Below are 234,011 nucleotides of genomic sequence, written 5' to 3'. Positions count from 1 at the left end.
AAGGTCATAGCAAACTCTTTTGAGAGTGACACATTGATTTATGGAGGGAAATGACGGTCATCTGTAACGCTGAATTTGACATGTCAGACCTTCAGAACCTTTGTTTTTCTTTTTTAGTAGCCTAGATAACCGTTGTGTGTGTGTTTCTTTTTTTAAATTTAAGATAACTCTTAAACCAGAACAAATAAATCTCTTCTGAAGCTCCGTAAAAGAAAAAAATATTCCTCACATTCAACCTGGTGAACTAAGCAATTTAACATGCTCCTGATTATGAATTAAAAATTTTATAATGTGCTGTTTATTGGCCAGTTTTTTGTCATACACATGCAATCAAGCTTCCAACCGTCTTGTTTCATTGGTTCAGCACTATCATAGTTGGAAATCCTAAACCAAAAAATATTGTGAAAATCCTTCCAAATTATATTATTCTGATGGGTAAGATGAGTTGCATCACTGCCAAGCATGTCCTGAAGGAGGGTTTAACTGCTGTTTTTTTTTTGGCATAGTATTTAGTATTGCTGCCAACATGCAAGACAGATGTTTACTTTGTGTTTGCGCCAGTTCTCAAGATGAATGGTGCTGCCAAATAATGACTCGTAAGAATAATACAAGACCTGTGACAAATTTTGTTTTAGGGAGGCAGATGGATTACTGTAGAAATCTTGCTGCACTTTCTATTTTCATGTTAATATCAGGAGCATTAGCAAACTTTGTAGCTCCTGAGATGCAAATACGTTAATATCTTTTTGAATTTTGTAAACATTTTTTAAATATAAATAATGTTCTGGCAGATCTTGATTGCTTGTCATGTCAGTCTGAGTGTGAAGGTGTGTCAATAGACATTTTTCACAAGGACATTTTGACAAGCTACAGCAGAAATGTTGAACATGATGAAATTAATAATGAATGACTCAATACAGCTGGACTGCTATAGTTTCTGGAGGCTGATATTACTGCTGCAGCATCACTCTGCCACCATCAGGGCTTACAGGGACACATGTCAGAGCGCCTGCTAATGTCTGCCTCTGCTACCTTTACATTTGTCCACTGTAACAGTATTAAGGATCAAATGGAAATCATAACGTGTTTTCATCTTCTAGTTGAATGGAGTGATGTGTTTCCTCTTTCATTATGAATATTTTGTGTAAATTTTAGTTTAAATTAAAACGCTGGTGGTAAATAACATGGATATTTCTCAAACTTAATTCAACTTCTATCAAAGCGTGTTTGCAGTTCTATCATTTGACCACAAGATGGAGACAAAGACTCAACAGTTACACAGAGGAAGGCGCTTCTGTGTGCTGCCTTCAGGGTCCTTCTGAAACTATGAAGCTCAGAGCAAAATCCTGAAATGTATGATTTTCTTTTTGTCTTTTTTCCTCAGTTGGCTCTGTTCTTTGGACGTCAAAAACACAACATTTTTGTTTTTGAAGCAAGGAAGGAAGGGCAATGTGCCATGCAAGTGAATAAAGCGTCAGGTAAATTAACATAAAATTAGCCAGTGTGCCGTAAGCTAACTTTATCCTATGTGCCTAAAACTGTCTGCAGTTTAATCTGATTAGCTTATCTGTGGCTGTTAGCTTGAGCAAAAACGGTCAAACCTTTTTTTTTTTTTTTTTTCTAAAAAGCACACCTTGATAACTTAAACGATTAAAAAACGATCATTTTTAAAATGAACTTTAATCAGATAAAGAACAGCAATAACGTTGGCTCAGTCATTCACCCAAATTACCTTTATTTCTATTGCTCCCATTTGACTTAGAGGCAGCACAGGATGTTGTAGTGTGCCATTTTGGCTCTACAGTTTCTCATATTTTGCAGTCCGTTTTGGCATATGATCCCCCCCTCTTTTTTTTTCTTCTCATTCCAAAAGTTGATGACGAGGGGCTTGAAGGCTTTACTTTAAATTATTTATACTGGAAATATAATGTCAACATATATAAATTTAAAAAAAGGCCACCTCTGTAACCACAAGGCTATATATATATATATATATATATATATATATATATATATATATATATATATATATATATATATATAGATAGATAGATAGCTGGGATCAATAAAGTACGATACATTAAATGAACTTAAATCATATATTATAATTATATACACTCTTGAACAAAATAGTCAGAGAAAAAAGTAAAAGAATTCATATTTCACGGTGGTGTCGAAACCAGTTTGCAAGTAGAGGTTCAAAATGCAAAGAGAAGAAACAGAAACAAAAGTAGAGAGAAGGAAATGTACTGAAAACTGTATTTAAACTAAAACCGGCTGTTCATCAGTTGATCAAAGGTTTAAGACCATAACCTTAAAAATTCAGACAGACAGTCATTTTAAATTTCTTAAAAGATCCTGTAGGTTATAAGACAAAAAAGTCAAGTGGTAGACCCAAGAAAATTTACCTGCACTGAGCCGGAGAATATAGTGAACTATCCGTGGAGACACAGGCCCTTACAGATGCTGACTGCAGCCCAATAACCATAATATGACATCTGAGAGAGAAGGGCTTTAAGAACATAAAACATCTTCAAACACCACGTCTCCTCCCACACCACAAGCCTACATGTTTGGACTTTTTAAAGAACCACCAAACATGGGACATTGAAAGGTGGAGTAAAGTTCTATTCTCTGATGAGAATAATCTTAACCTGGATGGTCCTGATGGCTTTCAACATTATTGGCATGACAAGGAAATCCCACTGGAGATGTTTTCTAGTCTGGGTGCTTTTTCCTTCAATGGAACAATGGAGTTTCAGGTTGTTCAGGGCGTCAAAGTGCCACTAGCTATGTGGAGATGTTGCAGTAGGATCCCTCTAGACTGAGGTCCCTCGCAATGTGTGAGTCTTTCAACAGGACAAAGCTGCAGTGCACCACACCTGCCTCACTAAAGTCTTCTTCCAGGAGAGTAATGTCAGTCTTTTGGACCATCCTGCATGTTTCCCTGATTTAAATCCCATTGAAAATGTTTGGGGCTGGAATGCTGCTTGTATAGCGCAATGGTTGCAAACAATGATGCCATTGGCTGTTGTTTTGGTTGAGTGGCTGCCCCGCTAGTAGTGGCTAAATTGCTAGGTCTACTTTGTGCCAAACTGGCAGGCTGTGCAGACTGTGCTTGCTTTCCGTACAATTACTTGGTGGTATTCCTTTAAATGATTAAACAAAATTTTTGTATTGCTGCTTTTTGAGGCACCAGTCGCTGACATACCATGCACATCCGCTTAATTTGCTCCACACGCTTTTGGAGATACACACAACCGACATTGTGACCTCATCTTTGGAGGCTGTTATCACTCAAACTTCTGCCATGTTTAATCGAGTAAATAGGCTCACAGCTGATCACTTTGATCAACCAGAAATTTATCACGATCATTAAGCACATCATATGATCGCCGAGCTCTACATGGTACATTCATTTTTGCAACAAATATCTTACTATTTTAAGGTATTGGCTAATCTAATTTGTAAAAAAAATTGTAGTTTAGTCTGTTTCACACAACAATATACATGTCAAATTTAAATGCATGTACAAAACCAGTACCAGCACAACCCAAAAATGCTTCAATTTTTTATTTGGCCTAGTTAAACATGGAATAAAAACTACATTAGCCACATTTCTTTATAAAATTGAAAGTACGTTTGTAAGATCTGGCAACCTTTGTGGAGAAAATGACTAACGTAATAACATATTTGGCATCTTGAAACACTTTTGCTGTTATATTTCAAAGAACGAAGTAATCATGGCACTTTGATGTCATTCACATTTAAAGATGTCATTTGGACTTCTTATCGTTTAATCTAATCAAATAATGTAAACATAAATAGGCTCAGGGCTCCAAATTCAACATCAACCAACCCACCAAATGTGGATTAAATTGCATTTTGGCAGGTTTAAGTGAAAACCTACTGGCCAGTTTGGCAGGTGATCATAAACCACATTTTTAAAGTTATTTCTCCTGTTGTTGCTGTCATACATTTCCCATGAGCACTATTTTATGACTTATTCTAACCCACTGACTCTGCAACTGGTTTAAAATGTTTGGTGTTGTTTAAGTGCAAAAGCAAAGTGCAGCTAAATGAAGAGAGAAATATAAACCAAATGATGCATAAGAGGAAAAATAAAAAAAGAGTGGTAAAAAGTGACCGGATCAGCCTGAAAGGTTAGACACTGTGTCCTTCTTAAAATCCTGATATCAAGGACTTAGATCCTATCTGGCAGATCTAGCATGTTGATAGTTCACGCTCACACAGTTTAGAGTTCATGTGAAAACCCCAAACACCACTATGAGGACGCTTAAAGAAATTTGGAAAATATTCAGAGCGACACAGATTCAGACCATGACTATGAAGACTGTAGATGTGATGAGAGCTCTGAGAATATTGGACTGCATGTCAGTTAACTGAGGAGTATGTAGTTAAAATGATTATATTGATTTATTTTTTATTTTGATTTGATACATCTTTAACTTTGGACCAAAAGTTGTATTGTCATTTAAGTAATCTAAAACTTTTACTAAGCTAAAGTTTAAAGCAACTTTCCATGACCTGCATGCCACTTTCTGACCTTAAACCTCACTGCTTCTGATTCATTTTGATGGTACAATGATGGTTATTTCTGGAGCCATTGTTGTCCTCCATCGCCCCAAAGCCGAGAAATCGAAACTTTCTTTCCCTAATGGGGGCATCGTGTTACAGCTGTGTTTTGCTGCATGTGGCATTGCATCACATGCCAGAAACTGGGTGGAGGGGAAATACTAAATGTTTCCTATCACTATGATTCCATTAAGACCCGTTTCCACCAACGGATCTGGCTCGGTATGGTACAGGTCATATGCATTTGCATTTTCACAGGCAAAAACTGGGAAGGGTTCCAGAATATTCGAACTATCTCATGTTTTTAGAACCCTTCTGTTGGGGTCCCAGTCTTACTGATCTGAGCCAAAAGGGTGGAGCTTGATGATCTGCAATCTGTTGATTGGTTGAAAGAGTCATCATTTCTTGTGCCACTCAACTCAGACGTCGGAACTCTGTGCTGCCCTCTGATGGATGTATTGACTAACAACTATGCCAACTTAAAGACCCACTAAGTAACTTTCTGACCATAAAACCTCATGTTCCTGACTTGTTTGATGGCACAGTGACATCTTTTATGTGCATCTTTGGAGCTGTTGCTGCCCAGCAGTGTCCCAAGGCTGTAAAACTACACTGTACAACTTTTTATGTGATGTTGCATGATGTTACAGCTGAGTTTTGCTTTACGCACTGCATCACATGCTAGCAAATAGATATAAACACACCGGCTGTTTTGAACGTGCACTATAGCTGATTCAGCAAAAAACCACAAGAAGACGATAGTGCAGGAAGGGAGAGGACAAGAAAGAGAGACAAAGAGAGAACAAGAGATAAGACAAGAGTCAAGATAAGACTGTCTTCTACTGGCTGAAGAGAGCTCACAGTGCAGGTAGGATCCAAGATAAATGCTGAATTAACTGTCAATAGCGGCGTCTCACTGAGATAATTACAAAGGTTCTGTAGTGTGTTTTTATGGGAAGCATGAGAGTATAAGAGAAGTGATGTTTGAAACAAAGGTACCTGTTCACATAAATTTCGACAAAGTGTAATTGTAATTTGCAGACGTTTCCAATTAATGGTGGTTAGCGCGTTACCCATTATACTTGTAAAATCTCGTCTTGCGAGACTACACTTTGAGGAGGGTGGAGATTTCTAAGTCTGTAAAACTCTGCATTTCGCTGTTGTTTGCTAATAAGGATGGCAATTATATTTTCTTCTCTAGTTATTTGTAAAAAAAAGTCTCTGTCTCCGCCTGCATTTACTCATACTGCGCCACCTTTACTTGAAATGACCTGGTTATGTGACATACGTCACATCCAGGGACGTGTAAATGTTTCCATTTCACTTTGCGATATACTTCACCTCTGATAAACCACCTCATGACAATGTAAAAACTTTTTAGCAATTTTTGAGAGTTCTTTTTAATTTTAGGTTTTTCCCTTACCAGTTTTTTATTGCAATATTTAGGTTTTGTGCAATTCTTGGGGTAATGGAAACATACCTTATAGTACCTGTTGTTACACTGACAACTACCTGGAAAATCCCGCTTTAAAGTATATCAATATGTTAAGATCAGAACCTATTTGCTTCTTAAAAGGGGACAAAACAATGTTGATGCATTTTCATGAAAGAAATTTCAATTAAAAAACTACTTTTAGAAACTTTTATAATTAAACAAACCCAATTACACTGAAAATCTGGATTATTTTCACAGGAAAAAAAAGACAGAGGAAACTTATGCAATCTATATGGGCTTTAATTTAATAAGCTAAATATAATCTGTTACCAAACACAGGTTACTGGTTGGTTGGTTTATTTATTTATTTACTTATTTATTTAAAATGAACATGTTTCACTAAAAAAAGCTAATTGATATGATGCTGTAAGTAATATCTACTAGGACACACACACACACACACACACACACCGACACACACACACACACACACACACACGAACACACACACACACACACACACATTAACATTATTATAACAGCCTCGGCGATTACAAAATTACAAAGTGTAAAACGCATAAGCTAAAGATGCTATAGATATATGAAAAACGTGCGCGCCCACACACAGAAACCTGCACAGCCCGGCGCGCGCGTGCTCAGTCCTCCACCCCCTTTCTCTCTCGCGATCTCTCCCTCTTTCTCTCTCTCTCTCTCTCTCTCTCTCTCTCTCTCTCTCTCTCTCTCACTCACTCACACACACTCGCTCGTGCTTCACCCTCACACCTTAGCAGCAGCGTGCAAATAGACGCACACACATACACACACATGCACATATTCCTGCATCCTGTATTTATTTATTTTTTTAATGCACCGGGCGCTTTATAAGCGGTCGTGGATTATGATGCCAGTTTTTATATCAGAGGAATATTGGCCTCTTCTTCATCTCCATTTGTGAAGAGCAGCAAATCGCGTGTTTTTATTATTATTTTTTAATTTATTTATTTTGAAACAGATTTATTTGTAATGAATTAATTTGGTATCTTCTGTTACTTCTGAGCACCGAGAGACCGCCGAGACGCAAAGCCTACATTCAATGCTGTTGGAACATGTCCTATGTTCCCTTTCAAGGTAAGCCAGAGATGTTTTCTATTTTTTATTTATTTTTTTTTTCTTTTTTACACCCACTGCATCTTTCTTTTCTGTCCTTCTCCCCTGTTCCTCACCATTCCCTCTCTGTCGCTCTCTGTCCCTCTCCTTCCCCTCTATCATACAAAATATCAGAAAGCACCATAGCCGACAGGTGCATGGAGATAGCCCAGAGTGTCTTGTAGATAGATGCCCGCACACGCGCGCACATCCAGCGCAGCGTCTGTCGGTGTGGAGCTGTGCATGCAGCAATTATAGTATTTTAATAAGGTATGCGTGTGTACTGATGGCATGGTGTAATCTTGCAAGTGAATTCCTCTGTTTGAGAGCTGACAAATAAATACGTTATAATCCCGTTTTAGATTAGTCTCTCAAGGAGTTTATAGCACTACATCTCACTTGTGTCTTCACTGCTCGAATGTAACCCGCATGTTTTAGTGTGATATCCCTTTAATGTGCTTGAATTGCATCAGAGATTAGAATGTTTTTATTCGTGCATACCATAAATATGGGACTTCTCTGTGCTGTTGTATTCTCTTAGCAGCCTGGGTGGACTGTATCCTTCCACCCTGTGTGCAAAACTTTGGACCACAGAAATGTGTACATGACCAGAATGAGAGGCTACTTCTTTCTTGCAGGTCTTTTCATTCCCTCACTCTTGAACATGAGTGGGTGAAAGGCGCTTCAGTGCATGGTAAAAGCCAGATTCCTCTTTGGTATCGTTGCACTGCAACTGTGACTAATGCTATATGTGAGCAGGCGTGCTGCAGTGAGCTGCCTCGCATCTACCCAGTAGAAATTTGTAGCATGTGTGTATGTGTGTGATTAGATTTGGAAGAAGAAAAAAAAAAAAAAAGGCAAAGTGTGATGTAGGGAGTTTGACCAGAGTGAGATGTAAAGGCCAGCGCAAAGTTTGGAGCAGCTGTGGAGGACTGAGGGTTTCGTGGTTTGTGTGAGTATACCTGCTCTGAAAAGGAGGGAGGATCCAAAAAGGTTGTAGGGATATGTGTGTGCGTGAGGAAGACAGCGGTGTGTAGTCAGTGCGTGGGTTCAGGAGAGTGGAGGTGTGCCGCATGTGACTGCATGGGTGAAACTGAGCGATGGTGTGCATGTCTGTGTGTGTGGGGATCAGACCTCTTACCCTTTGTAGAACATCATGTGTGCCTTCAAAATGGAGACTGATCTCAAAGTGAAACACTAAACTGTCAGGTCCTGGACTTCACAGTGACCCTGGAGTCATCATCTGAGTCATACATAAAAAGAGAGCCCAAATTTAACCGAGGCAGCTGGCTCCCTTCCCTTTCACTCTGCTCCTTGTTCTCTCAGAGCAGAGCAGATAATGGCCAAAATGCCCTCTTGTGCAAGTGGAACCATAGAAGTTGGTTGCATAATGTTGGTGAGATGCTCTGCCGCTGTGTTTGTGTGTGTGTGTGTGTTCAAGCCCACTTTGGGAGTCATTGCCAGGAAATTGTGAGCACAGTGCCGCACCTTCCAAACATGCCAGTGATGGCACTGAGTACTCTTTCTCTGTGGTTGCAGTGTTCTCTCATTTTCAGCACTGTTTTTGGAGCAAATCAGTGTTTAGTCTTATCCAGTTCAGAACATCTGCTTGAGGGTTTAAAACCTCTGCAGTCATGTTTTATGGCTTCAGAATTTATTATAAAATAAATAAATAAATAAATAAATAAAATAACAATATAAAATTTCTTAGTAATAATAATTAGGGAAATATTTTAGGTTTATATTCTATTTACTTATTGTGTTTAGACTGTAATCAAATTTAAGACGACATTTTGGAAATTATATATGTTTCCACTTCCTTTTCTGATATTTTAAAGACTCAGAAACAAATAAGCAGCCCAATCAATGATGAAAGTAAGCTGTATTATATATTGTGGTCAACTACTTCAATGCTCTCAAGACAGCTCTATACATTAGAAGCTCCATGGTTACTCAAAGCGATTATGTAATCCCGTGTGATACTTATTGCTGCACTGTGACTCAACATTCAGAGATAAAATATGTGGTAAGAGGGCTGATATTAGTGTGACATTGATTTGTGATGAGATACAGATCCACATAGCGGGAGAAGAGGTGGGGGCTCCACTGTCTTGCAGATGTAGTTGAGCCCACACTGACGAGTGTGTTCAGCTAATGTACCAGGCAAGCCATTTGCAGTCATGCCAAGTCCCGGCTCACATGAACAGGCAGTTAGTGGGAGGCAGGCAGCAGCAGAGATGGGCCTTCCTATCTTGGCTAATCTTTCCTCTCCCTCATTCGCTCACTTCAGCTCACACCTCCTTCTTTTCTCCTTCATTCTCTTTCTCTGCAACGCTGTGGTCGACCCCCCTCACACTGAACCACCCACACATGCTTTTCTACCTCTATGCTGTCTCCTGTCCCTCTCCCTCTTTCCCTTCTCTAGATGGACATATTCAGGAGTGCAGATGGACACTATGGAAGCAGACAGCTAGCCACAGAGCTATCCCTGGCCATGTTGATTTTACAGTAGTTTGATACAGCAGCTCCTGTCAAGCATGACCATAGTTAAAGAGACAGCACACCACCAATGCACTGCAGCACTCTTCTTCTCTCTCTTCTCCATCCCTCTCTTTCTCCCATGTGACATAAGGGGCTGTCTTACACCCCTTCACTTCTCAGGCTGTGCCAAGAACCATCATCTGTTAGACCATTACTGTACAGCATGTGCGAAATTCACCCAGGCCTGTGCACTAGATGATCTGTCAAAGGAGAAAGCCCATTCATTCTCCACTTGGTCCCAGAGTTGCATTTGCAGCGGCTTTTTTCAAGTGTTGTGTCGACTTAGCAGCTCTGTTGACCGGCGATTAGCGCTTGGGAGAAGTGATTTGCTCAGATCTCCAGCTGGAGAGCATCTCCACTGATGGTGATAGTAGTGATCACTATAGTGATCTCATTTTTTGCAAATCAAAGAACCTTCTGCCTAAGTTCAGGGACATTTTAAATTTGCTGGCCGAATCCCCGCCAGACGAGGAAAGTCAGCCCTTCTAAATGTCAAACTAGACTGTGCCCTCAGCTTTCTAGATAATCCCCACAGCCCCCCAGTCACAGTCATGTAATAGTGTCAGGAAGAATCACTGATGTCCTTATTCTGGCTTGCAGACTGAACGTTAATAAGGGTTCTGTAGGCTTTCTTTACTTTGCGCTCACATTATACTGCACCAACTTATTAGCATGTGGAAGGATCTTATGAATAAAGACAAGGGATGGTGCACAGAAGTTATTTATTAAGCTTATTCAAGTTCTTTGATACTCTGGATTTCAACCAATAGCAGCATAGCATGGCATCCTCGTCAGCAAATGTGTCCATGTTAATTTAAATTTAATGTACACTACAGACACATTTTCAGATACTGTCAAGTTTTCAACATTTTGTGTTTCATACAAGAGCGTAAAAAATCTTATTGGAATATGTAGTTGAAAAACATATTCCTACCATTGTACTCAAGCTGTACTTTATAAAAGTATGTTTTAAGCAATGCATTCTCAGGCTGTGCCATGGCATCTTCAAATCTTCTAAGATACAATCCTTCATAGCCTGTTCTCATAAAATAATTAATAGTTATTTCACGGTAAGTCATGTTGCGCTGTATTAGTAAACATTTTAGTAGCTTTGCCCTGCATTTAGCATTTCATGCTATGTACTGTGAGAACACACAATCTTGTCCTGTGCTCTTACCCTCACCGTAACCATTTGGTGTGCCATATTATTACTGATCCCATTTACATGACCATCAAAATTTGATAACGTGGAATAATCAGATAATTGTAATGATCTGATCTGATGCATCTACATGCATTGATGAAATACGATATTCAAAAGACCCTTTTCTACATGTTCCAGCACATTATCCGATTTTTTTTCAGAGTACATACATACACAGTGATGTAACTTCCTGTCTTTTTTCAGTCTTGTAAGACACTGAAAAGTGATGCAATATTTTAAACATGCACAAATAAAAAAAACGAAAAAACAAAAGAAAATCTTATATGGGTCTACAGACAAAGACATCAGTGTAATGGAGAAAGTTTAGGTCTGTTAATCCGTTTTCTCAAAAATTAGATTATGAACATTGAGCCTCTTCACATGCACATAAGAAATCTGATTATTACCTGATTTCTGGAGTTATCAGATAATTCCATGGGTCAAGTAAACAGCTAAATCTAATACACTTTATCAGATAATGGCAGTTATGTGATTTTAACAAACTGGATTAACACCTCAATATGCCGTTACCCACATCTGCGACACGACCATGTCTTTCAGGTCTTGCTGGTCTACAGTGAAATACTAGATAGTGATGTGTGTGCCTTCTTAATTATGTAAAATGAATACAATTAGACTGTCATAGTTTCTGGTTTTTGGTTTAGTTGTTGTGGTTGTTTTACTGTCTTATAGTTTTTCATGATCTCAGTCCTGTTTTGCTTCCTGTTCATCAGCACACCTGGTTTAATTTGCTCATCTGCTTCACCTGCTCCTTGTTAGATGTCCTCAGTATTTTTACCCCTTGGTTTCAGTTACTCTTTGCCAGATCATTGTCATGTTTACCCAGTTTCATCTTTGTAAGTCCTTTAATTCTTTTCTTTAAAGACTTATTCCTGCACCCGTCTGCCTCCTGCCTTTTTGTACTGCATATGGGTCCTCATAATCCACACACTGTGACATAGGCATAGGTAAGCATCTGGAGTAATTGGAAGTAAGATGCAGTCCATCAGTACTGTAAAAAATGGAATTTCTTATTCCCCGGGAACGTTCTGAAATAAAATGACTACTGGAGATGCATCCTTTTCCACCTCTGGGGTCTTTTTATATCCTTGGTCACAAAAGTAGGCTGCTCAGTTTTATAGCCTTGCACAGTAAACTATTTCTTGTATATGAATAGTCTTGAAGGGTTGATCTGATGTATTTTTAGAAAAGAATAAATTCTTAGTCCAGTTTTGTCGTCACTTTGTGTTTTTGTTCAACATCAGTGGATTAGGTTCTGCCTCCAGTTGATCCTCTTTTCTGTATTTTCCTGTCTGTTGCCCAACACAAAACTAGCTTTAGTAAAGGATGCCAGGGCCCTTACCTTTAGTGCTTCATTGATACTGGGGGATCTACATAAGGGCTACTGGAACAGAGTTGCTGGGAGGAGTGGATTTTTAGATTCAGCTGTATTTTGGATGGATGGAGGATTCAATCCTGCTGCAAAGCCTGAGTGTAATGACTCAATGTGGTTTTGCAGCGTGAGGGAATGCCTTGGCTTTTGATTGATCTTGTCAGGATTCAGCTAAAAGGTCAGGATGAGCTGCCTCCTCCCTCCTGAGCCAATCACAGGGCTGCCAATCTGGAATAATTATATCCCTCTGGATATGGTTGGCTCATAAGATTTGCAGGCATGATGTCATCCAATCCCACGCAACCAAGGACATGTTAGTTTACAGTAAATATGTCATTATTATGGGTCATGGTGTGAGTGGATGGACTTCTCCCCCAAGATGGAGTCATGCTCTGAAATGATAAAAGGAAAAAAAAAGAAGAAAAATCACCTATAATTCTGATCAAAGTACAGACCTCATTTCAAGGAAAGTTTGGGGAATTTTCTAACATGCAACAAGAAATCTTACATCTGTAAGTTCTTTATTAATTTGAACCATTATTTAAAATACGCTTTCAAAAAATGTAAATGAAATAAAATAAAATAAATCATGCCCAGGAGTTCAAGTATCAGTCTTCTTCCTGAGTGGGGAAGAATGGAGCAGGAAAATGAAAGGTGGATTGGTGTGGCATCACCAGAGATGTGGGTTCTGCATCGGTCTGTCATTGTGAAAAAGGAGCTGAGCCAAAAGGTGAAGCTCTTGATTTACCGGTTGATCTACGTTCCTGCCCTCACATATGGTCATGAGCTGTGGGTAGTGACCAAAAGAATGAGATTGTGATTACAACTGGCCAAAATGAGTTTCCTCCTCAGTGTGTTTGGGCTCTCAATTACAGCAAGGGTGAGAAGTTTCATCATTCAAGAGTGGCTCTGAGTAGAGCCGCTGGTCCTCCACATTCAGAGGAGCCAGATGAGGTGGCTGATGTATCTGCTTGGATACCTCCAGGACAGCTCTCAGGTGAGGTGTTCTGCGCAGATGCCACTAGAAGGAGGACTTGGACAAGATCCGGGTCATGCTTGAGGGACTGCGTCTCTTGGTTGGCCTGGGAAGTCCTCAGGATTCACCTGGAAGAGCTGACAGAATTTACTGTGGAGAGGGAAGTCTGGGCTTTTCTGCTCAAGCTGCTACTCCTGCAACCTGACTTTGGATAAGCGTCAAAATGGTTTAGAACTTAATATCTACCAGTACTAACCCAGAAACTCACTACAGTGTTTCTGAACTGGGCTTCAGAAACAACTATATGGAATATTTTGGTACAAGACATTTACAAGACATTTATCAGGCAAATTGCAAATGACATTTTTGTAAGGTAAAGTGTAGAAGTTTATTCTGTTTCTTTGGTTTTGTTTACTCTCCTGCACAAATGTTCAACAAAATGAACGTGCAAAACTCATTGGAAGAGAAACGTAAAAAGATGTAAAATGTACAAAGCTGACATGGAAGTTTAAAGCACATTGCTTTCCACTTTCCTTTGTCCCCTTTTTTCTCCTTAAAAGCATTGCTAAATAAACAGAGTTGAACATGTTTAAACTGAACATGATGATGTACTATTTAAAGACATTGTAAACGCTGCATCTCTCTTGGGTAAGTCATTAAGAATGGAGATTTTTAACATTTTTCTTGATTGCATGTCTGCAACATTTTGTGTTATAGACCAACATAACTAATGCAATTTCTTTGACAAGATGCAGATATACTAATGAGGTAACAAAAAAGTGAAACCATATTTACACAAAAAAAGCCAAACAGCCTGTAATGGCAACATCCTGTGCTTCCACTTGAGGTTGAACTTAAAGCAACTCTACTGAACTAGCAGATTTTCACACTTTAGCACCCCCTAATGGATACTAATTCAGAACGTGGTATTAATTGAGCAAGGAAATGTGTGTCCATCACCACCCTACAGAACCTTCTAGGTTACTGTTATTATACTGTTCATTATAATGTAGATTTATATTGTTTTATCTCGGCTGGCTGTTGCATGACTTCAGTCTCTTTGTTGGCGGTGAGAATGCACCAAAGGAAAAACACCCTGAATAGTATGTTGTCCTCTGTGGAGGTCAGTTTTTTTTTTTTTTTGTTGTGGACAGCGGCTTCTTCAGTCCTGAGCCAGATGTAGTTTAGTGTTTCATCTTGCAGTGAGAGGACCCAGGTTTGATCCTTTTCTGTGCTCAGTTTGCACGTTTGTGTGGGTTTTCTCTTGTTTCCTCCCACACTGCAAAGATGCACAAGTCAGGCAGAGTGGAAACTCTACATTGCTCATAGGGATGAATGTGAGCGTGAGTGGATGTCTGCCTGATGTGGAAGTTCAACCTGTGATGAACTGGCAGCCTGCCCAGTGTCCTGTTATCGGCCCAGTGCATGCTGGGATAGGTTGTAGCCCCAGGTATGCCAGAGAAAGAATCCAGTCGACAGAAAAATTAAATGAAATGATCACTCTAATATATCTTTTAGTTTCCATTTAGATATCAAAGCAGTTGTTTAAAATGTGGCTTTTTGTCATTCATAGATTAAATATTTTAGATCAGAAAATATCTTAGAGCTTAAATGATTAGTTAAATAATTAGTTATTTAATGGATAATTAATCAAATGATTTATTTATTTCTGTTTTGCAAAAAAAAAGCCAAATATTTCCCATTTATAGCCTTTCAGGTTTTAATGAAAGTGGTTGTTATTTCTTAATAATCTTTCAGATTTCATCTATGAACTTTAGGGCATTTAACCCCTTAATGCCTCAATTTATTTACAGTTATATAAAATATAAATGCAGCGAAACATGACAAAAAGACAAAGACAGGAATTAAATAAAATACAATTAAATATAAAATAAAATGAAACAATTAAAACATGTAAATAATTTAAAAAGAAGATACATACATAAATAGGAGCAAATAAAATTAAATATAGTAATAAATATAGTAAAATAAAATAAACAAAAGCCATAAGTGGTCACAAAATTAATCCATTTGTGTGTGTATATATATATATATATATATATATATATATATATATATATATATATATATATAAACTAATAAGTCTATAGATGTTTTCATTATCTTTAGATATGATTTAGGTGTTACATTGGTCCACCTCTTGGAAGATTTGGTGGTTAATATCTTTAAATGATAGGATAAAATCTGCAATTGAAGATGGAAGAAAGATGGTTTTATAAAAGCTGCTCACTTCTTGATTTCATTTCCTGTATGGTTAGGTTTAGGCAAAAAAAGTACTCTATATTACCAAAAGTATTTGGACATCCCTTTAAAATCGTTATATTTAGTTGTCCAACCACTTCCATGAGCGAGTTTGGTGGGGAGGAACTCGAGTGTGTGTATGGAGTCTTTGCTTCATCTTGATAGAACACCTTTGGGAATTAGAGTGGAGGCTGTGAGCCAGGCATTATTGGCCAACATCAGCAAATGCACTCCAGGAAGAGTGGTAAAAATGCCCATAAACACACTCGTAGTCCTAGAGGAGTTGAAGCTGTAATAGCTCAAAGGGTGGGCCAACTCCATATTAAACCCTACAGATTAAGACCCGGATGCCGTTAAAGTTCGTGTGCATGTAAAGGCAGATGTCCCAAAACTTTGGTCAATATAAACTGGTTTGTTCTGTTCAGATTTTCACCAAGGGTACTACCCAGTAGTTCAACCTGTTCACATCCAAGGCCATCTGTTACGGGCAAGCTGGTGATGCTTCTGAGATAGAACATAGTGTTCGGATACAGCAGAGACAACACTATTGAATGGTGAGATCAAACTTTGTCATTCAATCAGACCTTAGATCAAAATTATATTGGGACAGTAAGAACCAGTTTCCCTTTCACTTTTGCTCAGATTTATTTAAACTTTCACTTGGTAGTTCTTAGTTTAAAATAAACCTTTTTACATGTACACAATACTCCAGGCCACTTGGTGGCAGTAATTTGTTTTTGCCAACCACCAAAAAACAAAACGAAAAAGAAAAATCAAAAGCTCTCTCTCTCTCTCTCTCTCTCTCTCTCTATATATATATATATATATATATATATATATATATATATATTGGAACCATTGTGGAAACTAAAACAGGTTGAAGAAATACATGAGAGAAAATCATGGTCATATAAATAAATAAATAAATAAATATAATATAATAACAATATATATATATATATATATATATATATATATATATGCTAATGTTTATTCCTCCAAAGGGAGGCATGGTAGAAAAAGTTTGGAAACCACATTGTAAACCTGCAGGACTACAGCCCTTTAAGGACTGAATTGCGTAACCCTGATCTATGACATCAATGTATAATACAGTTGACCTTTTTGTTAAAGCTTTGTTTTTGCTTTACTTTAAATTTGCACCATTTATTCTCGGTTTATTTGCAGCAGGCACCATGTGATTAAGTTGTGGAAATATGTTGTGGATTAAAACTGACCGAAGAATCTTTCCCAGTGTGATGCATTAAATTGTACAACTAGAGGAGGTCGCCTTCATGATCTGTGTAGCTTTCAGTTTGTTGCTGACCATGACTGATGATGACGCCTGTCTGAACCTCTGAGGAGGTAAAGATCACAAGCGTTTATATAAGAACGATAACAGTTAAGTGTTGTGATAATATTCAGTGTATGTTGCAGCAGTGATCTGGGCTGCGGCTATGAAGTTTTAGAATAGATGACACAGGGCATGATAAACAGCAACACATTCTAGGTAAAAGTAGCTGAGTCGTCATTATAAATGACAGCCTTGATGGATGCCAGTTGCATCTAGATTAGGATAGGTTCCATTTTTAACTAAATATTTTGTACAGTAAATTAGAAATGATGGCGTGGGAACCTTTACAGGAAGAAGGAAGAATCTACACAGCTGCTGTGCAAAGGCCTGACAGGATAATTTAACTAGATCTGTGGCTCTATGCTAAAGTGATTAAGTTGTTTCATCCTCCAGCATAATTGTTGAAAAGTGGCTAAATAGCATGACTGCCTGATAGAATAATGTTTTAATACTGTGGATTGTGATTCTCTGGTTTAATTTTATGGGATAAATTCGGGATGTTTCTGAAAATGACTTATGGCCATAGCTATGTGTTTACACAGTATAACAATCTGCAAATAAGCTACCGAGAGATCATGCAGTGAAAACTGAAAGCTACATAGTAAAAGGTTCTCAGAAGCATAATTGGCTTTGGGTAACATAACTCATCGCTTTGCATGTGTGGATGGAATGTTTTAGCTTTTTGATATCTAACTCAGGGATGAGCCTCATCTCCTTTATAAAATGTGTGCAGACTCTAACATTTCAAAGTGCTGTATAAGCATAAGAGAGGTTTTTCAACCATTTTTGATCAATTTTGTGGGTTGTGCCTCCATTTTAGGTGTAGATTAGAGCCATTTGTCATCTGCAAGTTCCACAAGAATAGTTCTTTTGTTTGCACCTGTGTGTATGAGTGTGGCTCTTTGTGTTTCTCTGTGTGTTTTAATGCCATTGTGTGGTAGTGTTTTACCTCCACTCAGAGGACCTTATAAAGGTTACCAAACTCACTCAACAGCTGATGGTAAATTTAGCCTCTTTTTCACACAGTCCCACACACAACTAGAGTGTTTTTCTACTGTATCAGACCACATCCCGTTGCTAAACTGCACTGAAGAGATGAAACATCATTTGAAGGTGCTACTTCTTGGAAAGGTGGATGCTTGTAGGGACAGTCATTTACTTTTTTTGTTTAATGGCAGGAAATGTTAATTTTGATGCTGAATGGATTGACATCATAGAGAAGAGCTGAATATTTGTGGATGGAGGTGAATGTAACAGAACAACAAGCTTTAAGACTGTTTTCGATTAATGACACTGTCAAACAGGTACGAATAGATGGTGATGAGAGAAGCTCACAGGATGCCAAAAATACACTTTTAATTTAGTGTTCCTGCTCCACTCCTGTGTTTAAATTTGGAAATTACAAGCCTCACTCATGAGCATCCAATACAGAGCCATTTAAGAACAGAACATAAAAACTAATGCTCTGATTCAAAGAGGCCGTTTTTGGCAATGTTGTTTTTTTCATTTTTGTCTTCCTCTCTAAAATTGTAACCCTACTTTTGTTATCATTAAAATGTTCTGACGTGTTAAAATTCCTGCATTAAAGGTCAGAAGTATTTTTATTCCTTGTAGAAATGCACCTTCTTCAAAAAGTCTCTGGTTACATAAAATGAGTTCCTCCTGTTTTATAAGTCACAGTAGTTAAATGCAGCGCTTTAAAGTCTCAACTTGGGCATGTGCTGAAATTATTTGTGGGTGAGGGGTTGCCTTGCAGATACAAAAACCCAAATATTCTTCCAGCACATCATGACCCCAAGGGCCAGGCTTTACGTAACAAATGTAACAGGATGTTGCATGAACATACAAACAGACAAAGCTAAGCTGTTTTCTGCTTTGAAATGCATTATGTGCTTTCTTTTAAAGGTCAGGAGATATTGTGTGTGCTAAACTAGGGTTTAGCATTTCTACTGGTACAAAGGATAATTTTGGTATTTTAAAAAGACTGAGAACTGTGGTGCTCAGCATATGATGAATGGACTGGTTCATCAGCATTTTACAGCAGAGCTAACACTAATTTATGTATTTTTTAATTACTTTTTTTTTTTACTTTAAATCAGTATTATGGTGATTTGTTACACCAGCAAAACACACACACAGACATACAAAAAAACAAACAAACAAACAAACAACAAAAAAAAAAAAAAAAAAATCCAAAATAACAAAAAACAATAACAGCCTTTTGCTTTTTGGCTAAAATGTCATTTTATTTCACACATTAACTGTTTATTAATTCAATTTCACATTATTTATTGGCATCAGTTTATTTATTGAGCCATTTATCAAACCATTCACCAATTTCTATATCATACTACACCCTGAACAGGTCACCAGTCCATCAGTTGTCCACCAGCCAGAAAGTCGGTGGATCGATTCGAAGCTTCTCCTGAATCCATGCCGAAGTGTCCTTGGGCAAGACACTGAACCATGTTTCCTCATTGGCTCCCGATTTATCTGTTGGGGTGTGAATGGTTGAATGTGACATGTAATGTAAAGTGCTTTGGGTAGTCAACATGACTAGAAAAGTGCTCTATAAGTACAGTCCATTTACCATTTTACCATTTTCACCAGGGGGATTCAGAATGACTAATTGACCTAACAAGCATGGTTTTGGACTGTGGGAGAAAACCAAAGTACCCAGAGAGAACCCACGGATGCAAACTCAACAGAGAAAGGCCGAAGTCAAGGTTTTTGAAGTAGGAAACTTGCAAGGCCACAGTGCTCACCACCACACCAGTGGAGCTCCTATTGAGCCATGAAGGCAGCTTCAGACCTCCATAACATTTACAAGTCAGAATTTCTTTCAATTCTGAAGTTTTTTTTTCTAAATCACAAAACAAAAATGCAAATGGCTTTTTGTAAAGTGGATTGAGACAAATTAAATAGTCTGTGTATTGTAACCAGAAGGTGGTGGTAGTACAGGCTATGCTCCTAGTGGTCGTAATTCAGTAGAAGAATTAGTTTAATGTCTGTTAAAGAGACATTGTGTACGAATTACTTCCATCTAATGTTGGAATCGTGTTTCTAAAGTTTAGTGCATTCTAGCGCCTCACTTTCTCAAACATGTATATCTATAACGGTAGCTGCCGTGTCTCAAAAAGCTTTGACAACACAGAGGAAAGCATGTCATCCAGTAGTTCATGGATTGTTCACTCAGGTGAAAAGGTTTGTTATTTCATAAATATTGCAAACAGAATCCCATCAAACTGTCAGAAATCTTTCCTCTGTGTTTAGAAGGAAGAATGGTTCTCACAAGGAGAGCGGATCTCGACGGGAAAACTGACCTCAACACAGAGCCGGCCTTTTGTCACAATAAAGCTCATAAAGCCTTCTCACCGGCTTTTAGTTCGGCTTTACCACGACTGAAACCACACCACATACCACATTCACTGTGACTATGAACACAACTGAAACCATGTAAACATACACTTCTGTACCAACGAGGCTGGTGTATTTTAACAGGATCTACTGTTATGCTGCACATAGTAACGAGCAACACTGTCTAACAAAACCAATTGGAAATAGTTAGCTTTATGCTAATTTAGGCAGTACTGGGAAGGCTAGCGTGATGTTGATCCTCCTTTTTTTGTATCATCTGGTCACACTGTTTTTTTAAGTCCCCTTTTATGCTTTCATGGCGATGGTGAATCATGTCTCAATCACTAGCTTGCAGGGATTCCATCTTGGTGCCATTTGTCCATTACTGGCAGCTGTAGTTTCAAGATAGCAGACCATCATGGCGCTTCCCTACTGGCTTACCCGTTATATGTATAAACAAATCTAAAATTCTCTGCTTACAAGAATGTGATCAGATCAGATCATTAGCGGAGGTCAAAATACAGCAGTGATAACACATATATATCTGCAGACATTGATTTTGGCCGGTAAACAACAGAAAATGTTACACAATATCCATTTAATGCAATTATTTTTGGTCAGTATTGATATCACAGTTATTTAACACAATTACACTTTGTGTTGAGGCAGGACATTCACTCAAGGTGTAACAAGCCTATATTTTTGTGAAACCACATCAGAGTTAACTTGAAAGCACAATGAGACACACATGTTCAAGAGATTGTGGTTGGCTTGCTCATTGCATACAAAGGTTTGAATTGCAACAATTATACATATAGAAATTAATCACAATAATGGAGCAATCGCACCAGAGCTTTTCATCAAACCAAACCTGTCAGGTGTGATTGCTCCTAAATTCTTATATGAAGGATTTCACACTTCCGTCAGTTAAAACCATCACGGCTTATAGCCAATTTCAACTAGTGACTGAAGAGAATTGGTCAGGAAGTGATTGTCTCATGTACCTATTAAACAGCCAACCATTCTTTGTGGCAGTATATGGATGTGAAATCAAAAACTCCACTCCAGACTTTAAATATTTTTCTCGCTTTCCAGCAGTGGAGGAAGTCACAAGTAGCATCATGTACACAACATGTTTACTTCCTACAATGTATTTCTACATATCAGTAGGACAGAGGGATGTAAGGCAAGGAAGATCTAATCACGTATGACAGGGGTCTGCAACCTTCACAATCCAAAGAGCAATTTTTCCCTCAGCCCAGATAAATAAAACTCATTTAGAGCTGCAAACGTTACCAGACCTTTTGTAAAAAAGACAGCTTATAATTTATGATAAATATCTACTATAGGAAATTTGTTGTCATCTATGAAAAACCACATTTTTATTTCTATTTTTAAGTTTTAAAATAAAGAAAGACATAAAAGTTTTACAAAAAAAGGATTGGTAGACTGAATTCTATGGGATGTAGGTATTTGTGGAAAATTATGTTAAAAAAAAAAGAAAAAAATATCTAAAAACCTGCATTTCCTATTGTATCTATATTTAAAAACATTTGTTAGTTCTTTAGCATTTTTAGCCATGCATTAAGAGCCCATGTGGAAGGTCCGGAGCCGCAGGTTGCAGACCCCTGGCCTATGACAACAGTTAATAAGTCATTACTGCCTTTTTTAGTGAAAGTCTGCAAAAACTATTTTAAGAAGACCAGACTCTGCAGAGTCAAATGTTAAGAGTGATTCTCTGCTCAGGCTCAAAACAAAGTCAATCCACTTCTTCGTCTTTCCATAATTCTATAAAAATATAAATAATGAGCCTAAGTTGTTATGATAATCCTGCCATCCAGAGACGATGCATTGGTAATGATAAATGTGGCATGGTCATTTAGGGAGACATCACCTTTGGCAAAATGCTTATTATATAAACTATGAGAATCTAAAGGTTGTTGCATAGACTTTAAGCTCTTAGGAAAATCTGTCACACACAACTAGATTTAAACAGAAAATGTGTCTAACACTGTAGGAATTATAAAAGAAGCAATGAAACATGTATATTTCAGAATTGAGATAATAATGGACATCCAGAGTAAAATAAAATTGGGCTTGTGTCCAGTGTTGTTGGAGTATTCCTGGGTTGTCAGCTTGGGTTCAGCTCTTACTCGCCTGTCTGCCTTCATAAGGAGCATCTGCAGCTCACTGTCACTGCAGCTTGCAGAATCCATCACTAAAGAAAACATCTGATATGGTATCAAGACATTATTAGGTAAGCAGTTTAATTGAGGTCTTTCAAGTGATGTCATCACCTCACTCTCTGCATGAACTCAGAATATATAAGAAAGACAGGGTAATGTACTGTAAGGAAACAGGAATAGCTGAATTACATAAATTCTTGCTGCTGTGTCCCCTGAAGGCAGATCATGAATTGGGTATAAATAAATTTTAAAAAATGAATACAGATTTTGCTCATTCTTGGGCAATACTTTACTTGGAATACAAAGGAAAGTTGGAAAACTAAAAATTCTGGACCCAGTAAATATATCTAAGGAGTTCCTGACTTTACTGGGTTAAGGTTGGTGTGACAATTTCTATATGTTGCCGTTTTTGAAACCTCTATGATGTATTTAGGGAAGGTTTCCTGATTATTTCCTGCTCTCTTCGAGCAACCCTCTCAAGCACTGCTGGAACTGCCTTTGCCCAGTTAGAGGCAGTTATTGCAGGGACAGGCGAGCATCTGTCATTCACAGAAACCAGTGAGAATTTTTCTTGCAGGCTTGCAGATGAGGACTAGTAAAACTCTCAGTCACAAGCACACTTCTCAGAGCTTTCAGGGAAGGGAGAGGTTTGCACATCTACTAACTTGCCATGATTTTGGAGTGAAGCTGTGAACTGATGTCATCTGGCAGGAGTGGCTGCTGCACACTGAAAGCTCGCTGCTGTTTGTCTAGTTTGTCGTAAAGGCGGACGTGCCTCCATTTGAGGTCTCTGTCCGTTTGTATTAGTGACTGAGCAGAGCGGCTGCAGAGGCCTGAGGTTAGCTCTTCGGAAGCTGGCAGTGACATCACTTCACAGTGTCTGACATCATCAGTAACAGTAATGGAGATGAGTGAATGAGTTCACAGCGAAACATGCCTGTGTCCACATAATTGATGTCCTACACACCTACAGGCTGACCTGAACACGTGCAACAGTTCTTCCTTCCTCTCACACACATACTGTATATTTCTTCTTACATTAGGTTTACATTAAGCTAACATTAATTGGGGGATAAATATTATTGTTAATCACCCATTAGGGAAATCCTATCAAATATTATTTGCATACAAAATTGTACAAGTTGCATTGGGTCACTGTACTCAGTGTGTTACAGGGATATTCAGTGTCTATAATATGGAGTCATAGTTATTTATAGTTTGATTTTCTGAAAAGAACAAAAACAAACAAACAAACATGCAGAGCCAAAAGAAAACAACCACCAGAAAGTTCTATGTGGAACCTTTTTAAGATAATAAATAAAAAGTGGTCCAGTGTAACCTCCGCCAGGTGAAGGTAGCGTATCATAAGCCAGCCATGACTATTGTCATATGAGAGCAAAATCAGCAGTAAATTGTTGACATGAGACAAATTAAGTACGATATTAGACTTGATGAGCAAAAAGTTGACCTCATCCCAAAGCTACTAGCTAAGGAAATGCTTCATATCAGTTTTGCTGAAGGTTTTTGAAGTTTGATGGAATCAGTTGAGCCTGAGTTTATAGTCAGATAGAGAAAAATTATCAAAACTGAAGATGTGTGATGACACTGTAATAGCTGTAAAAAGCTGTCTCTTACCACAGATTCATGGACGGCTTTTACAATGGCTTCGTATGTCTACATTCGGAAAACCCACAGAGCTGTTCCGCAGCCCAATTACTAATTGCTTCCTCTTCCCTGCTGCCCATGTTTTGTCAAGGCTTCTTAACAATGCATTTCTTATTTATTTATTAATTTTTTGCTCTTTGACTTGTCTTGCTTAGTTTGTTTTTAGGTTTGTTCATGACCAAGTTTAAAAAGAACTCGGTTATTGAACACCTTCACTTTTCTGTGAACGTTAAACTGAACAAAATGTATTTGCAAATAAAGAACTTCAGATTATTTGAGGATCCATAACAGTCACTGTCTACATGTCCTCAACACCACATCTACTTCACACTATGTTGCCCACAATGCAATGTGTACTCAAGCATAACAAACCAGGAACTCTCACCAGTGCAGCCCTGTTTTAAAACAGCAGGTGCAGGTGAAAAGAGAGAAGCTACAGAGCAAGCATGCACATCAGACTCCTCGTCTGCTTAGGATTATTAACGAAAATATATAATAATATATGATGTACTGTTTGAAAATGAAATCTAACATTTCTATTTAAATTATGAACACCTGTGCTTATAAAACAAGTCAGAATGTCAGCTTCATCAATTTCTAAAATGAAAAGACATAGATTGAAGCATCTGTCTTGTGTGTCAAGATATCTATGATTATTATTATTATTATTATTATTATTATTATTTTGCAGTATTTTTGTTTTTCTTGCTTTAAATTGAGTGAATTGAAATATTTGTCTGACAAAAAAGGTCCTGTTGCACTGAAAAAGGTTATTTTTTTTGTCTGTCCACACATCTGGTCCCCATGCGGATCTATTTCATGTGATAAAATTGAAGGTCTACTATAACTGATTTCACTGCAAGACACAACAATTTAAATTATTTTCTTTCTGAAGTTAAGTCTTATCACTACTATCAGAATAACTACCATAATTTTACTGAAATACTTTACCTTTAATAAGTGTTAAATAAATATGTCATGTGCTAAACATTGTATTATATTTCTGTAATTATGAACTAGAGAAGAGAAATGCCAGGATGTGTGAAAGATGGAGGACCCAAATTCAGGTGAAGAAGCAGGAGGCAAGCACATGCAGGAAATGATGGTCTATTTCAGAAAACAACAAAAGGCACTGCACGGGCAGGGTAACTAAATAAGTAACACAAGACTAGTAAAGGTGAGAAATGAAAACTAAGAAGCAGACAACACGCTAACTAAAGGGATGATGCCAGGGAGACAGTGACAAGGATCTGGTAGGGCACATAAGAAATCAAGCGGAATATATGCACTGAAGGGTACTAACCAAGCGGGCAGCAGGTGCGACAATCAAGTGAAGACCAGGGGTAGGGAACAGGAAATGAACACAAAAAGGATTATAAAATTAAAACTGGAAACCAGAACAGCAACTAAGGAACATTTCCTTTCTGAAATCACAGGGTTGTATGTTTGAGTAGCTGTGTGTGTGTGTGTGTGTGTGTGTGTGTGTAGGGTCAAGGCTTGCAGTTCATACTTTTCACATGGTTTGAAGCAGGACAGTTACACCAAGCCTTTTAAGTTTTAAGGTTCAGAAGTGAAGTGGTGCACTGGCAGCAGAGAAGTCACCAAGTTTAATCAACTAGGAATTCAGCACCGATGGAGTGCTAAGCTACCTGTGTTTAGTCAGAGAACAATCAAAGACTAATAAGACACAAAATGAGAACATCTTCTCTCCTACATTATAATGCCCTCTGTGTGGAAAAGAATGGATTTTCTCCTGTATTTGCTCTGGCATGGCGGTTAAATGGACCAATGACAGCTTCCTCTGACCAAAAGGCAAAACATCACAAACTATAAATTCACTTAGAAATTAGTAACACTTGGTGTTTTCTGTGGGATGCTTTATGATTCAAAAACTCTAGAGATTTTAGAACCAATGCTGTCAGAATCCTGAGAAAAACTGAAACAATCAAAACACAGAATTAAATATACTACAGAATGTCTGCAGCTGGTACTATGGTATGTACCATGGTAGTATATGATCCAAGTGTCCATAGCATCAATGCTAATTAAAAACATGGTTACATTAGTCATTTGTAAAACATACTTAAAGAACATGTGGAATAGTTTTCATTTGCTTATTGTCTTATTGGAATTTGATGAAGAAAATACTATGGAAAGGTGTGGTGTGCATCTATAATAAACGCAGCCCGTACTTGGTTCTTATAACAAAGTTCTAAAATGATTTGTTTTGCATTATGTAAACATTTTAAATCTCAATATACAGAATATGGTACAGTATTTTTTAAAAGAATTTTCTTTTATGAAAATGTCTGGTTGAGCTCAGGGATTAAATTATATTAGGATTTTTTTTTGTTTTTTTTGTGATTTGATGTCAACGGAAGTGATTGTGATCAGCTTGTGATATTCCCTCATATTGATCTCCGGACCCCGAATCAAACCAAAATGAAATAATTTTGTGGCAGAATTTGACATATTGCCAAACATCAAATTATTGAACTGATAAAACTTGTTATTTGAACCCCTAATACAAAATATCATGATGAGGATTTTGAGGAAAAAGTCTGACAATGGCACCTTTTAAGCCAATAAGAAAAACAGAGAAGCAGATAATACAGAAGAAACAATAATTAAACCATTTCCATTCATTAAAAAAAGAGTGAAAAGTCAAAACTATATATATACCAAACCTCCTTCACTCACTGCAAAAATGCTGTCTTAATGTTGTTCTTTAAGATGTTGTTTTAATATATTTTCTTTCACTGAAAGGATGAAATGACACTGACAGAATTATTAACAGGCTGGTTTTGTTTATTTTCCCACTTAATGAGGGACATGAAATGAGTGTAACAACTTAATTATCTGTGTTAAGTGATGTTTGTCACTTGTCTAAGGTCTACATATTTTGTCTTATTTCAGGAAATCTTACCAAGTGCAGTTATCTTCCTGCAAAACATATTATTTAATTAAGTATAGTCAGAATCTTCTAAAGTTTCCCCCCTTATATTAAGGTAGCTCATTTTGCAGTGTAAAATGCACAACACAGCTTTCAACATCAAACTTTACCTTAAATTAACCAGACAGATATATAAAAACATCTCCTATCCTAAAAGGAGCTGGGGTTCTTAAACCAACAACATGAAATTAATCATTTGTAAGTACGACAAAGTATTTTTTTGCTGTGTTTCTTGGGACAACCTTCTCACCGTTTCTAATTTAGAGTTAACGATAGTGGATTACAGTACTTATGTAAATGTGTCTGGCGAAGATCTTCTCTCTCCGCATTTGTTATAAACTCAGCATTGTGTTCTGCAGCTGAGCTGCTTTAGCTGTTCATGTAACAGTGTGTGTGTGTGTCTGTGTGTGTGTGTGTGTGTGTGTGTGTGTGTGTACAGTATGCATAAATACCCCATGTTTGCTAATAGCAGAGTATCTAATGTCAGTTTTTGATATTGTGCCTGTAAGAGTGTATGTCTACCGCAGGGTGTGGGTGAGTGGATGTTAACTTTGTGTGGGGGAAAAAAAGGGAACACCTGCTCTTTCTGCAAGTACCAGATGAAACACATGACCCCATATTTATTTCCTTTACCTCGACTGTGACAGAGTGATGCTGCAGATGAAGTAAAGGAGGTCGTTTTATGAGGGCCAGGTTCATTTTTGGAAGGTGTCTGTACTATTTTGACTCTTTAACTGTGTGTGTGCCCTTCTTTGTGAATGGTTCACGCATCACGTACTTGTTGAGAAGGGAGCTGTGAAGACTGCAGGAATGTGTTATTCCTGCTGGCAGATGTGTGCAAGAAAACATATTTTTGTCTGATCCACCCATGGTCCTGAAGGCCCTGTGGTTAATGGAGTTTCCAGCATGCACAGTGATGAACTTTTATGGAAAGTGACAGTACAGTAACGGTACACCATGTTGGCATGAATTTCTTAGAACTTTGGAATGGAGGCCGTCTAAACAGCTTTTATGTATTCATGAAGATGCTTGCTTTGGATGTGAGGCTGATGCAACGTTGCATTGGAGCTTAATGCTGCACAAACAGTTCTTGGTCTTATCAGAAGGGTCTGAGTTGCTGTTTTAACCTTCTAAGATCTTTTTGATGTCTTACTGTTAAAATCAAACATACACAGATAAGCTAAAACACTACAACCACCTGCCGCTATAGACACTAAGTTAACTAGTTATGCATCAATATTTAGGAGTCATCCAGTGGAAACAAAACATTAGGGTTGCGTGGCGTGGAAGGAAGTGTGGACCAAATGGCAGATGGATGCAGAATAAAGGTTTTTAATAACAGAAACCTAACCTTACACAAACAAAACCCGACAGAGGCAGGACTGTGACATGAAAAGGCAAAAACATGACATGACGAAAACTAGAATTCAAACTAAACATGACGTGAAGACTACAGTGAACTGGCAATGTGAAAAGGAAACTAAGAATATTTACGTACACACAGATGGACTAAGGAGGAACAGGTGAAGTGAATGAGCAAATCAAACCAGGTGAACTAATGAACAGGAAGCAGAAAAGAATTCACAAGGAAAAGAACTATAAAATAAGACAAAAACAGAACTAAATAAGACAAGACTATATAAACCTAAATCAAAACCCACAGATCACAACACATTAATGTTACTCATTTGATCTGGTAGTGATTTAATTTTGTGTGCATGTATGTAAAATTATATTTGCCCATTGTCTTCCTGAAAATCCACAACTGGAAGAGTAGTCAGACTGGTTAATTTTATGATGTCTTCCATAGGAGGACCTACACATATATATATAAGTATCTAAGCTTGAGCAACATCAGTATTCAGTGCACAGCTTACAAAACTATATTAATTAAAATGCACACTGAGAACTCTTTTAAAAATGTAGCTGTGAAAGATCCATCTATATCAGAAGTGTGCAGACCAGAGTAAAATGTAAAGAATCTCATGTTATATTAACACTATTGTAATTTCATGCAGTATAAAACTACTCAGACTGATAGAAAGAACACATTTTTAAGTGTCCAGCAAAGATTCGGTTGAGTAAGGCAGTCCATACATACAGTAATAAGTCCAGACTCTTCTCCGAGAATGCTCACTTTAGGTAGATTTTATCTTGTCAATTGATATTTGAACTTGCAGGATCAAAATGTAGAATTAATTCAGTCTGCGGAGTCTGTCTATGAGGAGCATGCTGAACACCATGTGCAGCTCTTTTTATCCTGCCAGCTAAGAAATGCTGGCTGCTCATTCAGCTGAGACATGAGCCAGGTGGATAGAACCATGTTGAGCCATGGTCTTTAGCTGACTGCTGCCAAAATAAGAGAGCCTGATAGATATGAGTTTCTGAAAGCCTACACACAGATTATTCAACAAAAATGCAAATCAGGTGATAGTTAGCAAAAATATTCATTTCTTTAACATTTTATGTTCCTGCTGAAACTTTTTAAGACCAGGTTTTCTCTTTAGCCACATGATATGTTGTGTTAAAGGTCCAATATGCATCCTGAGAAACCCCAATGGTTATCACAGCCAGAATCTCAGCCAACCCAAAACAAATGAAGGTAAAATCAAACATAAAACTTAATCTTTGAGTTGCAGTATTCAGATCTCTCTATATCTAAAGAAAAACAAAACAAAACAAAAAACAGAACATTGTAAACTTTTTTGTAAAAACATATAAGGAAGTTTCCTAGCTCCATACTGCACAGTAGGGACTAGCCAGGTAGCCAGTCCAGCTGCCACAACACTGAACACAGAAGTTTGGAATACAAACCACATAGAGGGGGATATTCAGTTTAATCTAGCTTTATTTGCACATCACCAATTAAAACAAAGTCCTCTCAAAACAGTCTTAACATTTCAGTCTAATTATAATTTAAATCAATTCACTGTATTCCCATTATAATACAATGTAAATAAATTCATTAAAAATATTAACACAATTCTATGTTCATTATTTATTTGTCTGTTGTATTGAAGTGGGAAACATACACTGAACCTGTAAAGCGGATTTCTACATAGACAGGGAATAATTATGTGATCAGTTTGAGATAGTAAAATACTAAATGAAAGGTGTAGTTCAGGCATACCGGTGATCACTGAGACCATACACGCATGCCGAAAACAATTAAATTAATGAAAATATTACATTAAAGTAATATTTTTATTTTGAATGGTTAAAATTTTCTTTTAAAAGCATTATTTTAAAAAACGCGATTAAAGGCGGATTTATGCTCACAGGTCATCTGCGTGCGGTTGGTTACGGCGTAGCTGAAGTTGGTGAGTTTGCTCTTGCAGCCGAGCGTAGGGGCGACACGTAGTTTTAGTGTTGTGTTGCAGTTTCTCCTCCTAGTCTGAAGGTGGCAGCAGGGGTGGTATCGGCCAGTAAACTCACCAGGTCGGAGTTCTTTTCATGGTTTACTACAGTTTGGTAAGTATTTTCTGTTTTAAAACAACAATGGCGTCCAGTATGGTTCAGTGTCTTTACTAGCTTGTGGAAGAAAACAAAGAAATAATTCGATCAGCCTCTCATCAATTTGATCCACTGGTTACTGTTTTAAAATACTTTGGTTACCACACAAATTCAGCGAGAAGATTCAGATATCCGGCAAAAAGTGATCCCAAACTGGCCAATCACAAGGGAGTACCTTCGCGTAACCGTCAGGTCTGGAAGAGGTGCGTGTCTAGCTCATAGACTGAATATAAAAGATAGACGGAGCCTCCGTGACGTCACCTGTAGGTTTCTGAAGAGCAAAAGTGAAGCTCATTGGGTGTTCCTACCATTGCCATCTTGGTAGCATCAAGCGTGTCATTAGTTTGACAACCATCAAACTCCAAGCTGCCTGTTGCTAAGAGCTAACCGAGCTAACCCAGAGGAACGGTAGTAAAGCTAAGGCACACTGTTAGCTGGCTAAAAACTGCGGTTGTGCTGCACGCTCCCTTCTTTCCACATATATTGGACACCTGTCAATCAAAAGGACATGACAATAATTATGCCAAATTTAAAAATAAAAATAACATCCAAACAGATGAGTTAGAAAAAAAATTCACCCCCCTCACAGTTTTCATGAAGGTAAGCTTGACCTATTAATCCTAAAATGGATTTTTGTACCAGGCTTTAAACATGTTTATTTCTGCTGTAAAGTTGGTCTTTTTAACATGGGAGTCTATGGGGATTTGCTCTGTTTTGGAGCCAGCCCCTAGTGGATGGGGTGCAAGCTGCAATTTTTTGAACTTCCACATAGGCTTCACATTTTACTGCCCAAGGTTGCCGCTTGGTCTAGCCTCTGCAGAGCTACGCTGAGCCTACGGTGGTTACGCAGACGCTGCACGACCATAAATCCGCCTTAACGCAGGCACCGTCTACAAATTTTCAGGAAGAGATAAAGAAATAACTTTGGGGTTCTCTGAACAAAACTAAGGTAATTCTGTTATCTACTGTGGATGTGAACTGAGTTACCACCATAGTACATTGGGTCTCAAATACCACCTGCTGTGTAAACAAACAACTGATTCAGAGAGCCCTCCTCCTCCTCTAAAGACAGACCATGATCAAGCTTCAAGCAGAGACGTCCTGATAATTCTACAAGCAGCAACCTTTCAACAGCTGATCTGGAAAACTGAAAAAAAAAAAAAAAAAAGTTGGAAACGGAGCTAGAGCCCTGCAGGAGATTTACTCCTGTTCATATTTTTTTTTTTTTTAAATAAATGAAGGTGGTATGAGAGAGTATGTGTGTGTGGGTGTATGTCTGTGTGTGTATGTCAAGTCATTAAGCCTCAAGTGGGTAAATACAGGGATTAATATGTGATAAATTGTGAGTTAACTCAGGACACTCGTGCGATTTATCACAATTAAATTTTGAATGACTGACACCCTTAAATAATATATATATATATATATATATATATATATATATATCCTTTCACCAGCTGTCATACGTGCTGATGCACCACGAGCAAAGGTGTGTCATGAGTGAGAAGTTTTAGTGACAACCCTTTGGGTAATAGGACAATGACACAGTTCCCAGTCTATCTCTGGATTGAGGACAGAAGACTATAATTGTTCTTTATCTCTTAGGGACAGCTTGGCTTGGCCCGCTTTCAATCAGTGTGGTGACCAAAGTGAGAAACAAAAACAGACAGGGGTCAGGTCACGGGGAACATGACTTGCAGTTCCTGCTACACCAGCGATGTTGTGGTTTTGAAACTGTAAGCTCTGCTCAGCTTCATGTGCTGGAGAAAATAAAAATATAATGTAAAAACATTGAAAGCGGAAGAGTTGTTCATTTTAGTTGCAATGTTTGTTTTAATTCCACATGTTCTTGGGTTTAAATCTTTGGGTTCAGTCCATTATTGAGCAAAAACGCTATAATCAGCAGCTGTGAACATCTGTAGTCTCAAAGTGTAATTCTCTACCACAGAACAATGTGCATTAGGTTCAGGTTGTTATGTGATCAAAGCAAACACAAATCAAATCAAATATTCATCAGGTTACTTAGTTGCTAATCTAACTGCCGATGTACTCTTCCATAACAAGGGTTTGTTGGCATGTATTCTATTTACTAGAGAATCATAAGCAAACCAAATAAAGGTTTTTTATTCATGGTTATGCCTTATGGACTAAGTTGTCAGTGACGCCTGTTATGGTCTTAACTTTACAGATAAGAAACTGTATTAATGAATTTATTCATGTTAGTGTCAGAGCTGGGCTGACATGTGTGAGCATGAAGATGGTTTAAGTCTTGTACAGGCCACATTCTGTAGCAGGATTTTTCTCAGACAGCAGCATAGCCTGACCCACAGGAACTGTTTCCTGGGGTACGTTATCTTTTAGGACACCCTCCTGTCCAGTCCCCCATTAATGTCTTATCTTCTGTCTTTGAATTTCTGGGTAGATAAATGTGGTTAACTCACTGATTAGAAATTTTTGTTAACAAATGATATATTACAGCAAGTTGCATCAAATGAAGATAATGAATACAGTCAGAAAACAACAGTAAGAAACACATCTTTGCTATATCAACATTGGACAATTTTGTTAACTTTATTGCTAGATTAGATCTAAAAAGTTAGAATTGCTGTGTCCAGATTGTGTTGCCATAGTAGTAGGCTGCTGAATCTAGGTCTTAAAGGAGCAGTGTGCACATTTTATGCCACCTGTTGGTTAGGTTGCAGATTGCAGTCAAATGTGAAAGATAGTCGCCACTGAATATGAAAACAAAAATGCTTATTTTTGTGCTATTATACACACATTATAATATTGTTTTTATTTTATAAGATTGAAAGCCCCTTTGAAAACTTTGTTGAGCAATGATCAAGTGCAGCTCTGAGCACTCACCTGGTGAGGCTTCATTGGGAATTCCTGGCTGCTACAACAACAACACTTTGGTTAAAGACACAGATGTCAAACACCTTTAAAAGTTTAAAAGACGGACTATAAAAAAAGAAAAAAAAAGTTGTGGTTGCAAGGTCTTATATTAAGTATTTGAAGGCAGTTAATCAATACCACATTTATAATTTATTCTCCCTATTACATTAAAAAAATATCTAACTTTTTTAAGAATCCACTGAATCACCTGAAATATTTAGTTTAAAAATGATTACCCCTAAAATGACATATTATCCATGTATCTAAATACAACTTTTTACACAGTGGACCTTTAAAAGACAGGCGAGCAAACTTTAAAAATGTTGAATTCTGTTTTAATGAATCAATAACACAAAGTGAACAGCAGTTGTTGGCGATGTAATGTCTGACGGCATGTAATGCATTAGTCCAGCAGTTAAATAAGGAGTGCAAGTTGCACCAGAGCACCCTGACACTTTGATTATACTTGGGGAACTTGGGAACCAAAAATTCAATTATCATGGGAGGACATAACATATTGGCTTGCTGATTTTGTCTAATGGGGGTTTAGTGTATGTAATTACTCAGTGAAATTAGGTGAGAGGCCAAACTGAAGATGCAGCAGTTTTACAAAAGGATGGGGGCAACTGTTAAGCTCTCCCTGACATCCACGCTTCAGCTTTCTCAGTCTATGCTCTGTGCTTAATTGCACCTGCAGAGGTAAGCAACAAGAATAAGAACTCTGTCCTTAAATTAAAATTATTAACAAAAATTAATTTTTAAAATATTAAAAAAGTTTTAAAAAAAGTTTGTGAAAGACCTGGCAACTCTAAAATGTTGGAAATGTACAAAATTTAATGGCAAATATAAACCGTGTTTACACATAAGTTGTAGTTTTGGTAAGTGAACGAGTGTTGACAAACGCATGTCGACATGCACGCTGCAAAAGCATGAAAAAACTCTGGTTACAGTTTTTCACTGTAGATGCATTCAACATGCTCACCAGCCACTTCATTACGTGCACCTGTGTTAATTTCTTGTTAACACAAATATCTCATCAGCCAATCACATGGCAGCTACTCAGTACATCCAGTCATGTAGACATGGCGAAGATGACTTGCTGAAATTCAAACTGAGCATCAGAAGAGGAAGAAAGTGGATTTAAGTAACTTTGAACGTGGCATGGCTGTTGGTCTCAGTATTCCAGAAACTGATGATATAGTGAGATTTTCACACACAACAAATCTGCAGCAACTGTGTGATGCTATAATATCTATTATATTCATGTAAAAAATTTAAGCAGTTCTGAAGGCAAAGGAGGGTCCAACTCAGTAGTAGCACAGTGAACCTAACAAAGGTGCTGCTGAATATGATTTCCACCACTGAACTTCAAGGGTTGTTTGCATAGGAAAAAAAGTCAAACATAATATTAAGATTAATCAAATATTTTTACAGTTTTGTGATTCTTCACTGAATCGTGGCTGCTTATTGGTTGGCTTGTTGCCATTGATGAAATTACTAATAACTTCATTTGTTGTGCAAGAGATTTACAGTAAGCTGTCCAGGTAGAAAGAAGGAATCCTAGTTTTGCTGTGTCTGTTGTAGCTAGCTGCAGTGATATTACTAATACCAGCGTAAATAAGCAGACAGTGAGCACACTCTTACATCCAGACCTCCCTTTGCTCCCTACAAATTCAATATCACCTTCACAGCCAGGTGGAGAGGCAGGACTACACCTCTGAATGAAGCAGCAGCAGAGAGAGAGAGAGATGTCCAGTGTTTCATTTCTACCCCACAGAGTTTGTTTATTTACACCTTGAGTGAAAAGGCGCTTGCAAAGCAGCTTTGATTTTTCCCCCCTGTAGTTTGTCAGAGCATTTTATGGAAAATACAAGAGAAATTAAAAGGCAGAGATTAAAAAGATGGATTTGTAGGAGATAACATGAAAATGAAGGGGGGGCACAAAGTGTTCAAATCACTATGTATAAAAGGGAGAGTGTGTCTTAGAAAGAAAGTAGCCGCTATTGTGAATGGCACACAGATTCATACTCATATTTAATTGTGAAAATGTTTGATTTGGTCGTAAATTTAAAGAAAAAAATGATACATGACTTGATTGGCATTAAAAACTCTCAGTGTGTTGTTCCATGTAGGCGTACCACGACACATAACCAGCCTGGACATTCTTGTTCTGCTTCACTATGATGTTCAGAAATATTTCCCTCTTCTTCCATGAATGGGATGCTTATTTAGTTTTCAGCATAGGTAGCCTTTACATAATTGTGCTGTATATACTGCATTTTATCTCCTTGAAAACTTTTCAGTTTGTTTCCTGGTTTTTATCGACAAAACAAGCTGTGCCTCAACCACGTCCCTTGTGGAAATACAAGTCATGCTTTGTATCTGTGACATTTTAAAAGTTTTCAAGAAAAGATTTACTTGACATTTTGTTAAAGACATATAGCTGGAATGAGAGATGGAGTTGAAAGACATTAGGTAAGTGATGGAGAAATGGGAACAGAGAATGAGGGAGCCAAAACAGAGTTGTGGGAGGGAGCGAGTGGGAGCCTGAGAGCGAAAGAGCGGCAGAGAGGGAGATTGAGAGAGAAAGCAACTGTGCAGCTGTAACAGGTCAGTGTTACTATTGGCCAAAGCCTGAATGGCCTAAAGCAGCTCCTGTCATTCATTTGCACTAGTTTAGCCAGTTTAGCTCATGCTTTCGTGCCACTTGGGGACAGCAAATCCAGTCAACACCTAGCAACATTAGCTGTTATTTGGTGTGTTTTTACTGTAGTGGAAATTTTATTATCAAAGATCACACACTGAGAATCAAAGAAAGTATTTTTATTAAGAGCTGATCAGCAATGAGAGTCACAGTCAAACAGCTTTGGCTGAGCGAGTCCAAAGAGATACACGTGGGCTTGGTTAATATAGACTCGCATGATGTGAAAGCATCAGGGTCGCAGGTGCAAATCCTCAGTACACTGTCTTCAGAACCTGCTCAAACTGGTTTTTGAACGTACTTCTTCTCTCTTCTCCTTGATGAGTTACAGAGTTTGTGAAGAAAATTAACAGAATACTAACAGTAATGTGATAAGAAAGAGAAGCTCACTGCCAAATATTTGCAGGGTACAACTCGTTCTTACTCAGTGAAAACTATAAGGCCATGGTTTTAACAGAAAGTGCAAGTGTCGCATCTAAATATCACACAAGTATAAAAGTTATATGTATAATTTTCCATTACAGTTTTCCATTACACTACCTACCTGGGAACATAAATCCACTTTTTTCTGGTTCTTTTTACCCAACAACTAACAAAATGATTACTTGCTTACCTGCAAAACGGTTGGTGTTGGACAGCTGTGTTTACCACAATTTTTTTAAATAATTTTTTTATTATTTAACCAAAGGAATTCCACTGGGCGTGAGTCTACAGTGCCTCATCGATATGCCCTTTCATTACTTCATACTACACCTAAAGGAGAACATTTTTTTGTTTCATTTCACATTCAGTAAGGCAGAATCACATATTTCTATGATATCTGTCTACTTCTATTACACACACACCCTCTTTTTGCAAAGCCCCCAGCTTGAGCTGCATTATAAGGAAAAACATGCAATATTTGATGTTGTTGTTGAATTTAGGGATAATGTGACATAAAAAAAAAAAAAAAAATTTAAGACATTATGTTAATCCCAGACCTATTAATGCTGCTTTCCACTCCTGCACCTGTGCATGCTAGTTAGTTGTAGAATATGCATGAATGCAGCCCTCATTGCTCCACCTGTGCTTGTCTCACTTCGTGTCAGAATGTCTTTGTAATATTAATATTGCACGAGTTAATATTTAGTGTACTGAGCAGCCCTCCTAGCATTAATCTCCAATTAATGAGCTTTATGAAACATATCTGTGGATTCTGGTTTACCTTTCTGAATAGTACATCAGTTTATGTATATTGTAGTGAGGTATGTGAATGAGACAGAATGTTTCATGTTTGATTTCCTGCCCAGCTCTTATGTCTTATGCTCTGTGCTGCACAGGTTCTCTTTAAAAAAACAACAACAAAAAACATTAATGGTCCATAATTTTTGGAGCTGAGTGGAAAGCTGTTTGTGTCTGAAATGTGCTGTGGAACATCTGGTGGAAGGTTAGTTACTGTCAAACTCTGGTGAGCCTGTGCATAACATGGCACAGCTACTACATCACCTGTAGGTTAAGCTAGCTGGTGAGTATGCTAATTTGTTGTTGCAGAGTAGGACAGCTACAAAAGCAAAGATGGCTGTAGCTTTGTTCATTACGTAAAATTCAAAATACTTACAAAAACTTGCTTCTCTCTTGTTGTGATTGTTCTCTTAGGACCAGTTTTGGACTCGTTACTGAAAAAAGTAACAAGTTACAGTTATTAGTTACTTCATGCATAAAGTAACTGAGCTTGTTTTGTAGGTAGAAGCAGGAAAGTCTACCCCTTGTGCTGTCTTTTCACCTCTGTTGCGCAACAGAGGCCATCCATCGGCCATCCTCAAGCAAGGCAAGTCTTCACTATTCTCAGTACGACACACTTGCTACCGCGGCTGGGAGAGAATGGATTTAAAAACACCCCCCACGCACCCACATGTGTTACCCACTGAATGATGTGTTTACAGCTGTTTCTGTTTAAGTGTTTCCACCGATAGTGGAGGCAACAGACCAGAGCAGCATGGTTACTAAACCCTCACAGAAATGTTGCTTCAGGAGTGAAAAGACCAGACGGAAAGATGAGGAAAATAACTGGATTGTGTTGGAGCTGAACGCTCCTGTAGGCACGGTGTTTAGTTCACCTTGTATAGCAGCTGCCATAAAAACACAGCCAGCACAGGTTCAATCCCAACGTCTCCCGCACCCACTTTCTCATCTACCTGCTGAACAATAAAGGAGCCCACAGAATATTAAAAATAGAACTAACAAAATAAAAACATTTGTTTATGGAACACACACACTGTACAAATAACATCTCACAGATGTTTTACAATTTCCCTTTTGAGATTGCATATTTTTTATTTCATCATTAATGAAGTTATGATGATATCACAACTAATCGACTAATCAGCTTTGAAAAGCCTGACTAGTTGAGTTCAGAAATTTCTTAAAATGCTCATCACTAGTGAATACACACCTACATACATGCATACTAAAACCATCAGTGTACAGATGCATGCATGCAGAGCACAGAAAAATATGAGCCAAAAATAAATAAAAGCTTTAAACAAAGGATGGACGTTTAAGGGAAATGTACCTCGTCCATCGCTCCCAAATTTAATCAAATTTACCTTCTTGTAATCTAACAGATATTTTTCATGTGTTTCATTTTTGATTTGAATACATGTGGTCATGTGACTACATGACTATGCTTGATTGGCTAAAGCACAATACGCAATGTTTGAGAAAAACGAGTGGGCCACGCTAAAGCTAAACTTAACTGTCAAGTAGGAGCCACAAAATATTGAGGGCTGCGGGTTTGAGACCCATATATTAGGATGACTATGCACGCTTTCTTCTTTCCATTTTTTAGCGACATAAACAGTAGCATCAAGTCAAATTTATAAGAGTGCCCTCTGCTGGAGTTAAGGGAAATTACTTCTGTCTAATGCACCAACCCATACAGCCAATTGTCTGAGGCATTTAGAGATTATAATGATTAAATTCAAAGCATTTACAGACATTTAAAGTTACATTTTTTTAAAGGATTTTTATTTATTTATTTATTTTTTGACAGTAGCTGGACAGGAAAGGCGTCAGAGAGAGCGGGCAATGACATACAGCAACAATGCAGGACTCGAACCTCGGCCGGCTGTGCGAGGAGTTGTAGTCTCTATACTCTATACAAGTTTACACGTTTGAATGGATGTTCAGAATTTGTAAAAAAGGAAACAAAAAAGTGCAGGCAAAATCTATTTCACAACTAAAGAACATGTGAGCCAAGTAATGCTAATCAAGACGGTTACACAACCACCCTGAACTGAGTTAACCTGAGAAAAGTTCATTAGATAACATCACATTCATGAAACTGTTCTCCAAAGATTGAAGACTAACTGGTGGTGGTTGGCTCAGCTACACTTTGATATTCCCCAAATGCAGCACATGCAGATGTTTGTTGACTAATAACAGGAAACATCTTTCAGCCAAAATATGAGAATTGCTCATCCAAAGCTCTGTAGACTCTCCACTGTAATTTATTTGCAAAATAATAACAAAGTGTGCTATTAGTCAAATAAGCCATTGAGAAAAATGAGAACCAAAACATGCACAAACACCCAGAGATTTCAAAAACAGGACAATTCTTTAATTTGGAACAAAAAATTTATTACATCCTTTTCAGCAATGAAATCAAACACCAGAGTTTCTTATTTCCTGACTCCTAATAAGTTGCTTTCATTTATTTTTGCAAAAGTTAACAGGGAGATAGTGAGGCCATGTGTTTTACCAGCACCACAGTTTTCTTCTCACCAAAGGATGAAAATGATCCCACTACCAAACACGAAAGTTGAACAGATGGAGGTTTTTGTATTTGTATTGCATTGTGTTGTTATTATTAGCAAACTGTCAATCCCTGCATGTGTGCCTACATGTGTCTGTACAGTCTAATGAACCAAGAATGTGGATTTGTTGAAGAAAGCCAAACATGTGTTAGAAGAAGCTGGAAAGTCCAAATTTGAAATGTGAGATTACACATGGAATAAGAGATTAAATAAAGCAGAGATCAAGCAATAAGACTCAAAGTATGGATGGAAGACAAAGGGGTGGTGGAGTGGATAGTAAAACTGTGATTGTGGGAGAGATTGTGTAATTTTTTTATATACAAGATTGAGGAATACTGAAAATAAATAAGGTGGAGGAGAGGCCATTTATTACAGAAAAGATAAAGGAAGAGAGACAGAGATAGATTGATATACATACACAGGAGAAATAAACCAGTGAGGTAGCCAGAGAGCGAAGGGGTGGGGGGGCTGAGAAAACAGATGGGCAGAAGGAGGAGGAGAGAAATGGCTGGGAAAGGGGAGGGGGTATTTGGAAAGAGGCTGCCAGGAGTTAGTCCAGAAAGTTGGACTGCTTTAGATTCATGGTGGGATGATGGCCCACATCAATTACTTCCTCCCCCTGTAGACAAGCTGCATTTTGGTTTTTACCTCGAGGTCACCTCATGTGTAAAGCCTGCATCTTCCGCTGGTATTTTGCATAGACAAAAACAATATCTAAGTCTCTTCAAACTTTAAATACCAGGAGCTATGTAGGTATTGGTACCATTTCTCTCAGCAGTCTCTCAGGTCTCAGAGGTGACTTTGAAATTCCATTTTCAGATTTGGCAAACCACGAGTGTGTTTAAGGAGAGTCAGACTTGTTCTGAAGCCTCTACAGTTGGTTTTAGTCCCCTGACATATTGAAATGAAAGGGCCTCTTTGTATGATGCTTCCACCACCGTGCTTTACTGTTAGTATGGTGATAGGTGAGCTGGCAAGTTCATCTAAAAATTTCTGTTTAGGTTACACTCATCTTGTTATTAAGATAAGATGAAACATGGCTGCAATTAGCAGCCACACCTAAGGGCCTTAAAGAGATATTTTAGGTTTTTGCTTACTTTCTTCTTGCTTTAAAATATGCACAAATTTCTAAAGACTTGATTTCACTTTATCAATCTAGTTATGAAGAGCAGATTGATGCAATTTGTCTCCATCTGAAATAGATTTTGCAACATAAGGAGCAAAAAATGAAAGACTTTGGAAACTGAATACCACATCTTCATTGCTTCTTATGTCTGCAGGTAGAGGAAAAGGTCTGTATTTGTAGAGGAGGGGTCTGCTTTGCCATTACTGTAAGTGCAACCTAAGGTCTACCCACAGCTTTCATCTATGAGATTGCTTCCTTGCCAAATAAGTGTCAAGTTTCCCCACTTAATTTGCTTGACTGAGATGCCATCTGTATTATTAGCTTCAGTAAACTTTAGTGCACTTTTACACAGAAATGTGGATTAAAGCTTTTGTCCCCATTATTTTCAGACCAGTGTGCTTTGATGAAAGTGGTTGTCAACTCTTGAACCATGTGTGTGAAACCTCCTCTCAATACACACTTTTGTGATGGCTGGAGTGGAAATTTATTATAACTTTTTGATAATCTGACAGTCATGTCAACTCAGTGCAGATGGATGCAGATAGTTTGGTCGAACTAAATTCTTAGTGCTTGACCAGATTTAAGCCATTTGCACTGGTTTTAAGTCGAAATATCTCAAATTTACCAAGCAAAAATCTACTCTGGTTCACTACAAAGTCAGAGATGCAGAAAAAATGTGGTGTTATTTATAAAGCTATTATGAAAAGATTCAGGGAATCTTAGGAAAATCTCAGTGTATAAAGGCCAAGGACAGAATCCACTGTTGGATGGTCATGACCTTCAAGTTCTCAGGCAGCACTGCAGGAGAAACCACATGGCCTCAGAAGGGCCTCATAAAGCCTGATTTATTGCTGCATTCAAAACCTTAAACTATATTATACAGTAAGGAAGCCATATAACAGAAACAGTGCAGAGTTCTCTGGACACCAATTCATCTCATATAGACAGAAAGACAGTGGACACACCTTCTGTGGTCAGATGTGTCCACATTTCAGCTGCTTTTAGTAAAAACTGATGTCTGCTTCTACGTGCTATCAGAGAAAGCTGCAAAAGCTGTGATACTAAGGGGGATCATCAGCACCTATGGTGTGGATGACTTTTTGTGTGAAGGTACCAGTGATGCTGAGGTGGATTTTGGAGACATATGCTACCATCAATAAGGTATGTGCTTATTTTAGATGGACGATACCAGACTTCATTCTGCACGACTTCCCGTATTGTGGTGTCATACACACAGAGTGTGTTTGCTTGACTGGTCTGCCTGCGGTCAAGATTTTTGTCCTATTCAAATTATATGGAGCATCATGAAGAAGAGAGTCAGACAACAACAGCCATGAACTGTTGAGCAGCTGAAATCTTGGATTCAGCAAAAATGGGCACAGATTCCTCTGAAAAAACTGTAACTTTAGTATAAGTAGTTCCCAAACTATAAAAGAAGTCATTAAAAGAAAATGCAATAGTAAACATACCTCTATCACAACTTTAAGAATTTGTTTTAATTTTCTAAACCTAGTGAAGTTGGTTTGAAAACCTTTCCTCCTTTCTGTTAAATACTTTCAAACATCTAATCAAACAGCAGATTTAAGTTTTTGGTGCATTAAAAGTTCCCAACATTTCTGGAAATGGGGTTTGTATCTCAGAGTACAACAGGTTTGTCAGCAGGCTTTTCTCCCATTTTTGTGGCCATTTGGAGCATTCTTACATCTTGAAACGTTTCAACGACTCTACAGTAATTAATTCCCCCATACATCAGGCCTTTACAGTGTGGATGCATTAGGACATGTTGGTTCACAGCCAGGATGACGACTGATTGCAGCAACCAGTAACTCTTGCAATATCCATATGGAATGTATGCAGAGTTTTAAGACATCCTTGAAAAATATCTTAAGCAACATTAAATCTGGCTAATGTGAGAGTAAAAGCACAGATTAAATCTTGTGGTGCTGCACATTGATGGTATATTTGGTAGCTTTTGATGTGTTTGACGATGTTGCAGAGCTTGGATTACTGCATACATACTCAGTGCCAACTTACGCTCACGGTGTGTGTGTATATATAGTTAGTGATGGAAAGAGAAAAGGAGAGGGGGAGGGATGGAGAGACAGAAACAGAGAGAGTAAGAGAGTGAGAGGGAGGTACAAGTCAGTATTTCATGGATGGCTGTGTTGCTATGGGAACAAGATGTGGGCTCCCTATTCCCAAAAAAGTGTCCTCCTTCCTTCCTCCCTTCCTTCCCTCTTTTCCTCTTTCTGTCTCTGATCACTTCATTTCTCTGTCGTTGTCTTCACATCATCCACACCTCTCTCCATCTCTCTCCTGTTCCCTTTCCCCCGATCAAATCCCACCACATGCCTCCTCTCACGCTCACTTTCTCATCCTCTCCTCTGTCATCCATCCTTTCCCCGCCCACTCATTTACCTCTCTCACTCTCAGTCCATTATCTGCCTGTCCACTTCTTCTTCTCTCTTCCCCATTTTTCCCTCACTGTCCCCTTGTTCTCCCCTTCTTGTTTCTCCCTTTCCATCCCTCTTTTTTCTGTCTCTCTGATCCCTCTGTCTCTTTAACACTTACTTATATTCTATTCTTTTCTCGGTTGTCATGGCAATAGGCTGGGGGCGTGAGGGAGCGAGTGCGAGCAAGCGAGCGGGAGTGGGTGTTTCGGAAGTGACATCTCTTGGGCTGTAACCTTGTTTCCTGTGTGGTGGAGTTGGGGGCGGATTCAAGCGCTAGCAGCGCAGCAACAGTGACGCCGTGTGGACGCTTTGGGTGAGCAATGGGGAACCCGGGATGCGCCGTGCGAGGGCTGGGTGAATGATCTGATAGGTGAGAATACTCTCCCTCCATCTCTGCAGCTCTTCCATCACTCTGTGACACACACACACACACCCTTTTACCCCATCCTCCCTACTCCTCATCTAACATCTCTCTCCTCAAGGTTGAAGTGGATTGATTGTAGATGGAGACATTCAAAGGGATCAAAGCCTTTGGCTGGTCTCACACAGCAGTTTGGCAGAATGGGAAGAGCAGTTGTTTTGCACAAATATTTTGCACTAGTGTTGCACTTTAACAGAAAAACACACTCACATTCAGGCACAAACACTTAAGTGTATTATTTTGCTTTAGATCTGCAGCTAATCTGTGCTAATTACAGCTACAGTGATTTTTTAATGTTGTGTGCAATACGTTATGTTAATAATTTTGTAGTCATAAAAATGAATAAAATTAAATCCTCACATAATATATATATATATATATATATATATATGTACATATATCTTGCATCACTCAGTAAGGTGGTAGTATTTGATTTCTGGGAAATTGGAAAAGGTGGATGTGACATATCCTAGATAATAGGAAGAAACAAGAATCCCAATAATTTAAAACAGCCTAAATATTTTGGTCAAGTTTAGCTTTTTTTTTCTTACTCTAATGGCTTAATTAAACTTTAAAGTTTCTGTGGGTACAACTCAATCTCGCCACAGCTGGTGAAATGGTTGAATTGGTTCAAAGCACAAAAAGATGCTGTTCTGCAAAAAAGCTAAAAAATTTACTTTTTTTTATTTTACCATACACCAGTGTTGTGCACAAATGAGTTCATAAGTATGTATTCATTGAACACTTTCATTTTTCTGTAAACCTTCAACTAAATGTATCTACAAATAAAGAACTTGAATGTGAACTTGTCCAGATTATGTGAAGATCTGCAACAGTCTCTGTCTACATTTTCCCAGCGCTACACCTACTTCACACTATGTTAACCATGATGCATTCTGCACTCTAGTGTAACAAACCAGCAATGCTCTACAGGAGAGCATCTCATCTCACCCGTCTGCAGCTTACCGATACAGAGAAGCTGCAGACGCAGTGTACACATCAGACGCCATGTCTGCTTATTTATGAGAATATTACATACTGTCTGACAATGAGATCTCACTTTTCTTTGCAAATGATGTCCACCTGCACCTAAAAACCGGTCAGAACGCCAGCCTCATTAACTTCTAATTTGAAAACACATGTAAAGTTGAAGCATCTGTCCAGTGTGAGAAAATACCGTATCCTTTCATAATATTTCTACACTTTGCAAGCTTTTATTTTTGCTTTAATATTTAGTAAGCTGAAAATAGCTGTTTGACAAAAAAAATTACCTTCTGTTACACTGAAAAAGCTGTTCAGACAAATAAAGCAAAAAAAAAAAAAAAAGAAAAGAAAAGAAAAAAATTTAGGGCTGCCAATTGATTAAAATTTTTAATCAGATTAATCACAGCTTACAAATGAATTAATAATGATTAATCATTATTAATAACTGTTTGCAACTATTTGCCTGTTTTTACTGTACTATATCAACAGTAAGAGCCAACGCTCACTTGTGTTTTTCTTTGCTTTTTAAATGAGATCATCAGCTTTTTTTTTGTTTTTTTTAAATGAGGGAAAAGTGTGGGTGATAAACTTTCTTACCAGGAAAAGTGAGGGTGTTGAAGCATCCTCATCCCCCACCGATGTGACGCTCTCAAACCCATCCATAGAGCTTGTTCCATGTTGCCTCTAGAAACCTCCATGTCTCCGTGCATCCGTTAAATATGTTTGAAATTTTTACGCAATTAATTATATGAATTAGTTACCACTGTTAACTTGTTATTTTTGACAACTTTAAAAAAACCAATTTTCATCCTCTGTCCACACATCTGTTTCACATGCAGATCTATCTCATGTGACAGAATTTAAGGTCTAGTATAATTTATTTCATTGCAAGACACAGCACTATAATTTATTTTCTTACTCAAAGCCAGTCGTCCATTCTTACTTCTAATGTAAAAAATTATTAAATGGACTGAAATTTGAACTAGTTCAAAATTGAAATGGTAAACTGTGAAAGTGAGCTATTCATTTTAACTAATGAGAATTGAACCTGAGTCGTGAACTAGTTCATGAGAAGCATAAACTTGCCCAACAGTGCCAAGCACACTGAGGTTCTCCCTCCATACATGTTCCTCTGTTATTAACTTTAATGTGTTGCTTGTGTCAACTTCACATGGAAGTTGGAGTGAAAGGAAGGTGTGCATCCATGAACCTTTGTGCCAATTTGAGCTCTTGTAAGAAGTTACTGGTGTGACCTTTGTCCTCAACAATGTTTTCAACCTTTCTTTTTTTTTCTAAATGTCTCCTTAGCAAAAGTGCTGACATATATTTACCCACATTAGCAACATGAGTCCAATATTTAATCTAATTTTGCTGTTTTAGCCTTACCCAGTTAGTTGCTGCTTTTGTCTGTCAGCTGTTTGCTCCTAAGCAGATCAAAGTGGGTTTGTGGGAGAATGCTATGTTCTGGAAACAGCTGCCTTCTGTTTCAGGAAATTAGGTTAATTAGAGCTGAATTTGCAGGCCGTTTAACAAAAAGTATGTTTAAAAAGTTAGAGCAGACTGATCTGCTTTCCTGGATCAGTACCGTTGAAGCAGCTCTAATGTTAATTTGATCACAGCAGCTTGACAGTTCCCAACTCTGTAACCTTGTATGAAAATAACACCTGTGACTTATAAGCTTTAGATTTCTGAGTAAAAAGTACTGACATTTTCCAAATGGGATATCAGAATCTGGATCAGGAAAGATAAAAAGAATTTAATACATCAGATGCATGTATCTGAATTGACAAACCAGTTGAGAAAAAGCAGTTGAGAATTGAGTGAGTGATCAAATTTATGTAATTTGAGCTATTGTTAATGCATAAAAATATTAATTAGCTGTACATAAAATGTTAAGACTCTAGAACTAGGGACTTTTTGGGCCAGAGTCCTGCAGGTTTTAGATGTCGCCCTGCTGCAACACACCTGACTGAAATTAACAAGTCATCAAGAGGCTGGTGGAGGGCTTGACAACAAGCTGTTGGAGAATCATTTTATTTAAATCAAGTGTGTTTCAACAGGAAAACATGTAAAACCTGCAAGACACTGGCCCAAGAAGTCCGAAGTCGGCGATCCCTGCTCTATATTATCTACATCATTAATTATAAAGAAAACTGCCTTGGTGAGGGTATATTTTTGTCATGTCTTTGTTTGAACAAGATCATTGTGAAACAAATGGTGAAACACAGAACAGTTCTCCTGTTTTATGATTGCTCTGTTATATCTTATAAATGTCCAGTTTTAGTAACTAGCCCAAGAGAAGGTTTGCAAATTAATGAAAAGAAACAATAATGTTTTCTTTTCTACTATAACTAGCAGATGCTTGTGTACTAAAACAAGTACACAAGCCACCATCAAGATGACTTGAATATCTTGCCTGATTTTGGACAGAACTGCCAGCTTTACCTGGATTTCACTGGGAGAGGGGCTTTGTTTTTTTAACAAATCATCTGCAACCAGCTACTCTCTGATTTTACCTAATTTTTACGTCAACACATGCTTAGCATGAATGCACCGATGTGCAGTCCTGGGCTGATGCTGATTCTTTTTGTCATTTATTTTCCTTCTAAAGTCAGGAACTCAATGAAACATTCTTTATAAAAAATAACAGAACTATGTTAAAGTGTTATAATATGTGTATTACTGAAGAATATCCACTTTAATTGTAGTGGTTTTGTGTAGTGCATCTGCATAGAAAAAAAAAAACTTTCCTTTTAACTGAACTTTGATTTTGTTTGTTTGATTACACCAAAAACACTGGAGAAGAAGCTTCTCTGTGCCTGTGAGGGAGCATCATAATTGCTGTCTTCCTCACAGGTAAGGCCATTCATTTCCTCTTCCAGCACAATTCTCTGAGGTGCGCAAATTTCATTTGAAAAGCAACGACTTGTTTCAAAAGTAGATCTTTAAAATTCTGTCTTACCAGGCAGGGAGACACAGTATAGCTGGGTAGCAATCTTAAAGTAAAGGCTCAGGGAGGGTTGAAACCAGAGCAGACAGGGCTCCCTGTCCCTGTCAACAGGAAGTGGGAGGCTGTGAGAAGCGCAGATTGGTCCAGCAGAAAGGGCTGTGAACACTCCTCTGCCAGCAGAAAGGCAGTTGCTTCATGAATGCAATCGTGAGGCTCTTCTATTGCTTCTTTTAAACTGAATTACAGCTCCAGTATGTTGTTTGTTTTAGCTTCCAGATGTTCCTGTTTCTGTCTTTTGCTGTTCAAATCTTGGTGCAGTTTCCCTTTGTGTCCTGCATCAGGAGTTGTAATTGATGCTGAAATAATATGCTGTGCAGCTCTACATAAGTGCACAGAAAGGGATAAACTTTCACTTCACTGAAAGCCAGTTCATTCATTAGTTAGCCACAAATTTAGTCTGTTTTCTTGTATGCATATTTACTTTTGAGTCTGCAAAGAACCATTACTATATGCATGGGACTTCAGGGCTCTAGTAGTGTGAGAATGTGCTCAGGCTGCCCCGTTAAATGCATTATTGCTCAGAGACTCTTCTTTTCTTCCATCCTGCTGTGTTGTTGAAAAAGATGTGATGAAGTATCCTCTGTCACTGCAAAAAAGGCAAACTGTGTCATTCTATTTGAAATTCAATCATCAGTCTAATGGCAATTCATAGCTGGGAGAGCAGCTGAGGAAAATCTTTACAACACCCTGCTGCATATTACACACTCTTATGTAGTACTTTATTGTTCAGAGGGAACAGGGAAACCTTAACACAAAGCAACCGAAGTAAAAGGAAATGAATAAATGCTAAGGACTTGCACCAGACCACATTTATTTAAAGCAGTAGCTTTCCAAGCCTTTTCAAGGTCTTTTAAGGTATTTATTTGGATATTGGCTGCTTTTTCACACATTTCAGTCCTTGTACCTGACCATTTTCAGAGGAATGTGGTTTTTGGTTTTTAGGTCACTTAACACTGACTTATGAATCATTTAGGCATAAAAAGCTCCTAACTCATGTAATGAACCAGGCTGTGTCAACACAAAACAGACAGCTTTGGAAAGAATCCATTGTGAATTGGATCTTTAGGCCTTTTGTTACTAGTAGTCTTCCACAAAGACACATCATCTATTTCCATTTCCCAAGGATAACACAGTTTTACAAACATAAAATATAAATTTTGCACAAACCAGGAGATTCCTGAAGAGCTATTAGCTGCAAACGTTGTATGGTGCGCAGTGTGTGCTTAAAACATTTGAGGAAACTGGACAAGTGGATGGCAAAAGAAGTAGTGTCAGGTCTAAATAACTATCTACAGCAGAAGACCAGGATCTGAAAGTGGTGTCCTGAAGAAATGGGAACAAATCCAGGAAAGACCTGAACCAGGACCTAAGAGATGCATCTGGACCTTTAGCTGATCCATCTTGGCTGAAGTCTCATCAGAAATGGTCTCCCTGGAAACATGGCTGTAAAGAAGGCCTTCTTAGGAACAGGAGAAAAGGCTGAGGTATGTCACATGACACAAGAACTAGACTGAAAATAAATGACAACAGGTCTGATGGAGGATGAATCCTCTCCAGAGCCCAGACCTCAGCATTACTGAAGCAGTGTGGGGTTGTCTGGACAAAGTATGGAACAAAAGGCAGAAGCATCCAAAGAACAGTTTTGGAAAGTCCTTCAAGAGGTCTGGTTTAGGTAAATACATGAAATCTTGTCCAGGTTCAGACCTTGTTGAAGAATAAATATGCTCCTACCAAAGGTTCACTTTCATGCTTGTTAAAATTTTACAAACTGTTCATTATTTTCTCCTGTTATATATGTTTCAATAAATCATTGCATTTATTTCCAGTTTTCTGCTAAATTAAAGGAATAAGAATCTTTTAAAACATTTGTGTAATACTATATGTTGTTTGAGTGTGTTGATAAATATTAAAATCATAAATATTTGAGAAACAAAAGATTAAAAAGACTGTGTTGATAACTGATAACTGTGTCCAAATCCTGTTATATCAAGAATACTTACTAATAACGGCCTAATAGCATGATCATTAAAGCAAAATCAGTTAATTAGCTGTAACAGCACAGATGCAATTTATCTCCTCCTCACGTCTGACACTGCTCCAACTCCAGCAGTACCCTCGAGTGATGATCGCCCGTAACTGCCATGAATAGTCACGTTTTCATAATAGAGATACCTAATTAAAGTGGACAGAAATGTCTGAGGCAGAGGTAGTGTTTTTATTCAGACTGTCACATTAAAACTTTTAAAGCTCTGCAATCCTTTGATTGCTTGTGTTTTTGACATGTCTGCAGAGTGGTTGTGGTGGAAGAGGTGATGAGACTGAGCCATTCAGTTTGCAGCAGCCAGATATTGAGTTTGAAAGCGAGAAATCTCACCACCCTGTGAGGTAATCGTTGAGTTATTTGTATTGATCAGCAAACCTTTCAACCCCCCACAGATATATTAGATAATTCTAAGCTATGGAGAAACATTTGTATTTATTCACTCTCTGGATAGTTTTGTACAAGTTCATCTCCCCCTCCCTCTCCTGTTCCTCTGGGTCTGAGCAAATGGATAAGAATAATATGCAAGTGTGGGGAGTGAAATGCAATACAAATCTGAGGAAAATAGAACAAAATCACAGCTGATTTTGACATTCCTTACTCTCATAAAGAGGAATTGCCTGGGTAGAAGAGGAGATCTTTTCATCCTATTTTAAATGTACATTTCCACATCTGTGCAGTAAATCTAAACACCTGAAGTGAATCACCTCATAACACAAGCTGAGTTCAGATTCATTAAGTAAGATATAAAAGTTATGCCCCTGTTTTTTAATGTTTTATATTCAGGCATAAAAAAATAGAAGCACTTAGGGAGAGCAGACCTCCGCCATGTATTTGTAGTTTGTTTTTTGCAAATGATTATGGGCATTATTTTTGAGTTAGAAGCTCTAGTGGCACAGTTATCCCCATCTCCCCATAGAAAAGAATTCTTTAAAAAATTCCTGGATCCAGGTGGTGATCCGGATCACCCCCAAAATGTCATCACTTGTTTCTTATTCTATTCATGAGATTTCCTTAAAATTTAAACGAAATCCGTCCATAACTTTTTGAGTAATGTTGCTAACAGATAAAGCAACACTGCCAAATGTATGACCTGAAGTGGAACAATGTAAAACCTGTAGTTACTTTTTATTAAAAAATTGCAGTTAATATTTTCTATTTTCACATTGACCACATTTATCCAGTGGGCCAGTTTGGACCCTCTGGCTGGCTGGTTTTGGTTGAGTAGATGGAGGGGCATCTTCAGTGTGCATTTAAGCAAAAGACCTCATATATCTGGGCCTTTGCGACCCCACTGCTGACATCCCCTCATGACTTAGCACAGCAGCCTATACCGCTCTGCACACATGCACCACTCCGTCTCACAGCTTGTCAAAATGCAGTGCTGCATCATGTTCTCATGGCCATCCGCATATTTGTCCTTGGTGAAAGCACATCTCTGCTGCACTTTGTAGCGATTCAATGGCACGTAAAAATAAGTGGTGGTTGTGCAGCAGAGGTCTCAGTAAAGACAAGAGCATTATGGAAGGCTTTCTTGCCAAGAAAGTAAGATGCTTCAGCTCAATGCTTGCAGGAGTGCATTATCTGCCCCGGGCGGCCCTGGGATATTGCAAGCTTTATTTTTAGCATCGTTTTGGAGATCAGTGATGTGTATAAATCAACATTAGGTCTGTCGGGTTCCAGTAATGACAGCGTTGACTGGGGCTGACCAGTCATCTAATTGGTGGATGGCATTCCTCTTTGTAAACTGCTAAGGACAGCAGAAAAAGAAAAAGAGCCCACAGAGAAGGAAGGAAGAGTGGAACAAAGGCAGAGAAAGAAGTAAAGGGAGCAGACTGTAGAGAGTAAATGAAAGACAGAGTGAGGAAAGGAAGATGAGCATAGAAAAGAGGCATCTCAGCATTTCTCCTTGTGCTAAATCGTTAAAATATATTCATGCAACCTAGAGCTGTGCCTGTTCACCCTGTGTGTACGAACGGACAGACAGAAGAAAGAGTGTGCTCATTGAAATTCTGTCCACTGTGCTTCACAGGCCCCTAATAGACAGCCTCGGGGGTGGAGAGGTAGGCCTACAGTAGAGTAGTGCAGAATGGGGCTGTGGATGACTCATGCTCCGATCCCATGGTGAAAATCTCAGCATCATGACTTTGCATTGCATATTTGCAAAGTTTGGATTCGGGGGCTTAGTTGCTTTTTGGAGACAGCGTGCCACACACTACTGAACTTCCCTTGAGCTTTGTGGTAATGAGCTGGGATTCATAGTGCACTTACTCAGCATCTATCAAATCTCTCTTTGCAGTTTAGCTCTAAGTCAACAAACCTGCACAGAAGGGCATACGACATAGAATCATTTCATAAATGACTGATTTTCTATCTATAAATTATAATACTGTGTAGGGCAGAAGCTATTTATACATATCTGTATGACTTTTAGATGGGATCTGTATTGCTACGATTATAGCTGTGGGCTATGTTGTTTTCAGCTAGATCCACTTTTTTTTAAATGTGGAAAGTCTCTGAGTTCCCATCTCCAAGCCAGATTGCATTCTGGAAATCTTCAGCAAAGACTGACTTTACTCAGATCAAAAACTCAAAATATTTGTTTTAGCACCAAATCCGTAGCTTCGGGGAGGTCAGTAGACTTGAGTCCATATTAATCCTGCCGTTTTATCAAGACCTGTGGCTTTCCTAAGCTACCCTGCTGTTGCCCTTTGTTGTTGTTGCCCTATAATGACATTGAATTGCAACAGAGATAATTATTCAGCACTCTTAACAAGTGAGAGGATTAAAGAACATGATGTGAAGACACACAACTTTAAAATGTGATCTTATTTTAAAGTGTTGTCATCCTAAGACATGGTGTTTAGCATTGATGCTTCTCAGCAAGAAGGTTCCTGGTATGAACCGCAACTAAGGTCTTTCAGTGTAGAGACTGTAAGTTCTCTCCATACATGCATGGGTTTTCTCCTGGTACTCTGGTTTCCTCCTACAGTCCAAAAAACAGTTTTAAAGCTTGTAATTATTAGTGGTGATAGTAAAACCCTATGAGTGAGCACAATTGGTTATTTGTTTCTGTATTGGCCCTGTGTTAAACTGGGGACTTCATGCTGCCTATCCCCTGTGATTCTACTTTGGATTAAGTGCATTTTGAAAATGGATGGATGGGATTTACTGACTCATGCTTGGTCTGGAGTTTTTAATGCATTGGTTAGTGCATTGCTTTACCATCACTTTCCGATACACAGGAAACTGCTCCAGATTATGGTGGACAAAACTGTCTCCATTACGCTGGCTTATCAACAACTAATATTGAGTGTGTGTGGACATTGAATCGAAGAAGTGAGGGTGGGGGTTGGAAGACACCTGATTCCCAAACACAACCTTCATGTTCCAGTGCAGTCTGGATGCTGCTGTCTTACTCTTTTTTTTTTTTTCAATTATTCTTATTATTTACTTACTTTACTTATTTTGCTTTACTATTTTTGCTCTACACTTTAACCCTTTAAATCCCAACCCAAGAAATAATGGGCAGAAAGTTCTAATTAAAAAATAAAAAAAAATCTTAAGACTTTTATTTAAAGGTTCTATATTATACAATTTCATATGAGCGTCAGAGGTCCAATAACATTGTTTTCAAAGTGTGTTACTACAAATTCAGCCTTGGTCTTTAATTTCAGCCATTCCAAAAGTAGCTGTAGTGAGCTCTACTGAGAATGGGCTGTTTGTGTGTCTGAAACTTCAAATGTTCACGAGAGGTGCCTGTCCATGCCCACTCCACGCCCCTCTCTGGGAGAGGATCTGGCTTTTGCTGGCCCCCGCACTGTGATTTTAGGCTCAGCTAGCTGGGGGGTCGGGTCAATGGCAGTATCCACTACTGGGGGTAACGGTTATTTCCCTTTTTGAAGTCACATAAGGAAAGTTCTCAGACTCAGTCGTTTAAGCACACATTCACTAAAAAGTGGAGCAAGCAAGTCTCATCTTTGGGCGTCATACACAGGCTAGAAAGTGAATTTTGCATAATATGAAACCTTTAACAAAATGTTAAAAAAAGCACCTAAGTAAGATTTATATAACAGAGTAATAGGGCCACATTTAGAAAAATATTTTTTACACGCTTTGAGAACAAAGTCGCAATATTATGAGAATAAACTTGTAATTTTACAAGAAAAAAGTCTGAATATTACTAGAAAAAAATGTAATATTACAAGAATAAAGATGTAATATAATAAGAATAAAGATGTAATATTTCGAGAATATAGTCAGAGTATTACTAGAACAACGTTGTAATATTTCTAGAAAAAAAGTTGTATTATTACAAGAATAAAGTCGTAATTGTACCAGTTCCAGCCGTTTCCCCCTTCAGCAAAGCAAAGATTTCCTTCAAGTCCGCCTGTTTTGCAGAATGGATTTATTTTCTTATAGATTCTTTCAAATTCCTGATACTAATGATAATGTGGTGTTGATGCGCCGGAAGATTAAGTAGCTTCTCGTTTGTTAAACCTGTGCTGAAGTACAACTTTATGAAATGATCTACCACCCTCACTTATACAACAATCCTCTTCTTAAGGAAGTGGCTAAAATACTACTCATAAAATTACGACTTTATTCTAGTAAAATTACAACTTTTTTCGTAATGTGTCCCAATTATTATAGTGCAAAAGATATCCACCACCAGGAAGACAATAATCAGGTTATAAACAGCAGGGTTTTGAGCAAAGTTTTCACCATATGTTGATGCAATAGGTCTCATAAGCTGTGTCAGATATAAAAGGGTTAAAAGGGTTAAAGGTTAATGGATTAAAAAAAACCAGTGAAGGAGAGGCATTTAAAGTTCTTGGTTTAAGTTAGAAATAAAAGTGTTATTTCAGAAAGCTTCTCCAACATTTTTATGGTGCCATGTGACATGTCACAGCACTACTAGAGTACCAGAGGTAGAAGTCCAGAAATAACGCTCTGAGGATAATTTGTTTGTTCAGAACTGATGGAGTGACCTCCTGACCAAGTGTTGGGAGGTGGCTTCAATATATAAAAAAAATCTCCATACATCAAGTTAATTTAAAAAACAAACCAACACAATTTAACATGTCAACATGCTGTGTAAATAGTCAGAATTAAGTCATGTCATAACAGAAATAAAAGAATCTACAGATGAGCTTATTTCTTACTCAAACTCCCTTTTCTGTTTTCTTTCTTTCTTTACACTGTTTATATTTTTCAAACTGGCTGTTGTTGTGACCCTTAAATTCAGCATAATTGCACTGGACTATATTCCTGACCTCAAGCTACTGTCCACTATCATGATTCAAACTCCCTTTTTTTTTTTTTTAAATTGGCTTACAAGAATGTTAACATGTACATGTACAGTTTTACAGGACTGGACAAAAACATTGGCGCTGGGTTGCTTTCATATCAGAGAGAGTTCAAATTATATTCCAACACATCTGTCAAGTGTGATTGAAGTGCTCTTAAGGAAGACGTTTTTTCTCTCCAAGGAAAGATGACAACTATGTGACCACTCTCTATGATTCATCTCCTTTCATTTCTTGATTCGCCCATATTAATTAGCTCCACTTGTTTAGGAGCTAATCAATATTTTAGCAGCCTGATTCATAATTAATCCAAGAACCTGAAAGATCATCTGAGTTATTATTTTGCCACAATTAGATGATTGCCTGTTGTTTTCTTTTCCAGTTTTTCCGATGTGGAAGCGCTGCAGTAAAATATGGAGGTGTGGGGGTGGGGGGTGGGGGGGTGTAAAATAATGATGCAGGAATATAATCAGTTGTGACATGCTGTGCATGTTGTGTTGTGCTGTGGGTCGTCTGCTTTTCCTTCCTTTTATATTCACGAGGAGAGTGCTGAGTGTTAGTCTGTCTCCTCCATGATCTGTTATTATGAAAAGCTTGGATGTGTAAAAAAAAAAAATCACACTGAAAAATGATGTGCACAGAAGGTCACTGCCAGGGCATAAAGTGCCACTCTGGGTTATGTGTGTACTGGGTGAAATAAACAGTAGTTTTCACTCCTCTTGTCTTTGACTCTATGTGAGTGTGAAAGTGTGTGTGCATCCCAGTCTTGTAGTACAGCCTCCAGATGTTGTAAGTGTGAATTTGGCTTTTCGTTGGTGCATGAGGTGCAAGCCGCAGGGGAGATGTTGCTTTGCCTGACTCACACACTGCAGCAGCCTTTTTTTTACTAAAGGGTTATTTCTGGATTTAGTTCGTAACTCATTGAACACTTCAAGCCACTTGAAATGGGAAGATACGATGGAGGCGCTGGGCTGATAATTTCCCTTATATGAAATAATATTCCTTTATATTGCCAAGTTTAGGCAGTTGAAAGTGGTTTTTACTTGGAATTAGAAACAAAGGTTAGTTATGGAATTTCAGCCTGGAGCAGGATGAGTGACATATAGAAGAGTAAAGCTTCACAAGATGTTTGCTTTCTGTATCTGAGGCTGAAAACTATAAAGTGTTTCGTTACATAATCTGGAAATGCTGCCTTTTGCTTCATAGAATAGAAAGAAAAATGAAAAAAACTTAAACTAAGAGAATAAATAAAGAGGGAGAGGATATGTGAGGTCAGTGTTAGAGCTACAGATCCATCAAGAATGGCCTTCCAGATGCAGAATGCAAAGTGAGGATAAGTGAGGACACAATCTTGGACAGAGAGTATTTTTTCCCTGTTTACAAAGAAGACAAAATCCTTTATTTGCCAACAGTCATGCAGCTTTTTAGTTCAAGCCAGCAGGAGCCAGACAAGATCGAAATGTTGGTCTTCAGTACTGTGTGATCAATTCCTCTAATTATCTGAAGCACAGTCAGAGATCCTCAAATATCATCTCTTTTCTTTCTCTTTTTATATGATACTTTGAATCAAAGATTACATCAACGAAAATTTGTTCCCCCATTGAGAAGATTGTGGTTCAGCTTCTGTGTCTGTCTGTCAGCAGGACATCTCAGAACAGATTTCTGCTAATTTTGGTGGACAGGACAGCCGCAGGCCAAGGAACAGATGACTAGCTAATAGTGGCAAGTCAGAACTGGGACTTCTTCAATTAGACAATCATCATTTTTAGCCATGACCATAAAACTAACAGAGGAAATGGATTATTAAATCCACAATCACATTCTACAAATAAATAAAAGAATGATTAACTTGAGTAATGGGAGCAGTAGTCCTTTGTTTTTTTTCTCTCTCTTTGAAATGTTTTCAGATACTTTTTATGCTTTTGTTCCGTTCGTGTGAATGAAATTAAGGTTTTTTAAAAAAAGAGGAAAAAAAGGGAATTAGACATTTAATTCAAATATTGATACAGCTTGGTTTATTGGTTAATTTCATACACAATTAGAGCAAAGGATGCTAATAGTGCATCTATGTGCTTTTCATGTTTGCTTATGTTCCAGTCTATCATTCCTTTCGATGGAGCTTGTTAAAGCTAAGCTAACTGTTTCATTACTTTGGCTTTTATTTGAACAAAGAATCAGTCATTACATCCACGTCTGATTTAATTTAAGTCCTATTATATTTTGTCCTTGTCTTGCTCTTTGGGTTTCTTGCCTTCCAAGTGTTTGTTATGTTGTTGTTATTCTTCACCCCATGAGGTATTTTTCCTGCAAGCTTTAATTCATATGAACAGATGTCTGGTGAACTCACCAGCTACAGCTTGCACCGATGTTATGAAGACAGAAATGTGCAGCATCACAACCCTTTTAACAATGATCCTAACTGACCTTGTCCTCCCTCCTTTTTTTCTCCCTACTGCACCCCCCTCCTACCCTCACCACCTCTCCTCCCTATCTCCTCTCCAGATGCAAGGTGTGCCATCCCCCCCTCCTATCATCATCACCATCATCGCACCCACGCCCACTCCTTCCACGCTCCTTCCTACGACCGTCCCTCTCACGACCGTCCCTCCTTCGACCGTCCCTCCTACGATCGTCCCGCCTACGACCGTCCCTCCTACGACCGTCCTTCCTACAACCGCTCCTTGCACGAGCGTCCCATCTACGACCGTCCCCTGCCCGACCGTCCACCCCAAGACCGCTGGAACCCCCGCCTTCGCGTGAGCTCTGGAAATCAGTTCTACATGTTGGACCAGGAAGAGGTAAAGTGCTGCACACCCCAAGAATACACCAATTCTTATACTGGTTTTTGAAAATTTAGACATAAATGCTGTCACAAAAATGTTTTCATCCTTGAACTGGTGCAGAAACTACCTGCAATTTATAAAAGTATACAAGTATATTTGATTCTTTTCAATAAATGTGAGCCAAAACAAATAATGGTTTAATAACCGAGATTGTATGTATCAAAGGGAATAAAGGATTGGCCTAAGAACATTGAAATTAGCCTACCACATATGGGTCGTACCAAGGGTTTTAGTAATACTCAGATCCACCACCCATTACCTCCCATACATCTCAAGAGACCCAAATTTATTTAAAATGGAAGCAAGTTATCTTTCACACAAACCACTCCTTGTTTTGTGTCCTCATCCCTTTTCTTCATCTATTCTGTCCCTGTCCTTGTGCTCTCTTCTTCCCCCTACACTTCCTGTCTGATCCCGTCTCTGTTAAAAAACATTTATAGTAAAGCTGTAATTTTCCTCAACGTTTGTCTTCATGTTTATTTGTAAAAGTACACAAATATAAAGAAAATATTATTCATTCAGTAGTACACACATAGTATCATAAGACTATAATCAAAATGATAATGTTCTGTTTTTTATGTTAAATTGAATGTATAGATACCACTGGAATAACAAAACTATTCTTTCTATCCCACATTTATAAATATTCAATTAACCATCAGTAAAGACAAATGAGACTGATGTTATTATTTGTCTGAACTACTGAAAAATTTCCATTTTTTCTTTAAATGGTAAATGAACTTGTACTTATATAGCACTTTTCCAGTCAGTTTGACCACTCAAAGTGCTTTACACTGCTTATTACATTCACCCATTCACACACACATTCACACCCCGATAGGCACATCGGGAGGCAACGTGGAGTTAAGTGTCTTGCCCAAGGACACTTCGGCATGTAGTCAGTGGAAGCCTGGAATCGATCCTGAGCTACAGCCTCCCTTGTAAAAGCCCACAATGACTGTCTTTATTCCAAGTTCTGACTATTTGAATGAAACCTGGTCTATCTAATGATGAAACCTTACCTGACTAAATCTATGCTTGTTGAATTGATGTGAGCTGATCTCAGAGACATATCACTCCAAGCTGAACTCATGCAGCTATTCATTGTAGCATTTACTTATCTCATAACTATATTTATTATTGTACATTCAAGCAAAACAGAGTCCTTTAGTTTTTGGAATGGGGAGAACTCTGGTTGCTTGAAACATCAACACAAAAACCTGAGCCCATGATCCTTTTCCTGAAGTTCAGCTACAGTGCGGCACATTTCCAGTAGCTCCACATTTGCTCTCTCTGTAACTGGATAGTGCCTGACAATACCTGAAGGTACCTGCATGCAGCACCAAAGGACTTAGAGTGACATCTTTCTCTGCCCTAGCAGCAACTTTTCCTCCACTCCCCTTTGTGTTGTGGCTGATTCTTAGCCTCTTAATGACCCATTGTGGTCTTCCCACAGATCAGACAGCGTTGTTTGTGGAGCTGAAATATCTCTACACATGACTATGTTGCACTGAGTGATCACTGAACGGCACTATGGGATGTATGCTTCTTTTACATATGACTGGCAGCTGGAAGAAGTAGTTTAGGATATTTAGGTTACTCCCTAATGTGTTCATGTTAATGATAATTAATAATACGAGGATGAAATTTAGTATGAGAATCAGTTCTAGAATATAAATAGCTGGTAAAGAAGGGATCACTACTGATTCTCAGACACTTTTCTTAGATAATCGTGTAGCTTAAAAACATTTATTTTATAATTTTATTACGTATACAACAGAAAAACACTGAGGTCCATCCTACTATTGGTGTCCTTAATTGTAGGTACGGCCATGACCACATACACTGGGTATATACTATACTACTTTTTATGCTTGAAAGTACTTAATATAACAGCTCTGTCCCTAAATATGCAAAAATATGGACTAAGATTGGCAAGATGTTTCAAGACTGGATGAAATACTTCAAAAGTTTTTCTCCTGCTTTAGTTATAGTGTCTGTTACATGTCTTACTTTTACTTTTATGGGTGCTCTCAGTATGGCCAGTCATGAAATACTTTTGCAAAGTCTTTGTGCTATTTAAAAGGCCCTCGTTTTCTGATAATGACTATTAAAAAGGAGGTCAGAGAGGGAGAATGTATCCAGACTGTCTGACTTTTGGGAGGTGGTTTATAAAGGAAATTTTGATTCAGTAGGAAGCTGTCTGGTTCTTTTGCTTGCTGTGTTGTTATTGGTTAAACATAGGCTGTATAATATGACCAATTTTGGGACAAAACTACATCAGTCATCAGTATAAGTACCTTAGTTTTACCTTCTTAAGTTTTCTATTACCAACTCAAATGTAACAGATGAAAGTCAGAATTTTATAAACAGATCCAAGTCAAGTCTCAAGTCTTTGACCTCAAGTCCAAGTCAAGTTGCAAGTTACTTGGTTGTATTGAGTAATCTGTCAAGTGACGCTTGTTGTCTGGTCTGCTTAAGATGAGTTATAATCCAAGGAATTTAAAATCGCTACTCACTACCAGCGTTTAGTAACAGCACTGATGCTCTGTCCCTCTCCTCTGGATGTTTTCTTTGCTTTTCTGAATTTGGAAAACCTGAAGATGAACTTGGAAATTTGTTCAGATTAGTAAATATGCTTAAAATATAACTTATCCAAGAGTTTTTAATGTGGGCCAAAATCCATTTAGACCCACAGAGACATTTAAAAAACTAATACTGCAGTTCATAGCATTCATTTCCTGAATGAGGAGGGTCAATATGCTGCACTTTAGTGCTGGATCACATCTGTCCTGCAGGCTTTTAGATGTTTCCCTGCTGCAACATACCTGATTCACATGATAGCTTGTTGTCAAGTTCTGCACAAGCCTCTTAATGACCCATTAATAATTGGACTCGGGTGTATAGCAGCTGGTAAACATATAAAATCTGCATGACTGTGGCTCCAGAGGTCCACTGTTAGTGATCCCTGCAATAGTACTTAAGATAAATTTCAGTATTAACAGGGCTTGAAATAACTGTGTGAGATGGGTACAGAAAATATTCATTATTTACTCAATATTTCAATTAATTAAGATCAAGTACTTGCAGGTCCAATAAATATACATTCCTAAATCAGCAACAGCTGTACTTTTCTAATAAACAGACCCAGTAAAACTGCACTGTTTACAGTGTTTGATCCCAGTTTAATATCATGGTGTTTACAGTGGGTCTGATTCCTCGTCCGATTTGTACTGAATAACAGCAGACAGGAGATCAGAGAGAGAGAAGATCATGAAAAAAAAAAGATTGTTCATGAGTTTCGGACCACAATTCTTTTGAGTCCATGTCGAGTCTCAAGTCACCAGAAATGCAATTTATGTGCTACTTGAGTTCAAGTCCCAGATTCTAGTCCCCATCTTTGGTTCTAACTTCCTCTGTTTAGCATGAAATGAAGAGTTTAAGCTGATTGCTTATAAAACTCTGACCTGGAGTCACAGAGGTTGTGTAAGATTGCATGGTGAAATGCTCAACTCAACTCAGCTCAGCTCAGCTTTATTTATAAAGCCCTTATAACAAGCACAGCTGAAACAAAGTGCTGTACTTAATGGACAAAGCAAAACAGAAAATACAACAATTAACAATTAAATAAATAATATAATAAATAAATAATAAAACCAATAAATAAAACAAACCACAGCACACTAAAACAGAAAGAGAGTCTCACGCTGGGCTGAAAGCCAAAGAATAAAAATGGGTTTTAAGAAAAGTTTTAAAAAAACATCACATCACATACAGCAAAGCTGAGTTTGCGCAGTTCTGCCTGTTGGTTTCTATCAGCACACGTTGACACAGCACTGATCTGCCTCTAATTAGTTCATCTGAATTTTTGAACAGTTAAAAAACCCCCATCTTCTCTATGTGTGAAATATGTGAAGACAGATATATACTGTAGGTTCACTGCGAGCCTTGCTGTGTGACGGGCATCTGACGGTCCTGGCTGCAGCATCATGTCCGAAGTGTGCACACTGTATGGTGACAAAACCCACTGAATTATTGCGACTAAGAATGACACTGCTTGAAAGCATAACACTCGTGTTTACAATGAGCTGATGAACTAAAACGTGACTGCACTTTTCACTAGTGTATATTTATATATACACTTCGCATTTGCAATTATTCCTGTTTCCTTTTATGTTCTAACTTTCTTTACGTGACCATGATAAAAGCTGATACAAAAGTTTCATACACAGGTTCATATGAGAGCTATTAATTAGATTTTTTTTTAAGGAAAGGACACCTACCTGGCCTAAAATTAAATTAAATTCATTACAACTTTACTTGTGTAGCACCGATTCACAAGAACGTTGGCACTTTATAGATAAAATCAATTTGAGCCAATCCATTGTCATCCAATCATTTTCATACAAGCCAGTTCATAGTAAATTATAGTCTGGCTATGGAAACCAATGGATTGCATTGAATCTTGACTTTAATTCAGTCTCCCATCCTGAGCATGCAGGAGGTGGTGGGCGACAGTGGAAAGGAAAAAACTCCTTTTTAACAGTAAGGAAGAACATCCGGCAGAACCGGCTCAGGGAGAGTGGCCATCTGCCTCGACGGGTTGGTGCAGGACAGGAAAGAGAGCTCAACGTTCACCAAGAACTGCATAGGATCTTAAAAACTGAACTTATAGTGATCCGAGTTTATGCAAACATTGTTTAATTGACGGTCTTCTGGTTTTATTCTTGAACTGTGTATGTTTAGAAACTAGATGGTGAATACATGAAAATAGATAATACATAAATTATATAAAAATACATTAGTAAATTACGGTCAACAAATGAAAAAAGTTAATTAAATCAGTACAACAAAAACAAAAAAAAAATTTAAAAAGACAAGAAACAGTTATTTGTAAATTTGCAAAACTAGGCGTGAAGAGTTAAAAATATCACGCAAGCTAAAAAAAATGTTAAGAAAATAATAAATTATGAAATCCCTTATGATGTTAAATAAAAGGTAACTAATGTCTGACTTTACCTGCATCAGATTTTAGATTTATTTCATTGTTTGGGCCTGTGATGGCCTGAAATCGGCTTTCCCCCTTCCTATCGATGGATGTTGGTTTGCTGACTAAAAAGTCTCTTTCCTTTTTTGACTTAATTTGCACACTTTATATTTGTCTTTACAAGAACTGATGTGGCCCACTAATTGAAAGTCAAAAGCATCTCTCATCAGTGTTGCATCTGTGTTTTAAAAAGTCTACAACTATGCTAATTGGTTCTTCATTAATAAAACATTAAAGACAGTAAGTTTAAAGTGCTTCAGGGTTGATCTTTATGCTCCTCCTGAATAGTTGTGTATAAACTCAAGTTACTGCCTCATGTGTTTGTTTATTGAATTGGGCATAAAAGTGCCAGTGTAAATCTGACATATGTGTAGCTGGAAATGTTTTAGAGGTATTGTATTTCACCACTTGGCAGCTTTACTGTTAAACTGCTGTTAAACAAGAATAAGATTTAGATGTTAAGGAAGAGGAGGGAGCTCATTGCGCTGGCTCTCTTTGTCCTCCCTTGCTTGGACAAACAGTATGTAAGTTCTGTTTAACTTGACTACTTTTTGTCTTCGGGTTTTTGTGTGTTGCTGCTGCAAGCGCAGATACGTCATACATCTGCTGCTGTTGGGAGTAAAATCTCATCTCACTCTTCGGGCCAGGAGAGGGTACTGTTCTTCAGCTTTTTTTAAACTCTGCATCAAAAAGCAGTTCCACACAGAAAATGTCACACAGCTGGTGATTTATAACACCACTCAGAAAATCAGCAGAAATGAAGCTGGGCCTTGTGAAAACCAGAGGCCATCTACCCAGATTCGACAGGTCAGTTATTAGACCATGTACTGTATATGCAAACGTCGTGTTTAATCTACCTGAACTGTGACACATCAGCTCTTTATGGAAGCAGAGTGTAGTTTGCAGCAGGTATGAGAATACAATAATATTGCTGATTGCTTTTAAGACTATTTTTACCCAAAACAGAAAAATATGGGATGGAATAAAAAAGGTAAATTAGGATAAATAAACCAAATTTGGGGTGAATTGTATTATAGGATTTGATTGAACCACATCCATTGTTGTTTTCAGGCTTGCAGCTAATTTCCTAAAAACACTGGACAGTAAAGCTGTTATGTTGCTATTCCTTCTCACACCACTAAAAAGACAGTTTAGCACTGAGAATACTGAGTAGTGAAGAGCCTCTGGTGTGAGTTTTGTCCCATTTTCCCCATAAACAAGTCCTAACATGTGCAACGGTATGGAGTCATCAGCATTGCATTTTTCCTTTTAAAATTCTCCTGTGTACTCCAGTGACTGAGGTCAGGTTAGGACTGCAGCAAGGCCAGTTCAGTACTCTCTTCTTCCTCAGCCATGCTGCTGTAATGTGTGCATAATCGGGTTTTGCATTGCCTTGTAGAAAAATGCATGGACTTGAAAGATGTGGTCTTGCAGGCAACATGTGTTGCTGTAAAATCTCAGAACTTTTCTGCGTTGAAGCAACATTACATAACTTTCTGACATTAAAACTTTATGCTTCTGACTTGTTTTGATGGAACATTGACATTCGTTGAGGCTGAGAAACTACCCACAGCTCACGACCACAGATGAGGGTAGGGACATGGACATCTGTTAATCAAGAGCTTTGCTTTTTGGCTCCACATCCCGTAGGTTTGATTCTGAAGCCGAGGATCGGACTGCCAGGGTCCATGTCTTTGGCCACAGCCGAGCCTCTGCAGCCCCTCCCACAGGTGGTGAGCCCACAGAGGGGCATGTCCCCCTTTTATGGCTGAGCCTGGCCAGGTCCCATCGATATCAGATCCGCCACTAGACACTCACCTCTGTGCCCCACCTCCAGGCTTGGCTCCAGATCCACGTCCTAGAGACCTATTTGCCTTGGGTGACATGAAGCCCCCGACAACATAGCTCCTTGGAGTGCAGGCAAACCCCTCCCCTGTATCAAGGTGGTGGCTCAGGGAGGGGCTGTATGTGAGAAACGTGGAGATCTTTCTTTGAGAAACATGTTTTCATACAGTTTAATGATTTTGACACACAGCTCATCTTTGCTTCTCAAATGTTCAACCTTCTTTATTTGCTGCTTCTTCTGTTAAATCACCTGTTTGAAGTGAGATTATTAAATTCTTTCTTCATAAATTGTCCTTCTCCCAAACTTTTATGTGCCATTTGTCAGTCCTGAAATGCAGATATAGACGCACACTATATGATGTAGACCAGACAAAACAAGAAATAACTTCATACAGTTTGCAGTGAAATATGAATTTTCCATACCTTCCCAGCTTTTTGTGATTTCAGGTTGCATAATTCATGAGTCTGCGGATTGCACTCTGTATGCGCAGACAAATTCCCATGAGTCTTCCATCGGCCAGTCAGAGTGACTTTAGGTGTGAGTGTGCATGGCTGCCATTAGTATTTCAGCTCGTAATCACTCAGAGGAAAGGAGCACACTGTGATCCAGATAAGTGACCTGTGCTGCTGTGGAGGGATTAATTGGAGAGCCTGGTTCAATTAATCAGAGCCTTATCCCTATCTAATTGTGCCAATAACACAGCAGCTGTGAATGGATCCGAAGCAAGACTGACGTGCTGATATCCGTCACCTCGGCAACGGCGAGAGGCATTAAATATTCATGCCTGTCACTCACCCGTGCAGAGCAGGGTGTCTCTACTCCTCCCTCTTCTTTACCCACACACACATACACACACTCAGTTTTCAATTTATTTCCATTCGCTTTAGATGGCTTCAGAGGCTCCCCAGAAATGCAATCATTGGTACTGTACTTTTTCAGAACAAGGACTTAGAGAATCACGGGAGGACCTTATTCTATTCTTTCTTCATCACCAGTGTCACTGCATCAGTGAGTCTTCACAAAGACCACAAAGAAACACCTCTGAGTTTAGTTTGTTTTGCATTGACTGTGCTATATGCTAAGTCTCTGCTACCTCCTGCCCTGTTCCCCGTTTTTATTCCTTCCATCGAGCTATCACTCAACCCTCTGCTCCATCTCTCCATTTACTGCTTCTCCATCTCTCCTGCCCTCTCCCTTCCTCCACATCCACCCGCCCACTCTGTCTCTGTCCTCTTCTCCTTCCTCCCGCTCTCTCTAAACTGATTGGCAGGACTCGTCTGTTCTCCCACAAGCCACCTGTCTCAGCGTGCCTTACATCTTCATTCACTTCCTTTTCTGTTTTTCTTTCTTTCTTTCTTTTTCTTTATGAATGTTGACCATCAGAAAGACGCAGGAGGGAACTTTTCTGGAAGAGTTAAGGTGTTCCTTTGGGGAATAATTCCTCTTGTGTCTGAAACGGGTCACTGTGGAAATGGCTGTCAATCGTGTGTCCTTCTTGACTTCTCGTGCTTCTGCGCTGTAAAAAGAAAATAGTTGAACCAACTTAAATAAATTGCTTCAATTTGTAGCAAGTAATTTAATTAAGTTTTCCAACCTAAATAATTTAGTTTCTTTCGAATTAAGAATCTAAATTACTGTGACTTGATTTAATGGAAAGTCAACTGAAAAAAATGCTCCAGTTGAAGCATTTGATTTATCTCAGTGTAACTTCATATTCACATACACTTGATATTAAAGCACCAGTAAGAATTTAAACAGTATTTCCACATTATGTTTTAGTTTGTGAAATGGCAGTATTTACAGCTGTAAGAAATACTGAGATAAATATCAGTATTAGATGCGTGTTGTTGCTATATTTCTGCTCTTGGACTAAGTCCAATACCAGGACTCATAATGGTGGTGGGTGTCGTACACACTCATGATACCAACTTCAACAATCAAACAAAACAAAATAGTGGAGCAACATTGTCTAAATGTAAATATAAGGTTGTAAAGCACATACCTCAAATTTATAGAGTAGGTGTTGTCATGCTTCAGTTGTGTGGATGCTTCTTTGGTGGAGATGACAGTTTAATCTGCAGCTGAAGGATCTGCACATCTTCACGCTACAAAATTCATCAGACTTAGAACAAAAGACTTGGTGGTGGAATATGTGCATGCAGTCACATCTAATTCCAAGATCTGGAAAGAATACACATTTTATATTTAACATATTTATGTTATCATTCATTCATTTTCTGTACCGCTAGTCCACTACGGGTCGCAGGTAAGCTGGAGCCTATCCCAGCATTACCAGGTGAGAGGCAGGTACACCCTGGACAGGTAACCAGTCCATCGCAGGGCCAACACATAGGGGACAAACAACCATTCACACGCGCACTCACTCCTAGGGAGGATTTAGAGTCATCAATTAAACTAACATGCATGTCTTTGGACGGTGGGAGGAAGCCGGAGTACCCGGAGAGAAACCACGCATACACAGGGAGAACATGCAAACTCCACACAGAAAGGCCACCGCCCTCAAGGTTTGAACCGCCCCCCCAGCCGAGATTCAAACCAGCGACCTTCTTGCTGTGAGGCTGCGGTGCTAACCACCACACCACCGTGCAGTCCATATTTATGTTATTCTTAACTTAAACAAAACAATCAATACAACAAAAGTTTCAAACACTTAAATACCAAACATACCATATATCACTCAACTAGCCAATACGAAAATGATGAATATCATACATTGCTTCTACTAAAAACATACTTTTAGAAGGTATAAAAGTTAAATCCATGCTGAATATGCATTTCCCGTGAATCTTTGCAGTCTTTGCACAACTGGTACTGAATTATCTGAATACGTCTGACTGTCAAGTTAAACTAACCTAATAAATTAACTTAGATTAACTTAATTATTTTAGTTTTAATTTTTAAAACTGATCTTAAAAAATGGATTAAATGTAACCAAACTTGCACTCATGAATAGCAACCCTACATATGTTTTACTATATTATAATATGCTGTTTTTATATTACCAAGTACTTTAATTTAGCTTTTTATTAACAAATTTTATTGTAATGAATGGCACATTTACATTTTAAAATTAAATTGAAATGTCGATTAATGTGCATTGTCCCTTTTAAATAAACTAAATAAAAAATAAATAATTCAGTGACTTGTTTCAATTTTCAATGGAATCAGTTCAGTAAAGTTGGTTCAACACTTCTCATGATTTCAAGTTCATTGAATCAACAAAATTAAGTTGTTATAACTAATTAAAAGAATTAAATTAGATTCATGTAAAAAAAAAACACTGACGGCTCATTTTGATTTTTCAGTAAAACTAAATATACTCAGAGGATGTGCTTTTTGAATGTAGCAAATTTAATAATAAGCATCCAGGGTAAAAAAAAAAAAAATAATAAAAAATTTTAAAGTTTAAAGAAATCTCTGTGAAATTAAAAATGCAAAACATGTCACTTTTAATCCCTTGCTGTTTAATCATCTTTCAGAACTTGAAAGTGTTTTTGACGTCATATTCCCTGAAAAATAATTGTTTTTTGTAAGCAAAATAGACAAGCATTTTCTGGAAATTAGTGAGCACACATCAAGCGGCACTAAATTTTACTTAGTGTTTTCTGTTTATAATTTATGACTGAATATTGTGCAACAAAATTTTCAGTTCAATAATGAGTCTGTCATTTAAAATAATAACAGGGTAAGACTGACCAGCGCTTTTGTGTTGGATTTTTTCATTTTTAACTTATATCTTTGACAGATAAGTTTGCAGGATTGACCAAGATGCTAAAAGAAGTTGAACAACAATTGAAAAGAATGTTAACATACACACCATTTAACAGAATCCCATACATAATATCAGGTATGTCAAACAGTAGGATTAAAAACGAAAAAGAAATATAAAGTAAAGGCATGCTACATTACAAGAACACATAAACAGGATGCATACATTAGTTCTGCACATGAAATCTACATGATGGAACATGGATAGCAGATGACAGCAGATTTAATGGAAATTCAGTCACACTTTTCAGAGATGAATAAAATGAGACTTAACTTCAGCACTTATCTTTTTTTTTGTGTTTTGTCAAGCGAGAAACTTATAAGGAAACGTCCTGAAACCATCAAAGCTTGACAATGAGTGGAAAACTAAAGCATTTTTAGGTAAATGCATATTTATACAGTCCTGAGACAGATCATCACCATGGTTACCATGGTATCAGACAGCCCAGAATTAAAACAACATACTGTACAACACACCCACTAGAGCCAGAGGGAGACACAGAGTAGCTTTCAGAGGGAAGGAAAAACATGAAGAAACAGTCATCTTGACCTCACAGCTTCACTGAAAGTGGCACAAATATAATTTCGTGGAATAAATTGTCTCCCCAGAGCTGGACAGCTCGCTGCAAAGAGTTCTGCACTAAAACACAGTTATCAATAAAAAGCAATGCTGAATATATTAAGTGTCAATAATTAATAATAACTAAGACACTGTTCTGATTATGGTGTTTACATGAGTTGCAAGCCAGATACTTTTGGTGATGAGTTGTTGCAAAGTATATTCGGATTAATGACTTATGTCCAAATTATTTTCTTCAAATGTGACCCCTGTAACTGTTCCCCCATCACAAGTCTTAATTATATATATTTTACTTCCTTAAGCCAAAGGTGTGCTATCTTTTTTTTTTTTTAACCATAACCTTCTTTTTCTGCGCTGTTATCCATTACAGCCAGTGTTGCCAGATCTTGTAACAGAAGACAATCCAGTTAAAAATGAGCCAGAACAGTGTTCCTCAAAACAAAAAAACAAACAAACATACATAAAACAAGCCAGAATTTGCTTATAATAGGCAAACTTGGCAAATGGGTACCTTAACAATGGGTTTTTAAGCAACTTTGTGCCAAAATATGCTTTGAAAACTCAGCTAGGACCTAATATTCTTACTAAGGCATTTACATGTCTTCATAAAGCAATAGATTTAAATATTTCATATTGCTTAATTTGATTATTGCTTACTATAAATATAAGCTAGTTTGGATTAGGGTAATCATGAAAGGGCAACATTTCCTGTGTCTTATCCTGGGGTTGGACTGCTTACCTTGCAATTGGTAGATGATCCCTGTAACACCTGATCATGCCCATCTGGATGAATGCGTGCATCTGTCATTGCACATTTGCATTTACTATTTGATAGTCTCTTGAGTATTGTGCTGAAGTTACAGTAAAAAGAAGAAGAGGAAGTTTTCAGTAGAGCCAAAACACATAGACAAGTAATCAAATATCTGCAGACTATTGTCAGCTAGTTTAGTAACTAACAGCATAAATAAAAAGAAAAATGCTAAGATGATCCAGAGGCAATCAGTCAGTTAATGGAATGGTGAAAGATTCTCATATAATCAGACATATGGACAGATCATTTTTCTTTTAACACATTTCAAGACAACTGGAACACTTGAAATAATGTGAACGAAATTAGGCAAAGATGGAAATAAGTATTGACAATTTGCTTGATTGCTTTTACTCTAACTTCTTAACTAATCTATGAGATTAATATCTGTGCATTAACTCCCACTTTACTGCCTTTGCACTGCACTCCTCCCTTCTTTCCTGTAGGGGGAGCAAAAGAGCTGACAGTGATGGCTGAATGTCATCCTCTTCCTCCCCCTCCTCTTCCTCTCATCTCATATTAATGTAAGATGACAGAGTTTCATGTACCACTGCCACGCACCAGTGCCCTGTCCCCCAAGTCATGGGTCTGAGCTTTTACTCCCCCAACTGTGTTATGCAATGAAAACGGTTGAGGGGCTCAAGCCTTGTTCAGCATGCTAAGTTGAGATTTGCAGCTTTAATACAGAATTTGAAATACTAAAGCCTGTCTGCAAACAAGTCACAGCACCCCATGGCTTCGGCCTGTATCCACTGTTGTCACAGTGCATAAAGAATAGCTTAGAGGTAGATAGTATGTTTGCCCATGACCCAGGAGAACACATTCAGGTGGCTGCTGTGTGGGAGTTGTGGGATTAATTATGTAATAAATGTAGGTGGGCAGTAACTAGAAGAGAACAGAAAAGGCTGATTCTTTCAGTAAGATTGCTGACATCAACCTTTGTGCCGATGTTAACAAGAAAGTCTTGGTATTTGTGGAACAATTACATGCCATTTAAAGGAAAATTGTCATTCACTCAGAAACTAAACATTTTTCAAAAGGTCATCAGGTACGTACAAGGGTTAAATTACTTTTGTCTTAGCACTTTGATTAACTCTCCTCTTTGTGTTGAAAGTGTACAGTTTTCCTTTTCTTCAGTACCTTGGAGGTACCAAGAGAAAAAGGAAAAGTGGGCACAATTTGTCTCCTGCCAGCCTACTAAGAACAACTGCTGGATCTCTATGACCTTAAAAGTGATCCTCTGCCATTTATCATTTTTAGTAAGAAGAATTGTACTTGCCCAGATCTTTCACTGTATGATGTAGAGACTCATGGGTGGCTTGAAATGTTCTTATGCACTTATAGCATCTACAATTATTTGTAATTGATGGAACAATTTATTTTACTTACAAGTTATTATTTACAGTGTTTACAGCTGTGAGAACACTGCAGTAGTCCAATTAAATAATAGCGTATACAGTAAATGGTATAATAACAATAACAACAATTCAACTGAACAGAAGAATTTAACAGAATTAATGGAAATATAAATGTAAAAAAATAAATAAAAGTATAAAATTTCCATGATACTCAAGATAGAATACAATTAAAAAAAGAACAGACACCAGTCAGAAAGCACAAATTTGGATCCATTATGAGGTAAATCGGAGAAATCAAAGTTGTGTCCTTCAAGAGGAATTTAAAAAAAAAAAAAGAATAATAAGAATAATGGAAAACATCAAACAGTGAACTCAAGGTGTCTGGTTCTATAATTTTTTCCTGCTATCTTTGACATTGTTCTGAAAATCTTTGTCTAAAAGGTGTGAACAGACAGAGACACGAACATGCGTTTAAGGTTTGACAGCTTTGGTTTATTTTACATGAATGAGGCAATGTCTTGTACAAATAGGCAAACTGAGTATAAATTTTTAGACATTTTCATACAATTTATTACTTTTGAAGTTTGGATCGGTATCAGGAAAATTTATAACGAAGAGTCTTGGTAGGTTAGGAAAAGTGAATCTATGAGCAAAAACCTGTAGACCCTGAAAGACAAATTAACTGTTAAAAGCATGCAAAACCATCTTTAAAAGTTCTAATGGTTTGAGCTGACCATGAGAAAAAATAGTATCCACTTGGGAAGAGGGCAAAACAGGATTAGTACCAAGTGGGGCATAAATATAGAGTCATTATAAACCAAGTAGTTGTTAAATGGCCTCCAAATCTCAGGAGAGGTTCTGACAATTACTTGTTTTATGTGCAAAAAAGAAGAAGAATTAAGAGAGTGCAGTAGGGCTATAATTATACAGGTTTTCACAGACCTTGCCTATAAAACTAACAAGGCTTAAAAGTGTCATATTGTAGCCAGTATGTAAAGATTGTCATTTTGGTTGTCTTGTAATGGGCATTTGATCCTCTAGTTTCTTTTAAGTGAAACCATAATGAAGAATATAAATAATAGCCAAAATTAGAGGAAATATTCACTCATATTTAGGTATAGTTAATATCATGAGATATTACCAAATGATTAATGTAGAAATGGCTAAGCGTTAGAAACAGCTAAATATGATATATAGAATAACAGGTCATCAGCACAAAGAGAATGTGTTCTTAGCTTCCAAGGATATTAAAGGACTGAGAATATCAGATGTTGGACTTAACAGATGTTGTGCCTAAACATGTGAAGTTTAGAGTTTATTGCCTAACCCTAACAATGTAGTACCTAAACCTGACAAGGTGCCTAAACCTAAACAAGAAGCGAGAGAATGAACCATCACTGAAAGCAAAGTGTGAATTCTGTATTAGTTTTCTTCTAAATGTAGTTGTTTTGTTAGTTTTTTTAAACTGTGTTTGGATGGACAACTCAAGACACCCAAACTACACAGTTATATTTAGGCACAACAGACTGTTTGGTGAGAAAATGAGCTTGGTTTGCTTCAAAATAGACCCTGTCATGACACCTGCGACATGTTAACTTCCGGGACAAAAGAGGTTTACAGCTAAAATAAATTTGTTAGGAAGCTGTGCTGGATGTTATGGAAAAAATACATTTTGTGTCCATTTGCTGAAAGAAAATGTTTGTTTATGGCTATTTCACAAATTACTTGAAGACTGGGATGAAATATGATTCCTGTTGGTATGAGTCAACTTGAGTGTGCTTGTTTGATTAATTTTTTTTTTTTTTTCATGAGTTGGATCACTGTGGACTTTTTTATGAACGCTGCCAGTGCTTGCAGTCATGAGGAGGACGAACATCTGTCAGAGAAAGGATGCTGCTGATAGTCTGAAGGACAAACAGACACACTTTTGGCTTGATCATCTTTTGCAGAAGTGTGCATATGTGTTACTGCTAAGGTCGAATTAATTTTTGCATTTGTGCAGCTGCATGGCCAACGTTTTGTTAGTGTTGGTGTTAAATGTAGACTAATGTATGTTTTGTATTTGAGCCTGTGTTAGACAGCCAGCAGATCTGATTACCAGCCTGTTAAGAAATAATAGATAGCAGTTTTCCCACATCAAACACTGTATTTCTTCCTGCACAAACTTTTTTTTCTCTCTCTCTTGCAAACACAGACAAAAACACACTCTTGCACACTCATACACATTGTTCCACAACTTTCTCCTGCTGCTCACAGCTGGGCCCGAGGAAGTAACAGTGACATATGGGCTAGTCAGCCTGCAGCATTGCTCAACCTCAACCTGCCATGCTGAACAAAAACACCCTCTTCCCTTCACATCAATGGCCCTCCCCTCCTCCCTCAAACACCATCTTTTCCTCTATGTCCTCCATTTTCAGAGCCACCATTCCTCTATCGACCCCCTTTTTTCCTGATGCCAAGACTAGCATCTGTTTCATAAGGCGAACAGTTGTTTTTCATCCAACTGAAACTTTACAAGCATGTTAATTTTCCATCATGAGGGAGTAATCTTACATGGATCAATTTCATTTCTCATCACGGGTACATGAACCCATTAGACTTGCAATTTATTTGTAATTTTGACTTTATCACAACAAAATCAAACAGAATTGAAATAGATTTTTTTCACAACACAGCACAAATGTCAAAAAGGTTCATGAATTAGAACCTTCTGGTGTCCTCTCTACCATCCTCATCTTCATTTATGAACAAATGTGAAAATGAAGTACACTGATACATGTCCAGCAGCCGAACATACATCAGATTAACTGCCAATGGAGAACAGATTAGCCATCGTTAGTAACTGCAATGTTTGGGTCTATTCCATCATTCATGCACTATTAAGGCCCATTTATGCTCCCTTACGTACATAATAGGTACATTAATTTCAAGCATTGTCATATGTTGTCACTCTTCATACTTCCATGTGTTTTTGACGTTGCCATGGTTATGAAGTCAGTTCATCCACTAGTGGGCAGTGCTGAGTTCAGAGTTCACGCCCGCGTTTTGACGTCAGTTTCACACTGGTTGTTGGTAGTAATGCACCACTAAAATTTTTCCACCACCCAACAAACTCAATACCTCTATAGTTGTCATCCTTGTTGTCTTCTTCTTTTTTTCTCCCCTGCTGTTCCTCTTCTTCTTCGCTGGTTTGTTCCTTTTGCTGGTCAACACTGACCCCACGGTTTCCGGTGGTATTGCTCCATTCGCTGCGTCAAGCGACAAATCCGCAAGGCCCCTGAAAATGCAGTAATTACACATGTAAACAATGCATAATTTTCAATGTTTGTGACTGCATTTGAACAAACATTTGCAAATACCTCAAGTTACACACAAAAGGGTTTACACACCATGTGTTACACATACAAGTGCCCACAGTTACACACAAATTAGTTTGCAGTTAACAAACCATGTATTACACACACATGATGATACTGAGTCGTTTTTCTCTCCATATATTACAGAGGTTTTTGATTTCAGTTCAGTATCTTTGTAATGTTTTCACCATTGTCTCATCTCTTTCACCATAGCTTTTACATAAGAAATGTACTTTTTTTTTCCAGAAATGTTCTGAGCAAAGTCAGAAACAAAAGCTATGAATCATCAAACAGCATCTCAGTTCCCCTCAAAAAATGTGTTTTTCACAATTTGTGTCATTTTTTGCAGGTAGTGTAGTCCAACCAGCACACACATCTACCAACTGGTCAGGCATTGAAAAGTGAGACAATCCCAAACAGTAAATTCTTTATCAAGCAGTTTTCTATTTCAGCCTTTTACAGCAAAATATTTCTAAATACCACTGAGCAAATCACAATGAATATCTCTGAGAAGACACTGGCCTCAGTAAATCAGCTATATTACTGCAGTGTGTCCTTCTATTTAGAGTAAAAACATGAAGGAACTTACCCCCAACTTTAAAAGATTATAAATATGTTTGTTCTGTCAAATAAGGTCTAATAGACATCACAGTTGTGTTTCTAGTTGGCAACATACCAAGCTGTATTTTATTTTTGGTAAATTGTGCTATAAATCGAAAGAGTTCTTTTAAATATGTATGTGAAATGTTCGTGCAGCAGTTGACGTGGTTAAGAGTCAGTGTGCGAATCTAATGCAGCCTCTCCATGGACACTGCAGGCCTGCCAGCTTCCCGTGCCAACTTATAGCAAGCCCAGAGCTGGTGTTATGTCACGTCTCAAGCTGCAGAGCTTGCGACATCTGACCAATCAAATCCTGCCGCACAAAGAGAAAAAATAGCCTCCAGATGTTTTCTCTGCTGGTTGCAGTGGTGGGATGCTTGTTGGTGGGCTGATGTGTCAGGGTGGTAGAAAGGTATTTCTGGGTCTTTTTCATGAGTCAAGTTGGCATTGATGAATTGTGCAGGGCAGCAGTAGAAGAAACTAGGGGGCTTATTTTTTTCAAGTGTATGTGACTAAAGAAAATGACCATATTTAGCTCTTTGTATTTGGACTGTGCTGACAGATGTTTGGCTAACAGCTTTAGTTTAAGACTCATTGAAATAAAATGATTTTTGAGCTATTTATGATCTTAATGTAGAATTCATGTTTGCAGCCCATTTTGTGGAACCAAGTGTTAAATGAGAGACAGCAGAAGGTGCTGGTTTGTATCAGAAGATACAAACCTACAGTATTCTTTAACCTACCTAGCATGTATTTTGTAACCTTCTCATAACTCATGCTGTAGATAAAAGTGAGTGCAGCCCATTTGTCTCCTCCGGATTCCATGGCAACAGCTGAAAATCTGAACAGAGAGAAGCATCACTTTAACCCTGCTGAAAATCACAGCCATCCCTTCAATAACCACAAAACCATTCAGCGACATTACCTGTTGTATGAGTTTGCTACTCCCCCGTACTCCCCTCTTTCACAGAGTCAGAGCTGACGCAGTGTGAACATTATGAAATCACTTTGTTTATACATAAATTTAAAAATAACTATAAAGCATCTCAGCTGCAGTATAGCCTCAGTTGGAAGATTTTTTTTCTGATCAATACAGAGCTGACAGGAGATTAATCCAATGGCACTAAAGGATATTCACTAAGATGAGAAGAGTGTTTGGTCACTGCTGCTGTTTCCCTCATTGATCTGGGAGAGAGAATTAAAAGAGCGTTAGAGAAAAAGGACTTGGATTTTAGTTTAAGCAGAATGTTTTCAGAAGATTTAAAATGAGACTGAAGCCTGGAGTCTTTTTTTTTTTTTTTTTTCGGGTGTGATGATGTCATCCTAGAAGGAAGTTCTTTTGAATGGTAGGTGGTAGAGAAATATACACACTGTAAATATGCTACATGTTTTAAATCACATTACCACTTTGATATCTCTGGTCATATTAACCAGCTGCAAATCAGGCTCTATTCAATAAATTTAACTAATTTGTTTTTAGAATGAGTGAGTAAATCAAAAATAATAAAATAACATGATGGACAAACTCCAGATGCCCTTATTATTATTGTTATTATTATTTTTTTATTTATTTATTTATTTTTGGTCCCTCATGCAGGGCTGAGTTATTTGAGTGTTGGAGTTGCAATTAAATAATTGCTTTATTTCTGCAGGATTAAATTGCAAAGTACACACATTGTTGCATTAAAGTGGTGGCGAACTTATGTTTACACTCACCGGCCACTTTATAGGATACACACATTCAATTGGCTTTAACACAAGAACCTGATCACCCAATTACAACAACTCAATGCTTAAAATATACATGGTCAAGATGAGTTGCTGAAGGTGAATCAGAATGAGGAAGAATTGGGTTTTAGTGACTGAGCGTGGCATGGTTGTTGGTCTGAGTATTTCAGAAACTGCTGGTCTACTGGGACTTCCACACACTACCAAAGCAGATGCATAACAGGTACAGGAGCAGGTGACAAGACAAGAGCAACTGACAACATCTGGACTGAGTGACAGGTAGCAGAACCCTCTGAAACAGGCGAGAACCAAGAACTAACAGAATACACAAATTGTCAAACTCAATTCAATCCAGCTATAGGCACATATTCATGACACAGTAATCCCAATGCAGTTTTAAAGATGCAGTCCAAATTCAATCCAGTTAATTGTAATCCAATTATAATCTAATTAAAACAAATGCATGACATGATCCACATTAGTCCAACCTATGATAAATGAGTTCATATCATTCATAAAAATTAACTGCCTAGCTAAGGAAAGCGACCGAATCAATTCAATCCCCCATCCTGAGCATGCATGGAGCAACAGTGGAGAGGGAAAATCCCTTTTTATAGGAAGGAAAGACCTCCAGAAGAACCAGACTTGAGATGGTAGTCTGCCCAGACTGGTTGGGGGTGGAGAAGACAGGAAAGAGGGGACAACAACTACCATAATTCTAAGCCAGGGGTAGCTGCTCAGAAAGAAACAGAAAAATACAAGTTTATGACAATAATGGCATATATTTATACTTAGAAAACCAAGAATAAAGATAGAAAAGTGAAGAGTAGTGCTCAGTTTATCATGGGATGTCCCCCAGCAGCCTAAGCCTATGACAGGTTAAGTGTAGGGATTGCTTGGGGTCACCAAGTCCGCTCCAACTGTAAACTTTACAGATAAGGGAAACTTTCAAACCTTATGTTAGATGTAGAACAGATAGAGCCTATTGAGAAAAATGAATTACCTAGCGTGTGGTAGACAGGAGAAACTCATTAGCCTAAGAATAAAAACAAAAAACAAACAAAAAAAAGAAAAACAAAAAAAACACAGATTGTGACAAAAAGTAATTTTAATAATAAAAAAATATTATTAAAAAAATTGCTAAGCTATTTGGACACAAATTTCTACGAATAATAATCAAGGAAGCTTTAAGGCACACTAGATAAAGTGCACTCCTTAAAACTCAGCATTTCTGACTTGTTTGATGGCACAGTGACATCTTTAATGTGCATTTCTAGAGCCATTGTTGGCCAGCAGCGTGCTGAGACTGAGAAACCACACTTCACTTTTTCTTCTGGGATGCCGCATGGCCAACTTTCGCTTTACGCATCCCATCACACGCTAGCAAATGAATATCAACACACCGGCTGTTTTGAACGTGCACCCTGGCTGATTCAGCAAAGAGAGACAACAAGAAATTATCAAATGAAGAGAGGAAAAGAAAGCGAGGAAGGGACAGAGTAAGACAAGAGTCAACATCAGACTGACTTTTACTGGCTGGAGTAGCACAGAGTACAGGTAGGATCCAAGATGGATGGCAAATTAACCATCGATAGGGGCTCGTCACTGCCCCTAATCTGCAAAAATTCTGTCTCTTTCGAAATCTTTCTTTTTAAGCATGTTTTATTTGTCTTAACAAACTTTTACCTCCAACAGTGCTTCTGTATTGAATATACAATCAAGCTGACACTTGTACCTTTGTGTGTGTAGGTACAATGGCCTCCAGCAGCAAAACCACTGGTTGAAATACTGTAATTCAGTTCAGACTCTTTCTACTATAAAATGTCCAAATATGTGCCATAAAAAAGTCATGCTACTTGTCTTTAACCTTCATGTAACTATCAGAATGAAACCGTTATTACAGTGGTTAGTTATGTCAGTATGGATATCCAGTGTTGATCAGATGCTCCAAAGTATTGCAGCAACACCGATACCACTGTCAATGCCAAATACATGATAAATAAAGAAACTTCACGTTGTTCAAAAGCTCAAACAAATGAGGAAACCAGTGAAATAATCAATATGTGTTCTGTGCAGTTGTTACTCTGGGCTCATAAAAAATGGATCCTGCTTAATATATTTTTCATCAAGGAGGTTGTACTGTAATTTAATCATACCAAACACACTAGTTTAAAAAAATGCACTGCAGAACAATGTACTTTTGTGCACAGTGGTTGGAGAAAAAGCAAAGAGGAAAATAATTGCACAGGCTGCTGATTGATGGTGCTTGTATCTGATTAAGTTGACTAAAGAGACTCATAAACAGAATCCAGATCCTGAGATGTGAAGCTTCTTCTGCCGGGCTGCTCTAACCACATTACTGCAGCAGAGATGTGTGTGTGCATGCTTATCTGTCTATTGTGATGCAACTGTACATCAGTAGTAAAGAGTAGTAGCTTAATTTGGAGCAGTGTCTGCATTAAACTTTTATGTGCTGTTGCTTTAAAGGAGCACACACTAAAAAGTTTAGGTGTACATTCACAAACGCAGGCTCGTCCTAGACACAGCAACACCCCCACATATAGTCTCTGGTATTCTTTTATCTCAGCTGAGCTAATATATGTGGCATTCTGCTGCTGTCTTGTGGGACATATGGCTTACTGTGACCTGCCAGTGTCCTTCACTGTTGCTGGAGTCGCCCCAAAGCCCCCCAGGCAGCACTATCCTGTACTGTTCTCTGCAGTTAGTACCACCTTTTGACACTGGCTCTCTGTGTTCACACCCACTCTTTTATGTCAGATTGGATCAGAACATAAATAAGGCTACTGCTATTATTTCCACAGATTCTTTGATTTTATGTCAATGACTAAACAAAGAGAACAGTGCAACTCAATAGATTTAAAGATAATGCTGGTATTCATGTTTAAAACGACGCCTTTGGAGAGCACCGATGCAATCTGGAAAGCACAACTTTTACATATATGGTGCTTACATTCTGCACTCATTTACTCAGATACACCTGCAAGACTTGTGTAGTCGATCAGTCAATCATAAACAGACAGTAATAAAGCTCAGGTTTAAATATGCATCATCATAGGATGGCACTTTATGCTGGGAAGTCTATTTATGGATGTTAAAAAAACACATTTTAACATAATTGGTCTTTTACAACTCTTTGAATAACCATAACCTCAGTAACAGGGTTATAGATGTTAAATTAATAAATTAATATTTCATGGAAAGTTTTAGTTCTGTGACTTTTTACATTTCTGTCCCTTAGAGTCCCCAGGGCATTTTTAAAAGAGGGGTATCAAAGTACCTTCATAAAAAAATAAATAAACTCACACTTTAAAATTTTACTTAAAATAAAATAAAATAAAATAAAATAAAATAAAATAAAATAAAATAAAATAAAAACTTCTAGTTACACATACCGGTAGTACTTAGAGATGCTCACATACTAAAAACATACATAATTTTTCCAAAGCGAGTTTAATGTTGCAACTTAACCTTACTATAGGGGGAGGAGTTGCAAGACAGATCAAAAACTGTTACATCATGTTAGAAATATAAACGGCCCACACATATAGAACCTCATTACTTTGCATCAGGTTCTACAAAGCTCATCCAGCCCTTCACATATGCACAGAACACGTCATGGTTTCTTTTTATTATTATCATACTGTCAGTAATTTTTTTATCGAAATGTTTTCATCATTGAATCCAGACTTTCATACCTGAAAACTTTGATTTTAATTTTAAAAGTATTCCCTGCCTTTGGGACAAATTGATGTAGTATAACAAGATGAAAGTCAGCTCTTGCATATTAATGATTTTTTTTCCAGCAGTCTCCCCTACAGCTGTAATATTGGGTCATGTCAGTCAGTTAACCAGGTTATTATCAACATTTAGATGCATTTTTTAATCTCTTTCCATATAAAAGAACTCTTATATTTCCTTCAATTTTTTTAAAGACACAAAATCTCTTCTTTATTCACTTTCTTGGCAGCTTCAGTTTGGCTGTTGGCAATTAGCTAAATGGGGCTAAAACGTGGCATCCATCCAGTTAAGACAAACCAGGTGAAAACTAGCTCAACACAGCAGCCCAGCTTTCACCTGTCAGTACATCAGTGTGCTACGCTGAAGCAGTTTCATCATGAATTTTTGTGATCACTTTGTATTCCGTTGAGTTTTCTTCTTTTTTTTTGTTCTGGTACCAACAAAGAATGAGCGCTGGTGTTCCGCTGAGATTTATAGGTTTTGTACTTTACAGTATATGCTGTATTTTCAGAGTGTAACAGCAATGTTTCAAAAAGGCCTTTATTTGTGTTCCCTCAAGTCTCACTTTTATGAATTCAGGGACTTTGGGGCCAAACATGGCCGCGGTGTGAAATATGGTTTATATATGTTTCTTTTTCTTCATCTTTCTCTTTCAGTTTCAGTTCCTTTGGATTAGATTTTGCTTTTCATTCTAACGTGAAGCCTTTTGGTTGATTCTTTATTTCTTTTTCTTTTTCTGGCAAACATGCTTGCATCGATTTTACATCTGTTATACATTTCTTTATGTGGCAGCTCTGGCCGCAAACTTCTGCAGTTATTAGTGTAACTATACTCAGTCGTGCACAGTATGAAGCCAGTAGTTTTTCAAATAGAGGAAAAATTTGGATAAAGAGTTTTTAGTTGCACTTTTGAGTTTGCAGTCAGTGCATAACTTGAGGATGCATCCATTAAGGAGTGTGTGTTTGTGTATTGACTTTCTGCTTTTCTTTTGCAGGTACACCCTTTGCTGATGCGCGAGAGGCGCTCAGAGACTCACAGGAACAAGCTGCTGCGTCGGACAGTCAGCGTTCCTGTTGAGGGAAGGCACCATCCGGAGATGGGTAAGCTGGCGCCTTTTCAGCCACTTTTTGAAATATTCTGATACAAATCCAATGATCCACATCTAAAAACCCAACAGCTATTTAGTATTATCTGTTTTAAAGTAGACTTTTTCTTGAATCCAAAAAGTAGTTTCAGTTTTAGGGGAAGCATGATTCTGTGAATGAAAGCATCATTTTAGATTAGAGCTGAAGTCAATATGAGGATTTAGCAGTGTTAGTTGAAAAGAAAATGTAATGGCGTCATTTGAGCAAAATTTCATCTTATGTTTCAGTCGAAGGATGGTACCAGAAAGAGGGAATAAATAGACTTGGACATAACATGACATCCATTTGATTTGACTTGCTCAGACTGCTCAAGGCATTTTTTTTCATGTAAAGAGGACTATGGATATTTTTCCCATCAGTTCCAATGAAATCACTTTAAGACGTCTTTAGTAAGAGTAAAAGCAGATCTAGGAGGGCATGTGGAGAGCATTAGCTTGTCTAACAAGGATAAAGATCACAGCTTTATTTTAGATCTTCCATGCAATGCTTTCTCATCCAGTTTGTGCAGAATTTTGCTTCCAGGAAAAGCAGCTTTTAAGTCATGCACCAAGTACATTTATGCCTTCTTCACCTCCCCCCGTTTAAATCCCTGGTACCACTCCTCTTTATTTTTAGCTGCTTCTGGCTATTTATGGACATTATCACCTGTATTACTTTACATTGCATCCCATACATTGTTTTTTATTTAGCTACTCCTCTTTTAGGCTATTTTTGGTTTTGAAATACATTAGTGCCTGTATTACTTTACATTGCATTGCTTATAATAAAAGGGTAGTTGCATAGCAACAAAATAATGTAAGCTTTTACTCCCTCTGATGTTAAATAAAAGCTCCTCATCTCATCAGAACTCACAGCGGTTGATTTCTTTCACATTTCCACTTGTTTTTCTTTTGATGACTGATTCATCTGTTTTTTTCCTTTGACATTAATTTTATATATGATTATTAGATAACTGTGCATATCTCTTCAGTGCGTTTTTAAGGTTTGGTGTTATTGGATGTGCGTTTCTTTGGACTCTTTTTTTAAATCTGTCGTTGTAATTCTTCAAACTTGCTGACTGTTCATCGTTCCCTCTCAGCTTTCATGTTGCTATAATTCTCTTAAATTCTCCACTGAACCTGTGAAACTGACCCTGGGACAGCTGCCTTCCTCCGTTTGTTTTGCCTGACTCAGTCTCTCTGGGCCCTCTACAAATATCCTGCTCAGTCCCTCTCTCTTCCTCTTGGTCTCACTCAGCTGTTTTAGAGCTCTTCCTCGTGACATCCACCATCTATGACTCCGCTGTTGCTTCTTTGCTGCCCAGCAGTGCTGATTCAACTGCATGAATATTTCCTTCAGTTTTCATATGACTGGCTGTGTGACCTCAAAGCGGTCAAGCACTGACACATCGGTTGACACGGTCTCCCTGCATTCTGACATACGCTGACATAGCAGTGCCAGTTCGGATTACCCATGTGTATGTGGGTTATAAACACTCTCACATATGTTAGTTTGCTGTGCTACAGGCCATAATACACTGATTCCATCATAAATCTGTACTGCCTGCACCATAGAGCCAGAAGAGATCCCTGGACTTAAGGCAATTGTTAATTATCATACAAATAAATGGAGGCTAACATGAGGCTGAGCTGTATGATCTAGTTTGTAAAGTTACTGGTGATGATTAGAGCTTAGTGGTGAGAAAATTTTGATTATTTAAAGGGTTGTTTATACACACAGTGAGGGCAATGGGGTCCTCTCACACTTCTGTTTCATGGGGACCACCAGGGGCGATCAGAGGGAGGTGGTTGCCCAATGTGCAGAGCTGGCTGTGCTGATGGGGGGGGGGCTGCTGGCCCTGGGGAGTGCCCAGGATGGGGTGGTTGGGGGGAATGAGGCTGAGGGGTGGGCTTGGACCATTAGGGTGGGTGCTGGCTCACACAGGTGGTTGTCTTGCTGACAAAGTCACTGGGTTGTCCAGTGGGTTTATACACTAAGAGATAGTTTTGTTTAGGTTTGTTTTGTATGTGTGTGTTTCTGGTACTTTGGTTGTTGTTGTGATACGTGTTTGCACTTTTCTTTTTGTTTTTTTCTTTGTTTTTTGTTGTAGTTTTGTTTTGTTTTTTTGTTGTTTTTTTTTAAACTTGATGATTATCAGCTTTGTTTTCTTGTAAAAGCTGTAGGAAATTGTTGTGTTTCTGTACAGGTGTAGCAGTTGGCTGTCTGGTGTTAGGCTGGATTGAAGGGTTGTTGCTTCTATCTGCTGTATCTTTGTGTCATCTTCCTTTTTTCTACTCTCCTTTTAACTTCTGTTCACTATTTTCCTTTTTTTCTGTCTCCTCCGGTCAGGTCCAGCAAGATTACATAAATTCCGTGATTCAAAATAAATAAATAAGATTAAAAAAATGAGATTTTCAAGAGGAGTCTTATACCCTTATGAAGCTTCCCTTGGCAAAGTAAATTTGTTTGGTACAACACAGCGGCCAGACCATCATTCTGCTGCCACCGTGCTGGACAGGACAAGTTAGAGACAGAGAGAGAAAAAAGGAGTTGTTTATACTGTTAAAGGTTTCTGTATTTCTTAAGAACTTATTTTTCCCAAACTTTAAAGAGTAATGTGAATTGAAATGTGTACTGTGCTGATCCTGCTCAGAACTATGGATTTACTTTTGATGTTAATTAGAGTAAGGAGTTAAATGCACACACATAGAAATATCTCAGCCTTATGATTTTGAGCCTAAGGACACAAGGAAAGGACAAAGATCAGGAAAAATATCAATCTTAGTGTTCAGAGAAGCAATGAAAAACAGAAGCAGTGTGATGCGGATTTACAGAATTTATGGAACATTTTCTTGTTTTATAGTACTGTAAAGTTTGCCATGTCAGAGAATAACATAAACTAACGTAGATGTTTAAAAAGGACACAAAATTTGACAAAATCCTGCTTTCATATTAGAAAACAAAACTTACGGCATATAGTAGCTGTCTCTGTCTGGCTGCATCTCAGCACCCTGTTCTTGTTGGTCCTGTGATCTTGTACTTGATGTCCTCGAGGCTTTTTAATGAAGCAGAAGCTGCTGCATGTAGTCAAATATATTCTAATTCGTCTGACATGATTCTGTCAGCTTTTACATCCCATTGGGAACTTTTAAAACACCAGGGTACAAAATCCTGGGTATAAAATGTCAACTTTAAAACTACTGGTGCTTTGTAGGTACCTTCTTTTGTTGCAAGAGAATCAGTAAAGTGCTAAATGGCCTGTACTTATATAGTGCTTTTATCCAAAATGCTTTACATGTACATCAAATTCACCCATTCACACACAGATGGAGGAAGCTGCCATGCAAGGCACACAACCATGACCCATCAGGAGCAATTAGGGGTTCCGTGTCTTGCTCAGGGACCTCTTGACATGAGCTCTCCGGGCCGGGATCGAACCGGCAATCCTTGGGCTGCGGGACGACCACTCTGCCCACTGAGCCATGCCGCCCCTGTGCTAACCTGTGAGTTTGACCATGCAGGAAAGCTAGCTCTGTTAGGTCTGGCAAAATGTGGACTCTAAATCCTGGAAGACTGCAGTTTGTTCAGCTTGCACTAATGAAAATATCTACAAAAACCACCATCTAACTTTATCACAGCTACAAAAGAAACATTGTTGTCACCTACAATAATGTGCCATGTTGAAGCAGAGAAACCAACGTTTCATGAAAGCACTTCAAAGAATCATCTATCTGTTCCAGTACCTCTCTAATTTTTTTCAACATTTTACCCCCTGTAGAATAATTTTTATCCTTGTACCCCAACACTCTTAGCCCAGATTTTGTTTCAACATAAACTTTTGAGAAGTGATTAATCATCATTTTATGTTTTGTATAAACAGTGTCTCATTAATAAAACAAATAAGTTGTCTCTAATAATTTTCTACATTGTGCAGTGTAACTGAACATGACATGATTCTGTCAGAAGGGACGAGGCTACTTTTAAAACTCAACATATGTGGACCGCAAAGGCTCATGGGAAATGCAGATTCAGCTGAAATTTAACTTTTTTTTTATTGCTGTGCAATAAATTTGAGTTATGTGCTTTAATTTATGTGTTATATTTACAATTAGACAATGAAGAAAGTTCCACAAGTTCTATGAAATGTTATAAAGATCCATCTAGAAATTATTTTATAGAAGGCAAGTGATAAAGTTAAATAAAAAAAAATTAAGCAATTTGCGTTAATCTCATTTAAAGGACTTCATTCATACAACTAGAGGGTATAAAAAATGAGTTAAGTGAACTAATGGGTTTAAGTAAATTCTAATGGTTGCCCATCTTGATATAACTTCACATGTTTAGTTTCAGAATTTGTAAAAACTAGAATGGTTTAAGGCAACGGGTTTCCACGAAAATTTCTAGTAAACTCAACTAAACCAGGACTGAAGCCTAAACCAGTTGTGTCAATTTAATAAAAAGCAAAATTATTTCAAGTGGGCCAGACCATTAAAATAACAGCATAATTCATATTTTCAGTGTATATATTTTATTTAAATTTAAAAAAAATCCTTTTTGATTCTTTTAAATCTAAATTTATTTAAATAAATTTTAATATCTTTTTTAGCCAGGATAGATATTCAGATCTACTCATTTATTTAAGGTGAAACAAGTCTTGTTGTTAAACTGAAAATCTCTCTGAAAAAGTTCTCCAACTTAATATTTCCATTTTGATTGAAGTTATGTAAGTTGAAACAACACAAGTTTGTTAGTTTTATTAGTTCACTTAAACATGTTTCACAGCTAGTTGTTTTACTTTTTAAGTTCTCTCAGTTACTTGTTCTTTAGTTGGGAAGTTTGTATTCCATCCATCCATTTTCTATACTGGCTTATTCCAAGGCAGGGTCATAGGGGGCTGGAGCCTATCCCAGGCAGGGACGAGGTCACCAGCCATACTCAAACTCAAACAATCATTCACACAGAAAGACCAAAGCTGTAAGTACAGGTTTGCATTCATACACTACAAACCTGGACTATCCACAGGACTTGAAGTACACTTCTGAGGTAATTCAAGGGTATTCATGAACATGTATTTGAGATTTAATCCCTAAACAATGGTTTGTTAGCTGATAATTGATTATGGCTTTGAAAAAGTCTGCAATGATGTTAGCCATTTTCTTAATTGGTCCTAATTACTCAGTTACTCTAATAATTTAGATTAAAAAAAAAGCAGGACTTGAGTTTATTAAACTTTTCTTTTTATTCTTTCTTTTTTTTTTTTTCTTTGTTTTTTACAGTGTGGCGTTATCATTCTTCTTTACTGTATTTAGGTCATTCAATTCAACATGTTTTAAAAACACAGGACAGTTCATCTCCTCTAAAATAATAAATGAATGGAGTCTTTTCACAGAGTTGAAAGACATGATATTGCCATTATCAATAGATGAAAAAATAAAGTTGAGAAATTTCATTTTTCTTTGAGAAGATTAAAGTGCAGATACTGGGCAGCTGCACCTGCACCCGTCATGTGTTTGTGACAATGCAGATACAGCACGTTAACTCTGATTCACCATTCATCACAAGGACAAACGGCCACATTTTTGGCAGGATATTGATGAGTGAAGACATATGACAACAATATCAGCTGGATGGTTAATGCATGGTTTCACACAGATGGAAGAAACAGGGCTTTTTTACTATAACTCAAACTCGCAGTGTCACACAAGCTCTTTTTTTCCTTTTAAATCTCCTGGCCCTGGACAGCTGATGCATATACTATTATTTTCCCTTTACATTTACTTGTGCAGAGTTTTTTAGTTTAGCCAGCAATTAAGGTATAATGAAGACATTATTTTAGCTGCATAATTAGTGCAATGCAAGCATTTTATGCAAATGTAAGGCGTAATTACTGCTGCATTTTACGAATATGACAGGGCAAGATTATTTCAATTATCATGGAAAAAATATTCCTCCTTTGTTTTATGCTTCATTGGAAACTGCTTACTGAAAATGCGACTATTAAAGATTAGCTCTAACAGTGTGCATTTATTGCACATTTATTAAAATGTTACCAACATTTGATTTTGTCTGATGATGTTTTTAACTTGTAACTTATTGCTTTGACAAAAATTCTTTGTTGGAGACATTTATTCCACAAGGTATTCAACAAGAAATATTACCATAAAAGGTGAGAATAACACTTTCTCTACCCCTTTATTTAGTAATTCGGTCTTGTGATTAGAAGATCAGTTCAGCCAAATGTTATTTGAGGACATTTTCCAGCTAAATCCCATATGGGGAGATGTTATTTGTAGTTAATTTGATGTTTCAGTAGTTAGATGCATAGTGGGAAAACTAAAAGAAAGAATTCACTTTCTCCCTCCTCTCTTGCTCATTAACCTCTCAAGAATAGGACTGATAATCCTCATTAATGAATCTTGCCTTCAATGTTTTGTGTTCGAATTGTAAATTGACTTCATTTGAGTCTGCTCTGTTGAGAAAAACCTTATTGTGAGAATGGCTTAGCTGCAGGGAGAAATATCGCAGCATCACAGAACTAAATGCTTTTAAACTTCAGCTGAAGCATATGGCACTTTTCCTCACTTTGTCCTTGTAGATCTCTCTTATTGCTTTAGCCAACTCAGCTTAGCAGACAAAGCAGCTGAGCAACTGTTTCAGTGCCCTTTACAGCATATAACCTTCATACAGTGTTTTCAATGTATTTGAGCTGAAATGCTGCATTTGATGTTAGCAATTCAGCAAATGCAGATTTTTTTCCAAGATATATTTATTTGCCCTTTATTTTGCCAGCAAAGTCCCATAGTTCTCTTTTGTCATTGACTTAAAGGGATAAAAGTAATTGGGATAATACATTTCAGAGTCCCTGACAGGTTTTATGATATTTAGCTTGATCCCTCTCTGATCCCCAATCATTTCACATGTAAGGTTTATATATTCCTTCAACCTAAAAGAAGAAAATAATAATAAAAAAAAAGATAAATAAATTAAATAAGTCACACAAATGAAAATGTTTGGTCTTTTTCTTTTGCTGGTTTGGAGTGTAATACGTCCTTGCAAACTCATTTCACTAAGAAAAAGACAAAACAATATAATTTCTCCAAAAGACAAGTACAATTTTTTTCCTTTAGTTTTGAAATATACATAACGTGTGGTTAAATTTGGATTTAATATCTTAAACATTGCTTTACAAATTATTATATTCTGTACATTTAAAAAAATAGGCAAAAAAGGGTGAAAAGGGCTCTACAGCAGTGCCTGATCAGCGACAGGAGAGGGAGAGGAAGAGTCAAAGCGGGGGGGGGTGGACCTGTCGGCACTGCAAGAGGAAGATCCTGTGCTGTAACATTACTGGGTTTAATATCATGTATTTCAGCTGATTTATCAAGGGAGGTGGGCGATGTATTGATTCAAAATAATTATTGTCTGAGAGATATTTTTGCATTAGAAAGCTTGCGGTTCTGGTGAATAAATCACAACGAGAAACTGGTATTACTTTGGTCTATTATGTCTGATTAGGAGGACAACTACCTCTATCCCCATTTACAAATCAGCTGAAATAAATTATGAAACACGAGGGAAAGCTCTTGGAAAATACCTCTGAAAGAGGTGCACGGTCACCTACTGGTATGACTTCTGTGAAGAGTAACAACAACTGAAAACTGTTGCAACGGAGCTTTTCTACTGTAGGCTAACTAACAAACTAGCAGCTTCAGCCGTTTTACATAGCAAGTAACAGCTTAAATGGGAGGATAAAGTAGTTGCTGGACCACCCTGCCCTGTTTCTAAGTTTACTTTGGGAAGGGGCGGCATGGCTCAGTGGGTAGAGTGGTCAGCTTTTAACCCAAGGGTTGCAGGTTCAATCCCGGCCCGGAGAGCCCATGCCGAGGTGTTCCTGTCCAAGACACTGAACCCCTAATTGCTCCTGATGAGTCGTGGTTGAGCACGTGTGTGTGAATGGGTGAATGTGTCGTATATGTAAAGGGAATTGGATAAAAGCGCTATGTAAGTACAGACCATTTAACATAACGCAAAACTTCTGTTAGATTGAATTAACTCATCCTATCCCTATCCTGCAGAAAGCCTGCAACCTCCGCTTCAGTTTTGAAGTCCCTGCCCGGTTATTATATCTTTTTCTTTTCTTGGCTATTCCTCCATTGCAGGTAAAACACGTAAGGCTAGCAAGTTTGTCCCCATGCAACATGGCAGCCTCCAGTTGGGTACGCCGTTCCCTATGTATTTATAAACAACTCATTCTGAGTTACGAGAATGCTTTCATTTGGATGCAATTGTGATTAGACTTGGTAAAATACGTATTTATGAGAGCGATACTTGATTTTTGCTAACAAAAAGCCAAAAAAGTTACACACTAAACCTTTAAGTTCTTGTCTGTTGGATTTTTGTATAGTAGTCCTGCAAAATAATTTTTGTTCTGAGAGTTTTTATGTCTACTTACATTATATTACAGATTTTTCATGATGTGAACATCAACAGATTGTCGAGCTTGCCTTAAGGGTAGTCAATTATTATTTTTAAAAGTTTGTCATCTTTTAGAAACCATCTTCTTTTCATCTTGAGTCTTTTCATGGACACATGTGATGTTTGTTTCCTGAATTTGCTGGTCTTTAATTGATCCATTAACCACAGCGTAAACAACTAAGTCTTGGAAAAATGTTTGAGAAGTCTTGAAATTTGTATGACCTAACTTTTCCCCATGATTATTGCAGAGAACCATAGCCCAATAAGCCTGAAGTTCTCAGTACTTTTCAAAGTCATAATACAAGGAAGAGTTCAGGCCAAATCAGGCTAAATCATATAATGTTAGTGTAATAATGGAGCCAAAGTGACTTCTTCCTTTTTATTTCTGCTACTTCATCCTTCTTGTTTTACAGCTATAAAAATAATGACATGTGCAACTTTACTGTTCCACTGAAGTTGAAAAAAGATGAACCAACAGATACTGTAGTTCTGAAAAGGCTGTAGGTCTGAACTCTGAATTAGCCTTTATGATTCTAGCTAGCCAGCTATGGCAACAGCCAACTGGCTAGCTAGTGTAGCAGAATGACATTGCATGATAGTTAGCCAGCTAACTAGCTAGCTATCATGGCATTCTATAATGATACCTGCTATCATCGCTAGCCAGCTAGCAAACTAGCAGCTATGCATGCTATAATGATACGGACAGTAATAGCTAGCCAGCTGTCTTGATCAAGAACAAGAAGTACAAATTTCTTAGCTTAATTAGTTATCTTGCTTTACACTCTTTTTGTTGAACGGAACCTGATTATAAAACGAAGTACAAAGAAACTATCTTCCAGAGGTATAGGGATGAGGAAGATGTTGGGTAGCACTAAGTGTTATGAAGATAATTACTAAAATCCGGTTTTAGCTTCTAGACATTCCTAAACCAGGAAGCTTATCATTGTTATTGTGTTAATTAAGGAGAAGGGGAGGGAGTTCACAAGTTATACTTCTTCTCACTCCCTTTTGAATATGTATTTGTATGTCTTATATTTGTATGCCTGTCTCTTATCTCTATATAAGGACCTTTTTTGTATGTAACTTACTGGCAATTTGAGTCGATTAAATCAAGATGACAGCCCTGCTACCCAGATTGAAACCAATAAAATCTGAGCGAAAGCATGAAATTAAAATGCCACTGATCTTGCATCCCAACTGATAGCTCACACAAACATAAAGTTGCTTATCTTACAATCTTAAGTTTTGACGAAGAATTCATATAAATTCTTTATATTGTTAACTTCACTATAAGTGAGCCTCATATTCTGATCCTCGATTTGTGACACTTTTCTTCAATTGACCTTTAAATCTCTCCTTAATGTTCAGTCAAATTACCCTTGATAGCAACCTGCACACTTATTCTCTTGCTCCATCAACAGTTTAAGTACCTGCCAAGCTGAAATGAGCCATGGATTTCAAGGTCTTTAGAAAGGTCTGACATGCTTTTAGGCTCTTGATGCAGTTAATACCTTTTCATTTCATTTTTAATAATAACCAACTCATATTTTTCTATTAAATGGATAGAAAAAAAAAAGACCTTTTTGAGCAACTTTGCTTCTTTGAGCCCTTTAATATGTCCTCTTATTGTAGAATGAAAAATAAAAGTGAGTGGAAAAGTAAATGTACAGTTTTTTGCTTTGTGTAATAAACCTCCAAATTCAGCTTTGTCAGTGTTTTTGAGTTCAGTGATGAGTTAATTTAGAGATGTCTGACAATAAACACATCAGTGCAAGCTGCAGCAGGAGTGTTAACTTGTGGGTCGAAAGTTTATTAACCTTGGGTTTCAATTGTTGGGAAAAATTTAACTTTCTCCCAAGAAGCTTAGGTTTGTGTTTTGGGAGATTTGCTGAATCATCTAGCTGTCTTTCCTTTGGAACTGCAGATGAATACAAATAGGCTGCTATACGGTTGTGTTCTCCGTTTGATAGACATGAACACAGAGGCCTCCTGAAAACGAGTGCTGCACTTGTCGGAAAGCTGCATATTTACTGGGGTGGTTCAGCTGAGTGTATGAGTAATTCTGCACTTTCCTCCACTGTTTGATACGCATTTCAAATTTACTCATATGCATATTTTAGCTCATGCAAACGTTGACTCATTATCATACTTGAAATCACACAGAGTTGGTTTTTGGAAGTTGTTTAAATTTTTTCCTAAACTACAGGCCTCCCCTGGGTTATACCAAATCAAAGGCCTGATGTAACTTGGAAATGGAAATTAGTCAGGAAATAATGATATTTGTTCAGTTTTTTATTCTTAAACCTGCATATCCCTGATAATAACAGTCTCTCTTTCCCAAAAGCTATGAGTCTCTCCAAGCGCTAGTTAGCATGCTAAATGTTATGCTAACTGGTATGGAAGAGTTGCAGGAGAAAGTCTCTTTCCTCAAAGAACATGGAATCACTGTTAAAGTTTGCATCTGATCAAATTACAAGACTTCTGGAACAATGCCCTTTGGACAGATGAGATCAAAGTGGAGATGTCTGGTTATAATGCAAAGCAGTATGTTGGTGGAGACCAGATTATTTGGGTTTGTTTTACAGGCACAGGACCTGAACACTTTGCAGTCATTGAGAGGACCATGAACTCCTTTGTATACCAAAGTATTCTCAAGTCAAATGTGACTCCACCTCTCTGACAGCTAAAACTTGGCTGAAAACAGCTTATTGGAAAATCATCCCAAACAGCAGCAAATTTACAAGAGAATGTCTGAAAAAGGAAAAGAATTAAGGTGTTGACATGGTCCAGTCAAAGTCCAGACGTCAACCTGTCTGAAATGCTGTGACGGGACCTTTTGTGAACTGTGCATAAATGAATGTTGCAAACTTTAATGTAAAGAAGAGTGGACTAAAACTCCTCCACAGCCACATGAGAGACTGATAACATTACACAGAAAATAATTAATTCAAGCTGTTACTGCTAAAGGTTGTTCTACGAGCCACTGAATCATGGGATGGACTTAATTTTTTTACTCATTGCTCTTGCAATATGGCTTAATTGTAAGTACTATTATGTTCTGATACATAAAATCTTAGAGTTTAAAGAGGGCACACTTTCTTTTTCAGTCCTGATACTATTGTTATTTTAGATAACATTACAATTACAAGCACTCAAGCTTAAAACTAGGAAGAACCAGCCCATCAGTCAATTTGGATTGGTACACAGCCCATCTAACCATGAATAGTAAATTAACAGTTTAATAGCAGCGACTGAACTATTTCTTATGAAAAATGTTATATTCAAAGGGGAAGAAGTTGACACAGCAAAAATAGAAAATTTTATAAACAATGGGCCGATAGGTATACACACATCAAAAATGCTAAGGACAATCTTGATCTGCTCAGTGAGCAAAGGATGTAATATATGGAGGTAACTCAAGACGATCCACATCAATTTTGACAATGAATATCCAGCAGGCTCAGATGCTCACCAGACAACAACTACCAGCAAAGTTCTTTTAGAACTTAAACACAAAAATGGCCAGTGTGTGTTTTTGATTTGTCTTAGTCAGACAACTTGATAGTTGTAGAGAGTTTTTAAAGCCTTTCTTAAGAGTAACAGTAGACCCACTGGCCACAGCCTTCCAACTATTTGGCCCATGGGAAAATGTAGTTGAATAGCCCTGCTTTAAACCTAGATGAGTACATGTATACAGAAGACTGTGTAGGCAGAACTTCACGTTTCAACATTCAGAGGACCAGAGACTTGACTTAGAGATATTAGTCATCCACTGGTGTTTGGGTAGGTGGTTTCAGTCAGATGGAGTGATATCCAGTTTATCTGACATGATTAGAGGATTTTTCAGAACCTTCCCACCACCTGCATTATAAGCAGATCTCTGTCACTTTTTTCTTGAATGTGTTTGCTCACAGCTGGCATTTTGAGAAATTATCACAGGCCGTCTTAACCAATGCCATATATTAAGATTTTCATGCATAATGCTATGTAAATGGGGGGATTGCATAACTCTAAATGTCTTTCAGAGTGAAAGACCTTGTGGGCTGGTGTGATGTAGCGGTCAGCTATTTCATCGTATCTTCTCAACATGCATAGAGGGACAAAAAGCAGGATAAATCAAGTGAGTCTTGTCTTAGATTGAGTGACAGGCGGCCACCAGCTCTGTGCACACATGGTTCTTTAGATTTCCAGCACTGCAGTTCTTATCCAGCTTCAAATGTAGATGTCAGCTCTTACACACATACACACAGCATCTTGATAGCTCTGCATGTTGTCCATGGAAACTTCTTCTGTAGAACAGGATGAGAGAATTTAAGTCTCATGAAAGGTTTTGTTACTAAACACTCTTTGATTCCAAGGTGTTTGAAACAAATGTACATCATCAGCTTGTCTTCTAGACGCACTATGCACTCAGTCAGGATACATTATGAGTGAAAAACGTCTATATGCTACCACATATACTGTCTGCATCATGTTCATTAATTACTTTTGAAGGCTGTGCATGTCAAAAAGAGAGATCTGTGCCATCAGAACTGCATTCATGAGCAAAAAAAGCTTCCTCTCAAGGGATCAAGCCTTTTCTGTATGCACAGATGTGGTCCTGGTAGCACAGGCCTGCTTTTATAAACCACGCTCAACCCTCTCTTCTAACAAGTTTTCTACTTGTGGATATTGTTCTACATGTTTGTATCCTACACATGGCTTTTGGGCCTAATTAAACTCCAAACTGCTTTCATTATTTGCCTTTAGTATCAGATCTCAGTAGCTTTCGGGCAAAGATTCTGACAAGACTCAAGTCATTGATCTTTGCAACACATAATTAATGGCAACCATCTGTGAAATACTGATGATGTGCACTAGAGATTCTCCATCAATGATAGATAATAGAAGTCAACAGTGTGTGTTTAGCAGTCAAATTTACACTAGAGTTACCAAAGAATCAGAAAGCTATAGTCATAAAATTGTTTCCTGCTTGATGAAAGAAAAGTCTACTTTCTACCATTTTACGTAACTGTACTACAAATAAGTTGAGAAGCATTGTTTTATTTTATATAAAACAATACTGAAACTTAATATTTTTTTATAATGAAAAGGGTACATACCATATGTAGATGAGCCACACACACTTGGTGGCAACCATGTCTTTGTGAATGAAGACAACCCAAACCTAACAATTTGTGAGGCCTATTAAAGTGTAAAAAGAAAAAAACAGCATCTTCTTTGTCATTCCCTTTCATTAATTAATTAATTAATTATTATTTGTCGGTCATGGTGCGGAGGGGGAGTGGATCAGGACAAAAACAGCCCGATTTTCAGCTTTACCTGATGTAATGACTATCAATGTGGCTTCGGGGTTTTTTTTTTTTTTTTTCTTTTTTTTTCACTTAACATGGTCATATTATTGGCAAAAGATGTGTCATTTTTCTCTTGCTGAATTTAGCCATTAGCTTTCTGTCATCACTGCTACCTGCTTTTATCTACACTCATTTGCTATAGTTGAATAGTCTCACATAGGACAGGACCCTGATTCTGCATGTTGGAATGATCACATAAAGAGACTAGAAAAGGCTGCCAAATGATGGGTTGCATGCTAAAAGATGGACTCTGATGGGAACATAGTGTTAAGCTGGACTGGAAATGTAGTAAATGAAAATCAAACAACATATCTGTTGACAAAGCAGCTTTTGTTTATGAAGAAGAAATTGTCAGTAACATTTGAATTAATGGACATTTCATGATATCCATCCATCCAGCCAGCCAGCCATCTGTTTTCTATACTGATTTGTCTATGTCAGGGTCGTGTGGAAGCTGGAGCCTATCCCAACAATTAGCAGGTGAGAGGCAGGGTACACTCTGGACAGGTCGCCAGTCTATCGCAGGGCCAATAACAAACCTAAAACAACCTAATTTTATTTCTCCTTTTTAACCACCTGGTACATCAGTTTTAATTTCCAAAAATGCAAATGCTGCACTTTTTAATGCTTTATTTTTTTTTTTTTTAAATGAGAAAAAAGAGAAATATGTTAAGAACAAACAGTATAGTCTGGTGCATGATGGAGGATTTACTAAAATTCTTTCCCTGTTGGCCTTTAGTGCTTTGTTCTTTCTAGATTTTTAAGCGAGAGAGAAATACAGTCCTGTAGCCTTTTGCTGCGTTAAAGAAAAAGTTGTTTATGTTCACATTTTTGACTCCATGCACTCTGATACACCCCTACAGTATATTGGCATATGAACCTTTTTGCATTCCTTTAACATACAAATGCATCCAAATTAACTTAGAAATACAGTAAAATGTTGATGATAAATAAGGTAATGTCATATTAATATTATGGTAATTCTCCTCTGACTTAATTAAGGACAGAACCCATAGGGGTTCCATAGAGCAGTCAGATACATAATAAGCAAATAATGAATATTCAGCTCAGTTCAGCAATGCAATCAGGCACAACCATGCAGCAGAAGGTTTCTTGAAATAAGTCTAAAAATTGTAAATATTTTATGTAATATGTGTAATATGCCTCTGACAAATGTATATTTTCCCCCTATTAATTATATTATTGTTCTGGCTCATGTTTTTTAGCAGATCTGTTGCTTTTTATAGCAGATGACCTCTTGTGAATGTATTTGGTGTGTTTCCTTATTTTGTTTCCATGCAAACAGGAATTTTAAGTGATTATTTGGTGTATATCTGTTATTTTATAAATACACTCATGCCACTCCGAAGGTTTAAACTATTTTAAATTTAGAAACAAAGAAGAAAATAGACGAAGTTGGGATTTCATGGTCACTAAGAAAGATGAACCTCCACACCACTGGTAATTCTTTAAAAGACTAACACACATTTTCCTCAATAATTTATCTGCATTTAGCAACTCTTCTTTTATCTTTCAATCTCCCAAGCCTTGCTGATAACACAGCATGATGCTGCCTCCACCATGTTTTGCTGTTGGGATGAAGCTTTCTGGAATATGGTTATGTGCAATAAGTGGCAGTTTATTTAATAGGAAAATAGGTTAATCTGACTAACATCCCATCTTTCAAGTCTTTGGTGAGTCTCCCAGATGATTTTTTGTGTGATGTGATGGGCACTTTTCTATCTTCTATGTTTTTAGAGCCTGTTGCTTTAAGTGGTCCTATGAACATTTCTGGTGTGCAGCTTCTTAGGGCTCATTAATGCTTCCTTGCATACGTAAATAGTGATGTCCATTTCAAACATTGTCATACATCGCCGCCCTCATACTTCCATGCGTCTTTCACAGTGCCATGGTTGTTAAGTCAGTTCCTCCACTAGTGGGCAGTGCTGAGTTCAGAGTTCACTCCCGCGAGCCAACGTCAGCTTCAGACACCGGCTGGCAGCAGTAATGCACTACTATAACCTATTTCCAGCTGCCCAACACACCCTAAAAACTTACATAGCCTTTCTTTAAGAACTCACAATTTTGACAGTTGTTGTCCTCATCTTCATTCTTCTTCTGCTTTTTTTTCCCCTTCCTGTTCCGCTTCTTCTTATTTGGTTTGTTTATTTCGCTGGTGGATGTCAGCTTTTCTGCTCAGCAGTGCCCCTGTGATTTCCTGTGGTATTGCCCCGTTTTCTGCGTCAAGTGATGGATGGCTAAGCTCCGTAAAGACAAGCAAACTGACAGGAAAAGGACCAAACAGTCCATCCATCTCCATATCCGTATTCTGTGTCGAGCATAAATGAGCCTTTAAGGTTTATTTTAGGCTTCTTTGTTACTTCCCTGATTATTGCCTTTCTTATCTGGTCTGTGAGTTTTGTTGTTTTTCGCTTTATTGGCAGGTTTGTTGGGCTGCTATGTTCTGTGGTCTAACGGATATTCAACTTTTTAGATTTTAGATTTTCTAATAGTCTAACCACAAATCTCTACATCTTCAGAACTTTGTCCCTGACCTGTTTGGTTATAATTGTGTTGTTTGCTTGGTGGTGTTGCAGAATCTGGAGCATTTCACAGCAGGTTTACAGACACAGAGATTGTGTGATGATAATAATGCACATGGGTGGACTTAATTAAATTAATGCTGTGACTTCTAAAGGTAAGTGGCAGCACTTTCAAATAAAGAGGTCAATAGCTTATATGGACACCACATAATGGTTTTATTTATCATTTTAGAATGAGCTTACAGCTGTTACTTAAAATTAATAGACTTTCTGTGGGTTAATATTCAGCATATCTATGTCCTATTTAGTTTATTGAGAGCAATAAACATGAGCTCCTGTTTCTGACAGCTGCTCGAGCTGTACAAATACAGTCCTGATTACTGTGGCACATAAATGCCACAAAATTTTTCCTAACATTTGAATTCGATTGATGTATCAGGTGTTAAATAATCTTTAAATGGTCACTTTTTCTTCTCAAAGTTTTCTGCATCAATTCCTTTTGGACAATGAAAACTTTCTATTCAGTGAGTTCATTTCTGACATCTGTGTGTTAATGAGTCAGACAGGTAAGCAGGTTACAAGCAAACCTGTTTCCAAATAAATATTTTATTGGCAAAATTCAAGAAGTTGACTTTGTTATCCAATGTTGTTATTTTAGTGTTTCATGTAGAATAATTAACCTGATGTCCTTTAATTGATTGACTTTGAGAAAAGATGGTACAAAATTTGACCAAAATGGCAATTTTGGAGGCCTCACCTAAACTGTCTACTAAAACTTCTCTGAATTTTGCTGCTTCACTTTATCAGAGTTGGCCATTGCAGAGATAATGTAATCTGAGGTGTAAAGCTACAGCTGCATCAGCCTGATTTTTTTAGGTGAGCCTGAAATGTTTTTCATTTGTGCTATGTGTCATCTTCATTTATTCAACACATATACTGATATTAATAAATGATATTAACAAATCTCACAAGTGTCCCTTTTACTATGGCCCTGTTTCCACCAAGGGGTCCGGTTCAGCACGGTTTGGTATGGTGAACTCTGATATCTGTTGCACTTCCATAGCCAACCATACTCTTACCTGGTCAGTGGTGTATCACCTAGACCTAGACCTGTCAGCTACGTAACAGTGTGATGTCATAGTGATGTGATGCCTTCCTTGAATCATAATAACAAAGAACGTGACACAGAAACAAAGATTGAGAATGATGGACATCCAGCAGTTTGTGTTCTTTTCCCAGATGGTAGACATGTTTGGGCAAAATCCAGGCTACTTTTGGCACTTATGCTCTTATTATGCACTTATTACAGCCCTGCCAAGTGTTGTGTGGGCCAAAAGTGGACTTTCAGTTTCCAACTTTTCAGTTGCCAGCCTGGCTTTGATTATGGCATGTCTCCTGTGGGCCAAAAGTGGTGCAGATGTCGGTTGATGGCCTAGACAAGGATTGCAGCAACTATTTTGTGAGCCAGAAGTGGTCCTAGTACAGGAAGTTGGCTTGGACATAATTTCCTTGTGGGCCACATATGGTGATCATGTGGCAGTCACACTCTCATTTTGTGAACACCTTGAGTCATGGCCAAATTGGGGCCAAACAAAAATGCACATTTAGGCCATATTTGGGCCAAACGTGGTCCCAATTTTCATCTGGTATGTGGCTTTATACAGCCAAAAATCCATGGTATTTTTAAACATGGTGCTGTAGCCGCTTTGTTCTTTTTATTTAAAATGCCTCCAAGTCCTGTCGAGGTAGACGGCTGCCCTTCCTTGAGCTGGGTTCTGCAGGAGGTTTTTCCTTCCTGTTAAAAGGGAGTTTTTTCCTTTCCGTTGTCGCCCCTTGCATACTCAGGATTGGGGGTTTGGATCGAAGTCAGGATTCAATGCAATCTGTTGGTTTTCCTTCACTAGGCTATTTTTTATTATGAATTGGCTAGAATTGATTTGTCCGGTATGTGACTTGAGATGACATTGTTGCGAAGTGGCACTGGACAAATAAAACTGAATTGAAATAAATTTACTGAGTCACACAGGAAACAATGATTCTTTCCACCAATCAATAAACTGCAGTGTGTCAAGCTCCACTCTGTGGGGTTGGTTTGGTAAGTGTGGGAGCCCATAGGAAGGGGCCCAACAAAGAATGGGTTGGATTGGATACTCTGGCACTCCCAGTTTTTACCTTTGGAAACACAAAAAGATACATATAGACCTGTCCCGTACTGACCTGTAGCCATTGATGGAAACAGGGCTTATGTCTCGAAAAGTATTCAATTAGACCTTGTGGCTACAGAGATATCCTCATTTCATTGTGGGTCTGCAGTTTTCAACTAGAGGCCTAAAAAATAAGCACAGGGCTCAAAGGATTAATGTACACACTTGAGGCATGTTTAGTTTTAGTTTTAACCACAGAGTAAAGGATGTTTAGAAATCATTTGACAACTTGTGATTCTTGTCTTGTTGCACTTTTTTATGTAAAGAAAAACATTCCTTATGATCAGTAGCTAAGTTTTTTTTTTTTTTTTTTTTTAAGCTCTTTAAGACCCTTGCAGCTGGTCTTATTAAAGCGTTAACACCATTATGACACTTGTCGTCACTCTTCATGTCAAAATGCATTTAAAGATGCAGGCAGACAGACACGTTTTCACGTGTGCCACATCAAATGACATCAGTTCATTTGACAGTGTCCCATGAGGCATTTATGGAGGTCTGGTACATCTACCTACAAACCAGTGGGAAATAAACTGCTTCCTGCAGCTGTTTGATATGTTTACTCTCCTCCAGAAGGAGATCAGGTACTCAGCTACAAATAAGATGGCTGTCATCTTCTTGCTTAGCTTTATACTTACATCAAATTTGCTTAGTGTGTGTGCACAGTGACACCTCAGTTCACTCACATTCCCACCTGGCAGATGCCCCGTGCAACCAGCCTTTTAGTAAATGCACTTCATGGCTCTTCGAATTGTTTAAGGTGAAATGTTCCCTTTAAACTCAGCTGTGGCTGCAGGTGTGTGTTTCTCATTTACTGTCATGATTTTACTCAAATTTTATTTCTTTAAAGGTGGAAAAATAAGTTTTAAATGTCACTACATAATATTTTGCAGGCTCTTGTCTGCCATCGGAAATCACTGCAGTTGTTTAAACATTAATATTCAAGATATTTTTCCAGTCACACAACAAAATTTTGCATGACTTAGACTGGCTTAAATTTGTAATGTGAATATCACTGTTATATTCATCTTCAACACGTGTAATCTGCAATAAAAATACTTTATTGTGTTTGAAAATTGAGAGAAGTAAAGCTGAAAAAACAAGAATAACTGCTGTGGTGACTTTTGTTCATATTCTATTGATATTAGTGCATCTTTGCTCTAACAAAGTTTTTTTTTTTTTTATCTAGCAGTGTTTCTAAACCTATAAAATATACTTTAAACTCAGTTTCTATGTACAGCTAAGAAAGATTGTCTTTCTCTGTGCCACATATCTAGACAGCAATAAAGAAAGAAAAAATGTTCCCACTGCTGAACATGAAATATAGTCATTTCTAGTAAAGCAACTGTGTTTTCATCTCTTGAGAGGACTCCACTGGGCGAGGCTCAGCAACATCTCATCAGTGAGACATTTTACTCTATTCTCCATGAGCCCTCATACCACACTGGGAGCGTTTCAAAAGGAGATCATGTTGTCTGTCCAACTGCACAGGACACAATTAAACTAAGAAAATCATTTTTTTTATATGGTTTCTTACCTTCTCACATTCTTTTCAGAATCAGACACATTTTATTGATCCCAGAACAGTAAATTTTAATGTTACAGTGGCTTTATAGAATAAGAGAAGAATAAGAATAAAATTTAATTAACTATATGGTACAAATATACAATATATATACAGTACAAAACAAAAATACCCAGATAAAAAATACATAAAATATACAATTTAAAAATATCCAGGTAAAAAATAAAGGGATTTATAATGAAAAATTGTGGTGCAGTGGTATGAAAAATTTGAGAAAAAAAAGCAGAGTTGACCAGAGTCAAGTTCTCCCCAAACTTCTCCACTTTATTTCCATCCCCTGTTCCCTCTGGTGTAAACCTCGAAAGCAGCACAATTTTTGTAAAGTTTGTGTGATTACAGAAATGAGAGAATCAGGTTTGGCTACAGGCTGTTTGTGGCTAAAACACTAAAGTTCAGAGTCTGAAACTGGTAGCCACAACATGACAGTTAACAATGGCAGCTCCAGTTTACTAGTTTTGTGTGTAACTCATCTCATTGATCAAAGATAAATGGACAGATTTTTATCTGCTAGGAATTTTTCAATGCCTCTCTGAAGGTTCTGTGAAACAAATTATTTGTTACATTCAGTACCTCTGTTTGTTTCCTTCATAAAAATGTTTCTGTTATCACAGTGCCTTGTGTCTTTTAACTGCTTAACCTTGTTATACATGTTTTAAAATCTTATGATTGCTTTCTGTTATTGGACTTCAGGCTGAGTTGATCTGATAGTGTCATATATGATCTTCATAGTACACAAGGTGTTACATTTTTAAAAATGATTGTAAGATTTTATCTCCCATTCCCAAGTCTAAGGTCTTCTTTATGGTTGCATGGTCTGCAGGATCTCAAGGATTTTAGGGATTTTACCAACAAAGTCAGACTTGTATGCAGTCGTACAAAACCTAGCATTTTTTAGCCCAGGCGTGTCCAGCTCCAGTCCTCGAGAGGCACAATGCTGCAGGTTTTCAGTGTATGACTTTGGATACCCCTGATTTAGTCCTGCAAGATAATGTGATGTATATCTTATAGATGCAATATGTAAAATTCTGCATTCCTGAATCGTTGGATGGCACAGTGACATCTAATATGTGCACTGAGTGTGGCTGTCCAGCAGTGTCCTAAGGCTGAGAAACCACACTGCACAACTTTTTCTTCCGGGATGCCCCCTGACATTGCAGTTAAGTTTAATTTTACGCACCGCAACACACGTTAGCAAGCGGGTATAATCACACCAGCCGTTTTAAATGCACACTGTGGCTGATTCAGCAAAGACATGCAAGAAGACATTATCAATCTGTAGAATGAAGTGTAGAAATATCCCTTCGTGTTGCCATAGACAAACATCCTATTAACCACAATAGAAACAGCATAATATGGTTGTTTTAGTGGGTGCATGTTACTTAACATAATTTTAAACACAGTACTTTTGGTATAAAAATAAAACAAAGCTATATATGGCTAACAATGGTACCAGTGCAACCAAGAGTTACCCACACCTCAGATTCCTTCACGTGTTTCTGAGACTGACTTCCAGTAGCAGATTCATCTACATCTGCTGGTATTGCTGAAGGAAAAATCAAGTAATTACAAAGATATCATCCACTTGGCACAATGGATGGTCTTTAAAGTGGCTCTATTATGCTCATTTCAGGCTAATTTATTTTATATGCGAGTCCACAAGGGCAGGAATCAAGCCAGCATTTTTCACAAACCCCTTTATTTCATATCAATCCTCTCCCATCAGCCTCTGCCAGAAACAAGCAGAATGAGATTATTCTGCTCTGAGCCCCACCTCCCCCTGATGTGGGCTGCCTCTGATTGGTCAATTGCAAGGAGTAGTTGTTGGGAGCACACGCTGTTTTTATCATAGAAACACCAACAGAACTTGTACTGTAAACAAACCAAAGTAATATAAATACTCAGTAAACAATGTCATCACAAAACATAGAACCGTACATGTTCGAGTCCGAATCAGACCCCAAAAACAAAACAGCTCAGCAAACCATTGCAAGGAATACAGCAGGACGTATCTGTGTGGTAAAAATCTCTGCTTACCAGCTATAGTCCGTTGTTTGCCGTCCTTCACTCGCCTTATAAATTTGAACATGCTCCTGTTAATAGATGTACATGTGGCAAATACCAAGAGAGGTGCTGCCAAGAAATAGATATGGTAACGATGCTATTTGCTAACATTTTCATGCATTGTTACACTATAGTTAGCTGCATTTCCAGCCATTCCATGTAAAATTATTGTTTCAAGTGGCTAATCAGCTGGATGTTTTGATCACTAACTTTCTGGTCATCATTGCATGGGTGTTACCTGCTGGTTAAGTAAGTGTGGGTTAATTCATTTAGTTTGACTGTTGCGTACATACTATCGAAACAAAACAGATAACTTATTTGGTTTTACTTACAACTTTTGGCTCAGGTCCTTGATTGTAGGAAGAGACCCTCCTTTCAGCTAAAACCTGGTCGCAAACCCCTTATTGTACTGGCCCTTATTTATCCAGCAGTCTTCGGTGAAGTGCCGGTCACAAATACAAACGTTGGTGCAACTCTGTGGCTGGCTCTGAAAAAGAAACTCCATCCATTGCTGTCTAACCGTTGTTTCCTTCAGGAATTTGAGCAAATGTTGGTTTCCTTCACAGCCAAAGAAGCATTTCTTGTGTGACACATTGACACTGAAAACGTTGCGGTGTCCACCGCAGTGTCTTCAACCTTACACTGAGCAGTGAAGGTGGGTGGGCCTTTCTTCTCATGAACGTGCACAATCTGGAGATGATGATAATTAACAGGCCAGTGGTTCCCAGGCTGGGGTCCTTTGGCTCCCAAGGGGGTCCCCAAGGCTTTGACTCATCAGAGTCAGCGTGATTTAAATTAAGGCGATGTCCAGACGAGTTGAGGTGTAATTGCTGACATTTTTTGATTATTTGGGTCTTTCATTTACATGAAGCCAGTGTTTTGGGAGCCTGCAAAAACTTTGCACCATTTCATTAATGAGACCTGTCTGAGAAAAAGTAAGGCTATATGTTGATAATTCCCTTAGCTTTCGTTTGATCTAAGGTAAGGAGTCAGCCAGAATACATAATTTATGGTGAGAAGCAGTTAATGAAAGAATAAAACCGAGCATGGTTTCAACACGGGGCAGGCAGGGGGTCCACGGCTTTTTGCTAGTTGCATGAAGGATGTCCTCGGGGAAAATAGGTTGGAAACCACTGGTCCAGAGGATCTCAGTCCATTTAAAAACTTTTCAGAGGTTTCAGTTTGGTACAAATTGGTCAGAAAAATTGGCCATAAGACCAACATACTGCTACAGTGGGATGATTTTAAAATGAGTGAGTATGCTTTATGAGGTGAAAACCATCTCATTTGATACTGTAAACTGAACTTTTAGACATGAAAACATCCAAATTCTGGTGTGTTTTCCAGCTCCAGTGGATTCATGTTACCCCTTAGAGCCATAAACCCCATCAATCACAAGGCCAAGGTACTTATTTTTCATACATTTAGCTTCCTGTCACTTCTCTGAAATGCCACAGCCTCCCAAGTGTGAAACATGAAACAGATGCAAACAGCTGTATACAGCTGAGGAGCTACAATGAGTCCAATACAGAGATGCACAAAGAAACCAAATAGCAATAACCCTTGATAGAGCTGCTGCTAATCTGGCAATAAATTTACTTTAACAAAGACGTGTAAATAGAGTTGAGGAAGTGGTGAAAAAATGGCAAGGACAAGCCGGTCAACGTGACAATAACAGGTATGGAAATATTCACTGTAGAACTTTTACATCAGGAGCAGCTCTGTGTGAATTTAAAATACCACAGAGATTGTGTTACTGTAAATAGCATATTATTGGCAACCTAGCAACTAAGAAGCTAGGGAATAAACTGAAAGAGGAAAGCTGAATTGAAGGCATGTCCAGACCTAAGTGGTCATCCTCATTTCCAACTTGTCACGTTAATGTTACCTTAATGAGAAATTCAATGTGCTCATTTTAAAGTCTCCAAAGCCGTAATTACTTTGGAGGAATAATTACTTTAATGACATGATCAAGTTGCTTTAATGCAGATTATGTAGTAGTATATATGATTTTATATAACAAAATAAAGAGTTAACAAGATCTCCACTGTGTCCACTTTCTGTACAGTAAATAAAAACGTTCTGATGAGGAATAGTTTTAGATGTATAAAGCTGTTGTTAAGAAGACTGACAGTGATGAAGAGGCATTCAAACTCATATAAGCGCCATATAATTATTTTTTCATTGTATAAATTATGGGGGCATCATCCCTGTACTCACACAGCATGAAGTCTGCAGTGCTAGATGTCCATCCGTTTTCTATACCCACTTATTGTAATGCAGGGTCATGAGGGGAGTTTGTGGATTTTGCATGTCCCCTTACCCCACCATGTTATATGTATGCTGGCAAATGTCCCCAAACATCACATTTACACACACAAACACACACACACACAGTCTGTTTGATATTGAAATATGAGTTTGTAGATCTTGTAAAAAAAAAAAAAACATGATACTTTTGTTTTGAAGAAAAGAGAAAACTATCAGCTTCTATTTAGTTCAAATCTATATTAAGTTTAGGAAACTTTAAAACTTACAAATGTGTCAGTAATTGCTTCATGTCTTTAATGATTAGTTGCTGGATGATTCACTGGGAGCATTTAACTTCTTCCCCCTCCATCTCCAACCTCCAAATAAAGACTCTGCAGCCTCTAAAGTTTGTTACATTCTCCACAAGAACCGAGAACTTTGTTCTCGAGGTCACATGAACAAATTTAAGTAATTTTATTCTTGTGGCCCTAGTTGGTTTTTGCTGCTTGTTCTTGACACAGCGGCCAAGCAGAACTTTCTTGTTGCGGGGGTCTGAGAGGTATTGGGTGATTGGTTGGACTTTTGAGGTGGGCGTGGCTAATGCAGAAAAGAGTGAGGCAGAAACTTGTCACTTTAGCATTTCTCCTTATGCAAGGTTGAACGGAAAGTTGTAATAAACACCTGATCAAAGTGTTGAGAAAATACGAAAACACATGCAACACATGCACGTGCACAACACTGCCCTGCTTCAGGCAAAGTTTGTGATAGAAATTATTGTGTGAGCTGGCCTAAACTTTATTAAAGCTGTCATGAGATGCAGCATTACTGTTACACTTACAAATTATCATGTGGCCTTTTCACACTAAAACAAAACTTACAGACGCTGGCCAGTTCTCTTGTAGCTTCCCTTTTGTCTGTCTACTAGCAGGATGAAGTAAAAGGCAAAGATCATGTACCGTCTCAAAATTTGTCTAGTTTCGTTTTATGTAAAACTCTCTCCAAATAAATCCGTTTTACAAAGAACTCTCTCTGCGTTGCCCCTAGCAACAGCTATTAATAGAGATCTCCATCAAGTGATGATGATGATGATGACAGTTGGTAAAGGCGTGATCAGAGATCTATATAACTTTGTGACACTTCCTTGTTTATTTAGAGAGATCTCTCTGCATGCTCGACTGCATGATTTTTATATTTCTCTTGCTATAATAAACTTGTAAAAGACAGTTTGACTCGGCATCATTTTTGATTCTCCCCACGAAGATTTTTCCAGCACAAGTTTCACACTAAGTATGAAATAACTGGGTCAGTTGTTTATTGCACATAAAGACAAGAACACGACAACAGCTAATTCAGCATCCGTCTTCATCCTGTCTCTTCTCTGAGATCTCTCCATCCAGTAGAAGTCAGACAGATGTTGACTCATGTCTTATCTCTTGTTCTCTCTTTCTTTTTCTCACTTCCTTTTGACAATGTCTTGTTGCATTTCTCTGCTGAATCAGCCATGTTCAAAATGTCCAATCTGATATAAAGCAAACACAATGCCCTGGGTTGGAAGTGTAGTTTCTCAGCCTTGGGATGCTGCAGGATAACAATGGGTCCAGTAATGTATAATGAATGTCATTATGCCATCAAAACAAGTCAGAAGCATCAAGTTTTAAGGTCGGAAAGTTTTGCTTTAAATGTGATGCAATGGTTATTTTGTGACACTGTATACCTCTGTGGAATTGTTGTCCGTTTGCACAATAAAAATAAATAAGAAATCAAGCAAATATCATGTCCATGAACAGAAATAATTTGATTGAGTTTATCTATTTTCTTTCAGCATGTTTTCAGCTAACACTCTTTTAAACATTCACAGGATGATCTCACAGCTGGGTCAACATGCCTTCTCTTTTTATTTTCCCTGTGGATGGAATAAGCTTTTAAATACCAACAGCTTACAAACATCACCCTCTTTAAATATCTTGATGGATTTTTTTAAATGGCCCTGGAGGAAAACTTGTTGGTGTTTTATGTCATCTTTAACTAGAGATAAAGCATGTTTTGGATGTATTTGGTGTGGCCATTAGATCTGCCTGTCTTACTTTGTAGACCTACTAATTTAATTTAATTTAATTTAATTTAAAATAAAGTAAAATAAAATTAATACACTGACTAAAAGCAATAAACAGGAAAAGAGGGTTACATTTTATGGAGCAGTCTTTTCACATATTAGTTCAATTTCAGTTTTATGGGTACCTTGTAAGAAAATTAACCTTTGGGAAATTAATTATTTCTTTAATCAAAACAGATGTTTAGGGCCTGCGGGGATGGTAAAAAAAAAAAAAAACGCTGGACATATAAATGAAAAATTTACTACTTTTAGATTCAGTTTTTCACACAACAGTTTATGTATGGCCACACATTTATATTTCATTAAAGGTGGGTTATCTAGCAGGGCTCTTTTCTATTATTCTCACACTTCCAGTGGTGTAGCTAAATACAGTTTCTTACACAGAATATGGAAGATTTGCTGCTTTGCTCTACTTTTATCTTAACAGAACAACTTTGTTAGTACTCACAGGTTTGTGTCCCAACCATAACTAATAAGTGGCCACCAGGTTGTTTTGGTTTGCATGAGCAAACACACCCATTTAAGAAGAGGACAGTCTCAGTTCATCAAAATCTACAACCACATCTATTACTGCTCAGTTTTTCAGCTCCATACATGACTTTGGACATGACCCATGAGTCAGTAATGCACATACTCAGCATTGCAGTTGTTTGTGGAAAAGCTTGATAAACAATGGACAACAATCTAAAGATTTCCCTCCTCCATTCACTGTGATGCTACTGATACTCGCAGCTTCCTTTTACTCTCTGCTCTAGTTGTCTGTACGTGTTTTTATATAACATTAAGCTTTTCCATTTGCACTCCATAACCCCTTTAATTGAATATCTGGACACAGTAGATTGGAAAGAGGGAGGCAGGAGATAGGAAAAGGGTAGAGGGGGAAAAGTAGAGGAAACAAGAAGAGAAAAATAATAGAGAGAAAAAGAGGGGAGATGGGAAATTAGAAGGAGAAAGGATTGTGAGATGGAGAATGAGAAAGGAAAGGCCAACAGCAGCTCCTTGTCTCACAGTCACCTTGAGGCTTGGTACTGTTCCAAGCTGATGCACACATTCTTCACCCTGGAGTCGGGTCTGCATCTGTTTGCATAGCCTCCCTCTGAAACACGGAAACCAAAGTTTACTGCTCATTGCTGTAAGCATCTCTGCTTATATTATGTAAGCCCTGATGTACCTGCCTGAAAGGCCTCACCTGTTTATGTGTCCTTACCCAGAGGTGTTGTGACATCAGTGAGATTCTCATGAAAACATAAAAAGGACCATACAATGGATCCGAGCCATGATTTTGTTTACAGCATGCAGCACAGCATTCCTTCACTTTATTTGTTTCCATTACGTGTAGGTGGATGTGCCAAAGTCAACAATATGCTCGTCTTGCCGTCCAGGTTTAACATATGTTTCTGACAAGCGAGAAGTTTTATATTTTAGTCTGGTTGGTGTGTCACTGCTCGTCATAACAGTTATTTTTGTAAGAGTTTTGCGTGGTTTTAGATTTCAAATTAATAACTTTTCTATTTGTCTGCTATTCGATGACAGTAAAGGTAAAGTGTGAACTAGTTGTAAAATATGAGGATAGAAATTACTTTAAATGTCAAGCAAAATTGTAAATGGACGGTGGTCATCAGTGACCAAAATTCTTCCAGACATATACAGGTTTTCATCTGTGAGTGGATCCAGTGGCCTCAGGTGCAGCAATGACTGCGCTACAGGCAACTACTTCAGCATTGTGTAATGTGTACTGTCTTCTTCTATGGTCCTTTTAAGGCATTACTTTCCCAAACAGTGCTCTAACACCTATCAATCAAAGCTGGTACTGCAGTTTAAAAAGCTTAGAGGCTTCTCACTTCACACACACAGTTGTTTGTCCATTTAGAGACACTGTATTAAAAATGGTGACACAAATATGGCAGCTGTCATGTATGTAGACTCACAGCAAATAGATATTAATGTCTTATTCTAAGAGAATAAAAACACAACAGTTATTTTAGTAATCGATTAGATAGAAACACCAGTTTTGAAATAGAACTTTGATTTTCTTACACGCTACACAGTTATAAAAGAAGTCCACAGGTTTATTATACAAGTATCAGACAATGTGCAGACTGCACAGCTGAATTGATTGCACTCCATCTAAAACTGTAGAATCAGGCTTCTCCGGCTAGATTGTTCTTTCTTGGAACATTGCTTCCCACAAGCATGAACCTGAGTTTTGACTCGGCTTTGTTTGAATTTTTATCATCATCTCTTTATATTCTTCTACATCCTCTGGCACAGCAGCAGTTGGCGAGTATTGATGACTCACAAATGACTTAGCAATAACTGGGTAGCAGAAAACGAGAGCTGCAGAGATGTGATTAATGTGATTATGTGGGTGGATGTTGGAGCGTTAGCAGGTGGCAGTATTTTAAAGGTTAAAAATGTGGGCTTCTGTTTGGAAATGCTCTGATTTGAATCTGCAAAACAGCAGGATATACATAAAATTTAGGGGAAAAAAATGCCCACTGTTCCTGGGATGGACTCTAAAAAAATTTGAGGCAATGCTGAAAAAAAGGCATATAGTTTAAATTTAAATAAGAGGAATGCATTAACCATGTTTTAAATTAGCCCTAATGACAGACTGAATATCATAAAAATCCTCTGATATGATGCTGATGACCAATCAGTTCTTGCTCTTTAGCCTCTTTCACATAACTGATGTCAAATATTTAAATTTATATCAGCTAAATAAACCATTTAAACCCTTTTTTAAATCATGCCTGTTATTGTATAAGTTCAAACTGGGACTAAAATGCTTTAGCTGTTACAGACACCTTTGCTGCAAAAAGAAAAACTACCCAGCTGAATTTCATCCAACTAGATGGAGAACTGGGCAAAGACGCCATTAAATTTTAGTTCAAACCAGGATCACTTCCATCAAACTGGTCTCAGAGGAGACTGCGCTCTGTCTGCCCTTCTACCTTCAAAAGTAACAGGTCATTAAAAGGAGGTAGCTTTTCATTTCATAAGGAAGTGAAAACTGTGAAAACATGGATATTATACAGACTAATACTTGTACCTCCATCTCAGAGATTCAGCTGTGACTTATGTAAAAAGCTTTATTTAATGGATAAAATGCAACACTGCAAAAAGCCTTAAGCTACCCCTCGTTTCATTTTTAATATTACCAGGAAAACAGGCACTAGTAGTGGTGATTTACTGAAATGTGCCAACATAAATGAAGGGTCATACACTGTAATGCAAAAATAGAGTTTATTTAATCATAAGGAGCCTGAAAGATCAGTATTAGGTATGATACTTTAAGGGTACATTTACACAGGAGATATTTGGTCTGCTTTAAACAAACCCTGGTTGACTTCCACAGATAGTACGGCTTGTTAGGAACACTAAGAAGCAAACTTTTCTTTTTTTAAAAAAACAGGTTTCATAGTTCACTTGCAAGTGAACCTTGGTGCAGTTTGCTTACAGTGTGAAAGCAAATGAACCATCCAGTGAACCAAAGAGATGAAGTGATGCAGCGTGTGTCATAGAACAACATTTTGAATAACTAACTGCATCACCTGCTGCTGAAACTGTGCAGATTTTTGTGAAAACCGTACTACGTTTTAACACCAAAGTAAAAACAGAAACCCCAAGACCCAGTTGAACTAGGATGAATGTGCCCTTATTTTTCAACACAGTCTGAACCCTCTTAGACAAGCTTCTCTGTCATTTCTTTAAGTAATCTTCAGAAATAGTTCTCCAGGTTTATTTAAAGAATTTCTAAAGCTCTTATTTGGATGTTTCTGCCTTTCGTTCTGTTCTCTGGTCTGATGATCGCACATTGCTTCAATACTGTTGATGTCCGGGTTCTGGGGACGATCCATCCCTCCATCAGACCTGTTGCCACTGATTTTCAGTCTAGTTCTTGTGTCATGTGGCATACCTCATTCTTTTCCTCCTGTTTCTGATGAGGCTTTGGCCAACAGTCAATGGATCAGCTGAAGGTCCAGATGCATCTCTCAGTCCTGGTTCAGACCTCTGCTGGATTTGTTCCTATTTCTTCAGACTATCACTTTCAGATATTGTTCATTTGCTGTAGTATTTAGGCCTGACACTTCTTCCTTTGTCCTTCACTTGTCCAGTTTCTTTCAGGGCACACTCTACACCATGCTGAGATATGCCAAGTTTTTAGCTAATATCTCTTTGGGAATCACCTTGTTGGTGCAAAAATACTTACCTTCAAAATGCCAGAACTACTGCTCAAGATTACTTCTAAAGATTATAAGAGAGTCTGACTGCTTAGATACATAATCTAAAGGAATGTGGGATACATCATGACTCTTACACAGAATACATTGGTTTGCAACAGTTAAATGTTTTTATTATTGTTATTATTATTATTATTATTATTATTATTTCAATGTCCCAAAATTTTCTCTTTAAGCCCCCAGAGTTTAAAGGAGGGTTTTTAGTATTACCATGACCTGCCATGCTCATGCTCAGGCCAGTGTCATTTGTTCAGCAGTAGAACATCAACAATCTTGCTTCTCTTACTATTTTATGGGTCCCCATGCAGCCCTCAGCACCATCTCGGGTCACTGTGAGACAAAGACTGGGAGTCATAATGGTCTTTGCTCTAAAATCTGAATGAACGTCTTTATTGCTTTAAGCTTTAATCTCTTTAAAACAGTTGTTGAAATAATGAGAACTGCTGGCCAGTTACTGCAGAGTTGATCATTGGATTCCTACAGGCCAGACAGATGTGAAAATGAAGGGAAATGCCTCTGTGTACCTGGCAGCATGAGCCACACCTGCACGCCATGGGCCTCGTTGTCACCGTGATTTGGCACAAAGCCTAGCACAGTGGCAGTGGGCACATGTATAGTCCTGTCCTCCCTGTTTGGCCATCCATCATCCTGTTGCTGGATACAAGACTTTCTCAGCACTCCATTTTTACAATACAACACTCGGACCCCCTCCCATCTTTCCATTTTCTCTTCCAACTCTTCAGGAGTCTGGCTGTCACAGTGTGAATCCTGTTACAGCTCCTCTGGTTCGTTCCTCTCCTGTCAGCATGAACCCCCCGTTATCTATCCATCTGAAACACAGAAGCTGACACAAGCTGCTGTCTGCTCTGCAGTACTTCCACTGGAAGTTGATCTGATCGCTTGGTCGAGTTTGGACTGACAGTGAAGAGGTGGGGTTGGGGGGGGGGGGGGGGGGGTCTGATGGACATGGCAGTGTACGATCATTTCCATTTCAAGCCATTTGACCTGTGATGAAAACACTGGCTCCCAGGGAGTTTGAGTCTGGTTGCCAGTAGATAACTTTGAAGTCCAAAATGTTATGTGTCTGTTATTATGATTTTGTGATAAATGATCAATTTATAACTCATGAAGTGGAGTTTCTCCAGCTGATACATCAGTAAAACAGTCTAACAAAGAAAAAACTGAAATCAGCATTTGGCATCACAGCAGTCATTTATTTGTGAAGTAATGCTGCTCTTGCTCAACCAAAATCAAGAGTACACATGACACTATTCTTTTAGCAAGACAAAATTTTTACATATTATTACAATATATGCAATTTTCTGTATCCATAAAGCAAAACACAGATTTTTGCTTTTTCTCATTTCCATTGGTCCAAAGGATGTAAAATTGCCATAGTAAAGAAGCAGACACCCTTCAGCTACAGTTACACAGGCAGTATGAAATCTACATGCTACAAGATGCTGAGCCTTGTGAGGTCAGATTCTGCACTTTTTACCACTTTTATTTACTTTTTGATCATTTTCTCACAGCAGTGTTAGATTTAGTGTTCAGTTCTTATGATCTGATACCCATGAACCTCAGTTTTTCCTAAAACTAAGCATTTAAACTTAAACAGCTAGCTGAGGTTGTGTTGGGTTTGGGTCATCTGTGCACATATCTGTGCATGCACATGACATTTTGTTGTTACACAGCACAGCTGTTCATGCTTTGGCTCTTCTCCTGAGGCTGTTCTCAGTTTTCAGTAACACTTTATTTGAAGGGATGTTGATAGAACGCAAAACACTGTCATAAACATGACATGATACCTGTCATGAACATGAACATTTTTTATGAACACTGATCACTGTTGATGCGTGTAATTCAGCATGACAGGGTGACATTAACCAAGGCAACGTAACGCATCATAAACATGCTATAGATGTAACGAACACATTCATCCACCATACAGAAAGTCTATAGCTTCATGTGTTGGCATTACATTAAAATGTCATATTAGTCTTTTTTTGGCTGTAGTGAGACATTTACACTATAAATGTGTCATGAAGTCATTTAAAAAATCTGAAATGGTCTGAAAAATGTCAGAGCTTAAGATAGCGTGCACATCTTTTCCTTATAGTACAGCAGCTAGCAGAAATGTTAAAAATCATGCATTTATTTACAAACAGATGATTATGCCTATGCTTGATTTTAATAAAATAATCATAATTAAACATAATTTTCACCATGTTCACGAAATTGTCTATGTTCATGTGGGTGAAACTGACAAAAATATCAGAGCTTTGAGCTTTTTTTGCTAGAAGGCATATTATTATTATTATTAATATTATTATTATTATTATTATAAGGCATAAATTGATAATCATCACAGTCAATATTGAAACTGAATTACAATGGTTTTAACTTAAAGCTACATGCCATGTGAGGATGAAACAAAGAAAAAAAATTGCTTGCATTTGATTGCATTTAATTACTTCAACGTTCCACAATGTCCAATGACACGAAAGTATAAACTTTTTAAACCTTCATAAGATACCAATCACTAGGTGGAGATACAGCATGGCAGGCACAGGCAGCACAATGATGCTCTTCAATACAGGCATCCAAGTGCACCTTCTGCTGCCTGCTGCTGATTTTATAGTGGACACGAACTTCTGACTGGTTAAGAAGTAAGATTTAAGTCTTTAAAGCCCAAGCCAAGTAAAAATTGTGGTGAAAAGTCAAATTTCTTTAATCTGAAGTCTTTATTTTACCCTTTAACAAATGTAAAAAAAATTAAATAATAATAATAATTATAAATAAATTTACCACTTATTTCCATGTGATATGTCAAAATGATTGTAGGATGGTCCTCTGTCTCCTGGCATCCATCAGAGGGCAAAAGACAAGTATTAGATTGTGTCCAACAGGGTTTTGAGCAAAGTTTTTACCACAGAGTGATGCAAAAGGTCTCCGAAAGTATATAAAAAATGATAAATACAGCATAATAGGAGTAAATTGTTAAACTTTGGTAGATTTTTCAATCCAATACACTTAATTTCTAAAGCATGTTTTAAAAACAAAAACATGTCTCCAAAAATCAGCAATACTGATGAAAAAAATAAAAACAATAACCAAGTGTATCTCTGTTTAGCAGCAGCTGATCTCGTGGGATCTCATTTAAAGCAACATTTCTTTGTTTTATTTTATCTTTAAAAACTTCATACATACAGAAAGAATAATAATAAAATAAAAAAGACTAATTAACTCATAAATATTAAAATATGCTTCTGGCAAACAAAACAATAACCTTAACGGCTCCTGTCTACCTTCACTCCTTAATCCAGAGCTACACTCCTTCTCGACAGTTACGCTCTGCCATTGAAAGACGCCTAGTGCTCCCACCACAACGTGGCTAAAAATCAGTAGCTAGACTCTTTTCCTCTGTTGTTCCCCGGTGGTGGAACAATCTACCAAACTCTGTCCGATCCGCAGAGTCCTTATCCACGTTTAAGCGCAAGCTAAAGACTCAGTTTTTTAAGGAGCATTTCCACACTTAGCTTAACTCTTCTACTCAGAATGAGTTAGAAAGATTTGTCCAGCTATTTGGCTCAACTAAGTACTGAAGAAGCTGTGTGCACTTATGCCCAAGATGATATTGTTCGATGAAATCGTCATCTTGTATTTAAACAAAATGACTTACAACAAACTTAAAAAAAAAAAAAAACTTAAAACAAAAAATATATGCACTGCCTCTAGCACTACATGACACCACCTGGGTCCAGCTGGACTCACAGCAGTCTGACTATCACTTAATTGTGATGTCCCATCTTGTTTGAATTCTTGCTTGTGTTGTTCTTGCTCTTAAATGTAAGTTGATTTGGATAAAAGCGTCTGCTAAATGACTGTAGAATAGAATAGAATAGAATAGAATGACCCTTAAAGGCATTACCTCTTGTTCACAATATCGTATTTAGATAACATCTTGCAGCTTTCCTGCTTGAAATGTAAACAGTAGTTGTCTATGAATACTGACAGAGATGCCAGAAAAAGAAAGGAGACCAATGGGATCCCATTAAGGAGCGATAACCAGAAAAGATAAAAATGTATGAGTTACGCTTTCAGCCAATCAGGTATCAGGTTTGCAGCTGGAAGAGAGCAACAGAGTTTAACATCACAAGGTTGTAATGTCATGTGACAAGCTCGTGTTCTGTGGTGCCGAAAGTCAGGAGAGATTTCTACAGAATGCATTTATTTCTAAAATATCGTGATGCAAAATATCAGCACAGAGCAGCACTAAACAAGCAGGAAGAAAACCTGATTAGACATAATAAAACAGAGTTATGGTCACATCACGAAGGCTAAACCCAAATTTAGATATTTGCTCCATTCTTTCTTTTTTTATCCAGCTTTTCAGACGTTAACACAATTTTTATAATAATTTCTAAAATATCAATCAAATATAAAGCAGAATGTTAAGGTTTTATACACAGTTGTTACATAAACAGTAAGAGTGGGTACATTAATATAAACTGCCAGAGGCTGACTCTCCAGTCAAGAACCATAAAATCAGTGCGGATGAAGGAGGCACAAAATTATTTAATTAGAGTACAAATTAAATCTCAAATTAACTGAAACAGTCTTCATAAAGATCAGGGGCTGGATGTATAAACAGTTTGTTGTTGAAGCACATAGTCACTTAGCATCTGCTGGTGTCCTGTGTTTTTACATCTCTTAGTTCAGAGTTAATAGCCTCTGTTTCATTTTTTTATATTCAGTATGTTTTTGTTTTTGATTCCAGCCCTGAGAAAAACAAACAAAAACATTTTTCTCCACGTTGCCAACAATCTTCTGGCAGCCATCTACTTAAAAATCTTCTCATCTGATGTAATTACTGGCAGGAAAAATTAACTGTATTTTCAAAAATTTCAAAACCTATACTTTTCTTTTAACATATATATGTATGCACTTGTTATTATTCCTTTTGAGTATTTATTAACAAAGAACTTCTCATCATTTATCCTGATGGTTCATGAGCATCTTAGTGAGTCATCTCATATTTTTCATGTTTTCGAACTAAGCAGCCTTTTCCTGCAGAGCTCCGGGGCTCATTTCACAAAAGCAACTTGTGTGCTCGCACGCAGGAGTCGGGAAATGCGTGAAAGTTAACACAAGACAAAGGGAGTTATCTCTTTGTGCAAACTGTGGTTTACAAACTTTTGAAATTGAGCCCAAAGTCATTTCTTTTCTCTTTGTTGCTCTCTTTGTTGCACAAGAGCAGTATTTCTAATGACTATGATAAAACAGAGCATCACATGACCCTTAAATTGACCAAGCAGAAATAATATACATTAATTAAATGCATGTAGCATCATGACTTTAAATCCTTTTGCAATGTCTTTGTAAGGATTCATCAGTATGACATGATGTGATTAATGTTTTTGATTCCATATGGATTACATGAGTATGTGTTTGTGCATATGTTGGAGCTGTTTAAGCTTCCAAATTAAATATAGGCTTTAAGCAGATTTCACATGTAGCAACAGTGTAGAGACAAGAAGAATCTGCAGTAACTCACATAGCAACGCAGCATAAGAGGAAGAAGCGACACATGAGAGGACAAGATTACTACCATAGTACATCAGGCTTAGCTTGCCATCTTTAATGGTAACCATGGAAATAATTATAGAGCAGACAGACTGTAGAGAGAGTGAGCTGCAGAGGAAGAAAGGAAAGAATGGGAGGGGGAAAGACAACAGGAGAGGAGTAGAAGAAGAAATCTGCAGGGGGGCACAGTAGCTGAAATGCGTGTTGGAATCCTGAAACTGCAGATGGCAATGATCAGAAACTGTTCAAAGATCAAAGTAGTGATGCTGAGGTAGATGTTGAGAGCAAAGTCATGTTCAAGCACCTTGCAGAGGTTGCATCTTTCTGTTTAGCTACATAAAGATTTACCACCAAACAGAGAAGAACATAGAAGGAAAAGAGGTTATAAATTACTTTTTTATGTTGAATATAGAAGCATGTTATATGGTTAAAAAAAGGGTTGCCTCAAACCCATAGTTGTCATAGAAACAGATCTAAGACACCCTTTACCCATTGCTTATATTTGCTGAATCAATGTTGATGATAACAGGCTGGAAAATATGCTTGATGCTTGCATCAGTCACACAAAGTTATAGCTGCAGTCCACTGAGATGTAAACCAAAGTGATAGGCTTAAGTAATTACATTTATTTGCCCCAGTTTTATGTTTCTAAAGAGCTGCATGTTTTATGAAAGCAGCAGGGGGAGGTTAACACTCCTAGAAATTATCAGCATCGTTTTTAATTTTGAACGGTCATTATTTGCCTGTGGGTGTGTAAAATGCATCAGGAGGTCGTATGAACTGGGCTCTGAGCATATAAATTATGTGGGTAATAATACGCGCGCGAACTTCCCACGCTTTTGCCCTTGGCTCTGAACTTCACACTGCACTAAGCGTGCATGTGTGCGTGACAGCAGAAAGTTACAGGTAACTAGAAATGACTGGGAGGCTGGGTGGAAATGAGGAGAGGAAGAAAGGGAGGTTAAAAAAAAGTGATGAGTGCTTAAAATCACTCCTGGTCCCAGCAGGGATCCATCCAGCCCCACCTCCTCTGAGCATCTCTCTCTTTTCAGCCTCTCCCTCTCTGGCTGTATCGCTGGAGATAACTCAGAGAGAAGCGGGGAGAGACGGAAGCGCAGGGCACGAGTGCGCTGCTGCTGCTTCTGCCTCCCCCAAAAAACCCGTCCTGCTGTCCACCTGCGCGGGATAATCTCTGTCCAGATAGCAGACAGGAGACGCTACAGCATCAGTCATTTTGCCAAGCGGATTATTTGAGGATGCACCGTGGTTTGGTGGAAAGGAAGATGATGGACTAAGTTACCATTGCAGCCGCATGTTTTTTCCTCTTGCCGCCTGTCATCTTGGATGCATTTAGATGGACGGCAATTTGTAGACTTTCTGACTGGGTGTTTGGTTTTTTTCTTTTACTAGAAACTGAAGCTTTCGGTTTCCGCGAAGCTGCTTCAGAAAGACGCAGCAGACAGCCAAGCGAAGCGACTTCCTTCAGCCTTTGGCGCACATATAGATCGGCAGATTCTTTTACTCCTTGACGCACACATTTACCTTGATATGCACGTGCCCATACGCACATGGCTTCATCCGCATTCAGGCAGTCCCCTCCCCTCTTTCTCTGTGTTCACCTAGCTTTTGATCGCAGTTAAACTGCCGCTCACCTCTCACCCACCAATCTCAGCCAAGTTCACCGTTGACATGCACAAGGCGGGCGCGCGCTAAGGAAAGCATCTCTCAGAAACATTCCCATCTAAAAGATGAGAGAAACTGGCCTCAGCAGATCTGTCGTTGGTCACCGGGTTTGCGTGTGCAGGGTCGGGCCGGAGGGCACTGGGGAGAGAGGACAGGAAGAGGCCGAGGAGGAGAAGCTGTCATCTGGGCTGCCCGCTGTGGACCTGCAGCTGCTACCGGGGCTCGAGAAGCAGGCTGCTGCTGCTGCCGTGGGGAGGCGGGGGGAGGACGACCAGCGCCTCAGTGTGAAATTATAACACTCAGCTGGCTTTGGGAGTGTTTGTTTTACTGTCGTCTTACCTCTCACTAATTAATCTGAGGGATGCGAGATAACGAGCTGTGGCCTACTTCATAACTGTCACCCCGTACTCTTCAGTGTGGCACTTTTGGGTCACCTTACAAGTAAATTCAGCACTTTGGAGAAGTATAAGCCTAAAGTTGGAGTGGATTTACCTTTTGGCTGGACATTCTCCCACCAACACACTACATAACCAATAGCAGTTCAACCTTGCCTCTTTTTTTTCCACAGTAGAAAAATCCTAATAATCTTCATATAGTGTGTGTGCCATGCTCAGGAGTGAGTTTATTGCACTTGATATTTTGTATTTCTTATATATTGATAGCTATTTCTTTAAGATAGCCAATGATTATATAATTTATAATTTTATGTATTGTTTGTAGAGGATTTTACTTAAATTTAGTACGCGACTAATCCTTTTTCTAATCACCTACTGGGATATATCCAAATACCTTGAAGGAGCCCTGCTTCCAGGTGCCTTGGTAGTGGAGGTAGGTGATTTGTCTTTTTTTCATTTGTGTCCAAGACACATTTAAAGGTCATGGACTGATTTAAGACCAACATTTATCTAGTTGCAACATGGAAATGTTTTTGCTGTACTGAGCTTTTGTAGTGGGATTGATTTCCCTTTGCTTTAGTGCAAATTTTCTTCTAGACTGAATAGCGTGGTTGACTTTTTTTTTTTTTTGATTTTGGGGGGGTAGGAGGGAGGATTAATATTTCTCTGTCTGGAACTTTTACACGGCCTTATAAACCCACCAGAGGATGATCACCTGCTTTTCAGACGGGCAGAAAAACGTCTCTCTGTCATAACACTTGCTGGCTGGTGCTGTTTGCAGACACACTCAAGTTATTTATATCACTGTGTGCTTTTGGAGTATGGGTTCGGAGCAAGTGGCGATGCTTGATGGAATGTAATACAATTTGAGGAGCTGCAGAAGTTTCGGATAGATACAAAGACTCGGAATTCAGGTTGGAGTCACCGGTGTTTGCTGGCACCAGCTTTCTGTGGAGTCCCACACTTTAACCTGGAACCTCAGAGACTGTCTTTGGGAGTTTGGACATAAAGCACAAGAGCCCCCTTCTGATTTAGGTAGGACATATTCATCTTTCTGTTTGAAACCATATATCTTCCAAGTCTAAACCAAAAAGCAAAAACAGTAGATTATCCTAAAAAAAAAAAAAAAAAAACAAAGACAGAAAATACACTTCACTAACACAAAGAATGTTTTTTTTTTATTGTTCCTGCAGTCATAGTTTCAGAGCTACTGTAATCTTCACCCTATTTGCACTCTTGCATGACATTACTTCTTTCCATGTGTTTCTGTGGGTTTGTCCTCAACCTCAAGAGCATAAATGTGAACTGCTTTGCATGTGCTGTTTCTTCACATGCAAGTAAATCTCTGCATTTACCTGTAAAAATATTCCTCATTTTATGCTGACCAGCTGAGTCAATATATCTTAACATCAACAAACACTTTACCCCAACTAAACACTCAATGGCAGACTTGTCGCTTGAGAAAAATCATTAAATATCTAGTGGCTCCTGATGTCCTTGTGTTGCACATAAAAGGGAAGATTACACATCCAGTAAATAATGTATGACAAGCATTAACAGGGTAAATCAGATCAGACTGTAGCCTGCTCCCTTTGCTCAAACAAATCAACTGTCTCCCACAATAAACCCAAGCTGGAGCCAAAATTAGATCTTTCATTTCTTTGTTTTAAAGCTGCAATAGGTGTGTTTGCAGAGAAGCTGAAAAATCTCCACTTCCCACCAAAGCAAAGGCAAAAGCAATCAGTTGGCAGCTGACTGACAGCTCTGAATAAAGTTAACCTCAGATTCCCAAAACACAGCGTTACTGGTGACGGCAAATAAAAGCAAAATGCAATATCAGTATAATCAAGGCTCTGACATATTACTCATTTCTCTTCACACTGCATGAGAACTATTTTTGTCTGATTGAAAGAAAATGGCAACCTATAAAAACTCAGAGCAGTAAAATATGTTGAGCTGCAGCATCAGGAACAGTAGTGGTAGAAAAATTTGTTATTTTTTTTATTATTATTTGTGACTGGTGGCTTGTGAGATTTAAAACCTTTTTTTTTCTAAGCAGATCAGCTTTGCAAGTACAAAGGATTGTCCAGAATCCTGGTAAATGACCAAGTTGGCTCGTACTGTTCATGTAGAGTGAAGAAACTTGTGATCAGCAGTCAAATTGTGTCATGGTTGGACTGCTGGCTGGTGCTTCTGTCCCACTCTGTGTCATATTTTTCAGTTTTTAGTTGCAATGATTGAACGTCTCAGCATTTAACTGCTCACTTGGGTGTTTTGTTTTCTTCTGTCAGCTGTGGAACATTTACATTGAAGACATTTTACTTGTTTAGCAGAGTTGCATGGCTAATTTTTGTTTTATAATTTGTTTTACATGATCTGGGTGTTCCCCACGACAGACAGGTATTTAGCCGACTGACTGATTAATTGTTACATCAGATTGTTTTTTTTTTTTTTTTTTTTTTATTTTTAAAGATCCTGCCTCATATTAATGTTGGTGTGTTGTTGTCTCTTACAATGTCTGACTTTAGTGTAACATACTTGTATTAGTGCACATTGTCACCAGTTTCACATCTCTGTTGTTAGGAGAAAAAGTCTGTGGCAATAATAAGTTCAAACTTAGGAGAATAAGTGAGATTTGGTTTGTCACCAATTCAAAGGCCGGCAATTGTCCAGCTTCTACAGAAGAAATCTCCAACATGCAGGACAGAAGTGAAAGTGCAACGGTAACAAATAACATATCAAGGATGCAAACTACATTTGCATGTCTAATTTTAACTGCTTATTTGCTTTTTAATGCAAAGCAAAATCCCGTGTCAGACTTGGGGATCACCAATATCACCAATATTTCCGAATAATTATTCCATTATAATTATGCAGATCAGTAATGGACCTTAAAACAGCCCCATCTTCCGCTACATCAGAACATACTGAGACCTCCTCTGCCTCCACCTCCAGCCTGTCCGCCTCCTGCAGGCAGGTGATGAAGCAACTGGAGAGCCTGAACCGGAGCGAGCCTGCAGGTCCAGATGGTGTCAGCACCAGGGTTTTCAGAAAACCTCCTCAGAACAATTTGTTGGATTCTTCAGCACCTTTTCAAACCAGCCTGAGTCAGAGAAGAGTTCCTGTTCTTTGGAAAACATCCTGCCTTGTCCAGTACCTAAAAAATCTCAACCATCTGAACCAAATGACTACAGGCCAGTTGCCCTAACATCTTACACCATGAAAGTCCTGCAGAAAACGTTATTGGATCATCTCAATAAGCAAGTCACCACCATTCAGGACTCATTACAGTTTGTTTATCATAATTTTCTTGGGGTTGAAGACACCATCATCTACCTGCTTCAGAAAGCCAAGTCTCATATGGACCAATCAGGCAGCATTTTGAGGATCATTTTTTTTTATATTTATTAAGTGCTTTTAATGCAGTTCAGCCACTCTGTTATGTGAGAAGCTCCAGGTGGATGCCTCCATAACCACCTGGATTTATGGCTACCTAACAAACATGCCACAGTTTGTGAGACTGAAGGGTTGTGTGTCTGAGATGGTGGTCAGCAGCCCAGGAGAACCACAAGGGACTGCACTCTCACCATTTCTCTTCACACTGTACACCTCAGACTTCCAATACAACTTTGAGTCCTGTCATCTGCAGTAATACTCTGATTACTCTGCAGGTGTGGGGTGTATCAGTGATGACAAGAAGCTGAGTACAGAGACCTGGTCAGTCAGTTTGTGAGACTGAGCAGAAACAATCACCTCATCTTGAATGCAAACAAAACAAAAGAGATGATCATTGACTTCAGGAGGGACAGGAGTAAACATAACACTGTTTACATCCTTGGAGAAGAGGTGGAGGTGGTGGAGGAAAACAAGTACCTTGGAGTTCAGCTGGACAACAGACTAGAAATGCAACTCAGAAGCATCTAGAAGAAAGGACAGACTCTACTTCATAAAGACACACTATGTAACTTTCCAACCTTAAAACTCTGTGTTCCCGACTCATGAAATGGCATCTATTATGTGTAGTTCTGGGTAATGAAAACACAGATTAACTTTTTGTATTGCATGCCTACTCCTGCAGGTTGCTGTTAGATTGAGTTGTACACTATTGTAATTGTGTGGCTAGCCCAAGTTTCTGGGGACAAAACACTAAACCAAAAGCAGCCCCTTGCATGGCATCTCCACCACCACTAGTGTATAAATCTATGAGGGTGAATGAGGCAACAGCATAGTAAAGTCATTTGTAACTACCAGGAAAACCTGAGAAATGCAACTCCAAAAATCACTTGCATCATTCATGGAAACAGGCTGCAGTTCCACTTGTTTGTACAAGTTCTATTTCTTATTTATTCAAACCTGGATGGAGAGGCCAGTTTTTTTTTTTTTTTTTAGAAAAGGGGCTCTGATTGGAGGATTTAACATCTATCCATGTTTAGATCTTTTAGATTTTTGGTTTGAAGAGCGACAAATACTGCAAGTGTTTCTCCAGATTAATGTTTTCCTAAATATGCAAACTGCAAAACGCCACAATGTAGGATGAAATTCTTAAATTTCTTGTTACTGTTTTGCTTTACCTTCATGGCTCTTGAGGACAACATTTATACATTAACTTATTAATGAGAGTTTTACGTGTGGATGCTGTACATTATACTTAAAATACAGGAGAGACTGGCTTGCTTTTGTAGTCAGAGTTCATGGATCAAAAGCAAACAGGGAGCCAACCCGTGTTCTATCATAACAAAGGCAAACATACAAAAAGCCCTGAGCATTTTAGTGCTATTAAGACACCCACTCCCTCTCCAGCCTCCATCTCTGGCTCTTGTGCTCTCTCTTTCTGTCTCCATCCAACTCCCCCTTCCTCAGTGCAACTCCCATCTCTCTCACTCTTGTTACCACTCCCCCAGATGCATTTCCTCCATCTCTATCCCTTTTTTCTTCTATTTAGCTGTCATCCTTCCTTCACTCCATATAGTTCTTCTCTTTCCCAGCTACTCCTACATGCATACTTACCACCACCACCACCCCCTCACATGCACTGTTTCTTCTCTTTTTTTTAAACCAACCTCTTACTCATGTGTGTCTACATCCCTCCCTCCCACTCTTTTAACTCCGTCTCTCTCTCAGCTCTCAGAGGGTCTAAGCTGGAAGCGATTGCCACCCACACATTCTCTCTTCAGCTTTCAGCTTGACATCAGATTTACATTCACAATGAACGAGCACAGCATTTCACATGTTGCCTAGCACAAGGCTACACACACAAACATGTGAATGCAGGAGCTGGTTACTGCCACATGTGAGCAAACGTGACGTTAAATGAGATGTAAAATTTGCTGTTTGTGTGTGCCCTGGAATATAATACTGAAAAGGACTAATTAGAGTCAGAAGTATTTTCTGACACTGGACATTTTATGAAAATTCATTCTATTGAAAGTAATTAATAGATAGAATGTTAATAATTTTCAGTATGCAGTAACTATGAGAGGCCATCATTTATATAGTGTTAAAGGAAAAGTATGGCAGTGCTACAGAAGTAAATAAATCCATGAAAGAGCAAAAATAATCAAATAAAAACATTCAAAGCTTCAAGGCTACAATCTATCTGAGAAGAGTGACATCTTGTGGCTATACTGTTGCTGCATGAGCAGTCTTCAGCCGTACGTTGGTGCATTTGTTAATCCCAGATATTTTAGTTAAAAATTTGGAAACTTAATTGAGAAATCAGGTGGGCATTGCTAATGATGATCAAGTCTCTATCACTGTGGCCTTGAATACAATTCTTCAGCATGTGCATTTATAGTCTTGTAACAACTACAATACGAGATTGTTAACCGTTGTGTTGCCAGATCTGAGGCAGCACTGCATTTCAGCTTCCCCTTTCAAAAAATCCAAACCACTTTCTGCTGTTCTCGCTATTCCTCATACATTTATGTAAAATTTCTGCAAATTCCAGCATTGAAGCTACATTTTTGTAATGGAGGCAGAGCATCTAGCTAGCTAGCTGTTAGTGCAAAGCAAATGCATTTAATAGTCTTCTAGTTCCACATTCCAGTGTTAAGGGTGGTGTCTGCTTACATCATCCCTCTGCACCATGCAAATTGTAATTAGACCTGCCCTAAAAATCCTGAACAGTAAATCAGTGAGACTGATTAACCAATTCTTGACCTTCTTTTTAAAGAGTCTTTCTCTTGTCCAACACACTACATGTTTCCACTGAATCTTTGCTTTACTTGGACTTAAATGCTCTTTATTCTTTTTTTTAGCAGGTTTGAGCATGGACTTTTTACTTCCTTTTGTTGACTACCTTATTTGTCACTTATTTCCTCTCATGTGTTCTCCTAAACCAGTTTCATGTTGGAGACATGTAGGCTGCTGCTATTAAAGTACAATATTGGCACTAAGTAATGAACACAGTTATAATATTCCAACTAGTCTCAAAAGATTAAATTCAGCTCCAGGAGAGGAGAGTAAAAGCATTTAACACAATTTTTCAACGGTAACATGTTTTAAACCAAAGGAAAAAAACATCAAACATACAGTGTAAAGAAACTGTGAATGGTCATTCATAAGTAAAGCACAATTATATACATACAATGTCAAGAGTCTCTGTGCATTCGAGTGTTTGCAACGCAGAGGAGTTCAAATCTGCCTGCAAACAGGGGGGCACAACCCAGTTTAACAGATCCAACACTTGGTGTCCAGAGGAAGTCCAGGTGTGTTGGAAGGGGATGCACATGAAGCTAAGTGAGTTGGTTGGGCAATAAATAACAAGTTGCAAAGGGGGGAAACAATAGAAAAAACTGCACAAAAGAAGCCTCCTACCAGCCCGACCAGAGCACAGGAGGATCAGCTCGGTTCCAAGCGCAAACCTTCAGGCGGGTTCCCCAGAGTTCATTGGGTTTAAGCTCGCCATCAGAAACTGGCCATTCAGTAGTTTATATCAAATGCTTCACTCCGTTTAACGCCTGGCGGCTCTGGCAGTTGGCTCCTCGCAGCACTGTTTCCCCATGTGTGCCCCTTTCGCTCCTGCTGGTGGCAAATTACTACCGGGTATCATGCTACTCTGATTGGCTGCACCCGGTCATGTGACTACGTGATGTAATCAAGCAAAGGCAACTATGTAATTGCGTAGACAGTCGAGGACAACATACATAGCAGGATAGTAATGATTTTATCATCCGGGTTACATTTTGTTGGAATAATTGGATTATTAACAGGTTAAGTTTTATGTGGCTTCTTTTAAACAGTGCATTTACAGCGACTATAATTTGGGAAAATAACACAGGTGTACATCAACAGGTGTTTTACAAAAAGCAAAGGCAGATTAAGTATTTGACTCATACAGCAGCTGGAGTGCACACACACATCTGACTGGCTCAGAGCTGAAGTTAGATATAAAAGCAGTGGAAAAAATAAAAATAGTAATGGCGGCGGGAATTCTTTCATAGAAAAGGGGAAAGAATAAGTAAGTAAGTAAGTAATAATAATAAAGAACCATTGTGACATAAAGTAAAATATTAGATGATTTATACGAGACCTGAATAAATGTATTTTAGAATATAGAACTATATTGTAGATAAATGAGCAGAGTAAGGCAAAAATACATAAAAATGCTTTTAATAATTATTTTGTCATTTGCCAAAATTTTTCTCATTTATAGATTCTTATTTTTTTGTCTTTACATTTTTATATTTATTTCTTTTTAGATTTTCTTATTCGTTGTCTTATATTTTAAGGCATTTGTTGTCGCTATCATTGCATAGAATAGTTGAGGATCGAGAAGGGAAGATCATATCCTTTCAGTATCTATGCTCTAATTGGCCAAGCTTCGCTTCCAGCATCCTTTGCATTATGTCCTTGGCAACGCACTTCCCCCCCGAGGATTATACTGACTCACCCGAGTTGAACTCTTCTCAGAGGGTTTGGTGGAGGGTGCTGTCTCTGGATTACAAGTCAGTGCCCTGTCAACATGATTGTGAAGCTGTTATTTTTTAGGTTTATTAAAAGTTGCATATAGCTTTAACTCTTCTGTTCAGCAACATCTATCCCACACAGCTCAAATGAAACTGAGTCCCAGCTGTCTTATCATCAGGTAAAATCAGTCGATCTTTTCTTCTGTCCACAAGCTCTTCTTTTCAGAGACTCTGTGTGAGAGTTTATGGTTGTGCAGACTGCAGCAGCTCTGAGTGCAGCATCCTCATCGATGTTACTGTTTACACCCCAGAGTTGTGTTCCTGGAACTAAACACTGATTAAATTCTGTGCCTTTGCTTCATGTTAATGGGTGTTGGTGGATTTTTAAAGAATACGTGTACAGAAGTTGTTTTGGGTGTAGAGCTCTGTTGTGTGCTGGTATTGGTTGTGCAGGTCTTTAGCAAAGAAAGTTCGTGGTGTTGTACAATAGTTAGAATTTTTGCAATGTGACAGTGGTTTCTAATAGAAATCCATGAGATTTTACATGATTCAAAATGACTCAGAATTAAGTTCTTAAATCTGAACAACAAACTTTTGCTTTTATTCAGACTTTTCATAAGTTGCTTGACCAGAAATATTTTCTACCCTGATTGAGTAACATTTTTAGAAAACATTTTTCCCGAATTGTCTGATTTATTGAATGATCAAAAAGAAATTTCCGGAAAGGAAAACCTTAACTGTACTAATATTTCCACCAAAACACAGATATTTAACTGAACAGTTTTAATGGTTTTATCTCCATATTGGTACACATGCAGTAGGTAGTACTGCATTTAGATATTCAAAGTTTCAGTTTTTAACATTTATTGTAGTTTAATGTTAGAAATTAGTTGTAATATTCATAACTTCTATTTTTGTTAGTCTGGAATTGGATGACTGTAAGAATTGTTGTGTTTATTAAAGACTTAAAAAAGCATTAAAAATTTACGTAACATCTCTATTTTAAACAGGTCTCTTAATGGGACTTTTTGCTTTTTTTCTCGACTACTGTAGTTGTTACTACAGTTATGAAGGTGAGACGGAGGATGTGTAATTGTGATTTAAATTCACAAGATTTAGAAAGTCTTTTTTTCATATAGGCGTTCATCCATTAAATAAGCAAGAAAATATTGCAGCACGCTGGTTGCAAGAAAGAGAAACTTAAACAATGTTACTTGGACACACAGATGATTTATTGGGCAGCTAAGTAAAAGAGACAGGCACGTCTATTCAGCATGACCTCAGGAAGGCAGAATCACAACCTCCCGTGACACAATGATGCCTCAGCCGGGCTGCATTTTTCAAGTCTGCTTTTCAAGCCTTTACATCACCTCTAAACAACAGTTGCATAACAGTATTTTAAAATAGGTGCAAGAAGCAAATCGCTTCTCAACGTTTCTTCACGCTTTTCATTTCAGTGCTGCTCATAATCACCGTTCATTAACGCATCCTGTCAGTCCTCAGCAGTGAGCCCAAAACTAATGATGCTTTTAAATTATTTATTTTTGGGATCTATCGGGCACGGTTCTGCCTGTTTAGCGCACAGATTGATTTGTGTGTGTGTGTGTGTGTGTGTTTTGTTACAGCCCATATAATGCCTAAGCACCTGTGTTTCGAGCTTGGCTGTACAGTGGGCCTAAAGTATGTCTGAAAATAAATGGTTAGGTACTTCATGAAGAAAAATGTTGCCATGACAACGAAACACAGAGCCTGAGTAGGGATCAAAAAGACAGCGAATGAGTGAGAGAAAAATTCAAATGGGCCTATCTAGGCTTTTTTAAATGCAGACTGAGCCTTTTGTGAACGCCTTTAGGAAAAAAAAAGCTTAATGGCTTAAATTAATTTAGACAGTCTTTAAAATGAGGGTGCAGGTGCTCGGATGAGACGGAGAAGACAATGACCGGGTCACCTTTTTTGTTTCAATTTGTCACTGACTAACAGCTCCTGCCAACCTTAACCATCTTAAACCCAAAATATTTGGACAAAAACTGTGGGTCACATGATTTAAATGAGTCTTTGTCTACTAGTTGTCACCTGGAGTCCTCTCTGCATATGATAACTCTAGAAAGGTAAAGTTTTGGCAACTTTTTTTTCTCGTCAAGCAGAAAATGATGGAGCCCGTAACTTCGGTGGCCATGCAATATTTTTTTATTAACAGAGCAAACACAACAAAGCTGTAGTTTACACACAGTGTTCATATTAAAATTCTAACAAACTTTCATTTTAATGAACAAAAAATGGGTGAAGGTTGATAGACTAACGTCCTCCTTTCAGCACTTATCTTAAGATGGTTGTCAAATTTAAACAAGAGCAGTCTGAGACACGAAGCATACAAGTGCAGATGCATATAAGCACACTGTTGCTCTGTTTAAAGTATGAGGATGCAGTCTTTTTTGGATCATCATGCTGCAGCAACAGATGGATTGGCTATGCTGGTTTTTATCTATGAGCCTAATGTTGTAGTACATGGTGTTTTGAGAACAGACTTGAAGCCTCTTGCATGCATATGATATTCTGCAATCAGAATGCATGAAGGTGGGGATTTTTCACTAGCAAATTATCCCATGATGTATAGTATGCTGTGCACTTTTAGTCAATAGTAATCTGCCCTTTGTGGCCAGTTACATAATGTATTAAAGAGATTAGTTTTCCTCATTAGGACTTCCATGTATGGAAAAGGCTGGAAGTATCAGGTTTTGGGGGTGAAGCTGCACGGCCTCAGAGTCTCAGTGTGGATGGAGAGTAAATGCATACACAGTGCAGGGATTTTTTCTTAATTTCTAAATGAAACGTGAGATGAAGTAATGCAAGTAGTGCCAATCTTAGTGGCCAAAACTTGCACACCACAGGGTCCAATGGGCCATAGGATGAACTTCATAAATGTGAAAATAACAAAGAGGACACTAAGAGCATGCTTTTTAAATTAAAGTAACTGCAATTCCCAATTTGTCCACATAAGTTGTTTTTTTTTTTAGTTTTTTTTTTTTGTTGTTGTTTTTTTTTTGTTTAAGTTTAAATAAAACCTTTATTAACTTTTTTCTTTATTAGATCTGACTTTATTTTGTATTATGTGATGAGTCGGTTCAGGTGGTCTTGATTTCTACACAGATGTGGAAATGTACACGTATGTACATTTAAAATAAATAACTTGAAAAGCAATTGCAGTTTACTGTAAAATACTGTATTTCTCAGTTCCATATATATGTGATTAAATGTTTTGTGATTTTGTATAACTATTGTGATATGTAAGCTGAAATATGCATGTAAATGATGAACTGAAGCAAAAACATTGTTTTCATTTCAAGAAATTCCAGGTTGTTCATAATTTGTTTTCTAAAAATGTAGTTAATTAAATTTAAACATCTTTTTAATATACTTGAGCTTTTTTTCCACTAAAATGAAGGGAAATTGTGGCATAATCTATAGGTTATTTTGTCATTATTTTACTGGTCTGGCCCACTTGGGATAACCTTGTACTGTGTGTGGCCCCTGAACTTAAATGAGTTTGACAGCCCTGCTTTAAAGCATTACCCAAGAAATAATTAGCAGAATTCTTTATTTGGCTCTTTAACAACATGTAAAATTAAATAAACAATTTTCAAATAAACTACCAATTACCATGTGAATTGGCAAAATTGTTGTAGTGTGAAAAGTCTCCACCAGGGGGAGAAGATACGTAACAGGTTGTATACAACAGTGTTTTGAGCAAAGTTTTTACCATAAGGTGATGCAATAGGTTTCAGAGACTGTATGTAATAAATATGATATTCATGGTGTTAAAGGGTTAAAGAAAAACAATTAGTATCTTATCTCTTGTAAATAGAAATCATTAGGGAGGTTGATATACTGGTTACAGATTATTTTTCATAAAATCATCAAATATGTTTATGCCAGTTTTTTTTTGTGGAGTGCAACTTACTTTGTTTTTTTCTTGGCTAAACAGCTATGCTACTTTTTTTACAACCCCATATCTAAGAACAATACACTTTACTTAATATTTGTTTTCTTTTATTGCAGATAATGTGAACCTAAAAGACTGTGGAGACTGTTATTAGTTACAGACAGGGGAAGACAGCAGAAAGCACTAAAAGCAGACAAAAACCTTATCTGGCGGATGTAATAAAACACATGCTCTGAAGTTTTTTGCTATTCTTTTTATAGTCACCCTAAGGGTCAGGATACTACACCTACTCAAACACTGCTTGATCTCATTGTCTAAAGCCAACCCCATAGAAACGGCTCAAACTGATACCGATGCCAGTAAAATCCTCTATTGCCCCATTCTTCTGTGCACAGTCTGCTCCTGCTCATTAAACTAATATGTGAGAAACAATAACTTCTCAACTAATACATGGCTCCTGGGCCATTTCATAGAGATGACAGCTGGTAAGATGTCTACATGGAAATGGCTTAACCTCCAGCAATATTTAATGACACTTCTTGAATAGTAACAAACGCTTAAGAAAAAGCACAAGATGAGAGAATATTTAAATAGATTTTCTCAAGTTCATGAACCCTTTCAGGATTTGTGACCTAAAGCAGATAAAGTCATTCCGATTTTCAGCTATTCATTAACTTTAAAGTCTTTAAAATACTCTGGCTACCAAATGGTATTGTCTTAATTTTGTGTCAGTCATCTACACTTTTAATGTCTGTTCTAGTGAATCAGAAAAGAGCTATATAATACTAGTAGCTTGTAGTAATTCAGTAATCGTTTCAGACAAATGTTCCTCACAATTTTATTTATAAATACTTTGAGCCTACATGCACACCAAAAGCCTGATCATTACCTGATTTCTGAAGTTATCAGATAATTCAAGTGGTCATTAAGACAGCATAATCTGATATCCTTTATCAGATAACTGCCATTGTCTGATCATGAGAAATCAAATTAAAACCTCAATAATTTTTCTCTTTTTTTGTAGCTTTTTGTTTTCTCTATTTATTTAATTTAATTAATTAAATCTTCTGAATGTGATCCGTTCTGTTTCCTTTAGCACCATGGACAGCTGTGCTGTTTGTTTGTAGCGTGCTGTGAGCGTCCATACAAACAACACTTCATATGCTTTCTTTTGTGGTTGTTAAAAGAACTTCTCGTCCTTGTTTCTGATTAAACAAGTTGCATACAGTAGCAGCAGAGGGTTTCTTTTGTAGTGACCATATTTTTGACCGTGCTACTTGCACTAATATTTGTGCAATACATGATGTGCAAAGTCACAGTGCACGCCCCACAAAGGCTCCCCCAAAAGCTGTGGTGTAATTTGAGCCCTGGTTTAATGTGACAAGTAGTAGTAGTAGTAGTAGTAGTAAGGTAAAACCATTAATGTCTCCATCACAAAATGCTGCCCATGCACCTTGTTGTCAGTAGGATTTGAACTTGGTAATATTTCCCCTCGTTTCATTGCAACTGTACTCCATATCTGTCAGATTGTGGAGACATCTCCTGTGAAAAGCCCTCTTTTGGTGACCTCACAGATTATCTATTGTCTTTAGGTCTGGGCTTTGGCTGGGCCACTCCAAAACACATGTTTTCTTCAGGTGAAGTCATTATTTTGTTAATTTAGATCAAATGCTTGGGTTGTTGTCGTGTCGAAAGGTGAAATTTCAAGATTCACATTTTCTCATGTGATTTTGGGAAACTATATTTTTGCTAAATGTTGGTAGATTTTGATGTTTTTGTTGGAACATGCTTCTGCCTTGCAACCCTACCCCATAGTCCAGACATATAGAAAATACAGGGAGATTGTTGTCCCATGTAGTACACAACCAGTACTTGCCAAAAAATCCTGGAGCTCCAGGATCCTGTAAGGGATCCTGTAGGTTGCTTGACAGCCTCCCTAACCAGTTTTTGTCCATTTTATCAGTTTTGGGAGAATGTTCAAGTCTCTGCAATACTACTGTTGTCCCATATCCTCTCCACTTTATGATGGCCATCTTTGTTGCAAGCACCAGTCAATAGACCTCAGACTAGCATGAATGAACTGAGTCACTTCTGTAACTGACGTTCCAGTTGCAGGTGTGATCTGCTGAAGTTTCAGATAAAGTAAAAGGCTATCGGCAGAAGGAGAGTCAGTCCAGCTGTGGAAACTTGTTAGTGGTGCATGCTTTAATCCCAACTGCTTCTGATGAGAATTTGCAACACTGTCAGATGCACTGTACACAAAATCAATCTGTCAAACATTCCCAGGTGCAGACTTTTGACCTCAGTGCTGTGATGTTGGCTTTTCACAAAATTAATTCTCTGTGTAGCTCTCTGAGCTGCTGTGTACCTTCTTTAGCATGTATGATGTCATGTTTCAGCTCAGCTAATCACAAACTTTATCCACTTTTTTTTCTCATCGCTCTTTCCAAGTCTGATGATGTGGCAGAGTTAGCTGAGTTAGATACATAGTGAGGTAGCATGTTTGGCTCACCAGAGGTTATTTCCATTGCAGATGGTCTATTATCTGAAGCTAAACAAAATGCTGGGGATTTATTTTACAATTTTTAAGGGAGCTAAAGGGAGATTTTTCAGCAAACTGTGACATAACAGTTACTTTTATATCATATTTATTTCAGTTCCCTTCAGTTTATCAGCCATTCACCCCACAGGTGGTAGTTTTTGTTTTAAAAAAAAAAACCTGTGGACTTGGTTTAAAGAGACGTTGGCACAGTTACTGCAAACTCTGTCATGGTAGGGTTTTTTTTTTTTTTTTTCCTCCATGCGTAGGTTGGAGAAAATGTTAGGACTGCAGACAGAGAGACTGGTGGGCTCAGAGTGAAAAGATTGCCATTTGGACAGGTAAATGAAAGACAGTGAAAGGAGAGGGCCGAGAGGAAAAATGAGGAAAACAGATAAAGGTAAGCATGGAGAAAATGGAGGGCTCTTGATGCCAAACCAATTTGAATGGGATGGAACATCAGGATGCTGCAAAGACAAGGAGGAGGTGCAGGGAGGAGGAAGAAATTGTGGGAGAGATGGGGAGAGGTAAAAGATTGAGGGCTGAGAAAAGGTTGAGTGAAAAATGTAGTATATGAATTATGTAAAATAGCTGTGTGGGAGGTGGAGGCGTATGTGTGTCTGGGCACCAGAGTGACAAAAGAGTCTGAGAGAATGATAGAGCAAGGAAAGAGTAGAAAAGATGGCATGATTATCAGAAGAAGTCGGAGGCTGACATGCACAAAAATAAAATATTAACAAACAAATTTAACCGACCTATATGTTGTGTCACAGTTGGCTCACTGTAGATTGATGCTTAAGATAAAAATGAAAAGAGAAACAAAGATTTTAAAGGCATACAGAGCTTAAAAGTGGGCTTTGATATCTTCCTGCTGTGTTCATTTTGCTGAATGGGATTAGTCAAGCAGGAGTCTTCCATAGGTGGTCTCCCTGATTTTATTAGACAGATATGTTTTGTCCTTATCTTGAGTACAACATGCTGTTGGCTACTTATACTTTTGCATGCTCACTGTGGAGCATGAAAAAGCCATGATTGTGTGTAGTTTATTTATTTATTTATTCATTGTGCTAGCAGAATTATTTGGTATTTGTCTGGCATGATCGTCTGTTGAGTTAATTATGTTACTTCTAGCTTCATCGCAACATCTTCATTTTCATTTATCCAGTAAAATCCACCAGATGGCTTCCAGTCTGTCATTTTTAATCACAAACTTTTCCTTCAGTGCATGTGACTCACATTTGCAAAACGTGTAGCATTACCAATAATCTCAGCTGTGCTTTATGTTTTCTGCTAATTCGAAAATATGTTAGCATGCTAGCATAATTATGGGAAACATTGTGTCTTCTGAACGGAGCGTGTTAGCATGTTAGATTTTCAGGAGCTTTAAATAGCTTTGAATTTGTGCTTTTTTTCTCCAAGGAAATCAGATGAAACCTGGATTCTCTGCTCATGAGAAATAAAATGTATGTAGTTGTTCATGTTAGGTCACATTTTTTGGTATTTGTCATTGAAATTTGGGCAGATAACATCTAAAAGATAGCAGAAACAACAGTTTTACCATTGGAGGATGTGAAACCTCTCTGGTATGGGTATGGGGATATAAACATGAGGAATAAATTAAGAAAATGTTGCTGAGAAATCAAACCTGTCTATGAGATTTGATTGCAGGTTTTGCTCTGCTAATTAGTCATATGAGGTGTCATGCAATGGACAAGTAATACAGTATTTTCATTGGAAAGAACAAATTAAATTACAACACAAATGGGACAATATGACTAAAATTTTTTCAGTTAATTTTTATATATAAATAGTTTTAAGAGTATTTATAACAAGCCAGATACAAACCTCTGTTATTTATATACGTTACATGTCATTAAAAAAATGAATGAATTTCTGAAATGAAACATACAGTTTAACAAATTAAAACATGAAACTTATTGAGCTGAATTTCTATGGAAAGCACCAGAACTTAAACACAACAGGGTTCTTTCAAGGACCTAATAGATTTTTGCAGCCCTAGATATTTTGTATTTTGATGATGGATGTCACAGTTACATAATTCCACAATTAATCACAGTATTAAACACTACGATTGATTGATATAGATCCTTTTTCATAAAGGATTATGTCTAAACCATATCAGCAGATCAGCTTCTATAACTTCTGTACGGAATAAAGACAAAGTTACACATCATCATCTGAGTGTTACCACTTGTGTTGCTTTGTGTTCATTTCACGTGAGTTTCAGAAAAGACGTGTTAGAGGGGGACAGTACGGCCAAGGTAAAGTTATTCCCTCCAAAGAAATGCCATCCTTGTTGAAAAAAAGAATAAGGAGTCATTGTGGAGGACAGCTCACTAGCCTGTAAAGCATGACTTAAAAAGTTGCAGGGAAAGGAAGAAATACAGCCAAGTCCTTTCACCCTCTGCAGGATAACCAGCAGCTTTTTATATTAAAGATAAATGTTCAGTAACTCCTTAAATAACTTTGTTTATGTAGCCAATAGGGCTGCAACAATTAGTCGATGTTGCCGACAATAGTCGACAAAAGATAGTCAAAAACAAATTTAGCCGTCGACTCTTGTCGGCAAAAAGAAAAAAAAAGTGAGACATCGTCCTCTTTTTTTTTTATCTCTGATAAATGTGCCAGTCCGCCAGGGGAAAAATGTGGCGGCGGACTAGGGAGCTGAACGGCAACAGAGGGCATCAATAATCTGGGATAACTTCACATTAAACTTATAAAATAAATTAAATACATGTGAGATTTGTAAAGCGGACCTTGTGTACCACCGAAGTGCGTCTGAAATGCTGGAACACTTAAAGAGGAGGCATGTCGAACTTACAAAACCTCATGCAAGATTTAAAAGCTGAACGTGAAATAAGAGCCATATATAATAATCATGAGATACATAATCCGATTGGTCGACTAGTCGTTTTAATAGTCGGTGACTAATCGACCATCAGAATAGTCATTAGTTGCAGCCCTAGTACCCAACCCAACGTACTGCTGAAATGAAATCTTATCATGTTATTTAAAATTTTGTACCTATGTACGATTCAGGTTGGGTTTACAGCTCGTCGCAGCGAGTTCAGCAGCATTCGCTGAATGTGACATTATACAGATGAGAAAAAACTGAATCAGCATTTTTCAACTGAGAGTTTCACTGTAACATAACCGACTCAGCAGGAGGTAGATGCCTTTTAGTCGTCACTTGGATTGTAGTAGAAAAGCATTTAACCCTTTAATGCAAAGTGTCCACTACAGTGGAATCATATTTAAAGGCTAATTTTAACATAAATTATCAACTTCATTGGGCATTAGTGAGTCACCAATACTCTGCCATGTAAAAAGAATAACTACATTTGATATAGTATATATACATACACTGTAATTTTTTTTGTTTATGTCTCAATTGCGACATCCCTAATTTCCACAGGTTCGAAGGTACTGGGGAGACAGTACAAGGACAGTGTAAAAAGATGAGATTTTAAAAGACATTTAAAAACTGTTCTAGCCGAGCTCACAGAAAAGAGACTGTTTTAGAGTTTAGGGTCTGCAGCTGAAAAAGGCTCTGTCTCCCGAGTCTTCAGATCTCAAAGCTGTACAAGGAAGATGAGTACACAGGATTTCAGAAAGAGAAGAGGGTGCCAGACCATTTAAACATCTGAAAGCCAAAAGTAAAATTTTAAAAACAATTTTAAAAGAAACAGGAAGCGAGTGAAGAAACTGCAGTAGTGGAGACTACCTTATTATTGATGCTCCCTCTCCTCATTCATGCTGAAGCTCGCTCCAACCACTGCAGTGTTCTCTAGTTTGAATGTTGTGTTTATGAATGGTAACTATTTTCTACAATCTGAGTTTACAGATTTAACAAGTAATGGTAGATGATAGCTGAGAAAGGTGGCATTAGAACCGTGACTACTCAGTCAAAAATGTTGGTACTGAAAGTCACGTTTAGAAGGTTCTGGGTAATCTACCTGCTCCCTTCTTTCTAGGAAAAAACCCTCTTCCAGAACCCTGTTTAGCCCTGGTTCATGCATTGGAAATGGAAGCAGTAACTGAAAGGACTCTCCGAAAACCCGACTTCCTTCCTGCAGCTGAAATGTAGCTTTTTGTAAGTTGCTGGGCCTGCTGCATCGTGGCATCGTTCTTCTAAAAGATATTCAGTCATTTGATATTTTAAAGCTTTCTATGAAAGACTGCTGTAAAAAACATTGGTCCAAAATCTCCTAGGTCCTTAATTTGTGCAAGATCTTGTGAATATGAAGGCTATAGCATGTGGTTTGTATGATTTTTGTACAACCTTAAGGTGACCCCTCAAACCATATGGATGGGGATGTTGTTCCCTGGATCTAACTGAGGGCAGCTCACACAGCATAACAACTCATTTTTATTACTGTAGTGGTCAAGGGTTATAGGGTTAGAGATTCCTGAATATATTTTGAGGATAGGGTATTTTTGGATTAATAAAACAACTGATATTTGATATTCCCCATTGACTGTCCTAAAATCACTTTCTCCATAATACCTGTGCAGAAATTTGCCTTCAGGAAATTGGTGCAGTAATTCAGTACTGACATTTTATTAAGTTTCCTTAGATGTGATGGATAGATAACCGAGAGAGACATTTTCTTACAAGCTGATATAAGTTCCTCAGGTCTAAATGTGTTATGTGGCATGCTTTGGTCAAATGAGACAGTCCATCAGCTCCTGTATTACAGATTTACACCTTTGTTCAAATGAGGCTGTTTCCAGACAAGAAGAAACCCTGTCACTTCATTTCACCCCTCGATCCTGTAGGGTCTGCTTCTTTTAGGATCAGTAGTACTCAAATTATTACTGTATAACAGAGCATCCATTAAAAGAACCTCATGTGGCAATTCCTCCCTCACATATTAGATCTATAACTGATATTGCAAGCTTATTTCTGTGCTGGGGGTTGTGTTATAAATCTGCAATCAGTGAAAAATGGGAAATAGGAAGTAGGTAAAAAAAAAAGAAAAAAAAGTCATATTACCTAGTCATGGATGTAAAATATTATATAAAGACCCAGTAGTGTGATTAACTCGCATAACTGCTAATGAGAATTTTCTTTCAATAAAAGCAAAAGCAGAAAAAAGATTTTGAACTTTCGAGATAAAAATGAATTCTACACCTTTGGCAAAGATCACAGCGGGTGCACAAAGCCTTCATTACGGTGGCCCTGGAGTGTCACAGCAATACAAAGTCACAACACGAATACAAAAACTTCAACGCTACACAATTAACTAAAACAAGAACACAAAAGCTGCAACAGAAGTTAGACTTTTTTTTTCTTTTTTTTCTGTAGTTCATCCTTGAATTTGTGATTAGGTTTCTGCCTTTTCTAGCTATCCTAGATACTAGATACTCAGATCTAAAATGCCTTAACAACTTTTCCTCCAAGCCATGAAAACTATCAGTCCACGAACCTTTTCTTCAGTTCGTCCTAATTAGACTTATTTTTTTAGCTCTCAAAAAGAGGCCATATCCAAGTAAGAGAGGACGTCTGGTCACCCTAAATAATTTAGGAAAAGTCTATTTTCTTTGCATTCACAGTTTTTCATAACTGAAGTGTTCCACTGTAAAAACTTATAGGCTAAGTCGCAGCAATGGCTAAGGCGGTCAATGTAGTTAATTGTGTAGTGTTGTGGTTTTTGTATTCGTGTTGTGACTTTGTATTGCTGTGACACTTCAGGGCCACCGTACTTCATTCCCCAGAGGTTTGCACATGTACAAAAACATAACACCTTTACTGGATTGTTCATTCTAAATCCATCTTAGAGTAAAGCTCTGCTGTTACCCACCAAGGTACATTGGTTGTGCTTTTTTTTTATAAAACTGCAGGAAACAAAAAAGTAATTGAATCAGGACATCTACAACTAACGAAGCTGCAGCTAAAACTGGGTCTATACTTTTTTTTAGAATGGTTGTCACCTTTTATCATGCCTCTCTGAGGTTTATTACAAATTGTAATATGTCGACACACCACCAGGATTTATAATCTCGGGTTGGATGCCTGCTCTGGCCTCCTGAAGGATCTGTCGCTGGTAAACTTTCATTTCTAAGGCACTGCTTAGTTTACTGCTACTTACACATACATACGTACATATGTACCCTAATTACTCAGTGAAGTGGCGATTCTTACTCCCTCCAGTCACATGATCAGTTGTTGCTTTCTGTTCCACATGTTCGGTCTGAATTGGGTAAAAAGGCTTTTGTTCACTTTGCACCTTCTGCTTGGAACACGGTGCAGAAAGGCTGGAAACTAACTGGATTAATTGCATGGAGTGCTTTTAAATCTGAACTGAGATTTGTTGAGATTGATTCCACAACGTGCTCTTGTTTTTTATCATTTGCTTGTAAAAATAATTTTCTCTTTTTAATTGTCTTTTGTGTGTTTTACTTGGTACCTAATGGAACTGTTTTTGTATTTGCTGCTGCTTATCTTGGACCAGGGCTCCCTTGTAAAAGAGCTTTTTAATCTCAATGGGATTCTTTTTTTCCCTGGTTAAATAAAGGTTAAAAAAAAACTGCACAGCAGCTAAATCATGCATTTTCAATAAAAACAGCATTACCTCATGGGCACATTCCCTCTGTTTAGTGAGCACCAGGCAGATGTGGGCTTCTCAAAAACTTCCCACCGTTTACACATCAATGCACTCGCTGGTTTAACATGCTTCAAGAGGAAACAGTCACTTTTTTAACACATATATATGTATACATATGTGTAAAAACTAAATGGAGTAACTCAGCTCTGATGACAGGATTGTTCTCTTTCAAGTTCATTCTATGTCAAAGAAATATATGCAGGAGAGACTAAACTTACATTAACAAATGGCACTGATAGAACTTCAGAAACATAATCCCTCATTCCCAGCCAAGGTTAATAGTTTAAACTGGCCAGTGGAAGAAAAAGTGTGACCCAGTTGTCTGGGTATGGGTGCTATTAAAGAAGTGGAGCCTGTTTGTAGATACCAGTGTTGGGCTTCCAGGAAGAAAGTTGGGAACCATTATTCTACACCAAGGTGTCGTATGTACGGCCAAAACTGGTCCACCAGAGTGCCCAAACCAGTCCAAGAGACCTCAGTTCAGGTGGTCAGGATTACTACAAAAATGTGAAAATATACTACTATGAGCATTTAAAATAGCTTCCAGCTCATGAAAAGTTACTCTAATCATAATATATAATACTGTATGTTTTTATTTATGGGTCATTCTTTTCCAGCCCACTTGAGCTCAAACTGGGCTGTCTGTGGCCCCTGAACTAAACTGAGTTTTCTACACTAACTGGGAAGTGTGACGCTGAAATCTGCTGCAGATCTGAAGGCCTCACTTAATAATGTTTGCAAGCCTAACTGGCCCCAAACACAAAGCCAGGGTTACTTTTTTTTCAGAGTTTTTGAGGGACTTAAATATATGCTCTCAAACACAGGAAATGTTTTTTTCCATATGTCCTTTTAAAACATTCACTCTAAATTTCGGTGTACTTTGTATGCTAATTTAATGATTTATTGTTTTTTCTCTCACTGCGCATCCACATGATCCATCTTTCAAGTAAAGGACGGGAGTTAAAAACCTCACTTAATTGATACATTAGGCACCAATTCTCTGACATGAGTCAATAAACACCTTCTTTATTTGATGTTCACTTCTCTCCACCAGTGCATCTCCAATTTCCTCTCCACAGCATGCAGACTGTTAATATTTGCCTCATCTTGCATCCAGACAGAAAATCTATCCCTCCAACAGTCTAGTACTTTGTTGGTGTGAGACAGATGTAGGAGTATTTGAGACTGTGTATAGCATTTGTAGGAGCAGCAGCAGTGACCTTGTATGGCTTTATTTCTGTTTGGCTCACCTTTGACCTCCATATTCTTTCACCTCTTTTCCACAAACAGTTTCCTGAAGCTGTTTAGTTTTTGCATTGACTTTTTCTTTCTCCTCCGGCTGTTAAATGTTGAGCCCTGTCCTCGTGTTACCGATGGTGTTTCCCTCCTGCTGACGTCAAACTGCAACCTACCTATCGGCTTTCTCTCCCTCTTGCAGATCATCGTGCTCGGCGGAAGAGTATAGCCACTGGGAAGCAGCCCAGCATGGAGGTCCCTCCCACTGCCCCCCTTCAACCCTTCCGACAATCCGTGAGTAACCCCCCCTGTTCCCGGCCTCGCTCGCTGCCTCCATCCCTCTCGCTGTCCCTTCTCCCTCCTCCCGCCCTGGGTCCACCACACATCTGTGGCAGACGGACCAGCGGCACTCCGCCTCACCCTTTCCCCCTCTCCCTGGCCATCTCCCCCTCCCACGCCTTTTGCCCTCAGCAGCAAAAGGGTTCCAAAAAAGGGCCGAGCACACCCCCGTTACCCCGCTCGCTGCCTCTCTCCCCCTCCCTGTCCTTCACCCTGCCCCACTCACCTGCCGCCTCCTCCTCACCCCCCTTCTTGTACTGGGGAGGAGACTGGAGGGCTGCCGGTTCGAGTCCAGTGGCGGGAGGAACGTTTATTGAACCACTGCCCCCTGTTGAGGTATGTGACACAGACATGGCTAAAGTCTAGATTCTGGCTGTGTTTATATTCACCACAAAAATTCCAGCCTGTTTCTCGTTGCCAGGGCAACAGATCAGCATCTTTACTATTGTTGCCGCACTGACTAAAAAATGCCTTATAAATGAGTGAGAAAGCCTTTGTTGGGGAGGAACATCTCAAGAATAAGATGTAGGACTTCTATTTGGAAACTTAGATTTAGTTCCTGAGTTTATGTTTGGATCGATTTTTTGAAGAAAATTAATTAAGTTTAGGTACCAAAACTACTTGGTTTGGGTTAAAAAAAAAAGCTTGTTTATGAAACTACTTCACACTGATTTAACTTTTGGAGGCTCCCAATTTGTAAAACTAGTATGCCAGTCACAGAAAAAGCTTGCTTAAACTTGTCAACTGTCTTTATTATCACACACTGTCACTACTTTTTAAGGAAATTAAATTACTTATGTGATGAAACAAAAAAAATGTCGAAGTAGAAATAAATGAAAACCAATGCAAAAAAAGAAAAAAAGAAAAAAAAAAAAAAAGAAAGAAACAACAGCGTGACTTGTCGTAAATAGGATGAAACTGCAAACACGGATGATTCTCAAATGTCAGCAAAGATGGGCAGTATTAAAATGTGCTGTCCTTTTTACTTTATCATGTCTCCTTTTATATGAGATGTAGCCTCGTCTGAAGCTGGAGAAGGAAGCAGCGAAGCGTTCTCTGTGGACAGAAATAATCCGGTTACTGTTTTATACGTGGCAGCAGAAACTCATCAGAACATATCAAACTTGAACATGAAAGAACAGATTTGTATAGTTAAGTTTGCACCAGTAGTCATTTGTCGTCTTCCCATTATTTCTGCTGGTGTTTTGCAGACTATTAGCATATCATTTGCTTCCTGTTACCTGTTGTAGAATGGAAAGTAGATTTTACATCCTTCAGAAATGCCAGAGAATCCATTAGAGGAGATGTGAAGCCTCAGCTTGGCTTGGTCAGGTCAGACTTTTTCTGTTCCATCAGTATTTCAGAGTTGTTAAATGTTGCGTTTGCATATCAATATTTCAAGTTCTCTGATTGCTTAAGCACAGAGAAGTGTCACAATATCACTTATCAGTGTAGTTTCCAGTTTAAAGCAGCCAGCCACTTCAGCTGTGGCGTTAACTACCTGGAGAGATTTCTGATCCCTGACTTTAATCCCAAAGGCAGTGCCTTTTCTCAGGCAAAATGGCGGCACGCCAGCGGAGAAGTGCTGCCTCTGAGGTTCCTTAATGATTTTTCCAACCTGGCCTTTTTCCTGAAAATGCACCTATATTGGTTCTCTGTTCATGCCAGCTCTGTTCTAGTGATGAAGGGAAATGAGGAAACATGCAAAGCAGTATATGGGGCCCGATGCAAACAAGCAGCTATAACTAAAAGGATTAATGTGTACAAATAACAGGAAAAAGTGTACTGCTTTAAAAGAAATGTGGAAGTGTAGAACAGCTTAAATTTTGTTGATTGATGAAAAAGCTAACCAAGGTGTTCCTACACAAGTTTGTTTGTTTGTTTGTTTGTTTTATGGGGCTCAGATACCAAAACCTGAACCAGCAGCAGATTGATGGTGAATGCCAGTGAAACCTAGATTGATACTCCGGCTCCTTTCTTTCTTTCTTTCTTTCTTTCTTTCTTTCTTTCTTTCTTTCTTTCTTTCTTTCTTTCTTTCTTTCTTTCATATGTCTACTTTTTGAGACTTAAAGTGTCAGACGGAGCTGCTAATCAAATCAGATTTAGTCATGCTGGCTATTAACTTGGAACCAGCAGATGGAGCCAAGCCTTTAGTCATATCCTCAAGACAGGCTTCAAAGCCATTTGACTCATGCCACATGACAAGGTGTTATTTCCCTCCAGTCACTCTCCCACTGAATAATGTCGTTATGTGATAGGTATACAAATGAGTGCTCTTGATGCACCTAAAACCTGGTTGGGTGAAACTTGTATAAGTGGAAGACAAGTAGGGAAAACAGGATTTTCATGCTCATTTTCAAACACTTTAAATCAACTTTCTTAGCTCATTTCTTAAGATTCAGACCATGAAAACAGGTTGGGAATTTGACATTTGTGGTCTACAAAAAACATTTAAAATGTTAAATGTTTGAGAAAATATTTTTTTTCTAAGACGTAGGCAAACAAGAAGTGAAACTGCCCACCCAGGCTCATTCTTGGCAAGGAGGTGCTATCTGGCTACTTTTTTTTATATGACCAGCAATTTAATCCTTAAATATATTTCATTTACGGCCTATTAATATCAGAAAGAATTTCCTTGCAACATTGCTTAAAATAATTCACAGATTAATTCAGCTATTTGACTGTCAGCTGAAAAAAGTTAACTCTTTTCTACAATAGTTTTTCTTTCCAACACATTTTCAGCTAAATGGCCCATTATATTCAATCATTAATATTTAAACTTGCCATTTTTTAAAACAACTTGAAGAACTAGAAAAGAAAACTACAGTTACTTTTCTGTAATTTTCTCACTGGCTGGACGCTGCAGTAAAATCTGACCAGACCATGCAGTTAATCATGTTTCCAGCCTGATCTCTAGAGGACGAAATGGTCCTACAATTTACATGATTTACATACAATCCATTAAAAAAAAAAAACAGGTTGACTTTTGAGTTTTCTTTGTTGGAAAATATTTTCTGCTCGAAAATTCACAAGAAATAATAATTAATATTAATATTGATTTCCAATGTTGACTTTTTAATTTCCTGCATTGTTAGTGATTCAACTGCTGCAACTGTTTACTAGAACTATCAATATGTTGCATAAAGCACTGTGTAAAAGTCTTGAGCCACCCCTCATTTCTTTATATTTTTGCTTCCAATGAACCACATTTTTCCTGCAGTATTGTAAAAGTAATTTAATGTAATAGTTCTCCAGACTTTCTGAAAGTTTTTCTTTCAACATTGAATGCTGTTTCACTCATCCTCAGTTTAGTCTTTGTTCACCGTTTTCAGAGGAATATGGTTAGTCTAACCATTTAATGCTGACTTATGAATCATTTAAGGATTAAAAAGGCTCCTAACTCATGGGATTAATCAGTGTAACAGAAAACTTTCGCAAAGGCTCTTTGTTACTTGCAGGCTGGTATGCAGTGTGTAGGAAACTAGACAAACTGAGGGAAAAGAAGTGTCAGGACTAGAAAACTATCTACAGCAGATGAACAGGATATTAAAATGATTCTGGTTCAGCAAAGACCTGAACCAGGACCTGTGAGATGCATCTGGACCTTCAGTTGATCCATCTACTGTTTGCTAAAGCATCATCAGAAATGATCTTCACAGAAGCATGGATGTCAAGAAGCTATTCTTAAGAAAGACAAACAAGGAGAAAAGGCTGAGGTATGCCGCATGACACAAGAACTGGGCTGAAAATTAGTGTCAGCAGGTCTGATGGAGGGATGGAAGCACCCCCAGAAGCCAGATCTCAACATTATTGACAGAGAACAGAACAAAGAGCAGAAACATCCAACGAAGAGCTTTGAAAAGTCCTTTAAAAGCCTGGAGAACTATTCCTGAAGACTACTTGGAGATCTTACAAGAAATCTTGTCTACGAGAGTTCAGGTTGTGTTGAAGCACAAATGTTGACTTTCAAAGTCATTAGAATTGTGCAAACTTTTTATCTGAAATATTTAATTTATTTTTGCACAAATTTCAATAGATTTGTTTTTTTTTTTTTTTTTTTTGTTCTTTTTCCAACAATATGAAGAAATGAACGGTGGCTTTGTGGCAGCATTGTTTACAATGTTCAGTATCGTGAGATGCTTTTAAGATAAAGCCATGTCTTTTTCATATCAGTGAACAAATCCCTGTCTCATTGTTTTAGATATGTGATTTAATCCTGTAAGGAAGCTCATGCAGGACAAACTGCATCTCTGTGTGAGGCTGTGTGTTACGCTGCTGCCCACCACAGGATCTGCTGCTGCACTGCAGTTCTCTGTGGCAGGTGGACATGTGCAGGAATGAGATTTCTTGTTGATAATAAATGTACTGTGTGCTCTCCCCATCATGTCTTTCATTTTTTGTGTCTCTGTTTGGTTTTGGTATTATTTAAATACATCTTATTCAAACTACACTGACTCTATGTTTATCCCATAAACATCTTGCTTGAACCACCCCGGACTCTTGCATCATCTCCTCACTGCTCAATAACTCATCTGGAATTTCACACCCTGCATGCCCTCCTTTTCTTTCTACCTTTGTCTTTGTCGTCTTTTTCCTCTTTCTTCTCCGCCACACTCCAGAGTTTCCTTAGTAGAAGGTTGAAGGGCTCAATCAAGAGGGCCAAGAGTCAGCCCAAACTGGATCGAACTAGCAGTTTCCGTCACATGATCCTCCCTCGCTTCCGCAGTGCGGACCAAGACAGGTCAGTTCTGTGACATGCTGAGTTGAGTGTTTGGCCAATATGGTGAGTTGTGATTGCTTGTATAGATTTTGTTTGTTTGTTTGTTGTTGTTTTTTGTTTTGTTTTGTTTTTGTTTTTGTTTTTTAAGATGTGACATCACAATTTATTTTTCCATTCACTTTAAAATCCAGGCTTTTTTTTTCTATAATTAAAAGAATTTTGGGTTAAGGATTGATAATAATGTGTTTAATGGCTGTTCAAAGACATGAATTAAAATGTCTTTTGCACATGGGGGAATATGCAGGTTTTATTAGATAACTAATGGCAGATAAACATTATTGACTCTATTATAGGACCTAAAGTATGTTTGCTAGAACTTGAGGAATACAGTTTGGAAATCTTGACTCAGATTCCCAGAATATGGCACTGTTCTACACCACAGTGCTAGAATTGGGTATTTCGCTTTGGATCGCCATCATCTTTATCAACAGTCAGTGTTGCTGTAAGTCCAAGCAAAGCTTTCAGGAAACCTCGTAAGTGTCACCACATGTGATTCAATGGTGAGTCTGTGTGAATTGTAGCTTCAGTTTCCTGTTCTTAGCTGACAGGAGGCACCGTGTGGTCTTCTGCTGCTGTAGCCCATCTGCTTCAAGGCTGGACATGTTGCTTTCAGAGATGCTGTTCTGCAGACCTTGGTTGGAATCAGTGCTTATTTGACTTCCTGTTGTCTTTCTACCATCTCCAGTCTGCCCATTCTCCTCTGACCTCTGACATCAATAAGACATTCTGGTCCAAACAACTGCTGCTCACTAGATATTTCTCTGTGAACCCTAGAAATGGGTGTGTGTAAAAAATCCCAGTAGATCAGCAGTTTCTGAAATACTCAGCCCAACAACCAGGCTACGTTAAGTCACTTAAATCTCATTTCTTCCTCATCCTGTTGCTCAATTTGAGCTTCAGCAAGTGAGTTGTTTCAATGTGATTGGCTAATTAGCTATTTGTGTTAGCATGCAACTGAGCAGGTAGACCTGATAAAGTGGCCAGTAAGTGTAATTTTCTATATATCTATCTCTTTGCATTATTATCTTTTAGAGAAATTCTTGATTATTTTACATTCTCATGTCCAACTGCAGTATCACACACAACTGAAACCATCAGCATCATCACTGTTTTTCTGCCAGGGTGATAAAGAAACATCCCTTCTCTCACCATGGCAACCAGCAGACAGCCATATGGCCGCTGTACAGACCATAATGAGTCTGTGGGAGATTTGCTTAATTATACCTCTTCTGTATCATGTACGTCATAGCTGTGCTAAGATTCTTCAGGCTCAGCAGCACACAAGCTACATGGCTAATTTTGGTGAAAATGACTAGTTAGACTAGTTGTGATTATCATTTTAACCTAAATTAAACAGTTAATATTAAACACTCTATCGGGGCGGCTGTATCTCAGGGGGAACAGTAGTCGTCCACCAACTGGAAAGTTGGTGGATCGATTCCAGGCTTTCCATGACTCCATGCCAAAGTGTCCTTGGGCAAGACACTGAACCCCACGTTGCCTCCTGATGTGTCTGTCGGGGTATGAATGTGTGTGTGGATGGGTGAATGTGACATGTTCTCTGAGCAGTCAACATGACTGGAAAAGGGCTATATAAGTACAGTCCATTTACCATTTTATTGGAAAGGTGTCCACATTATTCTGTTTAGACTATACTGACTTCCATTATCAGTTCATAAAGATCTTTATTGTAATTATGCAAGCATAACAAAATTTTAAGGAGTCTCTCAGGTTAAGCATGCATCAATAAGAGAGTAGAAATATAACAGGCATTCATAAATAAGTAAAAAAAATAAAGATATAAAATATATAAAAGATATAAGAACACCTCTGTATTTACAGGAAATGAGAGAATTCCCAGCATACAGTAATATTTACAGGGTGGATAAAGTGCATCCTAGTGCAAGAATGGAAGTCTGTGTGTTTGTGCGTGTGTGTGTCTGAGAAGGTGTGAATCTTCAGTGTGTGTGGCTATGGAGGGTTGGGTGCATGTGTGTGAGTACTGTGGAGGTGGGGAGCCATCTTTGCAAGCCATGTCTTTTTGTGGTGGTTTTAATGTTTCTGTACCGCTTTACTGATGGTAGCAGTACAAACAGAGCATTGCCCGGATGGGTGGGGTCAGCTGCAATGAGTCTGGCCTTCCTCTGGACGTAGATGGAGTCCAGATCTGGTAGAGAGCGGTCCACAATCCCCTGAGCTATCCTCACCACCTGCGCTAAGTTCCTCTTGTTCTGTGCTGTGAATCTGCCATACCACACCATCACACTGAGACACAGGATTCACTCCATGGTGGCTCTGTAAAAGTTCATGATAAGCTGAGAAGAGAGTCCCATCTGCTTTATCTTCCTAAGAAAGAAGAGCTGTTGTTTGGTCTTCTTCACAAGGTGTGAAGTGTTCACAGTCCAGGAGAGGTCAGAGGAAATGTGGATGGCCAGGAACTTAATACTGTCCACACGCTCCACTGCCTCTCCGTGTAGACTTAAACCCAGAGTGACATCTTCCAGTTTATCTTGTTTAATAAGACCAGTGGCTGGAGATGTTAAGATTAATGTTTTACAAATGTGTTTGATGCATATGATTAAAGAGCTGGAATATTAATTGACTGTCAATGGAAATGTCAATTACTTTCTATCTATCCAGCCTTTATTTTGTCCATCCTCTTTATCTGTCTGTTTCCACTGGACAATCAGAGTGTGCTTATGAAGGAGAGCGCCATAGATGTTAAACCTTTTTTAAGACAGGAATTTGCAAGGTACATTTTCACACTCTCCTCACATTCCTTTGGGAAGATTGTGGATGTTATTATTCTTGCTTGGATTGAGGAGGCAGACGGGACAAAGAAATCAAGACCCTTGTGAAATCAAAGTTGTTTGCCACTGCTCTTGTGGCTGATATCTATTTTCATAGTGACTTGTTTACCCTCAGGGATGCTGGTAAACATCTGCAGTTGTGTTCATTTGTATTCCGTGTTTTTAGGATGTACCTGCTTTCAGCATGGGTTGCATTCATCCACGCACTAACATGCCTCTGAGCTCTCAAACAGGCTGTAAAATCTGCAGTGATATTCATCTTTGCACATAATTTTTCAGTAATAGCTCTCAACACCTGATTTTATCACCCACAACACTTGAACTTCTGAATATTGATTTTTAAACTGCCTTGGTATTACTTTGACACTTTGATTCCCCCAACAGCAGCAGCCTCCACAGATGTCAGTGCAAACATAATAGTTATTCTATAACCCACGGGATCCAGTTGATGCACATAAACGTCCCAGAGCCAGACATCACAGGACCGTTTTTGAGAAATATGTTTTATAAGGTGGTTTTAATCTTGAGACTAGGCATGGTATATCTTAGCTTGTTCTCAAGCAGCTTTTCAATGCGGTTTCAAGGAACCAAGGAAACCAAGGAGCTGATGTGTTTCAAGGAAACGCATCAGCTTAATCAGGTAGCAACTCGCAAGCTGCAGCATAAATATTCCAACACAAAGATAAACACACACCCAGCGTATATAATCACGGCCGTGGGAAAACACATTTTTGAGTTTCAGTTTGATTAAGGAGCTGTTTTACACCTCAGGTCAGCAGGACTGCAGACTGGCAACACCTTAAAAAATCTGAATTAATTTAACACCAGAATGTTTTTAATAGCTATTTTAACTGCACTACAGGCTCAAAAATAATAAAATTATTAACATCTCTCTGAAAAATCTAATCTCTGGAATATCTCAGGAACCTATTGTCTTCAAATATTATTCCTTATGGCTCTGGGATGTTTGATTCCATTGATTTTGCAGGTACATTGACTTTTAATGTAGCTCCACCAATGTAGTCCAAAGAGAAAAAAAGCAAAAAAGAGAAATGTCCAATTAACAGTCAGAGAGACTTTTACACCGATCAGACTTCTTGGGTGAGCCATTAAATCATCCTGTGGTACATCAGGACAAAGTTGTTGATTAGTCTAAGCAATAACTAAAAGTAAAATTTAAGGACTGTCTGTTCATAAAATATGGTATTGTTTGTTACTAATTAGCAAACTGTACTAGAAATCATAAATAAAATAGAGTACAGTCATTAAACCTTTAACTTTTTTTGTGACCATAAGATTTGTCAGCCCCTACATTTAAGAAGGTTTGAGAAACCAAGCCTGAGTACTTGCAGAACAAATTGAACGTGATGAAGCATGAGCTGGAACCTAATGCGCTTCTTGCTAAACGAACAGACACTAGTCACTAACCATTAGCTGCATTAGCCCCTGCTAGCTTTATTAGAGCACCGATAGAGCTCCACGGTATGATGACATATTCAGCCTTTTTTTTTTGTCAAAAACTAAAAAATTAAAACAAAAATTAAAATGTCCAATTTTGAAAACATTTATAGTTTTTGGGAGTTTAAGCTGGACTTTGAAATTATTATATCAGTAATGTTACTGCTTGTGCATGCTAATGTTAGCACTCTGCTAAGCCTAAACAAAGCAGGACAGATTCAGTCTTAATATATGATGAATTTTTCGTTTTTTAAGACCTTCATAGCACATCGATTGTCTAACTGTAATGTTTGCTTCATATTAAGTTCCTAAAAACAGACCAAAAGATTATTTTCATGTTCAGTAGGCTAATCTCTTCTTAGAAAAAATGTAAAACCCATAAAAGATTAAAGTGAAATTTCACCATTCAGTATTTGTTGTCAGACTTGCTCTTGTTTAGTTTGCCGTGTCCTTGTTTCCAGTCTGTCATTGCTGCTGAGTTTCCCTCTCAGGTGTGTGCTTCATCTGTCATGATGTGTAACAAATACTTTGCAAGGGTTGTGTGTTGTCTTTTAATGTTTCCCCACTGCGACCTGGCATAGACCTAATTTTTACCTCCAGCGCTCCTGCTGTCTTCTCAATCCCTCCACGCTTCCCGACCCTCACACATCCTTATCTCCCTCCACTTTCTTTCCTCAGATCCATACTCTCTCTTTCTTCCTCTCAAAAGGATCTACTGTTTACATAACGAACAGAATTTCCACTCTTTCCTTCTCTCATATTTTTCTGACTTCCCCCACTGTTTTCTTCCTCTCCTCTGTATTCCCTTCAATCTGACTCATTCCTTTGGGTCTATTTTTATCACTCCCTCACTCTCTCAGCTCCTCTCTCCTCAGTTCTCTACATGCAATCAGCGCTCTCTTGATGAACGTTATGATTGAATATAGACAAAAGCAGTGTGAGTGCAAGCAGGGGAGAAGCAGAAGCGGAGTCGAGGATATACAGTGTGTTTTCTGCCTTTAGTTTGTTTTTTGTATTTGTTTTGTTTTATCATTTTTGTCCCCCTTTCTTTTTGGTGTGAAGGGGACTTCATCGTACCTGACCAGCACTCCTTGCTCTCTGGTTGGACTCATTATGTCTTCATATGTCTGTAGTCGCTATATAACTGTCAACTGTTTGTGTGCATGCATGTGTGCAACTGAAAGGCAAGCGGGGTGAATGGGCTTTAGTACAACGTTTGTACTTATATAAGTTTCAGGGTTGAGGATGTTATTAAGTATTATTTTGAGATTCTGTTTGTAGAGTTTGAAATGTATGAGAGTAAATGGAGTAGATATATCTAAAATAATAAACATGTATTTAGGTTCATTTTATGGTGAATGGGATCCATTTGATTGTAAGCAACTGCTCAAATAATTTTTTTATTGTTAATTATCCTTTTAAATTATTCTTTATACAATGGTCAAATTGGATTTTACAGGATTTTCTTTAAATATTAGTTAGTGATGCATTCAACACTAAGGCTGTATGTTTTTATATATATAAAGACAAATCCTGTGGTTGTGGAAATGATCTTACTCTCTTGCAGAAGTTTTGAACTATTGGGCTGCATCACTCTGCATAAAACTAAAATTAGGTTAAGAACAGTTTAACCCATCATTAACTTGCCAGCATTCACTTGAACCTTTATTTCTCACCATTTAAACCAGGGAACAAAATTATTTGGCAGCTGAATCCTTTGAGTGCCTCTTTCATGTCAGGCAAGAAAAGGAGATGCATTCAAAGTATGAAATGATTATACACATCACATCCAGTCTGAATAGAGTAATATAGAAGTATTTCGATGACTTGTTGGTTAGCACATGTCAATGTTTCATTTGGCATTGGTTTCATGGTTTCATTTTAGAAAATCCTTCACCAGATTGTACAATTAACATGCAGATAATGTCATGAGGAGCTTCTCTACAGTTTCTTGTGCTAAATCCTAAGCTGCTTTCAATAAAAAGAACCCCTCCTCTCTCATCTCCCTTCACCAACATCTAACAAACTATCGCTCTCCCAGGACCCGTTTGATGCAGAGCTTCAAAGAGTCCCACTCCCATGAGTCCTTGCTGTCTCCCAGCAGCGCTGCCGAGGCGCTGGACCTCACCCTGGACGAGGACGCCATTATCAAACCTGTCCATTCAAGCATCCTGGGACAGGAGTACTGCTTTGAGGTGAGAGCTGAGCTGCATGACAGACAAGCAAAAACAACCTCACACACAAATACAGTGTACAAAACAGTTCATGGCACCAGAAAAAAAAAAAAAAAAAAAAAACTGACAAAAAAAAAAAAAAAAAAGATGTGAACTGAATGTTATTTTTCTTATTAGCCTGTGAAAAGAACACAGCACAGATATTTAAATTAGCTCAGCTTTTCCATCATCTTTTCATTAGTGGAACATGACAGAGGCTGAGAGTGAATGCAAGACATTGTTTTGGCTCCTTAGCTGCAGTCTCCATAGTGACTAATGGCTGTGGTTGTTGAATTTACCATTGGCTATAACCTCAGGTGACTACAGCATCGGGAACCAAGTGCTTTGCGTGTCGCTCAGCTGCAGAGAGAGACAAATGGATCGAGAACCTGCAGAGAGCTGTCAAGCCCAACAAGGTGAGGGGAGAGAAAGGGATGCGGTAGAGGAAGAAAAAAAAGGATGATCCCTCTGTCTGTGTGTCTCTCTCTCTCCTCCCTGTCTCCCGTTGTTGTTTGTTTTCAATAAGAGCGCACCGCTTCATTTCTCTGTGTGAACTCCATCCTTGTGTCTGTGTGTGTCTGTGTTGAGCAATTTAGTAGCTTCTCAGAGCAAATGTTCAAGTCGCACACAGTGATGTTTCAGGGTGGAGGGCCCCCATTGCTGTTTTGAAAAACCACAAATCAGGTAATGTGATTTTAGTGAATTCTACTCAGCAGGTTGATGTTTATCAGCCCAGCATGTCTGTGATGGTTGAAACCAAGTGGTGCTGATGGGACAAGAGGAGTAGAGGAAAACATGAGTCCCGATGCTCAGTGAGCCCCATGTAAGAACTAATTCAAGCAGGATATCCAGGTGATTTTAAACGGATTTAAGACAGATGTTTTGTTACATAAAACCAACTGAAAAAAAACACACTTTCAAGAATACTAAGCAGATGATTGGATAACACATCAGTAGGAGTGTCTACGTAAAGTGTGGTGTAGCAACAACTACAGTGTATGATGCTGATGGTTCCAAACTTTACACAGATAATATCCAGACTGTTACAAGCGATCTAGAGCAACTTGTCCATCTTTCAATATTGAGACAGAAAAAGAGACTGTTTTGCTAAAATTATAACACCTTCAATGTCTCTTTGTTTATTTAAGTGGGGTTTTTGTGAAAAATTGATGAATGATGTTTTTCCAGTCAGAACATTTGCTGTTTGGAGAAGCAGATGCTAATGGGAGGGCTAAGCTAACTGCTAATCAACCCAACAACAGAATAATGAATTTTACTTTATTTGAAGCAACACAAAGAGAAATAAAGTTTAGAATTTTTTTATTATCAAGTGCTTTATTATGTTCTATACTGTATAACTTTTCTGTCAGACAGTTATCAGAAATGTGAATGGACACCCCAGTGTCCACCTCAGGTGATTGACAGGTCACTGGAGGAGGGGGACAGGAAAGTCTTTCCAGACCCTCACGGATCACCAGCATCACTACACAAGTTTGAAGAAAATTTTAATTAGTTTCCTAATTAGTCATACTTTTAAAATATTAACATTTGGCTTCATATTTCTAGAAAAGATGTTGTCCTTGTGCGAGTACAACTACTAATGTTATGTAACCTGATGTTAGCATGAAGCTACGTAGCGGTGCTAATCTAGTTACATGCAAACACTAGATTAGATGTAAGATAATGTGGGGAAACCATGTCATATTTAGTTTTTCAGTGAGTGTATTTAGGGGCTACACATCAATTAAGATTTTCACATTGGAGCTAAAAATAAACTATAAAGATGCTCAAAGAGTACCTCAGTATCCATGTTACTTAGAACTGACTAAGCTAGAGCTACATGATCCAGTTTCATTTTAACAGAAGGGTAGCAAAGTTGCTTGTTGATTTTAAAGTAAACTATGACATGAAAACGTAGGCATATAGCCTGTAACCAGTCTGATTTTTATATAGGAAAATATGAGAATAACAGGAAAAGGGGATATTTCTGACTTTTAAATCAAAAATTAGAGGAAGGACACAGATCAGGCCGAGATAGACCCTAGTCCTACTGTCAGCAGCCGCAATATCTCCCAATCCAGTCTACCACTGCCACCAGACAGTTAACAAAAACTACTAGGATGAGAAGCCATTCATCTCCTTACTACCCCATCAAGTGCCACATACTGCACCCCAAAACAACCAATATAAATTTCTATATTCTGTTTCTACTTTTTTAACTTTTTTACAGGTATTTCCACCCTGTGATCCAGATTACTAATGTAAAGATGTTTAATTTCTAATGTCTCTCTAATGTGTCCACGGTTATCACAGCAGTGTCTGTGAGTGGGTTTGTTAGAGAAAGGAACACAATTATTTCCTTTCTTAGTATATGGTCCCCCGATAAAGGTTTAGCTCCGACATTGTCTCGGTACTACATGTTCTCAACTAAAGAACATCTGTGTTGAAACACAGTGCACAATGCATGTAAAACAGTCCCTGAAACAGCTTTAGCTCAAACCTCTAGTCAGGGTTATCCAAATCCGGTCCTCAGAGACCAAATCCCTGCAGGTTTTAGATCCTGCTCCAACACACCTAAATGAAATTAGTTGAACTGTATGTTCCTAAGTTCTTTACAAACCTTTTAATGACCTAGTCATTTAAGCCAGGTGAGTGTAACCCTGATGTAGAGACGTGAGCTGTTTTAGATGCCAAAAATTCATTCTCCTGCTCTGCCCATTCTAAGCAGCAGCTAGCAAATTTTTCCTATTTAAAAACTAAAAAACAAACAAAAAAAAACTTTCCCTACATCTCCAAACTGAGAGCGCAGTGACCAGCATCTACTATAAGTAGTTCATGAACGTATTGTAAGTACTGTACTTTACACAACCCTATTGCAAACAAATAGAAATATCCCTTAAATATGAGTGAACTCTAAGTCTTATGAATCAAACCAAATTATTATTCAGCTCATCACACTATCATGAACGTGCTAATGTGTCAAGAGGTTTGCAGATCATAGAATATTATTTGGCTTATTCTGTCCAGGAAGACTGATGCCCTAATGTGTGTGCATAAAGAAAACAGTATTTTAGTTTGAATTCTCCTAAATAAGAACAGACATATATGTGTGTGTTTGTCATCTAATTTCTGTCATCTAAAATCTTACAATCTTAACAGTTTACAGACTGAATCGAACAATTTAACCCACATTTGTGTATTATGGAGTTGGAGGAACTGGTGCCAAAGTTAAGGCACCAGTTCTTGTGAGCTCTTGTTTGAAAAGAGAAAAGAGGATGACAGTGAGACTTAGTGGACCTATAGTGTGTCAATGACATCTATCTGTGTTGATGAGATGCCATTATTTTTTTCAGCACTGTTGTGCAATTCAGGAATGATTTTTCCCAGTGCATCTCTAAATTTTAAGGATTTGATTTCCATCCTCTTAGATGAATTTCAGCTAATTATTATTAATTATTTCAGCTAATCTCAGCCCTTCATTTTGTCTCACCAATATCTTGATTTTCACTCAGATTTCACAGTTTGGTAAACTTTTACTCTCCTCACGTTTATCATTAAAGGTGAGCAGGAATTCAGGACATGCTTTGATAGCAACCAGAAACTGAAGAGATATTAAGCCTGTCTGAGATAAAGCGCCATGTAAGCTGGATCCCTCGTCCAGATGCTCATGCCGTGGGGGTCCTGGCTGAGTCATGAAGCTCCAAGGATTCCTCTGTGTTGCTGTCTCTAAAATCCCTTTCCCTCCCCTACCTCTTAACAACACACACCATGCATCTCAGACCAGATGCACCAGCAGAGATAAGACTTACCACAAAGACAAGGATTATCATTATTCTTCTTAACTTTCCAGGCCCTTTAAGCCCCTCTTTGAGCCTTACACCTTTCTTCCTGGAGCAACCACTCCACCGTGATTCAGTGTGTTATTAGTCTTCTGATAATAAAATTGAGATAGGACAGATATAACACGATGTTGAGGCGGAGAACTCGAGCCCATGCTGGTGCTGCTGCACTATATGCGCTCTGGCAAACTGAGCCACCAGCTGCCCAGCGCATTCAAACTCAGAGGTTTGGAATTAATTATGCCTTATGCTTGGCACCTGTTATCATGGAGCATACAAACAATAAACTTTAGTAGAAGATCTCAATGGTTCTCACACATTTGGGATTTGGTATTAGAATTTAAATAGTCTAAAGGAAATAATGACATTTCAGCCCAAATTAAATGAGTCAGCCTGAGTTGACTGAAACATCACTTTCCAATCACCATGGCGCTCTCTTCTGCTGCGGGAGATGCCAAATATAACTTGGGCTTTGTGATCATGATTAGGAAGTGTTAGGAAGTGTAGCTGTCTGCAGAAACATTGCCATCATTGTTTGCCCTTTTCTTTACTGCACATGTGCATTGTGTGCTTTGTGGGGGGTTTTTGTGTTGAAGTGGATTACTCTTTTCATTTTCTGTCATCTTTCTTTTGTGTGCATGTCGTGCTGTTTTCTGTCTCTGTGTTCACATTGAGAGTTGAGAGCAACTCATCAACCGCAGTACTATCCACAGTAGCCAACCCACCATGTCACTGGCTATTTATTTCCTGTCATTTACTCTGTTCGCCTGCAGGCTGACCTGCTGTCGCCCTTTATTCACACCAACTTTGCTTCCACGTCTTTAAAATTTTTATTTCAGTTTCTTTATGTTTCGCCGTCTATCTGTAAAGCCTTATAATTCTGCTTATTAGATGCATTTGACTTTGAGTGACCCAGCTTCTTCTTTACACAGGACAACAGCCGGAGGGTGGATAATGTGCTCAAACTGTGGATCATAGAGGCCCGGGAACTTCCAGCTAAGAAACGCTACTACTGCGAGCTTTGTCTGGACGACATGCTGTACGCCCGCACCACCAGCAAGCCCCGCACAGACACCGTTTTCTGGGGCGAGCACTTCGAATTTAATAACCTGCCAGCCGTCCGAAATCTACGCCTTCATCTATACAAGGAGACAGACAAGAAGAGACGCAAGGTGACAGAGAGCTTAGCAGGGTGGCATGAATGTCTAAAAGAGGCTGAGTTGCTTTTAGAATAGTTAAAATATATCTTTTAGAAACCTGTTGTTAAAACCAGAGTTTTTATCTAAAATTATTTGTCAGTTTCTTATTGGATTATTTATTAACATTTTGAAAAACTCATCAGTTTTCTCAATATTACAGATATTTAATCAAATACCAGAGTAGGAATGGGTGTTTCAGTCAGAAATACTGTTGATGACAGTATAATCAGTTTCTTTGGTCTCATACTGATGTTTTTTCTTAATGGGACTATAAACTCAATAAATTCCATCAAATCTCAACAAGACTGATGGGAACATGTCTTCAGATATCTTCTTTGAGTCGAGGTCTGCCATTTGCTCGTCCCATCTTTGTCTGGTGACAAACCTAGACAACAACTACTGTTTTGTGGTTAGCCATGGTCAACCATGCAACTGTTTGTAGCCATGGTTGACATATTTTATGTTAGTTTTTCCTGTTAGAGGTTGTATTTTGTTATTGTATTTGACTCTCCATGTTTCTGACATTCGGATTCTGTTACATTTGAATGTCAAACGTTTTGCACCATAGCCTAGAAACGGTGAAGTTGGCCAACATCTTGGTAAATTCATGCCACCTTAAGATAGTATTAACACAATACTACCAGGTACTGGTGTGTTCTTACAGTTAAAGGATTTCAAAAATTAAAAAAATCATCACGTACCTGTAGTCCAGACAAAGTCTTTGAAATAAACTTCTTTCAAGTTATATCTGTCAGATACAGTTTTCACAACTGAAAAGAAAATGGTTCCCTGTCTTTTTCTATGTCCTTGAAGGAAAAGAGTACATATTTAGGACTTGTAAGCATCCCCATCTCAAGCATCACTGGTCGTCAGTTTGTGGAGCAGTGGTACCCCGTCATCCAGCCCAGCGTGCTTACAAAGGGAGCTGGTGTTGGAGGAGGGAAGATCATCAATGCATCGCTACGCCTCAAATCCCGCTTCCAAACCATGAACATCCTGCCCATGGAGCTATACAAGGAGTTTGCAGAGTATGTCACCAACAATTACCGCACCTTGTGTGCTGTGTTGGAGCCCGTGCTAAGTGTCAAAAGCAAAGAGGAAGTGGCCTGTGCTTTGGTGCATATACTGCAGAGCACAGGGAAGGCTAAGGTACTGGACACTGATCCCTCTACTTGACATATACACATGTGCAGTTCTTTAAAAACTCATTCAAAACAGAGCTTTGTGATACATGTGTAGTAATACGGTTCTCCCTTCCTGCAGGACTTCCTGTCAGACATGGCGATGTGTGAGGTAGACCGATTCATCGACCGAGAACACCTTATATTCAGAGAGAACACTCTGGCCACCAAAGCCATAGAAGAGTACCTCAAACTGATTGGACATAAGTACCTCAAGGATGCTATAGGTGAGCCACTTTGTATATGTCTGACTTTTATACAGGGCTTAAAGTATTTTGGCACTGTGCTGGATCTCCGGTGTGTAGAGTTTTTGTGGCCAAACAAAAAAAAACATTTTAATAATTGATGAGTACATAAATGGGATCCAGAGATCCAGATGTAGCCTAGACCCATGCTAGACCAGCTTTTGATTTGTGAAATATACAAAGGGCGATTCCACTACAGTTTTAGGAACTTTGACCACTTTACACCAGATCCTGCTGAAAAATACAAGACTACAGATATTAAAATCTGTACTGAATTATTCTACAGCGCTTTTAGATTAATTAACACACAGCTGCTGATTTGTAAAAACTTTAATTAATTTATTGAAATGTAAAAAAAGGCTAATTTTATTTATTTATGTATTGTTTGCATCTAGACCACATCAGACCAGGGATCAGTTCCAAACAGCCCCAAATGCTAAGTCAAAGGCAGAACCCTCATTACAGACTACAAACGCTGTGCGACTGGCATTCAATGAACTTAGCAATGACATCGTGTTTGATGCAGGCAGACGAGATGAGGACTTACTGAAGAGAAACACCGATTCCAAACACCATGTCAATGCTTAGAAACTTTCCAGAGCTGACAGATAGAAAAATGACGCTTTACTGGTGTGTGTGTGTTCAGGTGTTCCCTAGTTTCTTACTAACATTAGCACTTCTATTCCATCGCTGTTTATTCCTAGTCTGAGTCCTTATTAGAGGAAAAGCATGACCTGTAGGACAGACTGTCCCACAGAAGACTCCTGCTGCTGCATCTTAACCAGATTAGTTTGTTTTGCCTGAAGATCTACAGCATATATTTGACTCATTTGGCATTTACATTGTCCGAATTTGTTTTGGTTTAATTACAACGTCCCCCAGCGTCACTTTGATCAACCCATTCTATGCTGCGGATTGGTCAATTAGTAAACTTAGATGGAAGCAGCAGTCGCACTGCGGAATTTTTCTAAATTTCTAAATTTGCTACAGATTTTTCATTGATTATCTTTGCTTAAAGGACTGTCACAGTGGTGTTTTTTTTTTTTTTTAACCCTTCTCAGTTTTTCGATATAGGGCTGCATATTTTAGCCAAGATCAATATGCTGTTTACCAGTTTCTTTCAGCATGCCACATAGTTATTACTTTAAAAGATTGTTCTGGTGAAGAGATTGTATTTCAAACTTTTCTTAACAGTCACACCATCTTTTAGTATAGCTGTGTGGAGTTTGATGATAGATTAGATTACAGCACGAGTCTGATGCCTATGCATTCAAAAAGCTGATATTCTAAAAAACAAAAAAATTAAAAAATCCATAAAATATAAAAAGAAGCAAGAGGTTTTATTCACAAGCTTGGTCATATTAATGATTATTTATGTAAGTTTTTAGTGGAGAAAGACCAGGAGTTGGACCCAAAGACAGGGTCAGGTGGATCAGGTGGACTGCGAAACCTGGATTTAACAAATTAAAAACCCTAAACTAACTAATCAAAAGCAAAACTAAGACAACTGACTGACTGAGAACATTTTAACAAGCAATCAACTGGTAAAGAACAAAAGAAACCAAGCAGATATACTGGGAATTAATGTCCAGTGAGGTGAGCAGGATATAAGCTGAACTATATACACAAGAAGATAGACCCACTAACATCAAACAGGAAGTAAGAATATAAATTAAACCAGAAGAAGGAATCTTACAGCACAAGCACATGAGGAAATAACAAAACTACAAACAGTTTCCAACAAAAACTAAACCAAACAGAATGAGAAGGAATTACACGTCAGTGTGAATAGACACTTTCATTTATAACGGTAAACAGTAATGTTATCTAGATAATATTTAACACCCCCATTGTATGAGACCAAATTATCTATTGAAAAAGTTAAATAGTGAATTAATAATTGAAAAAATAGAAACACAACAACAAAACCATAAAAAACAGTAGAATAATATGAATTAAAATAAATATTTCAAAACATTTTAAAACCTGTGAAGTTGATCAAAGTGAGGATGACTGTGTAGAGTCGGCTGGAGTGTTCTTTGCTTCCCGTTTTGGGTTAACAGTTTGTGCGTTTAATGCTGTTGTGCTCAGTGATATGAAGGATGCTGGTAAGAGTACAGAAGGAGGGACAGCTGTGAGAACCGAGATGCTAAAACCTGCAGATCCTTTTTAAAATGTATTAAAAGTTGAGAATACCAACACATAAATCAGTGCCTTTGAATCTGAGGAGAAAGTTAGATTTCAGCTTTTCTTGCTGGTCATGTTAACATGTAATAAATTATTGCATTAAACGATGTTGAAGACCCCCCAATGCTAACAGATCAGCTGATTGGGCTGTGTTTTATTCACCTACATGTTAGACTGGAAAAACTTTGACAGCATGAGTGGAAAAGGGTGATCAGTCCCTGTGTGAGAACTGGTGCTTCAGTGTAAATCAGTGCAAGTTAACGTCAATGCACAATTGATTTAGAGAAGACATCATTTCTGCCTCTGTGACTTCATGCAATGAATAATGAGGAGAATTTACCCAAGCATGCTTTATACACAGATATTTGACCTCTGAATTCAGCCCACTAAAGTCATCACGCTTACTAGAGGCTCCCAGAGCAGTGGGCAGCTGTAGGTGCAGCATCCATGGAGCACTACGTGGATTAGGTGCCTTGCTCAGGCGTGAATAGTGCTTCTCGTTTTAGCTGGATCGTCTGGTCGCTAAGAGCTCCTCTTGCCTAATGGTCCAGATAATGTAATTATTAGATTATTTCTTACGACTCGAAGTAGTAGTGTCACAGTAATAAATGACTATTCAATTGTAAACAAATGGAAAAATTGAAGAAGCTGCATCCACCTTGTTGACCTTGTTGCAGAGTGTCAATAAGTCTAGAAATAAGTACAGTTTTTTATTTATTTATTTATTTATTTTAGTCTGTTTTTTTTGCTACAATTCCATAAACAAGGAAAGACATTAACCCACACAACAACCAATATGATTGATCCACACAGATTTTTTAGTTTCCTGTAAATGTGCTACTGTTTTACATTTTACATGCGCAAATTAAAATTTTTGCTACTCATGTGGCGTGAAAGCAAATCAGCAATTATATATGACTGTAAACAGGAGTAAAATTCAGGTGTGTTTTTCTAGTAAAATTCATTACATTGACATTTAAATCACACTCAGGGATGAGTTGCAAGTTTGAGAAACAGCTTTTGATCAAAGATAGATTCATTTTGTATAACTTTTAATGACTAATAGTGTTGATTTTTGCACTAACCCTGACATCAGTAACAACTAACTTGTTACTAATGAAATGTCTCTTACAGGAGAGTTCATAAGGGCCTTGTATGAGTCAGAGGAAAATTGTGAAGTGGACCCTATGAGAATACCCCCCTCTGTGCTGCCAGACCACCAAGCCAATCTGCGAATGTGCTGTGAATTGGCACTCTGCAAAATTGTTAATTCTCATTGGTGAGCTGTTAGTAACTTGAAAATAAATTTGACAATTGCTTTAATACAGAGTACATTTCTGGTTAGCTGTTTTTTATACTGAAATGTATTTTGTGTCTTCACAGCGTGTTCCCTCGGGAGCTGAAGGAAGTTTTTGCTTCGTGGAGAGTGCGCTGTGCTGAAAGGGGTCGGGAAGATATCGCAGACCGTCTCATCAGTGGTTCTCTTTTCCTGCGCTTCCTTTGTCCTGCCATCATGTCCCCATCGCTTTTCAACCTCACCCAGGAGTATCCCGACGAGCAGACGTCACGCACGCTCACCCTCATCGCTAAAGTAGTGCAAAACCTGGCGAACTTCTCCAAGTCAGTGCAGCTTGATTTGATTTGTGGCAGTTATCAGCCAATGACTTTATGTTTGACTAGATAATGTGCTCAATAAAGACCTATCTTAATTCTTTCATCCTTAATATGGAAAAGCCAGCATTTTCTTGGGTAAAACAAGTTATAATAACAGTTTTATTTAGTGTTGATGTTTAAATATCCTAAACCAGAGGAAGGTGTCTCTGGTCCTTAACAGTCTTCAGGTTTTAGATGTTTCCCTGTTTCAACACAACTGATTTAAAAGAATGAGTCACTGAACAAAACTTGATTAGCTGAAGGATTCATTTAACTGGAATCAGATGTGTTGAAACAGGGAAACATCTAAAACCTGCAGGACACTGGCCCAAGAGGTCCAGAGCTGGTGATCCCTGAGCAACTTGGTGTAAACTTAATCAGAAGGGCTCCCTTAACTCTGCGTAGTGAGTAATGAGCAATCTGAACATAGCCTCAGTCATCAGACGAAAGCGGATCGTTTAGAGAACCTAATTTCTCCTAAGTGTTTTGCACTGTTTACTCTCAGTGCAACTGTCAATACAACTATGACTTTAACAGCACTAACAAATGAAAACCAAAAGTTATTTTCTGCTGACTCACAGACATACACAATATTTGGCTTTTAGCCATTGATGGTGCAAACAGGAGGTGTTTATGTAGAAATAAATGTTCCACTTAAGCTACAGTCAAGTAATTTTATTCTCTGGTAAAGATTCATTTTCTTTTTTTTATTTATACACCTCCTCCTTTCCTTTTCCACCTGCAGGTTTGGCAGTAAAGAGGAGTACATGTGTTTCATGAATGAGTTTTTAGAGATGGAGTGGGGTTCCATGCAACAGTTCTTGTACGAGATCTCCAACCTGGACAGTGTCAGCAATGCAGGTGGCTTTGAGGGATACATCGACCTGGGCAGGGAGCTGTCTATACTGCACAGTCTCCTGTGGGAGGTCATGGCTCAGCTCAGCAAGGTAAAAACAAAATAGTTCAGTATAAATCACACACTACTAGGTGTCCCTAAAACTCCCAGAAAACTTGAGTTCAGCATCATCTGTGGTACAACTGAGACATGCAGTGTTCTTTTGCATTTATGTTCATTTAGCCTAGTTTCTTGTTTACTTGTCAAATGCTATTTTAATGAAGCACTTACACTCGATCCCATAAAAATTATGGATTTAATCAATCTGCATCAAAAACAACCCACTTCTTTTTCTTCTACCCACAGGATGCCGTCATCAAACTGGGTCCTTTGCCCCGCCTCCTGAATGACATCAGCATGGCCTTGCGTAACCCACACCTCCAGAGACAGCCGAGCCATCAGACGGACAGAATGCAGGACAGACAGTCGGACAGGCTGCTTTCACGGCCAAGCTTCAACCGCGGCATCTCGTCAGAGTTTCAGAATCTCATGATGAGGGATCTTAACAGGTAGGGACGTCTGTGTTTAGGGTTGTTGATTGACAGCTACAAATGATCCCACTGTTAAATGCTGAAAATATGATTCTTCTTTTCTATTTCTTTTTTCTTTTTGCAATAATGACTTAAAATATTGAGATCTTGTACTTGTTATTGTGTCATGGTCAGCTCATGGACCATAGCAAATAAGAGAAAACACTATTTCCATAGAACATATTTTATTCCCCAGTTGAATGGGACTCTTTACCAAACCAAATAAAAGACAATAAAAACAAAAGGCCAGGCCCTAAATGTTAGATGGACTGAGCCCCACCCTGGAAAGGGTGGACCTTTTATGGCACATGGAGACCCTGGCCAGCTGTGTTCAATCTGCCATCAACACCAAGACCTGCAACACAATATCAAAGCAAATATCACAAATAAACATAGCAAGACCCACAGAGGCCCATGAAGTCTGGGCCGTCACAATTGTTCTAGACTTACTAGACATTGACCGAGTGGTTCTCATCCATCATCTTACTGACATTTTTCTGGTTGGGACAACTTATGTGTGAGCGAATTCCACAAACATTTCCTAACTAAAACCCTCACATCTAGATGCCACCAGATCTGGCTGCACTTCTTCCCTGCTTCCATTTATTTGCTCAAGTTGGCCACAGCCACTATAGATGCTGCCTCCCCTTTTCCCCTATGCATTCAGAATTTATGAATCTACCAGATACACCACAGCATATTTCAGAAACATCACAGAAGCATCATTTGCCCCACACCTCCTAAAAGGCACACACTTGGGGTCAGGTGCATTAAACGAAACATACATACAAAGAGCAAATGATTGTTTATAACATAGGAGTGAGATGAGAAAATGGTAGCCACACACTTGTACTAGTTTTTAGGCAGTTTTAGTTGAGATGTCAAAATGAATAAAAGCAATGAAAAGCCAACTGAATAGTGATTTTTTTTTTTTTCTATATTTTGTTTCATATCATTAGCTTTTCTAATATACTCCTATTTAATTGTACATGCGATGAATAACTGTGGACGGGATTCAGATGTGTGTAATGGCTATGGAAAACCTTGCAAATGAGTTTTAAGAAAGGAAGTATTAAGAGATGTACTTAGGGATCAATATAATTTTCTGGCACAAAGCTGACACGTGTTGCTTTCTTGTAAATAATCTAAACATTTTTGTTATCGCCTCTTCACAGTCCCTTCCTCTGAACTACCAGAGTTGATCTTCAGCATTTTTTATTCTGGTCATGATCCCAAAACTTATGCTGATGCTTCTTCTTTACTGTTGCTTTCATTGTCATCTCTGCCTAGTTTGGGTGCAGAGTATGTTTCTATATCCAAATGATCAATGATCTGACACAGAAGATCTTAAGCTTAATACAGCAGTTAAATTAATTTAGACATTTTATTTTTTTATTTTTATTTTTTTACATCATTTATGTTTTTTACAGTTTAGTTTACTATAAACAATGACTCCTAAGAATTTGGCTTCAACTGTGTCTGTCTTTACTTAAAGGGGCAGTGCACCCAAAAAACCTTTTTTTTTTTTTTTGAGCTCTAAACAACACAATATTACTTAATTGTGATGAAAACCACCTATAATATTGATAAAATTAGTATTTTTTTAAACGTATTTTAAAAACAGAATTTTGTGGGTAGAAATGGCTCATAACTTCCTCTACAGGGTAAAACTAGGTTATGATGTAGATATTCTATTCTTTCACAGAGTTTCTGATGAAATATTCCTGCAATGTGATGGATTTGTGCTTTTTAGGGGTGTAAAAGTAACACCAGACTTTATTCCTTTCCTGCTGATCCTCATCTGGTGACAGACAGCAACAGCAACTTACAGCAGCACTTCCTGCAGCTGCCACAACCTGCGGCGAGTCTCCACAGCTTTCCAGAACTGCTGGAGCTGCAGACAGGCCAGCGCAACAGCGCTAACGGCTCAGACTGATACGGTTCAGGTCCACCTTGTTCATGTGTAGCTGAGCAGATTCAGGAGGGGAAAAGTCTTTCACCTCATATACTGCTCTTTGGTTTAGATGCTTTGTGAATTTCACTTTGCATCTTGCCAGTGAGCCGAGCTGCTGTCTGTCAATCATTTCTGCCTGTGTATCCTGACACTTTCCGCCCCCTGATCACACCTCCCACCCCAACCCTTGCAGTTTCAGGCATTTTTCAAATTCGGCAGTGGGTGGTTATGCAAAACATAGGGTGTGTAGTTACACTTTAACTTTAAAAAAAGCACTAACCAAGCCAGAAATCTGTGTGTATTCTTAGAATTAGACCTAAATATCAACAACTACATTAAGTCAGTTACACAGCCAGCTATTTCCTCAAAAGTATTTTTAAAAATCAAAGGGCTAATTTTGCTGTGTGATTAGAAAAATTGCCTCAGGTATTTATTTTCAGCAGACTGTATTATTGTAACAGCTTATTTACAGGTCGGCTGCAAAAATCAATCCAAAAGCTGGAGCTGAATCACTGCTCAACTCCCCAGACAGCAGATCCCATCACTCCAGCTCTGAGACCGTCCACCTGCCCACCTGCTTCCTGACCAGCAAAGAACTGATTTTACAATACTACTGTTGATTTATAAAGCATTAAATGGTCTAGTATGGGGCTAGGTAAGTTTGGGTCTAGAGAACCACAGTCCTACAAGTTTTCAACACACCTGTTTCAAATGAATGAGCCACTGAGCAGAACTTGATAAGTTGTTGGTTCCATTTAATTTGAATCAGGTGCCTTAAAGCAGAGAAACATCTAAAACCTGCAGGACTGAACTTGCCTACCCGTGGTCTAGTACCGTAATACATTTCAGATCTTCTGGACCCACCTCATATCACCATCAGCTCTTGTAAACGTTTGCTTTCAGTCCCCAGAATTTGGACTAATCAAAGAAAAGATGCATTTAGATTTTATGCGCTTTTTTTGTGTAATTTAATTTACCCTCATTTTCCTAATTTTTTAGTACAGAATTTCATTACTGAACAGTGTCTACCCTCAGCTACAGCTGGCTTTACTTCTTGCTGTTCTCCAGCTCTGTAGATATCACTCGTTTGCCTTCCCCCACCTCCACCGGAGGGGTCATGCCATCCCGCTCTCAGATGAGTTTTCAGGACCGCGACCATCCTCATCGAGCCTCCAAAGAGATGTTCTACGTATCACGTCCTCCCCTGGCCCGCTCCAGTCCAGCATACTGCACGAGCAGTTCGGACATCACAGAACCAGACCCTAAGGTGAGTTTTGTCACACTGAACTGGGGAATCATCATCCCATCCACTAGTTTAATCCTACCCAGAGTGAGGTTAGTATGACATGCATGGTAGTCATACTTTTGGAATCTGCCATTGTGTTGTTGAGGCTCTAGTTTATCATGGCATCTGCTTTTTTTTCAATGATTCACCTCGCTACTCATCCTAGCGGTATTTCCTGGGAAATACTTTCAGGCATTTCGATACCCAAGCAGGCCTCGCGGTAAAAACACCTGCACCACCCTCACCCATATCATCCGTGGCCACCTAACATAACAAAATAATAGGGGCACACTAGCCTCATATCCCTTACTATCTAGGTGCTCAGTGTCAGTAAAAGCGTATCTATGATGGACCTCCAGGATTCCAGAATGAACAGCGTGTCTAACCTGCAGTCGGTGGACATGCTCAACTCCTCCCAGGCCTCCATCGCCGGTATGGGCAGCTTCGGAGGGCTGAGCAGCGGAGGCGGTGGCGGCCTGGGGTCGGGCCTGAGCAGCCAGCTGCGGGCCGGTGGGAGGTTGTCAGCTGGCTCTGGCGGCTCCAGCATGTCCGGCGGCCTCCGGCTGAGCCAGCTGAGCCAGATGGGCACCACCACCGACTCGCTATCCCAGCAGCAGCAACAGCAGGCCGCCGCCATGCGCTACCCGCTTTCCTTCCAGAATCCCCTCTTTCATCTGGCGACGGCTGATGGGCCTCAACAGCAACAGCTCCATCACCAGCACAGCCGGGCTCAACCCCCAGCACCCCTCCTCCTGGCCCCAGAGCCTGAGCCTTCTCATCAGACCTACATCCCACAGTTTGCCCATGGGGGATTCTCTCGCAGTGAAGATCTGTCCACGCTCAGGACCAGGGACGGTCACCTGGGCCAACCCAACATCATCCACTCACACAGCTACAGTGACGACTACAGCAGGGCGGACTATGGACGCAGGCAGATGTCCATGCATATGCAGGTAAATATTGGTTCCATGAGACCTTGAAGTCATTGGAACAAGATATATATATATATAAACTAAAGAAATGTGTCAAGCTGAAAACAGGGCCTCTGATCAATCATAAAATTATCATCTTTAATCTTTAAATGTACCTTTGCTATCAGGGTAAAAAAGCCAGGATATTTAGTGTATTCAAGTAATCGGTTGATCAATTTTTTTGGACTCATAAGCGCTCCTGAACCTAAACCTAATCAGCTAAAACAACTCCAGATCATAATGCTGCCCCTACCATGCACAAGCAGGTCCAAGTAATGATGGGTGCAGCACTTTACTCCCCTCGCTTAATACCCTGATGCTCCCATCACTCTGGAACATGATGAATCTGGACTCAGAAATGTTTTCCCTGAGCCACTGGGTTTCTTCCAACATGGTTGTTTAATTAAGGACGCTTGGATATAGCAGTGGGTTATATAAGAAAATAGCTGAGGAGTACCATACCATAAGTCTTATGGTATTTACTCTAGGCTGGGGCAGAATGGACAAAAAGATGCAATTTTTGGTGCTGAAGAATATATTAGCTAATTTTGAAACAAAATCCTGTAGAATCCTGACACATTCATCAAACATGTAAACGTCTCTGGATAAAAAGTGAGCAGCCTCAATGGTAAAGTCCACCCACCATGTTCTCCTTTTCACTCCGTGCACATGCCAGCACACAAGCAACTGGCAGTCACATAGTCAATACAAACATTGTCAAAAAACTGCTATACTGGGTTGTTTCGATTTTCCTTCCCTGAATAAAAACCTTTATGGGTAAACAAGCATAAAACCATAAAAAAAAAAAACTTACATTTTGCAAGAATACTGTTGTAATTGTCAAGCCAAAAGAAAAACTCCAAAGGATTTTATCAACTGAAAGGGTTTAAAATTAAAAGTCCGTCACATAAAACTAAATATTTCAGGAACTCCTAGGTTATCTGCAGAAAATAAAAAAATAACAAAGAAAAAAGCAAAGTAAAGTTTTTATTTATATTTCTTTCTTAGGATCTCCAGCAGCAACAGCAAATGATGGGCATGACATCCCAGACAGGAACATCTCACTCTTCCTTGGCCACCACGCCTCCTTCCACAGTCCAACCCATGCGCCAGAGTTCTGTTGCTCCACCTCCCACCCAGCGCGTCAAGTCCCAGACCTCCCATCAGCTGTCCGTCAGCGCGGCCGCTGCGCCCACCGCTTCCGGTAAAACCAGGCCGCAGAGCGGGAACCTCCTTCAGTCACCGGAGTCCGGATACAGCGGCAGGCAGCAAGGGCCCCGGCAGCTGTCGGTCAAAGACAACACCGCCCCAGGTCTTCCCCACCAGCAGAGTTCTGTCAGGGAAAGTGGGAGTCCACAAGGAACCAGTCAGAGCACTCAGCAGTCACCACAGCAGCAGTCTCAACAGCACCTTCTTAAACCCACCATGAGCAAACAGGTAATATCTACACACTTCTTCCCATTTTTTCCATCAGCTCTGACATTCGCAGCTATTACTGAACAAGAATTTTAACTGTTTGTAACCCTGACACATAAAATGTACTACATGCTACATATATGTCTCTCTGAGGCACTCTGGGCAACATCCTGCATCAAATGCCTTCTTAAGAAAGAGACTTTTATCTAGTTAATAACTCATATTCAGTGTGCTTTCCTTTCTTTGCAGGGTTCCCAGTCTCCATCTACTCTCAACCCACCAACCCCAGCAAATGAGCGAACGGTGGCGTGGGTCTCCAACATGCCTCATCTGTCGGCTGACATTGAAAGCTCGAGGATTGACCGCGAAGATTTCAAACTGAAGGAGTACTCAAAGAGCATGGATGAGTCACGCATGGACAGGGTAGGTGTCTTCTTACTCTGAATGCATAAGACTTAATCCTTGTTGTTATTAAGTAACACAAATGAACACACAAAAAGAGAAAAGTGGCAAAAACTGACCTGTAAGTAGCTTAGAAGTTGGAGGGGGTTGTTGAAAACAGGTTTTATGTGAAATCTGAAAGATTACACATGTAATCCAAGTAATTTGTAAACTTGTCTATATGCTGCCTCAAAATCAATGTCAATTATCCATTACATAAATACCATGTTAATCCATTTAACCCACTGGTAACTGCTTTCTTACTCACTATCAGTAAAACATGGAACAAATATTTATTGGTAATTGTCCGTACTCTGACCCGATACAGGTAACTTAACAGCCAAGACCAAAAAACATGGAAATGATCTGCAGTTTGTTTGCACAGGAACTCCAGCACATGAACCTTTTCTGTGGGAAATTTCTTTTCAGTCGATGTTCTGAAAAATCTAGTCAAATTTTCCCATCCAAACCTCCATGACAAAAAAAGAAGTGCTTTTCCACAGTTTTTTTTTCTTTCCCATGCTACAAAAACACTAACCCTAACCCCCTTTCCTATTTTATGATGTATTGTCCCCCTAAAGCCTTGTACTCTATTATATAGTTTAACGATGTGCTCAAAAGTAGCCCATGTTCTTTGTGTTAGTACGTCAAGTTTGACCTGTGATTTAACTCAACCCAAAATACTCAAAAAACAATAATTATTATCCAATATTATTTTTAACCTCATAGCTAACTTAGTGTATATTTATTTCCATGTAAATATTGTTTGAAATGTTATTTTTTTATCCACATATCCCCTTAATCTCACAATATACTGCTCATTTTTTAATGGAAAAAAAACAGTTTAAATTTATTCAATATATTTCCTATAGTGAATTAGAGTACAGTGCCCAAGAATACCATAGGATAGGATAGGATAGGATAGGATAGGATAGGATAGGATACTTTATTGCTATTAAACAAGAATGTACAACATAATTAGAGTGCACTTTTTGGATACAGACTCACGTCTAATAATGTAAACCAATGATAAAAATATACTTACGTATGTACATAAACACATACATAAACGTACACATGTACATACAACAATGCATCAACTTTCATACCTTCAACATACATTCATAAGCCATACAATAGTACCAATGTATACCCACCGAGGTGAGTGTGTAAAAAATATTTAAAATTGATGAATATTGCACATAAAATATTGAATATTTAAAAAAAAAAGTCTTGTTTAAATTAGAACAAAAGAAAAAGAAAGCGAATGGTTCTTTTTACCTAAACTTTAAAACAGGTCCAGTTTGACCCAAACCCAGTATGAGGGTTAAAAATGTGGGGATTGATTAATATGCTGTTAGGAAGACCTTCAGAACACCCAACCCAACTCAGTCTACGTCCTTTCTCTTTTACATTCACTCATGTGGTGTCTCGGTTGTGGCCGCCTATAAAAGTCATGATTTATTAAACCTTTTTGTTTCTGATCCTCAAAACTTTTGAAAGTCACCACTATTGAAAGTCATATTTTCCCAACCCTAAGGTGACATCTTTTATTTGTGTTTGAGTCATATTTGTCATTGCTGAGGAGATCTCACACAGCCATGAGCCAAATGTTCAATAATCTGTTTTTCAAAATTGAGTGGCTGTTTGTTTTGGTTTTTTTTTTTTCACAGTGTGGATAAAGTGTTTTCATCCCCACCACCACCCACCCGCATGTCAGTTTTACCTTCTCTCCACATCTCTGCCTCAGGTACGGGAGTACGAGGAGGAGATCAACTCCCTGAAGGACCGCCTGGTGATGTCCCACAAAAAGTTGGAGGAGTACGAGCGAAGGCTCCTAATGCAGGAGCAGCAGACCAATAAGATCCTCCTTCAGTACCAGAATCGACTCGAGGACAGTGAGAGGAGGCTACGGCAACAGCAAGTGGAAAAAGACTCCCAAATTAAAGGAATAATTAGCAGGTAAATGGAGGCTGTTGTTGGGATGGAGGGCAAAAGACAGCTAAGATGTGCTTTTTTTTTTTTTTTTTTTTGTAGGAAGGCCATCAGCTGGCCACATTCTTCCTTTTTGCTTTTTATGGAGCTTTTGGTGTACATATTGTAAGTTTGTCTAGGTATCTGGCATATTCTCTAAGACCCTGATGGGCAACAGTAATTAAAATCATCATTCTTCTGAGAAGTAAGTGGAGGCAGAGGGCTTCTACAGTGCAACTTTAGCATATTGCATTCTGTCTAACTAGATGAAACATGAACTTGAAGTAGTTATTGCCTAAAATGCATATATTGCATATTGGAAAAGGACTCTATTTACCAGAGGTTGTTATCTTGCACAGAATATTGCAGGGTGGGAGGCTGGTTTCAGTTTCATTAAGTACTGTAGCCCTGGGAGCAAGACAGGGAGCTGTATATTGAAAGCCAAAGCTGCTGACATGTAATGAGTGGCAAATTAAATGAGAGACTATAATATAGAGGACAGAGATCTATATCTTCTTGGATAAGCATGCAGGGCATGTTCCCCTGTGGCTGCTTCTTTTCAAGCTCAAGAAAAAGAGTCTGATTGTCCTCAAAGCTCTTGTTGCTGCAGATCAACTGTCACAACCCCACAACACGGATTATTTGTTGTTAGGAGCATTGGATTTGGAGACCAGCAGAAAACTCCAGCCGAGTCTTAATTTATTGATTTTCTTTGTTAAACTGTAATTGGGCAATCTTTGAGTACAGTCTTTAGTTTTTATTGATTGTCAACTAATTAAGTAGTTGAAGGGAAAAAGAGTGGAATATCGATTGCTTCTCAGTTGTATTCAAGCACAAAAACCAAATATTTGCTCTGTTTTCAGGATTCCTGCAGAATTTTGTGTGGCTGCACATTAGCACCACTGCCTAGCTTAGTCGTATCTGTCATGGAAGGAGTTCAGTTTAAAGGGGGAAAAGTGCAATATGTTCACATGATATTCTGTGGTCTGCAACTGAAGGGTGGATATCTGTGACGGAGAATGTTGCCACTTCTAATCCACTCCAGGAAAGAAGACTTGGAATGAAGACAGAGAGTCCTGCTCATCTTTTTAAGGGAAAGCATCTTTAAACACCCTTACCTTGTATATAAAACATCATTAAAACATCCTCCCTCATCCTGTGCTGTTGCACCCACCAGCAGCCATTTTTTAAACAGAGTTCTGCTGTTTAACTGGATTCTAGGATCATGTACGAGATCCTCTTAGTTTTTAATCAAATCTCCCACCAGATTGCAAAGTAAAGCACAACAGGATTAAGAATTTGCTAACTTTTAAAGAGGAAAAAAACATGCCTGCACTTTTTAAAGAATTGCTTTGGACTTTCATGCACAGGACTATGGAAGACCACGGTTTGATATTAGCTCTTCCAATTTAAAATCAAGGCGAATCCTCTTCACTGAAGGACTGCTGATGTTTCTTTCTGCAGAAGGAACGTGGGGACTCATACCTCTCCTTATGCCCCTTTATATGCATATGAACGCTGTAATATGAGGAGAGAAGAATATCACATATGATGAATGATGAAGATTGAAGCAGAAAGGCATAGAAACACTATGCCATAAGATACACAAACTCTGTCAGAGAACTTAAAGCTTCACCCTCGGTTATCATTCCCCGTCTTGGGTAAAAACTTAAAGTGAAAAGACAAATATGCACGCATAAAGCACACCGTGCAGGAAACTCATATTGTCAAGGCTTACACTTGTGACCTACCTTGATCATCTGACTACACACGGATGAATTAAGTAGCAGCTCTGGATGCTTCCAAGTCAGTTTTGCATACAGCTGACTGAGCCAGACCATGCATTGCAAAACTTGTGCATCATCTGGTCATGTTATGAATTTCAATGCACAAAATGAGCAATGCAAAGAGTGCAGAGAGAAGGGATGCCAAGAAGCACCTCAGGCCATCCTGTTGGATTGCCTGAACTCCAGGATCTTAGTGAAATAACAAGTGCAACCATAGCCTTATATTTAAGTTTTATCCTCAACTGACTTTTCTGTTTAACTCTCACACTCACATATATTATGTTAGTGAAAATGCGAGCTCAGGTTCTGCAGCAGGAGTTGCACAATGACAACTGCAGATCACGTCTCCTGTGTAGGCTTTAAAAAAAAAACATCATTTTTCTGCAGAACTAACACACTTGCTGTTGTGTCGAGATTTCCTTTCAGAGAAGCCTTAATGTTCTGTGCGGAAACTTTACTTTAAGCTCAGAGCAACTCCAATATCTGTCATTAGCAGGTACATCTTTCTGTTCTCAACAATCTGATTTAAACCAAAGCCACATATTGAGTTTTAGGTCATGCTACTTTAAGTCCACTGAATCCACTTTACCTGTAGCACATGTATCTATATATTTTTTTGTCTTTAGGCTAGATCCCATTAGTTGGCTACAGGCTCTCCATTTTCTTTAGTCCCAATATATGAATTATAAATATGAATGAAACTATTTATCTTCCCCAAGCTGTTTGCTGTGAACTGAAAAGAGATTTATGTTAAAGAACTGCAGCAACTATAGTCTTTGTTGCACCTGTCATAGTAATAATCTATTTTTAACTATTATCCATAGCACAATAAATTCACTGATGCAAGAGCCATAACAATAATATTATATGAGATGTATATGAATTCTATTGAGAGTGAGATTGTAACTATTTTAACCTTGCAATAGCTAAGTTTTTAGCAAGAGAATCGCAATAACAGATAAAATATGTCTACATGCAGGATCCTGATGTATTATATGCATCATGTGTACATAAAGAAAAGAAAGTGACTTCCTGCCAAACTCTACCAGCTGCCATCTGCAGTATCGAAAGAAACAAACTAAAAAAGACCTGGAATACTGTAAAGTGCAGCAAACAACACAGGCAAGATGACAATGATGACGCGACTCTTTGACAAAATCTGCAAAGTATGTATTTAAGTTCTTTACCTTGTTTTTTGGCTTTTCCTTATCTGTATGGTGTTTGTGAATTTTATCGTTTTAAATGAAAGCCTGCATTGGATATTATTTATTAATTAAAGCAAAGTTGATTTTCTTTTTCTTGTATGATTTTGCTGTATATGCTTGGTATGACTTTTGACATGCAGTCCGTCATTGGTGGTGTCCAGTGACGTGGTGATCAGAATAGGTGTTTTACGAAAGTTAGAGAGTACTGTCATTTGACATATGCAGTTACAGTATGATTTCATTATTATTATAATTATTATTATCATCATCATTTAAAGGGAAACCATATTTTTTTCTTTCTCTCTCTTCAGAGATATGGAGAACATTCTGGTGTCAGTATATCTGCCTCTCTTTTGTAGCAAGAATATATTGACGGGGTGTATAGATTGTACTACGGCAAGTCTTCTGTTCAAACCATGCAAATGAATTCATAGTGGTGATGAGTTTTGGCTTGATGTGTGTGCGATTGACATGGCTTATAGCAATGGCCAAGGTTCCATTTTCATTACTGCGCAGACCTGTGTCAAGTAGCTTCAAATAGTTCTTGCTTCAACCAGATGAGGTGATGCGCCAGCACCAATCTGACGATGAGAGGTGAGTTTCTACTCAAAAAATTACATGTTAAGATGAATATGTTGGCTGATAAAACAAAAAAGCAAAAAAAAAAAAAAAAAAAAAACAACAAACAAAAGGAAAAGAAAGTATTTGCAGCTGCTTTTTGATCCAGGTCTGTATTTTTGTTAACTTTACATTAACTTTACATCCTTTTGTCTCTTGCCTTTTTTCCTCTGTAGCAAAATATTCAGACATTGTGACCTCATGTTGGTAGATATATTGTTTTGATTCAATGTACGACTTGACCTCAAAAGCACACTACTTGAAGTACAACTGGATCTTCTTTTTCTTTTTCTTTTCCCCCTCCTTTTTGTAACATATCACCCACACAAATCATTGTCTGCCTTTTGAAGTCATGTCGAATCTTAATGCTGTATACCCACATGTTACATTCATTGTTTTCTGGGACAGTGCAAATATTTCTGTCTGTGCTTATGATTGACTCTTTTCCTTTCCTATTCTCTTCTTTTGTAAAATAACTCTCAACACTGTACATTATTTATGGAATAAAACATCCAAACACTTATGTTTGAAACTTTACCTGTGGATTTTCATTCTTTATTGTCAAATATGTGCCTCTGTCTTCTGAATAAAATTTTATGGATGTGATGAAAACAAAGTGCCCTTGAGTGACACATTATGACTTGATCGGTAGTGTTAAATGTTCAGATTAATATAGTGAACGTCTTTTGGCTCATTCTTCTGAATTAAATTAGCATAAATGTGAGAATTGACTCCCTTGTTGATTATTATAAAAGCTTAACATTCTATCAGACTTATTCCAAGTAAAATTCCCCCAATAACTGAGATGAAACTTTGGGAGCTATGAAGCAGTTAAATCTATCGTGTAAAGAGGTTTTTATTTATCACAGTATCTTTAGATCAGCCAGCTGGCTATGAGATAGCTGTGTGCGGAAAATATTGAATTTCTTTATCAGGATAATCAGGCGAGCTGGGAAACCTGCACTGTCCGCTAGCTCATGAAAACTGCAGCAGGATTATTGCTCATATCTGAGTCTTTGAAATGATTAGTCAAAGGATTTTCCACCCATGACTTGGTCAGTTAGTGTTACGTAAGATGGGGGGGGGACAATTCCCTGGGGATGATTGGGATCCATTTATTGCACCAGAAACTGAGCATAATTACCCACAGTTGGCCGCAAATTGCACTTTGTAAACACCTTAAATTGGACACAAATGCTTTGATGAATCCCATGAGGAGGCAAATGGGGGTGGGGGGGTGGGGGTTGCAAGAAAAGAAAAGGCTCCACCAGTGAAAAATTGGCAGCGCCTTATAAAACATGGCTTGGGTTACTGCTGCTCAGCAACTTGCACTGACTTCAAAGACTGGGCTGCTAATCAGGGTTTGGGATTCAGATTTGAGATCCAGGTAACCAGCACCTTTCATCACTGCACTGTAGTTGAGCCACATGTTGGAGATGCACCTGCTCAACGTCTTGTTAATCTAAAATTCATAATACTCCCTCTCTTTCTGTCACCCTCCCTCTTTCTCCCCTTCTCCTCTTTATCTGCTTCCAAGACTCATGGCTGTGGAGGATGAGTTAAGGGGAGGACCCATTCTTGAGCCAAAAACCAGGATTTTCGCTGATCAGGTCTGTGAGACTGCTTCTTCTCTCGTCGAGTCCGTACAGTGGCCCGTGCTATCCCCTCTCCCCCTCCTTCTCTTCTTTCCCCCCTGCTGTTGTTATGATTTTGTCTGCTGTATGTATGTGGTCCCTCTGATTGGCTTGCCCTGTCCCTGACCTGTTCTTTGTGTTTGGGTTTGACCGCCATCTGTCCGCCAACATATCAGGGATGTTTGAAGATCAAAGAGTGTTGCTGTTTGCATTCCTCAGCTCAAGCTATGGAGACTCGAGCTGAGTTTCTGAGCATATCTGGGTCTGTGATGGTGTTGCCAGCTCTGTAGTTGTTTGTCGAGCCTGTTGGGGTAAAAAAAAACAAAAAAAAACCCTCAAACCACATGACGCAGAACCCGACTGACGTTCAAGTTATTGAACAGCTGAGCCTCAAATCTTATTATGCTGCGTGGTGCTACTGTGTCTTCAGGAGCTTCCTTCCCTCAGTGCTTTCATTTCATGCCTTCAACACGCCCCCCTTGCTTATCCTCTCAAATTGAACCAGCCCACTTTAAAGCATGAGTCATGCTACAAATATAGTGAGTGTGAGCATATACACACATACCTATCTATGTTGTGTATGCATTAGTGTTGCTAAATATGGAAGAGGTAATTGGAGCAATGGCTCACTCATTCGCGCTGATTTGGACATCTGTTTGATTAGGGCACAGACAGAGAAATACAAAAAAGTCATCATTCAATGTGGCTAAAATAACTTTATATATCTGTATGTGCAAACAGTAAAAAGTATATATGACAGGATTAATAGGTGCATCTGTGAAATGTTTCAGCTTGTAAAGGTGAGTCTAATTGATTCAGTACAACCCCATTTTTTTAACAAAGTTGACTTTGTGAGATAGAAACAATGCTTTAAAAATTACTTTCCAATAAATAAAGTATATCTTTGATAGAGAAAAGCACAAAGATGACATATCACATGTTAAACTGTACATACATTTTTTATTGAATTCCAGAAATTCACTTAAAAAAAGTCCTAGAACCAAGAAATGCTTTAAACCAGGGGTGTCCAGCTCCGGTCCTCAAGGGTCCTTTTTGAAGTGTCCCTGCTCCAAAACCATCTGACTCAAATTGATGAGTCATTGTGCAAAACTTAATAGGCTGTTGGATCTATTTCATCTGAGTCAGGTGTGTTGAAGCAGAAAACATTGGAAAGCTGCAGGACAGCGGCTCTCAAGGACTGACTTTGGGCACCCCTGCTGTAAATGTTATGCTTTAAAATAGAAATTAAAAGAAAAAAGTGGTGGAACAGCTCACGACAAAGTTAAGGGCTGATGGGTAACTCAGTTGTTTGAGTGGATGCCTTTCACTGCATGTCAATCTCCTCTCTCTCCTCATTCTTCTTTACAACTGTAGAATAACATTTCTACGGAAGCTGGGAGCACCCATTCTTGTGACTGTCTTTTTTTGATACTGGTATTGCGAGATCGCAAGTTAATTGGCGGTCAAGGAGGATGGCTGCCCTCTCTGCCAGAGGTTTTTCCTCTCTGTTAAAAGGGAGTTTTTTCCTCTCCACTGTCGCCCACTGCCCCGTGCAGCTCAGGACAGGGAACTGAATCAAAGTTAAGATTCGATGCAATCCACTGCTTTCCAAGATGTTTCCCTTTTTCTTAGTTTTTTACTTCATGTTACATTTTTACTTTGGGATTGAAAACTGCACAGATATGTTTATTAATTATTTACTAACAGAGGAAGATTGATGATATTAAATAAAAAAAAAAGCCATCATTCTAGTTGTAATAAGCTTAAAGTTCTGTTTATTTCACTAATGTCATTCACTTGCTGAATCTTTTAAATCTAAGTACAAATACCTACACCTTTATGAGTACTAATAAATTGCATTGCAGTTCTTACAATTATGCACATTTTACCCAGATACAACCAGACTTTGTGCTTACATTACATTACATTAATTTAGCAGACGCTTTTATCCAAAGCAGCTTGCAGTGGTTGGGCAGTAGTGTAAAGGTTCTTGCTAAAGGACCAACTGGAAGGTTGGGAGAGAAATGCTCTGCCAACTGAGCTATCGAGCTGTTGTAGATAATATAGAAGAACACTTTTAGTTGAACAAATTGTTAGAAATTGTCACATCAAATGTTCTTTTAAACAGCCTCGCCATACCTTTTATTTTAATATAGCTGAATGTCATAAATGTGAACACTGGACTGCTGTAAATAGTGTCAGGTACTTTTCTTTTATGCGATTTATGTCTATTTTGTGGTGTGGCTGTGGCAAACATATCTCTTGCAAGGAAATTAAGTTTGTTTTTTTTTGTTTTTTATGTCATATGGTTAAGTTTTTAATAAGATTAATCAAAGGATATCCATGGATTAAATGTGATTAATTACATTTCAAAATATAAACCCCTAACTTGTAGTCTTATTAGATGTTTAACTTAAACTGCAGCCTCAGCAGATGCATGCTTGGCGCTGAGATAGAGGTTCTTCGGTGAAACAAAAACTCCTTTCTGCTCTGTCTGCATTTTAATTGAACCGTCTTTCTTTTTTTCTTTTTTTTTTTTATTCTTTTCAAACTTTGCATCTCAACAACTGACAGGTTTTTCAGATTTTTCCATCCTACTGTGGTCATAATCAGCCATTATGTAGATGCAACAACTTCTTCTTCTTGAGGTCAGTTGTGTGACATATTAAAAGGGTTATCCTGCAGCCATCTTCTAAGTATAAGACTTGTATCAGAAACTTCAAAAATAAGGTTTGCTTTTTAGTGGATTTGGTTTACTGCTGTGGCAAGGTATCTACATGCCCAAAATCAGCTTCTCTCAACAAGATAATGCACAATTTGAATTTTTAATAGCCTATGGCATAAATAATAACAGCTCTAGTTTCATCACATTGGTATCAGGTTCTGTAGTTTTGGAATACTTTTATGAATACAGAGTACGAGTACACACACACATAGTATCAGACCAATATCCAGTACTGGTGTTAGTGCATCCCTAGTATCACAATATAGCTATATAATCAGCCATTTGGCAGTACTGTATGAAATTCCAGTGGTAACTGTTCAGTCACTGTATAGGGCTCTAAAAACTCATGTGGTACATCATTAGTAGCAAACGGAAGCTGTACTCTACATCACTAGAAATACATCCTCGTGTTTCACACAGAACATGCTAATGCTAGCGACTGACTAGTTCACAGTTTATTGTTGTGATTTTCTGACCTGCTGAGAGATTTTGTGACCAAGTAATGCTCTTCAGACTTCTCAGTACAAACAGTAAACAACAGTACATATTACAAGTACACTACATTTAGGGCACAGTTTGTACACTAAATGTGAGCTGCAACAGTTGGGCCATCCTAAAAACATTTGTTCACCATCTGTAGTTTTGATTAGTTTTTCTTGAGAGCAACTTTAAATAACTGTTACAGCTGCAGTCAAAGGTTGTGTTGGTGAATAAAGCGCAATTAAAAACAAACTGTGTTAAAGCCAAAACGTTTTGGTCAATTTTGTGGTAGAAAGATTAAATATCACATGTTTCAAACATAAAAACAACCATCTTGTGCCTTCTGTTACCTTAGATTTAGCATGTGCCTGTCCTGCTGGCATTCGCTTATGTACCATCATGACATTAAGTTGTTCTTGAATGGAGTTGAAATTGTTACAAAACAAAGTTTTGGAGAGTAATTATTGATCACAAACTATGTTGGAAGCCACATATAGATTACATCAAGCAAAAATTATCCAAATCTATTGCAATACTTTATAAAGCAAGAGAATTATTAAATAAGAACCGCCTGCTTGTATTAAATAATTCACTTATAATGCCTTACATGTCATATTGTGTTAAAATATGGGGAAACGTATATAAAACGAATTTAGAAACAGTTACAAAACTTCAGAAAAAAGCTATTAGGATAATAAATAAAATGGGCTATTATGAATCAACTAATAAACTTTTTATACTTTGTAAATGTCTTAAAATTTGTGGGTATTTTATTTTCAAAAATGATGGAAATTGTCTTTTAAGTACTGAATAAAAGAGTTCCAAGTAGCATTAAATCATTATTTACACTGAGAGAAGGAAATATTAATTTGAGAGGACTATTTATGTTTAAGATTTGTAATGTAAGGACAAATATGGGAAAAAAGATGTATCTCATTTTGGGGGGTCAAGTAATGGAGCTGAAATTGTCTAACTCTGAATTGTTTAAAAAGAGCTTAAAAATGAAAATAATCAATGATTACATGATGATTGTGTGACAAAAATGATTTGTGGATGACGACAAACTCTGTTTATTTAAAGAAAATATTTAAGTTTATAAGCAGTATGTTGATTAACATTTAATTAATTGGGGGAAGATGCTAGGATAGGCGTACATAAGCCATGCGCTCAGCCTATAGTCCTTTTTTGGTTTTTTAATGGTATGTAATTGATGAGGTTACATTTGGCTGTGTATACCTGACCAAAATAAATCAAACTTAGCACATAACTGAGTAGGACAGGTGATGATTTTCGAGCAATTTCCTTAGATACAGATCCCAAACATACCTTATTAATTATAAACAGAATTAACATCAAGCATAGTGGGATAAAATTAGTATTAGTATTAGTTTGTATTATAGGATTAGGCAGGAAAATGTAGCTGCTTGCGTCACACGATTAGTATTTTAACATGCTACTTTCATCTGCTTTACAGGGTAGATGAAACGTGTCAAATGAATTCTGAGTAACAAATTAAAGGTACAGAAATTATTCTACACATGTTCCTTTTACTTAATGCTTTCAAAAAGTAGCCCTATTTCATATCTTCCTCATTTCACAGGGTCAAAGTTTACAAATCTTCCTAAAAAGCTAACATGGAAAATCAAAGGAAAGCCTTACGGGAGATTTCAAGTTGCCCTTCAAAGCTGCAGGAAGGGAATAAGATAATTAAACATGCCAAGAGGAAGAGCTGACAGAGGCTTCATCAGTGTCACACCAGTGATCTTTATTACAGCTAATGTGACCATGATGTATTCTGGGAAAAGCTCAAAAATATATTTAACAGACCTAATGCAGCACAGCACTTCTGAAGTATAAAGTCTACCATCTCTGTGATGGTTACTCATGTATCTCGTGAGCTGTGTTGTCAAATGGATTAAATTTTAAGCTGAGGATGGAGAAGGATGTCAGCCGAATAAATGTTGGCAAATATGGTGAATAAAATATTTTAGCTTTGATGCTGTCCAATTGTAACGAAAGTAAATACAGCATACAACGTATTCTTAATGCAGTATAAGAAATAACCCTGAAAATATTGTCTTTGGATTTGTCATGGTACTTGACATGGATATAACTACAAAAGGGAACTGAGAGCCAGCACACTTCATAAAATAATCAGAAAACGACTATTACATCACATTTAACCAATGTTTGGAGTTTAGAGTAGGGCTGATTAAATTAAAAAGACAATAGAAAAAAATTTGAATACTGCGCAAAACTTAATTTATTTCAGTAATTCCACTTAAAAGAGGACAATATATTAAAGATTTGCAGTACTTTTATTTACAGTCAAGCGAAAGAGAAAATACATCCTAATATACTTCTAAGGTTTTGCGTATGAGGGTATAATCAAAAATGACCTGATCCTTAAAATTGGGTGAATACTACCTCAGATGAACACATTTTACTTATTTTTTATTTAATTAACACTATAATAAAATGCAGAAGCAGTATATAAAAAACTGAGTCCTCCCTCACTGCCTTCACAGGAATTAAGAAGGTAAATACCAGCCAGTCACTGGTGATCAATGCACTTGATTAACTGATAATCATCAGTGTGAGCAACTTTATAAAAGCAGATGTTTTGGCAGTTTGCTGGTCTGGAGCATTCAGCTGTGTGTTGACACAATGCCAAGGAGGAAAGACATCAGCATCATTTTAGAGACCCTTATTTTGTTGAATCCATCATTCTGCAGTGATAAAGCGTAAAATAATTCAAGATAGCTGCAGATCTACCAGGAATCGACATCCCAGTAAGTTAATCAATCAGTCAATCCAATTGAATCACACACACACACGACCACCACCCGACAAACCACCAAAGACCAGAACTCAAACTGACTGGAATCCTGTGGTGGGGCCTTCAGAGAGATGTGCATAGATTAATCAAAGCACCCTTGTAAAGAAGAGTGGACCAGAGTTTCTCCACAACCATATGAGTGACTAGCAACATCATACAGAAAAACATTACTACAAGTTATTACTGCTAAAGGAGCTTCTACGTGCTAAATTAACTTGTGCTTTTATTTAATGTATCATGACTCAGCATTATATGTATTGTACATCTGAGGTTGTATTTACTTGTTTCCAAGACCTGATATGGTTCATATTTTTTCTATTATGTCCTGATATGCACAACAAATGGGGATCATGTTGCTGGAGACAAATTTACAAAGAAAAACATATAAATAAATAACAAAGCTACCAAAGTCAGCAGGATTCATGATCTGGGTATCACAAATGCCCATTTTTGTGGAACCTCTCTCTGCATTGTAAATTTAATAACATATGGATTCAATTAGATTCTGTTGGATGGTTTTTGTTACTGCTTTACAAATGGACACAGAGAGCAGTGGTGGATGAACACGATGAGATGAGGAAATTATTTTTGTGCAGAAAGGCTCCTTTAATCTACATGCAGCTCGCGGTGCCTGGAGGTAAAATAACCAGCAGCTTTGAGTGAGCATTTTGTGAGGCTGTTTTGTCAGAAGATACTGCTTAATTTGTATTTTAGCTTTGGGCTGCTGTCTTCATCACCTCAGCACTTACGGTCCACGGGCCATTATGATGACACTCAGCTTTAATAGGTGAAGCTGCTGCACAGGCTGAGAATGGGAAAGTAAATTAGCAGGGAGTGAGAGGGGATGAGGCATGATGTCGTTGTTTCCTCCGGCCACTGCTACCACCTTCCAAAACAACACCAAACGCTTAATTAGGCTTTGCATAATAACACAGGTGCAGCATGCCATATCCAGCCCCAGCAGCATTACGATGCATAAAAAATAATCATACTCTGCTAAGTTTAACAGACTTTTTAAGATATTATAGCTGCTACTAGAAAGACACAAAGCATTAACTAACTCATGATAAATAAGGTCATTCTCCTCACCAGTGCTTTAGGAAAAGTCTCTTTTTTAAGTATTCATTGGAAAAACAAGTAAATATTTTAAGTTAAAATGTTAAATATTTTAACCATTAGATACTGAAATGCTAAATTTAGCAGGTTAAAAATGGTATTTTCTTTTAAAAATGTGATAATTTCCAGATTAGAAACTTGAACATTTGACATGTTTGTTACATTAAGTTGATAATAGATTATTTTGCTAATTTTCTTTTATTCAATTCAATAAATTTTTATTTGTATAGCACCAATTCAAAAAAAGTTATCTCAAACAGACCCATAAAACCTTTACAGATTCATAAAAACATTATTTCTAGTTAAATGAACCAATGGACTGCATCAAACCTACTCTTCAATAGAATCTAACCATGTATGGGGTGACAGTAGAGAGGAAAAAGTCATTTTAAGGCAAGGGACATTTATTTATATAGCACATTTTATACATAAGGTAACCCAATGTGCTGTACATGATCAAAAGAAACAAAAAAGAGAATATATACAGCGAGTTACATATAATATATATATATATTTAATATTATATATATATATATTCCAATTATTGTTTTTGCATTTTAATTTAAAGTGACTTAAAATGAATGAAAACATAGTTAAGTCACTTGTTTTGAATATTAAACTGCTGTTTTCAAGCAGTTTACATTGGTATGTACATTTTTACACACCATCTTACTGTTGTACTGATGAGTTTTCTTTTTTGGGATTTAGCTGAATCTGGATAAACTTTTGTGTTATGATCTAATCATTGACACGCTTTAGATAAGAAATGTACTTCTAGGTTATAGTTACAGCAGTCACATCCATTTCTCATTCAAATATTAATTCTTTCTTCTGCTGTCATTGTTGGAGTTTTGTGAGTTTGACTTTCCGTGTGTGTGAGGTGATTGTTTATTAAAATAAGGTGAAAAAGAAAAATGATCTATTTGTGTTTTTGTTTGTGTTTTTTGTAAATATGATTCTGGGTTTTCCAGCCATGTTTTTAACCTGACAGAGTTGATAATTGCATGTTTGATATAAGCATGTTTTCTTTTCTTACCTTTCTGAAGCAGGAAACGTGTGAGATGCAGCTGTGAGGGCGATTAATCAGCTGTTTTCACATCCAGATGTCGTTTTGGAGTTGCACGATTTAACGCCTTTTTCTTTCTTCTTGTACTTGCATGACTTCTGTAAATGACGCACTGCATGGCACTGAGCTATTGCATTCAGGCAATTGGATGTCTGACAATCTTATGTGTGTGTTTGCTGTTATACAGTACGTGTATATAAATGTTCACGTGGAAGGATTTTTATCTGTATATTTATGTCCTCGTTTTCTGTTTACTTTGTGTTGTGCATCTTGTATGTATTGTGTGGGTGGCTGTTCCTCAACCTTCACCGATCTTCTGAATCCACCCCTCTTGCACACAAGCTTTCCTGCCGTCTTTTTGCCCCCAGTTTTCTCCTCCTGCCTCTTGCTTTTAGCCCTCCTCTCCTTTCCAAACCTCTCCTCCTATGTTGATGAGATACGGTGATTTCTCTTAGGGGAGGCGTCAGTCCATCCTAGTGCAGCCCCGTCTTGCGCCTGTCCCACCCCGAGTATCCAGGTAATAACAAACCGGCAAACTCTCACTCTCCATCCGTCATTCCTGCCTCTTTTCCACTTCTGCTGTTCTATATGTGCATCCTTGTCCATATGCAGCACCCCTCTGAACTCAATGCAGGCCAACACACTGACAAGCCCACTTTCATTTCCATTCAGCATCAAAATAGACCTGTCACAGAAGTTCCTGATGGATCTGAGGGGCACTCCTCTGTGTTAAAGTGACAACAAAACATTTCAAATATTTAAAGCTGCGCACAGAAAACAGCTGGTAGCTTTTATCTGAAGCCAGCCCTGTGGTACCATAATCATTTACATGTACTTTGCAGAGCTTTGTGTCTTTACACACATGGTCTAAATACGCAGAAACTATTCAGACATCCTTATTCTGCATATAAACAGGAGACAGGTTCAAATAAATCAGTACTATATGCTGCTTTAGCTATTTGTTCCTTCTGCAAAGTGTCAGGCTAACTTTTTCTCTCTATAAAAACTAAGTAGGCAAACAATGTGATTACAGCTAAGGATCATCAGTATGTTCACATGGTGTTAGAAACAGATTAAATTATTGTGTTCAGGTTCATTTATGCTCAACGTTGAATACAGATGCTCGTACGGACGGAGACTTTTGTCCATCCTCTGCATCCATTTGGTGTGTATTTCAGTATATTTTTAGAGCGCTTGCAGATGCGTTAGCCAAACAGAGGAATGCCACTGGAAGTAATGGTGGAAATGTTGCACAGTATAACTTAAATGTGCAACTAAAGCCTGGTACACACATAAAGATTTTTAGGCTGTTTTTGTCCCAATTTTGCCTCTTCCCGACCACAGACGCCAATTATCATTTTGTCTGTGGTGTGTTACGAGCAGATTTGTCCCGATAATCCACTCTGAAACTGCGCTGCCTCTTTCTGAGTGTGTGCGTTATCGTCACCATGTTTGCTGTATTGTTATTGAAACTGACATCAGATCTCAGAAAAGAATTTTCAACTCTACACTGCCCTCTAGTGGATGTATTGCCTAATAGCCATCCCAACATGACACGTACATGTGGAGTATGTGGGCAGCAATGTTTGACAACCTTCAGTACAGCTGTATCTATTCACGTACATAGGGGGAGCATAAATGAGCCCTTAGTCCTAAAATTGGGCAATAGAAGAAGTCAAAACAACAAATGAGGTTGTAACAAGAACAGATAATAATAAAAAAGCATAGCATGTATCCCTTTTATAGAAAAAGTAAAGTATGCAGTACAACTGAAGAGTAACCAAGATCTAAATCTGTCTTTTTTACCACTCGATGTGGTACCAATTGGTCACCATCCCATTCTTTTCCACTGGTATGCTTCTAAGGATAATTTTTTACTGCTTCGCCAGGGATTACTAACCCACTGGAATGAGATAATTAAGCCAGACTTGCACCATGACTGTGATTCCTCTACTTTCCAAATAGCAATATGCAGTTTATACCACACTATGTAATGATGTTGGCTGTCCTTTCACATCTGCGATGTTATAGATGTTTGACACTGCTGATCAGGCCAAAATCACTCATAGGAACTAGAATTAGAATTCAAATTGCCTGGTTATAGACTGTAATTTATGCATGGTTATTATATTAAATAAATAAATATCTAATATTTTTTATATTAATATATTTAAATAAATAAAATGTATTATGATACATATCTTTAGGGGCTTAAAAGAAAAAACAGGAGTTTGGTTTACACATCCAACTAATCAAGGGTCAAATTTCCCTAAAAAAGATACTAACTGTTCATGTATAGCTGGTTTATAAATCAATAGGTGTTCCTTTGTTCAGTTTTAATAGAATATAATACAGAAATACAGTCATGTCCCATCTGCCTCAGCCTGTTGTGCGTGTGTACAGAATACAACAAAAGGCGGGAATCACCTTAGCAACCAGTGATTAAGCAAGTCATTTTCTGTGTGGAGCCTTCCTTTCTAAGTCATTGTTGCCTCTTACGTATTCATTGGGAACTCGTATGTTTGATTTTGAAAATAACTGCCCCCTGAAATTCACAGGAAGCCAAAACTTATTTTAAATACACAACACTACAATTGTTTAAGTTCTCTCATATTTAACAAGCTTGTGAAATGAGCTGTAAAATCAAATAGTTCAAGATTTCTTCACTAATTTTCAATTATTTATTAGTATGTGTCTTTTAGTTACCAGGGATGGGATGCTTGTGTAACTTTTGAAGAAGCACATTTATTAAAGATGAAAGTTTCAGGTGTTTTTATATGGACATCGTGGAGCCTTTCAGTCTCTTTTCCTAGCAGACAAATGGCTAATTATGCACAGTGCCATAACTAATAAAAAGTGCAATGAGTTTTCATTTATTCCACAATAAAGACAAAAGAATTTTAGTTTATTAATTGTTGCGTGGTTGTTTTTCTTGTCACTTTCTCAACACAGTCTTACGTATTTTACGTATTTGCTGGTAACACCAGAACTTTTCTGTGACAGAGCTCTAAGAAGGACTTAGGATTGTCTGAAATCACAAAAGTTGCTTTTTCTCTCTAGATGATTAGATTAGATTTTTAAAAAAGATCGTTACTACAGCAGTTTTTTGTTGTTTGAAGATCTTTGTATCTTTTTAAAGCGTTCTGCAGATAAAAAATAACATTGCTTTGTTCACACACTCATACCCTTTCGGCAAATTGTTTCCATGTCATGCACAGTGACCTTCTGTTTGCATGTGGCAAAATAGAGGATGCCACTGATTCCTCTCAGTCGTTACTAGCTTTCTTTCATTATATTTAATCACCTTTTTTTTTGTCTTAAACTGTATTAGTATTTACTGTAACATGAACACAGTGCATAAACAGGCTGATTTGCTGTAGTTCACATTTTTCTTTTATACCACTTTAAAGAGAAAAAAAATTAGAGAGGATTCACACAATCCATACACTTCTCATGGCTCCATACACCTCAGTTGACATTTGTAAGCAAGACATAATACATGGAACATTTTGGGTGTGTTTGCTGGATAAAAACCTGAATGAAAACAAGCACAAATATGGACCTTTTCGGCATCAGATGTTAAAACATCCCTGTTGACACATCTGTCTGTAAGTCACTGAAATATTTGTGTTTTATTGCTCTCTTTTCCTTGAAACACACCATTTTTTTATTGCCATGCTTTCCTGATTGCATTAGCTTGCATTTCCACTCAAGATTTCCCTCCCACTGCACCCTCTGATAAACAGCAGGAATTATGTGAAATCTCCGTATCTGACCCAATCCTTCCCTGAAGAACACTGATTAGTGTGCACATGTTTCGTGTTTCCTGTGTCTGTCAGTGAGTCTGTGGTTTGGTATTTATGTGTTTGTGTAAGTGTTTGGCACCTGATCATATAATTTGGTTGGGTGACGATGCAGACCAGCTGTTTCTGTGCGTCTGATGATGTCTGACATGCATACTGTGTTTTTTGTTTTTTTGTTTCCGTCTTTTGTTTTTTTTTTATTATTATTGCTTTGCTTTGTCTTTACATTACTGTCAGAGCTCTTCAGTTGGCCAGTAAGTCCATCAGTGATTGCTTTTAGTTTTAATGCCAAACTGAAGCCAATGCTTAAAGCAGGTTTTATTTAAAACATTAAAGTGAAAAAGATTTTCCAGTTTGCTTTAGACATTCACCATCCAAATTGAAATGATTGGAGATTGGAGGAGATGGGTAAGAACTTGTGTTTATGATATTCTCTCTGCATCATTATATACATCCTAACATTTCAGTGCTCCACTCAGTGTTTTGTGTTTCTGTCTCCAATACTGTAATTTTCATTGGCCAACAAAAAGTCACCTAAAAGATCTAATTTGAATGCACCAAGTAAAAAAAATAAAAACTACAGCCACAAAGAGTAAAGCAAGCTTGGTAAGTTTTAAAGGATGTCAGTAAACAATTTGCCATGTGTTTGTTTATCTGCTTGATTTCTGAGTTTAATAAACATGTGTTTTGCTCTACACATGGATATTAAACAGCGCTGCTGGTTTTGTTTGAGCGAAATGAAACGAGTGCCATCGGAGTGGTGTTACTGGCATCCTGTAACTGTTGTAGCTGTTCGTAGCACCGGTTAGCAGCTCAAAGTGTTGTCATTCATTTTGGTTCTGATTGAGAAGAGAAAAGGCTCACTAATGCCCCTCAAAATTGGGGGAAAATTTTTTGTCTTTCATCTTTTCACATTTATTTATTATTGATTTTTTTTCCAAGTGAAATGGAAACACCTTCCACTCACAGTGGACACACCCATTCGATTCAGCTTTATGCAGCGATAATTTGCTTCTTTTGATCATTTGATTCATTTTTTTCTACTGGATCCTTCCTGTCTTTTCCTTCTGCAGCACTTCATTTCACTCATATTACAATATTTCATAGTTCACGTATGTTAGAATAAAAGTAGCATTTAATGCTGTACCTGCAAATGTTCCTGAGATAAACAGCACATATGTCCAAGCTCCCCTGTAAGGCCCTGCAGTGTGAATCAGAGAAATTATTTCCAGACATGCCACACAGCAAATGTGCAAGAGACAATTAATCATTTTCAATTATTTCAAGAGGTTAATACCAACAAACTGATGAAGGACTCTGAATTTTAACTTTCAAAACGCTTCATGATTAAAACATTTTTAGTTCTTCGTGAAGAGTTTCCTGATAGTGTTATTTTTTTCTCAAGAATAACCTTTTCTCCCCGCCATTTCCCCTGTGTGAGTGAAGGTATGCAAACAGACTTTAAAGTTCCCATAAAATGTTTACCAGAGTGAAAAACTCTACAACATAAACCTCTTTCAGATATGCAGTGTGCCTACATCATGTCTGGATGAGCAGTCCTGGACTCTTCCATAATAAATCACAAGGGCAGTCCTAATTAATCTTAATATTTGCAGTCAGTACCTGGTGTTAGTTTTGCATATGAGCTGCTTTTCAGTGGACTTACACATAATTATGTAATTAAATAAGAAGCTGTCAAAATGTTCCAGCAGGGTGGTTTATGCAAGGATCATTTGATGCAGCACTGGAGCTTTTTTTCCAACAGCCCTTTAGCCAGATGAGCCTATAACAATGAGTCCATTTACACAAGCATCAAAATGTGTGGGAGTAACCAGGTTATTGTAATAATTAGATGCATCTGATGCATCTTCGTGCACTTCTGAAATGCAACATTAAAAAAACTCCAGTCTACATTTTCCACTCCATTACTGGATTAAGTAATATGTCACTATGAATATTACATTCTGGCGTAATTCTCAAACTTCCTGTTATTTTCAAAACATCTGATCTTTGTTGAACATGGCGGCACTTTGGACTTCGTGCTATCTGTGCTAATGTGGGAGCTAATAATCTTTCAAAATAGATTACATGAAGGTTTTACTTTGTTTCCAGTCCAATTTTCCACTGCTGCATTCTTGAGAATTTTAAATGGGAGACATTAAAAGATGAGAGTGATGATGTTTTTTGCACATGCACATTTGTAAAAGCATTAAATAAATTAGATATACAGGTCTATATGCACAAATTTGAGCCCGTTTACATGCCCATCACATTCTGAGAACGTGGAGTAAATAACCTTGTGGCTACTAATCCTAGTTTTTCCCCCTGGATGTACACAAATCCAATAACATGTGAAACCAAGAAACCAACCTCACTGCACATAACATCCAAAGTGTGCTGCAGATGCTCCAGAATTCCATCTTTGAGCATCTTTATGGTTGAATTTCCAATAAAATTCCTCTCGTTCTTTTATTTTTCTATTTGCCTTGACAGGCAGTTAAACACTCCCGAAACAGTGACTGAAAAGCAGCTCATTAAAACTATGTGTCAAGCTATGTGAAAAAAAAATCCAGATTGCCCTAGATTTTATAACCACAGAATCATTTGGCAAAATCACCATGGCAACTCAAAGACAAAGTCTGTGCACTAAATTCAGCTGAACTTACTGCACAATAATGCAGAAGTTAGAAGCAGCAGAAGGTAGCAAAAGTTTTTACACCTAGTCCACAGCATCACGGCTTCGATCACACTTTCAGTGAACACGTAGATCTATGCAGTGCGTGTCAACTCAGACAAGGACGGGGGTCCAATGAAAGGGTCAAGTTGAGCTACAACTGAGGCTCAGTCTAACTGTGCTTTAATGGAAGCTGTTAGGAACATTCACATCGGGGTAAATGGTCAGTTTATGTTTTGGTTGCAGGATTTTGCATTCAGAGGTGCTTATTTTAAAAACAAAAAAACGAATGTTTATTTTAGTTTTTATTTAAAAATAAAAAACATAAAAATGCCATACAAGGCATTTTTCCTTTTAACTGTTAAAATGGAATTAAAAATTAGAAAATGTTTTTTGTTTTTTATAGTTTGCTGAACAAAAAATAATCGTATTTTCTGACAGGAAGTGATGGTTTATGGGGGCAAATCACAAAGAGGTCCTATGGTGAGAAAAACTTAGGTTGACAGGTTCAGGTCATAAGGGGGTTTTGCACCAGCATATTGAGGAATTTTATTACCTGAAATTTTATTACCAAGGTAAAATAATTCCTGGTAATCCTGGTGGTTTATGTTTACATTGTAAAGTTCAGATAAATTTATTCTATGGCTGATTTCACTGCTTTGTATGACGGTTGGACTGCTTCAGTTTTTTATAATCTTGTTTCAGTTTCTTTAGCTTTTCTTGGATTTGGTTCTATGTATCCCTATATTCAGCTCTGCCGGGTGGTCGGAGATCCTTCCAGGCCCTTCATCTTTTCCAGTTTCTGATTCAGTCACGCTATAAAGAGCCTGGACCTCATCACCCGTCCACATCTTGTAGCTCCATTTTTTAAACACTCAAAAGAAATTGGAGTTGATTTTTCTGAGCCACACTTGCTCTTATGCACGTATGCAAAAGTGAAGAGTAACCAATCAGAGCTCTTCAGCCCATCAAGGATTCTGGGGAATCTGAAGTCCCACCCCTGTACTAGGTGCTTTTTTCAGGGAAAGTTTTTTATTCAGGAACTGTTGGTGGAATTGAGCCGGGGTTTTTTTTAAATCCCAGGTAAATGAAAAAGTTCTTGTGGTGGAAAAGAAGCTATCGACAGTTTGGTTCGAGTAGAGCAGAGGGCTGAATATTGACTGATCATTTTGTAAGAACTAATTTTGGATGATAAAGTGTTTCTGGAATTAGACTCAAAAATGGTTTTCGGCATGGCAAAGCAAAGCCTGTCATCCATAAAAATTTCTGCACTATGCTTGAAAGTAGGAAGACAAGAGACAAAACAGCTATAAAACACAATATGAAAATACAATGTGTTTTTATTGTAGTTTTATTTTTGTTCCTCAAACTATAAAAGCTAATCAAGGCACATTTAAAATTTCATTTAATCCATCTCAACAGTAATAAGGAAAAAACTTTTAAGGGTTTTCATTAAAACAAAATTCAAATGAAAGCTTGTTTTTAGTTTTACTCACCTCTGAACTATCAAAACATACACTGGCTGACCAATTTCAGTTTAATCCATTTATCTCTGGTCTACAAAAAGGTCCACATTTATAAAGAAACAGAAATTAGAGAGAAAACTTTCATTTAAGCCCAAAGTGTAGGTTAAGTTGACATTTTTTCATAGTTTATTATGGATGAAAATGATATGCTGCAATTGAGGTGCAAGACATACTGTAGACCTTTCCACATCAAATTAGACTTCATGGGAACTTTAATAGAAATAATTAATTAAACTAAAACTGGATAGCTGTTACTTTAAGCAAGTTTTCTTTTTTTTAAGATGAAGCCAAACTTTCACTAAATCACTAACCAAAAGCTCCAACCGAGGACCAGCAGCCAGACGGTGTGTGCAGAGAGGTTTTGGTTGGTAATTGTGACACAGGTTTGGCTTTTAACGCTGCCTTGCTTTTTTAATGCGGCGCTGATCTCTATGTGGCTTGACAATTTTTGCATGTTTTTTTTAGGAATAAGCTGACACTATAGTAAGTGTTAAGATGTTATCTTGTAGAGGTTTTTCTTAGCATTTAAGATAAGCTGGCAGCTCTTGTGAGCACATAAAGATGTAACTGAAAGTGATTGGTGCTCACTTGACTTCCTGACTCTGCCTGACACCTGTCACACGACAAACACCCCTTGCTTCACATCTCAAGAGGATCAGGATCCTGTGACCTCAAGAGTTTTAATTCCCCTTCATCTCCTCTATCTCTGTGTCCCTTTTCCTGTGCTGCCATTTCTACTGGTGTTTGTCATGCATCAACCTCGTAACTCATTGGGCTCTTTCTCTCTTCTCTCTGTCTCCTCTTCCAATCCCTTATCATGTCTTTTCATTTTCTGATTCTTCCTGCTTTTTGCTTTCACCTTTGCTTTTACTCGTGTTCATTCCAACTGATTCTTTCTATTTTTCAATGTTGATATTCCACACTTCAAACCGCATCCTTTTTCTGGTAATTTTCCGTCTCTTTCTAATTTTATGTGACTTTTCTTACTTTGTCCCACCTCTTAAACATTTTATCCTTTATGTGTCATGTTATCTGCCTTGAATGGACATCTTCTATTGCATCCCTCCCATCGTTCATTGAACGGCCTCTCCTACGACCATCTCTGCCTGCTCCCACTCCTCTTTCCCCTCCCCTCTTTCTCTATCTCGCTAGGAGGACCAGCTTTCCTCCCTGGGTTCTGCAGACCCCGGTGTGAAAACTGAAGGTGAAGGGGGAGGAGGAGGAGGAGGACAAGGAGGAGCGGTAACCAACGATCAAGGCCTCAGAGTCTCTTCCTCTGTCACCTCGCCCCACAATGGAGTCCTCCCCCAAACTGTAGACCCTCCCTCCCTACCATCTCCTCATCAACATCCTAGTCAGAATGGAGAGCTCTATGGCAACCAAGCATCCTTCCCCATGACAACCTCACAGGCAACTGGAACCACGGCAACAGCAACTGCAGACATAGTAAAATAAGGGGGAGTAGGTCAAACACATCATCGAGCCAGATCAGAGAGAGATGACACAAAAGGAACCACCGTCCCCATCTTTTTTTTTCTCTCTTTTGCAAGACAAATGCTTTGAAAAAGAAATGGCCATGTGTACCCTTATTGCCCAGGCAAGAGAGAGAGAAACACTGTGTGGGAGATGAATATGAGTCATACAGCAACTGTACAGTACATAACACATTAACGCAACAAAAAAGGGCTCTTTAATGGACATTTACTCTCTTGATGCTCACACAGAGCTTCATATGCTATCAGTCTTGCAGGACAAGATAATGATACCTTGCATACTTTCAATCTGTCAAACAAAGCATTTGACACACAACCCAAGCCGATATGTGAACACCTGCTCTGTGAACTCGTTGACTCCATGATGTAAAGATCAAGCACTATAGAATGTCTTGCACCCAAAGACTTTGTAGTAGCCATTACGAAGTAGGCGCAGTGAGCTATAAACAAGCTCATACTAACCCTTGACTCCCATGGATGTAGATGCATCAATATACCTATTGTGAACACGCCTGGCTGCAATCTGTTTGGGCAGAGATGTGGCAATGTAGTCTGGCTTTCCTAGTGCCTTCGAGTGTTGTTCAACAGGGTTTTAGAGATAACACACGGAGATCCATCTTAGCTTTAGTAAGAGAAATAACTGATGGGCTGACAGCAGAGATTCAAAGACACAATATGGAGTGTCCCAGAGGTTTGAATGGCAGGAGACATTTCTGGGAACGTCTTTTTTTCCTAAGTCTAAGGGACTTCTTGTTTTTCGGACTGAGCTCGTGCAGTTTTTCTCTTCTCAATCTCAGAACCGATATATGATAAACTGGTGCTAAAACAGAAACAAATGGTGCCATTTTCCAAGTCAGCTTTCCATGTGTCTGCCATAGCACTGCCTCTGTCATGAGTCACTCACTGTCAATTCTCTCTCCTGTACTTTGTCTTTGACACCCCTCACCCCTTCTCCACTATGTTCTCTCTGTGTCTCTGTTTGTGTTTTGTGCATCTTGTTTCATGTCTGATGGGGGTTTTGGGGGGTTTCCATTTGTTTTTATTTTCCTTTATTTTGTCATCTTGTTTTTTAAGGCGTTCTCCTCCAATCTCTGGTTCTTGTTTTACAGTAAATCAAAGCAGTGCCCTGGTCATTGTAAGACTGAATTCAGTTGAATTAAACAAATGAAGTCTTTTTCCCCCATTTAGCTTATTTTGGCTTATTTTTATGTTTTAGGGGAAAATGAAAACAGATGACAGGTTAGTTATTGTCCTGTTATAGTTTCACTTTAAGGCATGCAGTGGAGTTTAGCTTCCTTTCCAGTGGAATGTAATAAATCATTGCTTCCAGGTGTAAAAAAAATGATCATATTAACAATTTAAGTTGGCTTAGCATCCCGTCAAGTGCCTGGGATGGATTTACTGAGTACTCTTTGGTCAATACACAAACTTGTCATCAACCAAGAACACCTTGTAAAGCTTTGATTAACACAGTAAGAGTAAACACCACCCCCAATTCTTAAAGATTAATATTAACATCTGTTGTCTGGTTTTTGTATTTTCTTTAGATTTATTTCTTTAAGTAGTTTGATGACAGCATTGAGCCAAATCAAAAGGAGCCATTGAAGTGCAATAACTTTAGAAATATTGTTTGATATGTGTGTGTTTGTGTGTGTATGTTTATTTTTAAATGAAGTCTACAGTTTCTCATGTGTCGGATGCTGAAAACTCAAGTCTTTGAAATGTTTGTAACATGCATTCTCATTGCTTCATTTTGTGTATGAACTGTGTTTCGTAAAGTTTGTCTGTTTTTTTTTTTTGTTTGTTTTGTTTTTCCCCCCCACCTGCCTCACATAGGAGTGTTGCAACAACTCGGCTTGTTAAAATGTGCAGGTGGAAACGGGAGGAATTGAGTTGTTTCAGCTGTGAGTTCTCTGTAGATGCAACACATCATTTATTTTCGCTGTGTCAACATGGCCAGTAGGAGATTATCTTAGATTAGATTCATAGTTAATGTTTAACTGTAGAACAACCATATTTCAATCAGTCTTAACAGATGGCCAGATTGTCTGTTTAGACATCATGCAGGGCCACTTCTTCCTTCTTGTGAATTTACTTGTGGGGAATGTGAATGTTAGATTTAAAGCGGGCTGATGAGGAATGAACATTGCTGTGAAAATACCTCAGTGACTCAGGTAAACAAGCAGTTGCCTCAGAGCTGAACACAAAAACCTATAGAAGAAAAAAGAAATTAATGAAATTTGAGTCGAGTCCAGCTTTGGAGAGACTGCCACCATGCAGATACTCGCTCAACAGCTATGCTTTACCTGATCCAGTACCCTCCCCCCGTTTCTTCTCTCTCTCTGTCTCCCTTTTTTCTCCCCTTAGCCACTCTCAAAGCTTCATGGAGGACAGTGTGGAACCTAATTGGCTGATGCACCATCGGCAGTCTTCAGGGTGGCATGGCCACATGTCCAGAGCCCTCTCTCGTGACGCGATTGGCTGACAAAGGGAGAACTTGGGGCGTTGGTCCCATTCTCTTTGCTCAAAGGATGGTGCAGAGCCCCAGCGGACCATGTAAGGAAATACTTGAGAGGGGGGTGGTTTCACTTTATTTGGGCCTTCTCTCTCTGATTTGATAAAGGGATTTTTTTAATGTGTTTGGCGCCTCGTTCTTGGATCTACATTTTACCTATAAAAGGTGTGCTGGACGTACAGTAGGCCTGTAATGTGTTGGTGAGCCTGCTGAGCATGCAAAGAACGGCTATGCAGCCTGGTCGATCAGCAGAACAGAGGAACACAAAAGGCCAAGGACAGCGTGATGCTCAAGATAAAAGAGAGCAGTGTAAGATGCATTTCAAAGGTGCTTGACTCCTCTTCAAATTTCAATCAAAGCTGATTTACTTTCCAAGCATTTATTTCCCCTCTCTCTATAGCTCTCTTAGTCTTTTTTAAATTACCATTTGATTCCTACTCATTTAATCATCTAGGATCCTAAACATATTATTTAACCACTTCAGTCTCACTCCATCTTAGACACATTTTTAATTATTTATTTATTTTTAGCTCTTCTGTTGGAATCTTATACGGACTTTGGTTTTAAAGGAAATTAAATATGCACAGCCTAATTCAAAAACTGCTTCAAAACAAAACTTTTGCTTCAGTGAAGACTTTGAAACACTGGACCGAATGTTGTTCTTTATATTTCTATGATGGGACTGATTATTCTTACTATAGTATTAGGGGAAAAAACAGAGAAAAGCTCTTCATTAGAAATACTCCAGAGAAGATATTTATTTCTTGATATAGATAGATGCCTCTATCTAATGGAGCAAACCATTTTATATGAACTGAGTTTTCCTACTTAGACAATCTTGTGCAGAGAAGCGTTACCCCGAAGAACTGAGAGAAAAACTTGTGTTTTACCTACTCCTCCTACAAGAGTTTGCACGTTGCTGTGACCCACCCCTACTTTCTTCTTCTTCTTTGGCATTTGAAAGTCTAATGAAAAAATGCAGGAGGATGTCTCCTCCTCCCAGAAAATGGTCACCATGGAGCTCTCCATTTACAGACAATGCAGAAGTGGTCGGATAAGGACGATCTTTCAGCTGTTGGGATTTTTTTGTACTCCACTTTGAATAGCTGTGTGTAGAGTTTTATCTGAGAAGGGGATGAAAACTCTATTTATTTCTACGTAAGGACCCCACTGACACCAGTCCGAGTTGACATCCCTGCCATTTCCACTTCTGACTGGAACGCGTACAGAGAGAGATATGTTAGAGGTCCTGCTGAAATGAGTGAATGTGTTCGTGTGTGTGTGTATGTGTGTCCTGGATAAATCTTTGTGTATATAATGGATATATATGTGTATATATGGTATGTCTATGTGTATATACAGTTTGTTTGTATATGCAGAGTGTACAGTTATTTTTCCTCTAATGTTTCTCTCTCTTTCTATGACTACGTCTTCTCAAGTTACCAATACTGAGGCATGGAAAGGTTTTTACATGTACTGACAGCTATCAGAGGCACTTTCTGTTCAGACTTAGAATATCAGCAAGGTCTGTCACTTATAGCTGCATTCTTGAAGCTCTCTAAAATGAAGCAACTCACTTAAACTTATAAGCTTGCACTCATTTTCTGACCAACTCAAAAAGCTTTTTCTAAGTAGATTTGGGTGACCAAGCAATGTTTGTACATAGTATAGACTAAGACCTTTTTTTTAATTTGCTTTTTGTTTTGATTTTTCCAAGAAACCAACCATTTGCATTTCTTTAAAAATTCAACCTGTTTTGATTTCTTGAGTATCACTTTTAGTTCCTATGATATATGTTTGCAGTGGTTGTCATTTAGACTTATGTATTTATTCCAGCAACCCTTATATATTCCTTGAAATTTTGCTCCCCGAATTCTTCCGCTCATGGAAACGTCAAACCGTTTTATGCAGGTAAACTGGCGAATCCTTCCATGAACGTTACCATCATTACTTAACATTGCTTGTTTTTGTATAGGTCCTTACTAAATAAGTGTGCCTCCCCCCTTATACTCTTTACTAACCTTAAATCCATCTTCTCCACTGGTCATACATCTTCATATCCCTTTGACAAGCCATAGCCCCCCCCCTTCCCCCAAAAAACTCCTCTATTGTTGTTTTGACAGGACAGACATTTGAGGATTTTTGTGTATATTAATGGAAGAGTGGTGTTGAAGAGTGTATTGCAGTTGTATATGGATTTGTTATGAATGTGGATATTCTGATCATTGAATTATTATTGTAATAATGATAATAATTATTGCCTCTTTGATTTTGTTGGATTAATTGCTTTGATGCAGTTGATGATGACACCATTGTTCCTTTTATTCTTTTTCTTTTTTTTTTTTTTTTTTTGGAATTTGAATACACCGAATTTATATTTTTCGGGTGGATGAAACTGGAGATAGAAATACCTTAAATAAATTATTAAATAAAATATAATTAAATTCGTAACATTTTGTGTGTTTGCTTTTGTCCCTTTCAATAAATTGCACATCCATAATGAAATGAGCAAATCTCTGCAACTGCAAAGTCTATTTTAATGTTTTTGGAGTCAAGGGAAAGGGAATATTTCTGAGATTAGTTAAGATGTGTAAATATCAGTATATGTGTTACCGGTGAAGAATAAATTAAGATGGCACATAGCCACCCAAAAGGGTGGAGTTTGGCATGCGGCAATCCGTTGATTGGTCAAAAGCATCATCACTTCCTGTTAGAGTCTGCAATTAGAACAAAGCAGTAATTGTGCCATGTTTGAATATATATGTAGTATATATGTATAATATGTAAAATATGTATATATATTTCTATATATATAGAAAACAGGAAGAAAAAATAGAAACTGAATGTCCACCATTCTCCTCCTTCATTTCTGTGTTGCATTCTGCTTTGTTATAATTCAAGGTAGACGTTGCACCACAATGACATCACACTGTTACATAGCTGATGTATTTATTGCTATCCAGCTGATACGCTGCCTACCAGCAAAGAGTACAATTGGTTGTAGAAACACAACAGAGATCAGTGTTTACAAAACCAAACTGTCCTGTCCAAACCCAGACCTGCTGGTGGAAATGGGATTTTCGTCACCATCTTTTCTCAGCATCCCCTAGTTTGGGGACCTCAGGTTTTAAAAGTTTTAAAGTATCCATCAGTTTCAGACCAAAGGACCAAAGTCTATATCATATTCTTTTGTTGGACTGCATTTCTGAAGACACAGAATTAAACATTTCCTTCTTCCGCACATCTAAATCCTGTTGTATCTCATTCCTCTCAACTAAGAAGCACTATCGGCAAAGAGACAGTGAGCCACAGAGAAGTGCTGGAAGACATCTTCTTTCATTACCACACACACACACACACACACACACAAGTCACTTTATCCTCAGTCAATCCCAGATTCATTAATACACTGTCCAGCTGTGGGAAATACTCATTAGAGCTCCAAATGTGTTGTAATCCCCTGCTGAAAATAGTCCCAAACAAATGGCTCATTTACTCTCATTTAAGTAACATTAGCGCTTGGGATAATTAGCCTTTTTGTTTTTCCATTGAAAACTACATTTGTCACATTTCTAAACATTCTTCATAAATGTCTTTTAAGGAACCAGTTTGATTGATGCTTAATGAGATTTGTATACAGAAGTCACAGTCCAACTCCTTAGGTTTTCGCTTTCTCATGGCTTCTAATGACAGCAATAACAATAAAGAATTTAGCTAGCTTTGTTATTTGAAATAAAGGAAACAACTTTTTGTCCAGAAGTTTGTCAGTTCCTCCAAGTTCCGCTGCATTTTAGGACTGGTCTCAGCATTTATTAACCCATCAGGCATTTTCCTAATTATCCCATTAATTATCTAAAATGTCGAAAATACCTTACATGACCTCATTAAAAACCCATTTTGTCCAATATTTATAATAAGTTACAATTTAATACATGATCAAGAAGCCAAAAATTACTGGAAATTATTTTATCCAAAATTATTAAGAGGTTTGTGAATAAATTGTAATTGTAATAATCTTTATATCTTATTTTATTTGGAGAGGACATTTTTAGGTTATGTGTGCTAAAGTCTTTCTTTCTTTAAATGTTAAAAGCAGAATTTGGTCAAGTCATAAAATTTTGCTGAAGGATTGTTGCTAAGGTTTGATCTTCATCCAAAACTTTCATTATGATGCCTCTGGGGCTAATGAAGGATAGATCAAGGTCGCTGCAACATATTTAGGATTTTGTTAGGTTTTTTTTGTCGTATTTGTTGTCAGAGTGAAGTTGTTAGCATCTTACTGTATTCCAAAAAAAATACAGAAAGTTTAAATTTCTAGAGTCTCTTACATGACCCACATTTGTTCCATTTATAATAACTGTGATCATATGAAGCCTATTAGTTTAAAAAACCAGAGTGCTTTAAAGCTTCTCTTAGATTCAATCTTTCATCTAGAGCTGCATGAGGCAACAATGTTGACGAAAACTCCCCTTAAATCTCCATCAGAACTGGACCAAGGAAGGAAAACCTCCAGCAGAACCAGACCCAAAAAGGATGGCCGTTTGCTTCAACCGGTTAGGGAAAGAGAGGACAGAAAATTGCAGGGAGGTGCTGAGTGCATCATGGGACATCCCCCCTCAGTCTAAGCCTATAACATACTGGTAATTACACATGACTAAAAGGATGGCTAAGGGAGACTAAAACCAGCTCCAACTATAAGCTTTACTAAAAAGGAACATTTAAGCCTGATTTTAAATTTAATTTAACTGAGTTTGAATAATAAACAAATAAATAAAAATCTCAACTTACAGTGATCTGAGCCACCGGTGCCTGGTCTTTTTCACACTGTCTTAAGTGTTGCTGTCAGGGCATCATGACAGCAAATAAATTCTTCTTTATTATGTAACCAAGGTCAGATTTAATACAGATTTAAGTATAGACCATTAATGCTCATTCAGTTCTATGTTTGCATCTAATGTTAGCTCACAGGTAAGTGTTTGCAGCTTGTTACATCCCACTGCTCTCTCATGTGGGTTGCCTACATTTTTATTCTGCTTCTCAGGACTGGGATTATTCTCTTTGCTCGGCACAGCAGATCATTTCTTCACACCCTCCACAGCCAAGGTGCTTTGGGTAAGGCTGGCTTGCAGAATGGGGAAAATGGAAGCTTGAATGAATAAAGCACGGTTGTAATTGTCCTCATCATCCTACAGTTTAGTTTAGTAGCCTGCAGTTCCTCGGGGGGGTTGGGGATAGGGGTTGGCAACTTCTGACTTTGGACAGAGAATAAAAAGTCAGCACACAGTGGAGGAGAAAAAGTCAGTTCAGTCCACAAATCAGCATCTAATATATTTGTGTAATTTCTCAATCCAGTCACACTTAAATAATTCACATGCAATTATGTAAGCAATGCGTGTTGCATTTGCTGTTTCAAACAATGTGCTAAAATGTGCACTGTGTGTGCAAATTAAATAAACTCATTTAATGGGGGAAAAATCCTCATCATCCATCAAAATAAACTTTTTCACTTCAGTTTATACCCTAATCATTCTCTATCTTCCAAAAAGCTGCTCTTTCAATAGCCATCAAACTGAATAGTCATCCCCATTCGACTAACAAAGCTTTCATGGCTTATAAAAAAAATCTATGATTTCTATGACCTCTATTGACAAGTGAGGGGTATTACAACAACACAATCATTCTACACTGGAAAGCAAATAGAACTTGTTTCAGTGACAGTCCAGTTAATATCTATATTTTTCATGAATCTGGTAATTAAATCTTTTTCATGTCTGTTCTAAATGCCATTGATTTAGAAAAGGAATATTAATGTTTTCATTTGTGCTGACAGATTAGATTACTATTAGGTTTACTCTGGTTTTGAAATGATCTGAGCTGCTAAAAATATCCTGAAACATAAAGTACATGGCACAATTTATCTGTGCATGCCTACATTTTATTTAACTGAGTTTGAATAAGTGAAAGAGGTGTTTGACACTTGCATGGGTGGTCCATAGTTATGCAGTGGATTTGGAGGGCATGTATCTTACAAAGAGATTTTTGTGTTGCTATTTATTTGTGTTGTCCAGTAACAATTTCACACATAAATTCATACTACTCATGCCAATCATCGCATATATTTATTTATTTCACAAAACAGAACTTACAAAGAAAAAAGCCTTAATTCTTGTTTTAAAGCAGCAACGATTTATGGCGATATTGACTGGTTAAAACTATGCTACTTTTCACTTGTCTTGAATCATTAATGTTTCTTCTAATTTTCTGAAATATGGGTTTGTAGACCATCTGGCAACCCTCATTGTAATCTCGTGAGCACGCGTTTGTTTTCTCGCGATATTCAGGCGGTCTGTGCCTGATAGGAATAATGGCCGCCTTCGTAGCAATAGCCGGAAAGGTGGACAACACAGGAAGGATAACTGAGCGTTTTAGCTGACCAGGAAGAGTGTAAATTGCAGGGCACCCCCTTCTACCCCATTTTCAGAACGGATGGGTAGAGGGGGTTTCGCCATAGGACACCCAAAAGGAAAGAGATTCGGAGGAAATAGAAGGAAAGCTAACATTGTCTTGATAGCTAGCGCTAGCACCGTTGTCACTACCGGGGAACAAACCCGAGTAGCCGTGACAACTGTGTTTAAGAACGGGGACTAGACGCTGGAGCGTGTGATCAAACATCTGGCTTGTCGCTAATATGAGTGGACCGGGACAGGACAGCGAGCCAGAGGCGAAAGTCCTTCTCATTAAGCGGCTTTACAGGTAAGTTGACGAGGCCGTTTATACCCAGCTAACCAAGGTGCTAATTGATTGCTATTGTGCATGCTAGCTTAGCATTAGCGAATCAGTGTTTGCTATTACAAAAGGGAGAGTCCGCCCTTAGTGTTCTACCATTGATTAATCTGTCATGACTGTATCTATAACAAAAATCTTGCCTCTTGTAGGTAGGTAAAAACCAACGTTAAGCTGGCATAAGACTCGTTTTGGTGGAGCAGTTGTGGCTTGCCATTTTATCTGTAATCTGCTTTTGTCATTCCTGTCTTTGTTATGTAGAAGTGAAACAGAAAAGGATGTAGCTTTTAGCATGACAATCTACAATTGTAAACTTTGCAATCGATCTGTTACAACTGACGCTTCTTATCGTTATCATTGTCATCATGCTGTTGTTTTCTACCTAGGGCTGTAGTGGAGTCTGTGCACAAGCTGGATGTCATCATCGGCAGCAAGTCATCCTACAGAGAGGTCTTCAAGCCAGAGAACATCAGCCTGCGCAACAAGTATGTCCAGCTCTTTCATCAGCGTGCATCAGTTGCAACAATACGTTTACTTTGACCCTGCTGGGTGCATGTCATCTAAGTATTATCTGGTCTAAGCAGTTGTCAAGTAGTCCTAACTAATGTATATGTGTGAATGTGTATGTGTATATATATGTATGTGTGTATATATTCTATTCTATTCTAGTCTTTTATCCAAAGCGACTTACATTTGAGAGTAAGAACAACACAAGCAAGAATATATATGTATGTATATATGTGTGTGTGTGTTTGTTTGTTTGTTTTTTGCAATCTGTGGTTTTATCATTTTTATCTTGGGCCCGAAGTCCGTAATAAAGATTGGATTGGATTGTATAGTGGGTTTTGAGCTTGCTGTCTTTTGAATGGAATTAGGCTAGGTTCACACTGCAGGGCATAATGCTCAATTCAGATTTTTTTGTGAAATCCGATTTCTTTGAGAGTCTGTTCACATTTCCAATTAAATGCGACTTGTATGTGATCTCCTGTATGAACCTAATGCGCACCAAAAGTGTCCCGCATGCATAGAAGACACGACAACGTGCAATTTATTATCCAACCGTAGCCAGCACATTTTTGATGGCATCATTTTAAGGAGAAGATTGCAAAAGAGGAGAGCCAGATTTTTGGCCATGGCATTTTGTGGAGCAGTGGCAGCAACGTCTGTACAGAGAAACGTGTGGGTAAGGAGTCGCAGTCAGGAGTGGTGGGAGAGTGATGTGAGCACCTTTACATATAAGAGTTTATAAACAATGATGTGTATGACGTGTAGGTTGGATTAATGCGACCTGGCCGTTCAGACTGAAGTCGCACGGCAAAAGATCAGATACGTATTGGATTTAGGACCACATATCCAAGTGGCCTGATCGGATCTGTGTCGTTCAGACTGTCATGAAAAGATCAGATACAGGTCGCATAGGGGCCAAAAAATCAGATTTGGGTCACTTCAGCCTGCAGTGTGAACCTAGCCTTAGTCACTTCATCTTTGTGAAGTTACCAGACATTTAAACTTGTCTGTAAGAAATTGTAACATTGCTGGTTGAAAGAAGAAAAATGAATTGATTGTGTCATTCAACCAGAGGAGGTGATTACAGAAAGCTTAACAAACGTGAGGGAGTGACGTGTAAATTTGAAAAGGGACATATTGATGCAGGTCTGCACAGAAATAAAGACAGACGAAATGTTATCTCATTCTGCTTCGTGACTGCTTTGATCCCATTATAAAATAATATCAAGTGGGTGCCATACATTAAATTGTAGGGTAATTTTAAGTTGTTTTTCTTTCCTGTGCCATGTTGTAAAACACTCACACAGGCAGACAGCCAGCATAGTAACATGTAAGACCTTGCATACCCTGTACTGCAGTCATGTCCTAGCCATTTTTTTTTTTTTTTTTTTTTAAGATATCCGCATGCTTCAATGCAGGGCTATTCAATTCAGTCCTACGAGGGCCACAATCCAGCAGGTTTTTCATGTATCCCTGCTTCAACACGCCTGACTCAAATTAATTAGTCATTGTGCAGAACTTGATTGGCTGTTAGATCCATTTAATATGATGCACGTGTTCTGCAGCAGGGATACATGGAAAACCTGCTGGATTGCATCCCTTGTAGGACCGAATTAAATAACCCTGCTTTAATGTATTGATGCCTCTGCAACTTGGCAATACCACATAATTCTTACTTTTAAATCTACTTAGTGACTGATAAAGCATATAAATCTTTTTTTGTAGTTTGTAATAATTGGGCTAAAAAGGGGCTTTTATTCTCTAGGGTACCCAAATTGAGCACCTCATTAGACATTGTAAAAGACTTTGAAATAAATGTCTCTCTAGGAATTTGTAACTTTTAAAAATAAAGCAAAATGCATCTATTCTGTTGTAAACTACAGTTTAGCGTGTGTGAGGATCTGAATGATGATGGTGTAAAAGGGTCTCTGGATCTGCTTTGTTTTTTACAGTCCTTTCAGTAGGAATTCTGTTTCTCTCAGCGAAAGCCTCTTTCCCCTTTCCCATCTCCTTCTCCATCCAGTTTGACTCTTCTCACCCGCATTTCGGCAGAGCAAAACCAGTTGTGACCACAGAAGTAGGCGTAGTTAACTGAGATATGTTGAACAGTTGCTCCCGTGTTGGAAGTACCTTCAAATTCTCCAGATGCAGATTTACACATCAACTCTATAGACCTGAAGACACCAAATTTTTATTAGACTTAAATATCTTGTGAATTTTTGTAGTTGAAAAGCTGTGTCATGTTTCCGTTATAGCTGCTTAAACCTTTGCTTCTTTTTAAAATGAAGCTTTGCTGCTTATCTTTCACATATATTGTAGTAAACAGTGTCATCTGGGACTTTGAACCAGATAATAGAAGAACAAAGAAGTTTGATAATTTGAGATTAATTTCTTGAAATAATTTATAGGCATTTTTACTATTGTACCAAACACAAGCTTGAAAAACAAGTGTGCCCAGTTACGGCACACATGAAGTAAAGTCGGGTATTATTACAGACTTATTGTCTGTGGCTCAGGCTACACGAGTCACAGAAATAAGGAACAAACATTTAACTGAGGCCACAAATACTTTAGTCTTGGTTTTTGTTCCATAGCATGGCATTTAAAGATAAAGTATTTATAAGACTGGTCACAAGTAGAAATTATTTTCATATATTTACCTGTTATATCTTTAAAATTTAAACAACAAAAAAAGCAATATACCCATAATAGTTAAGCATTGCTTATGGCAATGTCTTCAGATTTCTTTTCACTTTAAAGGCTTTAGAAAATATAAAAGAACATTAATAATATTTCTTCTTTTTCTTTTTTCATCCAGTAAGGAGCTCTGGCATTGACTGCTCATTTCAGGAGTTTATTCTAAGCAAACAGAAACTCAAATACTCTTACATAATCACCATTTAATAAAGGGATAAAAATCTAATTCTAAATGTTGAAAACGTTAGGCTGCTAAATTGAGAAAAATGTATATATTTGATATTTTAATTACAATTATTCAACAGGTTTCAGATTGACTTGGGAAATGTCCTGTCGTTGTTGCAGATAATAAAAGAACATTTTATTTGTTGATATTTGTCAGCTGACTTCCCACCAGTGTTCCCAAACAGCTGCGTGGGTTTCATATTTGTCTTTGACCAAAGGTTCCTTTTTTTTGTTATGTTGGCTGGAGCAGGATTTAGCATGTCGCAGCCTGGCAGCAAGTTAGTTTGGGCTGGAAGAAAGTGCTAAAAGCACACAGATGTAAAGCAAATGGTCTTAATGAATTTAGAACCCAAGAATGAATGAGTTAGCAATTGTAAAATTAGAAGAAATTAGATTTTAGAAACAGTCCTAAAATCCTTTGATGTTTACTTTTTAAAATGGATTTAGTGATGTTGAACTGCATTGTTTTACAAGCTGCATTTTATGGTGGGGTTTGTGTCATACCATTTTTAAAAACTAGCTTGTCTCGTTGGTCCACCTGGGAAACCGGTGACCCAACTGCAAATGTATTCATGAACTCATCTTTTGTGTGTTTCCAGGCTGAGAGAGCTGTGCGTGAAATTAATGTTTCTTCACCCTGTCGACTACGGCCGCAAGGCTGAGGAGCTGCTCTGGAGGAAGGTTTACTATGAGGTCATTCAGGTTATCAAGACAAACAAGAAGGTAAGAACAACAGCGGGCCCTCCAGCTGTGGAAAATGCCTCTCAGCATTTATTCAGCAACCGTTTTCTCCCCTTAATTGGCCACACACTACGGCCTCAGCGTAAAGGTCAACTCTGCCATGCTTGTCTGTGTCAAAAAGCAATGACCACAACATTAAAAATATGAAATAGATGGCCTCACTGGAAATTTAACACCTAAAATAGCACTTTTAGCACTTTGCCTCAATGGATCAGCGTAGGAAACAAGACTGTTTGTCATAGCTCACAACTTTTACTGTTTTGGTTTGCAGAGAGCAGATACAGTTAGCAATGAGCGTTGCACATTTAAGCGCTAAAGGGCCCAAAATAACAGCAGATGGAGAGAGAAATGGGTTGTAAAAATAACAGTGAGAATGTTAAAATGTTGGACTTATTAAATTTGTCAAGTGGGCAGGAATGACGGATGCTTAAAAACAAGTTTTAGCCAACAAATTAACCATCTCACTTTCTTGTGCTGGCATGTTCTCAGAACTAGTTTTGTTGCCTCAGTGGTCAGAAATCTTAGATTTCAGCTTCCTTTCTGTTTGCTTTTGAGGTTTTGTGATTATACTATAGCAATAATGTTTATAACATTGGTATTTTATATAAAGTGGTTATTTGCTTATGATATTCTAACATCGTTACATATTAGCCTCTTTTTTCATCAGTCTTTCTGCTGGTTCTTTGTTTTGCATTCATCATTCTGTTCTTCAAATTTAAAAATGTTTACATTTATGCTCATGTTAATGTGGATATAATTCATTGTTACATGCATTTGTACATTTTCTTTTGCACATAAAAAATAGCAAAAGTCTTCCAAAGTGCTTTGTGGAGCGTATTCACTACTCTTGTTTTGATCACATTTTTGAAGTCCTGGCTTCTCTCTCTCATCTTTCTTCCACTGCAGCACATCCACAGTCGCAGCGCCCTGGAGTGTGCCTACAGGACACACCTGATAGCTGGCGTGGGTTTCTACCAACACCTGCTGCTCTACATCCAGTCTCATTACCAGCTGGAGCTGCAGGACTGCATCGACTGGACCCACGTCACAGATCCGCTCATCGGTCAGCTCTGAAAGCAGATTCTGTCTCTTTGACACCGGTTTGAAAGTTGTGTGTGCTTGAAGGGAACTGAACACTTTTTGTTTGAACTTTTTTTTTCTGTGCCATTAACATGCATTTCTCTTGTGAAGTGGGTGCAAATTTCAAAATGCTTTTTAACGAAAACAAACATTCTGTGATTGTTCTCAACAGGTCGGAAGAAACCAGTTTCAGCCACTCCCAAGGAGATGGAGTGGGCACAGATGGCCTGCCATCGCTGTCTGGTCTACCTTGGAGATCTGGGTAATAATATGTTAATAGAATATGTAATTGATTCTGTGTCTGTTCAGTGTGGAAAAATTTGCATTAGCCAAGTAGAACAATGAGCAGGCTGTGGTTGGGTTGAAGCTATATGCTGAGGATTGATATATATATATATATATATATATATATATATATATATATATATATATATTTGGAAGTTTATTCTTTTTATTGATGATATATATTTCTTCCTTCCCTCTTAGCCCGCTACCAGAATGAACTTGCTGGAGTGGAGGCTGAGCAGCTGGCTGAGCGGTTTTACCATCAGGCCTTGTCTGTTATGCCCCATGTTGGTGAGTGATTGTGATATAAAGTCTTTATTAAACTCTGCTTCACTGTCCTTTCTAGGGCTGTGTGATTAATCGAATTTTAATCACAATTACGATCTGGGTTTTCAACAATCATAAAAATTAAATGATCCGATTATTTTTGTCCGTCGCAGTTTCCTCTTGTGCTGTTTTCAGTTGCAAATCGAGCGCCACTGGCATTGCAGCGCTCTGCTGCAGACTCCTCCCACAGCCCTGACTGCTTTAGTTTTATTCAGTGCAAGTCGCAAACACCTGTCCAGTTAAGGGCTGGACACACGGGAGGCGACGTCGCTCCTTCTCGAAAATAACAAGAGGGATAACAAACGTTATAAACAAACATACATTTTTTCTCAATTAACACAGTGAACAACCCGGGATTTAAGAAACTCATCACCACTTTGGACAAACGGCATCGCTGCCATCTCTTCTCCATGTTAGTCAAGTGTCTCTCCCTGCCCTGTATGATTTAACTCTAATCGTGTTAAATAATCGAGATCTCAATTTCAATCAAAATAATCGTGATTATCATTTTTTCCATATTCGAGCAGCCCTGATATTTTGGTGTATTATTTTAATTTCATAGATTTAACAATGAGCATTTTCTGATTATTTTCTGTCCAAATGTTAACTCATCTGTCAACAGGAATGCCTTTTAACCAACTTGGCACACTGGCTGGGAGCAAGTTCTACAATGTTGAAGCAACCTACTATTATCTACGCTGGTGAGTGATGTTAACATACAGTTATATACCAAACAAGAAGTTCAGCTGCTTCTGGTTAACTTGCAAGTCTAAATGGATGCTTCATATATACCTAGCATCCAGTCGGATGCCCCGTTTGAGGGCGCCTATGGCAACCTGAAGCGCCTGTTTGAAAAAGCTGCCAAGATGTACCATCAAGTAAAGAAACAGGAAATGAAGAAACTGTCTCCATCTCGACAAAGGTACAGATTCACATGGCGTTAAGCATGTCAGCTGCAGGTCATACATTACATTACAGCTCATCTACATTTTCCGCAATGACGCAGCTTTTATTAAACCGTGTCACATAAGAGTCCTCCCTCTGAAAAAATGGGGTATGTATGGTCCTCGTAAAACATTTTTCATGGAGTGGGTCACCACCATCATTTAGCCAATCACAATCATGATCACAGCATCGTTTTGTTTCTTTTTTTCTTGTGGATAACATTAAAAGTTGCCAGCAATGTTTTATTTATGGACATCAACGGTTGTTTGGAGGCAAGTCTCATCTGTCAACTATATAATCTGCTGTGTCTTAACGTTGTGTAGAGCGTCATGATCCATTTCTCTAACGTCATCTTTTCCAACATGGTAAACTTAAAAATGGAAAGTTCTTTCAGCTTGTTAGCACGTTAGCTAACATCAATCAGCAGTGTGCTAATGTTAGGGTGACCAAATCTCCTCTTTCACCTGGACATGTCATCTTTGAGATCTTAAAAATACATCTGGTTGGAATTTCAAAATGCTCTGGGATCTCAGCCTCAAAATATTTACGTTGCGTTTCACTCCCCACACCTGCTTATTACCTTTATCTACTCTCTCAGACATTAAGCAACAGGAGAGGGAGGAAGAGGAGGCATCTGCAGTGCAGACAGAACAGAGAGACAGGAGGAACTTGGCGTTTGTGCCAAACTGTGGAGAAATCGCAAATCACTCTCCTTCCTCACTGTAATCTCATTGCGTTTCCACAGCAAACCATAACCTTACCTGAGAGGATTCGTATCGGTCGGATAGCGATAGATGCCTCAGCTACATAATAGCATGACGCCATCGCAGTGCAACGCCTTCCTTAAAGTATAACCAAAACACAAGTCAGAAGCAAAGGAGGAGAATGACAGTCATCCAACTGTTTGTATTCTTTCTTCTTGGTGGTGCTTCGTAACGCCATTTTAAACGGAGATTTATTAAACAAAAAGAAAACATGTTGCTCTAAACAAGAAGCCATTTTGGCTTTTTTCCCCAACAATCACTGGATTGCAGCGTGTCAAGAATCGCTTTGTGTAGAAATGAGATCACATGTATGTGTGAATCGAGATCGCGATTTTCTTTAAGAATTTGTTGTGCAGCCCTAGTGTACCAGTAAAGCTAAAAAATGCAGAAACGTAAATGTAAATTCCCATATTCATCCTGGTGGTGGTGTGTGGGAAACTCAGTACATGGCTGCAAAGTAGGAAGATGGAATCTCACTTCAGTTCAGCATTAAGGCATGTGTTTCCTTCATTATGTGTTAATATTTATTACGTTATTGCCTTATAAATCAACAAACACTGAACAGAAACACACTTGGTCAAAACTGATCTTCACCACAATGAAACTACAATATTTTATAAACACATTTAGGCCGACAAAAAAAATCAGCATCTCTGCATTTGAGATTAGACGATTGATGAATCCTGCTGGTAAATTAAATTGTTGAAACAGCAAAAGTAGCACGAGCAGGTTGAAATAAAAGACAAATACAAGCAAGAGGGAAAAAAGAAGCACTTAAGGAGGTAACGCTCGGTGCCTCTGGAAGTATGGAATAAAAGAGATTAATATAGTCCCTTGCTGCCTGGACAGAGGACAATAAAGCTTTTGTTAAACTGGCAAAAGCAATCAGTCTGAACCATTTCACTCCCCTAATTTATTACTGACTCAGGAAAAAATACAATGCAGATTCTCCTATATGGTCTTTATTTAAAATGTCTCTTTAGTATAAATCTACTACAGTTTGCTTCTAATATCAATATCAATAGCCTGAAACTATTCTCAGTGAGCCAAGTTTGTTGTTTTTTGTTTACCAATGTTGTGATGGCTTTTCTGCAGATCCAAAGACATAAAACGCCTCCTGGTGAGCTTCATGTACCTCCAGAGTCTGCTGCAGCCCAAAAACAGGTAAACACTCAGTCTGCTACTCCGTTCTTCACCTGCATCACACTTTCCATCCATCCATGATGTATGCCGGGCCCTGGGGGAGGGGCTGGAACCTATCACAGCAGATACTAGGCGAGGATTTTCATCCACAGTTTTAATATGTCTTTTGTTGGGAAAAACAAACATTTGCATTCACAGCTTTGTAATCCTGTAACTATCAGATAATCTTTTCATGTATTTTAAGTGAAGTTGGGGATCTCTGTTGTGCATGTCTTTACCTACACCAGTCATATTAGAGTTAGATAATTGTTTTTGTTTTACATAATAAAAAACTACAATCAAACTAAGTACAAAAAAATCTGGCTGATGCTGTTTTCCACTGAACTATTACTGCATTGTCTGTATTGTTATTGTGAAATTGTGCTAATTCATCCTTTATTCATACTGTGAATGTGGCTTCTTCTGTTGATGAAGTTTGATGGAGACGGAGCTGACGTCCCTTTGTCAGTTGGTACTCGAGGACTTCAACCTAGTGCTGTTCTACCTTCCGCCTCCAACACATGGAGGAGCTCACCACTGCCCCAGCGAGGAAGAGGAGGAGCAGCAGCCGCACACCGACAGCTCCTGTCCTGTACTGCCTGACAACCTCATCTTTAAGATGGTGGTCACATGTCTGATGGTGGTGCACAGCCTTAAGAGGGGAGGTTGGTGTTTGCTGTTAATCTTCTACAGTGATTTTTTTTTTTTCTTTTTCTAGTTTGTTTTGGTAACTAACAACTAACACACAAGTGAACATTTTTCATGTCCTTTTAAAAGCTGTGGCTTATTTTGGTGTCATCCTCAGAGAGCCTCTGTATATTTCTGTTAAATGAACAAGAAAAGCTAGAAAGGAATTGAATGCATTTTGACCACTGAGTCTCCGTCTGTGTGACCTCACCCAAACTGACAGGGGCCAGTTCGGGTGGTGGGCAATGTGTGAAAATTTGGGTGCACCTTAGTTTTTTGCTGGTGTAGTCAAATTAAAAAGTTAGACGCACCGGTGCAACCAGTGCTAAAAGGTAGTGTGAAGGCCTGTAAACTTGCAGATTGGTAGTACTTGCTATGTTGGAAAAAATGGATTGTAAATGTGTGTCCTCATGAACATTACCCTGATTATATATGAACTGACTTGGATGTCTTTTAGTAAAACTTCTGGTTGGTTGGATGACCAAATGTTCTCTATTTTTTTCTGTTTTTTAATTAAAGGGGAAAATAAAAACATTGGCTACAGAAAAAGAATTGGAACACAAAGAAAAGAAAATGGATAAATTGTGCAAATCAACAATTCATTATCAGATAGTCTCTCTTAAATCTTTTTATGCGTTAGGAGGTGAATTGCTGAATGTGCTTCACATGAACTTTGAATTTTTCACTTTTTGCTTTAACAAATGTTGATGCATTGTTTCTTTAGGATCAAAGCAGTACAGTGCATCCATAGCTTTTACTCTGGCCCTGTTCTCTCATCTTGTGAACCACGTCAACATCCGACTGCAGGCTGAACTGGAGGAAGGGGAGAGCCAGGTGCCTCCACTTCACACTGATGCTACAGGTGAGAGACAAAAGGCCTGTTTAGTTGCATATTACTGCAAAATTATACTTAACCAGTAGAAAGCTGTTTACTGGTTAAAAATACACCTACCAACAGTCTTTAAACATTTGAGTGTTTTTGTTGTTTGAAGTAAATATCTTTTAGGAGAATTAGAACAGTGTCAGAGGTTTTTTGCCTTGGTTGGATTTCTGATTTGCTCTTTCAAGACTAACCTCTTTGAGAGGATTTAATTTGTTTGAAGTATCTTAATGAAGCAATCTAAATTAGAGTGAAATAAGCAGTAATATTTGCATCTTCTGTCTAGATGACCTAGAGATGAGGGATGTGTCAGCTCCACTGGCAGATAATTCAAATGAAAGGCCTCTTCAGAATGGATCCATGGAGCAAGAGGATGAGGCGGACCGGGATGAAGATGGCTGCGAGCGGGTCACCGGCAAAAAGAATAGTAGCGAGGAAGATCAATGCAAGGTGGAAGAGGAGAAGCAGAGGCAGAAGAAGAAGTACACCCGCCTTTCTCGACTACGCCGTCGCCGCTGTGCTCGCAAAGATGTCCGAGGAGAGGATGAGAGCGATCTGAGTGAAGGATTTGAGAGCGAAGAAGATGAAGACGAAGATGAAGAAAGGAGGGCCCGGGTAGATTCAACAGGTGGGACCGGAATAGGAATGGTGCTCAACCCAACTGACAAGAAGGAAACAAAGAGAAACCCTCTGGGTAAGGAGGGCAGCTGGGGAAGTGGCTCAGAGGAAGAGGAGGAGGAGGAGGGCGGAACAGCATTTGATGTAGAGACCGACTCTGACATGAACAGCCAGGAGTCTCGCTCAGACCTCGAAGACATGGGGGATGCGGAAAACTCTGAAAACTTGGAGGGTCAGGCCCAGCAGCACCAAGAAGAAGAAGAAGAGGAAGAGCAACCAAAGGAGGAAGGAGGAGAGAGGGATGGTGAGACCCCTCCAGTCACTAACGGACCCCTCATGCCGAGTGACTCTAGCATCAGCAGTAACCTCCAAGCCATGTCCTCCCAACTCTTCCAAGCAAAGCGCTGCTTCCGCCTGGCGCCGACATTCAGCAACATGTTGTTGAGGCCTCAAGGCTCATCTTCCTCTGGCATTCCCACCCCCACCGACACATCTGCTCCCCCATCCCAAGAGACCCCTCCTCCTCCTGGAGACTCACCCTGTGACATGAACCCTGGTGCTGCCAACGGAACCAATGACAATGGTAATGTACCTCAAGCATCATCATTACATGTGAACTGTCGTGTTTTTCTTCCTGGTATTTATAGATTTCAGGATCTAAAACTTTTTTCTGTTCATCTCATCCCATCTTTTAGACCTTGACTCTGATTCAGAAGAAAGTCAACACAGCACTCAATCTGTACATATTGAAAAAACCCTCTTAGAAAAGCTGGAGATCCTGACCAATCAGGGGTTAATCCAGGTGGTGAAGGTTTTCATCGATTGGCTAAGGACAAACACGGACATCATCCTCATGTGTGCTCAGGTGAGGCAGCAGATTTACCTGCTGTTTGTATCAAGCCTTGCAGAGTTTTTCTCTTACTGTGATCAACCTCGTTCTCTGTAGAGTTCTCAAAGTTTATGGAACCGTCTGTCGGTGCTGCTCAACCTGCTACCAGATGGCAGCAAGATGCTTGAGGCTGGTGAGTTAACTTCAAAATTTATGTTTGTCACGACAGCAAGCATGACACTTTGTCCAGGAATGTTGGCCTCGGAGCTGGTTTTTTTTTTTATCCCTCAAATGAATATCTTTTAGATAACTTTTTTTGATCGTCTCAGACTTTGGCCTGATTCACAAAACAGATAAAATAAAACTGTGTCTTTATGGAAAAAGAAATAAAAAGTGGAGCAGCTAAAAAGAAAAGGATCTTCTATCAACAACTAGGTGCTCCAAATTACACTGAGCTAGCAGGGTGGCGTGCACAAAAGTAGAAACGGCATACAACAAGCAAATGTTGGAAGATTTGGATATCAGGAGCAAGCTTAAAATCGGCCGTCATCTGGTCCAATTTAGAAAAATCAATCGCATTAAATTGGGCGATTAAACGTCATGACCAAGTGTCAGAACATATGACAGTTTGTACTTGTTTGTATTGAGGTTTGCGGTTTCTCAGGCACAGGATGCTGCAGGGCAGCAACAGCTGCAGGAATGTGCATAATGAATGTCAGTGTACCATCAGAGTAAGTCAGTTTTAAAGATTATAGCCGATGTAGTGTTGCTTTAATAACTCAAATGACCTGATTCTGAGAATCAGAATCAGCTGAGTTTAGCTGCTCAGTTTCAACAGTCAGTATTTTTTGCATAGTTCTAACTTCACCACAAATCTCAACAGAGATGATGAGTAGCATCGGCTGTTATTGGTAACCTGGATTTTTCCATCAGACTAAATCCCTGTTTATGGTCTATGCTAAAGACGGATACGCAGCCTTTCTGCTGTATTCTGTGTTTTTTACATGCATAATTTGGTCCGTTTTAAGGCTCGTTTATGCTCCCTTTATGTATGTAATTACGTACATCCTCAAACGTCACTGTTCTCATATTTGCAGCGAACATGGCCACGATGGAGAACATGATAATGTATTTTCTCAGAAAGAAAACTAAATAGAGGCAGCTCAGTAGATGGCGGTTGTCTTACAACTCTTCTTCCTCCTCTTCCCTCTTTCCCCCCTCCTTCTTCTTTTCTTTCTCCTTCTTCCTTTTTTACTTATCCTCATTCTTCTAGTTCTTCATGAATGATTAAATATTATATTAAATAATAAAAAATGTCTGCTAATTTTGAGATGTGCCACATGTACATAAACACAGACCATCAAAGTTTAGGGGGAAAAATATAGTCTTCTTGTGGTGTGTGGTAGTACAGCTCCATTTGCTCCGTCAGGGTACACATCTGCAAGGGCCCTGAAAACGGACTAAATTATGCTTGAAAACGACACAGAAGACAGGGCACAGTGTCTGAAAGTGTAGAGCATAAAAAGGCTTTAAAGGCCCCGTTTTCGTGGCCCTTGTAGATGCCAAGACAGAGCAAACGGAGCAGTACCACTGGAAACCACAGGGGCAGTGTTGAGCAGTATAGAATATAAATATTTTTATCAGTTGAATATTGTCTACTTTATATGAATTAGAAATATTTGTTTTTGTAAATCTGTGATCTGTTGTCTGCAACACTAGCAGCTAAAAACAAAACAGTCAACAAAGAGGGCTAAGTGTAACAACACATTAACATTTTCTGCTTTAAACAGCGGAAATCTTGTGGGCTGCTGCCACATATACAGTCAGCTACTGTAAATTTGCAGCCTTTTTTCTCTGGAATTTCTAACATGCAGCTCAGTAAGTTTTCATGTGTCACAAAAGAGGTATGGGTGGCGCCTTTTGAAACACATTTGTAATTACAAAACTCCCTCAGGTGAAGTGTTTATAGCATTTCCTGCTTTGGGAATTTGTTGTTAGTCATTTAGAGTTCGTAGAGACCCTGACGTATGTCTGAATAAAGAAATTCAGGTTTGTGCAGTTAAAGGTGACACAATGTGTGACCTTGATGCTGCTGTGAGAGGAAGCATTCAACAGGTGGAAATAATTCAACTGTAAATGTGAAAATGTAGCTCATAAGTCATTGTGATTTGTCATTTAGTTTTATTTAACCCTTTGATGCATAGTGTTCACTACAGAGGACACACATTTAAAGGCTGTTTTTAAACATATGCATGGGTGGGGATCGTACATTAGCAACTTTATAACGTATAAAGAATAACTACATTTGATATCTTATATATACATACATTGTAATTACCAAGTTTGCTGCAGTGATTAACAGGACAAGAAAATGGTCCAGATGTTTTTTCATAGAAAATTTATATTAAAATGACAAGATATTATTTTATTAATATTTTCATAGATCAAATAGGAAAATTAATACACTGAGTAAAACAGAAAAACATCAATGTGCATGTCTGTAGAGGTAAATATATATATATATATATTTTTTTTGTTATAATTCATGCACCAGAGGGTTAAAAACTCCTGCTCTCACTTTCAGGTGTTTTTCCTTTTTTTTTTTTGCTCTGACTCTTGTTTTTGTTTATTTATCCACATGTGTGCTGCAGATCTTGGTCTGAACGCAGACGTGACAGAGATGTTGAACGAGTGTGAGCAGCCGGGTTTGGTCCAGACTCTGCTGCTGCCTGAAGATCTAGCTCTACGACACCTCCCAGCTCTCAACGTAGCTCACCGCCGCCTGGATTTTTCTCGCCGCAACTCTTCCCTCAGTTCCCTGCAGGAGGTATGAATATTTGCACAGAAGGGAGTTTTTCATGTGTATAATTTGAATTAAAAACACCAAAAACGCTCAAGACGAACTGCAATACTGTGCAAATTACTAACTTTTTTAGCCTGTTAACTGGATTGCAACCTGGTTTGCTAACCTCTTCTGGACTAGCATGAGACACGTACAGTACAGAAGATCTTTGCGCATGTTATAAAGCAACAATCCTAACATATATTAATAATGAGAAACTCGGTTAAAGGACAAGCACTGCCACCCAAATGAAACACAAGTCAAACTCAAAGCAATTCTTTGGGAATGTAAGAAAAACATGAGAACAGCACCGTCCATGTTAGAGCTTCTGCTAATTTCTGCTTCTGCACACAAACAAGGCGTCACATAAAAGCAGGGACTCTGATTACAAAGATGTCTGTTTCATCACTGTGGGATAAAAACTCTGGGAGCCAGAATCAGAAATCAGTTCTTTCTTTTGCTGGTTTGTTGTGAAAAATTTGATTCCAGCTCTAAAAAACTGCTAATGTCTCATATGACTCTGCCTTTGATTGAAATGAATCATGTAGGTCCTGCGAGGGTCCATAAGGATGAAGGAGGTTTAGTAGTGAAGTATTCACTCTTCCTATCAGAGACTATCTTCAGTTTCACTTCATTCTGAATCCTCATGGTGTTTCTAAGATGGATTTGGGGGCTAGCCCTGATTCTCCTGACGCTGACCATTAATAAATGGGTCCATTATCAACATTGACTAATGGGTTCCTGACATATTTAACTCTGTGACATCTCTAATAAAACAAATATAAAATTTTTGTTTTACTTTTTAGCTTCTATGTTTGCACAGTTCCTCATCAGACATGACTTTACTCTTTCCCAGATGGACTGGGCTGCTACCCTCTGGTTTTCACTGAAGGAAGGGGGTTTTCTTTTAGGAGGAGATAACATTTACATTTTCTACTGTGTTCTAGGTGAATTTACTCTGACACAGTAACACACATCTTGATTCGGACTCTTCTGTAGTAATCTCACATGTCTCAGCTGTGAAGATAATTAATGTTGGCTATGTCATTTCGGACAGGAGAAAAAAAAAAAGGCCTCATTAAGAGTGGTTTCTTTTTTTCTTTTTTTAAGTGCATTAATGAAAACAGCTTAGGCCAAGATGGATGTTTCTACCGTCCCTGTTTCAGCCTTTGCTGATAAATCATGATGTTCTTCACCATCTGTAGTGTTAAAATGTTAAATAACAGGCATGTGACTAATTCAGCCCTGGTAGTGTGCAGCGAGGAGGATTACTGATGAGTCAATAATAAACCACTAATGGATTTATTCTACATTTAAAATAATTAGAAATATTAAATAGCGCAAAAGCTGATTTGTGTTTGAATGAAATGTTTCATGGCTTAAAGCTTTTAAAAGGTTTTCTTCCGTCCGGTTCCTCCAGTGCGTGGTGCGAGTGTGTTGCATTCGCAGTTTTGGCCACTTCTTGACAAATCTCCAAGGCAACGTGCTACACTTCAACCCGGAGGCGGGCATCTTCACCAGCATTAGCCAGTCCGAACAGGACAATCTGGTGCAGCAGGCCAAGGCCCAGTTCCGAATGGTGAGTTTCATTTAAGACACGTCTGCACAGAGCTGGTCCGTTTTGATGTTGACCCCCCCCCCCCCCCCCCTTTTTTTTCTTTGTTTCTCCAGGCTGAAGAGGAGGCTCGCAGAAACCGCTTGATGAGGGATATGGCTCAGCTTCGACTGCAGGTTCTTATCAACACTCTGTCGACCACCTGCTTGTGTTTCTCTTTCTATTTTTCTTTTTTTTTTCTTTTATTTATTTATTTAAAAGGGACGTTGCATATTCATGAACATATAAATGTAAATATGCCTGAATTAGCCCGAAGGCAACTTTGCTTTGCAGGTCAAGTCTGAGCAGGAATACAGAAAACTCAGCAGCGTGCAGGTGAAGTATTTTGCTTCCCAGCAGCCAGTTTGTTGTCCTCCTTTAAATGGTCTTGAACAAAAAGTTTTCCAGCCTTTCTGAAGGTTTTCATCATTTTTTTTGCTAATTTTTAATCCAGTAGTCAGCTAGAGTCTGTTACTTATAAATATGTATTGTATTAACACATTATGAACAACATGGAAAACTTAAAATACCATTAACCCTTGTAGGTTATTAGAAATTTTTTTTTATCATTTCAGGTCATTTTTCCTTCAGTTTTCGACTTCCATTTTGGTTGTTTTAACCCATATTGGATGATTTTTATTTTTTTAATGAGACATAACTTTGAAATCCTAAATGAAATTTTTCAACGAAACACCAGGGATCTACAACCAATTCGTGTCATTAGAGAACAAAAAGTCTTAATCTAATTATTGTCCTAATCCAATTTTTTTATTATTATTATTTATTTTATCATTTTTTTAAACCTTTATTAACAGTTCAGTATATAATTAGAGTTCATATAAAAAGTATAAACTAGGTTAGATATTTAAAAAACAAAAAGAACTAAGAACAAGAGCATTTTAAAGATTTTTTTCTCCAGTCCCCTCAAAATAACTTCAAATTCTCCTAATGGGATCAATGTGGGCCACTTTAGATTCTGCTGGATCCTGCTCCAAGCAGGAGCTGAGCAAGAGAATGGCCTTTTACAAAGCTCTGTACGAAATGAGGGAACCCTGAAAGTAATTAAATCCTGGAAGCGTTCTAACTAGCAGGTAGGGGGGTAAATATGATGGCAGCAGCCCAAGGATGGATTTTCAAATAAAGATAAACCAGTGCAAGAGTCTGCAGGTAGATGATGACCATGTGTACAATATGTAACGCTGAGTGAGGAGTTTCCAGTCCGCTCCATGAAAAACAGCATCCAGCATCTGTTGCGAGCTGGCAGAGGCGTTCATGTAGACCACGGCTGTCAAACTCAAATACGCAGCGGGCCAAAGGGAAAGAACTGGAACAAGTTGAGGGCCGGACTGGTTCAATGTTTATTAAAAACTTTTAACTTTTATGGCTCCATATGCATTTTTTTTTCAGAGTAATTTCCAGTGAAAACATCTACAGAAAAAATAATTTCCTCATTTGAAAAATTAAATGCCCAAAAAATACAAAACATTAAACTGCACTGACCTTCAGTCATATTCAACATTTTTTTATTACAGTTTCTCTTAAAAATTTAAAAACTCTGGCACCTAAAGTGGGGTTAATAACTCCCCTGTCTTTTGGAGACGTTGTTTCCTGTCCAGATGTTTGCATCTGTCGTGGTGCTTTGTTTCCATGTGTCTCCTTACATTGTCTTCTTTCATTACAGCCACACTGTCTCCACACAGAAGACACGCAGCTTTTGTCCTTTACAGCTACAAACATTCTCTGCTTTCAAAGTCCACTTTTTCTTTAGCCGTTTTCTTTGGGGAGAGAGGTTGTTGACAAAGATGAGTAGCGGGCTTGGAGTTTGACACATGTGATGTAGACAATGTCTCCATAGTCAAGATGAAGTTTAAAAAAAAAAAAACAAGTATTAGCATCAAGCATTGAACTTAGAGCAAGATTTATTATGAAAGAAGAATTCTAGTTTGAATTACAATATAGGATTTAAAAAGAAAATTTTCTCATCTATCACAGTGCCCAAATATTTATAGCAGGAATATGTAATCATTCAAATCGATTTACTCCTTTAAATTCCAATTTAATGGTTTGCTGTTGCTGTTTTTTATAGGAGGAAACGCATGAAATTAGTTATTTTCCATATAATAAGATTTTTAGTGGCTGGGGATTTTACTGAAAGATCAGACTGAGGTGCACTAAAAACTAGCAATGCATCAATAACCTGAACCAGTCAGTAATGAGTCTCACTCACTATGAGGTAGGTTGAGCCTCATTTATCTTTAATTAATCAGAAATATTTCTTTCCTTCTGTCTTCTCCCTGCAGTTGGAGGTTTCACAGCTAGAGGGCAGCCTTCAGCAGCCTAAAGCTCAGTCGTCCATGTCCCCCTATCTGGTGCCAGACACCGCCGCCCTCTGCCAGCATCTGAACCTCATCCGGCAGCTGGCTGGTAGCAGCTGCTTCATCATCATCATCCCTCGAACAGGTCGGTGCACTGCGTCATGCACACACACAAGTTAAAATCATTAGATATTTATTTTAGGCCATTTGAGCATTTGTGTAACGTCTGGTTTGAACAGATGTGCAGAGCTGCCTCGAGACAGAAGTTACTGTTTCTTTTAGCGTTTCATCCGGGCTCTGTTTGTGTTGTAGTGATTGATGGGCTTGACAGGCTGAAGAAGGAAAACGCTGGAGCAAGAGACAGCATTCGCTTTCTGGAGTCGGAATTTCGTAAAGGCAACAGGTGTGGAGAGCTAACAAACTTTGTAGAAAGACTTGAAAGTACAGTTCAGATTTTTTTAGATTTATGTTCTGTTTTACTCAAACATAAATAATTGACAGAAGGTGTTTACATATAAACTGAAAAAAAAGTTAGGAAACTGGAGTTTTTCTGTATGAATAACTTGCTCAAAGCTGTTTCTTAATGCACAAGCGGTTTGTTCCTTCACTATGTATCTGTTAAACTAATCCTAACAACAATATAAACTCTGATCAAAGCTTCCAGTGCATGTGAAGCAGGCTGCAGTCCCTCGAAGAGAGCATGCAAACAGAAGTGCCAAATTAGACAAATATTTTGGGAGAGTATTTGGAAAAGAAAATCAAAGGGTGAGCTCAGCAACTCTTTCCATCTGTAGTGAAAACCTGAAGTCTTGTTTTCATTATCCAAGTCTGCCATGAAAACAAGACTTCACAGAGCCAATATTACAGCGTGGAGCAGTTTGGTCCAGAATGCTAACAGGACGTAAACGTCCAGGACAGAAAGGCCTAATGTCGCTTTTCCAAGCATGCTTTAAAAAGCAGCTCAGATCAGATTGGATGGTGCTTCCCAGTACAGATGGAGACGGACTCAAGACTACATTTACCTATAAAGTGAAAGACACTGAAGGTAAAGAAGGTGAGAAAGCTGAATAACATTCAGACACACAGGCTGGGATCTGAGCCAGGGATCCACCGATATGGATTTTTTTTTTTTTTTTTTTTTTTAGGGCTGATTCTGATACATACGTACATATTTATTTATTTGTTCATTTATTTTTCCATCATGCTTAGGCGATGGCCGATACGGGCAGCTGATATTTAGAGCCAGTACTGCCTCAATTTATTGAACTTTAATTTTATTGAAAAAAATTCAACAAATAATAAAAAGAGGTAGAATAGTGAGACAGAACCAGTAATTTTTCATGCAGTCGCAATTAATAGCTTGATGTTTGTTGAACTTTATCAAACATACATTCAAAATAAAACAAGAGTTCAGTCCTCTTAATGCAGATCATTTCTTTAAAATTTAATATTTAAGTATAAATAAAAAGACAAATTATAGTATTAAACACAGAACCATAGAGCAAGAAGAATAAAATGGTGCTAAACCTAATTCTAAAAGTTTTGAGAGCTTTTTATTTAATTTGTTCCATTAAAACTTCATGCCATGAGAAGTTTTTTTCCTCAGGGCTGTGGTTCTGAAAAGCTTTCTCCTATTTGGAATATCCTCAAATGCAAATGAACCCTTTTTTTTATTTTTATTTTTTTTTTTTAAGTCCAAATAGTTTAATTTCTAACTTCTTCATTTTGTTTTTTTACTTCACTCTGCAGGTACATACGCTGCCAGAAGGAGTCCGGTCGCAGTTTTGAAAGAGACAAGTTAAAACGACAGGATATTGAAGCCTGGTAAGCGGTGCTTCTTTCCTCAGTTTATTTAGCAAGCTCGATGGAAAAGTTTATGAATTCTTACCTGACTCCTCTTTTCCTCGTTCCCAGGCACTTGTATAAGATGGTGGACAGCTGCCGTCAGCTGACCGTCTCCCAGAGCAACGGAGATGAAGATACAGCGGGCATGGTGACCATCCTAACAGGGCATGAAGTGGAAGAGCTTTGCTCCCGCTCAGCAGCGATGAAGGTCAGTCTTTTACTGCACTCAGTGTTGTTTCACAGACTCAAACACACAATCAAGAAGAGTTTAAACCTCCCACTGAAAAGCTTCAGGAGCGTTTTCCTTTTAGCTGGATCGTCATTAAACGTCTGTCTCTCCTGTGCAGACTGCTTTTCTCCCCTTCTCTCTCTCTTATCTACAAACCTTTTTCTCAGAATTGTAGAATTTTCTGAAATGCAGTTAAACTTAAATCTGTAATTTCTTACTTTGTTAGAAACCTGTATCCGAAAATAGAAACAAAGTTTAAAACAGTAACACAAAGGAAAAAACATTGTGGATAGAGTCATGTTTACCAATATGCTAAATTAACCTTCCATCTAATTTTTTAGCAGGTTAGGAGCTGACAGATGTAGACATGGTTCAGAATGAGGTCTGGCACTGTCCTGCTGAGACAGACCTACTAGGACAAGAGTACGCAACTCTGGTCCTCGAGAGCTGCAGTCCTGCAAGTTTTAGATGTTTCCCTGCTTCGCCACACCTGATTCAAATGAGTGAGTCACTGAGTAGAACTTGATAAGCTGTTAGATTCATTTCATTTAAATCAGGTGTGTTAGAGCAGCAAACACCTAAAACCTGCAGGACTGTGGCTCTCGAGAACCAGAGTTGCTACCCCTGGAGTGGGATAAAACATTCCCTTAATTGTAGAATATGTTGGTGTAAAATTTTAATATTCACCTCTGCATCACTGGCACCTTCACACACATAATGTGACTTCATGCCACAGACACTGACGCTCCCTCACACACCACAGACCAGTGATAGGCATATAGAACTACACACCATTTTTTATTTATTTAATTGTCTGTTTTCCCAAAAGCAGTTGAAATGTGGACTCGTCTGACCACTAGGCCCGTCATATCTTCCTGCTTGGCTGTTCCAGATGTTGACTTGATTGTCTGCACTCTATTCCTGAATCTTTTTACCTTATTTTTTTGTTGGTCTTTACATTGTGGAATATTTATCATTCTTTAACTGATCAATGATTCTCTGAACGAGAAGTGGCGAGCCATGACCCATCCTTGCTTGGCACAGTTTAACTTTTGGTGGGTGTTCCTTTTTCACCCAATCTTGACACCCTAACCTGTCATCAATTGGAAAATCTTCAAAAGGCAAATCACTTATTTATACTTGTTTATGTCATTTGTTTATTTTTTCTAAATATAATAAGGTTGATTGTCAGGTCAATTCTTTATACCATTAAATCTTGATCTAACAAAATAAATTCCAGATTTTAGTTATGGTTGCATTTTTAAAAATCTTAGACTTTTCTGATTTTATTTTTTTTTTATTATTTATTTATTTATTTTTTATTTTATTTTATTTATTTATTTTTTTTTTGAGTTTTTGAGTTTTTGTCCAAACACATAAAATATATTGTGAAAAGTATTAGCTCCCCTACATTGACTCTTGTATGAACTTAATAGACATCCCATTCTCAATCAGATGAGTTCAGTATGACGTTGGCCCACCCTGTGCAGCTATAACTGCTTCAACTCTTCTAGGAAGGCTTTCCATGAGGTCTAGGAGTGTGTTTATTGGTGTTTTTTAACATTCCTCCTGAAGTGCATTTGTGAGGTCACACACTGATGTTAGACGAGAAGGCCTGGCTCTCAGCCTCCACTCTAATTCATCCCAAAGGTGTTCCACCGGGTTTAGGCCAGGACTCTGTGCAGGCCAATCAGGTTCATCCACACCAAACTCCTGCTTTGTGCACTGGTGCACAGTCATGTTGGAACAGGAAAGGGCCTTTCCCAAACTGTTCCCACAAAGTTGGGAGCATGGAATTGTCCTAAATGTTTTGGTGTGCTGAATCATACAGAGTTCCTTTCACTGGAACTAAAGGCTGTTGCATACTCCATGAAAAGCGGGAACTTATTCTTGTTCTTGAGACCCTGAAAATGACGTCATTTTGCTCTCAGGGATGTAAATGGGAAAAGTTCTCGACACATCAGCCAAGCAGAACTTTTTTCTCGTGGGGCTCTGAGAAGTATTGTGTGATTGGTCAGATAATTAAAGGTGGGCGTGGTTAACGTGGAAAAGTTTGAAGCGGAAAGGTGTGGTTTCCGCATTTCCGCTGATGCGAGGCTGAACGGATAGTTTTAAAGAACAGCTGATCGAGGTGATGAGAACGTACGTAAATGCATACAACATGTGGGATTTAAAGACACGGACACAGCCGCGTGCTAGTGTTAATTTGATCATTTTTAAATTTACGTTGCATTTACATTTTAGTTTTAGTCAGGACAGTTATTTTAGCCTTTTACTTTTTTTGTCAGCAGATAATATTGAACATTGTTAGTAGTATATTACATTGTTAAATGTAGTTTAAAATTGTTAAACTACATTTAACAATCCATTTAAAACTCATAATTTAAACATAAGTATCCGAATTTATGCAGAAATAATTGCAGGCATTTTTATGTTTGCATGTATTTATTTATATCAATGTTGATGTCAATTCAGATCAAATGTCCTTGTGATGGTAACCTGAAGGCAAACACAACAGCATTTTATGTCACCAAATAAATACATTACGATACAAACTCCTAGATCAGTGGTTCCCAACCTGTTTAAGCTTGGAACCCCATTTTGATATCACAAAACTAGGGCAACCCCAGACATTCAAAACACAATTTTACTTACTTTTAGCTCATACTTCTGTCGTTTTTTATTTAACTTGCAGTCCAACTGAAAACATAGTTATCCGACCAGTATAACATATCTAAGTTAGCATAAATTCAGCTTCACACACAATTCTATCAACAAGTAGCAACTATCGCTACAAGCTAAGAAGCTAGTAAGTTAGCCAGCGGTTTGCGGTCGGTTTAACGTTATTGTTGAAACATTACAGCCGGTGGTTTATGTTACGTTAAAAAATACCACCAAAGCTTTTGTTAACTTACCACAATGTCTTTGTGGTGAACTGTGACGTGTCTCTTCAGGTTTGTTGTGTTACATTTCCAGACCACATTCCTTTCCTTCCACTAAAATCAAGCATCAGGTTTTTTTCTCCACTTCAGTGTAGTGAAAATGGGTCCATATATGACGTCTTTTCCTTCTCTTGGGGCCCGTGCAAAGCATGGCCATTAATGTTTTATTTTTAAGCTTTCGCTGTGAATCCACCTCCTGTCTGTCCCATGTGTTTGTGCACCTGCCCGCTGCAGGTTTGAAAGAGGGTGTGTGTGTGTGTGTGTGTGAGTGGCGGAAGAGCCGAGGAGGAGGAGACAGGACTTGACAAAATCATATATCATGTCATTTTCGTCTCGTCTTTGTTCGTGAACTAAAATGTCCATAGATTTTAGTCCAGTTTTTATTTAGTGAACTACATTTTCTTCTCGTCTTTATTAGTCCATGAAAATTACTTCTGATTTAGTCCCAGTTATTGTTTATTAATGGGGGTTTTAACTTGTTTAGTTTAGTTTTCATCCAGTGAAAAATGTGCGTTGACGAAAATATTTTCATCTAGTTTTTAACAAAATTAACACTACCGTGTGCAGAACCCCACCCAGTCACGGACAAAGTTTCTTGTTAAATATGAAATAACCCGATCAGCTGTTCATTGCACATAAAAACACAGACATCCGCCCTGCAGTAATCCCACCCGTCACTGACGAAGCTTCTCATGGAGTGTGAAATGACTGGACCAATAAAGTTTTTTTCTTGTTCTTGTGGCCTCAAGAACAAGAACAAACTTTTCACTTCTTGCTGTGTGCTTAACAAGCTTAAGGGTCCAAGCCCAGCTACTGAACAACAACCCCAAACCATAATCCTCCTCCACCAAACTTTACACTTGGCACAATGAAGTCAGACAAGTACCGTTCTCCTGGCAACCGGCATACCCAGACACTTCCATCAGATCGCCAGATGGTGATCTTTTTATACACTTGTGGCCATGGAAGTGATTGGAACACCAGATTTCAGTTATGTGGATGAGTGAGTGAATGCTTTGAGTAATCTAGTGTATGAAGAAAATCTGTTTTGACTTTTCCAAAGAGTCTGAAACATGAGTTGAAATCGTTCTATCTGCGCGAAGGAGCTGAGCTTAGATGATGTTTAACAAGGCGACTGGGTTGTTGCATTTGGCTGTAAAGTGGAGCGTGACGGATGTTTCTGTGAAGCATGCTGTCGCCTTCTCGCTGATCTTTGCATGGAAAGCAAACAATCGGATCGGACTGAGGTTTCCACAGACACTTCATTTGTTGCACATGTTCAGTTTTATCTACTTTTAACAGCAGGAATCTGTTAGAAAACCATTTGGATTGTTAGAGATTGAAATCATGTTTGTCTTTATCTGCATGTCTCGTTCTCGTCTCTCGACAGTCGGCGGTCCAGGCGGCGGGCTCGGCGGGCATGGAGCTGAAGAACATCGTGGAGTTCTACCGTCAGTGGAAGGAAATCGGCTGAGAGATTCAAAGGGGGGCAGCTGTCGGTGCTGCGAACAGCTGATCGTTCACAACACTCGCTCCCTCTCTCTCTCCCACTCTGCTCTGTGTGTATCTGCGTCTCCAAAGGCAACAAAACAACTCAAAAGGAAGCTGGATGGAAGAGTTAAAGCTTAGAGGGCTGGACAAGTAAATATAGGGGAGTTTAAAATAAATTTTTAAAAAAAGAAAAGAGAAAGGCGGCTGAAACGATGCTACAAGAAATGGCAGATTTCCTACTTCCTAATCCTAAACATAAAGAGCGACCCCTGGTGGTGGGGGTGAGAAAGTGGTGGGAAGACGCGACACAATTTCAAGTGCCCCTGGTTCACATCTAACCAGGAATACACTGTATATGTTAGCAAACGAGTACATACGTGTTGAGAGAAACCGCACACCCACATTCACACTCAGACGAATCCATATAGATATTTAGATCAGTGGTTTGGATTTCCGTTCCCCCCTCCTCTTCAGTCGACCTCTCAGAAACAGGGTAAAGAATGTGAGTCTGGTAGGGCTGTGCTTTGAAGGTGAAGCTGTATAGTGACGGCTTTAAGGCACTCAAGACTTCCATTGCTCAAAAACAAACCAGACGTCTCGCAGCTCGCGGGCTTCGAAGAAGGGTTGATGAAGAAGGATGTGTACTTATTCAGGATCGGTTTCTTTCCTATGTGGCTTTTTTATTATTATTTCATTTGGTTTTGTTTTTCTTTATTTGCGGTGTACTTTTGTGACCAGTGACTTATGTATTGTGCATTTTTCTGTCTGAGAAAAGGAAAAGAAAACTACAGGTGTTTTCCTGTGAAAGATTTTAATTTGGATTTTATTTTTGTACCCAAATGATGTTGTTTATTTTGCTTTTTGTAAGCTAAATCTGAATGATATATGCAAGAATGTTTAAGTGAAAGGTTAGGGGTTGTTGTGTGTTGATCCACCAAACAAGTCCTTCAGTTGTCAAACAGAAAAGAAGCCTATAATCCAAAATCTATTTATCAAGTCACATTAGAGGGAGCCGGTAGGTAGAGGCTGATTTGGCTTCTTGTTGTAGCTTGTGGTTAAACGGCTCAGATGAGGAGGATCAGCTGACTTTCCCTGAGGAATGTGGGTTGTGTTTGGACCTCTGTAAACTCCTAAAATGTATCCCATCTACATCACCATCTCCATAGTGACTGTCCCATCATGCACAGTGCAGAGGAAAATCGGTATATGTGTGTGGACATGCATTGAACAATAAAGAAATCAAGATGATGTTGACTCCTCTGTTATTTATCCGTCCTTATGCAGTGAATAAGAAGGTCATTTCAGTGAGTTTGGCATGTAACATTACAGCAGCCCCTCGGTAAACAGATTAATATGAAAATACAAACCGGTTCAACTGTTTAACACAAATATGAGCCAATCACATGGCAGCAGCTCAACACATTCAGTCATGTAGATACGGTGAAGGTGACTTGCTGAAGTTCAAACTGAGCATCAGAATGAGGATTTAAGTAAATTTCAATGTGGCATGGTTGTTGGTTTGAGTATTTACTGGGATTTTCACACACAGCCATTTCTAGGGTTTCTAAAGCATGGTCTGAAGAAGAGAAAATATCCAGTGGGCAGCAGTTGTCTGGACCAGAATGTCTGTAGGCTGTGGTGCTTAAACCAGGCCATGCTCTGGACTAATTTGTGCTAAGAAAATATCCCCCACATCATTACACCACCAGCAGCCTGAACCATTGATCCAAAGCAGGATGGATCCATGTTTTCATGATGTTTCCACCAAATTCTGAGCCTAGCATCTGAATATGGTGCTGAGATGGAGACTCATGAGACCAGCAACGTTTCTCCGTCTTCTATTGTCCAGTGTTGGTGAGTGTGTGTGAATTGTAGCCTCAGTTTTCTGTTCTTAGCTGACAGGAGGCACCCGGTGTGTCTTCTGCTGCTGTAGCCCATCTGCTTCAAGGCTGGACGTGTTGTGTCTTCAGAGATGCCTGTTCTGCAGATCTTGGTTGGAACCAGTGCTTATTGGACTTCCTGTTTCCTTTCTATCATCTCCAGCCAGTCTGCCCATTCTCCTCTGACATCTGATGTCAACAAGACATTCTGGTCCAGACAACTGCTGCTCACTGGATATTTTCTCTTCTTCAGACCATTTTCTATAAACCCTAGAGATGGTTGTGAGTGAAAATCCCAGTAAATACTCTGACCAACAACCATGCCACGTTTAAAGTCACTTAAATCTCCTTTCTTCCTCGTTCTGATGCTCAATTTGAACTTCAGCAAGTTGTCTTTAACCACGTCTACAACGTCTCTGTTCTGCATACCTTTGCTGGAACTAGTGCTTATTTGACTTCCTGTTGCCTTTTTGTCATCCCCAACCGGTCACTTAAATCTCCTTTATTCCTCATTCTGATGAACTTGATCAAGTAGTCTTGACCATGTCTACATGACTAAATGTATTTAGTTGCTGCAATGT

The 234,011-nt window shown here is 38.3% G+C and overlaps 2 protein-coding genes across 11 annotated transcripts; both read left to right on the top strand.

The window, feature by feature from the left end:
• The first annotated feature begins 6,821 nt into the window (after positions 1-6,821).
• Positions 6,822-213,875, top strand: syngap1b (synaptic Ras GTPase activating protein 1b). 10 transcript variants are annotated; one of them, XR_006010703.1, is made up of 23 exons: positions 6,822-7,159; positions 57,815-58,110; positions 82,021-82,126; positions 143,094-143,185; positions 147,850-147,971; positions 154,320-154,473; positions 154,809-154,907; positions 159,263-159,502; positions 160,343-160,678; positions 160,793-160,937; positions 164,277-164,421; positions 164,526-164,762; positions 165,541-165,742; positions 165,997-166,199; positions 169,243-169,441; positions 169,819-170,412; positions 171,439-171,867; positions 172,096-172,269; positions 174,038-174,249; positions 179,409-179,481; positions 188,187-188,248; positions 196,887-198,356; positions 213,866-213,875. XR_006010703.1 is itself a non-coding variant. In XM_041987628.1 (22 exons), the coding sequence occupies exons 1-22, from the start codon at positions 7,138-7,140 to the stop codon at positions 199,710-199,712; spliced, it is 4,200 nt and encodes a 1,399-aa protein (XP_041843562.1). In that variant the 5' UTR covers positions 6,823-7,137; the 3' UTR covers positions 199,713-202,193. The 10 variants fall into 10 exon arrangements, 9 of the variants coding, with proteins under 9 accessions (XP_041843564.1, XP_041843565.1, XP_041843562.1 ...); XM_041987628.1 differs by lacking the exons at positions 196,887-198,356; positions 213,866-213,875 and adding an exon at positions 199,595-202,193 and having other exon boundaries at positions 6,823-7,159; positions 169,879-170,412; XM_041987627.1 differs by lacking the exons at positions 196,887-198,356; positions 213,866-213,875 and adding an exon at positions 199,595-202,193 and having other exon boundaries at positions 6,823-7,159; positions 169,852-170,412.
• Positions 206,097-232,798, top strand: smg5 (SMG5 nonsense mediated mRNA decay factor). Its single transcript, XM_041987635.1, has 22 exons — positions 206,097-206,495; positions 206,912-207,010; positions 210,554-210,677; positions 211,602-211,758; positions 211,948-212,037; positions 212,262-212,351; positions 213,010-213,088; positions 213,184-213,309; positions 215,192-215,260; positions 215,714-215,943; positions 216,690-216,827; positions 217,132-218,046; positions 218,159-218,328; positions 218,410-218,485; positions 220,944-221,119; positions 222,555-222,713; positions 222,806-222,865; positions 225,029-225,188; positions 225,356-225,446; positions 226,793-226,867; positions 226,958-227,096; positions 231,450-232,798. Exons 1-22 carry the CDS (start codon positions 206,431-206,433, stop codon positions 231,531-231,533), a joined length of 3,372 nt encoding a protein of 1,123 aa, XP_041843569.1. The 5' UTR covers positions 206,097-206,430; the 3' UTR covers positions 231,534-232,798.
• Positions 232,799-234,011: the final 1,213 nt, after the last annotated feature.

Source organism: Melanotaenia boesemani, chromosome 6, assembly GCF_017639745.1.
Source record: "Melanotaenia boesemani isolate fMelBoe1 chromosome 6, fMelBoe1.pri, whole genome shotgun sequence".
NCBI lineage: Eukaryota > Metazoa > Chordata > Actinopteri > Atheriniformes > Melanotaeniidae > Melanotaenia > Melanotaenia boesemani.
Note: the sequence above shows the minus strand (reverse complement) of the source record. Positions and strands in the feature narration are given on the sequence as shown.

What these genes read in the sequence shown, in the direction of transcription:
- syngap1b (XM_041987626.1), top strand. Translation starts at nt 7,138, where the DNA reads ATGTCCTATGTTCCCTTTCAAG. An exon ending in ATGAGTCACGCATGGACAGG is followed by an intron (nt 172,270 to 174,037) that starts GTAGGTGTCTTC and finishes TCTCTGCCTCAG; the next exon opens with GTACGGGAGTACGAGGAGGA. An exon ending in CCAGGATTTTCGCTGATCAG is followed by an intron (nt 179,482 to 188,186) that starts GTCTGTGAGACT and finishes GATTTCTCTTAG; the next exon opens with GGGAGGCGTCAGTCCATCCT.
- smg5 (XM_041987635.1), top strand. Translation starts at nt 206,431, where the DNA reads ATGAGTGGACCGGGACAGGACAGCGAGCCAGAGGCGAAAGTCCTTCTC. An exon ending in CGACAGGATATTGAAGCCTG is followed by an intron (nt 226,868 to 226,957) that starts GTAAGCGGTGCT and finishes CCTCGTTCCCAG; the next exon opens with GCACTTGTATAAGATGGTGG. An exon ending in CCCGCTCAGCAGCGATGAAG is followed by an intron (nt 227,097 to 231,449) that starts GTCAGTCTTTTA and finishes GTCTCTCGACAG; the next exon opens with TCGGCGGTCCAGGCGGCGGG.